This window comes from Chelmon rostratus, chromosome 1 (genome assembly GCF_017976325.1).
Source record: "Chelmon rostratus isolate fCheRos1 chromosome 1, fCheRos1.pri, whole genome shotgun sequence".
NCBI classification, from domain to species: Eukaryota; Metazoa; Chordata; class Actinopteri; order Chaetodontiformes; family Chaetodontidae; genus Chelmon; species Chelmon rostratus.
In genome coordinates this window covers 2,788,336-3,037,645 of record NC_055658.1, presented here as the reverse complement: position 1 = coordinate 3,037,645, position 249,310 = coordinate 2,788,336, and the positions used below count along the sequence as shown (strand labels likewise).

General features: G+C 41.9%; 5 protein-coding genes across 7 annotated transcripts; 4 read left to right on the top strand and 1 right to left on the bottom strand.

The window, feature by feature from the left end:
* Positions 1 to 14,184: 14,184 nt before the first annotated feature.
* Positions 14,185 to 28,457, bottom strand: asb7 (ankyrin repeat and SOCS box containing 7). Its single transcript, XM_041934823.1, has 5 exons — positions 28,239 to 28,457; positions 27,395 to 27,499; positions 25,174 to 25,385; positions 22,705 to 23,310; positions 14,185 to 16,306 (listed from the first exon to the last, which is right to left on the bottom strand). The coding sequence occupies exons 2-5, from the start codon at positions 27,430 to 27,432 to the stop codon at positions 16,167 to 16,169; spliced, it is 996 nt and encodes a 331-aa protein (XP_041790757.1). The 5' UTR covers positions 27,433 to 27,499; positions 28,239 to 28,457; the 3' UTR covers positions 14,185 to 16,166.
* A 1,317-nt stretch (positions 28,458 to 29,774) lies between these two features.
* lins1 (lines homolog 1) lies at positions 29,775 to 34,699 on the top strand. The gene is made up of 7 exons (XM_041939287.1): positions 29,775 to 29,783; positions 29,959 to 30,321; positions 30,420 to 30,509; positions 30,651 to 30,783; positions 31,069 to 31,668; positions 32,120 to 32,306; positions 33,874 to 34,699. Exons 1-7 carry the CDS (start codon positions 29,775 to 29,777, stop codon positions 34,697 to 34,699), a joined length of 2,208 nt encoding a protein of 735 aa, XP_041795221.1.
* A 4,930-nt stretch (positions 34,700 to 39,629) lies between these two features.
* Positions 39,630 to 53,548, top strand: cers3a (ceramide synthase 3a). Of its 2 annotated transcripts, XM_041934005.1 has the most exons (12): positions 39,630 to 39,787; positions 40,561 to 40,614; positions 42,113 to 42,294; positions 42,853 to 42,970; positions 43,702 to 43,820; positions 43,909 to 43,966; positions 44,136 to 44,186; positions 45,120 to 45,212; positions 47,269 to 47,397; positions 49,450 to 49,556; positions 50,356 to 50,509; positions 51,478 to 53,548. In XM_041934005.1, the coding sequence occupies exons 3-12, from the start codon at positions 42,122 to 42,124 to the stop codon at positions 51,664 to 51,666; spliced, it is 1,191 nt and encodes a 396-aa protein (XP_041789939.1). In that variant the 5' UTR covers positions 39,630 to 39,787; positions 40,561 to 40,614; positions 42,113 to 42,121; the 3' UTR covers positions 51,667 to 53,548. The 2 variants fall into 2 exon arrangements, with proteins under 2 accessions (XP_041789939.1, XP_041789930.1); XM_041933996.1 differs by lacking the exon at positions 40,561 to 40,614.
* A 6,984-nt stretch (positions 53,549 to 60,532) lies between these two features.
* Positions 60,533 to 169,446, top strand: adamts17 (ADAM metallopeptidase with thrombospondin type 1 motif, 17). 2 transcript variants are annotated; one of them, XM_041935484.1, is made up of 24 exons: positions 60,533 to 60,666; positions 61,073 to 61,437; positions 69,181 to 69,352; positions 80,940 to 81,112; positions 82,115 to 82,198; positions 83,466 to 83,623; positions 91,426 to 91,469; positions 113,999 to 114,104; positions 119,245 to 119,385; positions 129,419 to 129,569; positions 132,201 to 132,302; positions 132,463 to 132,608; positions 132,916 to 133,085; positions 138,778 to 138,905; positions 146,566 to 146,686; positions 148,182 to 148,256; positions 154,954 to 155,034; positions 155,526 to 155,683; positions 158,321 to 158,480; positions 161,628 to 161,763; positions 162,721 to 162,925; positions 164,816 to 164,968; positions 167,328 to 167,505; positions 169,035 to 169,446. In XM_041935484.1, exons 1-24 carry the CDS (start codon positions 60,609 to 60,611, stop codon positions 169,184 to 169,186), a joined length of 3,417 nt encoding a protein of 1,138 aa, XP_041791418.1. In that variant the 5' UTR covers positions 60,533 to 60,608; the 3' UTR covers positions 169,187 to 169,446. The 2 variants fall into 2 exon arrangements, with proteins under 2 accessions (XP_041791418.1, XP_041791426.1); XM_041935492.1 differs by lacking the exon at positions 148,182 to 148,256.
* Positions 169,447 to 212,665: 43,219 nt separating this feature from the next.
* Positions 212,666 to 241,539, top strand: minar1 (membrane integral NOTCH2 associated receptor 1). The gene is made up of 4 exons (XM_041942779.1): positions 212,666 to 213,517; positions 214,997 to 216,478; positions 231,163 to 231,426; positions 241,342 to 241,539. Exons 1-4 carry the CDS (start codon positions 212,681 to 212,683, stop codon positions 241,537 to 241,539), a joined length of 2,781 nt encoding a protein of 926 aa, XP_041798713.1. The 5' UTR covers positions 212,666 to 212,680.
* Positions 241,540 to 249,310: the final 7,771 nt, after the last annotated feature.

Sequence of the window (249,310 nt, the reverse complement as noted above, 5' to 3'; positions counted from 1 at the left end):
AAAATACATAAAGGCAGCAAAGCAGGCACAGTTGGGATGAGGTTCCTCGGCTGGAATGCAGTGTTTAATTTCTGCCAAACATGAAACATCTCATTTAAACCAAAAATCCTCCCATAGATGTCTGTGGAGACTCTCAGTCCATCATGTCATGGTTATCCAAGGTGGGCTGAATCAAGGACTACTGGACTTGATTCTACAAACTTGAAAACATTTCACATCCAACAGGCTTCTTCAGTTCTAACTGACTGGTGGAGTGCCAGGTATTTAACCAGTGTGGGGTCATTATCAAGGTCATTGATACCACCCGGTTCGTGGTGCTCCTGGCTGTGTAATGGTGGTCATTAGAGTCATTGGAGTGACCTGAGGCCAAGTGTAAAGTTGTTGGAGTTGTCACATGAGGCCAGCTGTGAATAGTTGTTAAATCTCCTGGGATGGGTTGAAAGGACAGCACTGAAAGTGGGACATAATTGTCGAGGGATGTTTTTTTTTTTTTCTACCATCTTCTGATTCTTCTATTAGCCTTGTGGTTCATCCAGGTGGCCTTTAGCCAACTTTAGACAGGCAGTGATGTTCTAGTGGCTTCGAGTTGTGGCTCTCTCCTTACAATCCTGCCTGATGGTGACATTAGCCAATGCTAGAGAGGCCTGTAGATCCGCAGATGTTATCCTGGGGTTCTTTGTGACCTCCTTGACAATTACACACCTTGCTCTTGGAATGATTTTTGTTGGATGATCACCCCTGCGGAGAGTAACAGTGGTGTTGAATTTTCTCCATTTGTTCACTATCTGTCAGTGACAGTGGTTGGTAGTGGTTGGTTGATAATGACACAGGCAGATGTTCCTTCAATCGAGCATGGAAACTCATAACTGATTATGACAATCCCAGTGATTTGCATACGTTTTAGGTTTTGCTAAATAAAGAAATAAGTAAGTAATAAATAAGTATATTTTCATCCACACACACACACACACACACACACACCCATCCTGTTGGCCTTCGTCCTGCACTGTTTTGTGTCGAGATCCAGTGTATGGCAGCTCCATTCTGGTGATGTGCTATGCAGTTTTCACCATCCTCTGCCTTCTGTTGAGGGCAGTGCAGTTGCCACACCAGGCGTTGATGCACCCAGTCAGGATACTCTTAGTTTTGTGCATGTAGAAGCTGCAGGTGTTCAGCTTCCTCAGCTTGCAGAGGCTGCCCACTTTGCCAGACTGTCAATGATGCTAATGCCCTTGCTTTCCAATCATCTGAACCTGAACCCTAGCCTGAACCTATACCTGATCTTTTCTTGTGTTTTGACCAGTTGCTTGTTCGTGACCTGCTAATCTGTCGTGCCCCTCTTTGAGCTGTTTGTTGAGATGTTGTTTTGTTTTCTTGTTGCCAACCTGTATCTTTCTCTTCACTTCATCAATAAACTGATGAACACTTCCTATCTGCCTCGACTATCTGCATATGGTTCCCTTTCTTTTTGTCATGCACTCACCTGCCTGACACAGAAACCCATGGTTTCCATGTTTTTTGCACTCAGCTGTGGGTTTGTAGGAATTGTTTTTGAGTTTGTTAGAAAAAAAAAGATCAACAATGCAGGCAGCAGTAGGACAGAGAGGCGTTTGGGATGCCAGCATGAGGGAATTCCTTCACTGGCCTCTCTATAACTCTGTTCTGCTTCAGTGGCCTGTGCATCTGGCAAGAAGGTGAAGTGCTTTCACCACAAAATTAAGTCTTAATAAAATGGTGCAGCTAACAGCTGGTTATGGTAACCGGGGGGGTGAAAGCCATCAGAAAGAGCCTCTTTGTTTTCTGAGAGTTCGGCACAAGGCGGCCGAACGTCACACAGCTGGCCCCTGATAGCGGCTTGTCTCCTGGACCGAGCAATAAGATAAAGAGTCCCTTGAGAAAGCCATGTGGAAAGCAGCCAGCAGCAGCTCCTGGAATGCCTTCTTGTTTCCTGGAGAATAAAAATGTTTCATTCATCTAGCAACAACAACATACAGGCCTGAGTGTGTCTGAAAATCTCTATTTTTTTTTTCCACAGTACCTTTTGAAAACAAATAATTGGATCTACTCTGAACATGTATTTGAAAGATTTAAAGTATCCAATTATTCTTTTAAAAATAGTGCAGAGGGTGTTCTTTTATCATTCAGAGATATTCAGAAAGTAGAAGCAAAGCAAAACTGCAGTTTTTCCACCCTTAAATCCTGTTCATGATCGAACAGGAACATAATAAAACTCAGGTATTCTAACCATTCTGGTTTCAGCTGAAGCTTGGAATTACACTAATAGTACCATTAAAACCAGAGCCAGGTCAAGTTGAAACCAATTCCAAAGTCAAGAATTAGTCCATTTCAAAACAAAAGCAAACATTTTGTAACTTCTTAGCAGAAGAAGCTGAAAACAGCAGTTTTGTGGTTTAACTTGTCAGATTTCTGCAGTGATGTAGAAGTGTACTGCAGGGTGTGTCAGTACACCGTGACATCACTTCTGGAATCACACACAGTGATGCTGGACGTGACCAGCTACGTAATTTTTGTTCTGTTTGGTGGATGAAGGAAGTTGTTGGACAGACAAGAGAAAAAAGTAGCACAAATGTTTTTTTGTTTTCATTTCTATGCATTCCAGATCATTGTCCGGGCCCCCAAAAGTTGCATCCAACATGTGTGTTTCAGTGTGCTCCACTGGAGCATTGTTATCCTTTATTTATTTTTTTCTTTTGTTTGTTTCGTTTGTTCCATGCACTGTTGTGTATGGGTGTGTGTTGTATTCCCATTTCTGACACCATACGATGTGTTTGTTTTAGTCCTTCTTGTGTTGTGCATCCAATCAGTATTGACAGCACAGCCACTAACCCCTGAAAGTACCTGGAACTTGGATCTATTATCATGTCCTGAACAGGGCCGAATGAAGCTCCAGGAGCATATCCTCAAAGAGAGTGAAGAAAAGTGAAAATTAAAGCGTAACCTATGACAATATGGATTGATGTTGCCTTACATTGCATCAACTTCTTGGACTATTTGTTCTCTAGCTCTAGTCATTAAATTTGTGTCTGTGTTTGGGTCTGGGGAGGTAGTGTACTGTAGTCAAGCCAGTTCAATTTCAACTTTATTTACAGAGCTCAACATCACAGTTCCTCAAATAAAATCTCCCCAAAATACTTTACAGACATGCAATAGATGCTGCTTACACAGAGAAGACAAACATAGTAAGTATGGACAAGATGACAGACTTAGAGATGAATGGTAAATATATATGACGATATATAGAAGGATGTCATACAACTTACTGGGGCTGACTAAGCTAAGAATTGATTCACATGACCTTCTCTTCAGCATGGAGCTCTGGAATTAAGACAGACCATACAAACACACAAGAGGCAAAGCTCAAGCACACCATTCACACAGGTTGGAGAAAGGAAATAAGCACACAGAGGGAGAGGGAGGCAAGGACAACCTGCCCACAAGAGAGCGAAAGAGAGACAAGAGGAGAGGCTCCAAACATGAGTGAGGCGCTGAAGACCAGGAGAAAGAGAGGTCCAAGGACAGCCCATGGTCCAGCAGAGAGGAGGCTGAGTGACAGAGAGGTCCTGGAGGAGAAACTAGGGAGAAACTAGGGAGAAAGAGAGGCAGAGAGAGAGAGGATCCATATTCCACATCAGAAAATGTTGATGTATATTCCTATAGGAATATGCTGCATTCTTTCAGATGAGCAAGACTTTAACCATGTGAGAGCCAGGCCAGAGGTGCCACACTGTTTATCCAGGAGTCCACAGAGATCTAAAACCACACTGAGATCTAGTAATAGAGGCACTGAGGTGGAATCCAAATCCATAGTAATCTGCTGAGACACAACTCTCTTGTACTTGAAAGTCGAGTAAAAGGTTGAAAAGACTGGTTGCTAATTATTCTGATACCCTGGATCAAGGTGTGGTTTCTTAAGTAGAGGTTCAACCACAGTGCTTGCTGTGTGTTTGCCACTGCGAGAGACACCGTTCACAGACATTGTTAGAATCTGGAAAGATATCAAAGATGTGGAAAACATTAAGTTTTCTTTAATGTTGCTTTTAGAACTTTAGAATTACACCAACAAGTCAGTGCTCTTCTCATCCAATAGGAAGACCTTAAGCGAGCCTTTAAGGAGGTGCTGCACCAGGTAGGAGAGGATGAAACATTTGGATATTTTTAGACGCAGAGCTGAACAAACTCCCCACAAAGCTGCTATTGTTCCTACTGTCTGAAGGCTTGCTGGTCCACAGAGGGATGGCATTGTTTTATCATGTAATGCTACCAGTGATCTGTTCAATGATAGCACACTGTGTTTGGTAAAGTAAGACAGAAGTATATCACAGCCACTATTAGGTCACCTCAGCTCAGTGTAGTGTTTGACTGAGTCCTGCTGAGAACAAATGAAGGTGAAAGCAGAAACCGCCTCCTTTAAGACAGCATTCCAGAGGCAAAAAAAAGAAAGAAAAGGGAAAATGCCGTTTGTAAAATAATACAGAGCTCAGGAGAGATTGACAAAGTGCCATTTTAAGATTATCCCTTGCTTTAAATGTTGTCATTTGTGTAAGTGACCATTCAAATATGCTTGCATTAAAAGTCATATAGCCTCTCCAAGCAAAGCAGGCACACACATGTGCACAGCTATCCTCTGAAAGGCAACACCCTGGTAGTGTGCCAGTGTGAGTGGAATGACCTGAACAGGCTCGGTGGAGATTATTATCAGATGATACTTTCCACACAGGAGGAAGAAAGTATTGTTAGATTATCTTCCACACCCCACTCAAATAGTCCCAACACATGATCATATTAAATATGATATTCCTTAAAATATAATAGATAGAACTGAAATAAGGACATCATTTTCATATTGCTGATGATGATCAGATGATGCCCAAAATGAAAATTTATCATTTTCTCCTGTCAACACAGGAAGGTTTAAGGTCATTGTCAACTACTGACAGCTCTGGGAGTAAAGGGGGATTATTGTTGAGTGTTAAAAGGTTAGCCTCTGTACCAAAGCCATAGCTACATGAAGTTGATTTGAAGTTGGTTTGAAGTTTGAAAGTAGAATGAAAGGTTGAAAAATTGCTCAGTGTCCTCTTGTATCCAGACTTTTCTCTTGTTTTTACCAATCCGCATATATCTGTATTTTTGTCATCATACTGTGATTTTTATTTTATTTTTTTCAAGTATACAATTCAGTTAAGAAGGCCATCAAAAATTAGAAACAATCAGAATCAGCAGAAACATTTGGTTTGTCCAGTACATTCTTAAAAAAAAAGACAACACTGAGGATTGCCGTGGTGGATGACAGAAGAATCCTTTCCCTCATAAAGAGAAAAAGCCCTTTTCAACTGTGAGTCATTTCAAGAAGACTCTCCACGATAAAGAGAGTAACTGCAAGAGTTTACCACAAGATGCAAATCACTTATAAAACTGAGGAACAGAACAGACCAGGTTACAACTAGCAAATAATTACCTCCAAAAACATGCAGAGTTCTGGAACAAGATATTCTGGAGTGATGAGACACCAGATACCAGAGTGGTGGAAAGAGGAAAATATGGAGGAGAAAAGGAACTATCCTATGCATATCACCTCATCTGTAAAACATGGTGGAGGTAATGTTACGGCACGAACATGTATGGCTGCCAGTGTAACTGGCTCCCGCATATTTAACGATGACATGATCATGCAAGATCACACAAGATTACATGAGATCAGGCCAGCTGAGAATCCATCTTTGCATGCTTCAAGTTATGCGCTTGTGGCAAAACCACAGTGGATTAGACCAATCAGCATCCAACAAGGAACTACTGGCAGCTATGGGTTGCCGTGGTTTAGGTGTCACATTGAGAGAGGAGACTGTTCAAAAACAACAATGGTGGCTCCTAAAGAGGCTAGTATAGATGCTACTGAGCCATCAATTACATCAGAACTGAAGAGCATTTCCCGATAGGAAGGATGTTTTCACTCTGATCCCAACTGGCTTCAGCTGGAGTCCTACTATGTCATGAGGTTTGTAGATGACCATGCATTTTGCTGTAAAGCCCTTGTATGTGTATTGTTTAAATCTGTGATCATGGATCCCTGGTTTGGATTTGGAGTCATAAGACATCCAGCTGAGAACTGTTATCTCTGTCTAAATTATCACCTGTTGGTTTTGCACTTGTTTAGCTCACCACCTCCAAAGTGCAAAATTAACAACCAAATTAATTCAGTGAATCCACTGAAGTGGATCAATTTAATATCAAAAGTTGTGACTACTCGATTCTCGATTGAATTCCTTCTCTACTTCAAAGAGATTGAGAGGACACCGACTTGGTCTAAATGAGCATTTATTTACCTACCATCTACTAACACAGGTTAAATAACATGATAATCGCACACTAATGGTTAAAGTGGAACAAACTAGCAATATTGATCTGTGGATGATAGGGATGTAACAATACCAGAAACTCACAGTATGATAATACCTTGATAAAATGTCCACGAAACAATATTTATTACGATATCAAGAGAAAGAAATTACTTGGAAAAATGTTCTTTTTTCATAAATTAGTGTGTATATGTTGTTTTCAAATAAAATTGCCACATGCCTCACTTAACCTAGCTTTTCATTTCCCACTCACTGCTTATAACACGAGCTGTGACTGTAATACAGCTCTGAGGAGCTCGTGAAGTCCACCCATCAGCGGCTATTGAGATGCACTCTGCTTCTTTGAGGCTCTGGAACCTTCAAGAACTAAAAAAGAAAAATATATTTTGCTACAAAATAACGAAAAATATTGCCATAAAAAACATACTGGCAAAAATTTGATTCGAATTTCACAATTTAAACAGAAATTGCACATGGATTGAAACTGCACATGGTGGGTACAGATATGTTAGTCCAGTGTTTACTCTATTGCTAAATAATAAATATATATGGTCACAGCAGAATAAAAGTATATATGCATAGTTTGAGTACTTAAAGAGAATGAAAAAGTAATATTGCACAAGGTATTTTGTGCGTGTGATTGCAGGCTGAAGAAAACATAAATCACACATTAGTGCAAAAACAGTCTGAATATGGACTCAGTGCTACATTTAGCAACGCTGGAGTTGAACACTCTGACAGCTGTTGATATGAAGGACCCGCAGTAGCGTTCCTTCTTACAGAGTAGACGGAGCAGTCTGTTGCTGAAGGAGCTGCTGAGGGGTTGGCTAACATCCTTCTCCCACCTACTTCCTCAATGGTATCCAGAGGACAGTCCAGTCTCCTGACCAGTTTCTTCAGCCTCTTCCTGTCCCTCTCAGAGCTTCCACAGCCCCAGCAGACCACTGTGTAAAAGACTGCAGATGAAACCACAGAGTCATCGAAAGTCCTCAGTAATGTCCTACATACTCCAAAGGACCTCAGTCTTCTCAGGAGATGGAGACGACTTTGACCCTTCCTGTTCAGGGCATCAGTGCTAGTGGACCAATCCAGTTTATTGTTGAGGTGGACACCCAGGTATTTTTACTCTCCCTCCTCTTCAGCAGTGATGGTTGGATTATGATCTAAATCCCTCTTCTTCTCATTCAATAGGGTTTTCAGTCCAGGGGACACCCAGAGTTTGTTGTTTGGGAAACACTGCACCTTCTTGGTAGGCACAGTGTTAATATAGTCCGTGATCCAGGTTGTCAGACTGTCGATGTCTTCCCATCGGTTGGCACCAGAGTGGCAGGCGAACTGGGACATGTGGGCCCAGTGCAGAACTTGGGAATGGACTGAATCAGGCACAAACAGATGTTCCATTTCCTGGATCAGGCTGGAGCTGTTGAGCCTCCCTGACTATGGACTCTATTTCCCATGTTACCGCAGCCGGCAGGTATGAAGAGGGAAGGATGGATTTTCGATGACTGGTCTCATCGGCACTGTGCTGCCAGGAGAGGACATCAGATTTAACATTTCTTGTTCCAGGCTGGTAGGTGAGGGAGAAATTGAACTGACTGAAGAACAGGGACCGCCGTGCCTGGCGAGAGTTGGGTCCTTTAGCTGACTGGATGTAGGAGAGGTTCTTATGGTTGGTCCAGACCACAAATGGTTGCTCTGAACTCTCCAACCAGTGACTCCACTCTTTCAGCACCATCTTGACCTCGAAGAATATCCTGTCTCTGACATCGTAGTTCCTCTTGTTTGGTGTTAGTCTCCTGGGAAAGAAAGCACACGGTATCTATGCTAGAATGTTGAGATAATTCTGCTCCTACCCCAGTATCAGAAGCATCCACCTCAACCACAAACTGCGGGGTCAGGTTGGATGAGGATTGGGGCTGATGTGAACTCTTGAGTTTTGAGTGTGTTTGAGAGTGTGAGGTGCAGACATGACACACAAACTGATCTGCTCAGAATGCTTACCTGACAGGGTTAAGGTGATCAGTGCAGTGTGTTACCTCAGCCAAGAAACTGCTGTTTAGGGCATTAGTTGTGACAGGGCTCCAGTGGCAATCCACAATGTTCGGCCATCTCTTTATTGATAAAGTTGTCCTCCACCCCAGAATCCACCAATGCTTGGAGCTGAAGGAAGAGAGACTGAAAACACAGGGTGGCAGGTAACTGCATCTTAGACATGGGTTAGGTGCTAGTTGCGGACTCACCAATACCCCCACTGCTATACGTGAGCCTGATCTTTTGCTTTCCTGTAACAGGTAATACATGCTTCAGTAATAAAGTAATAAAAGATAACAAACAAAAATAAAAATGAAAGTGTTAGGGAGCTCCTGGCCACTGCATCTGCATGTGCCATCATCACCATGGTAGATTTCATTTGACTGGCTGCAATATTTTTTCAAGGCGTTTCAGATGTAACCATAGAGGATGCATCCTACTACATCTGTCAGTTGTTTATTCTAAACATTAATACAGGCACACTATCACGCTGCCACGCACATGCATGTATCCCGACTGAAAATATGTTTCTATTTGAATGTCTGTGTCGCTGTGTCAGTTGTTCAGCTACATATGTGTATGTATGTATGTATGTGTACTCTTTCCTGATCAATGAACAATGCAGGTGGAGGCCAACAGTTCTCTAGAGCTTCAAATTACTTTTCAGCAATTAAAACCAATCCATGACGATTCATCCAATCCCCCTCAAACTGTCATGCTGAATGGACACTGAGACTGTGTCTACAGAGGATGCGTTGTATAAACAGCACATAGAATCTTATGGGAGATACCGACTAGATGAAAAAAAAAATGACTTGAAGTGTAAACAGATGTTTTGGGTTGCAGCTAGCATGTAATGTACATGTGAACCGTGGGCAAGTGTAAACAGCCATGTGGATTAAAGTGGAATCTCACACATATGAAAAATGTGGTTGAAATGTTCCTGTACAGACATAAGGTAGAGATGACTGTCAGCAATGTTGTTGAACACAGTAATGCTGAACACAGGGTCAGATACACAACTAGACAATTCCGGCGCCGCCGAAATTTTGACAGTGGCACGAGGGAGCTGCTGGTGTTATCTATACCACTGTTCCTCAAGCCTGGTCCTGGAGTACCACTGCCCTGCATGTTTTAGATGTATCCCTGCTCCAGCACACCTGATTCAAATGAATGGCTCGTTATCAGGCCTCAGCAGAGCCCAGTAACGAGCTGAGCATTTGAATCAGGTGTGTTGGAGCACACCTTACATGGAGCATGGAGTATTGGCTTACATGGAGCAGCAGAGCAGGGAACCTGGTGCAAAATCCCTATTTATTTAAATTTGGTGGGGCTAACCCTTTAAAATTGAAATCAGAGGTGAGAAGAGACGTTTGTCTACAAAAAGATCCAAAAATTATGTGTCTCCTATTCACCGTTTGGAGTTTATTGCAATAAAAAAAAAAAAAAAAATCAGGCGATTTCTCACTGCCTCTCTGGGGGAGAAATTCTGGGCATTTTGTGTGTGTGTGTGTGTGTGTATGTATCTGTCGTTGTGTGCGACTGCGTATGTGTGTGTCTTCATCTGTTTGTTTGTGTGTGTGTCTGCTTGAACTACACATTTATCAAATTGTCTCAAGTATTTTGAACAAGCAGCCCAACCAGCTCCTACATGGAGGTGTGTCTGGTATATGTGTGTCTGAATGTGTATGTGTGTGCGTGTGTAAGTTCTGCCTCACCTGCTGATAATTACCTCTCTACCTTTCCCACATTTTACCTGTTCCTGTTCAGTTTTCACGTGCTTGTTTTTAATCACTTTTTAGCTGTTGGTTAGTCCTGTTTGTGTGTGCGTGTGTGACTACTGTCTCAACCTTTTTGGCAAAGTGCTTTCTGAAGCTGAATTTAGCTGCTTGTTGGACAGAGATTGTTTTCAAACAATGCCCTTGTTTTGACTGAACTCGTTAAGAGGACAACTTTGATCTTAATGGATTTAATCATTCTCAGGCTGGTTGTCCTGCAGATGTGTGTGCGTGGGTTATTGACCAGTATGTGTGTGTAAATGACAGTTGCACCTGTTCAACTCTTCCCTTGAAAAGCTACTTTTTCGCTGTCGGTTTCTTCCGAACAACTTGTGATTGTGACAAAATGGTAGCTGCTATCAAAAAACCGATTACACTGTGAGATGCAGACAAGTCTGGGCCAGATGTACGTGTGTTTTATGTCCAGATATTCTTTAGAAAAATGACTAAATGGTCGATTTAAAAAGACACCGGCAGGCTGCGACTCAGAAAACAGGAGATTGTATGGGTTTAAATGGAGCAGCAGAGCAGAGCAGCTGGTGCAAGATCCCTCTTTATTTAAATTTGGTGGGGGCTAACCCTTTAAAATTGAACTTTGACGAGAGAAGAAAGGTTTGTCTACAAAAAGATCCAAAAATTATGTGTCTCCTATTCACCGTTTGGATTTTACGGCAATTTTAGAAAAAAATTTCAGGCGATTTCTCACTGGCTCTGTCACTCTAACTGATGATGTCATCCACTGTAGGGGGAGAAATTCTGAGCATTCTTTTGAGAAACTGGTCTTCAGATGGTCATAGCTCGAAAACCGTAAGAGATATCAAAAAGTGAAGTGAGGTTCATTTTGACCCGACAAAATTATCTACGTTTTAAAGTTTGAATGAAGTCTCTAGGAGAAAGTATGGCGAAGCAGTGGACAATTGAAAAAGGCTGAAATTTGAGGAAATTTCCCCATTCATTTCTTATGGGAAATTCTTCACAGTTTTTTGCGTATAACTTTGTGAATTATTGACGAAAGAGCTATAAAAGGCATAGCACACCATTCCCGATCGAGCTGCACATTTTGATATATAGTTTGCGAGAGTTTTCTCAAAGCTGCGGGACTAGTTACGCGCCAAAATTCTGGCGGAAGATGAAAAAACATGCGGGATAACAATAGTGACGCTCAAAGAGCTATAGAGGCAAGTGGCTCTTGCGTTGCCTCGTGCCACTAATTACAGAATGTCAACACATCAACTGGCTATAGCCAGTTAGCCATAACAAATTTCAGCCATAAATCAAGAATTGGGTTCGATCAAATGAAAATATTATCACTTTATTGTATTTCATTAAAAAACACATTTTCCTCCTGTAATGATGATCAAATACCACAGGATCAGAGCTGATAGAGAATCTGCTTGGATCCGCTCACGTATGACACACAGACATGGATGGATTACAAGACAATGAGCCCCTGGGCGCAGACATGTAAAAGGTCCCCACGCCCCCTACATAGGAGCGAGACCTCCAGACTGAAAGAGCCCCAAAGGACTGCAAACAAGGGGGCCTTGTCATCTTGAGTAACATGAGGTATTTCTTTGTGTGTCACTTTGTGGTGGTTTTTCATCTCATTGTGGTTGTTTTGAGTATCTTTGTGGTCTTTTTTTATTCATTTTGTCGTGGTTTTGAATCATTTGGTGGTCATTTTGTGTCTGTGATCTTTTTTCAGTCACTAAGAACTGAGTGGACCCGTGAACTTTGAATACAGTGACATCGCTACAATAAACTTCAATGGTAAAGAAATGCAAGCAGTCAAATGTCTTCCGAATGATTGTATGTTGTGTGTTATAGATATTGGTGTATTGTCCCGAATGATCAACTGTATGCTGTAATAAAATGCGTCCTGTATAAATGCATATTTTGACCCCCAGCACATATATCTTAAAAAGCAGAGCTACTGTCAAAAGGACTGTTATGTCTGTCCCCTTTAATATCTCACAGTAAATTCATCACACAACAACAAAGGAAAACAGACAGAGCTGACAAATCAGAAACGTTAACTTTAGTTTATTCACACATTGTTTTTTACATCTGAAAATCTGCATATTCTGTACATTCAGTAGTTAATGGTGTGGAAGACTTACAGCCATTTGATAGCCACATAAGACATGTATGAAGTGTTTCCCTGACTGTGACAACCAAAGTCTGCTGAAGAACTGATTGGAGAAGGCAGTCAATGTTTGACAGACTTATTTACACACAATACAAAACTGCTGCTGCAAAATGGCGTATCAAATCCAGAATCAGGTACAAAAAGATGAACAGCATGGAACATGAAACAGAACTGACATGTGGTGGAGAATATTCTGGCACGATGAACAGTGAATAACCTTTAGTGTTTATTTTCACCTCGGTTTTGAAATACTGCATTATAAAAATGGTTTGTGAGTCGAGGAGAGAGCTGCATCCAGAATTCTAGTTTTCAGAATGCATCATCAAAAGAATTAGTAGTAATACTCAAATCAACTGGATTAAAGACAACAGTAAAACTACTTTTGGGCATACGCCAAAAACCCAGGTCATATGCAGAAAAACAAACACTCCTGATTTTAGTTATAGTTCCACTTCAGCGGCAGCCACTTTTAGTGGACATAGCCTACAAAGGTGTGTCATTTGGAAGACTGAGGGCTACTGGGCTGAACCTGTGCACTAAAAGAGACACTCTAGCCTCACAACAACTAATTCAGATGATACTACTGAGAATGTCATTCTATTTTAAAGAGGTCTCAAACAGCTGACAAAGTAGTACATAGCCAAGGTAAACATCTTCCAAATCCATCATTTTCACATCATATCCAAACTGCGAACTGCTGACACATGGACCAAAACACCTGGTAGAGCGAAGTGGTCACTTAATACGCTACCAGACTGTACAATGGCAACATTGGCATCCATCCAGCAATGAAATTAGGCCCCTATAAACTGAGTGATCGTCGTGATGCTACAGGTTTGTTGTATGTCGCATTGCGTGAGTTGGCCTAATAAATGGTTGCAATCTCTGGTATCAATTTAAAGGCACGTCAGAGTGTGCGATGTAAATTAAAACTATATATGCGAGCAGAGATGTCAGTCAGTCATGTTTTCAAAATACAGATTCAGGTCTAAAGCTGCAAGCTTCAATTGTAGCACTGACCCTAAAAAATTGAAATTTAAAAAAAGAAGTGCGAGTTACGTTGGACAATGCATTTCATGCTATAGTCTGATTGGTTGGTATGACAAGCAGAAGTCATGTTGTGAGAAATTGGAACTTGGTCCTGAATCAGATGTCAGTAAACGTGTCTCACCACCACTGTCAGATGGATTAAAAGTATACTGTGGAGTTTTTGACCACTAGTAGCACTAAGGAGCAGTTTCTTTTGTGAGTGGGTCCCCGTTCTTTTCGTCTTGTGCACACACACAAGGACACACATGGAAGGCCAAAGGGCTGATGCCACAGTCAGTCCAGCCAGGGGCTTCACACTGTTCCACTGATCAACAAGTGGCAGCAATGCTAAAGACGCGCAGCCAACAAAGGCAAAGAAGAAGAAGAGAGTTGATTGATACACATGGATATAAATCATGTGTGGTTCAAAAATCAGCTTTGCAAATATTCTGTAAGGAAGGAAATGCACTTGGCACATTTAGAACTAAAGGATACACACAATGTGTTCTGGTGAGTGATACTAAATGTTAACACAACCTTTGTTTATTTCCAAGGAGACTCCACAAGGATCTTTAGCGAGCAAAGATTTCATATTTCCCTGAATGTAAAGGACACACTGACTGTGTCCTTTACATTCAGGTAAAGACGGTTGCATTAGGAGGAGCCTTTGAAATGGGACAGGTCCTGTCAAACTGTTCCACTGAATTCAGTTTTGAAAGGCAGCCTGATGGATGCAGCCCCTGACATGGGACAAAAGAGTGTATCTTTATGGTTGTGGTTTTAGTTACTTGTAAAAAAAAAAAAAAAAAATCTAATCAACGCAACTCCCTTGAACTTCACACTCACTTTCCATTTTTCTGGATTAACCCACTGCCTGTTTGTTGTCTTGCTTCAAACTAATGAAAACTTCTCTCAGTTTACCTGCATGGAGCACACAGTTTGCATTTTGCATTGCAAAAATGTGCATTTTTCACAAAATGTCCTGACACAAGGCTGCAGACAAACATGCAAATTTAAATATGAAAATTACACTGACATTTTAATGCAGGTGAACATTGTTAGAATGGATTTGTGATTACAACATTTTAGGAAAACCAACTTTAGGTGCCACATAATTTCACTACGCATTTTAAACACATGCAGAGACAAAGAAAAAAATATTTCTTGTGGCATGGGCATTATTTAAACCCCAAATCGTACATTTTACTCTAAGTTGTCAAAATGAAAAATTCACAGTATAATCTCCACAACAGAGTTACCTGCAAGAGATAATGAATTTTATGAAAGCACCCAACATTTCTGCCAGAAAACAAAGAACACTTGATTCCAAATTATTCTTGTACAACAGAGTATTTCAACTTAGACACACACAAAAGAAATACTTCAGTCACACCAAATAGATCACAATACTTTCCAAACTTTAAATACATTAAGAATACCACAGATCATTGCTTAAATAAATTCTAAAAAAAAAAATATCTGTTGTACATGTAACATATTTACATTGACTGTAGCTTCTAGTGATTGTGTGTCAGTGTTATCTAAAACAGACCTTGTTGTTCACGATTCAATGAACGACTGCTTTAAAGAGTAAATTCGGTGCTTCCAGAACAGAATTCAGTCACAGTGCACTCACTCCAAACTCAAATGTATTACATACAGTGTAGCAATGGACAAAGCAACTTGACTGATGCAGAATGCTTCCACTGTTCAACTGATGGTATCAAAAATATCTAAGCATTACACTGAAGTTAATTTCAACTGCATGTTATCGTCTCGCTTGTGTCTTGATGAAACAAAAATGGATCACACACCTTGGTTTTCTGACAGCACCCGGTAGCGGCACGAAACCTCAAAATTTCCTCTTGACTTACTGTTGATACTTTAATATTCGGTTCAGTTCCAATGCGACAGCAGTGAGCTTGGGGTAATGTGATAATTTAGCTTGAATTGTCATTTCACTTGATTGATTTAGCCTGATATGACATGTCAGGCTGAATGAATTACACAAAGTCGCGCTGCTTTGCTCTTTCTACATAGCAAGCTGATGAGAGATGGTGTCCACATGGCAATTACTTCACCTTCAGTATTTTCTCATTGGTCAACTGTTTCCGAAATAGCTGATGATGGGCACAATAGCAGTTTTATTTGCGTAATAAGTAACTGAAGTTTCGAACTGATTTTGGGATTTACACTCACTATGGGGTAATAAGACAAAATCAGGGAGTGTAGCCTGTAACGGTTTTTAAAGCTATCACTATCCCCCGAGCTCAATATTATACGATTTTGAGTCGCAGAGAGAATTGTCATCACTGCAGCAATTTCAGTTTAGCTTTCTATATGTAGCTCGGCTAAAAAAACAAACAAACAAACAAAAGAAAAGTGTGGGTGAGTGGGGGTTAAAATATATTCATTGACAAGTACACACTTGATGAAAATCTGACTCAGCAAGGTTAACATCATACACATTTTTACAGTAACAGCATCAATGGTAATAATGCTAGCTGCACTCAAATGAGTTTTTTTTTCACACAAAAATCATAACCGTTCCTTGAATTTGATCCATTTTCATTCTTCAGCAACTGTTCTACCTGTAAAAAGGCTGAAATGGGGGACAGGAGCAGAAAATTGTATTTCTAATGTGTTGAACTGGATGAACGAACTGGACTAACTATCCTTCAGCGTTTATAGAACAGACCATTGAACATGTCTTCCAGACAAGGAGCATGGTGATTGCATAGTCTTTATAAATGATAGCAGAGAGTTTTTAGTCACCCTCGCCACTTCTTCTTCTTGTTGTTGCCTTCACACATTGTCAAACTTGTGTTTTAAATAGTCTTTCATAACCTTTGCAATTGGTAGATCCTCCAAGAATTTCAGGCTTTGAAGGCCAATGCAGTGACGGATTTTTATTCGACACAAGTCTTGCAGAGTCCGGGGTTGTCCTAAAAGAGGAACAGAAACATTTATTACACATGGAATAACACCTGATCAGGAGCTCATTGCTACAGCCTGACGGATATATTGGCAGGGTAATTTTATCAGGTGATTCAAGCTTACAGCATATAGGTGGGTATTGGTGTTCACGTCTGCCAATAAGTAAATAGAAATCAAACAAATGGAAAGCCAAAGATGCATGTTTAGGCTATTTCATTACCAGTGTCCCTACTGCATACTACAGTCTGTCCACTTGAGAGTACTGTGGCACACTGGTCTATGTTGCCTGAAAACATCACAGCTGAGATGACCACTGACCAAGCAAAAGCTCCATTACATGTCTTCATGGTAAGGTTCTGATTTGATTGTGAAACCATGCCCCCTCATTTCTTTTCCTGTATAATCTAAATAAGACAGTGAGCAGTCATGTTAGCCATGCCTGTGTCATGTTTTGTCCTCAACAGCACAGGAAATGAGTGGCAGATAGCCCGTCGACAAACTTGGTTTTACATGTATTTGTTTTAAGTCGGTAAGATGGATAACTTACTCTGTAAATGAGCTCTGTTTTTCTGTCTGCATTGTCAGTATAATGCTGAGAGCCTCTACAAAACACCTGCTTGCAGTTCATCTGTCGCTAATTTAGTTTCTTTGTTTGCCACAAAGCTAGCTAATATGTGCTAATGAGTTGTTTAGTATAGATAGCGAAATACTCATTCCTCTTAACTAACGTAATGATAAATATATTCACGACTCACATTTCACCATGTTAGTACAGTTACAGGTGTATTATTGTCTCAAAAGTTAAAAGCTCAATCAGTGTCTTTTCAAGCAGCAATGAACCACTACCACATCGCAAACCACATCGAGAAGATCACCAGCCAATTTTAAAGACATCAGGCTGCGATTCCACCTTGACAGCAGAACGGCAGTCTGTGGGGAAAGGGTTTGTTCTTCGTGGGAATGGACCTGATCATTACACCAGCTTGGAAACAAACCAGTAGACCAAAACCCACCTCGGGAGTTCAACAGCCAGCAATCATGGGATTTTTGGACGATTTCATCATCACTATACCAACACTTGGCCAAGCAAGATGGGTCCCCAGCACAGTTTGAAAAGGGGCCACTTGGGCCAGTATGACTTTCAAGCCCAGGAAATCAAGGAGTCTGGTGATTAGAAACTGAGAAATGACCAACAGATTTAGGCTGCTTGTTCAAAGGGAGGCAATTCCACTAATTGAGGAAAACTTCCTCAAATGCCTGGGAAAGTGGTATGACGGCACCCTCTGAAGTGTGGCTTTTCCAACATGGCCTGTTGCCATGATTGTTGTGGTTTTTGACAATGTACTAAATAGCAATAACAACTGTGGAGCGAATGGAAAGAATAATCAACAAACACCTCTGTAGGTGGTTGGGAACACCTCCAAGCTTCCCACCAAATGGTGGAGGAGTTCAAAGTAGTCTCACCATCACCATACAAAGACTCTAGAAATGACCATGTCAGAGAGGTTGTCACAACAGAGTCTGGAGATAAGGGGGCAGCAAACACCACCATACAACAGGCGTGCTGAGTCTCTGGACATCTCATTTCCAGCTGTGGGCAAAGGTGAATCAAAGGAAGTGCAACAGGAAGGGAGGAGAGCCAGAGCTTTCGAGCTGGGGTCTCAAGGAGCCTAGACAAGGTGGGCCCTCCCTAAAAGAAACCTCACATGGACCAACCTCTAGAAGCTACAACCATTCCCCATATCTTTGCTGAGAAAGAAGAGCCTACAGCACCCACTTCACCCCACTGAACAAGCAGAAGTGGCCGATGAGGGACGAACCCCCTGTGTGGTTGGAGAGCAACTGTGGCACACATCGTGTTTGGTTGCAAGGCATCACTTACCCAAGGAAGTACAGATAGCACCAAGTACTCTTGAGTTTTGTTGACATCTTGGAGCACAAATGATGAAAGAAACACCAGGCCGAAGGAAAATCACTCCACCATTAGCTTCATAAAGGAGAGACAAAAGCCCAGGAGCTCAAAACTCAGCCAAACCTATCCTACTGCAGTCTGCCGGTGGATGGGAGCTAAGAGTAGTCCCCAAAGTTGTCCTTTGCACCACTCAGAGGCCACATGTGGTAATCTGATCGTAAGGGAAGGAAGGAGCATCATTATAGTGAGCTGACTGTAAGGTTGGGCAACATATTAAAAATGTTCCAACCACTGTCTGCCCAACAACCAGCGACTGCCAATACATTTGCATGGGCGTGTGCTCCTGTGCTTTAGTAGTTGTAAAAAGTAGCAGACTAGTCGCTTGATCGCAGTAGATGTATCATATAGATGTATGGAGCAGGAGTCGTCTTTCCTTCTCCTACCTTAAATTCTGTTCATGTAACTTGACATAACGTAGAAAATGATTGTTCAAACAAATCTGTGTGTGCTTGGTAAAGTATTTCCATGCTGTTGATTGGAGTCGAACACTGAGATGTACAGCTGTGTTTCTTTCTGTCCCTCTGCTGCATGTCTGCTGCTTTAGCACCCCTTACTTCACAGTGTTAAAATTGTGCATGACAACTATGACTTGTAAATAACAATTACCCAAACATCAAAGATAAATTGAAAGAACAGGTGTGCCAGCATGCAAACATTAAAAAAAGTTAAGATAAGCCTAACATAACTTTATAGAGAGTTGTGTATGTGTGGATGTAACATTAACATTACTTTCAGTCAGCTATCTTTCATGTTTATAGGATGCTGTAGAAGTGAGTTCGGGTATGCATGCCATATACACCGAGCCCAGAAAAAAATCTGATTTTGTCATTGACTGCCATCTGAATATCACAATGCTATACATCCATTATGGAGCTTAAAACGTTCCTCTTTCAGCTGTATGAATTTCCAACAGCCTTCCAAAGGCACTAATCACTTCCCTAAATCACTCAGTATCCACTCTGTTATCAGCTGTATGCAAAGAGTTGAGAAGAATCCCCTTGATTCCAGGAAGTGATGTATGCGGGTGTTATCAGTCTGTAGGTAAAGTGACTCCTCTGTCATGGACACTTCTTTTCTTTCACCTCAGACACATATGCAAGCTGAGATATCAAAACAAAAGTCAGTTAACCATCTCCAAGGACTCCCATGACGCTTCAGACAAATATCAATCCAAGGCCTGAGTCTCAGCAGTGGATATCTCAAAACATCTACCTACTGCAGTACCTGTACGCCTCAACGGCTGTGCAATACAGTCAGTATATGCTGTATACATTTTTATGATCTGATTAAACTGAACTGTAGAGAAACAGCATATTATTAAAAATATGGTGCAATATGGTGTGCACCATGTTGGCCACAAAACCCAAACAGCCAAGATAACTAATATTATCACTTTTCTACAGCAGGAAGTTAACAAAATATAGCAACAGGTTCTTCTTTTGTTTCGAAAACTTTGAACACTGCTCAGGAGCTGATATGAAGTAGGAATGCCCCGATCATGTTTTTTGCTGTGTGGCTGTACAGTGTTGAAACAAAGAACAACAAAAAGCCAAACATCTTGGTTTCTTATTCTGTCAACAACATGCTGTTACTTAATCCAATCAATCAACAGAGCAGTACAAAGAACTCCCACGGAGCAATGCAGCAAGTAGCCTTCAGTAAGCCTAGAAGGACAACTGAAATATGCAACGTTATCTCCCTCCCTGTCCTCTTGTGCAGGCAATCAGTGTGTGGGTGTGAGACAGGCAGGAGGATGCCACTTGTTTCAGGAGTGGGAATTCAGTTGTAGTGAGGTATTAGCAAAACAGAGTACCTACAGAGTACCTAAAAACGTAATAAAACACACATGAGAAAGCTAAGTAGTCATTGTTTCATTAGTCACTGATAACCCCACCACCCGCCACAATCGCTGACTAGAAGGCATTAATCCTGATATCCTGATGGCATCTTTTTACTGAATATTGAGAGACAATGACTGGTGTGCGGTCAATCTGGGCATCCCTAATACTAAATACTTGCTGCAGGTACTTTTGGGGATGCTGCCAGTGTTATCGACCCTGATCTGCCAGGGAGATGTGATGTCACATCACAACAAGGATAACTACAACAAACACACAACACTGACAAACAAGGCAGGGAAAAACTTTGTATCTCAAATTCATGGAAACATGGAAATAATGAAGCATACCTGAAATGACGAAGTTTGTAAAACAGTTAAGGCTCAAGAAAGAAGCCTCACAAGGCTCTTAAAGGATAACTTTAGTTTTTTACAACCTGGACCTTATTTCTAGCATTAAATACGACCATTTACTCAGCCAGACAACTTTGGTGGCATTTGGAGTCGTTTTGAAGAAATTAGCCCCAGAGGAGCGGCGTGTATATCCGTATAATGCGAGTACTCGGGGCATCCATGCGCAGCCTCTATATAACGCATAATCTGCGGCGAAACTCGTTCATATTCCAATATTTTGTTATGATATGCTGGTGCTATTCCCCTCTGAGCCGGCGGTCGGCCAGTTTAGCTGTAGTTTGGCACAGCTATGGCTCGTTATTGCGTATTCGTAGCCGACCGCCGCAGAGTTAGCCGTGTTGTGGCTGGCTGCTCACGGCGTTCGGTAATGACATCATCCACGTCAGAGGTAGTTGCCTAGAGACGCCGAATGTTGATAACATGCCACCACGGGCTCAGAGGGGAATAGCACCAGCATATCAGAACAAAATATTGGAATATGAACGAGTTTCGCTGCAGATTATGCGTTTATAGAGGCTGCGCATGGATGCCCCGAGTACTCGCATTATATGGATATACGCGCCGCTCCTCTGGGGCTAATTTCTTCAAAACGACTCCAAATGCCACCAAAGTTGTCTGGGTGAGTAAATGGGCGTACATAATGCTACAAATAAGGTCCAGGTTGTAAAAAACTAAAGTTATCCTTTAACAGCCACAGAATAAGAATTATCTAACCAATACAAGCATTTTTGATCAACTACTATAATGAAATGTTACTGAGCGAGCGCAAAAACTAGCCTCAGGTCAACAGGCTGCCTGAGTCATCACTACACTTCTGACAGGATGTAGCATTACAGCTTTTTTAAATGAATTATTTTGAAGATCATAAATCTAGGCTTGGATGTAAACACTGATAGTGATATCATACAGCATGTGAAATTTCTCTGGAAGAACTACGTCTAAGCTTTTGGTTTTGCTTCAGTTGGAATCTTTGTATGAGGACGGTCGAAAAGACCTGGCTGCCTGTCATTCTGTGTGGGACGAGCCTTTCATGGCATATGAATTAATCCAGGAGGTCGAGCTGTAATCAATAACCCAGCAGATATGTGATCTGGCTGAGGGCTTGCAGTCTCTGAAAGGGCTTGTCTGAATCAGTGCACAGCTCTTTGATATCAAAGTTCAGGGGGTAGGAGAGGAATGCAGCCATTGTTCCTTCTACATCATAATGCTTCAGGTAATGTGCTCTCCTGTTCCTCCAACCTGGGATTGTTCTGTGCCTGAACACTGCTCATTATAACCTTGTGTTGGCAAGCAGCCCTCTTTCACTCTATACCATTTCTCAACTTCTGTGTTTTTTGTTTTTTTTAAACTTAACTTGGAGTCCTCTTCTCCACCACACCCACTGTCACAGATTTCTTGTCATGGTTTAGGGCATTAACTTTTCTCTGTACCACACTGCATTAGCAAACACGCATGGAACACTGACTAGTATCCACACGTGTTCACTTCAAAATGAAACATCACACTTAACACACAAATGCAGCCATTATGGCAAGTAAACCCATTTCTCTAATACAAGACATTTTGCATTTTGAAAAAGGAATCCTTCCCACATTTTAACATAAATCTAATAATCTGTAAAACTGATTCTGATTCTGATCCCATTGCTGCTATAAGTAAGTAACTAATACCTCACGGTCAGTGAGATAAAATGTATTATTATGATTAATTGTTTGATTAATTATTAGTATTAGTAGTAGTACCACCACCATTATGCACTTTGTAAATTACTCAATTTTAAGGTGTGGTGTGTAGGATTTAGTGGCATGTAGCATTAAGGTTGCGACTGACTACCCCTCGCCTCAGCCTCCTCTATGGTGGCTGTGAAAAAACGCAAAAAACATGAAAGGTGAATATGGTGGTGCAACATGGCGGACTCTGTGGAAGAGGACCTGCTCCGTTTGATGATATAAAGAGCTCATTCTAAGGTTAGTTTCAGCTGATTATACACTGGTGGAAACATAATTATGAATACTATATTAAATTTCTGCCAATACATCCCCCTAAATCCTACACACTGGACCTTTAAGTAATCAATCAATTATTTTATATAACTAGTTGCTGCATTTGGACCGTCCTCACACAAACAGTGGTAACATGTGATGTGTCTATATGTAATACTGTAGGACATGCTTGACACTCACTGGTAACCTCCTGCAGGAAGTCCAGACAGGGCCGGCTGATCCCAGACATGCTAACAGATACAGCTACTGGCGTCTGGCCCTCGTAGTTTCTGGTGTTGGTATCAGCCCCGTACGTGTAGAGCATCTGAGCGCACAACACATCATCCCTGAGGGCTGACAGGTGCAGGGGGGTCTGGCCGTCTTCGAGACGTCCCAGATTAGTGTCCGCTCCTCTCTGCAGGAACATGCGGCAGTATGAGTGATTGCCTTTGATGACAGCATATCGCAGCAGGAAGCCATTTTGAATGTCAATGTTGGCGCTGTGGTCCAGGAGGATCCGTACACAGCTGGAGCGCTCACGGATGATAGCCAGCTGCAGCGGTGTGGTCCCTTTGTCACTCAGCGGGTCCACCTCGGCCCTGAACTCGAGGAGGAGGCGTACAAACGAGTCTCGACCGTAGTGTGCAGCCACGTGCAGCGGCGTCCAGCCATCGTTGCTTTTCGCATTTATAATGTCACTGCGGAACTCAGATTCCAGCATCAGTCGGGCGATGCGTGCTCTGCCGTGCATAGCAGCATAGTGAAGTGCTGTGAAGCCACCAATAAAGTCCTTCACCGTGGGGTCAGCTGCACAGAGGAGAGTAGAAACAGTGGAAATGAGAGGAGAGGCAAATACAGCAGAAAATGTGCCTTCAAGCTGTGGGGGACTTGACCTGTGATCTGCTGGACTCTGCAGTCCACTTTATCTCTAACCTGCCACAAACACCCGCTTCACCAGTTCACACTGATTCTTCTAACATATGGTGGCCTCGAGCTATTATATTCTAAGTACACTACAACACTTTAGGATTCTGACCATTACAGTGCATTAAGAGTTGAAACATTCATACTTTATGATAAGGCAACAACAGATTCCATCAATGCAAAACTTTGAAGCCTCCTTTAACTGTTCATGTTAATGTTAAATGAGTAAGAACAACATTTTCATACAATAGTACCAACAGTCATTTTCCAGGACATTTCACTGAATTTTTCCTTTGAGGGATATTCACTTTAAGAGGAACAGTTCGGATCATCTATGCTAGCAATGGCAGCTGGACAGTGTTCCAGAAAGGTGGCCTGAGATTTCCAATCATAACAACTGTATTAAGTGATAATATGTCAGTGTTGAGACTGCAGCTTTTTGCGCTGCACCTAAGAAGCCAAAGGATAAATGAATTAGGCTTTATGGTTTACTTAGAAGACCATTTGTCTAACCTGGCAAAGAAAGATAAAATCGAGGCCTTCCATTCAGTTATTTAGATGACTTAACTTTAAAGCATGTGCACACAAATTGAGATATGACTAAAGCAACAGGAAACTTGAACACAAATTGCAACAAAATAGGTGTTACTGGTGTTGGTGCACCACTAGCTGCTAGAAATGTCATCAATAACATTTCTTTCATTTATCATCTTTACTTGCTTACTCAGAGTAACAGTAATTTCATGTTTTTGAGTGTTCACGTCACCACTCCGAGTGTTTTATGGTTGGAACTTGGATTTTTGTGAGAGCTCCGATACGTCCAATTTAGCACTTAATTACACCTGAAAAGACAAACAAACATGAATGCCTCATGTCATGTTCAGGAAATTAATGCCACATTTAATGGCCATAGAATCATACTGTCAATGAATAGTATTATTAACCTCACATGACCAACACTGCAAACAGATAGTTGTCTTTAGTTGTACAATGACATGAATGGCTGAAAGTTGTAAAAACAAGTTATCAATACTGGGACTAGCCCGAATATTTAAGCGTCTGTGACAGACCACTCAGAGGTCACTGCCAAACTCTCTGATGTGCTGAACAATGCAAAGACTGTTACAGGAGAATCCTGCCTGTTTCATCCTCAAATTTACAAGTACCGTTTTCAGCAGAACGAAGAAATGGACGTTTGCATGCTGGGAAAATTTCAGCCAGGACTCAAAACAAAATAACAAAGATTTAGGATGCAAGATGTTGACTGCATTGTTGGAAATCTGGAGCTTAACAACAGTTGAGTTGTTCAAAATCATTTGTGAATTGTCAGGTAAACTGTATTTGTTACCCTCACATACTGTATGTTAATAGTTGTAGCAACATTTGTTGTTGTGTATCTTAAGGCTGCTTGCATTATTTTCATAGACCACATCTGACAGAAACACCTTTGAAAAGGTTACTCTAGATCACATTTTCTGCAGATGTAAAGCATTTATGAGTGTGTCTGTTTCACTGTATGTCAATATAATGGCCATATGTTCCTGCCAGATGAAGACCTTGTTTCTATATGTGTTAACTTGAGTAGCTTTCAACTAAAACAGAGGTGAATTAAAGGCTGCATCTTCCAGTAAAACACTGCCCTCTAGTGTTTGGACACTAACACTAACCACCAAATGAAACCTGACAGCCAACCAACATCAGCAGCAAGACAAAAAACAAAACAAAAAAAAGGATGAAGCCTCTGACCTCCATGCTCCAGGAAGACTCGAACACATCTCTCTTTTCCTTTGGCAGCAGAGAAGTGGAGCAGTGTCCAGCCATTGGCATCACGGATCTTAGGTGAGTAGCCTTGCTCCAGCATTCTCCTGACAGTGCAGACATCCCCTGCTGCCACTGCAGCCTGGATCTGCAGCTCCTCATGAAGCTCAGGGTTCCTTCTGCAGTGATGGTTCAGCATCCTGTCACATTTCAGAAGGGGAATGTTCATCTGTGTCGGAACTGAAGTGTCTGACTCACCTGCCGGCTGCTCACAACCTGCTTGATATGCTATGAAAATGTTCTACCACCCAAAATGATTTACATGTTTCACATATTGTACATTGAACATTGTCTAAGACATTTTAGGGTTTTTAAAAAATCAGCTAATAAAATATCAGCCTATCATCATTTTTCAACACTTAAGATAAAAATCTGCATTGAATAGGGATCCTTCCTTTACATGTGCTTAGAGATTGAACAAACCAATCCTAAATATTTGTATCGGAGCAGATGCACATCTGGGCACATTTTAATGGATCAGTATCGGTTAAAATAAACCGGATCGAAATACAACAAAAAACAGTCAGATAGCAGCTGCTCGTTTTTAGCCAGGGCCGTCACTTTCACCTGCTAAATGACAAACATAACCAACAGCAGGTCATAGTAGCAGTAACTTGATTACAGGCCTAAATTAAAGTTGGTTGTTTTCTGGTTTAAGTGCTGTCTGCAGTCAGTGTCTGTGCTCAGCCAAAGATCATCTATGAGGGAAGAAGCTCCAGTCTGCATCACCACTTTTCAATCAGAATGGACGTCGATGTAAACTTATTCTGATATGTCCTAATAGCCTATTTACACATTCAATACTTGATAAAACATAAAAATGTTGCTATGTGCTATTTGTTGCTATGTCACTCAGCATCCTACCAGCTCACCTGTGGGTTCAAACAAGTTCAGCAAAAATCTGCACTAAAGCGCAGCTGTGTTAAGTGTTGTAGTAAAACAAGTATGGGTTCATCTGAACGGCAGTTAAACCGCAGCTAAACTGAAATGACCTTTTAAGATATAATGCTGCACATTCATCATTCACAGAGAAGGGTCATTACAAAAATTGGTGTCAGCTTTTACTTTTCTGATTTTCCACTGCAGCAGACAATATCACTAACTGCTAAAACATTTTTTTTTAGAAATGTGGAACAATCTGCAGTTTGTTTTATCATATAGTCTAGTTGCACTTTTGACCATGACAATAAATGCATTAATGCTGAATTTTAATAGAAATTTAAATAATATCGTAGAACAAAAATAACTCCTTATAATCTCCTGCTGTTTTAATACTCGCTCAGATATATTAGCTTACATTGCAGTTGAAATGGGAACTGGTCTTACAGTACATCTATGATTCTTTTTCCCTTGTGACTTAGAGCCTCAACTGGCTGCACAGCTTTTGTGGCACCTGCATACAGACCTTGTGTCAGCAGTGACTAGTCTTGTGCTCCTGCATTTTTCATGCAGGGCTATTTGTTAAATAACCTGTGAACCCCTTCTTACAGACAAAACTAAAATGAGGCAGAGGTGACATCTTATGAATGTAATTACACAATTAAATCAGATGCCAGTGTGGCTTCATGAGAGCGCACACAGTGACAGATTGATGCATTTTTAAACATACTCAAGCTGCTAAAATCTGTCCTTATAATGAACTTGATGATCTTAAAAGTTAAAGAGGTGCGCAGCAGGTTTAAGTTAAACCTCCAATTCAATTATCTCTAGTGGCAATAAGGTGATCTGTACAGGACACAGCAGCTGCTACACGAAAGCAGCAATTATACTCGTGTAGCGCTGCATTTGACATCTACTCATGTCCACAAAGGTCAGCACTCGCTGACCATCCACAAGTATAAGTTTTATCACTGTGCGGACTTAACTCAACACACCCACCTACGCAGGGTTGTGTATCATCCAGGCCCTAAACCATACAGCATGTGCAGCGCAAACCACAGGTTCAGAGGACGTAGGCATGGAGTTTCAGAGATCACATGACAACACAGGTTTAACCCTGACTTGAACCACGTCTAATGTCAAGCTAATGACAGAAAAACAACCATGAGAAGTTCAAATAATAGTAATGACTTATTCTGTTCAGATATTGAACTTCTCCTGTTGACCACTCTCACATAAAAGGACAGTATGATAAAAAAGCAAACCTGACCTTTTGACAAGCTGAAGAGACGTGCTTCTCTTAGTCATATCGGAGCTGCACCTGTAAATATACAGCTGCACTGTCAGGAAGGCACTCTGTCTTCAATAGCTGCTCCTGCAACACACAAAACAATGTCACTATCCAGAAGTGAGCTGTAAACACCAAAATGATCAAATCATGAACTTTGATTTAATATACCCAATTAAACCTGACAGAATATTATGGAATGATTATAGATAAATTAACACTACCACTAAAGATAACAATAATAAAAAACAACAACAACAACTTTATATGTCAGGAATGCTGCAAATACACAACATGCTAATAGAAATAACTCAGGGTTAAAATAAGGGTTAAAACCAAAAGACTAAAATGCTGCAAAAAGACAGAAACTCTGCAGCATTAAACACTCAATGTTTAGTTGGTTAGCTTAACCGGCTGTGGAAAAAAGAAAAACAATGGACAATAGAATGGCTTTATTTGCTAACATCACCAACAATGCAAACCACGCACAAGTAAACAACGATAACGATATCTAACAAAAAACGGGGGAGCCCAACAAGCAGAAGAAGACAAAACGTTTCTCACATGTGTAACATGGACTGAAAGCGAGGTTGCTGGACAAACCCCTTGGTTTAAGGCTGTATTTATCCCAGGCTCTTAGCTAACGCTGGTTAGCCACCAAGCTAACAAACTCAGTAGCGATAGCTCGCTAGCTTGTGTTGACTTTTTGTACTTGCAGAGTTGTATACACATAAACCCCAACAGAGCGGGTGGGTCGACACTAAAGCTGATTCCACATATTTACTGACAAACACAACAGCTTTGATATTATAAAACAAAGACTTACTTGACAGACACTGAGCCGATGTTTAACTTAGCCAATCAGCTTCCAGACGGGAAGAATTAGAGTTGTCAAAGCTGCATGTTTCTGTCCCTTTCAAATCAAATCCAACACTAAACTGCGAGCGTTGTATATGAAAAGTTCCCTAAATGTCAGTCTCAGCATTGTTGAGCATCATTTCTCTGTTGAACAATCAGTTTTAACAACAAAGTCTCTCTGTGAACACATCAGTTTGACCCCGACAGCAAAAACAATTAGGCTTCCGCCTCTAATCCTTCATAATAAAAGCGTCATTTCCTCAATACCGCACCGGCTGCAGAACTAATTTGCAAAATCTGGAAAACAAAACAAAACAAAAAACTCTGAATAGAAATGCAGCTTTCAAGGGAAGACTTTTTATTTAGCCTTTTGAAACACAACATTACATTGTGGAAAATCAAACAATCATTTCAAACTAGTTAAGAATACATGGAGGTGGTGATGGAAATTTCTACACAGAAGGAACGGGAGTATGCCTATACAAAATAGTCTGCTAAAGGATTTGGACAGAAAACAACTAAGAAATTAGAAGAGTACAAATTAGGTGCCATGCAGTCCAGCACAGCAGTTATTGCAAGCATTTCCTCATGGATATATCCACAACCCAGTGTAAAGACAACTATTACATACAGAAGAGAGTCGTCAGAAAGGAAACATGATCATAGTGTTCAGTGCGTAGCATAGGTTAAACCAATCAAGCAGTGACTTGTACAGATTCAGTTGCTACAAGCCACAGTTTCAAATGAACACAAACAGAGAGATGAACTTTTGATTGAAATTCATATGATCTTATTTAAGCTGCAGCAAGTGGAGTTAGATACACACTTCTGCTGGATACCAGCAGGTGTGGTAGAAGGAAAATGAGTCAAACTTGGGAAAATTCATCAATGCAGCAAAGAGTAATGAAAAGTTGGAAATTAAGGAGAAAGACAGTAAACCAATAAAATCCCCTTTAGAGTGAAACGGTACAGAGGTAGGCATCGGAAAGACAGGGTTTTTTAGGCCATTGGAACTAGGACATTGAACACAATTCAGTGTTGTATATCATGAAAAGGAAAGTTCAGCATAAATGTCAAGACCATGTTGATGTGGTGATGGATTATAAATATTATTTGTGCACAACTTGAGATGTTCCTCAGAAATTGTAAAGTAAAAGAACAACAGATGAGTTAAGTGTCACCTCTATAAAACTATTTAAGATTTAAATAAAATGTTTTTAATTTGTATCATTATTTCATTGTATAATTATATTACATGTTTATACACCTCCCAAGTTACTCTGAACATTTATTCTTTATGAGTAGGCGGTTAACAATATTTAACGATATTTAAATACGTTGTCGTTGTTTGAAAAATACAAAAATACGAAGACTTCCGGTCATCGCTAGAAATTCCTTTGTATAGTTTTTACGACAAAAAAATAAAGGTTTACTGGCGACGTTTTAACATTTTCTTATCCTTCTACCTTTTAGGAACACTTAGCGTCTGTCCATGTCTACTGTCATGATTCAAGTGATTATTTATCGATATCTAGTCCCCCGCGAATCTAACGAGCTGAACTCGTTTATTTTGAAGGCTCTTGCAGCATACATCCTGTTTCATTTGGCTCACTGTCGGCGACTTGTCTTAGCTCGTTATTGGTTGGTTGGAGCGCTGCTTCCGCGTGTGTCACGTGGCTGGTGTACAGGGAAGAGTGAGCAGCATGGAGCTGACAGCGAGCCGCACAGAGCGATTCACCGTGAGAGAGCGCTTTGACTGTCTGACAGACGCGTTCAGGTGTCTCCAGGCGGGATCGTGTCCCACGCAGAGTGCAGCGGATGTGGCGGGTGTGATCATTTCCGGGGTGTGTGGACTGCCCGGCCGGGACCGAGACCGTGCTGCTGCAGGGTCCTGGCATGACAGCAGTCTGGAGCTGACCTACATCAGTGTGACTCTGGTGGAGAAGATCACCTCCAGCCTATCGTCTCAGAGCCTTGCTCCAGCAGTCGCGTTGTACTGCGTGGAGCTCCTCAGGGTGTTGTTTAAAGACATGGATCTGATGTCGCAGCTTGTGAGTGCCCCGCTCTCCGCTTGATGAGTGAAACACATTCATTTTCATCATGAAAAATATTTTCTGCAGTGACGCCTAAGAAGCCCATTGATCCGCAGGTCCACCAGTTCCAGGTTGAGGACCAGATCATCTCACATCTGGCTGCCAAGAGCGTATCCACATGTGTTCTCTACCATCTCCACCAAACTGTGAGTCAGTTTTAGCGATCAGTGCAGTGATTAGCAGCAACCTCCAGGATACAACACTGAGGATGTGTTTAACTGTGTGCATCAGCACCGGTCTGTCAGAACTAACATTAAATGTGTTGAATGTATACTTTCTTTCCTCAGGGCACTGTCAGTCCGGCCTGGGAGCAGAAGTGTCTGCAGGCCTTCCACGGCTCGCCCCCCGGCACTGAACTGGACGCCTGTCTGTGGTCACTGACAGAGGTCTTAAAAAGACTTCTGAAAGGAGCTCATCGAGGTAAGGCCACTTCATTCAGTGCATTCACTCTGTGAGTGGATCTGCCTGTGAGCCAGACTCTGCTGATGTGTGAACTCATAGCAATGGTGACAGAATCAGCCGTACAGGCCAAGTGTATGTGCACATACAAGATAAGATAAAGTACACTTTTGTTTTAGTGCCCCAGCTAATTATTATTGACTTATCAGCTGATCTGCAGAGTGGATTTATTAATCAATCGTTTAATCTTCAATCTAAAGATATTTCTGATCTCTCTTTTTGACCGCATGCATTTTCTTCCAGCAGAGGTCCTCAGCAAACTCCTTGCAGCTTTTGACTCCAGCCTAAGTGCTTTATGTTCAAAGTTCCTCCCTGAAGAGAGAAAAGAGGCAATGCAGCGTTGGATAGATTTTACCAGCAGTAGACACTGGAGAACAACATTCTGCCTCCTGCTGGACCTGCTGGAGGTGTTGACTGCATCCAGTGGAATATGTGGAGCTGATGTCTGTTTGCAGAGTCAGAGATTAACCCACATTCACTCCTCAGCGCTCCTGATAACAGTCAGCTGCTCCTCAGAGTATTTTGTGAAAAAGCGAGCGCTGCTGCTTCTAAAGCGAGCTGTGCTTCAGAAGGCCGGGGAGGAGTGGGCTTTGGGAGAAACGCTGTTCACTGGGCTGAAGCATGAACACTTCAACTCTGATATGAGCACGCTGACTCGCAGTGTGTTAACAGCAGTGGCTGCTGGCTGGTTACAGACAGTTCAGGTGGATTCTGCCTCGTTCTTTGGGGGGACCAGACACATCCGAGGTGACGGAGGTCAGAAACCGGACTGTGTGATGCTTAGAGCTGTCAGCCTGCTTCTTCTCAAGTCCATGGAGCTTCACGTCCAAACTGCTGGTGGAGCAGGTGAGGGGCTGGACACAGTATGAAGCGTATGTGTTTAACGCTGGATTGAGTTGGCGCTGGAAAGCATTGAGGCTGAGGTGAACGTTGAAGTAATGTGAAGAGTCAAATACATCAAAAACAGAGCTAAAAAGGAGGAATTATTTGATTGGAAATATTACTAGATTATAAGACAGCCAGAGACACAACTCCAAATGCTCGCTGCTCTTGAGAAGCCAAACAAAAGAAGTTATTTCAGGTTTAAAGTTTTCTGTCGATTTTGGTGATCCTGCTCTGTGGTCTTGATGGTGTGTCTTTTCAGACACTTGTGTTGTTAAGTGCAAAGTCAGATACTTTCTGTAGGAAGAAGAGCAATTCTGGGCACCCTGTGTTACGGCATTTCCACAGCAGGGGGCGCTCCTCCCACATATGAGACGAGTCCCTGTGCTGATACCCTCCCTGTGTTGTCCCACAGCAGGCGTGGACGGTGCCGCGGAGGTGCATGGCTGTCTGCGCAGTCTGTGGGGCTTCCTGAAGAGGCACAGCGTCCAGCTGATGGAGGTCACTCACCTCTGCTGCTGGGTCAGCCTGCTGTTTGGAGAACAGGACGACGACATGATGGAGGCAGCGAAGGCTTCGCTTTCCATATTCCTTCATCACAGGTGCAGCAGATACACAGACAAACATGCAAACAGAGTTAATAGGAAGCTCATATGGATTTCTAATGGCTTATGTTGTTATTAAATGTGACCATATTCATGCCGAGATGTGGGGGTGGATAATCATCTCAAATAGCATTCACACATCCTTAAAAAGAAGAATTCAATCGAAGTTAGCAGTTTCTGAAGGCAGCATGATCCTGCACATTACAGCCTTGAAAACTGCTTTACAGAGACATAGCCGAATAATTTTATTAAGGGTTAAACATTTAGTTCAGGCCAAAATTATGTATATAAAGCCAGTATGTGGGAGCAGTAGGAAAAGACATTGTTGCTCTCGTCACATGATCAGAGCTATGAGCTGTGCTCACTGCCAGCTGGGGCAAAAGACACAGATCAGCGCCATGTGCCAGGCAGCACGACAGCACCGGGAATACAGGAAACCAAAACTATGTCAGAGTGGGTGAATGAAGTATTTCAGTCTAGAAGGGTCTGGGTTAGTGAAAACTTGCTGTCATGCAAATGAAAGGGAGAATGAGCTTGTGCTGCTGCAGCACAGCCATGTTGCTGTCATTATAATGTCTGTTTTATCCCCCAGCAGGGAAACATCTTGATTCTTCCTGTGTTGCATCTCCACAGCTTTAATAAGCACAGACAGCTGCACATCAGCACCATCAGCACCATCAAAAATGCTTTTATGTGCTATTGTAGCACTAATTTCTGAACGATAAAATGGCAGCCTGCAGTGGCTCAGAGCCTGTATAGACTATAAACTGAAGAGGCTAGTGTGTGTGTGTGTGTGTGCGTGTGTGCGTGTGTGCGTGTGTGCGTGTGTGCGTGTGTGGATGGTTTGAGAATGTATCCAGGGGTTATACCTTCTCCATTCTCACAGCAGACATCCAGCTTTCCTCTGATATGAGCCCAGGATGCACTCTGACGCGCTCAGCAGAAAGAGTGTCACATTGATTCATGGATGTGACTGATCACACAGCACGGCTGCTGTCATTGACCTTTACTTTGTGATCACGAAGTCGTCAGAATAAACACTAATAGAGGTTTGATGGATGTCTCAGTCAGCAGAGCGGGAGTTCATCTCTTCCAGTCGACATTTTTAAACACTCCAAACTGTAAATGGCTACAGGCAGCGTGCTCACACATTAGTACAGTTGTCGACATGAAGAATTGTTAAAAACACCTGCACAGGCAGATGTAACTGAACTGATGAACTGGGGGACGCAGACACATGGCTCACATTTGAGGCAGATTTTCGTTAAAACCGAACTGTAACAGGTGATTAGAGTCATGAAAGGTTTGGTCACATTAGCCATCAGTTCTACACAATGACTCCACAGTGAGCCCTGAAAAAGGATGTGATGTCACAGTTCTGACATGGACAATGAAGACTGACCAGAGGAATCCCAAACTATCAACAGCTTGAGAGAAATGCTGCAGTTTGTAGTTTAGTGAACAGGGTGAGAAACCAACCAATGAAATGAGCTGGTTCAGTCCAGAGGAGGCAGGTGTCATGTTTTCAGAGTGCGCTAACTGATCTGCTTGCCTCTCCTTGCAGACGGTTTTCTGGGCTGGATGACTTCGCTGTGTTGGAGGCGGCCTGCGCCTCTGGCTGCAACCCTCACTGCCACTTCCTGCTTCTGCTTCAGAGCATCTCCTTCGACCACAGCATCCTCCTCGACTTCCTCATCTCCACCGAAACCTGCTTTCTGGAGTACTTCGTGCGCTACCTCAAGTACCTCAGAGCTGACGGGCAGGGCTTCGCTGCAGCCTGTGGACGAATCAGCACGTCAGACCGTCATCTTTCACTGCAGAAGGCGCTTGCTGCCTCATGTGGTGGTGGGATGTTTGCACTGACATATAAAACAGAGCCAGATCAAGCTGACGTCAGCTCCTGTGTCCAGCCCGCAGGTGTTGTTTCACCTGTGGAAATGAGCGGTTTGAACACTGGGCTCCGCCTTGTAGACTACGCTGACTCTGACGAGTCTGATCCAGAGAACATGGATTCTCAGGATGAACCGTGGATGTCTGGATGTGACAGAGGTAGATTCAGTGGAGCACCAGTACCTATCAGACAGAGACAATATGAATCCTCTCGCTCAGCAGGATTACTGAGTCAACATTATTCCACAGCGGACAGAGGAGCAGACGGGTCAGTGCTGCAGGTGTTCCACAGTGAGCAAACATCATGTTCAAACATGGCACCTGTGGCAGGACAGGACACATCAGCCAGAGCCGTCTGCTGTCTTTCCGAGCTCAGGGAGGTGGTGACGAGGCTGCAGACAAAGAAACTCTTCCCATACAACCCCTCCTCACTCCTACAGCTCTTAACACAAGTGTTGAACTGCTCCCAGCAATCACTCCTGTCACATTTCAATAAATGATGAAGATCTTTACATAACTTCTGTTTTGTTTGTTTTGTGTGGCGACGTGAAAGCTAAATCTAAATTGTTTGGAGAATTGTTTGGTTTGTATGAGAGTCTATGTGTCTGTTAGACACTTAAGGCATTAAGGCATGAAAATGAATCCATAACTCTCATAAGTTATTATCAGTTGTCCAGAAATCTATTGATCCTGCTTTAATTCGATCTTTGTATTCCAGGAGAAACTCTCAGTCAGTGTGGCAGAAGTGGCACAACAACCAACACCGGGATGCAAATGGTAACTGATACGGGAACAGACCATATAGATCTCAAGATTTCTTTATTGTCATTAAACATGTCATGTCAATGAAATTTGCATTGCAACCCCCATGTTAGAAACAAGATAATAAGAAAGATTATAAAATAAAATTACGATACTAGAACAAAATAAATCAACATGCAGTAAAAATATTCCTAAATGCAATAAAAATATACCAGAAATGAAAATATACAATATTATTATATATATATAGACAATAAAAATATACTAAACAATAAGCAATAAAATATACCAGCTGAAATATACTAAAATGTATATACTGAATGCAAACGGCTGACATTTAGTTAAGCATGTGTGTACTTAAAAGTCAAGTACACAGAAGGTGCAGGTGCAGGTGCAGGTGTAGGTGTAGGTGTAAAGTGCCGTGTGCAGTGGCTCATAGTCCTCACAGTCACTCCATGAGGGGCTGCTGGGGGTGATAGCTCTAACAGCTCTGGGGAAGAAGCTGTCCCTCTGTCTGTTAGTGGTGGTGCGGATGTTCCTGTACCACTTTCCTGATGGTAGCAGTACAAACAGTCTGTGGCCCGGATGGCTGGATCTGGCCCTCTTCCCTACCCAGCCTTCATATATAGAGTCTAGGTCAGGAAGGGGGCGGCCCACGATGCCCTGTGCAGTTTTAACCACCCGTGCCAGTTGTTTCCTCTCCTGTGCCGTGCAGCTGCCATACCACACTGTCACACTGAGGCAGAGGATGCTTTCAATTGTGGCCCTGTAGAAATTGATGAGCAGCCGAGAGGAGAGTCCAGCCCGTTTCAGTTTCCTGAGGAAGAAGAGCCTTTGTTGTGCCTTCTTCACCAGGCGGGAGGTGTTCATGGACCAGGAGAGGTCAGATGTAATGTGGAGGCCCACATCATATAAAGAAACCAACTAACAGATAATAAACAGTAAAAAGGGCAAATTAAAGGGACAAATGTTGCTTTATATATATGCACGATATGCTATGAACACATGAATGGTTTGAAATACTTGTCTGAAGAAGAGTCAGAGGAAGACGAGTACAGAGCGACTTAACACCCTGACAAATCTTTTTTTTTTGGTTGTTTTGCTGACTTGCAGTTGTTCAGCTTCTCACTCTGCTGCAGTGATGTACAGGTGCTCTGTTTCCCTGTGGGCATGTAATAAGTCTCTTTAATGGTGTCTCCTGTCACTGCCACACAGACGCTATTCCATTCTACATCTCATTTAGGCAGATTACTAGAGCTCAGCGATGACAAAACAGAAGCCAGTCTTGTCCCTATGGCAACAAGATGTCTGGGCTCTCCTTCCTCCTCTGTAAAATCCTCCTGTTTAGGGGGCTCTATGGACAACATGTCAAGTATTTGATGCGTTCTGTTTTTTTTGTTTCGTTTTGTTTTTCAGCTGCCTGTTGTGTTTCAAGCTGACATGGAGATGAATATTCAGACTTTTATCTATCTTATGTCCCATCTTGACTGTTGTATGTCCCATCCCAGTGATGCTGGCTCTGCTGAAACAGACTTGACACTGAGAGAAGGCAGTGAACTGCTGTTCAGCCTGGTGTTGTTACTCTCATTTATGGCTGCTGAAATTGTACAAACCACGTAAGGACACATGCACTTATATGGACATTCAGTGGAGTATAAACCTCTTGGATGTCCACAGACCCTTTTGGAATATGTTAGAGCCTTTACTCCTCCCATGGATTGGAGTAATGTCCAGGATGTCTCCCCTCCTTCCACCCAGTGCATGCTGGGACAGGCTCCAGCCCCAGTAAACCTGGACAGGAATATGTGGGTAAATAGAATATAGAATTGAAGATAAAATAATATTTATATATATAACAAGTGCTTTGAGTTCCTTAACAGAAGCATAAAGAAGTTTCCAAGTGGCTATTGTAGGAAAAATGAGCCACATCATCACTGACATTTGGACATTACTCTGCAATAGAGACTCTCTCCACTCTGTACAATCCATGTGTGTAGGTGTAGCTTATGTGGATACTGTAAGACTTATCACTTGTGGTGGCCGGTTTACCCTGATTGGATATGTTTCAGAGTGGCGTGGTGATGGAGATGAAACCACCCAAAACTCATGTCTATTCATCAAACTAACAGAAATCCCTTCATGCCTTCCACTGGCTTAGATGTAACTCACCTTTGCCTTCATGTAGTTTGTGCAGATCTAAGTAGTCTCCACCTCAATCTCCACCCACCCCCCGTCACTCGCCTCCAGCTTCGACTCTTCTCATCAAACACACACACCTCATCAGCAGCTTCGCTGTCTGAAGAACCGCTGTAACTTTCTTCATCAACACCCCCGAGCCACAGAAAATGTCCCGTCAGCATTTGACATCATGTAACTCGACAGGCTGACTTTGGCTAACACTGTCAGGTACAGCCGACAGAGTCAACAGGTAAAACTTCAACAACTTTATGTGTTGAGGAGATGTGTTGTAGTGCACAGCACTCACCACCAGAGGTCAGTCTCAACTGTGGGAACAGGCAGCTCAGCAGAAAAATGTCTCGGCAGCTGTTCGGGAGTATTTTGGGTTTAGTTCCAAATGATAAAGGTGAACCAGCTGCCAGTCTGGGAAAAAATAGATTCCACGTAAGCCTGGATTAAGTCAAAGCAGACATGTATATTGAATGTTTTTGTATTTGACAAATGCTGCAAATACATTGCATATTCTCTCTAGAAGTGAGAAGCAGTTGTTTTATGAGATCAAATACAAACGTCCTCCCTTTGATCAGTATCATGCAAATTTCCTATTTTTTCTTTCATTTCTTTTTTTGTTACTCTTTCTTTCTTTCTTTCTTTCTTTCTTTCTTTCTTTCTTTCTTTCTTTCTTTCTTTCTTTCTTTCTTTTTTTTTTTTTTTTTACAAAAATCTTCCAAATTCTGATCATTTGTAATTGAGATATGTGGTTTTAATGTTTGAGAGCTGCTCTAAGATGTGTTTCGACATCCAGCATCACACTAAATCCCACTACTTGTAAAATAGGCTTCATTCGATGGCTGCTCTATGTCCATAACACCTCACTCAAACACTTTACCTTTCTGTCACCCATCTGTATATGTATATGCTGTATTTGCTGCAGTATGTTTGAGTATCAAATGAAACAGAAACACAACAGAGGTTATGTAAGAAAGAAAGAGAAATACCACGTGTTAGAAATTTTTTTGAATTGTTTCTGTGGTTCTGTTTCAATCGGATCTTTCCAGGTGCCTTTCCATCTGGCTGTCATATTAATCATTAGCTCAGAGTGTAACCAAAGTGCTCCATTGATTTGGCTTGACAGTGTGTTCCACTGTTTGCTCTGTCAGTGCATGACACACCCACCTTCCTGCAAAGCCAGCATACCTGCTCAGTTTATATGCACTGTTTTAAGACATCAGTCTGCAAGAGAATCAAAATGAACATCAATGGAAATGATATTAGACTTGTGAAAATCCCATGGTTGTAAATCACAGATTATAAACTACATAATCTAATTTTTCGGATGCAGTTTGACAAACAATTGTAGTTCATTATAGGAGCTCCTGAAATGTCTGTTTGTATTACAGCAAAAGCTGAGGATATCAAGGAAGAGTCAGAAGATGAAGAGACAGTTAAAATGGAAGTGCTGATGAAGTTTCAGTTTAAATGTAAAGTCTAAAGGAAGTTGAAGTGACAGTTTGTCATTGCTGTATCTTTCCTGCCACATGCCATTACACTGTACAGCTAAAAAAAAATTTTTTCTACACACTGCCATTTGCTGTATATACTCCTTTTTGTACAATACTTTTTATCACTACTGTTTGCTATTTTTGCTATTTTATTATGTATAGTTTGTTCTTTATAGTCCTATTTCACAAATTTTTGTGCATTCTGTGTGTAATGCTGCTGCTGCACTGCAATTTATCAATAAAGTATAAATAAAGTCTATCTATCTATTTATCTATCTGAGTAGAAGCTGAAATATCACTCGAAGTGAAAGAGCTGGAAGCAGTTTGAGAGTGAGCTGAAATTCAAGGACTGAAAACAGTTGAAGTGAAGGGGTCAACAAAAGGAGTCGCAGGTGTTATTTGAAGTGTAAAGCCCGAATTATACTCGTGCGTTAATCTATGCTATGGGAACGACGTCTTGATTCAAGTATACATCAGCCTTAAGATGACGTGTAAGCAATAAAAGCACATGAAGTGTCACATGAAGTGTAAGAGTTCGTAGAAGCGTCAGTGAGTCAGATGATGTGTACTGTAGATGCTTAAAGCAGTTCAGCTGGTTTAAGTGCAGTACCTGAAGGATCAGATGATGTGGAACAGCAGAAAGTACTTTGTACTGTTTGTAATGGGGTGTTTTCACTACTTTGACAACACACAGTACAAACTATATGTCAAAATACATATTTCTTGTAAAAGTCACTCAGGTGACTTGTTTTTTTTTTTTTTTAAGTCAGCATAATTTCCCAGTAGCCTCTTCTGCCCCTCAAAGGTTTGTTTTGTGTGAGAACCTGCTTTTGTTCTTATCTGGAACACAGTACAAACAAGGTTATTAGACCCCTTGCGGGCAAAGCTTGTGTGTGTTGTGGCAATCCGCTAACCTCCCTCTACTTCCTGGAGGGGAGAAAAAAAAACCCTTCCCAGGTAATTGTGGCTGTGCTGGGTGTGACGCTAAAGAATGTCAAACAAAGAGAGAGTGGCTGGCTGCTTGTCGTAGCGAGGGAATAGAGGATTTTACCATCCGTGTTAATTTCCCACAGCAAACACAGCAGTCAGCCAGTGTGGAAACAACAGCCCTTACCTGCTCTCTCTGGTCGCACTGACAGTGGAAAGGTAAGCCTGTGTTTTTCTGTGACCTTGGAGTGTGATTGAAGAGCCCTCTGCTTGTTTTGAGCTTGAATTTGAGTGACAGGTCCACATTTTGTTTGGTCTGTTCTTGTGTAAATGTATTTCCTGTGCTGGTGGTAGAGGTTCAGGGCTGCCTGCAGCTACAGGGGGCACTTGTTTGATCAGAGGAGATTCTGCTGTTGCTGAAGTTTGCTCTTAGGCTCCGCGAGCTTTCTCATGGCTGAGTTGGGATGAATGACATCCCTGTTCTCGCAAAGATCAACACAAAGATCCCGTGAGATCCAAGTTGTGTGGTCTGCCCACTTGAAATCAAAAGGTTTGGGTTAAGATTAGTGGTGGGGCTTTAAGATGTTCACAACTGCTTTCTATCTCAGTTTGACAGTTTCAAGGACCTGCATTGCTGGGTAACCTTTGCAGCGCCAGCAGCTATGTGAAGGTGGAATGACAAGTACTTTGACTGGAGGAAAATTTCCATTAATGCCACTCAAAGCACTAAACAAACAACAGTTAGCAGACAAGTCAAGAGAAGTGTTTTTACAGTGTGTTTGTAAAGCCCGAGGTCATGAAAAACAGCTCTTTGAGACGATTCAGACGTTTTATTCTTCTTAATTGCTGCTTGAATATTTCCACTCAATGAGACTTCCACCTTTTGTTCCTCATGTCAGAGGCAAATATTCTGCTTTTATTGCATGCTTTAAAATGTTGTGTTATTGCTGTTTACTTAAAGACACACTTCCTTATTTTTTTAACATGCCCAGAACAGCTAACTGCTGACACTTTGAGTCAACCAGAGGCTCAGCACGTTCTGTCAGGTGCGTAAGGGAGTGAATCCCCTGTAGGTTTCAGTGGAAATGCTTATACTGTATTATGAGCCACAGTTGAAAAGGACTGTCCCGCCATTGATTTACAGCGGTCTGTCAGTGTCATGGCATAACAAGTTGCAAACACTCATTAGAATTATAAATATAATGCAGCTGAATCCAGGAGAGCAGAGAGGGCTGTGCGTGGGTCACAGAGTCTGTCTCTGCAGTGACTAAAACAGGACCGCAGGCAATCAGTAGACATGCAGCAAGCTAAAACTGATCCACTAATGTGGTGAGGGGTCAACATATCAGCACTGACAATACGAAGACAAGCTAATAACAGGCTGACGAAGCTGATGCTGTAATACAGCAGATTATTAGAATTTAACAAACAAACAACAAGAGGCTGTATTAAGACTAAACTATTAAACTAGATTAGACATCAGGATTTCAAATATCCAGATGTGTTTACGCATATTTGGTCGGCCATCATCAGCAACTTCCTCCCAAAGAGATTTTGCAGTGCTAAAGAGCCGCACGACTTCTACCCTTGCCTCATGAACCACAAGCGGTTGCCTGTCAGGAAAACATAAGCCTGTCTAGTTTTGAACATTTGAACAAACAGCAGATCCTTGTTTTTCTGGTGAGCTGTCCACCTGGCTCTCAGAGCCTTTACGGCACAGTGCCCCCCTGGTGTTTTGACTGAGTGACTGTGTTCAAAGGAGCACTGCAGGGGAATACTAACAGTCCTGTTTGTCCTCCTGTTGTGGGGGGCCACAGGAATGAGTCAGAGACTCAACAACTTGGCTTCCACTGCGGGTTGATAGACCACTGAATAGACTTCTTGTCTGCCTGAGCTAGTCCAGTGCTTCTATACATGTTGTTTTCCCTCCCAACACAACACACACACACACACACACAAGCACACACATCACTTATTGTCTCCATTATTAACTGCTTCAACTGTGGTGTGTTGTTAGGCTGCAGCTCAGGCTTTCATTGTCAGTTTTTTTTCTCTCTCCCTCTCTCTCTCTCTGTCTCTCTCTCTGTCTCTCTCTCTCTAGTGATCTTTACAGTAAGGGAGGGATCGCTGGGTCAACATTTGTTTAGGAAATAGGCCTTTATGTACATTACAGTAACTGTAGTATCAGTGCCTGGCTGCAGGCTGCTTGTTTCTTTATACTCATACGGACAATGAACAGCACTTCATTTGGGTACAAATGCAGTAAAGTCCAGATTTCTCTGAGGTCAGGGTCTATGGTGACGTTGAAAGGAATTTCTAGATTGGAGGTGAACCGTGTTGACAAATTCAGTGCTAAAAGAAAGGTTCTTTAGATATCACCTCATCACCTCTTTGTTTTCTGGTCCATTGTGAGATGTGAATCATCAGTCATATCATAGTCACGTCCTTCCAGACATTAGCCACAGACAGTGCTGAATGTGTGTTGGTAGTTACTATCCACTAATTTACTCTTCTTGTGTTTCTGTGTCCTGGCGGCTCTGTCAGGGTGGAGGGATGTTTGACACGCTGTATGAGTGGTTCTGGTGGGACAGAATCTGGCTGCCTGTGAACCTGACGTGGGCTGACCTGGAGGACAGGGAGGGCCGGGTCTATGCAAAAGCCTCACATCTCTATGTCACTGTCCCCTATGCCTTTGCCTTCTTACTCATCAGATACCTGTTTGAAAGGTAAGATCCAAACTGCACCTCCTTTCCCATACGGTTACACTGTACTGACAGTGCATCACTCTGTGTTGGAAGATTAGAGAGTATATCACAATTTCAAGGATATTCAAAGCAACGATGAGTGAATCCTGCAAACATGTATTTTATGTAAATCCATCTTCTTCCTCTGTGCAATAGAGCTCCACTGTTGTCCAAAAACTATTAAAACACACCAATGAGAGACACTGTTGCACGGGGTGACTTGTTCCCTCATGACCATGAATACACACATACACACAAAGACACACTGTAGTTTATTTTGAGTGAGTTAGAGTTACTACAAGAGCACCATAGTATAAATTGCTGAGCATTTAAAAAAAAGACTATAAGTTTAAAGATATACGTCAATAAGGTCTGATGGATTTGGGGCTGCGAGCCATGCACAGACAGGGTAGAGGTCAGAAGGTACAGACATGAGAAATGGTTTGGGTCATTGGGTCTGATTCATCATATACTGCATGTATAACATTAAAACACTCACATTGTTAGACTTGAAGCCTGTGTGTGTTTGCTGTGCTTCAGGTGGATAGCAACACCCCTGGCAGTCTCTGCTGGTATAAAGCGGAGAGTCCATCTGAAAGCAGAGCATAACCCCATCCTGGAAGTCTACTATACGACTCACTATAGAAATCCTGCTCAGGTAAACAACGTTCCACTCAAATATCCGTCATGTGACTAATGTGGTATTTAAATATCAACATTGTTTACACAACATTTCCATTAACTTCACCAGAACAAGCAACCGCACTGTGCACATCTAAGCTCCGGATATGGAACAAAAGTGCAATAAACATACTGGGTGCTTCGTCTTTGGGTTTCACCTCTGAGTTAATGAAAAAGCTATAACTGACAGCCAAAACGATGAAAACAAGAACCTTTATCTCATATTAAGATTCTGTAGATTAAAGAGTCAGTTCACCCAAATGAAAAAGCACATCTCACGAATTATATTGTGAAATGATGTTGGTTTTAAGATGTGACCAATGCCAGTTTTAACTCTTCAGGACCCTATTGGTCTGTGGGGGCAGGTGATTGTTCAGTTTCACTCACATATGAGTAACAGAAGACAAACAAGAATTCAGCCCTCATGTTTGAAGGTGTAGTGGTATCCCACAGAAAACACTACTTGAGCCACTTTTGTTTTGTGTTTTCATGTAACACTTCCTGACTCTTCCTGGCTTTTGAAACAGGAGACATGCCGCTCATGACTCTGTTGTTGTATGTGGAAAACAAAATGATCTAAAATTACTGCAATGTGATTTTCTCTGGCCTGTCAATAACAAGGCCTCTTCATTTGGTACAAACCCCACTGTTAAACCATTCATTCATTCACAACACAAAATGCGACCATGTTGGTTCCCTTCCTTCCAGGCAGACATTGACGGGCTGTCAAAGAAAAGCACTTTGTCTGTGAGACAAGTTGAGCGCTGGTTCAGGAGGAGACGCAGTCAGGATCGTCCTGGAGTCCTGAAGAAGTTCAGAGAGGCCAGGTCACTACTCTGTGTGTGTGATGATAATATTACCATATCTCCAATATCCATAGTCTATACATGGTCTTCTCCCCTCTGCTTCCTGCAGCTGGAGGTTTGTCTTTTACCTGTTGGCCTTCATCGGAGGAATAGTAGCTTTGTACGATGTGAGTAGCTGATATTATTGTAAAACGAGACTTTACTGAAGGCAAAACTTCACTGTGAAAGCAACTTGAGAGAGCAGTCACAGCAAAGTATATTTCACAAAAGCTTTACTTTCAGTATTTCAAACATATCTTACAAGTATAATCACAATTTCTCTCCATGTTTTTGCAGAAAGAATGGTTTTATGACACCCGGGAGGTATGGACAGGTTTTCCAAAGCAGGTTTGTATGCTTTCCTAATACACCATAATCATCATATTAACATCAGAAAATGTCAGCCTCTCTGCCCCACTAAAACCAGTCCTCTCAGCCTCTCTGTCCCATTATAACCAGTCCTTTCATCCTCTCTGTCCCATTATAACCAGTCCTCTCATCCTCTCTGTCCCATTATAACCAGTCCTCTCATCCTCTCTGTCCCATTATAACCAGTCCACTCAGCCTCTCCGTTCCACTAAAACCAGTCCTCTCAGCCTCTCTGTCCCATTATAACCAGTCCTTTCATCCTCTCTGTCCCATTATAACCAGTCCTCTCAGCCTCTCTGTCCCATTATAACCAGTCCTCTCATCCTCTCTGTCCCATTATAACCAGTCCTCTCAGCCTCTCCGTTCCACTATAACCAGTCCTCTCAGCCTCTCTGTCCCACTATAACCAGTCCTCTCAGCCTCTCTGTTCCACTATAACCAGTCCACTCAGCCTCTCTGTCCCACTATAACCAGTCCACTCATCCTCTCTGTCCCACTATAACCAGTCCTCTCAGTCTCTCTGTTCCACTATAACCAGTCCACTCAGCCTCTCTGTTCCACTATAACCAGTCCTCTCAGCCTCTCTGCCTCACTATAACCAGTCCACTCTGCCTCTCTGGTTCTCAGTTCTTTGTTGAGGAAACCTTCACTACAAACTCTATGCTGTCATTCAGCTGTGACGGGTGTATCCCATAGCTTCATTATCAGGCTGTACTTGCCTTTGAAAAACAGAGTGAGTGTGAGATGACGTCTTTGAGTGAACAACAGATTCATCTACACTTCCTTCCCTCCAGCTAAAGGGGTTAGACAAAGAGAACAGCCTTCAGGGACAAATCTTTTGTCTGTGTGGCTCAGATTCACTGTAGCTTCATGTTACATGTCGTGCATCTCTTTCTGTTTCTCTGTCTGCAGACCATGTTGGAGTCTCAGTACTGGTATTATATCTTGGAAATGAGCTTCTATGGCTCTCTTCTCTTCAGCGTTGCCTTTGATGTCAAGAGAAAGGTGAGTAGTGATTGTCTGAGGCCAGGATTTCAGCTTGGCTCAATCTCCAGCATGCCTGATGCATAAATTACCTACATGCATTTGTGATTGTAAATTTAAGCTTAGGGCATGGCCACAAACTAAATAAACCAAGACTAAAAATTAATTTTATTTGGTTTTTTGGCATTTCATAGTGGTTACTACCACTGTCAGTGATAGTAACTCTGAGGTCAGCGAGGGCACAGCAGTCATCAGTTCTCATCTTGCTGGATCTGTTGCCAGCCGTTCACATGGTGAACATGCGTCTAGGCAGCTAAGCATCTCAGGTAGAGCACGTCCTTTATGTTGACATACCACAAGACTTGATGCTTGGTCCCGCTTCTTGTCTCAATACAGACCAGCTCCCTTTGTACTGTTGTTATGCAAGACAAAATTCTGGCAGGCACAATTAGAGTAGGGTGCATGGGGGTCCTAGCCCAGAGAAAGAAAAACAAAAGAAAAGAAAAAAGAAAAGAAAAGAATGATGCAATTTTCTTCAGTGTGACATATGTAGTCGAAGACTTTTGGGGGGTTATATTAAAACTACATTAGATCAGTTTGTTGGCTCCTACCATTTTATATTAGGTTAAATACTGTTTTATTTAGACATTTTCATGTCAGTTATTTGTGTTGTCATGGTTATGTAGAATGGCCCCCACTTCCACTGTAGCTTCTGCACAGCTGCCACGTTTCATGAAGGAGTTAAATGTCATCTGCTTTAGCACAAAATTTAAACGCAATAAATTTGCATAAAAGGACTATGTCCACAATGCAAATCCAAAATGCAAATTTATTTACAGAACATAGATAATAAAACGGCAAATGAAAGGAACCTGCCAGCGTGTTAAAGCTGTATTATCAAACACAGTGCATAGGAAGCATAGGCTTTAAAAAACATGGATTAGTCTCCATGACGTTATCCACAGGTTTCTAAAGGGCCAATATGAAGCTCAGTGACAGTGGTCTCAGCCATCTCCATCTTGGTGGTGCCTGACTTTGAAAAACCCCGGCTAATCCACAACTGGGCAAAGAGGCGGAGCAAGGTTGGAGCTGAGGTTGGCCAAATGATGCCTGGTTGCTGCAACCTAGAGGCTAGCTGTCACTTTAAGCGTCCATGCCCATAATGATGCATAACTTTAATGATGAGATTTTCCTCTGCGTCGTGACTTGGACATATCAGATTGAACTGCTAACTAGAACTTGTGAAAGTGGTGTTAAAAGCTTTCAGCTCATATCCATATGATTCACACAGCACTCCTTTACCAAAGTTAGATAGGATGCTATGCGTCACAAGTGAAGACTAACTAGCGAGCCAGAAGAATCCAACTGTTTGGCAGTTGGATTGAGGGATGGTTCCTAACCTAAGTACAGACCAACTAACTTGCAAAGCAAACTGCCAAAATGCCTATATTTTTCAAATGCAATTGAGTGTGTATTTTCACACACTTGAAAAAGAGACTGGTGCTCTACAAACCACTTCAGCAACACAGCGTTAAACTGTAGATAAGCAACTTGATTTCATCCTGCAGCTTCAGAAACCAGTACCATAGCAAAAGGGTGTGTGTGACCTTTTCAAGTAGAATCTTTGACATGATGAGAAAAATACATTTGACTCATAACATGGAATTATCATGGCAAAAAAATAATGTTAATAGAATGATATATATAATAAATAAAATAAATAAATAAAAGTGATTCATGTGGGGTGAGGCTCCTGACCCTTCCTTGACTGGCACCATCAGGACAAAGTTTCCATGTGACCAAGAAAAGTGACCTTGGCTCCTAATTGGTAGATTGCTTTGACATTTGTTACAAATATTGAAGCTTCCCAGACTATCAGCCCCTTTGATTTCAACAATCCCCTCTAGCACCACCCTCAGGACAAACTTAGTATGAATTTTTGTTCAGACCAACAATTTAATAATGTAAATAACATTATAGTCAAGTTGGCGCAGGTGGGACTCAGGGTTAGTGGTTTGGTAAAGACTGTGAGTGTTCTCCATGGCAGCTGACTGGTTTTATTTTTTTCCTCCTTCAGGACTTTAAGGAGCAAATCATCCACCACCTGGCCACGCTGGTCCTGTTATCATTTTCCTGGTGTGTCAACTACATTCGTATAGGAACGCTGGTCATGCTGGTCCACGATGCCTCCGATGTTTTGCTGGAGGTCAGTCACAGCCACACATGGGTTTAAATAGAGCATGAACTGAACATGTTGATACTGGATGACCCGACAAACCCATGATTATATTCCATGCCAACATTTTATTCATTTTTTACTTGCTACAATATCAGTGTATGGAAACTATGGTTAAGGTCAGGGAAATATTGTGGTTATGGCAAATAACGTGTAGCTAAGGTAACTGAAAGATCCTGTGGCTCTCATAACTTAAGGTTCTTTCAGACAGCAAGTGGTTGCCAAAGATGCTGCCTCCAGGGAACATAGATTTTCTGTATGGCAGCAGACACAAGCAAGTTGAAAAAGAGCTGAACCACCATAAAGAGTGAATGCAGTGGCACATAGCCTTGTGCATACACAAGAATAGCAGCAGCAAGGAGAGGAAGGGCAGCCATGTTTACAGTGAAAACAATGAACACGGCAACCACTCGCTGCCTGAAAGCACTTTTACTGCTCTCCACTCCAGCCTTTCTCTATTCAAACCTGCTTTTTCTATTATTTTTATTGTTAGCAGTAGTACTATAGGTCTAGTAGTAGTATTATTAGTGGTTTTTGAAGGAAAAGAAATGTATAAAAGTAGAACGTCTCCTGAATGTAGCTCTATATTACTGCCCAGTGCTAAATGGTTGACTCCTAGTATGTATAAAGTCATTTGATACTGTAGCTCAGTATTGTAGCACATGACCATGGAAGTGCCTTTCTACAACTTTTGTACCCAGATGTGGTGATGGTAACAGTGAGGTCATTCCGTGTCAAACCAGATAGATGTTTTTGTTAAATTTTAGATTTTGTTCTACTTTGTTCTATATATATATATATATATATATATATATATATATATATATATGCTTCACACAGATTTATATATATGTAAGCATTTTGCGTGTAAAACACGTTCCTTCCATATTGCCTCCATGAATGGACCTGGATTGATGGATTGAGACACAATCTTAAAACATAAACTGAAATGATAGCTCATAATAAACTTAATGTTTAATCAAACACATCTCTGCACTGTAATAATATGGCAAGTGAGGTGGAGATAGATGGTCTACATGTACTATTGGAACCCAACAGATATCATCTGATGGACTCCTTATCCAAGGATGGTTGAATGAAGAGTGACTGGGCTTTGGTGGTAGAAATGTGAAATCATTTCGCATCTCTTGACCCTGCTTGGATAACGATGACCTGGAGGACTTAGAATCTTCACAGACATCACTTGTATGCAATGATATAATCTTGATCAGGTGTCTCCAATTCTGCTCCTGGGGAACAACCCAAATCAATCATACCTGATGCTAATAATCAGATGTACCAGGCAGGTCCCAGTTTCTTTTCAGTGCTCTGTATACGCATAGGTATTAAACTAGTCATGATTAGCCTCATATTTTGTTCAGTTATAACAACATGAAAGAAACTTTACACACAATATGGCCACATATACACCTTTTTTTTCACACAATTCCCAAATCACCATTTTGGCATCTCAAAATGGCACCAATTTGCACTCTTGGATTGCCACACTTGGATTCGGATGATATTAGAGCCCTTGAAATTTGGCACAACATTAATATAATATTGCATTTTTAGCAGGAAATATGGAAATGCATATACTTTGAGGGACTGCGTGGGGCCCCCAAACCACCCATTTTGCACTTTTTGTTTCATTTTCAAGGGCCAGTAATTACAAATATGACATCTGCTTGTGCCTTTCAATCACTCGTATCTGTTGTACACCACTTTGTCCATGTGACCTGCCATAACCCATACTCCCACCTTCTGCCTCTCTGCGTAAAGAACAAACAACTGCCTGCATTGGCAATGAATGTTGACACTGGACACACATTTTGTGGCAGAACTGTCTATAATAACATAAGTCCAATGGAATCCTGGCTGGGTTAGATTATACCATTACACCATAAAAGCTTTATAGTGACCAGTGAGTGTGATACTGCAGGAAGTGGATGGTAATTTGCTTTAAACGTGCTGTGTGTGTTTGAATGTGGTTGATAACAATGCAACTCCTTTTTCTTTTAGTCTGCCAAATTATTCAACTATGCCAAATGGGAGAAAACCTGCAAAACTCTTTTTGTTCTGTTTGCCATAGTGTTTATGGTAACACGACTGATCATCTACCCATTCTGGTAAGCTCGTAAATGAGGTGTGTGTGTGTGTGTGTGTGTGTGTGTGTGTGTGTGTGTGTGTGTGTGTGTGTGTGTGTGGTGCGCGCGCGTGTGTGCATGCATGCTTGCATGTGTGTGCAAATCTGCATATGTATTTGTGTATGCATGAGCATGCAAAATGATTGTAAACTCTAAAGCATGATATGGTGTTTCATTTGCTTCCCACAGGTTATGTTAGATTTTGACATTGAAACTGAACTGAGAATGTATTTGTGTTGCTGACCTCACACTGAACACTCCATATTACAGTATTGTGCGTATCAGTCGCCTCTTCCAGCAATCATTACTTGATTATGTGAACCCTTCCATAGCTGGACTCAATAGTTAGTTCAATTGTTTGTAATGCCCTGTACAAGATCCTGCGTTCATGAACGTTCTCCTGCTCAGTTTGTGTTGAACCTGTTTTAGAAAGGTGTTGACTCAGTTATATTGTCAATTTGGGGTAATTTGGCTGTAGTTTGTGTTGATAGGACATTCTATTGTGGTAATGAGAGATATGATGAGACAGGCTAATATCTGAAGCTCTGAAGGTCTTTGTCAAACACGTATATAAAAACTAGACTATAGGTCGGAGAATTTGGTTTGTCTTCTATCCAGAACCTTCTTTTGGGTCAACATCTAGCCCATCTCACCCCCATCTGCTCACATAAAAGTTATAACTGCATTTCATTTGTACCAATAGAACACACAACATAATCTAATTACACATCTGAACCCTGGATATTGGAGATTTTGACTCGTTTGTGTTCTCCCGTTGCAGGCTGATCCACTGTACATGGGTCTACCCTGTTCACCACTACCCTGCCTTCTTCGGCTACTACTTCTTCAACGTGATGTTGATGGTCCTTCTCTGTCTGCACATATTCTGGGCCTACCTCATTCTATGCATGATCCGAAAGTTTCTGATTGGCTCTGTAAGTCTGCTCAGCAACAATCATCTGTCATCTTTTGATATTTTGTGATCTTCAATGTGAGAAAACTTAGATGGTAACGCCACAGAACAATTGCCACTTTTTTCACTGAGGTCTAGTAAAGCCAATGAGGCATCAGAAGGCATCGTTTCAATGAGAGTGTTTGTCAGATCAGGAACATAAACTCTCCTGTACCTGACTGGATGAACTCACTCTTTGCTGGATTGTAATTGGTCTTTGATGCCCCCAGGACAAAAAGCTGGCTGGTCTTGAAACACTGTCAAGTTGTTCACTTACATTCTCTCTCCACAATACTTTTGGAATACATTTGACATGATAATTGTACCCTAAAGCTGAATTTATGTAAGGGGTTAACTTTAACCTTCCATCATTTCTGGTACACTGACTTTAGGTTTTGAGACTGTCCACACCAGAAAAATAGCAGCATCAGAAGTTTGTTCAAAGCAACCTTTGTTTAATTTTACCTCACAAGTGTGACCTTTCAACCAGCCTCATCGTCTGACTGCTTGTGCTTCTTGCCCTGTTGGACTTGACTGTAGTCATAGCATTCAAGACACACATCCACACTCACCGGAAAAAGGCGACTCAGACCAACAGTTGCTGCTGTTTTTGACTTAGTGTGAAAAGATATGTTTGTGATAGAACAGCACACCAGAGAGCGCAGTGACTCTGAAGGCAGTTAACAGAAAGCAGTAAATACAGAGCTTCACTGTTTCCACTGACAGACCAACTCTCCAGCTCATTGTTCTCTGCTGCAGCTCAGGTTCCAAATCTGCTTTCAGGTGGATGTTTTGTTCTCTTTGCCTTTGGCTGCTGGCTCCACCAGCTGCTTGTTGTATTTGCCGAACACACACTCCCACTCCCTCCAGTTTTCCCTCTTTGACCCCCTTCCCCACCAAGCTTTTTTCTTTCTGTACATTTACTGTATTTCTCTCTTTCTTATGTCCCAGCTGACCAGAGATGAGAGAAGTGATAATGAAGAGGAAGAGGAGGAAGATAGCAGCTTGTCAGAGGATGAAGGCCAGGAACAGCACAAGGTTGGCAATGGATTGACAGTTGATCAGAAGGAGGGCAAGAAATCCTGCTTTGGATGCTTGTCTCCACCAGAGAACATCTGCCAGTCAAAGACTGTGTACTGACCTGTGCTCAGTATGATTCTGTCTGAGTGGAGGATGTGAGAATAGAACAACGGTGAATACATTTCTTCCGATATGGACCAAAAGTTAGCAAAATATGTGATTTATTACTTCAGATGCTGGAAAACAGCCTAGCCCAAATAAGCCTCACTGTTCTCACAGTGCTTTGAACTGCACACATGCTCAAGGAGAGGAGATGTTTTTGGCTGCGCTCCCCTCCACAGTGTTGTCAGTGGCAGCGATCACTGAACTCAAAGAGTCAAAGAGACCAGGAAACCAAACAAGCAAACAAAGCATGAACCCTGCTGTGCTTATCATCACGTCTAATTTGTTCCATGTTTCTTGTGAGGTGCAGAGCTGGTGCACTGTGGAACGTTCTTCCAGCCACTTCACCTCACTGTTTCATCCATCAAGTCGTGCTGGCCTCTGTTGGCTCACACCACTTATTTATGGTCACAGAGAGATGAATGAAATTCAGTAACACTGTTACTGACTGTTAGGGGTCTACCAACTTCTTTAGGTTCTTAGGGCTGAAGACTGGAAGCAGGGAGAATTTTTTTGTATACTTTCTGGAGGTATCATTGATGTTCATGCCTAAATTTAAACTATGCATAAAAAAGTAAAAGATAGGAAGATACTTGTTGCTAGCTTGTTTAGCTTTATAGTTAGCTAAATATCACCATCACTCTTTCCATTTTCACATGTAGAGCGCCGATGTGAGACCGGAGCTTGTGAATTGTGATACAGATGTAATAAAAAAATCATTCAGAATGCAGCCCTGCTGTGTGTGATCCATTTAGATAAGGACAATAGCTTTTTGAAAAAGAATCTAATATTGTTGTTTATTTTATGTTTCTGTTTCTTAGCAGCCTTTGATACAGAGATGTTCAGTACATGTTTGAACAAATCTCAATCAACAGACCTTTTAACAGAACTGACTACAATGAATCAGCATTGTCACTGATTGTGTGTGACGTTGTCAGCACAGCAGTGATTCACAGTATGTTACTTCCTCGTTAAAAGCTTATTAAAAGACCACCGATGACTGAGACAATCCTAATTGGATACTTGCAGTAAATAATAGGTTGCTGAGCTATTAACCATGTATAGGCTAGTTTTGTACTGTATTGAAAATGACAGCTTGGACCACAAACAGACTGAAGTGCCACTGAACAGCAGACAGTCTCAGTCAGCACTGAATGTCACAGCTGTATGAGTGTACTCTCTCTGTTGTATCGACTGCAGTGCATTTGGACGGTGAAGAGGTCACCTCCTGCCGTATGCACTGATGTGCATTTAAACGTCGAACACCGTCATATCAGAAGAGGCTTCTATGCGTCGTTCTAGAGAGTGTGGACAAGAAGTTTTCTTTTAGAACGTTTCATTTGGAGGACTTGTTGAAACTGACTGCTGTGATGAGCTCAACATCACAGATCTTTGATAATACCTGTTGTGAGTTTGAAAGGTGTATCACCTTTACTGTACGGTCACTAGATTTCAGTTTTCTAAATCCAAGACAGACATTTGTTGAAGTTTACTCTTGCCTAACATCAATAATGCTGTGCCAAAGAGTTATTAGATGTGTTACTGCTCTTCACTTAACTCAAACATAAGCATGAAACACTGGCTGTAGGCTTATTTATTATATGGAAAAACGGAGTGGGGGTATATGTGTTGATGATATGATTGATAGTCAGATCAAACCCTGGGAGTCATGGACAAACATTTCAGCAACATTTTAAAAAACAGTTGATGAAGAGTGAGATGTTTTATGCCAAATGTATTCTGCCTTTATATTTCTTTTAGCTCACAGCAAATGTAGTCCTGTCAAGTCCAGGATGTTGTATGACATGTAGTGTAGTCTTGATGAATAAAATTGTACTTTTGGGTCAGTCTTCAACGTCTTAATAAGGGTTTTCATTTAAGTGTTGTTACAAACTGCTACACAACTTCTACTACAACAATTCCAACAGTGTAGAGTAATACACTAGAAAACAAGGTCACCAGGAGAGCTGTGTGTGGTTCTTCTCAGCTGTCTGGTCTAGGCAACAGAATCCAGTCTCCATTCAGCATCTCAAGAAACTGGGACAACCCAAGTTCTTCTAATCTTTACAGCTAGACAGTCTGAGCCTCCTCGCATGTGAAGTAGTATAGAGGTCACAGTGACCACTTCGGGTTGTACAACGGAGGACTTAACCAAGGTTCAGCAGTTTATACATACACACATTTTATTACAAGTTTTAAATATCAAACTGTTTGTAACTGTAAATTAGGGGAAAAATAGTATGTAGTGCAATTGTTTTTGTGGATGAGTACCCATTGTCATATGATTCCTTTTGGAAATCAGTCTTCTTGGGTCATAATTCCACTGTTTCCCACAAGATGGTGCTCATCACCCTGCTTTTCTCTGTCAAATAATGAAGCAGGATCAGACTTCTCACCACATGTTTAACTGAAAAATGGAAACAATTTCTGGCTGGATTGAATGAAACTTACTATGGATGTAAACCACTGAAGAAATGACCCCCTCAATAATATATGTTATAGCCAACTTTCATTGTAATGATTATTAAAACTCAGGATGTACATGTAATAAGTGAATTTAATTGCCAATAAAACCAACTTAGCTGCCCCTTAACAAACCAGTGGTACAAAATAATTTTGCCAACATCATGCTCCTTGCCTAAAGCAACAGAGGCTGAGATATCCTAACTTTTAGTTCCTATTATAGGTTAAGCTAAAAGAAAAAAAAAAAGCTGCATTTTCCATAACGCATTCAATAGTGTCTTTTGTTAGACGGTTCCTGACTGATAAAGACCCTCATCTGACAAACTCCACAACTCTAATGAAGGCTTTCTTTAATAGATGTAGTCTCCAAGCCAAAGCTGCACTGGGGACATTATTCAACTGCTTTCATCAGCCGAGTAGCACTAAGCCTGGCAAATAAACTGAGCTTTACGTGTAATCTGTTTGCATTTACCATATTAATTTAGGGTTTATTTAAGGTCTGGGGCCCCTACAAATGAAAGGAAAAGTGAGGCTTGGCATTAAGCAGTGAACCCAAGGCATAACTTATTTTCAACTGCACACTATAGTATATACTTACTGTGAGCATGTTTATAGACTTTTTTGTAATTGTTTTACAACTGCTCTTTAAATGTAATATAGCATTTGTTTACTTACTTATTGGCAGTGAGCACAGCTGAGTTATACTGCCGCTATCTGCACCTTTAGTGTGTGTATGTGAATGTCTGTAAAGGCGTGCAGATGTGTGCGAGTATGGGTTAGTAAAAGAGAAAGAAAGAAAAGGTGCGCAAAGTGAAGCAGAGGAGATCCTAATTTCCACGGAAAGACTCAGTGACTGTCTCTTTATCACACAGACGCCCAGTGACTGATACTGATACAGTGCAGCTTATCGGCTTTACTGCTGTGGCAGAAAACTGAAACAAAACAAAACAAAACCCGATGGCGGGGGACACAATCAACATAACATGTAAAGAGCATAGAAACAAGCAGTAAGTACAATGATAGAGGTTTCTCAAACAGCAACATCAGAACTTACGGCTCGTTAATTTCAGAACAATACAGTGACAATAAAGCTTACAGTACCACACCATGCATACACTATACAGTAACAAACAATACATTAAATGTCTGTCTAGACAAAAGCCTCTTACCTGAGATCGCTTTGGGAGCAATAAATGGGTGTTTCAGTCTGTCCAATGCAGCGTTTCTTCGAGCTCAGACGGTGACGAGGCCATTGTTGCACATATTTCCGTGTTTCAGGAACCATTCCTGCACCACCCAATTTGGAATGAACTTTGAATTTCAACAAAAACTGAACTGAAAATAAGGTTGAATTCTTTAGCAGTGTTAAAAGAATGAAAGTCATCTGTCAAAAATGTCCAGAATCGCACACGTTCACACACAACAACATCATGGTGTTGCCATGGTGTGAGGTCTGTATCAAAAATGTGAGCTGACCAGTCTGGCAGACCGGTGATTATAAAGCTCAAAGCAGAACACAAGGCTATGCTCTATCAGCCTGGAAAATGAAGCGTCATCTGTGGTCAGTTCAGCAGAGATCCCCTGAGCACTGTGCTGTGCTCTGACAGAGACGTTCAGATCAAAACACTGAATTTCCAGAGAAAAATGCACGTCGCTGACCACACAGACATGCCAAGTGTGATTGCTATAAGCTGAAGCTGTCACCCTGACCATCACACCAGTATGGGCCAGATGTTGGCCTTTGACGAAATATCCTATCAGCCAATCGTTGTCATCCATTTGATATGATGAAGGTTCCTCCCTGACCACATTTACATGAAATACGACCTTGAACTCATTGCACATGATTTATTGAACCCTTCATGTCTCTGTGTAAAATTCATTCTCGACTCAAGTCAGTAATGGTGGTAATTCCTAGAGTCTGTAGCCTGAAGTGCTGTAGGTGTGTGTGGGAGTCAGCCAGCCTTCAAAAACTGCTGAAATAATTTTGTTTGCATGCACACTCAAACACATTCTTTCCATTCCCAAACCAATTACAGATAATGTCCACACAGGGTTGGCTCGCTGGGGGGTGATGTATAAACCACAAAGTTCTGTTTATACCAGGTATATGGAAAATATATGCAGAAAATTGCTGCAGGAAATTGCTGCATAGCATAAAATAACAGAAAATTAGACACTGGCCAACACAGTACAAACCACTTCCTAGTAGCTTAATACGCTCTGAAAATCTCCCAGTGGTTAACTTCGCACCCTGCTGCAGTAAAGCACAAGTGGACTCCAAGACCCTGTGACATCATTGCTGGGTGTGGTTGCAGGTGCAACAGAATACATTAAGCTCAGAAGTGAAACAGGCCTGAAACTTTCAAAAAGAGAGGTTAGCGACACACTGCTGTTCAGCAAGCAATTCCAATTACAGTGGACAAAAACTCTTTCAATACACATATGGGTATGTAAGTGTTGTATTAAACAAGCTTGAAAAAATGTGAACTTACCCTTTAACAAGCTCCACAGTTCAGAGTAAAGAAATAACCAGAACCAAATTAGCCTCATTATGAAAAATTAGAGCAAGTAACAGCATCTTTGTTTCTTAACATTTTATTGTTTTGCATATAAGTAAATTTAAATTGAGTGCAGCGCTGTGTGTTGTGTTAAATTTCATACAAATAGCTCTGTGTATTTCATGTTTTTAACGTGTGATATACAAAGAAACAGAAACATATGTCAGAAGTGCTGACACCTTTAAACATTTTTTTGCATGTCTATATATAGCAAATATAGTCCTTTAATGTCATTTAGTGCTACTTTTATACTTTCTTTCCATTGCCACTTTTATTGGTTGCATTCTAATTTAAACATCTGTTTGTACATTTTCTGAATGTAACATGGAGGGTGCAACAACTGCATTTCATTCTTCAGTCCTATTGTACATAATGATAAATCAAAACTGTGAACTCTTACACTTGGATAGTGTAATTTCTTTTATTCTTTCATCCTTCAGGAGTCTACTTATGTAGAGCTGAAGAAAGTTCTAGTTTGGTTATAGATGTGTGAACTGATGCCAATAAGATTTTTGCTGCTTTGTCATTTAAAAGAATAAGTGAGGTGATGTATTATTTTGTCCTTTCAGTACTTTTTTCTTCTGTATCTGTGGCTCGCAGCCCAAGAAGACATAAATCTGTAACAGCAGCTCACAAATACAGTATAGTTTCATTTTCAAAAAAGAAAACATTTAATGTTTCTCCACATATATTTCTTATGAATTTGACATTATGCTGTCATCCTTTCACTCAGACTGGCTCACTAATATTTAGGCTCATCAGGATGGCTGCCTCTGGTGTGGGTGGAGCATGATTCTTTGGTGGTGGTGTCAGAGAGGAGGATGCTGTGCAAGCTGTAGAGCATCATGGACAAAGACTCTCACCCTCTCCACGGTGCACTCGTCACACACAGGAGCACCTTCAGCCACAGGCTGCTACCACCGCGATGCACCAAGTGTCCCACAGTAAATCCTTTCCTCAAACTTTCATCAGACTCGACAACAATGAACCTCAGGCAGAGAGATAGGCAGCAGAGGCGTGAGCGCTTCCATTTCAGCTCTGTTATGCTCTGTTAGCTGAAATCTTCCTCATCTCTCTGGTCCTCTCTTGGGTCATAGTCATTACAGCTCTCTGGTTTATGGGACACCATGGATTTAATGTGCAATAAACGGACATTATGTGAAATGAACCTTTTGAAAAAAAAATAACTCTTTCCTACTTTGTACTGCAACTGGTATACAGCAGTTTTCCTCAGGATAAATTAATGTCTTACCTTGTCTTATATGTTTGATTTGTAATATTTTGCTTAGTGCCCAGGGGTCTTCAGAGGTCTCACCCCTGGGTCAACTCCCCGCGGTGAGAGGGCAATGGGCTCCGGCCTCATTGGGCCAGCTGGTAACTCATCCTCCGGGGTTTGGTTTAGAGTGCACTGACGGCAACTGGTGGTATTCACTTAATCAATCCTTCAACAGCTGAAGGTAAACCGCATGCAAGGTCCTGTTTGATTGGATTGTACATTGGAAACAGCAGGCTGCACTGTTGCAAGGTGTGAGAAGATATTTACTTTGGTCAGGCTGAGTGAAATTGCTTGTAATGTCTTATCTTTTTCTTGTAATTGAAATGCATTCTCTTTGTGTTCTTAATTTAGAGCTGTTGGGAACTTGTGATACAAGGAGTTAGTTAAACTGGAGCTAAATTCAATGTACAATTTCACATTTTGTGTGAAGTACTATTCAAAATGATCCATCCAATAATTAGATTAGACTGGTTTGTGACAGGAACTCTGGCCTCCTGTGAGAAAGTCAGATGTAGTGTGTCCATCCACCACGCTGACAGTGGAAGTGAATGTTGCCACTGTAAATCATGACGTGTGGAATCACCCAATATGAACTGAATGCTGTGGGATACAGGCTGGTTCTCCAAGTGTGTGGAACTCTGTTAGAAGGTTGAACAGCATTCTTCCCAAAGATTTTCTCCCATTTGGTGGTTTAATGATGGTGATGGAGAGCACTGTCCATTAACATCACTCCAAAATTAATTTTCATTCTTACCTAACCATGCAAATGACCTTCATGAGTATTCATCTGTATTCATCTTGCTATATGACTGTATTTATCCATGGTTTTCCCTTTAACATGACACCAGTCACATGTAAGTGTTTATATGTGTTCTGAATGGCCCCACTCAAAGCCGGAGTGAAAAGCCAGCTGTCATATTCTAAGTGTGGGGATAATGGTGCACATTTTCAGACGGTCTCTCCTGCAAGGCATTCATAGTGTTGCACTTGGTTGTTCACAAGAACAGTGACAGAAATAGACAGAAAAACAAAGAGCCAGGGAGAAATGGCCAGACCTTGACTCCTTTCACATTTCTGTGAAGTGTGCGCTAATGTTAGATTGTCAGTTTCAGAAAGTTGCAGAAATTGTCAGATGGAGAGGTGGGGGGAGGGGGTTTCCAAATCTAGTCAACCAACAAGCACTTGTGAAGAAGCACACTGGCAGTTTAACAGCCTCCACTCTTTTCCACCAGATTTTGGAACCTGGCTGCAGGGATTTGCAACCATTCAGCCATCAGAGCATTGGAGAGGTCCAGCGCTGTGATGGGTGATAAGGCCTGGCTTGATCACGTGTTCCAGATCATCCCAGAGGTGCTGGGTGGGGTTCAGGTCAGAGCTCTGTGCAGGTAAAGCAAGTTCATCCACAGCAAACTGGGAAAACCCTTTCTTTATGGAAGGGGCTTTGTGTCACTTTGCAAGTATTGCAGCAAAGTTGGAAGAACACTATTGTCTTAATTATCATTGTATTGGGATTAAGATTCCCCTTCCTTCACCAGGAAAAGCAGACCCAGACTAGATTAAAGTATGTGGTCTATCACAGTTCTCACAATTGCCCAGGACATCATTTGTTGCTATCAGACTATTCTGAATCAAGGCTTTGGAAGTCGTGGTAGGTTTGGTTCAGCAATCACTTCTGATTCATGATTACTGTGGGACAGATCACAAAAAAACAAATATATTCAAATTTTGAGTTTTAAAATTCAGTCCTGACTTGAGATGTTTTGTCAACGTCTGTTCCCAAGAATTCTACTGAGCTTTCAGTCTCAACCTTTAAGACAACATGGGTGACAAGTCTTCAGGATGCTCACAAAAATGGAAAATCCATCATCGACTGATCCATGACAGCTGGACAAACTGTGATGAAGAGTGTGATGCCTTCAGCACCATAACAGTCTGCCTGCAGGGGTCCAGCTCAAAGGTAGTTGGAAGATGGGATGGCTGCGCACATCCTGTCCTTCTCATTTAGTTTTATAGTGGACTGTGTCTCCCACTTATTCTGACTCTTCTTATTTATTTATTCCTTTTTTTCTAGTTCATACACCATGTTTTTTTTTCGTAATGTTCACTCCTGAGACCTTGAAATGATGGAAAGCTTCATTGCTGCCATGCCGAAAGCTTTTCTTCAAAATAAAAACTTGAGTGCCAAAAAAGTGAGGTTATAATGGCGACGCGCGCGCACGCACGCACGCACGCAGGCACGCACGCAGGCACACACGAAACTCTTAAAAGCCAGCTCTCTGCATTTTTTTTTCTCCGCTTCGAACCACGTGTAGGGTTTCAACCCCCGACAGTAACAGACAGCGCCAGTGGCCAATGAGCGGGCGGGGGCTTCTCGGTTCCTCTCGGGTCACGGTTTAACGGTGCCAATCTGACACCAGCAGAGGCCGGCCCGGGCGGTATAGGCGTGTCCTGCGCTACAAAGTCCCTCCAGCCTGATTTACTGCAACTTCTCTAACTTAGGGAAAGTTGCGCAGTCTGCCCAGAGCTTTGCAAAGCGCCTCAGTCCCCTCACAATAAAACCATCCACCTCTTCCAGTTAGTTTGCCCTGCTTCGCTTTACCATGCACAACAGCCATGTCAGTCATCTGCTGCTCTCCCTCCTCTGCATCGGACTGACGGGTAAGTACTGACTTGGAACTCTTTACGTTTGAGCTGTGTGCCGTGTAGCCTGCGCCTGTTTCTCTTAGATATAGGTCAGTTAAAGCAATCCGCTTCTTCAGCTGGACAGCTGGATGAGTTACCAAAGATCAGCTGTAGGGAGTCTACAGTTCTTTCCTCCTGTCTGGTTGTGAGCTTCCCTGCGACAGTGAGCATAATGAGTAATCACTGCTGATGACTTGCACGCTGTTTCTAATAGTGGCAGGCTGCAGATTTCTGCAAACCACGGTAGAACTGTGAGGTTGGACGTGGCTGGGGGAGCCACAGGGCAGTACAGCAGACAGTTCAGCCGGTTCACCGAGTCAGGACAGGAGGCTGTGTTTGCGCATCGTAGCCGTTGTTTGATGGAGACTGTCCTTCCCCACAGCCCAGTCTGAGCTGGAGACGGATGAAGTGGTTCCCAGGCTGCTGTCCGGGCGGGAGGCGCACCTGTCCTCCGACCACACTGCCCGCACGCTGCGGCACCGCGGCCAGCGCTCCCTGGACGCGCCAGGGGGAGGACACTCTGACCCGGATCATATAATTCTGTCACTGCCCGCTTTTGGAAGGAACTTGTATTTAAGTCTGACGCGGGACAGCGAGTTCCTGTCCAGAGACTTCGTGGTGGAGGAGAGGCGCAGGGACCAGGGCGCAGCGGTGAGCCGCTTGTCCACGAACCAGCTCTGCTTTTACTCCGGCTCCATCGTCAACCACACAGACTCTCTGGCATCTGTGAGCACCTGTGGCGGCCTGGTAAATCCATCTTCATTTTTTGGACTTATTGATAGTTTTCGTGTCATTCAATCCAAGCAGCTGAGCTCCAGACCATTCCATTAAACGCGCTGAAAAGGCAGGTTGGATTTCAGCAGCTTGACCTGGAGAGGCGAACAGCAGCCTCTCTGCTGGTGTGCCTCTGAGTATGATCCTCAGCTCCTGTCTCATCAGTCATTGTAGTGAATATGTTAAGCCCCGCTGACCTGCCAGTGGGTCAGGCCAGTTTAAAGCCACACTGTGCAGCTAAACACTGTTCAAACCCACCAGTCTTCAGTTGAAATGCTTGGGGAAATCCCATATTCCAAAGATAAATCTGTCAGGCATCAGAAGACATGCACAGTATTTCCATTTGATTGAAAGATGCAGCATAAAAAACACAGTCATTTAGACAAACGTAAGCTACTTTAAGAGGATACAAACAGGGGAAACTGCATGTTAAGGATCTGAAAGAGCGATTTGGTTGTAAGGTCAGGGAAAAGCTTAAATTGACTGTGAGGTAAGATTCTTTTTGTTAAGCTGCTATTTCCAAGGCAGAGAATAACTGTCACGCTCAACATGTGCTGAAGGGTTTTACAGTATTACTGTGTTCAAATCTTGATTTGAGTGTGATACTGTCAGAGCGAGTGGAATGAAACGGTTCCTCCGACCTTTAAGCTACATTGGGAAAATAAAATGCAGAAAGTAGATTTTTAAAAGAGATCAAACCAACTACATTACAACACAACATGTGCAAACATCCATCCTCAACAAAGAGGTTACACCTCCATCCTGCACACTCTCACCATCTCTACGTCTGCTGTTCTGGAGCAGAGCCTGACCTCTGACTTCCTTGTGGAGGGGGAGCTAAAGAAAATATGAATTTCTCCGCTCAGAGCTCTGAAGTTCCACATTAGCTGAGGCATTTGGATAATGCTCTTATGTAAAGTGAGTGTGCAGGTAGGGGTTCAGGCTCGGTCCTGGACTCTTCAGCAGAAACAGGCTTGAAGCCAGCTCTTAAAGTAGACTGTGCTCCTTTATTTCCTCAATATATCCTCAGTGACAGTTTAAGCATTCAGCTGACCTACAATGAATGAGCAGATCATTGTCCAGCTGCGTACAGACACTGTGAGACACATGGTGGGTTTATATGGAAAAAAACCAGAGGCAGCTGCAGCAGTTGAACCTGCAGCCTCTTGCAGTCTTTCCAGACCCGGACTTGTCAGGGTGAGGGGCTGAGGGGCGATGAGAAACTGTGTCCCAGTTTCAAGCCTTACACTAATTCAAGGGAGCACATACTATGTGCTTGCAGTATGTTTACAGTGCTCTATTGTGGCAGAAATTAGAGTAATGTGCTGTTAGAAGCTAATGGGAAATGATGCAAGACTGAACGTCAACCGAACTGCACCACTCGTGCCAATTTCAAATGTGAAAACTCAGTGAAAGAGCAGGTTTTTTCTTCCTCGGAGCAGTCCCAGCAGCCACCACGCCGCTGTCAACAGTTTCTTGACTTCTTTCCAGCTGTGAGTAACCATTTCTCCTGTGCATTGCATTGTGGGACAACAGCGTTCATCAACACCACACTCAAAAGTTGAGCAATCTTATATATGCTGGCATTTCTGAAGCATAATTCTGCTTTATAACAGCCAGCTTGGGTCTTAGTTTTGTAGTTTTTTCCACCATTCCTGTCACTTATAACTAATAATTAGACTGTACTCCCCAGTATAGATATATAGATACATCAGCATGGCTGACATTTTTGGCTTATTATAGATGTTTTGGTATTGGTGTGAGCTGTTAAGTAACAAGAAATGTGAGTAGAAATGTTTATGTAGTAACAGCATCTCGTTACATGATTTGTCCAACAGAGAGCACTGACGAGTTTATTTTTACATAGTGAATATCCCACTCACTACATTTCCACTGCACTACTCTGATAAATCGCGGAGGTTATTGCATCACTAGAATGAAGTCTGACGGGTCAACAGAAGTTGGGCAAACATCCATCACATTTAAAGCCTGGCCTCTTCACTCGAGTTGTTCAGTACAGTGTTATTATAGACGAGAGAAATGATGGTCAAAAGTGTGAAAATAAGAGCCATGTTTAAATACAGAACAGCATTAGAATTTAAATGGCATTATTTTTCCAGGGTGCAATAAATATACCACAGACTCCAAGTATGGTTAGAATTCTGTACAACTGGGACACATTTATAGTTTAAGTGGAGTAATTACATTTACTGAAATAAACTCAGTTGAAGATAGTGTGTGAATGACTGTTGTTAGCCTAGGATTCATCAGCTGGAGTATTTGCTGGGATTCAGTCTGAAACACGAGGCTTCTGTCTATTAGAGTTCCTAGAAGTTTTATTAGCAGCTCAAAGTTTACCAGATATTGGTTTGCCACATCCAAGTTTCCAAGCTGACTGCTCTTTGAAGCAGTCAGAAAAAAAGCAAGGCTGGTACCCACTCTGCCACACACACACACACACACTCATATGCTTCCTGCATGTTTTATCTTAAGTCTGACTAGGAGTGTGATCAGGCTGTCTGTATTTGTTCAGACTTCACACACACACACACACACTCTGATGTTTAATGGAAGCACATAGCGTGTACCCCGGATGACTTTAAACTGGGAGTGAAGCTGTGATTGGCTGCCAGCCAGAGTGGACCTTTGACCTTTTATTGCCATTTAGCTGATTTTCATTTCTCCTTTCCAGACAGCTGCTGGATGTTATTATGCTGAAAAGCTTTTTTTTTAAATGTGATGTCCAGTCAGGCTCAGTGACACCTCAAGTGGGAAAAGCCAGTCTCGCCCATGCACAAACACACCTCACCACACATGTATTATGGCTTGCCTGTGTGACACTGATCTCCATATGGTCCAGGCTATATGTAACACTATCCAGTCACAGCTGCTGTCCTTAAACCTGCAAATCAGTCAGCCAGGCTGCCTCGGCTCACACACACAGGCGTGCACACACCGTTCATTTGTCACGGCTGCAGAGTGGCACTAGCTGTCAGTTTTATTTGAGTCGTTAAATCAGCAGCTTGTTTTTAGTTGACGCTCAAGCCAAGCAAAGTCCCCTGATACCATGTCCTTGTGTGGGTTACGTTTTCTCCTGTTAGTATCAGTGGAGTGGCAGTGGACAATTTGGATTGTACTGGTGCATCCAACAGCTTCCAGCATCTGTGAATGCAGTGGCAGGAACAGGATAGGTGGAGGCACTGTTTCCCATTGTGCCACAACAGTCACCATAATAGATATCCACCCATTTCTCTTTGTTTAACAAATAGTGTTTTAAATGGGAGTTAACCTGAAGTTCTTGCATTAAAACCCAAAGGAGCCATTGCAGTTTCAGTAAAATCAGCACTTTGCGTTCTGTTATGGGAATGTAGAAGCTTTGCAGATGATCTACTTTACAGAGGATCATGTGGAGCATGAAAGAGGGACCAACTGATGTCATCGGCAAACATTAGTTTATCATGGATCTGTTCATATTAGCACATATGACAGTACGGAGAAGATATTTGCCATTAGTTCATTTACAGCTGTAACGGCTGCAACTACAGATTATTTTCATTATAGTTTAATCTGTTGATTATTTTTTTGATTCATCGATTCAGATTTTTGCCTAAAAATGTACAACGATATAACAGAGAATAGCAGCACATCCATACATTTTGAGAGGCAGGAAATAGGGAATTTTTTGTTTTTTTTTGTTAGATAAATGAAGGGATCAATTGAGAAACTGTTAACCAACCAGATATAAGCATTTTTGGTTAATCCAGTGAGTGTAAAACCTGACAAATCAAGAGGCTTCTCCATATTGAAGCAAAAATCTTTATCATCATATCACCCGAGGAATGCTCCAACATGTGGAGACTATCCTCCCAAGAAAAACATCAGCATCAGTCAACTGTTCAGGTGCCTAAACGAGCCATGTGTCTGTTTACCTGACGAGGCCTCTGCTCATGTGGATTGTGGCTGTTGTCTGTCAGAAGCAAAGTAGTTTTGAGCCAAATCCTAACAGAGCATAAACCATAGTGGCAGCACATCCATGGAGACATGGTCTGGTTTTGGAGGGCACTGCTGTCCAATCTGAGTCATTAGATCAAAAACGGTCATTGTAAAGTTATCAAACTCCAAAACCTTGCATTTTCTATCAACTAAGACTGGTATGTTTGCTTTAAGGGAAGGAAATGTACTTTATACTTCTCTGCTGTTTGATCCAGAGGAAGCCAGTAGGGAGAAAGAGGTCCAGGGTGTTATGGTCCTATCTTAGCACAAGCAGGACTGTACAACTGTCAACTGAGACAAAATAAAATATCCAACAACAAAATGGTCCTAATTAACAGTCACATCTTCCAGAGCTGATTTTAAGTCTTTTGTGGAAACTCTCAAGTAATAATAATTCTGATCTCACAGCAATCAAGTCCAGATCAACTTTCAAGTCCTCATTTCTGTAATTTAAATCCAACTCAAATTGAAATTTCAAGATGAACTCTTTCTTTATCAGCATTGAGGGAGTGCTGAAAGCTGTAACCCCACTTATGAGGACAGTGACACTGAAGCAGTTTCACATCCTTGAACTTGGCGTAGGTGTGAGCGGTTGCTGTCTATCCTTCTTCACTGTACAACTCTATAAATAACAACTTTAAAGCCATGTTTCTGAAACTGCTGTGGCATCAGATAACCCCAACCCCACCACCACCACCCCCAGCAGCAGCAGCAGCAGCAGCAGCAGTTGTAGCTCGGCCTATTCCCAGACTTAAACATAAGTGAAATAGAGGTTTATTTATCCGTGTGGAGAAACTGGGTCAGTCCAGCAGTAGACATATTACAACAAAGAGCAACAGGATTTCGTGATATAAATAGATGGTAGCTAAACATAATAAACAAAAAGTATGGGAAAGAACATTAGTTGTACTTTTTGGATGTCCTCACAGTTCTGATGCAGCTTACAGAACTGATTTCTTACTTCAGTTCACTGTAACACAGCAAAGATTAAATCACACTCTTCCAGCTGAGGAAGGAGGGATTTTAAACACAGCTGTCTTTGCAAGGCTGTGATATACCTTTCTCTCTGGCTGCTGCCTATGAATAGTATCATGTACCCATGTTTGAGGAGCTGTAGAAATGCCTTAATCCATCCTCCAGTCCACATTATGCTGGCTAACAGCATTTGTTAGCCCTGGGGCTCAGCTGGGAGCGGAACGTCTGTGCAAACGCTGGAACAGACTGAGTCGCTGCTCTATTTTATGGCATACCGAGCTGCTCTAGTCAGAGCAGGCCTGTTCATAGTGGCTGCACTGTGGCTGCTGTCTGTGCATTGTCTTGTTTCTGTTCTCTGTTAGTCGCTGCTGTTGTTAATGTGCAGAGACCTCACGAATGTGTGCTGGAAAGAGGGCCGAATGCTAATTTGGCTGTTTGCACTTGACTTTACTTTGACATGAGAGCTACTCTGATAAATAGAAAGTCCTCAATGGACTCAGTCAGAAGTGCTTGTTGGATGGTCCAAAAGCTTCAGAAGCCTCCGTCTCCCCCAGCTTTCAGACTGGAAACTTTTAGCCGTAGCAGCTTGTATGGAGGTTAGCACAACAAGCTGATTTGCATGCGAGTCAGACAGCATGGCGAGCTCCAATGAAACGCTGGAGCAGGACGAGAGATGTGCAGAGCTGTGGATAAGACAAAGATGTTGTGTTGGCGTTGCTCCACTGTATGGAGACACATCGAAAATGCTAACAGGCCTGGAATGGAGTCAGTCAAAGGCCACTTTGGACTTTGATAAATACAGATTTTGGTTGGCATCACGATCAAAACCAATGGTGCAATAGCAGTAAGTGATAATTACATATTATAAAGACAAAAAAGGGGTCCAATCAACAAGCAGGAGTCAGTGTATTGAAAAACAGTGGTAAGTTTATTAAAATTGTGACCTGAATGTTTGACTTTTCCACAAAATGCTGTCTGATTGATTCTTTTTAAATGTGAATGACTCATATTGTTATTGTTATATTTTCATAATAAAATAAAGTCTGTAAATGGGCTAAGGGTGATCAAGATTAATGTGAAGAAGTGTCATCACCACTGCAACTATAAGCATTTGAATCTGAGATCATAACAGCAGTGACAAATTTTTTTACACATTAAACATTAAACACAATGATGAGAAACTTGTCAAGGTGAGACTACTGGTCTCTTATCAGTAGACACTCTGCAGACATACAGCAGCTGACAAAAAAGGTCACATTATACTTGGAAATATTAGTTGTTCCTGAGTAAATAAATGATAATGTTACTAAAAGCTAAAAACAGGCAACAAGCTTTCAAGCACAATAGTTCAAAAACAGTCACACAAAGGGCGACAGTTTACTGCAATGAGTACAATTAGCTGATAATTACCCAGATCTGCCACCATGGTAATCAACACAAACACACAATATGACTGTAAAACATGAATCAAACCAATGTCAATGAGTGTCTGATAACGTTATCGCACTTTAGCAGTTACTGACTGATTTTTGTGGTGGCAAAATGTAAAAAAAAATACATACAGTATTTGAATTAACTGCAACCCCCCTCTGCTCGCCAGGGAAAATATAATGCCAATCATCCTTTAAGAAATATGACACATTAGGAGTTCCTTACATGTCCGCAAAAACACATTACTCTAGAAACACAAGATAAAAGGCTTCTTATGTTGATGGTCATCTTGTCAATTTGGCATATAGTCCATAAAGATAACCTGTAAATTGAATAACGCTGAGTGCTGCATGGAGATAAGTGGCGAGTCAGATCTCACAGCAACTTCTTAACTCTGTATGAATGTAGTTCTGTAACACTGTGCAGCAAACTTTAACATACACATGTATTTATACACTGTACTGTGTTTAGCTGCTTGTGCTTCTCACATAACATTAACTGTTAGCTAGCGAGTTAGCTGTTAATGTTGATGGAGTAGAAGAAACTTGCACTGCTGTTGATGTCCAGTGTGGTGATGGAGACACTGGGAAACTTGAGATTGTTTATTTCAAGTCACATGTAGTTTTGAATTAGGAAAAGGGGTGCAAGACAGGCTACCCACGGCTCAGGCGGTGTGGTAGAAGGGTCATTACAGCCACACCCTGGGGCATCCACAGCACTGCCCGTTGGCCATGGTATAACTTCTGCCCTGCAGTGAACATCCATAGATTCCACAATGAGATAGTTTAATCTGACAAGCACCCGTGTGTTCACCTGAATAATAAACTCAGCCACCTCTGTCCTGGGATGCCCCCTGGACCTGGTGGAGGTGGTGGTAGAAAGGAGGACGATGGCTAAGCTATCATCCCTGGTGGAGAACATGAACAGCACTGGGCAGCTCCAACAGGCTGCTTCACCCGCGGTGTGTGAAGGAGAGATGCTGCAGGTCCTTCCTTCCTGCTGCTGTCAGACTTTACAGTCAGCACTGCTCCCAGGAGACCACACACACCCAAACTGACAAATTCACTCATGTTCAATATCTGTGTTTTCTAAACTGTGCAGTATGAATATTTCCTGTATGCCATAATGTGATGTTTTGTTTTTTTTACTGAAGCTTCCTATGGAGCACATACATTTGCTGCTGTAGCACTGTAAATTTCCCCACTGTGGGGTTAATAAAGGGTTATCTCATTTTTAAATTCTAGTTTCCTTTAGTGTAAAACCAGCCTCCTAGTGGGAATCATCACAGTTTCGTACATGTCTCTGTTTTGTGTGCAGACCGGGCTTATTCAGATCGGGGAGGACAGCCTGTTCATTCAGCCGGTGGGTGAAAACGACCCATCGCAGTCATTCTCCGGACTCAAACACCGGCTGCTGCGACACCGACGCTCTGCCAAGACTGGATCTGCTCCAGATGCTGACCAGACCAACTACTGTGGGACTGTTCAAGGTGAGTGACACAAAGAGCGAGACTGGATGGCGCAGGATGTGGGATTATGGTCGCGCTGACGTCACGGTTTGCTGAGGCCGTTAAAAAGAGAGGCCGGCTACCATTTGAGAAGGAGGAAGTGAGTTGTAAACATGAAATATAGTGTGCATGGATTCATGTGAAGGTCCATCTGTACTTAAATTCCATGCATGCATCATTTTGGGCAGCGTTCAAACATGTACTCTCTGATCCTGTTGTAACATCCTAAACACTCACAAATCCAATCCAAATCCATTTCCTCCCAGCTTAATGTAGGTTTTATTTTGAAATTTGCACAGTTTTCATGCTGTTGAGTTGCAATACTTTGACCCAAGACAGAACCAAAGAAATAATGATAATTCGTAGACGTCAGAGGTTGTAGGCTTCATCATGCAGAATGCTCACCTTCAACATCTTATGGATAGTAGTTGTTTGTTTTGACTTGCGTCCCATTATGTTGTTTTGGTGATCATTCCTTCAAAGTAAACAGCTTAGATCTGGGAAAATGCTGACATCACTAAAAAGAAGTCTGACGGGTCATGAAACACAAGCAGTCAGACGATGAGACGGGTTGGAAACAAGCCTCCAGGTTAGACAAACTTATTCTGAAGAGAAAACAGAGCTGTATTGTAAAACCCAAGCTGTCTGTTGTAAATGTCCACCACAGTTCACAAACCTGACCCAGTGTGCTTGCTGTGGCTGTGTGCACACAGTTTTCCTGTTCAGTGCACTCACTTGTAGTTTTTAGTTTGGATCACTGGGATGGACCGCTGGTTAATCTTCTCACAGACAGGTTGTTTGTTGTCAGCTCACTTTAACTCTCAAATTATGATTTTAGAAAGAACACATTTTTCTCCCTTGTGACACTCCTGAAAATGCGTCTTAAGCTTTTACAAATAGTACCTTGCTCATACAAGCAGGATCTGTATGCTGACATCTTTTTGGCAGAGAACGAGCTTCATGCATACTGGTCAAATTACAGTGGATGGGATTGGTGTGATTTTTCAGAATCTGGCAAATGTTTCTTACGCTCACCTCAGAAACCCTGAAAGCTCTTCCAAATGCCTCTGCAGTGATGTGCTCGCACTGAGCTGTGTGAATGAACCACGGCCTGCCTCTCCGCCCTCCTGGCTGAAATGGGCCGGCTGAACATCCCAGGGAAGCAGGGCTAATAAATCATAGGTTTCAGAGCAACATTTACTGCTATCTGATATGCTTTGATGTTCATTCAGCTCCAGTGTGTTGTAAGCGAGGCTGTGTGGAATGCAGATGTTTCCTTATTTAATGTGTATCTCCTCTCTGCAAAGTTCTTGTTGGAACCTGCTGAGCCCCTCGCTGTTAACGCTATCAAACTCTGAGCAAACGCTCCCTGCTCGTTTACATTAATAATGTGCATATTTTCCTAACCCTTGGTGTCTCTTTGCCAAGATTATAGATTTTTGCACTGAGAGGAATTCACAGAGGTTTTTTTTTTTTTTTTTTAAAGCAGAGCAAAGCCAGTCTCCCATTCTTTGAGTATGGCAGTTTTGTAGTGTGGAGCACACCTGAACTCAGTATCCAGTCAAAAGCACTAATGACCAGCTTGGGAAGTCATGGAAAAGTTTAAATAGTTGCAGATTGGAGCTATAGTTATCCAAACATTTCCCTGAGAAGAGAGCTGTTCTGGAGGCAGAGACAGCGAGTGAAGCCAAAGGACCATGTCACACATCCAGAAACCTGAATTTAAAGGTCGCTGCAGGTCTCCTTGCTTTTCTAACTTCTCAGTAGGTATCTGTTTTAGTTTTACACACGTCTGAGCCACGTTGGAGGCAGAAATAATTTTAAAACAAGACAAAAATAACTTAAATGTCAGCTGTTTGTGGTGATCTGTATGTGTATAGCTTATCTAAATCAGGAGCAAACATGTTAATATGTGTAAATGCAGCAGGATGCTTTGGCGTCACATTGTGAACGAACCTCTGTCAGGTGGAAGTTCATTCTGTACTGTGTGACCACATTTCAGCCATCTTTCATTTTCTTCTTTAGACCTGTGCTCTTCCTAACGTGATATGTCAAATGTCTTCAGAGAAAAAGGCTCAGATATCCCCACGTTCAGACAGTCTGTCTTTGAAGACATCCATGGTGTTGTACTTGTGTGGACAGTGACCAGGAGCTGTGTGGAAAATGAAACAGAGCTGAGTAGAGGAGTCTAAACCATGCTGCACAGTTAGCCGTACAGCTAGTGACTGAGTCTGCCCAGACAAAGAGGTCGGAGCACCAGGGCCGTGTTGGGTTTTAGACCATGGGCAACAGAACCAGGTCCAGCAGCCTCCCAGCAAACCTGTCCAGATCAGGACTGAACACAGCCTCTGAGACCAACAGAGGCTAGTTTCACGACAGGGAACACAGGACGGTGCTGTGTTTTCAACATCCCAGGAGACATGAAGCTGGACAGAAGAGAGAGGAAGGTCAGACATCAGAGTGGAGAGCTGGAATATTTTCACATCAAGCTCAGGGAATAATGGTTTATTTGGACCAAACCAGAGCTGGTGATTGTTGGAACAGTGGAAAGACAAACCGAGATGGTTTTGGTGGGGGTTTATTAGATACTGAGCTGGAGAGAGACAAGAAAGGGAGAGGAGAGTGGGGGTGACATGCAGTGAAGGGCTCCAGGTTGGAACCAAATCTCATCTTAGTTGAGTAAAAGACAGAAATTTGAAGTGAGGGGATGAACAGATTTTTCTAGCGAAGAACAGCGAGTAACGAGTGCGAACATTTCCTTCCTTGATATTTTGTGAGTTTATTTTATTGAGTTTACTTATTGGACGAGGAGAAGCTTGTGAAGCGTTGCAAACTCGCTGCTCGCATACACCTCCCACCAGAAGCTATGGGGCGAGTCCCGAGCCTGAGCGGGCCTGTGACGTTTACAGTGGTACTGTGAGACTGGCTGGTTAGCATGCTAGCCACACTCACAATTGTCCACAGGATGCAGCTGCTTTGCTTTGCGGTTATGCCACAGCTCCATCAGGCCTCTGTTGCGGTCTCGGTGGAGCGTCTTCGCAGACACGGTGACCGCGGTGTGCCTGATCTGTCTCATGCTATCATCCTGCTAGCTTGCAGACAATTAAAAGTTCTCTCAGACGTTCTCCACATTTCCCCTGTGCACAGTCATTAACCAGAGCAGCTAGACCTTGAGAACTGAGCTGCACCCCCAAAGTTACATAACACCACCCGAGCTAAAGACCACCAGCGCTTTTGACAACCTGTATAAATAAATTCTTTCCATATGTTCAGAACTGGGGCATACACAATAACTGAAAGCTCCTCTCTAGAAGGAAAGAAGAAAACCCTGCAGAGCTGTGTGTGCTGAGCCGTTTATTTTCAGCCATCACACAAAGGGTGAGCAGGGTTTTTCATCTGTTTTCATGACACAGTCCCAAATCGCTGCACATTAGACACTCCTATTCTGCTCCGTGGAAAGATGTCTGCTGATGTTGAGTGACTTGTGGAACTTTATACAGCCTCTAATTGACATGATTTCTAGTGAATGAAATCATAGTGAAGTTAAACTATTCCTTATTCTGCCAGGGAACGTCTTGGAACCCCTTCAAGGATATCTGACATTCCTGTCTGCATGCATGGGTGGCCCCCAGACCCAACTTGGAGAGTAGTGGCAGCAGAGTGTTTAATGGGAGGTTGGGATCTCCAGCTCTAGAGACACAGAGGTGGTTAGATAATTATACGAGATATATGTATGTACTGTGTACGTATGCTCCTGGTGTCCTGAGGTTAGACGAATGGAGCGAAGTGCCAGACTACAAATTCTTTCCTTTGCATTCATGTCTCAGTCCTCTCTGCTCCTGTCCTGTAGTCTCCTCGCCTCTCCTCGCCTCGCCTCGCCTCTCCTCTCCTTGTCTGTCCTCGCCTCTCCTCCCTTTTCATAAAAGCTTCCATTTCCTCCCCAAAACCACATGGTCTCTGGAGAGAGATGCAAACTGAGGCAGACTTTATATCCATTAAGAATCAGCTCCACATCCAGAGGAATTCACAACATGACTCCCTCCCCGCTCTCCCTCCCATGCATTCTTGGTACAGCAGTAGTTCAGTCTGCTTGGATGGAGGTAACTGTGTCATATTGCATAAGAGCCTGGAGGAGGAGAAAGAGTGACTGAGCAGTTTGTGGGCTTTACCTGGTGATCTTGCACTTTGCTTATTCATAAATCCCTTTGTGTGGCATGTGCAATCAAATAATCCAAGAAGAAGAAAATGACCTTTAATATGAAGAGAATGGACTTAATACTTCAACAATACAACAGTCGGCTTAGCAAGTGTTTTATGAGGAAGGAAGTGCTGAATATAAATATAACTTACATTAAGTAACTTAGTAACTCTACATGAATTACGTTTAACCCTTTGAACCCTCTGCTGGGCACTGTCTTTATTGGCAGTTTCACTGTGTTTTAATGTTAAGGATAAGCTAGACTGCTCAGAAATATCACCCAGTTGTATGTAAGTATTATTCTACATGTTCAAGGACAGTTTTCATTTACACAGCGTGGAAGTTACAGTTCTTTCCCTGTAATGGCTTTTTGTCACACATTTTTTTACAGCATTAGTCAGATAGAAAAGGACATTTGTGGAGAGAGTCACAATGCCTGCTGATATTTTCTAAAGTGAGCTGCTGGTATTTCAGTGGATATCAGAAATCATGGAATAATGCTTAAAATGTAAATAAACAATTTAAAAAACCCTCCAACTTGTAGATGGCATCAACTTGGCATCAAACACAATTGTTGACTGTGGTTGAATCAGGAATGTCAATAAATGAATGGATGATTCTCACAGGGTTTGTTCTCGCTCGGTACTCTGCCTGTGTGTGATGGAGACATCGGATTAGCAGAGCTGTCACAACCTCCTCTCCAAACTTTTTTTCCGGTGTTTCATGCTTTAGTCTTGACATGAATTATGGTGCGAATGCTGCTGCAGTTTACCGCGGATGTGGTCATATGTACGGCTTCACCAAATGATTTATTTAAACATGTATTTCTATCAATATACAAATTAACTGAAACAACAAGACGTTTGACACTCTGCACCATCCAGACAACAACATTTTTTCCTGGTCATATTTATCTCTGATTGGCTCAGCTGTTTCACCAGTAATGTGTGTGGCTGAGAGCAAAGTAGTCAGCACACCATCTATGTCCCACTTCACTCAGCTCTCTTGCACTTTGCACTGCTGGGCACACATGAGCGAAAACAGCAGGTGGTCTTGGAGACGGCCACACAGTTCGCGTACCCCAGACCCACCACTTCACACATGTCGTTGCACTAGGGGTTAAAATAGGTCCCAGGTGTTTTCTGTGTTGCAGCACTGATGGATTTCAAAAATGTATTTTGCCATCAAAGTGTAAATTAATGACCATTGTTAGCATGAGGGTCCTCCAAAAAGGGCCCTCCATGTTTGTTGTCACTGCACCGTTCCCTCAAATGAAAGTATTCTACATCAGTGGTTGCCAACTGCTCCACCCTCAGGGTCCAGATTATCCCTTAGACACAGTCCACACATAGGCTCAATGAACACTCGCATTCGTTGTACTTCCCTCCATCATTTTCTCCTGTCAGATGATTTGCTTCAGTCTTAATTTCTGCTCCAATCAATGCAAGGCGAGGGTCACGTGACCTACAGAACCACCAGTGGAGTCAGGAATCTGTTCTGGAACTTAACTAAACCTAAAAAAGATGTTTTTTTTGTGGGGTTGACCCATTTGCATGCAACATGTGTTTGATGCCAACATCATTGTTTACACACTTTTCAGTCATATTTAGCCTGATCTCTGGAAACTTTGAGAACTATAATGTTCTCTGGGTTTGAATAAAAGTTTGGCTGCATACCATGAGTTCGTAATGACAGGCCCAATTCAAATATATACTTTCTACATTCATGGAGCTTTGGGGATCCATGTAATGTGGACTGCATATATACACACACATTAAGTGCTTTAACATGACTTAAAGTGAGATTCTCTTTTTGTGACCGTATGTGGCTAATATGTAGCCTGTGGCTGTATAACCTTTGTTGTGGAAAGGGTAGGAAGGCGTGAATTGCTATATAAGCACCCTGTATGTCAGTGTTTGTGACTGATATGTAGGCAATAGCTTTTTTAGAGCCAGAGTAAAAAAAAATCTGTTTATTTAAACCCAGCATATGGCAGATTTTTTTACGCATGTGTAGAATTAAAGATTAAGATCATGTGAACATAGAGAATAGACAGGCAGTTTAGCTTTTTGTAGTTCCACAATCATATCAGGAGTGAATGGCACTAAGTTTTTAACAGAGTTTGGAGATATGGAGTACAGGGCTAAAGAAAACAAGCTACGGGTCTGCATGGTCACATGGAAATGTGGATTTAAACGTCCGGTCCAAGCCCTTATTGAATCCAGCATCTCATGTCTGCACTGTAGCAGGTTGAGAACCAGATGATCACTGCTGAGTCCACGGTGTGATATATCAGTCAGCCAGTGATGGTGGAGCGTGTGGTCTGATCCACATTTGCAAGAGAATCTGAAAAATGCTGGAACACACTCTGAATCATCTCTATCAATTCACAGCTTCTCTTTGTAGGTTAGCCATTCAACTTTTGTGTTGCTCCAAGAAATCTCAAAATTTTGGCTCTGTTAAGTCTTAAAGTAGCAGTAGTAATGTGTGTGTGTGTGTGTGTGTGTGTTTGCATGACGTGTGGTCATTGCAGGGTTTGAGTTTCTCCCTCACAAAAGTATGAATTGTGGAAAAAGAGCACGTTCAGTCCCTTACTAGCCGCTCCTGACCACTGAACTAGGAGACTTTTTAATTATAATTCTCGGTGCAGCGGCCTGGGCTGTCCTGTCTCTGGTAATGAAATTCCTTCTTCATGAATGGAATCTGAGACTGTCACCCAGTCAATGGGAACAGCCCAGAGGAAGTTAAAGCAACAGTGGACTGTAGGCATCTGCTTCCTTCATGGCTGGAGACCAAGTCGGGAGCACTTTACCTCTTTTCCTAAGGAGACACTCTTTTACTAAGCATAATTTCCTCTGAATAAAATGTACTTTTTCATGTAGTTGCACAAAAAAAGTGTTTCATTTTGCAGCACACCGCTGTTCTCTCTTGTCTCACTGCTCTCGCCACCCTTTGGTCAGACCCATCCTCTCATTTGCAACCAGCGAACAATTAAAAAAAAAAAAGTCTAAAAAGTTCGATCCTCTAATAGTCCTTTCCTGCTGCAAAAAAATAAGCGAACATAATGTAAAACGAAACCATTCACAGAGATTGTCACTGACATTATCACTGATGTGTTTTCATTTTAAAATGGCTCTTCTGTAAACTGCATTTGAATTGTATTTGCTATACAGCAGAATCTTTTCTCTCTAATGTGTTGATGCTGTACAAAACAATTGCATCCAGCTGTATTGCTACTAAATGCAAACAGAAAAAAGTCCTGGACCCATCTCTGTACTGGGCATGCAGTAATGAAATTAAATCAATCTTCTACTGTGGCTGTCAACGCTAGTTTCCTAACATGTTTCACCATTCTTTTCTCAAGGCGTTTCTGTTTTTCTTTGTTGGAGTTTGGAATTTTTCACTCCTCAGTCATTTATTCATTCCTAAAATGTAGGGGGACACCCAGCAGTAGAGAGCAAACCCATTCCATCACAGTTTGTCATTTTTCTTTGTGCGGTGGTGTTCAGTCATGTAGGGTATAACTGCGTATGCATCATGGTAGTAATGCAGGTTATGTAAGAGCAGGGTCTTTATGTTAAAAAAACAAGTGTGTTTTTTAACATGCACTTGTTTTTCTTACATTATTGGAGGTTTGCTTTGTGACTCTTTAAACAACAGTAATTACTTCAGGCCTGAGCGGCAGCAGCAGTCCGGTCACTGGGGCATTGTTCTTTCACAAAGTACTGAGCAGGCAGTCATCTTTCCCCTGTGGTGCTGGTGTTGGTTTCATAGTTCAAAGCACTGTGTTATTTGTCTCTGTGTGAGTCAAACACATCCTCTCTTCCTTCTTATTACAAGCTTTCCCCCTCCAGATCATAGAGCAGCTCTCTGATCCCGACCGGAGGGTCTCATGTTTCTGCCTGGGTGGGATATGTAGCAACTTTTATTGGCCCGCTAGCTCTCAGCTGTCTTTTGTATAAGCTGTCACTTCCTGACATGATTGCTGTTGTTGTGGTACTTTATTCTGAAGTTTGTGTTCAGTGTCTGGTTCTTCATTTATTCTATATTTGTCTGTTTGAATTGGACTTTGGTGGCCAGCTGGCACGGGCTGGCCTGTGCCTTATGTGTGTTCCTGTATTAAGTGCAGTAGATGTCACTTGAGGCTGACAGGGCTTGATGAAATACCTAACATACCTACCCGAAGCCCTCAGTTGTCAAGCTCTGACACTGATCAGCAGATCAGAAAAGGCAGCAGATCAGAAAACACTCATGTGGCTGTCCTCTTTTGGAAGACGTTGTCAGATGACCTATTTTGTCATTTAGGTTGGATGACTTGCAGAGTTTATTCCAGCCATTTTAAGTTTAACTTGAAAGACTAACAGGAGCAAACATCCCCAGGAGAATGGCTGCATTCACTCTTGCATAGCAAGCATGAGGCCTTACTGACTATTAAAGACCCTTCGTCCACCAGTGGCATTAAGTCCTCTCGTCATTATTTTGGTAATATTTTAATATTTTCTCTCTCAGGCAAAATAACATGTAACATTTAGCATATAATTTGTTTCTCAAAGCTATTTAAGCCATTTTTTTTTAGTTTAGAGAGACATAAATTTGGTTGCAAGTCTCAATAAGCAATGCGTTGAGACTCAAGTGTGAGATCCAAGGCTTTTGTACACTACATATGCAACAATACAAGGATTATTCTGGCTGATTGGTTCCCAATGCACTGGGGCCCTTGGTTCTTGGTTCGGAGTCAGTGTCTTGGGTGAATCCATAATGCAGTGTTACAGGGAGCCCTCACTCTTGCTGCATTGTCACAGGCATGTCAGAGCTTCCCTGGGAACAAAAGCTCTATCAGTCACATTTGTGCACTCAGGAAACAAGCTAACAGACAGCCGATATGCCCAACGATACAGAGCCCATTCCAAGCAAGAGCCTCTGCAGAGGAGGCAGCTGAATGCCTCCAGTAAGCAGTCCCAGATTGACACTGGAGCCCCCAGCCTGCTGAATACATGCTGGAATGTTAAAACCTCTTAACAGTCTTAGCAAGCCGACTTAATGTCAATAGTAATAATGATGCTGGTGAGGAGGATACAGGAGTAGATTGATGCACTGGAGGACCTGAATTCAGTCTGAACCAGGTATATCAGAAGCTCATGCTTGTAACCAATCGGTATTGACTGACTTAATTAAGGATGTCTTAGTAATGGCAACAGGCATGTGGCATTTTCAAGTGTTAGGGGTGGGCATCATCAGAAATGTTGCTAATGAAAAAACTATACCTGAGTTCCATTACTGACACCAAAATGCTATTTTTTCCTCTGCCTGCATAAACTAACCATTACCCCTTATTGCTAAATTTCAGAAAAAGCCAAACAAACACAAACAGCTAACATCTCAGTGCTGTCAACTCTTACCTTATCCAAGTCGTAAATTGTGTCATCTGACCACATTGAAAAGCAAACGTTTTGAATGGCCACAATTGAAGGTAAGAGGCTTGTGTTGTTGTGGGGCAAATTTATGTTCCAGGTTCGAGGTGATTTTCAGTCTGTGACTGTTTTCTATTTTTGGCTTTACAGACACAAGTTGGTTCTCAGAATGTGTTGAGCTTCATTCCCTGACTGCTCACACAGAGGTTTTCAGTAGCAGTGCTATATATGGACATCAGCTAATCTCTGTTTCATCTGTTTCTGATGACTACTGGAGATATACAATACAGCTGTCTGACTGTAGTCCTCTGATTCTTGCTGTCATGCTTATTTTGGTCCTTTACTAATCTGTGGTGTTTGTTGAAATGCAAAACATTTGGGGGCTGTGGGAGTCCGCAGCTCTTAGAAAACCCAGAGCCAGGCCCTGCAGTGCTCCCATACTTGATAGAGCATTAAGAATTGGTTAGACCCCCGTTTGAGTCTCAGCTCTCGGTCATTACAGAGTAGCAGCATTTTGGATCATCATCAGGAGTGTGTTAGTGGAGAGAAAGGGGGCAAGATCCCCCAGCAAGCTGGTGTGTTTGACAGAAAACCAGATTTGAGCCAAGAGAGATGGAAACAGAGACAGACACATGTTCAGGGACTGTTCCAGGCCTTCAGGACTTATCTACAGTAATCTGCCTATGTCTTCTGGTTTAACTAACATTTCCTTACACTGTCACAATGTAGAACTAGATATAACAGGTTTTTATCTCTCAGTGTTCCTCAGTTTTAACAGTTTCATTTAGTATGTGCTGTGGTTTACATGATGTCAGGTACCATTGTTCTCAGACAGGAAAGACAAAACACTACACAAAACCAGTTTGTGTAGCTATGAATGAGCCCTCTCTCCCTTTCTTTTCCCCATCCCTCCTGAAGCTGTCCATGGTTCTGACAGGTCGCCCGCTTTCATGCTCTGTGCTTATTTGGTGTAAAGAATAAGGTATATCAAGAAAAGTCAAAAATAAAAACTACTTACAAAGGTCATTTCACCCTGTATGACAACCTGGACTGCAGTGGCTGGTAGACCAGTGAGGATGACACACTGACGGCCCATCAGGCGGGGACAAAAAGGTGCACTGTGATGCTAATGATGTGCTCGGGCCGACTGAGTAAGAGACTGTAACCCTTTTTTAGACAGAGAGAAGGCCTGTCATTACGCCGGCTTTGCTCTTCTACACTGAACCAAACAGCCCTGGCATGATGTGTCAGCGTGTGATTTTTAGGTAGCATGCCGGCGTTCCAGAAGCAAACGAGGTGTGACATGTAGCACAGCAGCGCCAGCGTCCAGTCTGACTTTTACACTAGTGTCGGGCTCAGTGCGCGTACACCGAGGGTATGGGTCTGCCATTGGCCGCCTTCCTCTCTTCACCTTACCATTTTTGTAATCCTGGTTGCTACCAGAAACAACAACAACCTCTGAGCTTTGCCATCGCTGCATCTTTGGCTTTGCACCGCCCGAGACGATTGTGATTGATTTAAAGAAATACAAACAAGCATGAGTGTTTTTTCCCCTTCAGCAGCCAGACCATTCTTCAGCACTGACACAGCTCTGTGGAGATGGGTCTGGGTACGCCAGACCACACTGATGCTGATTCGGTTCTGTTACTGCTTCCACTGCTGGCTCGATGGTAGAACAGCAGTGCCCCTTTTTTTCATGCTCATGCTTTTTACACTTAATGGTGAGGTCGCACAACATTGAGCAGGTTGTGTACAAAGGATTTATGAGCGAGCTCAATTCTGCAAACTATAGAATACTTGATTTAACGCACATTACACTACAAGACCAGTCAAAGCGGCAGTAAAAAGAAACAAAACATACAGTTTCTGGGATTGTTTGAGCTTCTCAAGCTGCTCAGTCACAGCAATGGGAGTAGTGTTTATAACCTTGCTCTGCTGTCTGTCTGTGTGTTTGTGGTAGGGAAGAAGAAGGAGAAGATGTCGAAAGTGGGTGAGGATGGTCGGGGAAAGAGGAACGCCATTCGTCTGCATGAAGCATACACTGTGGAGACGTTGGTGGTGGCAGACTCGGATATGGTGCAGTACCACGGCGCAGAGGCAGCACAGAGGTTCCTACTGACTGTCATGAACATGGTAAGAAACCCAGAATCGAATACAGTCTCAGTGTTCTGACCCCCCCTCACAAGAGTTCAGAAAGGTGGAAAGCATTCAATCGACAGACCAGCACAACCAAAGGCTCTCAGAGGTTATTTAAACTCAGTCAGTTTTTTCTTTTTTGCCAGTTGACAACCACTGATGTACAGGAGACAATATGGACAGTGTCATATTTTCAGTACCACATTCCCTCCGTGTTTACTCAGACATTGTTTCCTTGCCTAGCTGTAACATAAAGAGTGGATTTTGAAGTAAAAACGCTAACTTTAGCAGATACTTCCTTGATTTGTCTAACTCAGACTGCTGGTGTCTCATATTAACTTGTGCACTAATGCATTTTTGCACAGAATGAGGACTGAAGATTTTATCCCCTTTTTGAAGGGATCTCTTGTGTATGAACAGAAGGAATGATTACAGCGACTAAAAACATTTTCATTGAACATATGGGCGTGTCAGAATTGTTTTAAGGTTGACTTCAAAAAATATGAACCTATCCTTTCATCTACTGAGGCAACACACTGATACAAAGTAAAAAAGGGAGTACAAGGAGATAAAACCCAATGGAACGTCAGCTCTTTGGTCCTCTTTAACACAAATGTGTGTGAAAGGTCAATTGTGCTTTATCTGTTAAGGTAGAAAAGTGCAACATAAGTGCAGCTTACCATTTACACCTAAGGGACACTGCCAGTGTGTGGCTGCCTTCTTCCAATGGCTTGCTCGCTCAACTGTTGCAGTGTTAATGGCATTACCACACCAGATTACCAGCCTCCCTGAGCCAGATGCCCAGAGCCAGAGGGAGGCATTTGTGTCAAACATGTTGTGCACTGACACTGAAAAAAATTACACTGTGTCAGTGACTCATATATAATTTCTTAAGTATTTCATCATGAAACAGGACCACAAACAGTCTAGATTCCTCTGCTCATTGTCTCTTCTCCCCTGCTGGTGAAATCAGTGGTAGTTTTGCTCCATCTCTTGCAGGTCTACAACATGTTCCACCACCAGAGCCTGGGAATCCGGATCAACATCCGTGTCACCAAGCTGGTGTTGCTTCACAGCCGCCCAGTAAGCCTGACTTTTCACCCTCTTTGACCCCTCTTTAACTTTCCGTCTCCCTGGCAACCTGACTGTCAGCAGATGCTGCTCCACCCTGTGTGTGTGAGGAAGGTCGTGCCCCTCAGGAAAGCGATTCCCTTTTTTCCCTTCACAATGCTCTGTCCTGTGGAATAAAGACTCCAAATGAAAAATTCTAGGTCATCTAGGTGAATCTAAAAACGGACAAAATCAGTTTAATAATTTTGATTTGATCCATGTGAGGAGTTTTATCTGATATAATTCAAAGAAATAATGCAAATCTACTTTACATGAATATGTGAAAGCTTCAGAGTACCTGCTTTCAGCATCCATCTATCACTCTTTACCCTTTCTAAAAGAATAAAGCAATGTAAATGGAACCATCCTATTATGTTGACCTATTCCCACTTTGAAGTTGTCTATAATACCAGTTGCCTGAACTTATCCTCCCTTAATTCTAGCTGTCGCACAGATACATAATAAAATTGTGTCTTTGTTGTAACTGGTTTTGTTCTGTTGATCGGTTCGGATTGGCCTGTCAGGGTGAAAATGAGCTGTCCCACATCTAACGATGAAACAGATCCAGCCAAAGACACTAAAAATGAGCTCCAAAAACAGACATGAAAGTAACGTCATCCAGAGACATTAGGTTTTATTGTATACCTGTACATTGTGTATCATACAACTTGTATACCATATACAACTTTTGGCCATGCCACTGGCGTGTTCCTATAGATGGCAATGTCGATCTGTCAGTCCGCTGCTTTGGTCCACACTGACAACAACTTTTGGATCCTCTGCCATGAAATTTGGTTCAGTCATGGTCCCCAAATGATGAATCTGAATTATATTTTTGGATTGCCATTCCTCTCCCCCACAGGATCAGTGAGAATAACTTCAGTGATTCCTTAACTTTTCATTTAGAGCCACCATCCGGCCATAATGTTATTTTGTTTAAAACTTAAGTTTATGACAAATTAGCATCAAAATCCCGTCAGCCTCAGCTGCACTTTGTGTTAAGTGCTAATGGGCAATGGTTCGCATGTTAACACACCAAACTAAAAAGGTGAACATGCAAAACACTATGCCTGCTTAGCATCAGCATGTTAGCTTTGTTATTTTGAGCATATGATAGTTTGTTTGACTCATAGCATAATGGATTTATTATATATTTCCAACATAACAGGAGGGTTGAAGCTAAAAGAGACACCAAGGACCAGAAAGGATGAAGCTCATCTGTTCTGTATCTCTTCTTCAGGAAAAGCTAAAGGTGGGGCATCATGGAGAAAGGTCTCTGGAGAGCTTCTGCCACTGGCAGTATCAAGAGTTTGGGGGGCCGCGGTACCTTGGCACCAACCACATTCCTGGTGGAAGGGATGACATCCCACCAGTGGACACTGCTGTGCTGGTCACCAGGTATGTAGCCAACACTTCCTCAGATGAACGAGTGGTGATGAATGATAAACGTGTTAAATGTGCTCTCAGCTCTTTTGCTTGAACAGCTGCTCTCATCTTTGATGCAGTGGATCTCCCTGCAAACACAAATACAGCAAAATATTTGTCGAGTTAGAATGAGAGGTAGAGGCAACAATCAAGGCTGTGATTTTAAATCGATTAATCGTGCAGCCAAAATAGATAGTGCTTTTGATATATTTCTCAGCTTTATTTCCCAGAGCCTTGTAAATGTAGACTTGAAAGGAGGTGGCCCCTGAACTGAGACACAGCATCCAACCTGAAATCCCTGTCCTGTTCAGGACTCAGTGGACTCTCAGGTCTAATCACTCCTTCCTCTGTCTGTCAGTGAGGCAGGTTTGTTCTCCTTCTCATGCTTCAGTCCCAACAAGGCAGCGTCTGGCACAACATGACACATTCCTAATTTAGGATTAGCTATTATTACCTGCTGTAACTCCAGGGAGGGGGAGTGGAGGTAAAAGGAATCCTTTTGTTTAAATGAATACTCATGTCTGCTGTCAGATCCTATCCTGTCTTCTCTTGCTGCGAGGAGAGGGAGGAGGGCATGGACAAAGTGGCCTTTTGTTCTCGAGGTGGTTTGTTATAAACCTGATCCCCCCCACCACCACCACTACTGTCATAATGTGTCCTCTGTGAGGACAGGGGCAGTCAGGACGGACATCAACATCTGAACGGGAGGACAGGGATGCTGCCAGCAGTAGTCAGGGGGAGGGCGAGGCGGCATGCAGGCAAATTAAAGCGTGTCACAGTGCTCTCAGGTTTCCTGTTGCGCATGGCCGCTCCGTGGCCTGTGTGTGTGTAGGTGTGTGTGTCTAGCTGTGTGTGTAGCTGTGCGTGGCTGAATTACTGTACTCTACTGTAGCTAGTGGAAAGCTCATGTGGATGACACAACTGCAGTATGTCTCTCACAGCTTCCAGCCTCTTAGGAGGAGATAGCAAGATATTTGATACTGGCTTCTGGATGATTGCATGCCACATAGAATGCATAGATACCGGGCTGCACGTCATTGGACCTGTGCTACATGAACTACTGTACGTGTACTACAAGAGCAAAATCCCCTTGGTTCAGTGAAAGGTTGATATTTTACATGAATGACTGTATGCAATGGTGTTGAAGCAGTAACACACATTTGCACGGGTGCACACATTCAGACAGGAAACTGCCCAGAACAACCTGTGTGTCACTGGTGGACGCTGGGAGCAGGTGTTAGGAAATACTTCCTTTTACGTTTCACGAGAGCCACAATGATGATTCAATTAATTGGATGGTCGATGAACAGAAAATGAATGAACACCATTTTGGTGTAGACTATTTGGGGTTGTGCACTGTCATCAGACAAAACAACATTTTTAATGACATCACCTAAGGTTTAGGATATCACGATTCTTGCAGATTAATCAATTGTGAAAATAATTGTTAGTTGCAGCCTTCCTTTGCACCTTTACAGCCTTCTGTGAGGCTTTGGAAGGAAGCTTTTAATGAATGAGTTCCAGTTTTGTAATGTATCTTAAAGCTCCACCAATCAACATTCGCTTGGCTGCAGAGTTGCCGTTGTGTCTGTCAGTCCACCTCTTTGGACTGAAATATCTCAAAAACTGTTGGATGGATAACTTTATGCAGACATTCATGGTGCCAGGATGATGAAATCTACTGACTTTGATGATCCTCTGATCGTTCTGTAGTCCCACCAGCACGTTAACACCGTTAGTTTCTTTAAAAATGTCTCAGCACTGGATGGATTGCCATGATGTCAACATTGTCACACTAAAGCTATGAGAACAATGAAAAGACATTTCTGTGTGTGGAGGCCAGATGCATGTTGATTTGCGCACGTCTTGAGTTTCATGCTCAATTGGCCGGTTTATCCATTTATCATCCATCCATCCATCCCACTTATCCTGTTTAGGTTGTCAAGGACTGGAGCCTTGTTGGAGCCTCGTGGGCTACACAGACAGACATTTGAAAGTTAATGTGGGTGACATCCTGGATAACTTAACTTGCCATATGTAGGGTTTCTGCTTTAGAGTTTCTTCCATAATCTGTTTTGTAATTCAACTTTCCTTTGCTCAACTCATTCAACCCCGTTTCTCCATCTCTCCTTCCTTTCTCTTGCTCATCCTTCCCTTGTCTCCCCTCTGTTGTGCATTTTCCACGTGCAGCTGCAGCCCTCGATGTCTGTTTATCCCCAGCTCGTTCCAAACAGGCGTCAGATCCACTTATTGTTGCTCCCACATCCAGCTGATCTGGCGCTGGAGTTTAAGAAAGCAGCCAGCACAGCCTGCCGCTCACCAGCCGTTAGACAAGAAGGAAGGGGTTGAGTCACACAAATAGTCTGACTTAGTGTCCAGGAGTTTATGGTACCCAGATGGAGATTGGTATTTAATCACAGGTTTGAATGGATGATAATTGCATGTTATAAAGATCTTATTTTAAACAGGTTTTCTGTTTTTCTTGGTTAATTATCGTAGTTCCATGAACTCCGTGATTTGAAAACATGGAATGTATCCTTGAAGATGAAGGCTGTGTCTTCAAATTTAAAGAAATAAACTTAAAAACACACTTTTGGATCACCAGCCAAAAAGGCTACTTGATCTAAAAGTCACTTATAAGGGCATGTTGAGGTTGTAAAGCTGTGGTAATCAATATGTTGATGGATCAGATGACTGTGTGTAATTCCAAACGAGTCGATTAATACTGACAAACCCACATTATGACCAGCTCTACTCTTCTTCTCAGCTGTATGGATGTTTTTTTTTAGCCTTTTTCAGTTAATTGTTATGGTTTTATGGCCTTCACCGTTTTGTTTCAGCTCTCTCACTGTACACTACCTGCCCAGCACCAAACAGTGGACATACAGTTAGTGGCCAGCTGAGTCAGCAAGCATTGGATATTTAGTCAGGAGTTGTCCCAAATCTGCTGCCTGTATAAATAGACAGTATTTCCTGTGTGGCTCACATTGTATTCCTCTGTCACATAGCAGCTTGTAATGAGGGCCATGCAACAGGTAGTTTAGTATTCATGAGCCGTGACCAAATCTGTTTCTGTCTATTTCTGACTTGTTCGTTGTCTGACAACAGAAACGAATAACAACATAATTGATGCAGTGGATCACACAGTTGTCGTCGTTATCCTGCATTTATGTTAATTTTGTCAGACAGAGTTGCGGCTATATAATGATTTGATTTGACTTCCCCCTCAGTCGAAACGCTTGGAGATGACATTTGAAACCGTGATTAAATCACTCGGCTGTTTCTTCCTCGCTCTGTCGTCTGACATGTTTTACAGAGAAATATGCAAAGAGAACAACTTTATCATGAATTTGGCTGCATTAAACACGGTATGGTGATCACAGGGAGCAGAAGCGACAGAATGGAGGTTTGACTGTAGCCTGCCCAATCACATCAGGGCTTTGTCAGCCCCAATAGTTTGCAGGCTGTGTGAGTTCATGGCCTGATGGCCGGACCGATAAACACATTTACCATCCAACAGCATTGCAGGGTTAAACAATAGGAACCAATGACTATGTCAAATGGTCTTTTAACAAAAACAAACAATTGGCAATTTTTTTTTGTTAGTAAAGCTAGTACAGATGTTGTAATTTTACAACTGGGGCCTTATAGGGTTAAGACTAGTTTTGGCTGTTACTTTACCTGGTTTCACTAGTGCTTTATATATGAAAGTATGAAAGTGCTGAGAACATTAGAATGACATTCAAAAACAATAAGCTCAGAAAACCGGGATTTAAATATATTTTCTGTGTACTACTTCATTACAGAAGCTCCTGTTTGAACTCACTGCACTCGTGTCTGAAGTGTTTGTGAGAGGAAGCGTCCTCAACAATAATCTCTTTGTATCCTGCTTCAAGTCTTTGCGTCCTTCTGAGAAGATGAACAGCTCTGTGCCACCATGCCCTCTCAATGCTGATGGAAACCTCACGACAGGCTCACAGCTGACAGACCTGTTGCCTGCAGACTTAATTCATCTGGTAGTGTTACATTAGAGAAGAAAACATGAACTAAACTTCTTGGGTGAAAGCAACCTTTCCTATCTGAGGGGTGTGTGTGGTCAAATCATGGACATGGACTCTTTTGTCTCCAGAACATCTTGCCTTTCGCCGTCCTTTTGCAGCGTGCCCAAAATCTCTCTGCCACAGGTGAAGCTCCTGGCGGCTAATGAGTCACGTGACACAAGTCATGGCCCTTCCTTCAACCTAAACCATGCCGACTTCTACAAGAAAAAAACTTCATCCCACCCACCATTTTGGTATTTCTTTTCTCACTCTTTTTTTTTAATATTCCCACACCTCCTTTACATCCGCTACTGTAACAGAGCTAGCATCTTCCTCTTTGGAAGAGTGTGCAAACTAAATGCATGCCCAGGTAGGCTCCCGTGCCGGCATACAGGACAGCGCATCTGCCAAGATTTTAGCCTTCCCTGCTACATGTTGTACAACCACGTTGAATGGCTGTAGTGCCCGCCTGAAAACTCACTTTGAGCTTGGCAAAGAAAGCCAGTGGACTGTGGTCCATGTACACCACAACCTCTTGATCTGACTGAGACACTTCAAAATGTTTTAGACTCAAGGCTTCCTTCTCTGTGGTTGAGCAAGCCTTCTGATGTTCGTTTAGCTTCTCAGAGAAAAATGCTACTGCTCTGTCTAGTCTGGCTGCATCTACTTGTTAGCTTTCCACCCCCACTCCCCTCTCACAGGCATCCACCAAGGCTTAAAAGGTACGGCTTTCACCCCTTGAAAGGCATGCTCATAGGCTTCTGTCCAACATCTTCTGCTGTCACATCTACATCTGCACTAACTGGTCTCCTGCCTTCAGGAGTGCTGATCACACAATTTTTGTCCCCCCCAGACCAGATGCTGGCTGTGACACTAAAGGAAGGACTGGGTCCCCAACTGCAAAACACCAGTCAATGGCCCTCTGATCAAACTGAGCCTTCACATGTTTCTGAGCTTGGTAAAGATTATCCCTGGCAACCTGACAAGCATTCCACAAATGATTTTGAAACCCAGAAACACACTGCAGCGTGGATGCACCTGGCTTAGATGGAGCAACTGTTTCTTGAACAGCTTCAGGGGACCCCTAACCCCATGACCGAGTACCAGTTCAAAGGGAGTGAATTCCATAGATTTGCTCACAGAATCTCTCACAGCCAAAAAGCAAAAATGCATGTGACATCCCAGCTGCAGGAAACTGCTGGAGATCTACAAACATAGTTTGTAGAGTCTAGTGAGCCAATTCAAAAGCTCTTTGGGGACTGGGGATGATATCTGGATGAAAGATACCAGACACAAAATTGGTTCCCTGGTTATGCTGCACTTGCTGTGGCAACCCAAACCAAGAAAAGACCTACTAGTGCCTCTCTGATGGCTCTGGCCTTCATGCTTCTTAAAGGAATAGCCTCAGTTAAACGAGTAGTAACATCCATTATGGTGAACAGAATTATTATTATTAATCTGACCACTTGCAAAGAGCTCTTCCACCACAGGCACCTTGAACAGAACCAGGTTCTGGGTGGGCGGCCATCTGCCTTGACCAAAGAGAAAGAGAGAGAGAAACAGAGTACAGATGGAGAGGGAGAAGAGGAGAAAGGAGCTCAGTGCATGATGGGAAGTTCCCAGACAGTTAAAGCCTGTAGCAGCACAACAAGGGGCTGGTCCAAGCGAGCCTGAGCCAGCCCTAACTGTAAGCTTTATCAAAAAGCTGAACTAAATAACTCATTTGCTTGTTGAACCACATCATAGTGATCAGTCTGACTCAAATCTAGAGCAACGTAAGATTCCTGGGTCTTCCCTGTCAGGGACCCCTGTATGTGGGTCATTCACTCCTTTTAAAGCCAGTCTCTCAGCAATCTTCTCAATCATCTCAAAGAATGATTTGATCCAAAGAAAGAACATTCATTTTGATCAGATGTCTCACTGTTCCTGACATCTGCAATCCAAAACAAGCTTTGCTGTCTTAAAATCTAGTATCATTTTCTTTTTCGCCTTCTCTTTCTCTTTTGAATATAACCTTTCCTATCTGACAGGCAGTCGCCAGGTCGCTATACTTGCTTTCCCCGACCAACTGACCCAGATTTTTCAAACATGTTTTCAAGAGTATTAGAAGATGTAGTTTTTGTATTTTATAGGCATATGCTCCAAAGTCCAGGAGCCTTGTGTGCAATGTCTTTTTCATTTTCTCTGGTTTTCTGTGGTTGCTGCCTCTGCCTCTGTTGATCTGCAGAGGACTGGGTCTAGGCATGAAAGAAAGATATATATGCTGGGGAAGACAGAAAGACAGTTTTACTTCTTTGTCTTGTAGGTCAAAAACCTTTTTAGAATGGCATCAAAACATGGCATCATTCAATTTTTGGGAGCTTTCAAATTTCAGTGTGTGGAATACCTCTCCTTCTCCTTTCCTGGCCCCTTTTCAACCATCACGGCCAGATCATGACCAGGTTCTGGTCCTTCCAAAATCCAATTTCATTAAACACATACAAACAATTTACATAGTATAACATTCATCAAACTCCCACACAGTGACAAGCAGGTCCTGTTGCAGTCCAGTGACCAGATGCCGATGTGCAGCTGTTCACACTTAGATGAGCACTCCCACATGTCAGTGGGAACCTCTCCTCCTCCACTGTTGTCGCTGTAGTGCGAGCACACTCAGCACTACCCAGGGTTGTAAAACCCTGCTGCTTTGACAGTTTATGACTGCGAAGTTTTCCATCCACACTTGGCCTTTTCCAGATCATTGTCTCATATTTAGAAAAGGCTAAATCTTTTTTTCCTCTCCCTCTTTTAATTGAAAATGATGCACTAGAGCCATTATTTGGCAAGTGCAATTGAGTGAAATGTTTTGATCAGCACGTCCAGCTACACTTCATCTCAGCGGAGTCAAGCTGTAAAGTATGTTGTGTCGCCTCTAAGGCTGAGCCTCGTCATTCATTTGAATGGAGCCACTCCGTCAAGGCAGCGGAGGTGACAACGTGGCAGGCTCCGGCAAAACAATGCAGGGTTGTGCTGCCGAAGAGTCGAGCCTGGCACAGCTTTTGCTGCAGCACGGTGCAACATCATCAAGGAAGACTCTGCATTGGCTAATCAAATACATGTTAGCACACGTTCCTGGTAGATCACTGTGTAAGGCGATTGTCATATTTCTGCTGTTTATCTCGTGATTGTTGTGATGAAAGATGCCGTTGTGATAACTTTCCAGAGTTGTGAAATCTGTCACAATGTGTCATTTATGTTTTTTTTTTTACAACTGTCAGACGCCAAAATGCTTCAAATTGGGTTGAAAGTGCAGAATGTAAATACTGTGGTAATTATTGGCAAGCTGACAGTTGAAATGGCACTTCTAACAAACATTTTTATTTTGAATTTAGCTCCATGGCAACTAGGAAAACCACAGAGTTTTTTTCTCATATGACATTTCCAATTCCTTAGCTAGCAATAAATTTTCAGGCCCCTGTAGACATCCTGCCCCTCTTTAATGACAGCTTCCCCTCATCTTTGGTATGGCCATTTGGAATACCTGCAAACACTTTTTCCATCCAACACGGTTGGTTACTTCTTTTCTAGCATGACCCTTAAGCAGAGACTTGTCTAGTGTGGGTGGATTTTATTCTTCTTCTATGAATGGTTGCCTAATTTCAATAACACCAGCACTGTAAACTGTGGTACGAGTGCAGTTATAGTAAAATACGACGAAAGATAGTTTGAGTTAACTTGTTCTTGTTTCTTTTTTAGGACAGATTTCTGCGTTCACAAAGACGAACCCTGTGATACTGTCGGTAAGTACCACCATGTCTCTCTCTCTCTCTCTCTCTCTCTCGCTTTCACAAAATATCAATGAACAGATGAGCCCAAAGCGGACTATGGACAATATCAAATCTCAGCAGTATTTGGTTAATTCAGTGTTCATGTTCAGTGATTCTGAGTCAGTGTGAGTTACTCTAGGGCATGTGGTGACTTTAGTCTGATTTAAAAGTGGCGCTTCTTTTCTTTAGCTGACTTTTCAGACACTCAGTTACCATGACACTTGAACTTGAAGACATACTGTTTCTCTCTCACTGTCTCGCTCTCTCTCTCTCTCTCTCACACACACACACACACACACACACACACACACACACACACAGGTGTTCCACAGTAAAACATTTTGGGCTGTATTTTCATGGCAGCACTCCGCCCTCCTTTTTTCCTTGTTTTTTCCTGACCTTTAAATTCACTTTGCCCATCTGTGTGGTGTTTTGGTGTCAAGCACAGGGTGCACCGGTGGGATGTTCATTCAAACGAGGCAGGGCAAAGTTTTTGTGTTTTGGTAGAAAATGTGTCTTAGACTGTACACTGAGATTTGACGTCGGTCTGATGGTTAAATCAAGAACAGCAGTGGCGACTGTAGCTCAGAGCAGTCCCCCACCTATCAGAAGGTCGGTGGTTCAGTCTACATGTCATAGACTCCTTGGGAAAGATACTGAACCCTAAATTGCTGAGACAGGGTGGTTGCCTCCCGTAGCCTTTCATCAAAGATGTAACATTCAGATATCTTTCTTTATACCCTACATGACATATACACATATAAACCCTGTACAGTGGAGCATACTGATGGAGGGTGAGTGTAGAGGGCTTGTAGTGGGGATTGTTGTATGTTGTTATACCTTGGTTACTAATTACTTGTAAAACCCCAGAAAACAGTAAAAAAAAAAGCCCTCTGATCTGTCTGGTGCATTTGATGCACATCTTTCCACATCCATGATCAAACACACTTATCCTGTTCAGGACCTCAGGGGATAGTCAGAACCAAAACAGTATTTTATTTGCATTCTTGCATGCTCCATAATAAGTTTGACGCAATACCCAAAGTAGTGTAAGATGTGAAAATGGGGGATTGATAAAGAGGATGATAAGGAAGGATGCTCGCCAACCGCTGATGCTTCGAATGGTAACCTGATCAGTTGTGAGGGAATAGGCCGTGCTCGGACTGATTGTGAGAATGCTGCATTGCATCCAAACAGCTCTGTAATCTACAGCCATTTGAAACAGCTGTGCCTTACTTATCATGCAGCACACCGCCCATCTCAACCTGACAGGATGCTCCAACATGATGTTTGTTGTCTCTTACACCACAGTGGAAAAACACTCTTGTTGGATGTTTTCTGCCAACAGTTTTTCTTCAAATTCCAATGGATTGCTATACTGCGGATCAACAAGTCCTCCAAACCAAATGACAAAATACGTACATTGTTTATAATGGCCTTCCAAATCAATCCATATGAGCATTTTGCATTCTGCTGCCTTTATCAGCAGGACAGCATGGTTTGTCTTTCAAACTGACCGTTACAAAAAGATTCATATGAGAGTTTCCTGATCTACCTCTATTATGGGTAAAGCTTACATACTACTACATACACATACTACTTGTACATTTATTTCACATAAACATGTCTTTTTACAGATCTACACACACGTTTGTTTTTGCCACCGACATGCTCAGAAAGTTATTCGAAGTGAGAAAATCGATCTGCCGTTATATCAGAATCACGAATCAGGAGAGGAGCGACGAAGAGGACAGACATCAGAGAAGAAGCAAAAACAGCGTGTAGAGTATTTTAACATCTAACTCACAAATTATTTTCACCACATATTATGATCAGAGATATTTAAGGCAAGTTCACACTGTCCTTGTTTAGTCAGGTTTTACCCCCCAGTGAGGTTTGTTTGGGTAGTGTGAATGCAGACTTTACTGGCCTGCACCAAATGGCAGATCCCTGGTCTGCCTCAGAGGGGTAGCCTCAGTTCACTGTCAACTGAACTGAGGAATGGTCATTCCTGGTGTGAACATCATTCAAACCATTATGTTGTTATGTTTTGTTTACAGTCTTTTGGATTTACTGGTGGTTGACAAACAGCCTTGGAGCCAATTTGGAGGGGTTTTGTCAACTGTTCTGGGCTGAAACTGAAAACTGAAACAATGTGTAATCCTCACACTGGGTCGATGGAGGAAACGGACCTCTAGGTGTGAACACCTTTCTTTTAAAACAATGGTATTTACCAGATGACAGAAACTCTGGTTTTGTGTTCCCACAATTGAATAATGATTTTCACAGTTGAATGTTTGGATTTTCTTACATTCATTCATTCATACATTTATATACAGTATTTGTATTAAGAATATTCGTTGACAGCCGTACACTCCAAACATGATTCTACCTTTCACTCCATTAGCAATGTAATACATCTTTAATGTCAGCTGAGCTTGTGTTGCAGTGTGAAGTGTGAGATAACGTTAGGTGTGGATATGTGAGACGACACAAAAAGCAACGTGAAATTAAATTGCTGTAAATTACATTAACAAGTTAAATGACAATGAAATCACATGAGATTAAATATATTAAGAAATTGAATGAATATCAAATGAAAAATATAACTGCGGCTCCTCAAATTGAAGTAATAATTAATGCAATGAAATAAACAGAGAAGTCCTCAAAAAAAACAATATTCACTGAAATATATAAATATGTTTATTATGATGAAACTCCATTCCGACTATTCCTTAAATTCGTTTTAATCTAGATTGGTACTTACCTTGTATAGCACAGACTTCACACTTGTTGATTGATTGTTGACTTTGTGGTGCACAGCTCACTTCTGGTAAACTGAACACCTTGTTTAGTTTGTAACCTTGTCAGGACTGAATGAAGTGATTAATACTAATATCTTGGTGTACACCTGGACCAGAAGCTGGCCTGGAGAGAGAGCACTGACATTATTTATGGGAAAGGCCAGTCCAACCTTTTTTCTTTTGGGGGAAATGAAGAGCTTTACCATGTGTGACTGGACGGTTTTATTACGGAGTTGTGTCTTTGTACTGTGTTGGCAGTATACGGAGGGCTGATGATCATAGGCCAGATAAGATCAGGTGAAAAGATCACGAAGGTCATAATCAAGAAGAGTCTGCAAGTTCTCCATCACTTTCTGGCGAGTCTTCACCTTTAAAGGCTTATTGTTCTGGTCTGATGGATGAGTGTGTGATTCTGAGAAGGTCTTACAGTGGTGTATCGTCTTGCTTAGTCTGTCTCTACCAAACTCACTAGTTTCACGTATCTCCCACGACTAATATTTTCATAGACCACTGAAAATGGTTTATGGCTTGATCTTTTTTTGTGCTGTAAATGACACAACCTCTCGTACTCCTGAAAATCGGATCTGCCTACATATTGTGTTGCTGGATGATGCTGCAGTGCAGTTTGGGAAAAGCTGAGGCAGGTTTAGCATTTTTGCTGGACGACCCTGCTTTTATTACCTGGAGCTCTCTACTTTGCATCACGGTGATGTCAATATAAAGGGCTTGTTGACATGAAAAGGGCTGCACATAGCCTTGCGTGGAACATACATGTGTGCAAACAACATATTTCATTTGTTTTCCTACACGCTGCTACTGGCAGCTAAAGTTTTATTAATTTATTTCTGGTTCTGTTTAGGCAACTTAAAGTGCTCACTTGAGGTTTGGAAAAGTTTGTGGCTTGAAGAACAAGACAGGATGCCTTGACATTTTCAAAGTTTAATCAAACCTGCCATCAACCCAAGTGTTTTAGTAGCTCCGCATTGAATCCCAAACCATCCACGACCCTCCTGGATTTTAAAGAAGTTACCAGGGAATGTAATCCAGACAGCAACTCTGTTTCCTCAAAAACACATTTGGCAAAAGAAACTAAATATACTTAAAGATTCTCAGTAGGAGACAGGTTGCTAAAGAATGATCGCATTGGGTTTCTTCTGCCTCTGTGAAGCTTTCTGCTTCTGTGTCATGTAACGCTGGAGCTCTTCCATCTACAGTCGAGATTTATGCCTCTGGGGACAAAGAACTGGCCCATGAAAGTCAAAGCGGTTTTCTTTTCTGCTTGTTTCCCCGTTTGACCACATGAACCCGAGTGTAGAGGCTTTCTTTCAGCCCACAATATCTAGTTTACCAAGGAGCACCAACATTCCCTGAGTTGTAAATGACGTAGAGACAGAATGAAATCAGCAAACAAACCAGAGCAGTTCTGCCCTGACTTCATCTGAGTCAGCGCTGTAATGCCTCAGAGTGCATAGGCACCTCAGAAGTGGACCAGAGTCCAGTAACATGAAGAGGAGTGTGAATGCATTCACATTCAGCCTGAACCTGAAGATCAAATTAAGGGCCCCATGACACTGTTCATCTGGTTTAATGTGTGTGTGTGTGTGTGTTGGGGTAGTTTGTTTGAGCGAGTATGTTGCATGACTGATTTCCTTTCCTTTTTAAGACGCCTCATAGTTCCAATTCAGTTGCTGCTCTGTTGAGCCGTTCGGCCTCATATCAGACACAGCGGCCTGTAAATGAATTTCATATGAAGGATTTACTATGAATAACTTTTTCTAAAGACAGAGTTGCATGGTTCTTGGTTTTTAGAGTATTTGTAACACTTGAATAAAAGTTCACTTTCGTTCACTGATTTTTTTTAACAACTGGATGTTTTTTTTCATGTGGCCTGCATGTGGAGCAACCAAAAACATTCTAGTCATAGTTGAATATAACAGCAACTGAAGTTGACCCAGTTAAACAGCCTAATTATATCTCATATTAGGCATATACTTCATATGCCTAATATGTATAAGGTGTCCAAAACATCCACATTCTGGTCTTTTTTCTGGTTGACTGCCTGCACACAAACTGGAGAAAATGGTTTAATTGTGTTTATTGAAAGCGTCTGATGCTCAGGATTTTTTCATCATAATTTTTCAGCTGTTGTAGTGGAATCTGCCAGGACACGTCCTCATACCAAAAAAGCTGAATAATTTGATTTCCAATGACTCCCAACATGACACATGTGACCACAGGAGAGTACCGGCGATGCCTGACCTTCATCATGCCAGACCTTCACGTGGTTAACATTGTGATACAGTCTGTTTGCTGAGGTTTAGGCACCAAAACTACTTGCTTAAGTTATTGAAAAGGTTATGGTTTGGATTAAAAACATTACTGTTCTGTACTTTGCTGTTCTGAATGAAAATACATTGAAATAAGTCAACTCTGACTTTCGGTTTCACACGGGACATGGACAGTGGTCTCCTGGGTTTAAAGTTCTGGATTTGATTGACCAATCCATCCACTCAGGCTTTCTTGCTCTTTACACTGTGTCACCTGACTTCATTCTTTGCTCTCATCATAGTTACTAGAGGTTGCAGCTTCACGATAAGCATAAATATGGGTTCTGATAACCTACTTGCACAGGTGACGTACGTATATGCTTGTTTTTCTGGTGAAGACAGGCAGGGAAACCAGACTATGGGCTCAGCAGATCACAGTCTGCCCAGGGCATATCCTCCAGGCTGTACTTTGGCCAGACTTGTTAAAAAAGTACGCAGCGCGAGCAGTTGTTGTACCCTGATAGACAGTGTTCTTGATAGCAATGCCTAGGCAGGATTGTTAAGAACAGGTGGTCCTGGGGGAGTATTGGACAGAGGAGTTTTGGCTCTGTTTTTCATGGAACTGTGCGAGCTGTTTTCAGGGTATCAGTGTACAACATGCCAATCGATTTGCTGTAGAAAATGTGTAGAATAATGAGTCAAAACAACAGATCCTGTGTGCACAGGGAGGCTAGCCAGCGGAACTAGCATGCATAGGTTTGGCTTAACAGTGTGTAACATCAGTTCAGTAAGAGACTACAGGTCCAATACCTGCTGCATTGGCTGTAAAGAGAGCCACCAGAATAAAAGGAAGGCCTTCAGTACAGGCCATTGACTATCTTGGATGGCCGAGCTGGTAAAAACACTCATTAATCTTTCCTCTGCCTTGCTGTCATTTATGCTGTGATCAGAATGATAATATACATAACTTTGTGTGTGTGTGTGATCACATGCCAGCTGAGGATCGTGAAATGCTAAGCCAGTGCAGTTGACCAAAAAAACAGGAAATGCCAGTGCAGCGTCCTCTGACACCAACATTAGTCTTATATGTAGGTCTAATAACACTTTTAATCCAAAATTAGGGCATATATGCAGGATTTTCAGCACAGTCGAAGCTGCTAAAATTGGCCGATTGACTCATTTCCCTTTGCCAGTAGTGGAGCTTGCCTTTCTTTTTTCTGGTGCTACATTTGATGTCAGAAATACAGCAGGAGACAGGGAATAGCAGAATGCAGCGTGGAGGCCAGTGACTAGATTATGGTGGTCACTTTTTCATATCTTTTATGAGCTGATGATGAGACAGAAATGGAGTGTGACAAGCCGACAGTTTGTTCTAATATAAGGCAACATTTACAAGCCAGTGTCCACCTGGGTGTCACGTTTCCATCACTGTCGATCAGAGCTGGAGCCAGTAAATACCCGTGACTACTGCACAGTCATCTGATCCAGGAATGAATGCCGATTCTACCCTTTCCCACTGAAGACAAAAGCCAGATGTTGGTGGGTGTTAGTGACTTTTTGTTCAGTCTGGAAGGAGTATCCAAGTATGATTACATCTCAACATTGCAGTCATACAGTGTTTGACAGTGATTTCCAATCCATGGATTAAGCGTTTATCTGGGGCTCTCCCCCAGGAGGTTTCAAGTCCTGGCTCGCTGTCAGGATTCCAGTTCATCACTAACTAATCATTTTCATTATCACTTGATCATTTGGTCTGTAAAATGTCATCAAACAGTGAAAAATATCCATCGCATAGCTCAAAGTGATGTCTTCAAATGTCTTGTATTGTCTCACAAACAGTCCAAAACCCAAAGACCCAAAGAGAAAAGTAGCAAATTCATTCACTATAGAGGCTGCAGTTAAAATGTTTGCAGTGTTTTCCTTAAAAAAATACTAAATGATTATTTTTTATCAAAATAATCATAGATCAATTTCCTAACTATCAGCTAACCAATGGATTGGTTGCAGCTGTAGAATGCATGCCATGTAAGCATCACTTAAAATGAATATCCCCAGTGGAAATGACACCTTTGCTTTTCTTTGATTCTTCATTTGGTGGAGTATGTAGGTGCATGTAGAGAGCAGATGGTGGTATTTCCTAACTGATGCTCAGTGAACCATGTCACCTCAGCCTCATTGACCCACAGGAGTGTGGAAAGAGTTTTTCTTCCTTTTTTCCTCTTAATCTCTTCCTTTGCTTCCTTGTTTTCCTCTCAGCTGCAGGTCCCGACACAGCCAGGCTGTCTTTAGTCGCTGTCTGAATGGCTCTCTCACTGCAAGCAAAAACAGACGAACAAATTGTTCATTGTAGTTATGTGTGTAAGTATTTATCTTAGAACGTTGAAATGTTGACACAAGTAGGCTTTTGGATTTCTTAAGGCTACAAGTGAAATGATTATAGTTTTACAAAAAGTTGACGGTTTAATCCTGGGCATAATCACTAATTGTGCAGTTTCTGAGTTCTCCTCTGGGACATTGTGACCTACACTAACAAGAATTTTTACTTAAAGCACCTGGAAAGTCTTAACATGACAGGCAATGCTTTTAAATGTTGAAGGAATGATGTTGAGGCTTGTGCATTAAGCTTGTGGCTGTCTGATTCGGCTCTGATTTCTGAAAACAGGCCTGTGATTATAGCATGCCATGTAATATTCTGTCCCCTGCATGCACGGCTCTGCACAGAGTGACAGATGGAGCACCTTACTGTGAAAATCTCAGGACAAAAATGGTTGATCTGAACTATGGCTCTACCCATGCCATTACAAATGGCCAATAGAGAACAAGTACATTTAGCTGACAGCCAGCCAGTCTTCAGTGCTACCACCTCCATGTAGCATCACATCGCCATCCTGCTGGAGCTCCGTGTGTGGGACCGTTTTCATTGAAAGCACAGGATAATCCTTGTGTTAAATGACAAGCAGCCATGATCAAAATGCAAGTACATGCAAGCTGCATTTTTTTGGGAAATGGAAGTTCTCACTATATTGACATGTATGATTCCAGTAAGAAACTTACTATCTTCACTTAGAGACTATTTTTCCAGAGGAGCACAGAGGACTGAGAGAGAGCTTCATCACATGGTGCAACAACAACCACCTGAAGCTCAACATCAGCTTGATGAGCTTGTGGTGGACTGCAATGCTTCAAATATGGATGTTGCTGCAAATGCATCTACTAGTGTGTCAGCTGCACAAATGTGGAATGTGCCTGCGTATGCAGATAGTGTCAGGCCGGGACTCAGACGCAGAGATTTACTCACACAGTTCTTTATTGAACAACCCAAGAACCACTTCGCTGAGTGTTAAACAAATAGGCTATGAAATTATTCCAGGCAAAAGGCTATCATGGTAGTATATTTATAATATAGGAAAACAACAAAGAACAGAAAACGCTCACTAAGAGGAATAAACAAGGAAACACTATGACTATGAAAATATAGAAACAAAAGATGCTCCCAAAGCCGAAGGAGGAAAACACAAAGGCTATGAACACGGAAATGACTTAACGAAGCTAGGTAAGAAAAACTACAAACTCAAAATACACTCCTAATAAACGGAGGAATAAGAATGAAACTATCAAAATCAATCCAACAGAAAATCTCTCAATAATGAGGAAAACAATTTGGCTAAGCTCTAAACTAAGAAAAGAAACCAGAAACTAATTTATCAAAATTACAAAACAAAAACACTCACGAAGAGGATACAAGAGGCGATGATCAATACTGTGGCTGTGGCAAGGACAAGGAGAAGACAGGCTCGGGTGAATCGCCGACAGACAAAGACACACTGGCACAAGGGAGACGCAGACTGTTTAACACATGGAGGGTAATCAGGAACAGGTGGAGACAATAGGTGATCGGGGCTGACACACAGGTGACACATGAGGAAGGGCAAGTGCTCTGAAATGAGAGGAGGGTTAGACCTTCAAAATAAAACAGGAAATGACAAGACAACAACCCAATGACGAGACAGACCTCACCACGGTGTGCCAGATAGCGGATGCCGTATGTACACAACTGTGCTCACATCCGCCGTCCATGCTGCTGTCCTCATCCGCATCTGTTTTCGAGTGTATAAGAGCACTAATTCACACATAGCCAAAGTACAGCAGCTCCTCCTCTATTATGTTAAATTTAAACTTTACATGAAACATCAAAGTCCAAAACTTAAAGGGAAATGCATCATGAAATGGGAAACTTTTGAATGAACCCACTTGGTATCAAGGATGTTTTGGGGACAAACATCTGAAAGTCACGCATAAGTAAGAAAATGTATGTTCTCTAAATCATGTAATTCTAAAAAAGAAAACCAGCTTACAGTTACAGGAGAATATTCAGTACCAAAACAAAACTATAGCTGTAGGCCCAGATGGTTGCTTTGTTATTCTTAATGACCTTACCAGGAATGTGAAAATAACAAAAGCCAATATTTATGGGCCCAATGACAACTATCCAGATTTCTCATGGAATTCTTTGACTTAATAATAACAGGAGGAGGCTTCATCCTCAGCCCAAACCTAGACCAGTCAAATACAGAGCCTATGAAAGATGTAGGTCTTGGTGACTTCCAAAATCGACTACTTCCTAGTTATTAATTCTGTCATTTGCCAAAACTGATAAGGCTGAAATTCATCCAATTATTATTTCAGCCCATGCACCAGACAGCTTTGACGTAGTGCATGAAACAGACCCAGTTCCTTCAAGTAGATGGCTGCTCAACACCTCACTCCGAGCAGACAAAGATTTCAGCAATTTCCTTTCCAGAGAGTGGACTTCCTCCACTGAATGAAATGACCACAGAAACATCACCAGCTGTACTCTGAGAGGCAGTGAAAGCAGTTCTCAGAGGACACACTATTTCCTATTCTGCATAAAGGAAAACATGTAACAAGAACTTCAGGTCAAACTAAAACATGAATTTCCAACTTCCTGCCTCCACTGAGCAAAACCAAAATGAGATGAGGAATCAGTTTTGGCTTGAAAAACATCATCTACACTGAATTCCCTCCTTCCATTGTGCAAAAAAAGGACTGTGATCTGCTTTAGTTTTTACCATCTTCATTTAGTTTTTATCTAAATGTTTTAGCAAAATAAACAGATTTCAACCTTTGCCTAAGATGTTCTAAATTTTAACCGCAATCAGTGACTACAGTTAGAGCTTATCTCGAAATTTGTTTGCTCCATGACAATGACGGTTTGTAATATTATTGACTGTTTATTATGGAGTCATCTGCTGTACTGCCGGACGCAGGGTGGAAAAGGATTTCCTCCTCCCCTGCCTTTCGTAAGGAGGCCGCCTCCATGCAAGGTGTTTGCTGGATAGGTAGCAACTATTCCTCTATCTGGTTGACTGGACCACAGTCCTGATCAGCCGTCGAGCTCAGTCCCACTTCCTGATGTGCCTCAGAAACTTAACGTTCTGGAACAATATTGGTCATGGTTACAAGTAACCAGTGTTAAAGTCTGATGTCAGGCTTTGTGGCTCTATAGAGATTATTTTCCAGTTGCAGACTCCACACATTTTTCAGATGTATCCAGTCATACAGTATTTTGGTATCTTTGGAGTTTTGTGAGTCTAAACAAAGCTTTTCTCTCAAATATACATTGTAATAATGACGGATCCACTGGCAGGTAGACATCCAGTGCTGTATGTTGTTTGTTATAAATGGTTAATAAATAAGGGAGGCAGTGAAACTGAGTGGACGGGCTCTGACTAGCTCCATATCTCAGTCTTACCCTACATAGCACTACTTCTCGCACGCTATCACATATTATCAACGTGCACATAGCTATGAGGTAATGGAAGTGAAGGCAGACAGAGGCAGCGCTGTGCTGTGAGGCATCGTGGCAGCTCCTGGCCATGCCTGGCCCTGCACAGCTCTGCCCTACCATAATACTCTCAACCTGCTAATCTTCCTGCACAATGAGAACACTCCTGCTCTTTGTGCGAGCAGGCCGAAAGTGTGTGACCTACTTTGAGCCTCACTATAATCACAGCACTCATAAAAGGTCCTGCTTGAAAACCCCTGCCACCCACATTTTCCCTCCCTGTCTCTCCTCCCCGGCCTGTCTCAAGCTTTTTCATATCAGAAGGCCCCCAAATACACACAAACGAGGCCATGAACAGCATTCGATAAGAGTCTAAGGACCCACTAAGTTTTATTTGTTGATCTGTTTTATTCAACTGTACAAACACCTCCACAGTACGCAGGTGGATGGGGGTGACTTTTTTGGGTGCATTCTCTCATCTGGATCTTTTTATTGAATGCATCAGCTGAACTAATCAGTATGTTAATATTGACAAAGGGTCAAGTGTGTAATGTGGAAAGGTAGAGCTTGTGGTCTACTAAGAATTCATAGGGAATGATCGTGGTTTTGTCTGAATATTGAACCCAGACATGTTTTCTTTTTCAGCATTTAACCATAACCATCATCTTTCCTGAACCTTAACCAAAATGTTTTGAAACCTGAACCTTGCCACACGACACAGGACCTGAACCCTCTTCCCCTGTGTCAGAATTCACTTTAGACTTTTTACACCTACCATCCATCTCAGCATTTTGCCTATGACTGGTATGATGGTACATTTACATTTACATCACCTGGACTACAAAAAAACATATATATGGATTATAAATCATGGATCCAGGATGTTTAACTTTTTTTTTCATTTTGTTTTCCCATTACTTCAAAATTGTCCAGGTTTTCAGGCTGCATGGGAACCAGGATATGACACAGGCTGACTGGCAGAAGATATATAAAGAAAGACAAACCCTGTTCTCACATATCAGCAAACTGGTGGAGGTCTAACCTTAGAATGCCAAAGTGAAGCAGACCAGGACTGCAGGCAATGGTGCTGGGGTGGTGGATGGGAATGGGATATAAGTCATATTTGTAGCAGTATCCTATTTCCTGTGTTTGCTTTAGTGGAGCAGAGATGTAACTGGAAGATTAGGGGGTTGGTTGGATATTGTTGTTGAACGAGGCCCGGAAGACTGGACACTCATGGTTGACTTCATGGAGTGGCTGCTGACTGGTGGGAGGTGACACTGCATAAATCAGCTGATTGGCACCCAGTGTGTGTGTGTGTGTGTGTGTGTGTGTGTGTGTGTGTGTGTGTGTGTGTGTGTGTGTGTGTGTGTGTGTGTGTGTGTGTGTTTGCACAAGTGTATGTGTGTGTGAGGGAGAGAGAGTCAGATACAACAGCTCACTCTCACAATGTTTTTCTGGTGTAAAGGCCAGTCTGTCAAAGGGAGGTCTGTGAGTATCTGGTTTGTATAGACTGTGTGTATGCATATCTGCACATGGCTGTATATGTGTCCTGTGCACCACCACAATGTGTGTGTGCGTGTTGTACATGTACAGTGAAAAGTTATGTAGCCAAAGTATAGCTGCAACAAATGGGCGTAGTATACTATACAACTATACAAATGTATAGTATGCAGATGTGGACTGGGCCAATATTAGAGGCCAATTTTAGTTAACCACAACAGAGGTATTGAAGTACTGGATACCAGACTTCAGTTGACAGATGACAGATGCTGACTCAGTGGATACACAAAAAGTTTTCTGACTCCCTGATTGGCTTGTGTATCAAGTTGTGCCTTCGAGGAGTTCGATGCAAAATTGGTGGAGCACAAATATGGGTCATTATCTCATCACGATGTCCTTTCTCTTAATATCAAAAACAGGATTGGCCTCAAAAATTCATTATAGATTAAGCTACAAGATGGATCGTATAAACAGAATCTGCCTTGTCTTTATGTTTATTTAGGATTTTTGCAAATGTGCGTGTGTGTACAGTGTGTGTGTACAGTATATGTACATGTAAAGTATGTGTGTACAAGTGTGCATCATACAAACATGTATATATATTTTTGTGTGAGTGAAAAAGTTGTTTAAATACGTGCCCATGCACTGTGTGCTACTTTATGAGGTAGGCCTGTACAGTCTAAAGCAATCAAATACGACAGCTCGCCCATCAAATCTCCCTGCCTTGTATTTAAAAGCCTTGTTCTGTTCTGTCCTCCTCATGTGTGGTGATGGGCAAAACATTTGAAACGCCTCCAAAAACAGTGCAGCCCAGTGTTACCATGTAGTCGATTTAACACCTTTACTGTAGGCTGGAGTGCACGTCACAGCTGTGTTTGATTGCATCAGCCTGTGCAGGTGTATCAATAAAGCGACCACTAAGTGTATGTCCGTGTGTGTGTCAGCTTCTAATGGGAGTATAGTATGTGTGTGTGGAGTCCTAATTTATGTATAAACATTTGTGCTTATACAGTATGTGTACAGTATGTGTGTCTGCAGAGTTTATACTTGTAGGTGGTGTGTTAGTAGGGGTTGGAGGGTGGTGTAGTTGGTGTGACAGTGGGGTCAGTTAACGGTGAGCAAGTATTCGTATGTGTTTTATGTGTGTGTGCATATTTGTGACTGCTGCGTGTGTGTGTGTGTGTGTGTGTGTGTGTGTGTGTGTGTGTGTGTGTGTGTGTGAGAGGGTGAACAAAGCGTCTCTTCCAGGCTGACTCAGGCCTGTGTAGTCAGCACTCGGAGCTTCGACTGTCCAGGATTCAGTGGCTCAATGGAAAGCCCTTCATGTTGTAACGGCTAATTAGTGCAAAATAAATGGCTGGCCGAAGCTGCTTGTGGGCAGCGCAGTGCTGTGAGTCCAGAGGCCTGATGAGGCTTTGTGGCTCTTTTGAGGCTGTCTGGCTGGATGTGCCGCCAGCTATTTGAGCCACCACATCACTGTTTGATCAGCCAGCTAGCCCCTAACACCAGGTCAAAACCCAGCACTGATAACCACGGCGCTGTGGATCGCGGCTCTTTGTCCGGGGGCTTTAGCCTCAGAAGTGCTGGCTTCAACGGATCTTTGATGCTGCACAAAATCTCAGCCACACCTCTGACCTCACTGTGGTGCATCCCCGCTCAGCTTTGTTTTATTCACATGGGCTTTATAGAGCCAGTATGGTAAAGGCTTGCTCAGTACTAGCGTCCAGTGTCATTTAAAGGGAATCTGTCCAGCTAATGAGGACCTCAGTCCATGCAGCAAACATAGTGGGTCATTCATTCCAATGAAAGCTGCCCACTCAGCACTGAGAGAGCAACGTATTCTTTGCTACCTACTCCTGTGTGCCTGGCTGCTTGTAGACATGAATGACACATAGCACATAGTTGTAGCTTTTAAGCCTTTGAACCCAGTTAACCAACCCTGTTTCTGACTAAATGGTACATTTGAAAGGATTATGTTCACTGGCTACTTTAGTTCCAGTCCATGAAGTGCTGCATTTATTTTTACTGTACAGAAGTTGCATGGGAGTCTAGTATAGTATATTAGTATAGTATAACATATATTTTTTATAATAAGACATAAGGAAAATAAACACAAAACAACATCTTTAAGGTTAGTAATGAAAAACATAATTTGAAAATGAAAAAGAGACATCTGAGTTCTGATGTAGATCCAACAGATCAGTCTGATTCCCAGCAAGCAGAGACAGACTGTCCTGCAGCAATCCAAGTCACTTCTACAATAGACTGAATTTGCAGACATTGAACAGAAAAGTCTCTATCCCTGCGTACAAGAGTGTGTCGACTGCTCTTATGGGCTCGGTCCAAGGGTGTATTCCTGAGGGCATTTTATCTTGCAGGGCCCCAGAACGTCTGGTCAGATCTGCTGTCATGGGGAGGTCCCTATGGCACTTACACCCGCAGGCAGTGGGCCAGATATGGCTTCACTTCGGCCCTGCTGTGGTAGATCTCTTTGCCACAGCACAGAACAATCACTGTCCTGCCCCTGAACATGTTTGTTTTTCAGTCCTTCCTCTGTCACCTCTTTGCCCTGGGTTGGGCAGGATTTACTCTGGGGGGGGTACCTTGCAGCAGTCTCCCCAGCAGTGCATCCCTTGGCTGCACAATTTTTAAGAGGGGTGAGGCAGAGTTGTCCATCCCGGAAGCTTCTGCAACCCTTTCGGGGACCTCCAGGTGGTTCTCAGAGCCCTTTGTCTGCCTCCTTTAGAACCACCGTCCAGTCTGAACCTTCAGCTTCTCTGTTGGACAGCTGCTTTCTTCCTGGATATTGCTCCGGCCAAGTGGGTGAGCGAGCTGAGCGTTCTCTCTGTACATACGGCTTGTCTCAGGTTTGGGGATGGGGACGGAGTGGTCCACCTTCTACCAGTTTTTCAGCTCAAGGTCTTGACCAGGAATTTTGCCTCCAGGCCTCTGGTGCTGAATGCTTTCTTTCCTAGCCGATGGTGCCACACATACTCACACATAGGCTGATCTGACATACTGTTGTCACATGGTTGCAGGTACAGGTTACAGGTTTACACCTGTAAACACAGTCACTTCTGGTAGAAAGAGGGAGTGGATGGGTGTGCAACATACATATAGTGTGCAGTGGGTGATGTTGTAGGTTGACTTTCATCCATAAATCCGTATTTACAGGCATAAACGTTTATTATCCAAAACAGCATCAGCAACAGGTCCACAGAGGACCACTCAGTCTTCACACACCTTGAAAATAACAACACCTACATCAGAATTTGATGATTTCAGCTCAGTCACCCTCATCAACCTGATTAAAATAACTAAATTATCCCTCTGGGCTTGAGTACCACACCCCAGCCAGTTCAGCAGTCACACCTCCTCCACTCTGGTGTGGAACACCGGAAAACAAACATTCAAACAATTTCTTTTTTTGAGTTAAAGAGTGTTTCCGATTATAGGGCCATTTGAATGTTTTTGCTTATTTTAGCACTGCATATTGTTGGGAGAAGTTGAATCAGGATTTACAAGCCAGAACTGGTCGTATCGGTCTGTTTGCAAAGAGTGCACATACATGAAAGAAAAATAAATGTGTGGATGTTCGGACATGCAGACACAGAGGTTTCTGTTCCCCAAAATCCAGCCAAAGCAGTGCAGCTGACTTTGGAATAATAAAAGGCAAATGCATGAATCATCATCATCATCTGAGTCTAGTTCGTGAATAACAGCTAGTGCAACCCTGACTCCAAAAAAGTTGGGATGCAGAATGTGATGATTTGCTATAACTTGCTCATCCCTTTTGACCACATTCAATCGAAAACAGTACAAAGACAATAGATTTAATGTTTGACCATGAGCGTCATTGATTTTTGTAAATATCTTCTTATTCTGAATTTGATGGCAGCAACATGTTTCAAACAAGTTGAGACAGGAGCAACAAATGGCTGGAAAAGTTGTGGAACGCTCCAAAAACACCTGTTTGGATCATTCCACAGGTAAACAGGTTGATTGGTAACAGGTGACAGTATCATGATTGGGTATGAAAGGAGCATCCTGGAAAGGCTCAGTCGTTCACCAGTGAGGATGGAGCGAGGTTCATTGTGAACATGTGATTGTAGAAAGGCTGTTACTGTTACATGGGCTCTGTTGGTTAACAGTTAGTTTGCAAATCATCACATTCTGTTTAAACTATATTTTGCACAGCATCCCAAATTTTTTGGAATCAGGGTTGCATTTTGTGAGACTGAGGAAAGTGATTGAAAAAGGAAAGTGCTTATTTCACCAGGAATCTTTTTGCGTGTTCCTCGACAGCCTCTTCCCTGTACATATATCTCATTACCACACTATTCTCCTGCCAAAGCTGCCATGTAAACAATCTTTTAAATATAACCTCTCTGCATGTGAAAGCAGAAAAACAAACATTTCTGAGCTGCATTATTTGAATAAAAACATCAACATTTCTTTCCTATAATTGTCTGAGATCATAGACATTATACACACGTAATTGCAGCCTTTGACTAAGCATGCATGGTTGTAAAATGGCAAACCAGTGAAGAGGAAAAAACACATGTCCAAATCCAGGCCAACATCTGTTTTCATCTGCCCAAAATGTTTCCATTGAGGAGGGCTTTAACCCAAGCCCAGTCCAATCCAAAACCACCATGTTTGGATTTTACTAAATGGTCCATTCTGCACAGTGCTGTAGCTAGATGAGGGTCTCTGTCTTCTAAACTACAGATTGCATTCAACATGAAACTGTATTTATTCTGTGGTCTCTAGTCACTTCAATGTTCATTGGAACACTTTGTCATCTGCATTTACAGCCAGGTCATCAAACTGAGATTCAATATCACTCGTCAGTGGCAAATTAGTGATGATGATCATTACTTTTTCATGCTTAGATACTTGATTGTTTTATTAATAATGTGTTTTCTTACAGTCTTCCAGAAGCAAAAAGGAAAGGGAATGACCAAACCAATGTCAAAACACAGGGAGCATGTGCTGCAGGGTTGACATTAAACCGTACATACAGATTCATAGGCAACAAAACAGCAGCAGTTAAAGACGCACAGCAGTCCGACCCAGCAGCCAGATGAGCACACACAGCTGGCAGCAGCAGCAATATCCACTCCGGGTCGTGAACATTTAGCAGCATCAAATCTGCAGCCATAGGCTGAATAAACTGCAGGGACAGAGAATGTAAATGGTGAACATGTGCTAGTTGCACACCAGCACTGCAATTATTACTGTGGTCCAGAGAATAGTCAGTTCTGCTTCAAGGAGAGTGTGGAGGAGTTCAGTCCATGTCTGACTGATGACATCACTGTTGGTCACGAAGGTGGGAACCTGTAGCACATGATCCATCCAGGAAAGTACATGCATGTAGCCACACTCGTCCACTTATTGACCGACCAGGGGAATGGTGCAGGTGATGGTGTCGCTATCTTCATAAATGAATCATTGCTGAATTAGAACTTCTTCTGGTCTTTATGTTGATGTGTGGCAAACTTAAGGAAAGTGCTTTGTTTTGCATTGTATATATTTGGGCCTAACTGAGCTCAGCTAAAATCAGCGAGCGAGAGAAAGGCCCTGACTCTGCTCTGCTCTGTGCAGTGATGCTCTAAGTGACACAGGAGGAGCATGGACACATGAGCTGCTGAGAGTTTCCAAAATGTAGCTGCTGTCATTCAGAAAGAGAAAACAGATCCAAACACAGTACAGGTTTTATTTTTTTTTTACAACAGTAGCCACATAATGTAGAGAACATTAGAACGGATATTAATTGATCATTCAGCTTTAACCCTTTCTGTTAGAAGCTTGTGATTTGCTCACCCATGTCTACACATATGTTGAGCAGGACAGATTAATGGAGAGTGAATTTAGTTATATTTGATTTTTGCATCAAAATCATGAAAAACCTCAATTTGTTTGCTTTCCTATATGGTTATTTCATTCATAAATTCTTGAAGAACAGCAGTCAGGCAAGTCTTGTCATCACAGTGAGGTTGCCAAAACTTGTGCTCATTAACTGTATCTGGCAACCCATGCTCGAGCTGCACAAAAGCAGTGGGTGGATGGATTAACCTTGCAGAGAGAGTAAATATACACAGGGGAAAAAAGACAGCAGTGAAAGGAAATGGAAATGTGGAAGGAAGTGGAAACGAGGAAATGTTTGAAAAGGGAAAAAAAAACATTATTTTTGCGCAGTTGCTCAAAATCTCCTCTTGGACGACTCTGTTTCTCAGAAGTGTGAGGATGAGCCATGTTCTCAAAACATCATGGCGTTACAGCATTAAAATCCTTCCACCAGGGGCTGTTTGATGTGCAGACCTGTTTGTTTCAACTCCAAAATCCTCTCGTTCATATCTCCAGCAAATTTGACCAATTCCGGTCAACTGACAATGTGAGAGGACAACTCCTGCCCCAAGTTGTTATCGTCACAGTTACTTCAGAGTCAGTCCCAACAAGACTGAACCCTGAGAACAAGAACAGCATCAGTAAATGAACATTTCACAATTCACATTTTAAATCATTCTGTGCTGAGACCGCAAAGACTGCTCCTGCCTGGACCGTAGCCTACTGGTTGATTTGTGCTACCTTATCTTGAAGTCAGGGTCGTCCTGCCTTCAACAACATTTAACAAGATTCATTTATTGCAGGAACTCAGCTGCTTTATGTCTGTGTGTGTGTGTACATGCAAAAACGTGTTTTAGTTTAGAACATGTTTTTTCCCCCCTTACACTCACACTTTTTTTTTAGCTCATGCATACACTACACAATCACAGCCACATTAGAGCTTCACATCTTTCCTCGGGTTATCTCCTCTGCAGCCGTCAATCAAGGCGATGGGACGCAGACATGTTGGGGCTCCTCAATTCTCAGTGATTGCTTAGACCAAAAATGACCCCCCATTTAAAAACATGCAAGGGCCTGTGTTGAAATAAGATCCAGAGAGTGCTCAGAGGTTATAATACTATGAGACAGGATTTCACAACTCTGGAAAGTTATCATGGTTCTAATCTTTTCATCCTTTGTGTATCATGAGTGTATTTTGATAGACCCGGCGCACTGATCTCATTGACATGAGCGAGGAGCCTGCCTGCTTTCTCATACTGCTCATGTTGGTGTGAACGCAGTGAATACAGTCACTTCCATTAAATGTCAGCTTTCTCCTTGTGAATTTATTTCTACGCTTTATCTAATGGGCTTAAAGTCATTGCAGCTTCTCCAACCTTTTTTGTGTTTCTTCCGACTGCCTCTGTCTTATCATACAGACCTGAGGCTTCATGCACAACTAAAATAAAACGTGCGTCTGCTGTATTGGCTGATAAAGACAAAACTTGATCTCGCTGTCTCTCTGGCTGTCTGTTCTTCTCTCTCCGTCAGTTTTTTTCCCTTAATCTCAACTGGCTTTGATTGTCTTATCCTCGTCAATGATTTAATTTATGGCTGCCAAATGAGCCTCCATGGCCTGGCTCCAGAGGCAGACAGGAAGCAGGTGTATGTGTGCGTGCATGTGCTTGTGCTTGTGTGTGTGTGTGTGTGTGTGTTCTGTGCAGATATCTAACTTTCACCTCAGAGCATTCCTGGGTGAAAGGCTGATTGATTGTTTTTTAAACACTTTTGGCTGCTCATGTGTACTTAAGCAGTCAGCCTGCTTTCAAATGTCTGTTCAAGTTCTGCCAACAGTATTTGAAACTGATAGTATTACACACACACAAATAAGTCATATAATATTGTTTTCTTTTCAATCTCTAAAGAACACGATGACACGTAAGATAACGTGATACCCATCATCTCAAAAATCACTTCCTGGTATGAAATGGTGAAATGTAAAAAAGGTTATAAATGACAAAAATGTTGGATTTGTATTCAAAAGCCCTCCTTGCTACAATATCTGAGGCATCATTAGTCCTTGCACTCTTCTTTATTTATCTGAGGGAGGGGGCTCTAAGCCAAGTTTACAGTCGTGCATTAAAGGGTTACAGCAAAGCCACAGTGACTTTGTGTAGATTCCAAAGCTGCTGTTGACTCCGCTGAGGCTGACGTGGGCCTCATTACAGATGTTACTACACGTCTGGGCGATAGAGATACTACATGGGGACTGTTTTTGATACTGGGGTGGAGATTTTTGAGAGGGAACACAACACTGACCTTTAAATACTGTTGGTCGCTCAGAGACCCCAGCTGTAAAACATGGCTCAATAGTGCAGGGATGTTCATATATTCTATATCTGTATTGACAGTACTTTTTACACAGTACTACTATCCCAAATACCAAATGAGTCTGTTTGTATTTCTGCAAGATCGAACACCATAACAGGTCCAACACCTCTCTGGGGTCTAAGTGACCATTTTATTTAAGATAAGATAAGAGAAGATAAAACTTTATTTATCCCCAGCTGGGGAAATTTGGGTATTACAGCAGCATGTAATAGCAGTTGGAATGAAAAATAGCAACAGAGATAGAGAAATTCAAAAAACAAAAATAAAATAAAAAGTGGACTATATATATATCTACATATTGTACAAGCAAAAATTTTGACTATATAAAAGAAAAAAAAATACATAGAAAAAATGTATTAAAAAGATGCATTGCTGCAATAACTGTGGAAAAAATTGATGCTGCCTTCAAATTAATGATAATAATAAATAGTGTTAATACAGTTGCACAGAAGAAGAAAATATAAATATAAAACAGTAAAAAAAATTATAATATTGCACAAAATGTAAAGGATATGAGTGTATGTTGGCATAAATGACAACAACAGATAATTTGGCAAACAGCATCAACACAGTCTTATGTGATGCTGGAGCTGAACACTCTGACAGCTGTTGGTAGGAAGGACCTGTGGTAGCGTTCCTTCTTACAGGGGGGATGCAGCAGTCTGTTGCTGAAGGAGCTGCTGAGGGCCCCCACTTTGTCATGCAGGGGGTGGGAGGGGTTGGCTAACATCCTCCTCTCTCCTACATCCTCAGTGGTGTTCAGAGGACAGTCCAGGACAGAGCCAGCTCTCCTGACCAGTCTGTTCAGTCTCTTCCTGTCCCTCTCAGAGCTTCCACAGCCCCAGCAGACCACTGCGTAAAAGACTGCAGATGAAACCACAGAGTCATAAAAAGTCCTCAGTAATGTCCTCCATACTCCAAAGGACCTCAGTCTTCTCAGAAGATGGAGAAGACTTTGGCCCTTCCTGTTCAGGGCATCAGTGTTAGTGGACCAGTCCAGTTTATTGTTGAGGTGGACAGCCAGGGATTTGTACTCCTCCATGATCTCAATGTCCAAACCCTGGATGCACACCGGTGTAGTCAGTGCTGCTTTCCGGCAGAAGTTCGTCACCATCTCCTTGGTCTTGGTGGTGTTTATGTGCAGATGGTTAAGTCCACACCAGTTGACAAAGTTAGCGATGACTTCCCTGTATTCCAAATCGTTCCCCTGCAATGCACATCCAACAATGTAGCTTCACCATGTAGGATACTTTATCTGTGATGAGAAACACAATAAAAATATATTTGTTATACATATAACAAAACCTGAAACCTTGGTAGAATAACAGTGCCTTATGGTATTTATGGCTTTATCAGTTGCACAACCTAGTTTGTGTGGGAAGCGTTGACTACAGGGCTGCTTTTCTATGTGTTGGGTTTGAATTGGATCAGAAGTGGGCTCTGTGGGACGAGAAAGTAAAGCCAATTGTCGCTTTCTATAACATTGAATGAAGCAATGTAAACATGGTCATTGCACAACAGTAATCTCTATTAAGTTAATGAAACAAAGAGAAACAAGAGTTATCTGAAGGCAGCCACGTTTTATACACACTCTCGTAGCCCACCGTCCCTCTGTCATAAAGTGAAGTAAAACAGTTCCTCTCTTGGATCATAGATCTCGACATGACAACCTGAGTTCTTTACAATGAGCTTTACAACCTCACACAGCCCCAGTAGCCAGTCCCGTTGTTTTACCTGCTTGTCAGTGTGTGTGTATGACTTTGATCTTCTCATCCGACCTGGAGGAAGTGTATCAATGCACACTAAGTGTATCACCCAGCCTGTTCCGTTAAATCATCAGTTAGTGTCAACAAAGTTGTAACTGTTATTTCTGAAACTCAATGTCGTGTCACTGTGTTACAGGTATTGCTTATTTGGGTGGTGTCTGCAGTGCCAAGAGGAAGTGTGTGTTAGCAGAGGACAATGGACTCAACCTGGCCTTCACCATCGCCCACGAGCTGGGACACAAGTACGTTTCACTGTGCTCAAGTCTTAAAAAGGTGTCTTTGGACTATGTATCACATTATTATGCTGCTTTCTGTTGGGAGAACTGTGTGAACGTGCAGAGAGTGGAGGAATACAGTGCAGGATACTAGAGTTTAGTTTCCTCTCATCTTGATAAGATAAAGACATTATTCTAATGAAAAGCTACGTCAATTGCATTTTTATTTAGTCTTTAACTTATCAACAAAAAAATGATGTGGAATCAGGTCTCTGCATTGGCTTTACAACAATTATGGATGAAAAAGGATAATCATGTCACCAGCTTAGTCAAATTATTGGTTCACACCTTATCAATTTACCAAATGGAAATCTGGTCCTATGCTGAGACGTCAGTCACACGAACAGGTTTCATGTTTGGGATCATGTTCAGTGTTGAGTTTAGTAGAGCCCTTGTTCCACCTCCACCATGTGCACAGTTCAAACACACCCAGCTCTCTGACAACCTACAGCTAGGTGAGCGATGTGGAGTGAAGGTGGGACACCTCACTCAGGGATAACAAGCAAGCTGTATTTGGATGCACAATGTGCTGCAGAGGCTTTCTGTGTCTTTTGTCCACAGACAGTCAGTGGACGAGTTCCCTGACTGACTTTTGCTGTGACAATAAGCACTGACTCTCAGCAGGACACATCAGACAGACTGATTTCCAAACTTACTGACAAGCCCGGAGGCACGAGGTATCAGGACTCAAAGATGCAGACCCACACAGCAGCGAAAGATTTCAAAATAAGAATAATTTATTAACTTAAATCGCTCAGGATGATATAACAAAATAAGGCAAGATAATCAAAGTACAGACAAAAAGCGCTAAGGATCAAAATGGAGAAAAATAGCACAATAATTTGGCAATGAACTGAGAGAAAAGTATCAACAAAAGATCGCAAGACAAAACTAAACTATGGAGGAAAAGTAACAACAAAATTTCACAGAATACTATTAACAAGACTTACTAGGGAATCAGGAGACAAGGATCAGGAAAGCTAGACAGCAAGGCAGTACAAGACATGGCACGAGACAATCTGGCACAGGACAAAGGGAGACGCGGACTATATATACACGAGGTAACAATGAACAGGTGGAGACAATTAGGGCGGGGTAGACAATCAGACAGGCGGGAAACACACCGGGAAGTCAAGGGCCTGAAACGAGAGGAGAGTTAGGTTTCACAATAAAACAGGAAGTGCAAGACAAGACATGACGCTCGTGAACAAAACACATTAACAGACTTGACGAGATATAACACTTACCAGGAGCTCTACTTTGTCTATTATGAATCCAGACCCTCTCCTTTTTTCTCTTTAGTCTCTGCATATTCATGGAGACATAAAACTTTAAAACTATATTAATAAATGTCACCTCTGTCTACTTTTGCTGAGTGTGCACTGTGCAGCTGTAGGAAATATAGAGAGTGTACTGTGTCACAGCTTTTCAGAGCCTATAACTGCATGTCAGTGTCTTCATCAGCCAGTGAAACTGGCTCAGGTGTCATCATGTGAGGTAAGTGTAGAATGTTGCCCGTGTGATGAGGAGTGATCATACAATCCCAATTCCTAAAACTTTGGGATGCCGTGTAAGACAAATAAAAACAGAATGCAATCATTTCTAAACAAGACGAGGATTCATTTACAAAAATCAATGAAGTTGATGAGGTCAGACATTCAGTGTATTGTCTTTGCACTGTTTTCAGTTTTGTATATGCCAAAAAGCATTAGCAAATGATCACATGCGCTTTTACTAATGTTTTACATACTTTTTGGGAATGGGGTTTGTATATGGGAGGGAGATTGAAGCCCCTGTCTCAGCTCAAAGATGATCTTTGATGGGATGTGAGGTGTTCCCTTGTCTGACCCATAGACAACCACCTAATATCATGTGATCGACATCCGTCACATGATGACTGAGTCAGTTGAGATGAGCTGAGTTAAGCTGAGTTAACTTTATTATCATTTCAACAAGGGTTGTGAGCAAGTTGCCATGGTGAGCTTATAATACAGAGCAGACAGGACAACGTTCAACACAGCACAATAATTAAACCATCATACATATAAACTATATGCTACAAATGCAATATACCATATTAATTACAGAAAGGATCATAAGCTATGTGTCAAAGACTTACCATTCAAATAGAAACGTACTGTATGTCTTTTGAACGGCTCAGATTTAAATAGTCCATCCTGCTCCCAGAGGACATTCAGGCCAGTTTCTGGGTGAGACTCATCTCTCGTGATATTCAGAGCACGCTGGTGCAGCTGAGATGAGGTAGTTCGTATCGTATGCAGTCTGGCATTTTCTCTGCTGCATTGTTTTTAGAAGTTGTCAAACAAAACTGTGACAGAGAAAGTTAGAACTCTTTTCAAACATTGCTTTCCCATTAAGGTTAGAGAAATTATACTGCCAATGAATTGAAACTGTTTCACATTTTCTTATTTTCTTTATTTATAAATATGAGTTCTGCACTTGGCAGATGAGGATACTCGTGATTAAAATAGTTTCAGTGAAGGCAAAAAAAAAGTGACTGGGAGATCCATTTGAGCCAAGATCAGCTGATATTTTCTTCACTGTGTGCGGTGGTAAGATGCATGTTAAAACTGGAAACATGAAGTCTGCACATGAAGCCCTCACTGACAGCCCAGTTACACAGAGCTAATGCCAAATTCACCTGAAAATCATGCCAAAGTGCATGAACCTTTGTAGCTGTGTTGTGACTGTGCCAGGCCCCTCAGGAGTTATCACAGTTTTCATCGAGCGCTCTGTTCCAGCTTTGGGGGGCCAGGAAAGGTAACGAGCTGGCACACACTGTGTCTGACTGCTGCCCATGTACATGCACGTTATGGAAGCAGTGTTACATAAGCACACACTCCACACACGCTGTGTGCGTCAAGGTGCTCACACAATATTTGACGCAATATTTGGCTCTGAACCGCCGGGGGAGGTGAAACATAAAAGTTAAAAGGTTGCTACCTCACCAATCCCCAAACCAAAGTCTGAACAGTGAATTGTATTATTACTGTAAAAGGTGAAACTGTAACGATAAATCAAAGCAGTATAGTAAAAGCCAAAACAAGCAGAAAGGATGTATTTCTTCAGAAAGTGCTGAGTAATGCTGAGTGGAAGAAATAAACAAACAGAAAGACATTTACTAAACCGAACTCGCGAAGCATCTTTGAGAAGATGCTTTGAGGGTAAAAACGGAAGAAAAAGTGCAAAAGAAAATGGCAACTTATCCACAATGTAGATTATTGTATACACAAAATTTACATGAAGCAACACTACAGCTAACCAGCCTGGGCACTGGGCCTAAACAGCTCGAACACAACAAGAAACTGGAAGAATGTTTAGAGGCTGTGGACCGCTGCAACTGGACTGCTGGAAACCCACAGGTGGTTAAAAGGCACAAGAATCCGACCATCTTTCATGGTTATACCTTTTATAGATCACTTCCTGGACGCCTCCCATCATCAGCAGATGAATACTTTTATCTTGATGATATCACACATCTTCTACCACACCATTGTGAGTCAGTCTGCTTTGCTTTCACACCACAAAAAAACTGCATCAGAATTCAACTGACAGTTTTCACACCGGCTTCAACAAGTCAAAACATAGCACAGCGCAGTACATTTGAAGCGAACCAAAAGGGTTTGGCGTCATTATCACACCTTTTCATTTGAAGCAGATCAAATGAAAAAATGAGTTATATCAAATAAACCAAGAGCTCGTCACAGGGACTGACAGTAACTCAGGAAATGAAATGCAAGCTGTGGTCGCTTTAAACTACTCACAAAGCAAAAATTCTATAGGATGAATGAATAATGGCCTAAAAATAAACTACTGTTCATGGTGGAGTGCAGAGGATGAATTGAGGAAAAAAGTTGCTTTGTAGTCTGACGGTACGGCAGCAAATGCTCCAGTATCGCTTGGCAGGTGACAGCAGGGTGAGCGGGCTGTTGCCGGGGAAAGTATCGTCTTTTAGCATCCTTTAGGCTCTCACCTCATCTCACCGATATCACTGAGATATCAGAGTCCATGGAGGGGGACACAAGCACGGTTTGAACTACTGATCACCTTCTGTGAAAACCCCTGCACCTTAGTGCTGAGGCACATATGTGGTCCCATCGTTAAAGAAATTCTTGCAGAAAATCACACACAGCATGTGCAAACCGCTTATTATAAGACTGCTTCACAGTCATCAGAGCAGTCCAGAATTAAACCAGACTAAAACCAAACTAAAAAGGCAAATGCACCAGAGCTTGTGTGTACAGAACCAGGCAGGTTTGTAATGAAATCACCATTAGACCTTTAAATGTATAACTGTTTCACAATAGCAGGACTGACTGCTCGTGATCTTATGTCGGGAAATGAGGCAAGCTTTTGCACAAGGATTGGCATGGCAGTGGATATTTATTTATATACTTATGGATTAGTGGCGCTGATGAATCTGTATTTAGTTACATCCCTAGCTACATGACATGCCTTCATTAATTTAATTTTCAAACAGGCATGATGTTCCATAGTGGATGTGCTGTGCTGTGTGATCAGTTAGGATAAACAGTATATATTCAAAGTCTAGTGGAGTGTTTAAGATAATGTGCTCGTCTGGTCTGGCCTTAATGGTCCTGGCCCAGTTGGACGGTTCTCAGACTCTGATCCGTTCCCTCTGCTTTGAAGGCACTGCGCTGTCCTCTGCAGTGGATGAGGACAAGTCTGAGTCCTGAAATGTAATTCTATATTGCTTTTGTTTCAACCGGGGGAAAGGAGTCTGCACTTGTAGTTTATTAGTTTCTGAGTCTGTGCCTGGAGTTGAGACGAGGATGTTGTTTTTAATTTGCAAATGTAGGTCATGGCTTTGGGTGGAAACAGACAGACAGACAGACAGACAGACACACACACACACACACAGATACACTCACAGTAACTGTACCCAAGTGCAGTCCTCCCTGTTACAACATACACTCCATCCCCTGTTTGTCTCTATTTGTGTCTTTGTGTGTGCACAGATGCACTGTGGGTAAGAAATCCTTCCTGTAAGAGCTTCCTTACCTTATTTTGAGAACCAGCTCTACTACTCTGAGACAGTGTCTATGTGTCCGTATCTTGTCCTCAGCATGGGAATGAGCCACGATGACGACCACGCCACCTGCACCGGTCACTCTCACATCATGTCTGGTGAATGGGTGAAAGGACGAAACCCCAGCGACCTGTCGTGGTCCACCTGCAGCCGCGACGACCTGGAGAACTTCCTGAGGTGAGCTGTTTTTTACACTCATGCTGATCGGTGGTGAGTCATGATCAGATCATGACTTTGTGGAGCTGGAGATTTGTGTTGAGATTTTTTTTGTTCACAGATGTGCAAATGTGGATCCTACATGATGTCAGATCATGTATTACGATAATTGTGAAATTTGTCCTTCTTTTGACGCTCCTACAGAACCTGAAATATGAATATATTAATTATTATAAAAATTATTAAAAGTAATACTCATTATTATGAGATGATAGACATTTTTCCATAGTCTGTTTCAGTTGATAATGTCACTTTTCATGACAGTATTGTTAACTGCCCCCCGCCTCTTAAACTAGCATGCTCAACAACTGCTAATCATTGTAGCCAGTTAGCTCCTGTTAGCTTAAACGACAACTGTGCTGAAATGACTCTGCATCAACCCGCTGCTGCTGTAAATAAACCATCGACAGTAAGTAAACATGGTTAGCTTCTGAGCCTTATCTTAACTACCTAGCTGCTAACTAGCTAGTGACCTTAAATTGTGACCTTAAATTATTTCTCAGCGGGGGCAAAGCCAGTGTTAGCATTGTTAGCTAGCTGCTGTTGGTTAGAGCACTGGCAGAGAAAGGCTATTTCCAGAGTAGTATGTCTTTCTCTGAGGCGCAGCTTTAGAATCACCAACTTTGAATGAAGCTGCTAAACGTCACTTTGATGCTGAGTAGTAAACCAAGCTCACATCCACGCCTGCTCTCTCTCTTCTTTCTTTCCCTTGGTGTTACATACATACACACACCCAGCTGGCCCTGAGTGTGCTGACAGTGTCAGTGTGTTGCCAGGCCTCTCCGTGGGGCCTGCATAAGCTGCCCCACTCCGACTCCTCGGTGGCCTTTTAACTATAGCATAATGGTGATAGAATGGAAAATCTAACTCAGCCCTGCAAACGCCACTCCAGCATCTGATTGTATTTGGGAATTGCACAGAGTGGTGAATGTGACCACACACACACACACACACACACACACACACACCAGCTGGCAAGGACCGTTTCCACAACATTGAGTAACATTCACTGAGTTTTGCGAATGTCACAAAGGAAACACTGTAGAAAAATGTTCATGAAACATTCTAAGAATGAAGAAGAACATTATGGCAGCATTACATTTTGACAGTGGTAAAACATTACTTTTGCCATATTCTCATAGATCTCATCTCAAACATGAAGTGAATTTTAGCCTCACGTTACTCACACGAGTTTCACCGTGGGGTCATTTCAGTTTATTCTCTTTAGATTGTTAGATTGTTTTCAGGGCGCGTCAATTATTATAAACATAAATAATCAACCTCTGTGCTTATTCACCCCAAACAGCCACAATAGCTGTACATTAGTGTAAGCGAGCAAGCAACAGCAGGCGCCGACTGTGTCTGAGGACGTGTGTGTGTGTGTGTGGGTGGTTGTGTTCAGCTCGGCCTCTGACTGAACTCAGCACTCACCAGAGACTCCGGTTGTCTCTGTTTCCCTCCAGTCTCTCTTGTTTTTACCCTCTCCTCTCTGTACATGGACACCTTGAAAAGGTACACTCTGACTCTCCTGCTCCTGGTCAAAAGCTCCGGCTCTGCCCGGCTCTCCCCTTCAGTCCGCTCAGCCCGGTCCTCACCAAACAGCACTCAGTTGAATATTTTCTACTCAATACACAAATGAAATGAATTTCACATATTTGCCTTTGGTCATCAGTGTCACCTGGTCTTTGGATATGTCATGTTTAGTGTGAATACACTGTTGGAATACAGAAGTAGAGTGTTGAACATGCTCCGGGTCGTTTTACCCCTGGCCGTATTGAATCATTGTTATTGAATGTTGTTAATGCTATGTCCCTGACTGCTTGATCTATAAAGGAGGGGTGGGGGGGGTTGAAGATGTCAGGCAGCTGTAGCAGAAACTCGCCACAGTCACTTGCTGGAGCAGAGCCATGTAGAGAGCCTGTGGCTGGTCAGACAGTCAGCAGAGTGACTGAGCTCGACGGCCGGTTCAACACACGTTTTTCTTATCTCTACTGTCACCTGTTGGCCTGACAAACAGCACCAAGACTGCTTCAAGGTGAGTTAACTTTTCTGCTCTAAAGTAGCCGTTTGGATACTCCTTTAAGCATGGATGCTTTTAGTTTTGGCTGTTTGTCTTTTGTGGCAAAGCTAATGTTAGCATCTTCTCAACTCCTAGCTTCCTTTGACCCTAAGATAACGTTACTGTTATAAAATAGCCATGAATTTAACTTCCAGTAAACTGTCAAAGGAAGAACGATGAATGTATTGAATGTTACAGAAAGTGTGAGAAAGAAAGAAAGAGTGTTTCTGTATGCTTTAAAGACACACAAAGCTAACATTAGCTTGCTAACGTTTTAGTTTAACGTTTAGTTAAACGTTACTGTCAGCCAGCTTATGTTAACGTACTGTAAGAATTTAGCGTTAGCTAGCAGAAATCCAGTAGCTGCAAGTTTGGAATGATGTAGCAAACCGGTGATTGTCAGTGAGATGGAGATGGTATTTTGCTGTTGAGGAAACTGATGGTAGTTTAGTTATATTAATGTTAGCCGACATCTTTACATTGAGATTTAGCATGCTGGACAGTATCGTGCTCTGATAATGCTAACTGTAATATCGTAGCTAGCCATGTGCTTAATATAAAGGCTAGGATTACATTGAAGTGTGATTTTACCTCAGGAATGGTTGAGTTTTGGGATGTCATGGTTTCTGATGAATTAGTATTTTAGGCACTGACTTACTGCTCACTGCTTTACATGTCTTATTTGCTGCCTTATTTTAAATAAAACATTCCTTAAACTTTGAAGTGCGAAGTATAAATCACATTTTCAATGTGTATATGCAGTACTCATTTCTGTTAAATGAGTGCATATATTTCTGTCAGGGCTAATATAATAAGGAGAACAGGAAAACTAACAACACAGCCAACACAGAGAGAAGTTCTCTGTAAATAATAAAATTAATTGGCTGATTTCATAGATTGACAGACTGAAATTTGTATCCAGTACTTGATCTGTGCTGTGGGAGAGGATAAGACAAGTTACACCCACTGTCTTAATGTCAGCAGTGCTGATAATTTATATTTTGTCACTAACACGCAACTATTCGCCATCTGTGTCTCTTGATCTCTTCCACAGTTGCTTGCTGGCTTTTGTCCCTGGTTCCTGAGCAAAGTAAGATGTTATTACACAAAGTGGAGATGCACCAAGGTCCTTCTAATGTGTTCAAACATTTTAAATTAAATTTAGGGGGAAAAAAAAGAAAGCAATCCCAGGATTTATGAAGCTCTATCTGAGCTGCATTATGCTTCATAATTGTGACTTGACATATTGTTTGGGTAAAATGCAAATTACCAGAATTACCTGAATAAGGGATGCACAGATCAAAGCTGTTGGTCTCCAGGTAACAACTCTGATTCCTTAAATTAAGGTATCAGTCAATCCGATCAGACCAGTGCTCTCTTTACAATATGTAAACCTTGCTGCATGGAACTCATTGGCATCATTTCTGTGGTAACATAAGGTGAGGTATTGCTTCAGCCTTAAAAACTCAATCTGTGTCCGCACGATTTAACCATCAAGCTTAAAGGACCAGTGAGTAGGACTTAGTGAGATCTAGCGTTGAAGTTGCAGATTGCAACCAACTGAATACCCCTGCCTCACTCCTCTTTGCCAAGTGTGTCAGAGAACCTTTGGTGGCTGCAACACTCTCAAAAAATGCAAAAGGCGCTCTCGAGAGCCAATATATGGTTTGTCCATTCTGGGCTACTGTAGAAACATGGTGGTGCAGCATGGCCTACTCCATGGAAGAGGACCTGCTCGCTCTGTAGGTCTCAAGAGCTCATTCTAAGGCAGTGCTTCTCAATTATTTTCTGTAACGCCCCCAGGAAGAAGAAAACATTTCTCGATGCCTTCATTTATTTGGCTTCATGCTGTCTGCTGACAACATTTTTCGACACAGTAAACACACCGGTCTTTCCTCGTCTCCCAACGTTCACAGTGAAGCCAAGCACTACATACGCTTCATCATATTTCCTTGTCTTAGCTTTCTGGTGACTTCCGTTTGTCTCACTATCTCCGTCTATCTCCACCTTTCTTTTCATCCCTGTTAAATATTTTTTCTTAGTTTCTCTTGAGGGTTTGTTTACTGCACTTCATATCAACCGTTCTGTGCTGTGTGTGCACGTCTGTGCAAAAAAATGTACACAACAGAGCTAATACTCCCTGCGCACATTTTGACAATGAGAGTGCCGCTGCCACCTACTGTAGTGGATGTGCATTTACACTTTATCCAAGTATGGCAAAAAAAGCATGTCCTTCGGGGTCACACTATTTGAGAAGCACTGTTCTAAGGTTACGAAAAACATACTTATTAATAATAAATATATACATGAATATATTCTGCAGTATTCTACCAATAGATCCCCCAAAAATCTTACACACTGGTCCTTTAAATTTATTGGTCTAGGAGACACTTTTTTTTTTCATCTCTTAAATCAAATGGCATTATTGCATAAGAACAGAGACCAGATGGTGTTTCCTGTGCACACATGACAGGTTTATGTATGAGGTGTCCGCTCTCATTAGTGAAGTGAAGGATAGCACTGCACAAGTGGCAGCTAGTTACAGCAGCTCTGACTGCTTTCCTTTGTTTCAGTGTTTTGTTGTGTGTTTCTTGTCTTTTCTCCGTCACTAGTTTCACTAGTTTTATGCGCTGCTCCATGTACAATGGAGCAGCGCTGCACAAGAGACATTGAGCTGCTAGCTGTTAAAGCTGTTAGCATTCAGCCGTATTACCTTACGAGGGAGTTCTTGCATGTCATTGCGATAACTGTGTACATCCGCCCCCTCGGCCGACGCGGCAGCAGTATGCAAGCACCTGTGGTCTCACAGCTGCAGACATGGCACCTCCAGGCCTTCCTCCTCATCTCTGGAGATTTCAACCACACTTCCCCACCTTCAACCAGTATGTGAAATGTCACACCATCGACAATAAAACACTGGACTTACTGTATGCAAACACTAAGGATGCTTACAGCTCTTCATTGATAGTTTGACAACCTGCATCACAGACTACATTAACTTCTGTGTGGACAACACTGTGCCCACCAGGAAGGTGCGATGTACTGAATGAGAAGAAAAGGGTTTTTTGAAAAGGGTGCAGAGGGAGCTGAAAAGGGAGATCAGGAGAGGCAAGGAGAGCTACAGGAGGAAGCTGGAGGAGCGCCTGCAGGGGAACAACACCAGAGAGAGGACCAGGAATGGGCAAATGAGCTGATAGATAGATAGCTTTTTAACACTTTTGATTCTACCCCAATTCCCTCCCCCATCCACCAGACCCCAGACCAGATGACGTTACCTCTCAGCTAAGCCTGGAGAGAGTTCCTGCCCTTTGGAAAACTTCCTGTGTGGTTCCAGTGCCAAAGACTGTGCATCCCAGGGAGCCCAACCCCTTCAGCCTAAACTTCCCACCTGATGAAGACGCTGGAGAGGATTATACTTATACTTGGTGAACAGCAAGCTACAGTTGCCCCTACAGTTCACATATCGACCAGGCATTGGTGTGGAAGACGCTATCATCTATCTGCTCCATCACTCTCTCTCCCACCTAGAGAGCACTGGGAGCACCGTGAGGGTCGTGTTTTTGACTTCTCCAGTGCTTTCAACACAGTCCACTGCTGAGGGGGAAGCTGGAAGGAGCCGGACTAGACTGTCACCTGACTGCATGGACCATTGACTTGCCTCACCACCAGACCACAGTATGTGAGGCTTCACGACTGTGTGTCGGATGTGGTAGTTTGCAGCACCGGGGCTCCTTAGGGTACTGTGCTCTGTCCTTTCCTCTTCACCCTCTACACATCAGACTTCAAACACAACTCAACCAGCTGCCACCTCCAGAAGTTCTCCAACGATACAGCCATCATTGGATGTGTATCGCAGGGAAATGATTTGGAATACAGGGAAGTTGCCACTAACATCGTCGACTGGTGTGGACTAAACCACCTGCACATGAATGCCGGCAAGACCGAGGAGATGGTGATTGACTTCCACAGGAAAGCACCACAGACTACACCGGTGTGCATCCAGTGTTTGGACATTGAGATCGTGGAGGAGTACAAGTATCTGGGTGTACACCTAAACAATAAACTGGACTGGTCCACTAACACTGATGCCCTGTACAGGAAGAGCCAAAGTCATCTCCATCTCCTGAGAAGACTGAGGTCCTTTGGAGTATGTAGGACATTACTGAGGACTTTCTATAAGTCTGTGGTTGCATCTGCAGTCTTTTACGCAGTGGTCTGCTGGGGCTGTGGAAGCTCTGAGAGGGACAGGAAGAGGCTGAAGAAACTGGTCAGGAGAGCTGGCTCTGTCCTGGACTGTCCTCTGGATACCATTGAGGATGTAGGAGAGAGGATGATGTTAGCCAAGCTGACATCAATCATTGACAACCCCTCCCACCCCCTACATGACACAGTGGGGGCCCTCAGCAGCTCCTTCAGTAACAGACTACTGCATCCACGCTGTAAGAAGGAACACTACCACAGGTCCTTCATACCAACAGCTGTCAGATTATTCAACTCCAGCGTTGCCTAACTTGGCACTAGTTTCTATAGTCAGACTGTTTTTTGCAATACTGCTCTTCTCCACTCTCACTGAGTACTGTGCATATCAACACATAATAGTATTCTGCTGTGACATATACATATTTATTTCTGTGCAATAGCATTAGTGCAGTATATTTTTATGGTAATTTTTCTTACAGTTCTTTGCGCAGCAATATGTATTTTATATATATATGTACAATTTTTTTTACATAGCCCTTTGTATCAAATTTACATATATATAGTCAGCTTTTATTTTGTATTTTTTAATTCTCTTTTTCTGTTGGTTTTTTTTTTTTTCCAACTGCTATTACCTGCTGCTTGTAACACCCGAATTTCCCCAGCTGGGAATAGATTAATAAAGTATATCTTATCTTAGCTTATTTAATCACAGCTGACTTTTAGGACAAGGTAACAAAACAGCAGTCTCCACTGACTGGAAAAAGCATTCCCCACAAAGTCAACCCTTGCTGCAAAAAGTGAAAAAAAATGCCACTGGCAGCACAGTTTATCTCAGCGACAGACAAATCCAATCAGATATTTCTTTGAGGGAGGGATCACTGTGCTGCTCCTGCAGCAGCGCTCACTATGTGACACTAACAGCGGAAAATCAGACAGAGGTGGAACCTCCACTCCTACTGTGAGATAACGCCTCCCACCCACTAAACATTGGCCTTTAGGGAACATCAGAGTTAAGACTCAAAGCAGACTGCTGTGTGAAAGTCAACCCAATTTTCCACATAGACATTGAAGTTAAAAAAACTCTGCTTAAAGCTGAGAGTTTTGTGCTTTAAATCTGTACTCAGATGTGATTTTCTCTCCAACTAACCTCATACTTGATTTAATGTGGACATACATTTTATGTAAACGTTTTCCACAACTTCAATATTTTGTGCAGTTTTTTTAAAGGCGGATATACAACTACAGGATTTAAAAACAACTTCTGAACATCATTTCACAGTCTCATAATTGTCTTGATCCTTGTTTGATCCCATAAACAGCAAATTTCATTGGTCCATGATTAGATTCGGGTCAGTTTTAGTGAGCAGAGGTTTCTTTCAGAAAGAAAAACACAAACAAAAACAAGCAGACAAACATATTTGCCATATCTGGTTGATTTCTGCATCAACCCCAATACAATGGAAATTAATGAAATGTATGCTCACAACACTGGGAATAAAACAGCATTTTTACAATGCATACAAGTATGGATTGAAGAGTGTTTTATTTGTTTTGGTTTGTTTTCCCATGATGTCTGATGCAACAGTAGCCCAGCAGGTGCCTCATTGCAGTGGCCTACAAAGGTACTCAGGTGAGTGTGACAGAGTTTCTAGGACAAATAACACTTTACTATGTCCCAGAAAAATCTAATTCAATATTTTTTGTTTTTGTGTAGGTGGTTAACCAGAATCCTGCGGTGCCCTCGATGGGCTGTTCAAGGACACAACTTCCACTACCAGCACTTGTGCAACTGTATAAAGCTAACTTAAAAATACAGTTAAAAAAACACATTTTTGGACTGTAAGAAAGTGATTACTAAACATTATTTCAGTTAGACTTTAAATTGAAGTACAAATGTATTAATCAGCTATATGTCGCTGAGGTATTCGAAGTAAAAGTCCACATGCTCCACTGAATTGAGCCTGAAAATGAAGCGCCCCCTGTTACACTCTAACTTCAGAGTAACATCTGGCCACTGGCCATTTGTCTAAAAGACTGAAATTGAATAAAGCTGAGAGCCATATGGGTGGGGCCTCACATGCTCAGAATCAAACAAACATCTAAGGAGCATTATGAGGGCCCGTTTCCAGCTGAGTGAATGTAAAATCAGGATGTATGCTGAAAACCTGCTATGTATTCATGAATCTGCCCCTGTGGACTGTCTGAATTTACAGACTGGTTACAGCTCAAATGTATCGTTTACTCATCCTGTATTTCTTTGTTGTGTACAGTCACCGTGATTACAGCCATTGTTCTGATCTAAGAGTAACTTTTTACCTGTTCATAGCAGTGTCACACACACAGGCACGCACGCACACACACAGTGTCCATGTCAAACTTCCCTGCAATAATACATCAGACCACTCACTAAATCCAGTTGTGATTACAAAATATTGCTGTTTGAACTGAGCTGCTAACTCACCTGTTCTTCCATGCAGTTGGCAAGAAAATTGAAGAGTTGGGAGTGAGAGTGGTTGTCTCATGATTATTATGGATGTGTTCTCCTTTCACTTCTTTTCTCCCTGACTGTGAAGGGGAAGAAGTCTTTCTTATGAACTGTTCTGATAAGAGAATTTGGTATGGGCCGACTGTAGTTCAGGTTCTAAAGCAGTTCAGCTGGTGGTGTCACCCCTGGCTGCACATGAGCATGACACTGAACTCTTAAATTGCTCCTGATTTTATGTGATGACACACACATATAGACGGACCATGATACTCACATTCACTCTACAGGTAATTTTAAGAGTAGTTGATAGGTAATTGATAATCTAATTCCCAGATTAAAAACTGTATATCTAAAACTATACTTGTGGGAAATGCAACAGCTAGAGCAGTGTTCTGTTCCTAGTTCAGGCATACTTTATTAAGTTTGCTACATACTTGGTGATTGTCCTCAACCCTGATTTACACTGTGTAGAATGACCATAGATTGGATAATGTATGGGCATAGTCTCCCTGATGGCACCCATAGGTTTCTGGCCATTGTGGCAGTGCCTGACTGCCAAACTCCAGGCTAATCCAGACATGGGCAGAGCGGTGGAGTGTGCGTGAGAGGAAGGCCGAATGAAACCTGGTTTCTGAAACTGAGCGGCTAGCTGTCTCTCAAATGACCATAATTATGTCAAACTTTGTGCCTTAATAAAATTGAAACGAGTGAGTTAACCCCCATCCACTTGTCATAAACAGGGAAATTAGCAACAGAGACCACAACCAGTGTTTGTGCCAGACTGATGTAAAGTCATTTTTAAAGTCTATAAGGATTGACTTGCCTTTGGAGTCAGCTTCCAATGGCCATTTGTGGTACTGCAATTTTGGCACTTCCACGTTGGCTTTCAGCCCAAAAGTTTGCGTCTTTTGAATCATGTGTTACTTCAAGACTGGACACGACAATCATTGTCCGTTTAGATTTTTGCAGAAAGATAAACGCATCCTTCCAATCAGCCCTGGGAAACTAGACAAACAGCAGATGCACATCACACTCAATTTGGCCTGTACCATATATCCTTTGTTGTCCCCATCAATACTCATCTACATCTGCTTTCAAAATAACAACTAACATTGTTCAAGTCTTCTCTGCTGTAAATGCCAAGTCTCCTTTGGATTCAGATTTGACGATGGAAAAAAAAATCTTGGAAATAAAATAGTTCTCTGGCAAGCACACAGTATGAATCCTTCTCTTGTGTGCCTTTCAAACAGGTCCAAAGCCAGTGCCTGCCTACTGCACACAGACCCCAGGAGCCGTTACCAAGTCCGGCTTCCTCCCAAGCTTCCAGGCATGCACTACAGTGTGGATGAACAGTGCCAGATCCTGTTTGGAACCAATGCCACTTTCTGCAATGACATGGAGGTACAACACCCTACTCTTTTAAAAGTCACATGTTATTTTGTTTTCAGAACATATATATGATGTATCTAACCTACTATAAAACAAGGATATCCACTGATATTTAGAATTTAAGAGGGCCCCACATTGATAGTACTAGTGGTCCTCCTTGATTCAGCAGAGTCTGTTCTGACCTGAAGTTGTGGTGGGATTTTCAGCAACCACTCCTTGTATCCATTGGTCCAGTCAAGTGGTGGTTAGACTCCCCTTGAGCGGGCTTTCCGTAGGGTCTAGTTGTGTTTTCAGTTGCAAACAGGACAATAAGTTAACACAATAAATTCAAACAAATGTAGTTGTAGTTGTGCCATTCACTTCTGTCTGAAAAGCATTTTTTAGTCTTTTCTTTTTTTAAAGGTCGTTACTGTAAGTGGCCAGCAGCATGTAGTCACGAGTCGGTTTGCCAGCCTTCAGCAGTTAGTGAGAGAATCCATTAGTTGCAGCAATTCCATTGACACAAATTGATTTTTTTCAGTCTGTTAAAAAACATTAACAATGAGCTAAGAGGAAAACCGAACTTGAGAGTGCTTTTCCATGCTTCAACTAAACCAATTCATCAATTTTACAATAAAGATAACAAGAAGTTACCAGATGTCTAAAACAAATTTGGCCACTGGGACAAATAAAGTCTGCCTTGATCTTGATCAGTGGCCGTTGTAGCTCATTTAAGCCACAGGGGGCTGACTGGGGCCAGCTGTTCTTTTAGAGGGGCCCATTTACTATAAGTGCTCATTTTAGCACTGCAGAGGATCAGCAACCAAGTCAGACAAGTCATCTCATTAAATGAAGTATTAGATAGGACAACATGTAATTTTAACACATTTTTTAAAAACTTTAAATACAGTACATAGAGGTACAGATAAATGCACAAACAACAAAAAGATTCAGAAATCTAAAAGTTTACATTCACATCAAGTCTTGGACCAAAAATAACCTACAAAGCATACCGTATTTCACTAACTTCATTATACAGCAGCAGTCTAAAAACAAAACAATAATGAAGAAATACTCACAAGCAACTAGCAGCAGACCTCCTGCACAGACTGCTTCACAAATCACACACACTCATCAGGTGACTGAACAACTGAAATCCAAAACTGGAAAAATGACACTCTGTTCAAAGCCCTGTAGGCTCGGTCCCTGCTGACTGTATGTGTTGTCAGCCACCAGAACACAACAGTTTCCATCCATCCTAAGTGGACTATCAGCAACTGAACAAGGAGCACGTATTATGTTTCCGATCACTCGTTAGGAGAGCTAGAGCTAGATGAAAAGAGGACTAGATCAAGGAGAGGGTAAATCATTTATCCAGTCAACAGCATGTGATAGTTTGCCAAGTCGCTTTGATTGCATCACATCAAAGTCGGCTGGGAACTCGTCATGTGAGCTTTCATAAGAGGCGCACACATTCAAGTAAACTGACAATTTAAGCAGGATGTGCTTCGTCTACAGTGTAAGACACGGTCTCTTGTTATGTTAGCAGAGGGTCTCATCAATTGCAATTTCCCATCTTGGGATAAATAAAGTCTATCTATCTATCTATCTATCTATCTATCTATCTATCTGTCTGTCTGTCTGTCTGTCTGTCTGTCTGTCTGTCTGTCTGTCTGTCAAAGCAAGAGCAAAGAGAAGATCACAGCTCACTGTAACCTGCTCGTTCTGGTCTTCACGGGGGACGTGCTCACATACACACACACATCTATACTTAGTGCTCAACAGGACTGCTTAGGTGTGCTGTGGCAGAAGGTGGGACTCCTTTACAGGAGACAGAACATCTAATGAGAGCCTTCAACTCACAAGGAGTCAGCACCTTCCACAAACCACTCAACAACCCCCCCCCCCCCCCCCCCCCCCCCCCCCCAAACAGACAAGGAAGAGACAAAACATCAAAATAAAATACATTTTTTATAATTTTACAAGCATGTAGGTCACTGTAAATTTTGAATGTACAGCATTTATACAGTAGAAAGTAGATGCAGGTTTTCAACTGAATTTTTTTGTTTTGCTCACTTTTTTGTTGTAAAAATTCTTGAGATTCCAGCAGTAGGACCTCTGTGGCTGAGGCCTGATATTAAGTAGGTTGCTGCAGTCTGGATCCACCTGGTAGTGACTTAATAGAGGAGGGACAGGTCTTATGTTAAACTCTGTCATATTATCCTGCTGCTTGGTGTTAATGCAAACCCAACAGGTGCACAGTTGTTTCATATGACAAGCCTCTAATGGCTCAGAGGGCACAATCCTTCACTTTCTTGATAGGCGTTTAATGTGAAGCATCAGCAGGTCTACTTTCATTTACTGATAGAAAAGATGACAAAGAGGTGGAGCGTGGGAGGAGTTGAGACGAAAACCATTTTGTGTACCAGGCTGTAAAAATGGTTATTTCTGCCTTTTTAATATGGGGTTTTTGGCACTTGCGTTGGCTTAGTTTTTCAGCCCCAGAGGTTGCTGCTTGGTATGATGTGACTCTGTTGTTATACTGATGGACTTCAGGAGTATATTAATACGAGGCTGAATGCTGAAAGCATATGACTACAGACATTTATGTGACAATTTATGGTTTCTCCCATATTTCTGTTTGTGTGTGTGTGTGTGTGTCAGCACCTGATGTGTGCTGGCCTGTGGTGTTTAGTGGAGGGAGATGCATCCTGCAAGACAAAACTGGATCCTCCTCTGGATGGAACAGAGTGTGGAGCAGACAAGGTAGGACTGTCTCACTCACACACTGTGCTTCCATGCACAAAATACTCAGCTCTTCACCTCTCTCAGACAGCAGCTTCTGACAGAATGATGACTCTGATGAGTGTGAGGTGCATTTGAAATCATTTTAATTTGCGTATGTGTGTGTGTGTGTGTGTGTCAGTGGTGCAGGGCAGGCGAGTGTGTCAGTAAGACTCCCATCCCTCAGCATGTGGATGGTGACTGGAGTCCATGGAGCCAGTGGAGCATGTGCAGCAGGACCTGCGGTACTGGAGTCCAGTTCAGACAGAGGAAATGTGACAACCCTCCGTATGTCACCTGTCTGTCTGTCTGTCTGTCTATGAGAGAGATCTTTCCAACTAAACTAAAATATTTTATTCTTTTAATTAGTTGGGATGAAGGATCTTCTGTTAGTAGTCATAAAATTCATGTTTTGAATTATGTGTTTAAAAAAAAAGAGCCTGACCTGTTTGCACTATTATGATCATACCTGCTCAAAGAATCTGTTAATTCATCTCAGTAGACACTGATGGTTACATCTTCTTGTTAGCCTCTTTCTCCTTCCTAAACTGAGTCTTCATACCATGGTTTTGTGTGTGTGTGTTTTTGCATGTAGGCCTGGCCCTGGTGGGAGACACTGTCAGAAGGCCAGCGTGGAGCACAAGGCCTGTGAAGGTCCTCCCTGTCCCAAAGGGGCACCAAGCTTCAGAGACCTGCAGTGTCTGTCCTATGACCGACATGCTAGCAAGAAGAAGGGCAGCATGCTGACGGCTATTATTAATGATGGTGAGACACACATACACACACACACAAACACACACACACACACACACACACACATATTCCTACTGTAGCAATACCCTCCTATCCATCCTATAATTTCTTTCCATAGGCAAGATGCCATGGAAAAAGGAATAAAAAGGCTTGACCTGTTTTTTTTTTAAATTGTCCAGTTTTTATACATTTGAGGTGGTCAATTGGAGTCAATTCCAAAAATTCTGAGACATAATTCAAAAGAGAAAGTCACCTTTAGGTTTAAATGTGGAGTCTGATGTTAGACCTCTCAGTAGACTTGGTCAGGACCCTGGTATCATCACCCTGCATCTTTAATGTCCTGCTGAGGCAAAGAAAAAGAGAGTTACAGTAGTAATAGAAATGCTGGAGTGACACCTACAGGACAGTTCCAAGTTAGACCAAATTTATTTCAGATTACATGAAAGGTACGCTGTACAATCTCATGTATAGAAGGAAAAACAATAAGGGCCCAGAACAGAACCTTGTAGTACACCACGAGAAAGAACAGCAGATGCAGATACAGTGACAGAAAAACCACACTGCTGCTTTTCCCAGCAAAGATCCTACACTGATTTTTGTTATTCCATAATTATCCTCACACGGTCAGGTGTTGTCAGATGAGAAATGGTGGAAAGAAAACTGGATGGAAACATTCCCACTACTTTGATTTTGTGTGTGCTAAAAGGTGTCAAGAACCATGGACGTCAACAGTGTTTGGATAAATGTAAAAAGTGACAGAGGGGTGGCAGCTTTAAAATGAATGCTCTTAATTCCTGTGCTCAGGGAGCGATAGTTGAATTAAAGCTTTCACTGTTGGAATGATTCATGTGCTACTTGAAAGCCAAGCAATGGCCAGAGTTAATTTACTCCAACAGGCTGCAGCACCATCAGGATTTTATACACACATTTTTTACTGTTTATGTTGGCAGATATAAACACAGAGTCATAAATACTCAATTATTGTAAATTATCTTTGTTCTTGTGCTTTGCCATGTTCTGCCACTAAACACAGAAGCTTGGAAGTGGGCAGTGCTTTTGACCACACTGTACACAACCTGGGTAAAATAAAGGATTATATACTACAGATGTTTCTTCAGTAAGGCTGACTTGTGGAATTCTGTTGGAAAATAATATTGTTGAGAGAGCAAAATATACATGTAAATATGTATATTAATAGCAATAGTAATTATTGGGATAACCAAAAATATCTAAACTTTCCCCTGTCAGCTTAAAATGAAACATGTTTTGTCAAAAAATAGCAATCAAACAGACTAAAGCAAACAACCAAATAAAAAATGACCCATGTGAATACAGACAAACCACGCAACATACTTCATAAAGCAAATACAAACATATTGTATAATGCAATCAGAACATGTGACATATTGTAGACAAACTCACACAATTGTTACAGACAAGCATTGTGAAAATCAAATCAATTTATATGTAATTTCATATATAGAACTTGATTGTATGTATGTATAGTTGTAGGTTGTAGGGAACAACTTTAAATGCAGCTCAAGTGTATGTGTGTGTGTGTGTGTGTGTGTGTGTGTGTGTGTGTGTGTGTGTGGCTCTGTGCATTGATGGAACTGCTCAGACTGTGTCTGATCTCAAAATCAATGAGGAACGTCGAGTCCTCCATTCCCTCGTCTTTTCCCTTGGAGCTCTGTATGTTCATGAAGTGGAGTCAAACAGTCTTGGTTTAAGAACAAATTTTATGTTCAAGTTGAAACATTTTAAAGTCACATGAATTGGTTTACCTGTATTTCATACTGCCTAGAGGGAATTCATTAGTGTGTAGGGGCCAACTTGTGCAACTCACTTTCCGTTGATTTTATCTGTAAATGCAATAACTTTGAAATTCACTTTGAGTTAGTACATGAGTACATTAGTACATGAGCTGAGTCCTAATACTGGCTTCTTTGATGTGTGCATTTCAACGTTGGGTATGTGATAATGGTCTTTCAAGGCTCTCCTATTCTAAAAGCTCTGTCAGCTTCAACTGTTGTGTCCTTTGCAGGGCTTCAGTACCCCACAATTCATTACCTGCTGTGTGAGTTATGGATTCACTTTGTATAAATACATTTGCATTAATATCATTATATTTCGGTACTTGTTGCTGGGCAGCCTGCTGTGGATCAGCTTTTTCTTGGCTCTGAACTGAGATGTGGCTATGAAGTGAGGAGATGTAATAGAGATGCTGGTGGAAGTAATTCACCACAGGTGTCATATAACTGACCAGAAGAGTTAAAGTAGGAATTTCATGCAATACCTGTGACCTTTAAATTTAGATTTACTGTTCCAGAGGGTGATTTGGCTTCACAGCCAGTACAAGCTAGAAACATGATATACAGATATACAAACAGATTACTTTGGGTTCAAAGTGGACTGATGTGGTTCCAAACAGATGCTCCTACTCTCCGCCAGACCCGCTGCAGCCAGCAGGGTCACCTCTCAGCTGGCACAACCTGGACTGGAAAAGGACAACAATGGATAGACAAAGGCTCTCTCACTTCTGGTTAATTATGGGAACTGTTTACCTTCTAACAAGATGCAAATATATTTACTGTGAGGGTAGAAAAATGAATGGCCTGTCTTCCATCCTTTGCTGTCTTTGGAGTCAGTCCTTCAGAGTTTATTTTTCCAGGATAGTGTTTAATACACACCTAACAAAAGTATTACCACCGAACCTTTTAGCACTGATGTCGACTTCAGTGCTATCATAGTAGATTGATCAAATGATCTTAACTCAAGGTCCACTTACTATCTTAAGTTGTAGCTTTCACCTGGTCCATAGTCTTCATCAACAGCAGGAGTAAAAACTAACCTAAGTGGACCTTGAGTCAAGGTTACTACATCAAACTACTATTTCCAAGATCAAGAATTAACTTTCAGGCTCAAATAATGCTTAGTATTTGTAATATATTTAAAGCTTTATGCAAAAAAAGGATTTAAATTCTTTCAGTATTTGCATTAGTAGTGTACTTGTATTCTTGTAAATGGTAAAGAAGCTTCTAAAACACTGACTTTGAAGGACCACAAAATTGTCCAATTGGTGTTTTTAATCCAGCACGGCATTTACTACCACTGAGAATGTGAATGAGTCGAGCCACAGATGAGTCACTTTCAAATGTCAGGCAGAGGTGGTCATGAAGAAATTCATACGACCAGGGGAATTAATTACCAGCTACTAACAAGCCACAACTTCTGCAACTTCCCTGCGTTTGAGTCTCCTCTCTCGTCCTCTCTCCCTCTCGTCTGTCCTCTGACTGACTTGTATTAGCTAAAACCCGCCTCCTCCACATTGAGCAGCCAATAAGCTGGACAAATGACAACCCATAACTGTGACAGAATGATCAAATGAAGAGATATGATGTTGTGCTCTTTAATACAATCAGTCGTGGGTCAAAGTAGCAACTTTCACCAGTGAGCAGTTGAGCATGAGACTTCGTCATCGACTTTGGTTTTGTTTGTATGACAAAACAATCTCTACCATATAGTGACACTGGAAACACCAGATGATCCATCAGAGAGTGAGGAAGGTAGTCGGCGAATGTGATTAAACATAACACACACACTATGTTCCCATGCAGCGCAGTGGTTGTCAACGCTGTCCTCCAGAGTGTGAGTTACAACCTTCAATAAGTTTGTTTTGAGCCTTCAGTGTCCTTCTATGGCCCTGTCGCCACACTCTGTCCCCCCTCTCTCTCCTCTTTCCACTCTGTCACTCTCCTCTCTGTAAATAAAAGCAAAAAGAAAAAAAATCTTAAAAAAACAACTTTGTTGCAGTAACGAGACAAAATGTAATTCATTACTTCTGATCAAGAGAGGCTTCAATAGCACAGACCTGATGCAGATGCACAATTCTACAAATAAACTGGGACAATCTAGACATTCCTGGTGTCCACTTTCTAGTTTTTTTATTAAGTGTCCAACTGCTTCTGACAGTCTTCATCAGCGGATAGAACTCGCTCAGGTGTCGTCATGTGACCCAATTTTGGAACTTCAGTCACATGATAACAGGAGGCTGTATACAAAGAGAAATGGAGATGGGAGAACTCCAATCACTGTTCAGAGATGGTGTCTGGGGTCAGATGTGAATGTTCTCCTTGATCTTTCTCCGCCCGTCCACTTACTCATGGTCTGTGACCTTTGACCTCTTTCCACTGTGTTGAGAGTGGTTTTGGTTTGGTGATCACAGACAGCTGATTGATGGGATCTGGTAGGAGCAGGTTTGGTTAGAACATAGGAGATATTAAGGGTAGTTATTTGAATAACTAAGTGCATTAATGCCAATATAGTATAGTGGAACAGAGAGGCTGAGTGGACTGGTTTTAGTGGGACAGAGAGGCTGAGTGGACTGGTTTTAGTGGGACAGAGATGCTGAGTAGACTGGTTATGTTGAAACAGAGAGGATGAGTGGACTGGTTTTAGTGGGACAGAGAGGCTGAGTGGACTGGTTATAGTGGGACAGAGAGGCTGAGTGGACTGGTTATAGTGGAACAGAGAGGCTGAGTGGACTGGTTTTAGTGGGACAGAGAGGCTGAGTGGACTGGTTATAGTGGAACGGAGAGGCTGAGTGGACTGGTTATAGTGGGACAGAGAGGCTGAGTGGACTGGTTATAGTGGGACAGAGAGGCTGAGTGGACTGGTTTTAGTGGGACAGAGAGACTGAGTGGACTGGTTTTAGTGGGACAGAGAGGCTGAGTGGACTGGTTATAGTGGGACAGAGAGGCTGAGTGGACTGGTTTTAGTGGGACAGAGAGACTGAGTGGACTGGTTTTAGTGGGACAGAGAGGCTGAGTGGACTGGTTTTAGTGGGACAGAGAGGCTGAGTGGACTGGTTATAGTGGAACAAAGCGGCTGAGTGAACTGGTTTTACAGTGTTATACTCTGGGAATGAATAAGGGGAGAACTTGATGGTATAGCAGAAAACTTGACTGTCCACAAAGCTCACAGAATGCTGTTCAGCTAGACGACTGCTACAGGAAACTCAAGCATTGTTCAAACTCACTCTCCAGATGGCGATGCCAACAACCACCGTTGCCAAGCAATGTAGCATATTTCTGCACTGTGTTGTGTAAAACCTGTGTTATTTTGTCCTTTGATTCAGTATTTATGTTTGTGGGCTGTAGTCTGTGAAATTTGTTATTTATACAGCTCTGTGTTGTCATAGCCAATCATGATACTTTCACCTGAATGAACCTGTTTACCTGTGGAATGAGGTCTTTTGAGCATTCCACAACTTTCCCAGTGTTTTGTTGCCCCTGTCCCGACAAAAATCAATGAAGCTGAGGCGAAATATTAAATATATTTTCTTTGTACTGTATTTAATTGAATATTTGTCAAAAGGTATAGCAAATGATCACCTTCTATTTTATTAATGTCTTACACAGCACCCCAGTGTTTTTGGAGTCAAGGTTATCATCAGATACCAGCCCCATTTTTCAAAAATGTAACACAGAAACATTTACGCAGAGTACAGTTTAACTGACTTACTTTTTACTTTCATCCAAGTACATTTTTACATTAGTAATTTTTCCTCTACTTGACTAAACTATCTTCAAAGGAACAGTACTTTTATTTGCGCTTAACATTCTAGTAGCCTTTCCATTCCTGGTCATTACACTAACGACATGATTGTGTGTGTGTGTGTGTGTGTGTGTGTGTGCATGAGCAGAGAAGCCGTGTGTGTTGTTCTGCAGCCCAGTGGGTCGAGATGTCCCAGTCCTGATGGCTGACAGAGTGATGGATGGCACGCCCTGTGGACCATATGAGGCTGACTTGTGTGTTAACGGGAGATGTCAGGTACACACACGTACAGCAGTCACCATTGTGCTAACTCCACCTACTTAACCCTCTTCTTACATTCACCTAACCATTATCCTCCAGCAATGAACTGAGCTGATGACCGATGAGATCACCAGGGTCCAATGCCCCAGACCATTGTCATGTACAATGGAACAACCGGTTTGAACCCAGGCTCCCCCTGTCCGAACGTCGAAGTGTGCTTGGGTGACACACAAAAGCTCAAGTTGCTTTGGATTGACAGGCAAGCACCTTGCATGACAACGCCGTTGGCATTGTCATGTGAGTGTGTATGAATGAGAGTCCAATTGTACAGCACTTTGTCCGTTAAGCCTGAAAAGTGCAGACATTGTAAGTGCAGTCTCTTTACCATTTAATTTCATGGCTGCAGGATGACCTGGTGGCTAGAGTGACTGGTCCATAAATTAAAGCTCCAACGTTTAGCAGCCAAGGGTGTATGAAGGGGGAAAGATTTTGGCACTGCTATCATCACTAAAAAAAAAACATCAATCAGTAATGAAATAAATAAACAACCAAACCATGCCCCACTGCAGTGCTGTGGAGGGTGTACCTCGTCAACTCAGGGATCAAAAGAGTTCCTCATTCATTAGTAGTTAGAAGTGGTAGAGTGGATCCACAGTATACTCCCTTGGGGAGGGTTGAGGAGTTTATTTGGATCTGGTGTCTCAACTACAGTCAGTCTTTTGTGTTTATTTGCAAATGTGGATGTTGGTACATTTGGGAGGAATTCCCCCTCCTTCTGGCAGAGAGAGACAGAGAGAGACAGAGAGAGGTCCAGAAAGTCAAATATGGATGCAATTATCATGACGCACATGTGCTCACAAAATACTTACTTCTTACACATCAGCAGTGACTCATGTGTCCTTAACTGTGCAAGATAGCTTAGAATGAGTACAGCTGAAGCACACATTTTATATGTGTGTATTTCATTCCAAAAATGAAGAATATGGAAAGGGCCGTTGTGCTGCTCTCATTTAAACTGAACTGGTGCAGACATAGTAGCTGGTTTTAAGATTCATGTTTGAAATAGGATAAGATTCATATTAGGGTAACAGTTAATGTTGATTTACCTTAGCAGGTGTTGGGACCTCACCACATGGTTGAACAAAGATTGGCCTATATGTAAAAACAAGAGCCCGAACAACAAAACTGCGCCAAAACCCCATCAGGCCTTGCAAATTTCACCTGAGTGCAAGATTCAGTTCGGATCCAAATCCTGGTTTCCCATTGGAAAAGACCCACCGGAGTCAGAGGAGTTCCTGCAACACAGCCATGACATCAGAAAGGATAGAAGAATCTATGCGCCCCAATACTCTTGGCCTTTCCACTGCAAGATCAGGTTTTTATTGATGTATCATTCCTAATCAAATGTTTGTAGCCTAGGCAACAGTCCCTCAATTCGCTGGATGAGGATTGATGCTGTTTGTGTTCCCTGAACACGTCTGGATCCTGAGAAAAATCACCATGCCCACAGAAGGAAGATAATACTGTGGATTACATGTTTTCTTCAAAAACGACAAGGATAACCTCTACATCTCACTTTCTGTTAATTTAGTCAACTCTCACTGTTTTCCCTCCTGCCATACAAGGACCAGCCTGCTATTAAACCCCAGACGAAGTGTTCTCAAGGAAGAGACTGCTGTCTAGAAGCTTTATTGTTTCAAGCATCACTGGATTGTTGTGTATTTGCACACATCCACATACACAGACACACCCTAGATGCACAGATAGCGTGGTAGCATAGCTCAGCTTGGCTCCACAGCATCTTATTGTCAGAGATGTGCAAATCCTGCACCGATGTACGCATTACGTAGCTCTCATGTGGTCATTTCTGCCACCTTGCCTTTTCTGTCCCTCTTCACACAGACCCACCCACTGGGCTGCTGAACAACACACACAGCTTCTCTGCTCATGCACACACGCGCACGCACACGCCACACGCTTGCTGTCTTTATGCTTGTTATTGTAGTTGCTCGGGCCTATAGCTGTTGTCCTTCTAAGGAGCAGTTGTCTGTAATTATGTGCATATGTGTTGTGATAGCAGCTGGTCGTGACAGTCAGTGCTCGGATTTAACCCTTCACTGTCACCTTATAAATGTAAAATACTGCTCAAATATTGACATTTGCCCCAACTAGTTCCCAACACAGCGTTTGGAATATTTTCTCCCATTTGCTACAAATCATACAGACCTAGTGAGTTTGCAAAATACTGCCAAAAAAAATCAGCGTCAGCCACACATTAACACAAGAGTTTTCATCCTATGTGCAGCAAAAAAAAATGCAATGTAGGTTGCAAAGAGGCATTTTTCATCTTTTGTCCTGCATTTCTGCAGTTTTGCAAAACCGCTGTATACCTCCAACGCTCCTCATCAACTGACCCATTACCTGCTGTTATGTCTAAATCAACCTGACCCAGCCTGACACATTAGTATAAGCCCTGCAACCTGTCCAGAAGGCTAACCTTCAGTGGCGTGCACAGACTTTTTGAAGGGCAGGGGCTGAAAGGAAAAAAAGGGCACATAAAGCGTGTCCTCGCCACTGAAGAGGGCACTTTAGCACACGTTTTGGCTCCCAGGGGGCACTTAAACACGCATTTGGCGTCCAAGAGGGCACTTTAGAGCGCATTTTGGCAACCAAGAGTGCACTTTAGCGCGCATTTTGGCTCCCAGGGGGCACTTTAGCACGTGTTTTGGCTCCCAAGAGGGCACTTTAGCACGCGTTTTGGAGTACAAGAGGGCACTTTAGAGCGTGTTTTGGCTCCCAGGGGGCACTTTAGCGCGTGTTTTGGCTCCGAAGAGGGCACTTTAGCATGCCCAAGAGGGCACTTTAGCACGCATTTTTCAAAAACTGGGCCACGAGGGGGGGGCAGTGCCCCCCCCCTGCCCCCCCTCTGTGCACACCACTGCTAACCTTGCTGGTTTTCACCTTTCATATCTCCTTCCTTTGGTCTGCTCATCTCTGTCTCTGTTCATACATCCACATCGTGCATATGTGGGCTCTGCCACAACATTCCGGCCTGCACACTGGTTCTGTCTTTCGCCGGAGAGGAAGACATAGTGGAGGAGTTGGAGGATGGAGACTGTGAGCTGCAGACAAAGAGAAGTAGGCAGATATTGAGGTTACAGAGGGAGGAGGAGGCATGGATGTTTTTCTAAGCCTGGCATGTGAGTCTCAGGCATGCTATGAAAACACTGGAAAGGAGAGAGAGAGAGAGGAGAAAGAAAGGAAGCAGACAGGAAAAGGGGCGAGGAATATATTCAGCGAAGCTATGAAAATAGACTGTGTCTGGCTGGAGGAGGATCCTGGAAGTCTGACTGAACTGAAGAGGGCCATATGGCCCTCTGATTCAGCAAACTGTGCACCATGCATTACTTTGCCTTGCTCTCTGTGTATCTGGGGGTGTGTGTCTGGCTTAAAATTTAAATTCCTGATGTTGTGAAAAAGTCTGTGTCTTGTGAGCACCATGAATCTGTGGCATGGATGTGTTGCTCATTCAGACCACCAATAATAAGTGCAGTCACTCACACATACACACACACACACACACACACATAGATTCTTGTACTTCTATCCTTGTGAGGACACTCATTGACATAAGACATTCCCTTGCCCCTTACCGTAACCTTAACCATCACAACTAAATGCCTAACCCTATCCTCAACCTGAACCTAAACTTACCTTACCCTAACCTTAGCCCAAGTCTTCACCCCGAAATGTTATGATTTACTTTATGATGACTTCCATTTTAGCCCCATAGGTAAGACCAGTCCCCACAATGTGACTGTGTACAGAGATTTATGTCCCCACAAAGTAAGTAATACATGTCCCCCCCCACACACACACACAAACACACACAAACACACACACACACACACACAGAAACACAAACATAGCTTTCTTATCTCATGTAACCTGCCAGCAGTTACTGCCCCCTATCTGTAATAACAATGATCATTTTTCTTTTTCTGTGTAAGCACACACATAATCACTCACATTCTGTTATCCTAGGCAATGTCTATTCTTCTTCTTCAGCCTTCAGTTATGCTGTCCCACTAGGCTCAGTTTAGGGCCCATTACTGTATCTATATATATAGTGTCCTCTTCAAGGGCCACTGCTTTGTTCATGGTGTGCTCAAAACATCTGTCCCTACCTGTTTGGCTCCCCTCCGGTACTGACTATTTGACAGGCTAAACATTTCTTGCAGCTCAATCAGGGCAAAATGGAAGTTATTTTACAGTATTTGATGATCTCAAAAACAAACTATTGAAGCCCACCAACTTATGTTAAGCAGGTAAATTTTGGGCGTGTTCTTTAAATCTGACCTTACTTTCACTGGGCAAAATAAACAGGCTGTGAAGTCCTGTTTCCTCCAACTGAGGAATATTCAAAAATAAGGTAATTCCTTTCTCAGGGTGATCTTCAAAATAAGTAAATACCTTAGTTTTGTCTTGTCTTGATTATTGTAATACATTGTAGTCTAGTCCCATCCAAAATAACAATAATAATAATAATCATTTCCAGCTGGTACAAAATACATCTGTGCTGCTTTTAAACAGATCCAGAATATAGTAACATTAGCTTCTTTTTCAGGTGTTGTCATCTGATATTAAATGTGAAGCCATTCATGGACTTTCACCTCCTACATTAGTGACTCTATATGTAGCTGTTTGTAGCCTGAGGTCTTCAGTGGTGGATTTTCTGGTTGTACCAAATTTATAAGCAGGGTGCCCTTGTGTTTCTACTCAGGGAAAGGCTCTTGGTAAGATTTGGGAACGATGGCCTTGCCTAAATATTACTTTAAATCATAAGTATTTCAGCAACGTCCACATGTGCTTCTCCCTTAAAGGTTTTATGACAGGATGGCAAAACCTTTAAGTCAGCATTGCCATTGGATTTTCTGTCTCCCCTATACACTTTGTGGCCGTCTTTGACATAATCCGCATCGGTGCCAGGCAAGTTCTCAGAGGCCTGAAATCACCATCCAGCAACCGGTGTCCACCTCTGAGACACTACATGGATGATGAGACAAGCATCCTACAGACAGCCCCATGCACAGCAGGGCTCCTGAAGCACCTTGATGAGCTGAGGAGATGGGCAACGATGAAGATAAAACCTTCAACGTCACAGAGCCTTTCAATCAGGAAAGGAGTGAGAAACAACATCATAGTTTTTTGCCACAGAAGGAGAGGAGATCCCATGGCTGCTGGAACAACCTATCCAAAGCCTCCGGAGGCTGTTCAGATCGAATTTTCCGTCAAACAGATGGGGAGGCTGGCTAAAGGCAGCTGGTAGATGGCCTGGCAAGGACTGATAGCAGCCAGTTCATGGCAAAGTAAGTTGTGGTGTTACCAGTTCACAGCCTACCAGCATGTAATGTGGACACTGAAAGACAGCAAAATTCCATCATCAGTACCGAACAGGATGGATGGCAGCACTTACATCAGGGAGTGGCTCAGCCTCCCCTGCTACTTTTCTGACTTGGGACTCTTTGGCAAGAACACAGTGCAGTTTCCTCTGAAATCCACCAGCTTTCAATACAGGCAAGAGGAGACCTATCTCATACTCGAGCAGGGACCAGCTGATAAGGAGTGTAGAGGTTGTTGGCCACACAGGCAGAGGTGAAGAGGTCATGGGAAGAGTAGTGAGGGCAGGGCTAGTTATGGTCCAAAGTCAAAGCAGAGGAAGACCATGGTTGTGGAAGAGATTACACGGTAAGAGGTTACACGGGTGAACCAGGAGCACAACCTGTGAGTGTCTCAGGGCCGGCAAGGAGCATATACACAATGGGAGGCCCTCACAAGTGGAGGCATCAGGTGGGCAGACCACTCTGCAAGCACGCTTCAGCTTCTTCGTAAGGGCGACATATGGCCCCGAAACCTCTCTCAGTGTTTTTTGAGAGAGACCAAGTGATCGCTGTGCAGCAGCAGCAACACAGGCCTCCAGCACATCCTGTCAGGGTGCAGAGTCACACTGGTGCAGGGCTGCTTCCGATGGTGGCACAACCAGGTGCTGAGGAAGCTGGCAGAGGTATTTGAGAAGTGCAGGACAGGGTAACAACTCCTCAGTTCACCATCGACTGCCAGTTCCCTTTGTTAAGCCTGAAGAGAACCCATGGAAGCCGGAGGAAGAACAGACAGCATCTTTGCTTACTTGTGGCAAGGCAATGTGTGTTGACTTGGGTAAGCAGCTTATTTTCCCACCCAAGGTCAAACAGCCAACTCTTAGACAGTATGTCTTCATTTGGTCCAGAGCTGCCAAGACGGTCCTTGTCAGTACTTACTATCTCTTGGGAGGAAGGGATACCAGCAGCATATGAGTTGAAGTGACTCAGGTACTCTGAAATGGCAGTAGTGTGCAATGAGACTAGCTCAACCACAACCAACCATCCAACTGGGAAGTTCATTGCTGGGGCTTTGTGGGTAAATATACTTATTTACCCACAAAGCCCCAGCAATGAACTTCCATCCTCTCTGTGCAGCTGTTATGACTTGGGGCAAGCCTACAGAGGGCCATCAAAGAACCGAGTCTAAAAGACTGAGAAGTAACTTGTTATGTTGACAGAGGAAGCACAGGCTCAACACCCTGATGGGGGTAGCGGCAGGGGGTGGCCGGAAGACATCCTCAAATGACCACTAGCCCCTACCTGGAGATGTACTGGGTAGAGGGCAAGACATAAGCGAACTGTGGCTCCTGCTGGTGAACCTGCAATTGACCCAGTGTCCACTTGCAGAGGTGTGGCAGGCAAAGATGCCAAGCAGAATGAACATCAGCTTTACACACCAGCACACTTCAGTGTACACGCTGGTAAATCCTGGCTGAAATCTACAATCAAGAAGTGATTTTAGTAGCTCTGATGATGCCATGCTCTGTCAGTTCTGATGATCAAAGATGCCTCAGTTGGTCTCAAAGATGTTTGTCCAAATCAGAGGAATAAAGCTCAAATTTATGCTGAATGCAATGGGTCAACAGGTTTTAGATTTAGAAACTGTGGTTACATCCATCTTCTATTCTCCTTGTCTCGTTACTGAACAAGAGACTACTGCTGTGCAATTACTGTTTTCCTTTCATTCATTGTAATAGTGGTGATTGATATGTGTTCTTCAAAAGTAAAACCCTGAAGGTCCAACGACTTCAGGGCTGTGGACACACACCCTGTTTGCCATGACAGTATGTATTACTGCAGTAAATTCCTGTCTTCACTGGCCACAAATTGTACCTGGGAGTCCAACATCTCCTCAGCTACACTCTTTATGGATAAATACTAGTCTCATTTATAGCTTTGTCAGAAACACTGACTTCTTGAAGACACTCAATCAACACATCATTTCTTCCATTCTTATACAATTCCTGAACATTGAAAATTTATGTGAAATAGGCAAAATTGATGTTGGTACATCCATTTCAAGTTTTAACGCCACCTTCTGATTGCTGACTGAACTACATGCAGTATGACACCAGGACAAGTTAAGCTTTTATACTGTATACAACATATTTTCTTTTCTAGGTAAATTATAACTATTCACACATGCAAGATGTCTTAACACAGATGGCCATGCAGGCGGAAAGACACACACACACACACACACACTCTTTAGCCTTCTATTTTACTGTTGTACTTCACTGTTTTGTTGTGGTCAGAAAATTGGCTGTGACGGCATCATCGGCTCTTCAGCGAAAGAGGACCGCTGTGGTGTTTGTAATGGAGATGGACGCTCCTGTAAGATAGTGAGAGGAGACTTCAACCACACCAAAGGAATGGGTGAGTGTCTGTGTTCTGGTATCCAACTCGCATGCTCGATGTGTGTGCTGATGTATGCATCTGAAACCAGATTTTTTTTAAAAATCAGGTATCAAATAAGTTCTACTTGCTGCTGATGTGATGCAGTTTGTTTTGATGTCTTATATTTAGGTTTTGAAGCAATGATTATTTCTATTGTCCATTGGTTGCCTGATGTTTCTGGTAAAGCCTGAGGGGTTTGAAGAGAAATAAGTTTATACTACAGCAGTTGTTGCTACATTTGCAGTCTTTTGATTGGGTTGGAAAGTTTGCTCAGGGATCAGCCATATGTGGTTTATTTAAAGATGCCAACTTAATGAGAAGCAGTTTAATTTCTAATGATTTATTCATGTCTGTTCTGATTTGATGCAAGGAGTTCCAAACTCAGTAATATTTAATTGCTACATATACAGTAGGTGCTTTAAATGCATTTATTGGACTCACTGCACTGTATTTCACTGGCTACACATGTAGTGCAGTGGTATAGTGGGCTGGTGTGTCAAACACCTTCTCTTCACTGATAGCAAAAGCATCATGACCTGCTTTATCTTGAGTTTACACAGCTCAGCTATCTAATAATGTTATCAGTTATGTAAAAGTCCTGGAAAATATTGGGAAATAAGGAGTCTTGCTGGAAAAGTTGTCCCTACTTGAACTAACCCAATCATGATAATGTAGATGGTTTCTTTCTTGCTTTATTTGTTTATTTGGTGAGACCTGCCTGATGCCAAAACTCTGTCTCAATCCTGTGCCACACACAAATGGTATACAGCATTTATTCTATGCAAATATTCATACAGTAATGTTTTTGCAGCTGGTATACAGATTGTACTAACAGCAGGTGCTACAGTATTGTGTGAGTACATGTCAATTAGAATATGACATTTTGGAATCGGAAACATTGTTTGGGTCCAGTTTATACCTGTGACTCCTTCTTGACTTAAATTTGGCAGTGAGGTTGACTACATATCGAACCCATCCCTTTTCAAACAAGCACCCAAACCTTGTGACAGAAAAAACAGATTCATGGTACAAACTGTAGTTTTATATGTGAAATACTGTTTAGTGGATTAGAAATTCAAAAAGGGACATGGTGCAGCATGTAAATTAACCTAGTACTTTACAGCTCCCGGTTGTACAAGCAACTCCTCATCATTTGCCTCTTTGTACTTTGTAATTCTTGATCCTGTATTTTATGGCTAGCAGTGATCATGAATATTTGGGTTATGTTGCAGGTGCCCATGTGACAAAATATGAGGACACTGATAAATGAATCAATAATCAGCCATTTTCTATGCAGCAGTCACTTTACAGTGTCTACATCACACCACAAACTGAGTCAGAGAAGAGAATAATAACAATAATGATTATGGATGGGAGCTTGTGTGTGTCAGTGTGTGTGCACACCTGCATGCACATGCTGGTGTGGTCCACAGGACATGTGACCTCCCTTCCACTTGCTTGTCTTGTCCTCCAGTCACCACTAGGCAGTGTAAGAGGGTATCTACCTGTGTGATGGCTAAACCCAGAGCTGTCCCCAAGTGTTTCTCATGTAAGATGCATGCACCACGTGTGTGTGTGAGCGCGCGCGCGTGTGTGGGCGTGTGTATCTGTGTGTGTGTTTCCTGCACTGCCTGGAGTGTTTTACTGTTGGTAGATTAGAGAAGCAGTTAACTGTGGGCTCCTCTGGGGGGTGTAGTCTGAATGTTAAAAAAAAAAAAAAGCTTGGTTACAGTTACATAACCAGCTGTTTGACCCTGTTAACCCGTAACTGAGCTGTGAGGTATACTCAGGACACATTGCTTTCATACAAGGTGTTTCCTTCTCCCTGCTGCTCCTGCCAAGTGGAGGGGTAAGGGTGGAGGGGAGAAAACAGCCATCTGCAATATAACACTATAAATGTTAGAGGTTCAATATTTACAGTATTATACACAAATCATACTTTAACATTTGACGTTTGCCTCTTAAAACGTCAAATGTGCTGCTTGTACACCCAGGAGAGCCCATGGCAGTGTGTGTCTAACCATAGCTGGATGGGCAGGGTGGTGGAGGTTTGATGGATGCAGCTGGTTGGCTTTCATTAGGGAGGGGTGTGTTTGTTCATTGTTGATACAAGTTGCCCAAACCCTCAGAAAAGATCTGCACAGGATCAGTTTCAGCCCGGGCTCACAAAATTTTGTTTCATGAACGCAACCTCTTGAAATGCAAATACCGTGTTTGAAGAGATTCTGTTTCCTCACCATGAAAGGATTATATGGCACGACTTTACTACAAACAGGCAGTACACTCACATTCATAGTACAAGCTTTTAGATGTAGGGCATATGCATTAAAGAACTTTTGAGCACTAGGGTACAGAAACACCCCGAACAAACTCAGCAAGGAGCTTTTAGCGTATTAAATCTTTTTGGCTGACTTGCAAAAAAGCACATATTTACACATCCATCAGAAACACATTAAAACATTGCAAACACGGGTCTCTGAGTCCAAATGAAAGGAAACACAGAGAGAAGCTGCCTGGATTGGCCATATGACTAAATGCATAAGAATCTACATCCAGGTCAGTTTGCCAGCTGTGACTCTCTGCTAATGTTGTAATGTTAGCTCATAGTGGTAAGGAAAATGTTTTACCATATGCTAATGTTTATTGATTGTGTGTCAGACATGTTGCAGTGCTTCACATACAATATCCTTTGTATGCTTTGTAATCAGAGTTTTCTTACTTACTTTGGGTAGGTGAAACAAAGTCTCCAGGAGGCTGTTGTTTAGTGCACTGAAACTTCCTTTGTTTTTCATTCATAGTTTGTCTGTTTTTGTTTTTTTAAGACAGTTTAGTTTTTGATTACCTGTGGGCATTGATTTATTTGATACGTTTTCTGAATTTAAAAAAAAAGTGCATTGCAGGCTGAGTGCAGATCTACTTAAGCAAACAGACAATGCAGACATAAACATTAGTGTTCATTTAAGTTCAGCAGTTAAGTCTAATTTGTTGTTACTATTTAATTGTTGTATTTTATCAGATGCAAGAGAAGAACAACATGATATTGTTATTACATATTGGCCACTGGCCACACTGCTCTTTAAATATCAGTCATTGAAAAGTCCAGACATAGATATCTGTGCAGTTAGCCATAATGGATATCCCAGCTGATTACTTTCTGTGTTCAGAGACAAGTGCTTAAAATTCATGTGAAAATCATGTGTCTTTGGAAAGCTATGAGGCTCCTATATACATTGTTTTGTGTGAGTTCAACTGTGAGTCTCAATGTCCACATTAATGGGAGATATGCCGGGTTGAAATATAGTATGATTTTCCTTTAAAGCATCTGAATAAAGTACTCCAGTAATCTCACAATGCACTTCCAAAAAGTTTGGGGACAAAGGAGAGACGGATGAGAATAGTGACTCTTTTATTGCTGGGTTGTATTTACTTTACTTTTTACCATGGTCTAAATGTAGCCGCCTGCTGCTGAGTTTTATGGTGGCCCCTCAGGACAGAATTTATACAAAAGCAGAAGCACAAACACAAAGGAAGTGCACTCCAAATCCAGAAATGCTGCAAATTGTGAAACACATAGTACAAAAGAGGACTTCCCTCAGTGGCGTTTCATGGTCACTGTGGAATCGTCGAATTGAGGAATGACTCGCTTTATCCTGTATTTTCATAGCAGAGATCCAGCTAGATCCCAAAATTAACAAAAGAAATCTCCATAAAAATGTTCACTTCAGAAGCGTACAGAATTAGTCATCTCAGAATCAGTCGTATAGTTGGTAGTAACAGGTTGCTGCTGTGCGCCTGACAAAAGAAGCATAAATACAGATTAGCAGCTATGTGATGACATTTAAAATGAATGATCACAGAAGAAGTGAGAGGTGGCTGAAAGTTGTCTTCTTCTTAACACCAATCAGAAGGCAGGACTACTGAGAATCTCTCAAACATCATTCCTGTTTGCTAATATTGACTGATATTTTTATTTACTGGATAATATATGTTTATAGTTTTTGTCGCCCCACTCTGGGTTCTGAATGATAAATGATGATGATGATGATGATGAACAGATAAATATACACCATCAGTATACCAGTTGAGTGATGGCTGAGTTGCATATCCAGGCAAGTTGGAGACTATGACGGGCCTGTTGACCGGCAGGTGTGAAAAACAGCATCCTGTTAAGTATCACACAAGACATGAAGCACACGTAACAGTGTTTTCACTTTTAGTATATTTCTTAAAATCTGTCGCATTTTTAGATTTGCAGTATATTTCCCGAATGAATGAATGTTTGTGCTTTTTCTTTTGTGTATGCTTTGTCCTCAGGGGCCACCATAGAGTTTGCCTTGTAGTCAAGGACATACTTTGACATACTCACTCTTTGACATAATTCAGTATTGTGTTACACCAACCAAAAAAAGAGACAGAATGGATTTAGTGAGCCCCGAGACCTGACCTGACCTCGTCATGTGATGAAGACAGACTAGTGGTAAGAGCACATGATGGTTTCCCCTTATTATGGTGGAGGATGATAGTATTCACACTCTGCCTCTACGAGTAATTTGCATTTCATCCTTTGGGTTCATGCGACAAACTTTTTGGTGTTGTCTTGTCAGTGTGTCTGTGTTTGACGTCAGTCAGAACTGGCGATCAGTCATAAGTAACTGTACTTACTCATGGTGTGTAACAGTGTGCTGTGTGTTTGATGTTCCTAAAGCTCAGAGAATGTGTTGGTAAGTATGAAGTCATATTGGTGTCTGTTAGTGTGTAACGCTGTACAATGAAATGATGTTGGGCATAATTGTGTACTATGTACAGGCACAAAGCAGCTCACATTTGCCTTGTTAAAGACTCTAGTTCTTTATTTGTATCTTTTTCTAGAGCAGAAACCAATATGAATGTTGGTTAACCGTCAACTGACTGAAGACACATCCATTGGTAGAATAAATGTTGGCTGTCAGATTGAGCTGCTTTGTCTTGAAATAATGCCCAACAGGTATAACGATGTATGCTGCGTGTGGAGAAGGGCTGGTGGCTGGTTGTGCGACAGAGATGACACAGTTAGAAAAAAAGATATTATTGTCTGTAATGAGCTTGATTGATAAAGGTACTCTTATAGTTAACACTACCAAACAGTAGCACCCCAAAGTTTTAATAAATTCACCTCATGAGGAGGTCAGTTACGGTTTTGGTGTTGCAAATTAACTTAACTTGGATTATTCCAGAGAATGCTGATAACATCGCAATATTGTCACTTTAAATGATCTTTTCCTGTGTTTTGCCTGTTCTTGCCAATAAACTACAGTGAACAGTGTCATTTGGGGCATGGGCACTTCAAGCCCAGGGTAAAATCTTCTTTAATACCTCTGTTGGTTGAGTCTGGAAAGGCACCTTTCTTGCCTGCATTTCCTGTCAGCCCTCCGTTGCACCTTGCTTAATAAAGGCAGAAAATCCCCCCCCCCTCCAAAAAAAAAAACAAAAAAATACTAAAACACAAACAATCTGAGAATTATAGCTTTCATGCTCACAATGACAACATGCTGATGTTTTACAGGTTGTATTCACCGTGATCCCAATCTCAGCTGAGGAACAGCTGAAGCAGACTGGAATACCATTAGTTTTGTCATTAGTATTATAGCAATGTGTGCAAAATCATAAACCAAAGTATTGGACTAGGAGGAGAAAATCCAGTACTTGTTGAATGAAAATTCTTCATTTGGAGACTATGAAAATCTGGCGAAAATGTCATGTCAATCCAACCAATAGTAATATTTCAAACCGGACCAAAGTGGTGGACCAACTGATCCCTCAAGCAAGAAATGACTAAGTGTATGAACGGTCAATCAATAATGTCTGTGAGTGGATGTCTGACTATGTAGTGTTGTATGGTGCAAATTAAAGATAAATTCAACCACATACAAAAGAAAGACAAAAAAAAAAACAAACAAAAACAGAAGACAAATTGTGATGTAAGGAGGAGAGCCAGGGATGGAGTGAGAGAAGGAAGACATGGACTGATAATAGTCATCAGGTCCCAGATGTTTTTCTTTAAACTGTCAGGGAGTCATTTCCACAAATTTGACAGCTGAAATGCTGCACACCATGACTTGTTCCCACCTCCTCAAAATGAGACTGTAGGTATAGCACTCCATCCCTGGCTCTCGTGAGGACAGTTCCTCAGTCCTCACGTCTCATCCCTGAGAGGAGGCGAGTGAGGGAGGAGCCATGAAAGCCAAATGGAAGGCACCCAAGCAGCAGCACTGGGTCAGACACCATCCATCCATCCATCTATCCATCCGTCCATCCATCCATCCATCTTTTTCCACTTATCTAGGGTCAGACACAAACAGGTCAAAGTGCTGTCAGACTGACATTCAATCAAATAACTTTTGGTTGGATTCCTATGAAATTTTGTACAGCCATGCTAGTCATGGCTAAAGATCAGCAGACTGAGAACCATGAGCATCACTACATTATGCAGATTGTGAACAGCCCTCATTTTCCTAAAGGAGGTGTTAGATTGTTGAATAAGTTTTCTAACTTCCAGGCAGAAATTGGTTTCATGTATGTACAACTTGAAAATCAGCTGATAGACACTTGACATTTGACTGAGTCTGTTGGTTCATAGATAGCTCAGATAGGGTCGGATGGCTGTGTGTGTTTTGGATCTGGTCCCAGGTCGCTGAAAGCTGCAAGGCTAACATCTTTCCTGGCTTTTTTTATTAGGAATATGCAAAATACTCTGCTATAATTAGCACATTTCTTTCCCAAAGGCCAAAATGAAACTCAGGTTAGTGTGTGTGTCTCTGAAAGCCAGTGTCTGTCCCACCAAAAATTACCTGAGTGAGTTTAAAGAAGTACCACTCTGTAACACCACTGTACAGAGCCGAGATAGTGACCACAAACTCCCACTCCCTCTTTCATTCACATCAAATCAGTTATTTAAGTGACTCAGTATTTGTGGCAAGTAGATCATGGATAATAAGGTGCATTGTCAGAAGGCTACATGTCTTATATCAGCATGTCAGATGCTTTTTTAATTAGCATTTTCATGTTGTCTGCTGTTTATCACATTCGCAGTTGGAGCCACAAATTGGGAACATTATTTAGGATCCCACTGAAGACTGCTGCCTATTCAGCAAAGGGAAATTACAGATTTGAATTGAATGTGAACTGGATCTGATTTCCAAGCATTTAGATTTTGTTTTTATGTCAAAACGTAAATTGATTTGATAAGCAGATTCTGCAAGTGCACCCTCACTTACTGGAGTCTCTATATGTTTGTTTCCAAAGAGTATTCAAAATGGAAGGCACACTATAGATGGTATTTTTTTTTTTTTAACTCTTTATTTATTGGTATTTTCATTTTTTCCATAAAGCAAATAACAAACTGAACAAACAGTCAGGGTCCGGGGGTATAGTCAATACATCCAAAGGATAAATTATCCTTTATGTGCATGATATTCATTTAAGACACATAACATTGTCGCATTTACAACAGTCACTCATTGGCCAAATAAACAGTCCATTTCTGCCATCGTTTCTCACCCAGATCTTTTTGAAGTCGGATTGAGTATGGCATTTGTTCAAGGACATGTTGTTTCACTATATTAACAAAGATATCACTGGTGGGGGCGTTTTTCTGGAGCCAACACTCATAATGGCTTTTTTACTTGCTGCCTGCAGAACCTTGAAAAGGTAATTATCAGCTTCATTTAACTGTCCATGAGAAATATTTCTGAGATAAAGGGTTGAAAATGATACATCGATGTCAAAACACAGAACTTTTAGCCACTTCCCTCCAGAAAATCTGGATGGGAGGGGATAGATGGGACAAACACATTAAAACACTAACATGCTCCATAAACATTAATGTGAAATTTAGGTAATCTGTAATAAAAGGGTAAAACACTTTTATGCTCCTTTAATGACATTAACATGGTTAGAAAGATGATAGAACTGTACAAAAATATATGTGATAGGGAGTGAATTCAGTTGTGCAGAGCATCTCTGATACAGACACAGAGGTCACCAGCCCGTCTCTGGCTCTACGGCAACCTCTGTATGCCTCTGGTTTCAAAAGTCAGATAAAGATCAGCACACTGTACTCAGGCCCTAAGCTAATTTACATTTGTCTGACTTTTGCACTCAGTTCTTCTTTTGATCCAGCACCTGTAACAGTTTTTTTTTTGTGTGTGTGTGTGTACTGCGTTTGTCTCTGGATTTGTCTTCACCTCATATGTCTGTCTCTCTATCAGGCTACATCGAGGCTGTGGTCATCCCTGCAGGAGCGAGGAGGATCAAAGTTGTTGAGGATAAACCCTCACATAGCTTTCTGGGTAATGATGCATGTGCTTACTTCCAGATATGCTCACAAACACCAGACCATGTTTCTATAGCATTACAGCAGTGTCTAGACACAACTACTTTAGTACTGCGACTATGTTTTTCCATGTCCCATGTCTATTTGTATGTTAGTGTATGCTCCCCAAAATGTTGAACCATTCATTAAGCAAGCCTGAACCACAGACGTGGCTGAGTAGGTATTACTGTATACGTAGAATAGAATTATTGTAGGAATTACTGTAGGACTGACATTTACACACCAAGTATTAGTCACTTTCTGCCCTGATGAATCCAGTGTAAACAATGAAACACAGAAAATGCACTGTGCACACTTGGTGGCCAAGGCTAACCAGGAATTACCCTGTGACATCCATTTAGTTGGGTTACACATGGAGCTGGGTAGAATGGGTGTTTATTATCTCGTGGAAGACACAGGGTTTGTCTGTGAAAGTGCTTCTTCTGACCTCCTGTGTCTTCCTCACAGCCCTGAAAGACTCCACTGAGAGGTCCATCAACAGCGACTGGAAGATCGAGCTTCCAGGAGAGTTTGAGCTGGCTGGGACCATAGTGCGATATGTTAGAAGGGGATTGTGGGAGAAGATGTCAGCCAAGGGGCCCACTAAGACCCCCTTACACCTGATGGTAAACACATTATGCACTCTGGTCTGTGTTGTTATACCACAATACACCCTGAATACAATGGCAGGACTGAACCATCCTGCTGGTGGCGCTGATGCATTGTGGGACTGTACGCCGCTTTACGTTCATCTGACGACAATGTTGGCCTCATGTAAACACCCTGGTCACGACGTAAAAGTCACAGCCGCATTTCTGCATCACTTTCAACACAGCCTTCGGTCTGAACTGAACAACATCAGATTAATGTAGGACAACAGCAGCACAAGGTGAAACGTGCGGTCTTGCACTGCTTTATAAGACCCCTGTAATAACTGCATTAATCCGCCATCGGCTCTTATGCACAAAATCAGTTTATTAATCTTGGGAACCACTGTGAGAGCCAACAAGAGCAAATATTAAGATACTGAGGAGAATGATAGTCTCATATTTAAAAAAAAAACAGCTTTCCCTTGTAGTGCAGGCCGGCCAACTAAGTTAAAAAAAAGCCTTTGTGCAACCACATTAATAACCTGATAAACAGTCATGTTCATTCATGCAGACTGCATGGATGAATAAATGAATATCCAGTAAAATGCTTTGCTTGCATCATGTGAACAAATAGGAATTAACATTGTGTCATGTGCGTTGTCAGATATTCTAAAACAGTTAAAGTGACAAATGTGACCAGAGGCAGGTCATAACAGCTGTCATTAATTAACTTTAATACATGAGCAGCTTGATGACAGGCCAGAGTAAAACCTGGCTGTTCTCAGGTTTGTGTGCTCTCTGCAGCCAGTGTCTTTACCCCCAAAGATTTGGGGTTTTTGAGGGAAGGGGCATCACTCTAACACCATACATGTGAGTGTTTCTGTAGTCTCAACAACTCCAACAGGGTGACTTCAGGCTTCTCTCTCGCTTATGGCTTCACATCAGTTTCAGGAGTGGTAGTCTAGTTAAACCTGCATTAATGTCATACCAATGATTTATCAGCTTTAGAGTTTTGAACAAACAAACAGCTTATGAAAAAAATAAAATGTGCTAAATTAAGAAGGCTACACATATTATTCCAGTGTGTTGGATACATGTTTAACGTTAAGGTAAACTTATGGGATGGATGGAAGTTGAACTCTGCACTGACAGATGCTCAGTGTGAAGGGACTCACACTGAGATTGGGCCAAGGAGCAGGCTGTTAATTGTTTTTTTGTAAATTGAATATATTTGAGTTTTGGTAGTCTGAAGATGTCATTTTGTGCTGTGGGAACCTGGTCTGCTTTTTTTTTTGTCTATGCTAACCTATTTTCTGATATTTTATGTCCAGATAATTTGGACTGTCCTCTTCTTGGGTCTATTATTTGTTTCTTTTCAGAAATATACTGTGAAATCAAAAAGCTCATGAAGAGGGAAATCCTCTTTCTGATCTAATTCTATATATCTTACACTTCATGCACACAAAAGACCACACACAGTCACCCCGTGCAGAGCTGGAGACATGGCTGAACAGTTGATTACACTATTGGGCATAGTTGTAAGGCAGTGGTCTGGGCTGAAATGGGAGCTAATGAATCTCATGTCATGGACACCCATTTATGACATCTGTGAGGGACACTGAGATCACTACTCGTAAAAGATTGCATTTCATGGATTTCAACACACTGCAAACATACATATCTGCTTATTATCAGGCCATTTGAGTCCTAATAAAACCTGTTTCCAGTTCAATTTGACTCCTTCAAAAAACTGAATGGGATCAAGTGGAATTTTCTTGACACTATGAATTTATCTGCCTTATTCTGAAAATCCTTAGACATGGTTTTTGTACTGGAAACAGTTTAAAATATTATTTTTGGCTGTTTTTTGACAATTTTGGAATGTTTTTTTACAGTGTATTTCTATCAGTTGTCATTCAATATATTTCCTTTTAGTAAAACACCTGTAGTTCAGTGATTTTTATTTTTATGTGTTAGTGGTCTGAGCTTTAGTTCTTGCCCATATTTCTTCTAAATTCAAGTTCGAGTCTGCAGTTGTTACAGGTTGAGGAGTTTCAGACCCAGAATCTCTGCACTATTTTGGATTCGTTGATAATCACCCTCTGCCCCTTTTTCAGCACCTACATACAACTGTCTCACCTATCTGTGATACCCCACAACACAATCAAAAGAACAAATACACTCAAACTACACTGCCAGAGACACAGTATGCACAATACCAGCCAAATACACACGAGCACGTATCCATTACTCACCTACTATCACTCACAAAGAAGAAAATCACAATTAACACTCAATCACTATGTACAACTGTCTGTCACTATCTCTTACTATCACCGTTTCTTTGTTATCCACAATCCTAAAAAAAAAACTCAGAAGAGTTGACAGTCCAGTCTGGATGAGTTAGTGCTCTGAATCGTGCAGAATATCGTAGTGATGCGAGACATACATGTCTGTAACCTTTGACTTAAGACTTGATTGATGGTAGATGTTCATCAAAAGCTAAACTGGGTGTATCACACTTTTCTATAACTGACAACCATCTCCACCCTGTGTGTTTTACATATGGGCTGTGTGACAGTACAAACAGTTCTCAAATTGATCAGACTAATAACTGTATTTGATACAAATATTTTAGTTTGCTACGTTTGATCTTCTCTGTCGTGTACCCAGGTGCTGCTCTTTCATGACCAGAGCTATGGAATCCACTATGAGTACACAGTGTCTCTGAACACAACTCAGGACAGGAGCAGCGAGGAGCAGAAGGAGCCAGAGTATCTCTACATCTGGACGCACAGCAGCTGGCAGGACTGCACTGTCCAGTGTGGAGGAGGTAAGACACGGCGCTACACACTGCCACAGTGAAACCCTGCTCCAGATTACTGCAGCTAAAGCATGCTTTCGTACGTGTAATCTGGTTTATTTCTCTGTGAACTGATCCGCCCAGGTTTTCATATGTGTTGATGCTTTTTGGTAGTTTATCCTTGTTGTCTTGGAGACATCAGATAGATCAGGAGCCATTAAACTGTGCATGTGATGATGTGAGCTGACAGAACATGAGACCTCTTTATTATCCCACAGAGGGAGATTTGTTTGGCAACAGTCAAGTAAAACAAACTAACCGCTGACTTAATCGACATCGGAGATAAAATAAATGTAACATGAAATACTATAAAAATATAACATCAGTTCAACAAAATAGAAACAAAGAGGCTTTGGTCCTGCGACAGTTTCTGCTCTGTGTGAGTGTCGTGTCTGAACATTCCCAATAATTAAAGATCCCAATTCATTTTTTATCTATATTATTAAAATGTGGACTTACAAAACACTGTTAATATCTTTTAAAGCCTCAGATGTAGAAATAAAAGTTTAATTAACCATGTTTACTTCATCTTTTGATTAAGAGATGAAGTTTGTCATCTCAAAAGTTATGTACTTCATAATTTCTAGTTCCAGTTGTCATTATTGTCAAATAAAATCCAAATACAACATGTATCCAAAGATTCTAGCTGAATAAAAGCATCGGCTTCCCTGTTAATTCAGCTGTGTGTTTACAGCAGCTGATCAGTTTGATGTTACTCACTATGATGTGCGCTCTGGATCTGCATGGGATCTCAAGCAGACAGATAAACTCTAATCCACCGTTTAAAAGAGATAAACGAAGCTGTGGTGGGTGTACGCCCAGCTGCCTCATGACTAATCCTCAATCACCTGACCTTGGCTCCTGGATAAAATTATGAGACAGTTTTCTTGTAATAATTAGAAAACTGAGCCCTAATGACAACCAGTGTTTTTTTCTTTGTCTTTACATGGAGCTGTGCTGTATCACAACCTGTGCAACACAGTCTGAGTTACTAACTAACTATAACTATTTATTAAAGGGGAAAGCAAATACATGCACAAGAAGTCACTCGCTTGTTAAAACTGGTAAAAACATGACACAGTGTGCTTACAGTGAAAGCTTCCAGAACAACTTTATTGCACATATTTCTGTGCACTTGAATAATTATGGCAACATGAAGTGGCTTCATCTGACATCACGACAGTATTTTAGTCATTATGCCTGATTTGTGTATGAAAGAGCTCTAGTGTCCTCTAAAGACTTACTGACTGACAGGAATTCATGTGGCAGCAGCTCAGTTCAAAAAAGATGGTCAAGAATTTTCAAGAGGTTCAGACCAAACATCAGAATTGTGAAGAAATGGACCACCACCAATCTAATGATTTGATGAGATGATGTGGTCTGACTGTCTCAGAAACCGAAGATTCTTCTGGGAGTTTCATGCCTCTGGAGACGGTGAAATGTCTGCTGTGACTGGAGGGTCAGAGCAGAAACCACATCTATGGATGCATGTTGCACCCTGCCAGTGGTTCACGCTGCTTCTGGTGGTGTGCATTTCTCAGCACACATTAGGCCCTTTAATACCAACTGAGCATAGTGAAGAAGATCCCACCAACATGACAACGTGGCCTCAACAGCTGCCAGATGTTAATCTAGTATAGCACCTGCAGAATGAGGTAAAACAGGTGATTTCCTGTTTGCAGACGCATCTACAGCAACTGCATGAGGCTGTCATGTCAGCAAGGACCACGACCTCCAAGTAATGTTTCAGAAACCTGTTGAATCCATGACACAAAGAATTCAGCCTGTTCGACAGGCAAGGTGGGGTCCAGAACTCCAAAGGTTAACAACTAATAGCACTGAGTATAAAGTATCTGGCAATAAGTAATCATGCCGATAAGAGTCTCTTCCACCATGACAAAGACAGTTCTATGCTGGATACTATTTTGGGGAGGAATTTCTTTGCATTTAATATGCCAGCAACTCCACACAGATCTGGTGCAAGCTCGTATGTAATAGTTAAAAGGGGAAAAGATTCATAAAGAGAAATGAAGGCAGAATTAAGGAGAAGTTTCTGTGGGGTCGAGGAGGGTAGAGACATACCAGTGGCTAATCCAAGCCAATCATCAACAGCATATTAGACAGAGCAGGCTTCCCTCTGTGTAACTCTCTCTCTCTCTCTCTCTCTCTCTCTCACACACACACACACACACACACACACACACACACAGGGCACAGGGCAATCCTAATTGTCAGGCACCCCACTGCTGATTTCCTGAGCAGCTCATCTTATCCTCTTATTGCTCTGTAATATTGGTATCCAGCGCTCAAAATATTTCAAATTGCATGTGAGAAGAGCACTTTGAAGTCGCAGTCGACTGCTTTTATCCAGGAGACGAGGTCAGGTGCTCCTGGATTAGCAGTCAGTGGAGCAGCCGGGGGTGAGACCACCACTGCTCAGTTTATCTCTTTTTAATGGTGGATTAGAGTTTATCTATCTGCTTGAGATTCCATGTAGATGTATGATTTGACATCAAGGGCTTACAATTTAAGCCACATCTCCACCCACAGTACCCAGAACTGTTAGTCCCAGGAACTACGTTTCAAGAAGCTAATTATAGCTCTTTATTATTTTTGCACAGTTGTTTGGTGGAGCATCCCTCTCGATCAGGATGTAAAGTGTACCTCAGCTGTCTAAAGTGGTTTGTGCTTCTTAATGCATTCATTTTACTGAAATACGAGGCCAGGATAAAAGTCATTTCTTGACATTGCGCTGTAAAACTTCCTCATAGCTGCCTGGCTCACTGGGATTAATATCAAGTTGTTTTTCATGCTCCTGTTGGGCAAATCTCATCGCCCTATAGACAGTACATTAGAAAATGTTGAATATGGTTTTGCTGAACCTTAAATACCTTACCTGACAGGTGGTATTTAAGGTAACCTTAAATACCTTACCTTAAATACCTACAAACCCCTACAAACCCCTCTGTCAGCCGAGTGACAGCTACACAAAAGTCAGTTAATTATAGGTCCAAACTTAAATCTGTCTTCTGCTCTCTGGACATGTTCCAAAACACCCCTCAGAACAGATGGAGTGCTGACCCGTGTGTGTGTGTGTGTGTGTGTGTGTGTGTGCAGGTGAGAGGAGGACAGTGGTTTCCTGTATGAGGATAGCCAATAAAACCATGGAGGTGGTCAACAATAGCTACTGTCAACCTGAGAACCGACCACACCCCCAAATACGACTCTGCAACTCTCACCCCTGCCAGTACCGGTGAGACACACACATGCACACACACACACACACATATGCACACAGACCCGCACATGCATGCACACACACATACACGTTACTCAGGTTATTATGCTTTTCTGATGTTATTTGTACAGAAATGATAAATCATCATCATTCTACTTTTTCCTTTGTTTTGGAATATGCTCTGTAGTAGTTATTGTATTCTTCACTCTAAGCTGGTAAATTAAATGCATCCTCTCTCTGTTGCAGCCCTCCGTCCAGACTAAATCTGCATTTTTCTCACTCAAAATTGAGCTTTTCCAGAACCTTCTCCAGATTGTATATATCTTGGTAGAAAACAGAGCTTTTACTAAACGATGATGTAAGCTGCCCAGCAGGGGTTCAGGGCTGTGTTGCAGTAAAGTAAAGAAGAACTATCACCTCAAACCTGTGATCACTCATTTTAAATGTAAATATAGCCGATTACACCTCACAGCTGATGCTATTAACCCACAATTATAAAACTATGATTTCATCAGCACCCCAGTGCAGCAGCATGGAAATGACTGCTGGTCAGCAGCTTGTATTAATGAGCTGCGATTAAATCTCTGTTTCAAACTTGCTCTCATGCTCACACTAACTGTTGTGAATTTGTCTGTATGACAACACAGTGGCAGTGATCACAGAGCAGGAGGGGCCTGAACAGAGCTTTAACAGGCTGATGTTCAGCAGACGAACCGGCTGTGTCTGTAGCTGCTCGGTCACAGCTGATTGTGTGGCAGAAAAGTTAAAAAGGCAACTTTTATCGATCGCGCTTTGTAGATATAGCTGATCACACAGCTGTTATCATCAACCTGGATTTCTGTATGACATTGTGACCATAAAATAATGATTTGGTCAGCTAGGCTGTCTAAGACTCGATCATCTCTACATTCAGACTCAAAGCTGATGGACTGCACGTTATGAAGTGTCTGTGAACACGGTGCTTTTTCACAGGTGGGTGACAGGAGAGTGGGGATCCTGCTCCGTCACATGTGGTAAAGGTCTTCAGCAGAGGGAGGTGGTTTGTGTTTACCACCTACAGAATGGCTCACTCATCCACACCAGGGACCTGTACTGCCAAGGAGCAAAACCCCCACCTCTGCAGGGCTGTGAGGGCCGCCTCTGCCTCACCATGTGGGAGGCTTCAGAGTGGTCCAAGGTATGTCATACACACACTGTGCTGATGTCTGGGCCTCACCTCCCATTGATAATTGATCTTAGAAGTGGAGAGTGTTTCCTAAGAGCACTTCTACGAATGCTCTTCAATTCTTTCACACATTTCTCATGTGAGCACTTCAGAGGGAGATCACCTTAAAAGCTTATTGAAAAGGTATTTTTCCAGCAGGAAAATGCCACAGAATTACAGTCACGTGCTTTTCACACTCATTTTGCATCAAGCCAGGAAGTCTGTGACAAAGCGCTGACAGCCAAGCATAGACTGAGAGAGAGAGGGGTCAGCAATGCCCCTGTTGAGCAGGACTGAGTGATTGCAGGAGCTTCAGAGACTCAGCTCTCAGCCAGAAAGGCAGGTTAGGACCCTCTAGTGGATCTGGATGATAGCACAGGGGCTAGTACCAGCAAGCAAACATGTATGACGATCATACATTGTCACGGGAAACACGTCTTCAGGTTAAGAATGTTGGAAGATGGATTTCACAGTAATCCGAGCCTTAAGGTACTTTTGGGGAACTGGGACCTTGATCAGTTTTGTCCATGTTGGACATATTTATGAGAAGCAGAGGATGTGTTTTGATACAGGAAATATTTTACGATCCTTGATGCTCATGATTGTCAAGATAAAAACAAGGTTGTGTATTTTAGTCTTCAAGATATAAGGTATTCATTTGACATTGCTGACCAGCATTTAGGAATTAGCCACACTTTTATTAAACTCCTCCATATTTGCTTTTTGGAAGTTATTTTAATGAGTCCTTACTCTTCTAGTAAATCATATATTTCAGATGCACATTCCCCTCAAACAGAAAAATCCCAACAGAATATTTGACCAGCAGCCTGTTGGTTGGGAAACCCAGAGGCCTGCTCCAGCCACCCTGGCCTTCCATCTTCCTTCACAGGTCCAACCCCAAATCTCCATTGACTTAACAGGTTCATATTTATTCATTGAATTACCCGATTATGGGGGTAATTCCATTATAGCATTTTAGTTTTACCCAGTGTCCTACTCACTGAGTCTGCTAGGACTGATGCAAAAAGGTGTTCACTCTTATATTTATCTGTAAACTCAAACTGTTGCTTTTTGGACTTCTTCTCTAACTTGTTCTCTTTTTAAAGATGAATCTCTCTGGGTGTCATACTTCACCTGTTCCCTCTTCACACTGCATATATTCATTAAACTCGCCATATCTTGAGAAGAGACCAGAGGAGGTTTCGCTGCATATATCCCACCAGAAATTTCTCAACTCTTTATTGCAATCAGGTTTATGCTGTTTTGAAATATATAATTTTCCACATCACCGTTGACAGCCCTCCACGATTATAGATGCGTCAGGATCAAATCTTATTTTGGGACTTGCTGCATCCTCTGAACTTGAATTCCATATCGTTCCAGTTCTGACATCACTGCAGTGCAGGTCCTTTTGATGGGTTTTTGCAGAGGTGTGTTAATACATTCAATCATGCCATTCATTTGTTTCTAAAAGCACTCTGTGTGTTATATCACTCAGCATATTGTTCAATTTGCAATTCATGTTCTGTAGTTCTTCTGTAGCTGTGCTGTGTCTTTGTTTTTCCCAGCCACCACCCATTCAGCTTCTTTCTTGTCTGAGCTACAGAGATGCCTTGTATCTTCTATTCAGTTATTTTGGGTAGGCCCAGCACCCATGTGGTAACAAGCGCTAGATCCCAGGAACAGGACAGATGACTTGCCCCCTATTCTGTTGGTTTTGGTCTTTTCAGGCAAAGTGTTGACAAAACCAGACAAACCTAGGCAGCCTTATTCTTTAGAAAACTCAGTTGGCCCTCACTCCTGTACACTCTGCTGATTTCCACTCATTTCTTTCTGTTCTTATTTTCCTGTCACTTCCTCCAGTGTTCATCAGACTGTGGTCGAGGTGTTCGTGAGCGGACAGTGTCCTGCACAAACCCTCAGGGTCTATGTGATCCTCTGTCCCAGCCCACTCAGGAGGAGCCCTGTGAGGACCACTCCAAATGTTACGAGTGGAAGACTGGAGACTGGTCCAAGGTACGACTATCGTTCGACCCCATGCTTCGTGTAGGGTTAAGATGGAATTAAGGTCAGCAGACTGAAACACTTGGCTGAAGGATAAGGCAAAGATTAATTATCATTTCCATGAACACTCCCACTGTTCATTCTGAGCAACTTATTCAGCATTCACTAACCACGAAAATGGAAAAAACCCTCTTAAAAGAGGAAAAAATCATGAACTTGAATTTCTTTTTTACTATTTAGGGAGAATGTAATCCTGTCATTTCTGTTAGTCACAGTATGATAAAATGTACTCACCAAAATAATTGCTGAAATGTAAGAGATATTTCTAACAGTGGAAGAAACACGAGCAGTCAAAGGATAAGACAAGTTGGTATATCCAGATCACCTAAACCACTTTATCTGAAGGTCAAACAGAAATAGATCCATCTGAAATGATGATGAGTCGTTTGACTGTTACTGAGGTTTGATAGCTATGACTTCTTTTTAGCCATGTGATGATTGTATGTATGGATGTATTGTTTAATATTCTGTATATAAGTATTTTGAACAGATTAGGGCCAATGTTTTTTCCACAGGAGAGATGAATTCTGGGGTTTTCCTCTCAGAAGGTCAATCATACAGCTGCCATATAACAACCAGCCAGCATCTGTGCTTGGCTGCTAGTGTCCTGTTATGTTGGATAGGGGAGACATTGCATATTTTCTTTTCTCCTCTTTATGTCACAGTGTTAAAATACAATCTCATTCAAGCTTGAGTCCTTAGACCGACAGTAGGAGGTATGTGTATGAGTGCCTTTAGTTATCAAAGTAACCTGGAGTACATTCAAGAATTCTTTTCAGCTGGTAAATAAAAAGTGTAATAATCTGAAACCCTGCTGATGACATTATTGCTCTGCGCTCACACAAACCTTCTGTGGTGGTGAAAAGCAAAGATTTCTCAGGCAAGCAGGGAGAATCTTCCTCACCAGCCTGCTGAAAGAGCTCCATGAAAGGAATTCACGAATTAATTGATTTATATCGTTGAACAACCAAGCACCAAGTTCCAGTCCATCAGTAGCTTCAGACATCAGTTCCAGGAGCAGATCTTTGACCTTCAGGGCTCCGCTGTTTCTATTTGTGCTTCTCCTCTCATCACCACTTCCTCGTGTCTGTGGGGACTCATTTGAGAGTATAATGATGCTTGGCAAATGAGTTGTTGTCAGACAGCATGTTGTGAGACAGCAGCTCCATTACTGCTGGTCACAGTATTCATCACAGTATTATTAACTTTTAATGACATTTCTTGATCTGGAAAGTCTTGTCTGACCAACAGAAACTGATTTAGGTACAGCAGCCTCATGACACATCACTGCAATGTAGGGCTGCAATACCTGTGCCATTGCTCAATGTATGGATTACGAATTATGCAATTTAATTCATCAATTTGCTTGTAGTAATGATTGGATTAAATCATTGTTTGGCTTATAGTGGCTTTACTTTTTAAGAATACCTATATCATTTATGGTAATTTCAGTAAGTTTGAATTGTACAAAATGAATGAAATGTATTATTAGAACATATCTTGTTGCTATGGTCAAATAGCCATTAAATATACCACTTTGCATCATTCTGAGTAGGTGGGTCCACGAGTCATTAAAATGTGGTCGCAATTCCAAAATGATGAAAGTTTTATCTTGTTAATGTACATATGTCATGTATCAAATTATGAGTATTATGATGAGTAAATACAAAAGTATGGAAGTTTCACATCTTAAATGGTTATTCTATATCTTTGGCATTATTGGGTCGGTTGGGAATACCATACTGTAGATTTTAATAATAATAATAATAATTTTATTTATAAGTGCCTTTCAAAACACTCAAGGACACTATACAAAGATAAACAATAGTAAAAACAAGACACATTTTGACACGTTCCGCTTGACATGTTTATATACTGTTAAAGTAACAGGTCACTTTCCAGCTAAATAAATGAAGGATTTTGTAGGCATATAGCTCAGTGCTTGATTAAACAGTTATATCAAATAGATGCTAATGATCAACAACATATGCAGGTTGATCTAAAATCATTAACTGAAACAGAAACAGCTGTAGGGAAGCAAACCAGGTGAGGATCAGCCATACTAAAGCTTTACTAAGACTAAGACTGGAATCAGGGTGAAACAGCTAGTTTGGCTTCATCCAAAATTTAAAAATACAATTACTAACACCTCTTAACATCACTGACTAACAAGTAGGATCTCAGTTGTTGAACCTATACAACAGAAATGTATGCAGTTTTAGGGGGATTTACAGGTATATAGAAGCATCTGTGTTGACCACAACCCCCAACTTCTGCAGTGAGAGCTGACACCTTCCATTGGCTGTTTCAGTGCTCGTCATCCTGTGGCAAGGGCCTGCAGTCGCGAGTGGTCCAGTGTATGCACAAAGTAACTGGTCGTCATGGCAACGACTGCCCCGTGACGCTGAGGCCGCCGACCTACCGACCCTGTCACCACGGTACCTGCAACGAGAAAATCAATGTGAACACCATCACCTCCCCCAGACTAGGTGAGACACTTGTCACAACTCTGCTCTAAAGTTAGACTGAAAGAAGAACACAGATTCTAACTGAAGACCTCTGACCGGACAGCCACTGAGATCATTAGCAGCTTGTCATTTCAACCAAGAAAGAAATGAGCACTTTCAATAGCATTCAGCTGCAGCGCTCATTAGGTTCTAGAGGTATGCTTTGTTTCATCATGGTAAAGAAACGGGCCTTATGCAACAACAGCTTGTACAACCAGAACTGTTCTTCAGTGGCATGCGACTTCAAAATGCCTTCATATTATATACAAACTCTGTAACCATACTAATTGAACAAATCATGATCAACATGATCAGTTTTACTCAACAACATTCCTCCCATAATTAATTTGTCCCATAACATTATTGATGATATCACTGATAGCATTAAAGCAGGAGGTGTTTAGTTGCCTCCATCTTTTGCCTCCTTGAATGCATGGTGAGCATGGTAAGTAAGAACAAATTTGTTGAGCATTGTTGTACCGTTCACAAACCGCTGGGCCCGGTCCAGGTGAGACCGCAGCCCCCCAACATGAAGCTGGTGCTCTATGCCATTGAAAGGGCGTCATCCGGAGTTGGACCAGGCCACTTGGAACTGAATGTTGTTGAGTCCTTCAGAGATTCTGTTCAGGCCACTTGGTAGTTCCCTTTGCAGAGTTAAGGGTTCATCAGGAAAGACACAATACGAAACAAAAGCACTCAATCAGTTCATAGGGTAGGGTTCAAAGTTAAAATACAGCTCTCTACTTTGAAAAGTGAACACAGGATTTAAGGGGCATGTTTGAGGCAAAGAAATTTAAACACAGCCCGTCCACCTAAAGCAATGCGTAACTGGAAAGCTAATTTTCTTGTGATTGATGAGTGGGACCATTTCAACATTCACTTGTAACAGCAGGTACAATCAACACCAACAATGAACAATTGGAAAGAGGCAACTCACAAAGGAAGTCTCACAGTAATCCACTGATCAACAAGTCAACTTGTTGCATTGACAATGGTCCAGACATTTCCATCCAGTATAATATTTAGTCCAAAACACTATGATCATCCACAGAAAGATGTTGGCATGCTAATCTCCCATGAAATCTTTTCCCATGAAAAGATGTACCTGCTCCTCTTCTTCCGTGTAAAGATCAAGCCTGTTCCCCTCTGGGAATAAAACTTCAGTGTTACATTTCCAAAACCAAATCCAAAGAGACCAAAACCATGAACGTTCTCCCACTGGTTCAAGAACAGTGTTCAGTTTACTTCAGGTTTGCCTTGGATGGTCCTTTTAGGCTAATTGTACAAGAATGGTTGGAAGTTAACTTGATTTAATCAGGGAATACTCAGCCTGGGTGTAACTGGGGACAGATGATGTACAATATGTCGCCTACTTTGTCACGCTATAGCAAAATGCTAGTATTGGCTGTCTTGGAAGGCAATTACAAAGGTGTTGTTTTTATTGAAATGTGATGCAGCTCATGTGACCTGTGAATACTGATTGCTGCCTCTGTCCTCTGTTCATTCTCAAGCTGCTCTGACCTACAAATGCATGGGGGACCAGTGGACGGTGTATTGTCGCGTGATCCGAGAGAAGAACCTCTGTCAGGACATGAGGTGGTACCAGCGCTGCTGTGAAACCTGTAGGGACTTTTACGCCAAGAAAATACTGCACAAGAGCTAATGACCAAATGCACCTATGTGTCTCCAAATAGCGCTCCTTTTTGTAAATGTTTTTAATATTGTTAAATGTTATAAGAATACAATTTCTATTATTGATGGAATGTTTTGTATTTAAGTAAGAAAATGGCGAGTACATGTAAGTGTACATTTTAAATGGGCTTGGAAGCTTCTAGTTTTGATGAAGACTTGAAAATGTCCAATATTTCTTTTGCTGTACACCAAAAAAAAAAAAAAAGAAGAAAAGAAAAAACATGCGGGAGCCTTTAGAACGCCAATCCAGGCGGCTTTATTGCACAGAATGAGTGAAAATAAGTGCTTGATTTTGTAGACTTTTTCTGGCAGGTCTATCAGATAACATGGGATTATGAGTTAGCCAGAGCTTCCTCCTCTACTCTCTTCCTTACTTATGCTCTCCTTTGTATCTTTTACTCACTTGTACTGTATCATAGCTAATTGTTGCAATTTGAGATAACTAGTAAATAGGTTAATACATAAGTAATAATAATACTTAAGTATTAAATTAGTAAACTGTAATAATGTGTAAGTATTGATCAGGAGCCATGGTAACATACTGTAGGATTACAGTGAAGCGACCAAGCTAATGACAGGAGACCCACTGATCCACAGGTCTGAGGGCTGTGGATAGCTCATGTAGCAGAACATGGTGGAAGCTTAAACACACTCTAAGGGTACGTGGTTGTTTTGTTTCCTTTCAGATGTAGTCCGTTGATGGATTGAACGTTTTCTTGCCAAGACTATTACTCTTTTTATTCTCAGATTCATTTAAATTCACATCCGTCAGCTGTGCACCTCAGTGCAGATTCTTGTTTTGTGGTTCAGGTTGTTTGTGCTGTAAGAAGGCGGCGGTCAGTCAGACACCTTTCATTGGTCGTTTCAGTACAAGTCATCCTGACCGTGGGCATGGAACGCTTGCTTAGAACGTGCTGTGCCACTCCAAGTCAAGAACACATGCGTGACTGCAGCCAGCAGGGCTGTTGTGATCCTGCTTACCAAGAACAAACAAGACAATCCAACTTCATACGAAGCGTCCCGAGGCCTTCAGACACGAGCTCTTCACTCGTAGCCAGTACACATAAACTAAAATGAAGTGATACAAACAAGCCAAATCAAAACCTTTCCTGACACTTGGCTGATTAAAAAATAACAGCGTCATGTTTTTACTCATATTACATTTTCACCATCATGTCTTTCCATTCGTCATTTCAAATGTCTCATATCTGGATTAAAGTCAGGTATGATTTAATACACAGTTTACACTTGTTTGCATCTTCATTGGCCAAACCACCAATGTGATGACAGTCAGTCTTGGTTTTTCAAATCAGGATCAACTCTACTCCAACCCAGAGGGTGGTGGTAATGCACCTGAAGCTGTCTGACAAACACACCAGCTAACAGCTATCCATAAATTAACTCATGGATGACTTGTATTTATGAAATACGAGCATGACGGAGGTGTTATCATCTTCACAGCCTTCATTCACTCCACTCCCTCACCTTTAGTGATCACTGCTCACCCACTGGCTGCTTTTGTCAGCCATGATCCACCGGCAGTAGAACAGTTTTGGAGCATACGATATAGGCGGTCACATTCACATTAATTTAAAGTCCCAGTACACATGCAGCGTGTACAGACATTTTGTTGTGCCTGTGATCCTGATAATACATCTATGTAATAACCACTATATACGATGTCATGCTTTTCAAGCATTTCAAGAATAAAGCAATGGGCTAGCTATCAGACTGACCAGACCACATCTGGAGGCGGTCACATATGGTGGTCAGATGTAAATGACATCTGTAAAGTGTGCCTACATTCTTAAAGAGCAACTTATCAGTAGTTGTAAATCTTGTTTTGGTTTATTCTAACCTGTATTTAGGTCATTTAACTTCTCACCTATGCCTCAGCCATATATAGTACTGTATATAAGTTTATATTCTTATGTAGCACAGGCTTAGATGCACATCAAAACAAAAAATGGCTGAGTGAGTCGTGAGTGACCGCCACAGAGCACAACATGAGGAGCACGTGACTCTCAGTGATAGCAGAGCTAGCACTGTTTTCACCAGGCTTCTCCACCAGCTCTGAGAAGATCTTCATTCTGCAGTGTAGCAGCCACTTGACAGCAACCTCTATCACGTCCCTTGACTTGTTGACAAATCCACTGGCTCTGGCTGCTCAGCTTGCACAACGGGAACACTTATTTAACACCAGGTGTAACCACAACAGACCGTGACAAGACGTCTTTATGCAGATAACATGTCCAGGCACAGGTCACTTATTAATACCAGGTGGAAATGGGGGGGGTCTAAAAGTAAGGGCTTCATTCTTCACAGCTTTAAATGCTTCTTATAAGCCTCTCCCCTCTGACAAGTAAAACTGACAGTAGAAGTCAGGAAGCAAACCAGTTATCATTATCTTTAAATGTCAAACAATGAATGCTTAATATCAGCACTGAATATCTGTCACCAGCAGCTGCTGTTCAGAAATCTCATCATCACCCCGCCGACCCTTTTCACACAGTCACAGAGCTCACATGCAGCTGTGTGTGTGAGTCTTTCCAAGGGTTGAATGGTGCTATCTTATGACCTGTTTCACTAATGTGGAATCCAGCTTATTGTCATTAGGCTGATTGTCATGTTAACAGTTATTGTTTTTGTATGTTGTAGGATTATTTAATACCATGCCTTTTATTGATGAGTCATGCTTTTGTTTGAGTGTTTTTTTATTTTATTATTTTATTTTATTTTTTTTGCCGATGTAGTGCAAATATGCTTAATTATTCCCGTACTGTATTTTTTTCTTTTTTTTTTTAGTTGCACAGTATGTTTGGTACATAAACTGCCACTAAATGTATTTTATGGTGCTGATTTGGAACTGAGTAAATAATTTGTTCATACAGGGATTAACCATTTGTCTGTTCTGTGTAGTCACACTATATTTGTACTCTCATCCGCTTCATGTTCAGTATTCATCAGACCATTCTGAAGACAAACCTGAATGATTGGATCAACTTCTGTTTCAAATCTACTGTAAAGTGATTCTCTTTCATGTTGTTACATATTGAATAATGTGACAAACGTGTGGAGATATGTGGATTTACCATTAAACCAGAATGCAGACTGTTGTCTTCCTCGTCTGTCCTCACTGCACGCTGGCATACACTGCGGTCGTGTATTAACGATGAATAAATGCCTGATCAAGGAGCCGAATGTGGTTGCAAACAGAGATGAAAACACTATTGATATCTTTTTCTTCATCTGAAGCATCTGGAAATACTTTAAATGTAACATTTGTTGTCATTCAGTTGTCATGAAGATGACACATTAAGTCATCTTCAGGACAACTGCGCATACCCCGTCAGCTGATGAAGACCATGAGGCACAGCTCAAAGCTCCAGAAGAAATCTGGTAAATGTACCATGAGTCAATCATGATCTCTACCTTGGAAACAATAGTGTTTTCTTCAAGATCACATTCCTTCGTTCATTTTGAGCACAGCTGTAAACAGTTTGAAAACTAAAAATGACATTATGGTGTGATGAAATAAATCATGTGCTGCTTGGAAATGCTAAATGCACTGTTTTACACCTGCTTTTCAGAGGTGAAGATTTTTTTCATCAAAACTGACTGAGTAAATCCTGTGGAATACATAATCAAGTCTATTATCTGTGCAATCCTCCCTTTAGTGCAGTAGGAAGAGTGACACGTGGCACTCGCTCGCTAAAATGAAACCAAAGTGTTCATCCAAAGCATTCTTAAACCTGGCCCACAGTGTGTTTCATTGTGTAATTGCGTATCTACAACCCTGTTTCCAAACCAGGTGGCACAGTGCAGCATGTAAATAGAAACAGAAAGTGGTGATTTGCAAAACACTGAAAGCTCATCTTTAGTCAACACGTCAAATGCTGAACTGAGAAATGATATCAGCTCTTCTTTTAATGATACTCAGCCAGGCTGTTGCTTACTGGTGAGTGTGTTGGCATTAGTGTGTTTCTAAGTCATTTTAAATTGTTGACTTGTTTATGTGCGTGTCAATATATTTGAAATGTGGTTTCAGACATGGCTAGTAAAATGTCCCACCTCACATCCCCATGTTGGCCTGATGCAGTTCCTCTCAGCCTCCACAGGGGATGACGGACACCTACCAACAAATTCTTTCCACCTGTTCAGCCAAGCCCATCGCAATTCTGCAAAACTCTGCTAATGCTCAATGACATTTTTAAAACCATGGTAACAACAGTGTGGTTAAGATTAGGGTCAAATTGTGTTTGTTTTTTTCTTGTTCGAAACAAGAAACAAAACATTAATTGCAGGTCTGTGATGAACATGAACTCCAGCATGAAAGCTGAGCTCAACACAGCTATCCACCCCCTCAACTTCTTTACCTTTACTTTCCACACACACAGTGTTTGTTTCTGTGCGTTAACATTGTTTTTCTACAGTGCATATGTCAAAACACCAGCATACAGACCCAACCCAGGAGGAGAATGAATGTGTTTAAAGCAACGCATGCCCGTACCATGTGCTGTAATCTCACTGTAACAATATGGTAAGTGTCAAAAATCAAAAATCAAAAATATAGAATAAGAATGGATGTTAACATAATCCAAATCATATCTGCAATGACATATCTCCTTACAGACAACATTCAGCATTCAGAAAGAATAGCAAACAAAAGCTGCCTCCATCAGAATATACTGGATGTTGAAGTGTGTGTATGCTGCATGAAGGTTGGCCTGAAGCTCCGTCTCTGTGCTATCTGCTCCTCATTTGGCAAACTGCCCCGTGGCAAGCCTCCATACATCGCCACAGGCAGGCCGTTCCTTTTCTTTTAACATCCCCCTTTATCTTCATGCACGCACATGCACAATCCACACACACACACAAAGAGTTAGTGCAGGGCTGCTCCTGTTAAATATATAAATATCAATGATTGGTTTCAAAGAAAGATGCAGGAGAGCTTTCATAGACCTAATCAAATATGGGTTGGCGCTCTTTGGCACTATGAGAATCTACCCAAACGCAGGAATGTTGAAGGGTGTATTAGGAAGTACATTAACGGGTCAGAGAGGTGTGTTGAGCCTTAAGCCAAAGTTTCCAATGTCACAAAGGTGGCTTTCTTTTAACCTGGCTCGATCACCATGGTAACTTGAATTTTACACAGCACAACATCCATACATTAAAGGAGAGATGAAGGCACAGCAGCTAAAGCTCACTTTGGATTCTGTTCTCATGCTTGGTCACTGATGGTGCTGCAGCCGTGACGTTATGAGTTCACTGAATGGCAAAATAAATCTGTTAGCAGTTTCCTGCTTTCTGCAGAGCCCGCAGACAGCGGTGTCCACAGTTTGCTTACATGTGAAAGAAGTTGCTCATTAAGCCAACCATATGTCCATATCATACAAATGTTCATTTCAACATTATTAGCAACTAAGAAGCTTCAAATATGTGAAATTAAAAGGGCTCCTGTTAGTTTGTTATTAATAAAAGTGTCTCTCAGCCCCATTTCTATCATCATTCTCTCATTCTAAGCTTTACACTGATATGTGGCATCGTGATAGGTTGGTTTGTTCTTTCTGAGTGGGAAACCTAGAACAAATTGAAAAAATTGTCAAATCCAGTCAATCTCACAGAGGCAATACATCAAGAAACTGGGACTATTTGTCAGGAAGGTTAGGATTTAAGGGGAATCTATGGGAGAACTAAGGGTTGAACCCAGATGCAGACACAACGGGGACGTAGATTCAAAAATAAGCGAATTTATTAAACACAAAGATAATACAACAAAAACCAAAACTCAGGGAACTGTGAAAAAGACACACTATGGGAAAAGGAGTCACGCAACAATGAAAAAACACAGGGAATGATGAATGAATGAATGAAGACACAATGGAGCTGGGGGACAAGACTTAGACAACTCAAGAAACTCTCTTTAACACAAAACATGGCAGGACTAGCGACAATACAAGGAAACACTCACCGGGAACATGGTACGGACATGAACAAAGACAAACCAAGGGAAAACACTGACATGAAACATGGCACGGACATGAACAAGACAACACAAGGAAAAACACTCACTAAGGGGGCTATGGCTATGACTGGGACTGTGGCTAAGGCTGTGGCTGAGGCTGTGGCAGACGGCAAGGGGGCAAGACAACAAGCTAGCACAGACAACCACCCGACAAAGACTGGGGGGAAGACACGGACTTAAATACACAAGGCAGGAACACTAATGACACACAGGTGAAACACATCAGACAATCACAAGGACGGAAAACACAGGAAGTAAAGCAACACAAAGACACATAACATGAACCTTCAAAATAAAACAGGATGTAACAAAAACCAGGCAAAGACAACACACAATGGGAAACTTAACAAAAAACCGACATGCATGGCACGGCTCATGACACTATTAAACAAGAAAGGTTATTGAGCAAGGGAGGGTTGTTGGTAAATTTAACAATGATTGAAGTTCAAATTAAAAGTCAAATTTCCAGGGCATGTAAGACTGATCAGAATGAGGGAAATTCAAAGATGCAAAGTTAAAGCAGCAATGTGTCACAAGATGTGACAGTAAATCGACTTTTATTCAGTGCAAAGCAAGACAGAGATGGTGGTCAGGGAGGGCGATGAGCAGCCTTTATTAAAGAAACAACATCTTATGGTAGGATATGAAGCTCTGCATGCTACGACCTGTAGATTATAGCTGTTCTCATCAGCTGCTCACATCTATCCAATAGCAGAGCGATGCACCTTCGCTGTTCTTTCATGCTGCTGTTATGAGCACACCTCCACCTCCCCATCATCACCCAGTCTTCACAGATCTATCAGCTTCATTATTTCATCATCCTCATCAGCCTCAGGTCAGTCAGTTAACAGTGCCATCAGCCACCACCACCACCAGTGTTGGGACTCCATGGGTTTATCTGCTGCTGCTCAGGGCGATGCCCCTCAATTACAAAGTCTCTCTGTAGAGTCTGAGCACCAAGACTTTCTGATAAGACTTAATAATCACATATCATCTGTCATAATAAACAATTATCTTTGCTTCATTGACTTGTGTCTCCTGATGGAAGTATATTTATCATAGATGTAGTAGAGACTTTTGAGATTTTGGATAAATAAATGAAAGATTCTTAGAAATTTTTCCTGTATCAAGATTAGAAGAAGAATTAGGAAGGCTTGAACAAGGAAATAAAGTAATATGCTGTGGTGATTGCAGTGCTCGCAATGCAGCATGGTGAGGCAGCAGACTTCATTTCAGCAAGTAGGACACGGGGGGCATCTCAAACAATTGGGAAAAGCATAATCAAGAAGATAGAAAAGAGAGAGTTAAAATGGCACCATGGTGGAATGAAGAACAGGCTGAAGCAATTAAAGACTGAGGCCAATTTTTCAGATAGTTCAAAAGAAGACATTTTTATAGACTTTAGATTATAAAAGGGCTCAAGCAGGAGTGAGGAAAACAATCAGAAGAGTGAAAAGGTCACGTTGGAGAGGAGAACAACACCATCAGATCAAATTATTCCAAGGATGAATAACATAGGAGGAGAAGTCAGAGATGTTGTCCAAGAACTGTTAAAGTCCACAGTTTAGGTCATTTAACAGAGGAAAAAGCAGCCAATGTTAGATCCTAATGTATCTGAGAAAGGACATGTGACGCGCCTGACGTACCTTTAACCATGCATGATTAGAGAGGAAGAAAGTGCAAAATGAATTCTCATAGAAAACATATACAGCCCGGAGGCCCAAGGCTCCCTCCCCCGTGCTACATGATATTATCCAATTTAAATGAGCTTGCAATGGCAAGAGTATTGCAGCTGTATAATAAGATCTAGTGTTGAAATAAGCTCTTACTGTTCCTGCAAAAAAACGGGGAGAGATCCTCCCAGTCCAGACAGTTATAGACCCACAGCTTATAAATCACATACATGCAACACAGTGACAAGGGTGTCCACAGAAACATGAACACACTCTTCAGAAGAAAAGGACTTCTTATTCTCAATCATCGTGTCAGAGTGGATTGTGAAGAGCGTACTGTACTGTAGATGTGTTGATATCCCTGGAGTCTGACATTAAAGCCCCAGCAAATAAAGATGGTGATGTAGCTGTTTTCTTTGGTGTAGAAAAAGTGGGTGAACTATAGAAAAGGGGCAGCCATACCTCAGGCAGACTAGCACCAGGTCTCTGTGGTCGTCTCTGACAGGTGGACGAGCATCAGGGCTGAGACATGAGTGTGTGACACGACATGTTTGCATGACACAGAACTGATAACAAGGATGTAAGAGCTGTGTGACACCGGAGCTGAGGGCGATCATGCTCTGGCCACTTGCAATTAGCCGTGAAAAGAAGAAGACGACCCAGGACATGTGCGTGTTGCATTCCATTCGTTAGCAGAGCGTCTGTAGTGAGTGCAGAGAGAGCGCTTTTAGTTGAAAGGAGGTGTGAAGTACGAGCACGACTCTTCCTCCTTCTCACTGCGTGTGTGAAGTAAACCGGTGTGTGTGTTGCAGCTGTGAGCTAGCTGTTAGCACTTTGTGTGCCTCACAAGCCGAGGTTATTTATACTGAGCTATTTATGCAACACAATAGAGTCAGGTGGTCTCGCAGTGCAAACACGGAAGTGCTTGTATGCTAAAAGGACACATTTTGCTTCATCTCGCCTCAGTGATGTTTGCCGGTGTGATTTGTGGTGTCACAGAATGTGTTGTTCAGTGTCACAGGTGAAGGCTGTGAAGGCATTTTTGAGGAGGTTCACTGTAAAACAAAGAAAAGTGTGATTTGATTTTTCTCCAAAAACACTGTGCATCCAGTGTGCTATATTTTCATAGAGGTAAAGAAATTGGCCACTGATGGTTATACGTTTAATGGTACAAGAGTATTCGTCAATTTAAGCCATTAACCATGGTTCTGTGACGTTTCCATGAGAAAAACCAGGGGGACAAAGGCCCAAATGAGCTACTGCAGACTGGTTAAACTCACCTCAGTCTTATCTAACTAGCTTTAAGTTGGCTTTATGAAACAGACTAATCCTAAATCAGTTTGTTGGTCTAATTCAGGAGAGGCTCTCTGAAACCTCTTGTGATCCCGACAGCAGATTGGAACAGTGTCACCCTGAGATGGTCACAGCATATTATTTTGGGGCAAAGGCAAATACCCTTTGAAAATTGCCCCTCCCTTTCAGCGACCTGGCTGTTTTCTGTTGCAACATGGCCGTGTTCTTTTCACTGGCGTGGTGTGTGCGAGTCCTGCGAGCTGTGTTTAGCTTTACAGCGCCGGGAGAGATCTTGGAGAACGTTTGAAGATCCGGGGTTGACATTGGCAACTCGAACCAAATCAGGGAGGGAATCTTTAAACTTCGTTCTCTGGAGCTTTCATAGCTGCTGAGGTTACCTGGAGGACAAGAACACTGACTTTGTTTTGCAGACTGTACAAGAAACAAACAGAATGAGCCTGCCAGTAATAGACCTGTCTCAGTGCCATGAGTGAGTGTGTGTGCGTGAGTGTGTGTGTGTGCATATCAGAAGGAGGGAGAGGAGGGGAGACAGTTGTGTGCCAGGTTAATGAATATTTTGTTTGTTTTTCCTCTTGCAGAAAATTGGTATGCTGTGTTCTCTTAAAGAGCTGCTTTAACTGAGGAGGGCGATTAATCATTCCGCCCAAATGGTGCAGGAAGGAGTCATTCAGCACTATCACAGGGTGAGATCACTCCCCAGATGGCACCTCACAAAATGTGTGTGTTTTCAGCCACGCCTGTGTGCGTGTATATATGTGTGTGTGTGTGTGTGTGTGCTGCAAGGACAAAAAACCAGACAGAAAGCAGGGTGGTGAGGCACCGATGGCTGCCAGAACTCTTTGTCCCAAAAGAACTTTAGTGGTGATCCATACTTGGTTTTGTTTACCTCCACCTTCTTAATATCACTGGTCACACATTAAACCCAGATGGACTGCACTGAGTCAGTGGTGCAGCCACTCACTTTGCCATCTTGTGGTCATTTTAAACAATTCAGCTATTCAATAATCATGATGCACTGCTACGAAGCCTCCAGTTAAATGAATGTGCATGGACACACAGCACTGCTCAAGTACTAAAAGAGAACTGTTATTCAAATATTCTTCAGATACCATATCAATTACTTAATTAACATCATACTGTATTCTACAGCTGTTGGAGTTAGCCTAGCAGGTTTGATTGAGACAAAGAATGAAAAAAATAGCATTTTTTGTGCATGAATTTGTTGATTATGCTCTCAAATTATTTCCCTGTTAAGTTGCAGGTTGTTGACTCCTGCCCAGTAAAATAGAGATGTATGACTTTTTTGAATTGCCCTTTGTGCAGTGTGCTGTAATGTGTTGACACATGTATCCAAATGTTCGAATGATACATAGATCGATTACAGTATTTTACATGAACTTCAGTTGCACCATGGATGCTCTCGCGTTGTGTACATCTGTAGCTTAGTTCCACTGAAAAAAACATACGTAGTGTTTTCATTTACATACACAGATGGAATGTGCACGTACACGGAGGCTGAATTGTGCACGGTCATGTGAAGCTGGAGGGTATTTTTATCATTTCATAAAGATGGCTTTGCTTACAGAGGCCTGTGTGGTCATGTTTACTCTTCTTAATTGTACCTGAGGGAGCAGAGACACTGGTCCACTTAAAACAGCTGATCAGTAAATTCATGCTGCTTTCAACAGCAGCCCCCGCCCAGGCTTCCCCTGGTGCATCAGCACTTTGCCGTGTGGGGACGCAGTCATAAACTGGCCTGTTATTGCTATGTAAGCAACTCCGGCCTCTTCTGTGTGACCTTCAAACCTCCAAAATAAAACCCAGATTTTGCTGCTTCGCTTCCACTTGACGCCAGAAAATGTAAAGCAGCCTTGAGTCAGTTTGCACACAGCGCTCACTAAACCTGCATTACAGCACTTAGACCAGTGTTTAACATCACCAGCCTTAACCCTGAGCAGAACAATAACCTTTTCCTCCACAGTGACTCAGAATAGCTGTCGATGCTAACACTTCCTGACTCTGACACCAAACAATGTTATATTTCTAGGCCAACAGTCCAAAGTATTGTAAACGTACGTGGTCCTGGACCATGAGCCTTCTCATTTGAAGAGACTATCTTCACAAATTAGTTTTAAACACTTGAATCTGCGCTGAGATGATTTATCACTTTTAAATTAGAGTCATATAAGTGTAGCTGGGGCCTCTCTGGACAAGAATTATATGACAGGTCTGGACCACTTATGAATATTGTAAGAGAAAGCACCGACTTCCTTTAAATCACTGGTGTGCCACTGAAAAAAATCTGTGCATGCAAGTGTTTTTTTTTCTAGGCCCAGTGTGTCCCATCACACACTTCAACTCGGCTTTAATTCAGACCACAATCTTTCCTAATCCTAGACCTCATTTCATATATATGTATACACAAATCAAACAAACTAAAATCGTCACATGTACTTTCTGTCTGGTTTATATCTTCTCAAATACGAGCTCATGCTTTTTATGGACTTCATGAGGTTCATGTTAGTGATACCCTCACTAAGTACACTGAGTCAGTGAATAATGTGTTTACATTAGACTGTGTACACTGTGTGTTTACATATGTACATATAACCACTAAGCTCTCTGTTAATGTTACCAGTGTATATGTTTTAGTGTGTTGTTACTACGACCAGTATCCAACACTATCTTCATGACGCTGATTGTATCTTACTGTAATGCTAATGGAGCTTTGACTAAAACAACCATGTTATGGTGTGAGCTGCACTCTCCAGATGCTCGTTAAAGTAATTGCAGAATGAAGATTGCACACATGGTCTTCTTAATAGTGTTATTTTGTGAAGAGACAGTTTCAGTTTAGCTGCTCTGCTCTTCAAATTTTAAGTACTTCAGTACAAACTCAAGCCATGGAAATGACCTGGGTGAGATCTGCAAGGCAGAAATATACAGCACCCCCAGCATACAGCAGTAGCCTATATTAGAACTATATTAATATCTGTAATTATGTTGTAGTGACCTTCATATATTTACATTTAAGTTTCCAAATGCATTATATTTCCATATACGACACTGTTAAAAACATTTTATGACTCTGTGGTTGCATCTGCAGTCTTTTATGCAGTGGTCTGCTGGGGCTGTGGAAGCTCTGAGAGGGACAGGAAGAGACTAAACAAACTGGTCAGGAGAGCTGGCTCTGTCCTGGACTGCCCTCTGGACACCACTGAGGATGTAGGAGAGAGGAGGATGTTAACCAACCCCTCCCAGCCCATGCATGATACAGTGGGGGCCCTCAGCAGCTCCTTCAGTAACAGACTGCTGCATCCACCCTGTAAGAAGGAACACTACCACAGGTCCTTCATTCCATCAGCTGTCAGAGTGTTCAACTCCAGCGTTTCTTAATGTAGCACTGAGTCCATATTCAGGCTGTTTCAACTAATGTGTGATTCATGTTTACTTCAGCCTGCAGTCACATTCACCAAATATCTTGTGTGATATTACTTTTTCACTCTCTTATACTCAATCTATGCATACATATTTTTATTCTAACACCCAAATTTGCCTGCAGGGGATTAATAAAGTTTTATCTTATTGTATCTTATTGTCCCAAATATGCTTTAAAGGGAAAAAAAAAGAAGATGAGTTAAATAGTATTTAGTCGTGTGTTATATATGTTGTGTTGAAAGGTAGCACAACTGTGTTATTATTTTAGTCTGAGAGAAATAAATTTAGATTCTTAAATAGTTTATAAGTTGTAATAACACTGCATCGCTAATCACAAATCACACTACGACATACTGTCAAATGGAGGATTTACACTCACTTTCAACACACACACACACACACACACACACACACGCATCTATCAGCATCAAAGTGGCCCCTCATATTAACCTTTGACCTGTAACATGTCACCCCTGGCTGTCTGCAGCATTGGTTCTCAGGCATTTTCTTTTTCCACAGGTAAATACTGTGTGATTAAAGTTCACTCACCAACTCTTAAATAAAGTGAAGTTCACTTTAAGAGTCTTTATTTAAATACGCGTAACCAATGATGAGTTTTTTGGGGTACCGGGCATTGAAGGAACTCAAGATTTTACTTAGGGTGAGGTACAAAAGTATTAGCAGAAAAATACTTAAAGTATCTAGTAAAAGTACTCAGCTGGCAGCAGAATGAGCCCTGACAGTGAGAAATTTATTATTACGTTATTACAAATGCATTCATGTGTATGCCAATTTTAACTACTGTGTAAGATGCTGGGTGATTTAAACATTGCATCTAAGTCTATAAACTGAACATATATACTGTATATAATCATCTTGATCTCTGGTGTAGCCAGTAAGTACAGTTACATAAATGTAGTGGAGTAAATATTTGCCTCTGATATCTAGTATGAAGTATGAAGTAGCTCGAAATGGAAATACTTAAGTACTTTATTGGAGAAAAAAATCAATGTAATTTGAGTAAAGGTATGTAGTTACTTACCACATTCCTCCCACACAACCAACACATAACTGCTCAGTGGTGCTTTGCCGGATGATCGTGGTTTGGTCTAATATAAAGCGCTGGTAACATGTTTTTCATGATCATCAGACATTCTTATTAGACAGCAGCTGAAACATTTCCTCCAGAGCCCATCTCCAGTCAGTGTATGCTGTGTAGAGGATGATTGTGTTCAGGAACGGGGAGGTGCCTTGTGACAAAACGCCTGACACTGAGCCTTTGTTGTAAGCTATGGTGAGTGCCGCACCTTCCCCTGTGTGTGTGTGCTTGTGTGTGTGTGTGTGTGTGTTTGTGTTTGTGTGTGTGGGTGTGCGTGTGCGTGTGTGAATCAACAGTACATGTTGGAAAATTTGTGAGGTGTCACGCCTCCTGTGCAGAGAGAACAGCGAGGAGGAGGAGTGCTGCTCATCAGCCTGATAGAGAGCCAGTCAGCAGCTTGAGGCAGGCTGGCAGTTACTGAGACTGATTGTGTCTTTACTCATGTCAGCTGCTGACGCTCAACAGAATATTTGCTCACACCGTGCTACTGTGTTATCTTCAATTCCAGCAAGATCAGTGCAAAGCCATATTTAAAGACGTGTCTAAAACTGGAGGATTGAAATATTCACTTCTGTACGGGAAACAAAAATGGCAACTGCTCATATTAGCAACAAACAGCTAACACAAATCAGGTTTCTTCACTGAATGTTCCTAAACAGATGGCTCTTAAAGTCATTGAATTGTGAAACACAAAATCATGACCACGACGGACACATTCAGCGTGCTCTTCAGGAAGCGGTAATACATCTCTGTCTCAGCAGCCAACACAAAACCATCAGCACAGAGCAAAACACTGACGTTCATGTCATCAGTCAATACACCTCGACTTGTCTGCCTGGTTTCTTGGGATAAGCCATTTCCATAAAAAGCTAATAAAGTGGCGGAGAGCACATCTCATAGCTTCACCCCAAAAGGAGCAGGAAACAAGACAGTCCCTAACTGATTCAACTGCAAACACACAGCTGAGTCTTTGTAGCAGAATCTGCATTTACCATCAATATCAGAATAAATGAACGTACACTCTAAATGGTTTCTATTAATCTAATTAAAGGCTTTCTTTAAGATGCAGTGTAAATGCTAGTAAATGCTCTCAGTTTTCTTTTGGTTTTGATATTGTTGTACCTGTTGACTTTTTTATTCAAAAGCATTGTGATCGTGTGTTTCATGGTAGCTGGCCACATCGGCTCTTTGCTTAAACTCCAGTCATCTAATCCTTTCCCCAAGGTGTGAGGCGCTTTAAGGTGAGCACCAATCAAATGCCGTCCTCTCTACCCATACCTTTCAAAGGAGGCTGCTAATGAAGCATGACCGCTCAGAGCGTCAGGAGGGATTCCACTCTGATTTACGAGCATTTATTACACACAAACACGGAGCGAATATGATGAACCGGACAGGCCTAAAGCCAGGAAAGTGTCTCCAACCATCTGAGAGAGGATTCAACCTGATCCGTCACCATGTAGCTCTCTGTGTGCCTGTGTTTTTATTTGACTGAAGCTGGTAATGTTTTTGAATTTTGCTGCATGTTGATGTTTCAGTTTGGCTTTATGGGATGGAGCTCCCTTGGGTCAGTGTGGCAAAGTTTATTATGGCTGTACAGAGACTGAGAGTGGAGCTCTGCCTTTGGAACATAGATCAGCTGATAGATTGGAGCTTCCCCTTCGTGCCCAGCTCCTTCTTCAGCTCGACAGTGCAGCGCAGCACTGCACCAACCCACCTGCTGATCTCGTCTATATGCTTCAAACTAAGAGCTTGTCAAACAGCTTCAGAGCCAAACTTTAGAAATGCATGTCAGTGGATGAGGAAGAATTTATGACACATGGCATATGACATGTATGTTCAGTTCTTGATGCATGTGTATCAGTACATCACAGTCTCAGCTGTATGCAGGGAAAAAGGCCCAAATCCAAGACACCAGCAGAAAGCACGTAGACTTCAAAGGGAGTAAGTCGAAATCAGATCAGCAGACATGTTAGCAGCATCAGACGAACAACTAAAGACCAATCACGTCACTCAATAGGGAAATATCTCTGCCACATGGAAAAAGATTTTCTCAGACAAAATGTTATTCAGTAGGTCCAATTAAAACTTGACCTACTCCTGTAACTAAAAATATAAATAATTTGCCATCAGATTGGTCTCTTTCACATTTATACATGTAAATCTTATGTTCCTACTCTGGTATTGAACACTGACAAAGCTGCAGAATTGTCCAATATAAATGTCATTCTTAGGATAATTGGAACATGCAAAGAAGTGAGTTATGATCACTAAATCATGTGTTTTCTCATAAGTGGCTTCATTTTAAATAAGACTTTTAATGCACTTAAATGAAACTCTTCTCTTGAGGGAGGAGAGCTCTCCTCCATTATTATTTGGAGCCAAATCCTCCTGCTGACCATATAGTGGAACTTTGCATTGTACTTTAATTGAGATTCCAATTACAAGGTAAAGCTCATGACTTTTATACCGTATCTTTAAATCCTAAGATGGGTTTGCTATGTTTGTTGAACTTTAGGAATGGAAAGGAAGGATAAGGGATGAATGGATGGATCGATGAAGAGGATGACAGCTGCACTGTGTATTGTTTTTCTGTTATCTTCATGATTTTTTTTGTTCTCTGGTCTCAGTCTCCCTCTCTCTCAACATTCACCTCATTTCATTGAAAACAAGTGAGACAATGAAATGCATACTCTGCTTTGAGGCACAGCAGAGAGCATACAGTAAGCATTAAAATGATCACACAAGCACTGGTGTGTGTGTGTGTGTGTGTGTGTGTGTGTGTGTGTGTGAGAGAGAGAGAGAGAGAGCGAGAGTGTGCATGTGTGCATTAAGGGCTGGGATATTGATTACACTGGTGTTTGACATAAACATTAAGCCAAGGTGTGATAGAATGGAAATACACTAAAAGATTTAGATGAATTATTAATACCGTCAAACCAGTGTGGATAGATGTATCACATCAGGATACTGTCCATTATTACACACTGTATATATTGTAATATTAATACACACAGGGGTAATTTCTTTGTTTGCATGCTGTGTCTGCTGCATGCCAAATGCCTGTTTCCTTGCTTCATTATAGTTTAAATTTTATGGCCAGTCTCCATGAAAAAAGTCATTATCCTTTCCTGATGCAGATCATATCTATAGCCCTCTGAAAAAAATAGCCACGGATTATAATCACTTCCACAATAACACATAACACAATTAGGAAATGCATCATATCACTGTTAGGTTCAGTCCCATGTCTGTAACACAGCCCAGCAGCAGGCGGAGGAAATCACACATGCAGGCTTGCATAATGAATGTGTGTGTGAATGTGTGTGTGTGTGTGAGAGAGAGAGCTTGTGATTGTGAGGAACCCGCTTTCAACCTTGAGTATGACATTAGAATTAGGCTTGGGATAAGGATAAGGTCTGGATGCATTCTATGAGGGAGGGAGAGCTCGCAGGCAGAGGTCACAAATATGATGTCTGATCCCTGCCTTCTGAGCTCAAAGTCAGAGCGAGGTCGTAGACAGGTTCATGCAACATGCAGGGGGTAGAAAACACCACTGCCACAATTTCATGATGTCTTACAGATTTTTTTCAGTATTAAGAAATGATGCAACTTCCTGTCAGAATATAGAGAACATACAGAGAACTATCTAAGGACGCCTGTGTATGCTGCACCTTTTCACATTGACATGTATCTGCATTGTGTTTGTCTGCCAGGTCTTGTGGGGATCTGCAGTCCCTCCTCCTCCTCCTCCTCTCCCTTTTTATACTCCTGTGTTTTCCCTTCCTTTTGTGTCTTGTCTGTCTCCCCCCTGTCTGTCTGGTGAGTGACATCACTCCAGGGTGGGGCTGACAGGTCAGGCAGGCCTCTCCTGTGCTCAATCATACAATCAGGACCAAATGGCCACACAGTATAAGAGCCCCGGACAAACAACCAGTGTTCATTGAGTCGTCTGCCTACCAGAGTAGTAAGGAAAGAGACCTCTTCTGTTCTCTCTCTCTGATCAGGAGCTTTGGGACTGTGCACTATTGAGCTCAGTGTTCTTGGAAACTGTCTGTTGGTTTGCTGAACATTAATTAAAACTTTATTCAAAGTTCTGTCTCCTGCCTCCTCTGTCTGAACCTGCATTGGAGTCTGATGAACTTAGTTAAACCTGAACAGTTCTGCCATAAATTGACATTTCTTAATCTTAAAAAAATAAAAGCGTGTGGAGAGTGGCATTAAAGGCATCTCCTGAGTCACTTCTGTTGGACCACAACCAGAGTTTTTCAGGTCTGAATACCTCAAGTAATTTCTTAAATGTTTTCTATCAAATGTCTGTGTGTTTTGAACTGCACAGTAAATTAAATGGACAGACCTCTCTTGGCATTTGAGGGAAAGGCAGGCCTGGTGTTTCTTAGTTATGACCAAGCAGCATTGGACCAGCGTAAATATTTCATGGCACATGGAGGTCCACATATCAAAGCCCTGGATCCCAGTCTCTTCCAGCTGATGGCCGGTAGCCGCCACTGGAGCAGCTTGACTGGTACGTGCTGCCCCAGATGTGTGAAAAATAAGTCAAAGGGGTGCTAAATCATTGTCATGTTAGATTAAAGAGCATTTCATCTCCACTACAGCTGAGCAGGACACATAATTGGTCAATCTGGGGCTCCAGCTGCATCGTTCTCACTCTGAGATCCTACAGTGCAAGACTGCAGGGGACTGCCTGATCGCAGCGTCCCAGACATATTTAGTGCATTTCAATAAAACACAAACACTTTAACATACAAACAGGAATTTACTAGATGCTAGCACACTATTAGCTTGAAAACTGTACAGATAATGTAAATATGGAACATCTGTGAAGGGCTGAGGAAACAGCTGGACTCCAAATGCAGGGCACCGATACTGATGATTTGAACAATAAAAGGATTGATTGCTACAAAAGGCAATATTGATCACTGGGAGGTGATCCGTGTAGATCCAGGAGGGAGTGGGCAGGCAGGTGATTTGAGTCAGCAGCTTTTCAGGTGGTGGACTGGGTCCAGGCAGATTTGGTTGAGGTACAAGGAGAGCAGACTTGGAAAGACAAGCAAACTTCAGCAAGAACAAAGCACAGAGAGAGCTTTGTGGCCAGGACACGTTACCAGGCAAGTGAGCAAGACAATCTGGAGAAGACTGGTGAGGAGATCCAGGCTTTCATCCTGTGGTTAATGAGTGTGGATTGGCTGCACCTGTGGTGGCTGATTGGCACGAGAAGCAGGTGTAGGTGAAACGTGGTTGCAGAGGAACGGCCCAATAATAAAACTACAAATGACCAGGACAGAAAGAGAAGCTGCCAGCTCAGGAAGACAGATATACAGTACTTGTGCCTTTGGGCTCTCTCTTCTTTTTCTGTCTCTGATCCAGTTTCAGTATTTCCCAAAATAAATAAATAGTTAGATTTAAAAACATCAGTGATTCCAAAGTTCTGCATGGTGATGTGCATGTTTTATCTTGTCTGTTGGTTTATAGAACAGCCAAGACAATGACCAGCTCACAGATGTAATGAAAGTATTTGGGAAGCTGTAAGAGCTGGTCAAGGATGACTGGATTGCCTTCCTGCCTTTTCTTCACCAACATGCAGGAACCCTTAAAGGTCATCTTCAGTTCCAACTGCAGCAGCAGAGGAACCAAGCATCTGGAGGCGGAGGAGGACACCATCTACAGCTGGAAGATGGTGCTTAATGCGGTTAGAGGTACATTTGATTCCTTTATGAAAACTTTGGAGCACTAAAATGATTAAATCTCAATCATTCAATCATGCACTACACAAACACAAAAAGGTCCATTTAAAGACAGAAGGCAGTCAAAGTCAAAGTCAAAGTCAGCTTTATTGTCAATTCTGCAGTATGTACAGGACAAACAGAGAATCGAAATTGGGTTACTCTTCAACCTTTTTGTGACAGGACATATATTAAAAAAGAGATAAATAAAAAAAATGTACAATCTAAATAAAAACTGTACAACCTAAGTAAAAACTGTACAATCTAAACAATGAAACATTGCAGTGACAGCAGGCAGATCCTGAAACTGTTATTGTGGGATGTTTTACCAATATATGAAAATGCAAATGATCTCTACAGATCTTGTAAAGGTACGCACTGGATTTTTTAGATGAATGTTAATGTTATTTAGATTTACTCATGGCTTTCTTAGGAAGCCATGCATCTACCTGTAGGCACATGAGGCGGGCCTACGCGTCAACCTGCACGATGCCTTTGTACCTGCCAAGAGGCATCACGCGTAAGGATGAACTGCATCAGATGCTGTTCCAGGCTGTAGGAGACTGTATGGGATCTGGAAAGGTGTAGTCCATGTCAGGCTGGTCTACAGTAGCAGCACCATGGCAAGCTTTGATAAGCAGATACTCCCGATCAGTCTGAACTTTCTCTACCAGTATTTACTGTGTAGGTTTGTTTTTTTCCCCCTCGTAATGTCTGAGGGTTTCTGTTCTGTGTTTGTTCAGAGCTCAGGCCGTTGAGTGGTTGTGACACAGTCACTGCTCGTTCCAGGTCTTCACTGTTTGCTTGGAACCGGGTGAGCTGTATGTGTCTTGCCAAGCTCAGCTTCCAGATTTTCTTGGCTGTAAGGGTCCTGTTGTTGAGAGCTGGTGACCCCTGCGCACTGTTGGCGATCCAGCCAAATTTATCTGATTCTATGGCTGTTCCAAGAAACGTCTGAATAAATCTAGTCATTTTGGATTTCTGGTTCATAAACTTTCTGAGTCTTATCTTCTGGGTTCAGTATTTGTTCATTTTCAGATGAATAGAGAAGCATGTAGAGGTAGTGCACAACTTGCTGGAAAACAAAACGTTGGTTGTGTACAGACTGCTGTAGGTTCATTTAAAGAGCGACAACAGTGTTCTCCCCCTCCCATCACTCAAGGTTATTAAAATAATAATAATAATAATAAAATAGATATATAGGAGATAAGTCCATATCAGCAAAAACAGTGAATGATTTTATTACTTACATGAATGCAAACGATGTGCTGAATGGAAAGCATGTAGTCCACTGAAAGCTTGGGACGCAGTGTTGACAGATCTGAGATTTGTGAGACTTTGACGCTGATAGCACCTTCGACTCTTCTCAGGTTAGCGATAGAGATGTCGATAGCGTGCACTTCTCTTCCAGCTGCAGATGCTGGATGATAGGATGTTGTCAGGACGTTGTCAGCCATGTTTACATTTGAATGTCTATGAAGTTTTTTATTAACCAACAAATCAACTGCATTTTGGCCAAAACTTCAACCAATTATTTTAACCCTTAAAAGACCCTTAAAAATCCATCCTCATTTGTCCCTCGTGGCAACAAATGTCCCTTTCACAAATATTTTATACATTACAATTATACATTAATATTTTTTGCACTTTAAATGATTGGGTCTTTTAAAACTACTTCAGCCTGAAACATACATACCATATGTTAATTAATCTTTGTTTTTTTTAACCCTTTAAATGCCAGTACGTTTACATTAACCTGCTGATTTTCAGTGTAAAAAAACAAAAAATACAAATAATTTCAAAAATATAAAAATTCCAAAACAAACAAGATCAGCTTGAACCAGAAAACCTTTTATTTTAGAAAAATGAATGCTGAATGAATGAACACTGAAAGAGGAAGAGACAGAGAAATAGAGAGCATGTCTGGACGTGAGAGTCCATCTCAGGTGGAGCAGAGGCTGCAGATGGACAGACTGTGGTCTTCGCAGGTGACCTTCCCACATTTGCAGCAGGTGTTCCCAACTTTTCTCTTATTGTCTCTGCAAAACTCACACTGCCTCCTGCCCTTACTTTTGCCAAAGATAGAGGGACCTGCAGCAGCAGCAGCCTGCAGATTTGCAACTAATCAGCTAACAGCTGATGAGCAGGGAGGATGCCTTCTTTTCTGGATATGTGGCGTCACGTCAGCATCATGCAGCATGTCTCCCACCTCTTCGATGTAGAGCCTCCTCCTGTGTGGTTTCTGCTGCTGCTAGGGTGGGACAGTTGATGTCCACAGGACAAAGGCGTTGTAGAGTGACACATCAACCAGGTTGTGGAAGAGGGCCAGTGGCCACTGACTCCTGCCTTAGAAACCCCCAAAACAGAAAACAAGACCATATGAATAAATTATCCAATTATTCTTTCTCATGACACATATTGTTTTATATGATAAAAAATCTACATATATTTTTGACAAGTACATAAGAGAATAAATGAATGTGTGTGTGATTGATGCATAATGGCACCTACCTTATCAAGACTGTCAACACGTCCTTTACATCTGAAGCCCATCATCATCCTGGATGATGATGGGCTTCCTCTTCTTTGAGCAACCCTATGTAAGCCTGCAGTTCCTCTGTGTCCATGTCTCTCCAGTCTGCCATTGAGCGTTTCCCATGCAGGTTTGTCATGGCCACAATGTGGTGCAGGATTTCATCTGTCAACAGCAGAGCAAAGCTGGACGTCGGGTCACTGATTCCGGCAGCAGCATAGTGTGTCGGTCCTGGAATCAAACCTGTGGATGTTGGGACATAGCGGAGTGTTGCAGAGTTTGTGGGAGACCAAAATATTTTCCCATTTCTTGATGTCCATTCCTGCTGATCTGCTTCATCCATCTCCCCTTCGCTCTCATCTTCAGATGTATCAGCCAGCGGATCTGTTTCTACCTCTGAGGCTTCCTCCATGTCAGTCTCCAAGTCGTCAGAGTCCCCAGAGGAGGATGAGGAGCTGTCCTCACACTCAGACTGCATTATGATGTCCAGAGCCTCTTGTGTGCTGTATCGTCTTGCCATCTCCAAAATCACTGCTCCTCACTGCTGCTCACATTTATAACCGTGGATGCAGTGCGCCTGTGTAAACAACCTGAGCGGTAGCCAAAACGAAATTGGACTTTGGCCTCTCATGTAACAGTGTGTGTGGCCTTCAAGCTTTTGAAGACTTTTGAAGTTGGAAACACACACAAACACAAACATCATCAATCACACATCAATAGTGACACAACAGATCATTTAATTTGCAAGGCACCCTTGCAAGTGAAAACAGTAAAACAGTGTTACACAACTTGACCACAGGGATCACTGTGGTGATACACAAATACACATAAAGGTTTTTGTGCATTTTTTTTGTTTGTTTTTTGGGGGTTAATAGACCAATAGAAACACTTCTACATTTTTAGAAGTTTTTCAAAATTAGCAGTGTGGTGTGTATTCTGACAAATTGTCCTGCTAATACACATTTACCAACACACACACACACACACACACACACAGACACATACGCACACACGCACGCACCATCAATCACACATCAATAGTGACACCACAGATCATTTAATTTGCAAGGCACCCCTGAAATGCGTTTTCTTGCAGAAAACGTTAAAAAAGTGTGAATTTTTGCTTGCATGCTTTAAATAGGAAAAAGTGGCAGAATTAGGTGGACAAATATAAAAAATAAAAATTGAAGGGAAGCAGTCCAAAATGAAATCTTAACAAAAGGGAATGTATTAGTTTATGTTACAATGAATGGGGGATCAAAAATGGCATTTTCAATGGTTTTAAATGGGGCATTTTTTGTCACGAGGGACAAATAAGGCGGTTTTTGCATGAGCTTAGCCTGAATGGCTAATTTTAAGAACTGACACCAAAATTCAAAAGTTTTTTAAAAATGAATATCCTCTGGCAAATATGAGCTATATTCATTCAACACAGCTAAAAAGACCAGAAAGAAAATAAAAAACTGAATGGAACAAAATGTCCCGAGGGTCTTTTAAGGGTTAAAATAGCATTTTACTTGTGCACTCCTCACCTTTGTGGAAGTAGTTAACTAGTAAATACCCTCTCTAGTGCAACTAGTGGACATGTTGTCCTTTACTAGTCAACTAGTAAATATTTTTAGCCTCACTAGTCAAGTAATATTATCAAAATAGACCTAAAGCTCCTGGTTCGTCAGCATTTTTTAAATTTTGAACTGGAGAGCCAATAGGACGCCTCAATGCACACTTCTTCCCACCTCCTCACGAGTATTTCACCAACGTGACTGTTGAGCAGTTTATTTTGACTGGTTCAAATAGAAAACACTTTTTGCCTGACTAGTTAACGAGTAAAGTCAAAAGACACAAACTAGTGAGCATTTTGACTTTTACTGGTTCTACTACTACTACTACTACTAATATTTTGAGCCCTCCATCGTGAGTGTGTGTGCTCACATGCTATTGTAACCCACCTTAAAATAAATAAATTTGCATTCCCTCAAAATTCATAACAATATTCATATGTTATGTGCAAGTTTTAAAAAAAGTTCATTCGAATAAATAACGTAATCTACTGAGTTTTAAATATATTCAGGATTTTGTGTATTTACAAATACAATAAAATAAAAATATATAAGCAGATAAAATGAGGATTTAATAAGTCATCAAAATAATGAGTTTCCTATTTTACTGTGTAATCAGTCACCAATTGTCAGGCTGAGTCTTTTATTTTTTATATGTATGCATTTGAGGTAGTATTTTTCGACACTTCACAGCAGTTGACAATGCTTGGTGGTAACGTCCTCTAGGTGGCAGCTGAACTGCGCTGTTAACGTTCTTTTCCATGCGTGCTGTAGAGGGAGATAGACGCGAAGTTAGCTCTCTGTCAGACAAGGAGAACGAGATCCAGACCTGGGGATATTTCAGCGTTTTGTGTCTGAAACGTTTATTTGTTGTAATCGGTAAGCTCATGTACAATGTTTTCTGACATTTTTTGTTCTGTTTAGAATTTAAATGTCACGGTATAGCCGTCATGAATATTCACATTTTGCTGCACTGGTTGTTTCAGGAATAGCGTGAGTGTTATTTCAGTTTGTGAAATTCATATTAGCTGTTACATATAACTTGGTTAGGTGTTTTAAGAGTTATGTGCCCAGTATGTAATGATTTTGCCGTATTTAAGAGGTACTTTAGCTCACATAAATGCAGCAGGACTGTGCTGTTAATTTTTTTTTCCCATGCTTGCTGTAGAGGGAGATAGATGCTAAGTTAGCTCTCTGTCAGACAGGGAGAACGAGATCCAGACCTGGGGATATTTCAGCGTTTTGTGTCTGAAACGTTTATTTGTTGTAATAGCTCGGACCGTGTGAGGTGTCTCAGTGTGAAGGAGGAGCTGTGTTCGCCATCTCTGTGCCGATTTCTACTGCCAGGAGTGACCGTGGCTCTGCGGACTACCGACTAGGATCCTGAATTCTCCAGCTGGATTTTGATTTCATGCCTTCTACAACAGTAAGATCGTTCCATCAGTAACGACTGGGAGGACCACCTTTAAAAGTGACCTTAAAACTGAACTAAAGTTGTGCACAACTAAAATAGAATAAGGGACTAAAGCTACAGCAGAAACTTTATTCTGGCCAGATTTTATTTTCTTTTTTTTTTAAGGGGGGAATTGTAATTGTATGTGTTTGTGAAATAATGCAATAATAATTTTTGCTACACCATAAATTTTGGTTTGTGTCTGCATGTCACTCTCTGTGTGAAGTCATTCCATTTCTCCGGCCTAAGACTAATTAGTTATTCTTTATAAATACATTGTCTTTACCCTCGAACCAGGACTTCATTAGTTAACTGTAATGATCCCAGACCTTGAGTTTATTTTTCACAGTTTTGTATAGATCTGGTTACACCGTTATCCCGTAGAACCTAAGTCTCTGGGTACAGGGCGATCCATCGTGCCCACTCTGCTCAGGAACAGCAAATTTAAAGCACATTTTGTCAGGTTGTAGAGTTAGCTTATCACAAGGCCGGTATACATGGCGGCATAATCAGGTGCTGAGAAGCTTAGCTGCAGGGAAGAAGAGGAGAAGAGGTTAAAGTCTGAACAAGAAACCTCTCCTCTGCTCTGCTTTCCCCATCTTCTCGCTCTCCCAATAGGAAGAGATCCAGGAAGAGGAAGTGTAGATAAGGTGGGGGTGAGGCCAGCTAGAGTCTCTCTTTGGGACCATGCGGCCTGTTCAGGTGAGTTTGTGTTGTAAGATACAGAGTTGGCTTGTTTTGTTCTTTTTTTTGGTTGTTTTCCTGTTTTGTTTGCTTCTTGAAGGAAATGTTAGAAGAGGCTGTTAATTCTAGTCTGTGGCTTAGGCCTCCACCTTCAGCACCCTCTAAGTTTTTCTACCCCCTACCCGAACAAGGGTCTGTATCCAATCCCTACTTTCATCTTTGACTCTACCTCTTCACTTTCTACCCCCTACCCGAACCAGGGTTTATATTCCCACCCCGCTTTTATTGGTGCAGTTGGTGAGAGGCAGGGGTAGATGATGGCAGTTACATGTGGCATCTAGGCCTGTGGTAGCATTGTAGCAGCTAACAATAGCTAAAGCGGTGGTAGTATGATAGTGTCTTAGCAGTTAGTATTGGCATCTAGCAGTTAACATTAACAGTATAAGTGACTCTAGCTTTATTGTCTTCTTCAGTTTCTCTTAGCAGGTAGTGGTTAGCATTTAGCATTAGCATTAGCTAAATGGTAGCATCGGAACAGCATGGTCTTCTTCTGTTCTTCTTAGCGTTAGCATTAGCATTAGCTAAATGGTAGCATCGGAACTGTATTGTCTTCTGTTCTTCTTAGCGGTTAGCATTACCATTAGCATTAGCTAAATGGTAGCATCGGTACTGGCCACTACCTGGAGCATCTCTGGGTCAGTTGAACGTGGCAGTGCTGTTTGGATTGTGTAGGAGCAGTGTGAACTGGCACTAGGGGGGGTGACTCTGGGACGCCAGAGTTCACCGCCTAGCCTCCTGGAGGTGTAGTGGGACTAAGTAGGCGAAACACTGTTGTAGGGAGGTATCCACCTGATGACCCCCCAAACATATAAATAACAGCATGATAGACAGACACTTGTGCAAATTAAGACTGTTCCCAGCCTTTCTGCGTGTTTAAGATATCACAACAGCAAGGACTGAATAAATATGACAGTTAATAAGACAGAGTTTTCATGATTACAGCATTTTGAGGTTGATTTTAATAATCACTCTCGTTCCTTGTCATAATTTCTAAGATGATGGAACTGATGTTCCTTAAATAGTTGTGCTCTGATCCTTTAGAGCTCAGCAAGTAAGTGGACACAGTATGTTTGTTTGATATCACCTATGTGGCCGTTGCCTTAGGAGGAAGTCTGTAACATCAGCAGAAGAATGAAATGGACTCTACTGATGTGGGACTGTCAGAGAGGCATGTTCTGACCCCTGCTCACTCCCAAGGCTCCTAATCCTGGGACTCTAAAATACTTCTAATATTAAAACATTATGGGGGAGGGAGGCCTATACTGTGTCATACTAGTGATTAAATAATACAGTATTTTTTAATCATCATTTTTTAGAATAAACCAATCGAGTTTGTGCGGCTGCACTGCCAATAATTCACACACTGCGCAGTTATCACAGCGTGTCCCTTCTCACTCTCTCAGTTCACGTATAAAAAGTGCCCTCAGGAGAACACTGAGCGTTTCCATTCTGAAAAACAGGCGGCCATTGTGGCTGCAGCTGGTGTTGATTCAGTGGATGGTCTGAGGCTTTGCTTCCATTGCAGGGAAAGCTGTGATTTTTTCATCTGACAAGCTGTTATTTGTTGTTGTATCCTCTTCTGTAATATTGCTAAAGGGCACACACTGGTTACAGATTGTGTCTTTGTCTCACTTTAGACTAATTTCTGAATATTGAGTGTTGGTTATCTGTGTTGGATTATATCAGTGGCACAGTTTGGATATGAGTGTGCTATCGGTCGCTGCTGTCCTGTTGCTGCTGCACAGGGTGGGGGTTCCACGACAGATGATGGAACATGAGAGAGATTAAAAAACAACTTTTAACAAAGAAGATCTGAGAAATCTGTCCTAGATGATGCTGCCACTAAGATAAGAGACTGATCCAGCTCTGATCTCTAAAGAAATAAACCTACAGTGAAATCAAATGACCAAATAATGATTACAACAGCGTGTTTTAAGAGTTCAGCACAGATAAAGGGAATAATAACAAAACACAGCTACATACTTGAATCTGATTGTCAACTTAATGATGTGTTTAAAGAAGGAGCGCTCATGGTTTCATGGTCAGAGGTAAAAGCCTGAGAGACCACCTGGTACACTCATATTCACCTCTTCCTCAATCAGGAGCAGCCGAAGCCACTTTAGCACCGATCCCTGAGGGTATCTGCCGCTGTGGTGGCTCTAGTCAGTGTAATTATATTCACTGCTGTAGCAGCCTTGAACATCCTCTCACAGGGAAAGAGACCCCTGTAAAAGCAGTTCTTTCATGTCTCACTGAGTCGGTCGCTCGTCTTATCACGTGCCCTTGTGGTAAAGAAAGACGAATAGCGCACTGAAAAGTCTCATAGCTGAACATAAAGACATGATGAGATGCACAAACATGAATTATCCAGTGGCAGCACGTTCTGTTGAATTTAATCATCCTGTTCCCCCTCTAAGACATCACAGGATTGAGAAGGTATCTCCCACCAAGAGGAGGGAACACTGTCCGAGAGCACGGTCACCTCATGGACTGAATACAGATTATGACTTATAATAAGTCTTTTCTGTAAACGGCCTCTAGTTTTTGGATATTTAGATTAAATTCTGAGCTTATCCAGAGCTCATGTTTACCTGTTTCTGTATATCTATTAGAACTTAGAAACACCGCCATTCTGGATATCATTTTAATAATGTCAGCATGTAGGCAATCCTGCTGTTTCCTCTTCGTACACCAACACGAGACACATGCCAGATGTGTTGGTGCAAAAACTCATACGGGACTGTAAACAGAAAAAAACTTCACTCATAACAAATGAGACTTTAATGAGGCTCTCTCAGCTGTCCGTGCTGTTCGTCTGCGCCGCTCTCTGCCTTCACCAAGTCACCCTCAGGAACATTCATTAAACAGCCATAAACACACAGTAACTGTGTGAGCTGTCATACCTTTAAAACACACATTTCTTCCTGCAGTGTGTGTGTGTGTGTGTGTGTGTGTGTGTGTTGCTGTTGAATGTAAATTATTAAAAGTCAGTACTCTGATGAGGTCGCGAGATTCTAGCTAATTATGTGTTCGAAGCTAAAGGAAGGTTTCCTTCATGAGATGCAGAACATTTACAGGTCATTACATTTACGTGTGCCTCACACACAGCTTCACATGTTGACCTCCTCATAAACTCTCAGACACTGAGGGTTTTTCCTGCCCCTGCTGGGACAAACACATTTCACCGATGACTTGAAAAAAGTCATACATACTGAAAACGTTATAAAAGTACGATGTTATAATCATGTAATTATGAATGCAGCAAGAGACGTTGAACATGTTCAAGGATTAAGGCGATGGAGTGATATAAGAGGGGGAGGGAGAGAGAGAGAGCAGGACAGAGTTGCAGGCCCGGCGTCTCAGAGTGCAGCAGGTGGAGGTGGAGATGGTGTTATACTGTACTGTGCTGTGTTATGCTCTTATGTTTATACTGTAAATGCTCTCGAAACATCACCACAGCTGTCTCAAAAAAGACATTTTCAGTCTGTAGTGATTTCACAGTTCACTGAATGTTCAAATTCAAGCTTAATGAACACAAAAAAGTGCTTTGAGTGGTTGATGGAATAGAAAAAGCGTGATAAAAAAACGTCCATTTAGCATTTCGAAACCACACCCCTCCACACCCACCATTTTATTTTTCATTCAAAACCACAAGCAGTGTGATTTTAATCAATCCTGCAGAATACATGATCAACCTCTGAATACATAATGCACTTTTGTTATCATGCCACCTTCTGCTATTTGCATGAGCCTCCTTTAAATCTATATGCAATAAGGAGAGAGGCATACATTGCAAACAATAGCTTTGATAAATACAGTCAGTTGTATATCCTCTGTATGTCAAATGCTGAACCTCCCAGTGTGTGGTTCCTGTTCATTAATATGTCTGAACTAGTGTGCTAGCTGTAACAGGCCCAGGTAAAAGAAGCATGCAGCTGCTGGTCATCTGTTGTTAACCTGCGTAGGACTCTCACAGAGACTGTGTGTCAGGGACAAAAATGATTTGCCAGCACTGCTTACACACAGACTGCAAATTGTCCTGTTTCACAAATTACTGTTAGATAGAAGACACACATATTTATCTGTAATTCGCGAGTTTTCTTGCATCATCGTACGCAGGTTCCAGGTATGGTGCATCTTTGAAATGGTTTTAGATGTGTGAAACGTGAGAGGAAACGATCGAATGCTGCGAGTCATATCATGTGTTGAAACAGGTCCCAGCACACATTTTGGCTTTGTCCTTGTTGAATTAAGCTTCTGTTGATTAGTTTTATAATCAGAAAATATGTGACCTGTTATGCAGCCAAACAAAATGTAAATTGATTGTGTTGTTCTTTTTTGTATCTGTATTTTTGTCTAGGTGTATTGTTGTCTCATTTGGATTTGACCAAATGGAATAATTTATTTTGAGCCCACATGCAGGCTCTAATAGTCCAGACTTTCTTTAGTGTCTTCAAAGGTAGAGTGTCATGATGTGAGCACATAGCTCCACAAACAGACAACTAAAGACAGAGTGTGGGTTTTTAATTAGTAGAATCAGGGAGCAGGTAGTCCACCAATCAGAAGGTCTGTAGTCATACAGTATAAAGCTGTTATGGCCTACAGATAATCACCCATGAATCACCCATATTAACTGATCAGTACAGACTGATTTACCAATGAAATTAGTTAACCAATGAAAATAGGTTATTTATATTTTGTCATTAGCATATTTCATTATCTATATATGATCATTAGATTAGATGTTTCGTTTCAGCCGTTCATTATAATTCAACTATTAACCAACCTTATTCAGCCAAAAAGAGCCTCTGTTAATTTCTTTAAAGAGCCCATATTGTGCTTTCTGGGTTTTTCCATTTGCTCTAGTTATATAGTGTTTTTGTGCATGTTAAAGGTCTGCAAAGTTATAAAGCCCCAAGTCCTCACCAAAGGGAGAGCTCATTAACTGCCTGCCTAAAGCCTCATCAGTAGTCCAGCCTATATTTGTTCATGTCACTATGTAACACAGCAGCACCTCCAGCGCGGTGACCATCCACCCACTGAAGCCCAGTGAATCAACCTAGCCATCTGCCATTGTTGTTTCCTTACTAACGGCAGTTCCAGTAACACAAGGGTGTGGAAGGGTCGAGCAACGCATGCCAATTCTGCTGCTGGCTGCAAGAACCAAAACAAAAGTCTTCATCTATTCCCACCATCTGAAGTTAAAACCCAGTGGATTAACTTTATTTCTGATAGAAATGTAGTTGAAATATTACCACAACATTTAAAATAAACATTTACTGTTTATTTTGTAGACTAGCCTGTTGAATTTGGTGTTAGCATGTTGCTAGGGAGGCCGAGGCTAATACAGATCAGATTGCTGCTCACTCATGTGTGGTGGTGAAGTTTTTGGTTCAGAAGTGTTATAGTGCATATCACAGTGGTGATATTCACTGTAGAGTGAATGAGTGAGAAGAGAGCAGCTAAACTCGGAAGCTTAAAAACATCGAAGAGCCGCGTTGCCTGCTCAGGCGAGCACTCGCTGACCAATCACAGCAGACTGAGCTTTTTGGGAGGAGTGCCTTCAAGAGCCTGGAGCTAAAATGAAGCGTTTCAGACAGACAGTGAATAGAGCTTCCACAGCAGGTCAAACTAAAGCATAATATGACCTCCTGCCTAACAAAGGGCTGAGCCTTACTAGCTGCTGATAATTAAATGGATGGTTCCTTCTTTGACAGTTTAAGACTTTATGTAAATTTAGTACATTTTTTCTAGATGGAACTTCTTGGATTTTGAAAGTCCTGTGTTGCCTCATTTTGTGTTACTAACCTCTGTTAGAGCTACTACAACTCAGTCTTCAAGGATTTGAGAGAGCAGAATTAAAAGGGACAGGGGACTATGTGCCTCGTTAATGAAAAACAGATGATCTGAGCAGCTGGAGGGATTGTGAAACTACATTTGAGCCAGAAACAGGGATTCTCTCACAAACAAATGCATAGTCTCAAACTGAGAGTCACCATTTCAATTTGACCGCCAAGTAAAGGGTCATCCTGTCAGATCAGGGGTGAGGAACCTTTTTCCTATCAAGGGCCATTTAAATTTCTCATCCTTCGAGGATGAACCTCTAATGCGATGGCTGGAACTGCTTGTCTTTGGTGAGGCACCCGATGTCAAATTGGCAGAGATAATGAAGCTACTCGCAGCTGGTTTTCCAGGTTTGGGTCAGTCAGTCTTGAGTCTTTGTTAGAGTCAGTTTTGAAAAGAGCTGTTCTCAGTAGCAGGTTGCTGCTTTGCAGTTCAATGATTTCATGTTGCAGGTTGTCAGACACATCAGCTGGTGTATTATATAACCATTTAAATTTTGAATGGTCTCCAAGTTTCCCTAAGATACAATGCCTCACACATTATGAATTCACTTGTTATTCTTGAGCCCCAGGACATCCTTGTTGTAGATTTAGGTCAGCTCATTAGCTCATTTGATGCTTGTGGGAGCTTTCAAATTCCAAATTATATTTATATATTATTATTACTGTTATTTATATTCAAGTCCTAACCTGTTAGTAATACTATATTAATAACATAATGTGTGTGAAAGAACTGGTTTTATAAAATAGCACAATGTCAGGATCATCACACATTCACTCAGCAAATTTTCAGGTTGTACAGATAGGCCTTCCATTCTAGCAAACATTTCAGCTCTGAGTGATTGTTTATTGCTCTCACACAAACACCATTTTCAAATTATGTGTTCAAGATTGGTGGGTTTTTTTTTTTTTTGGTAAGTTTCTACAATCTTCTAAATGGCTTTTTCTTTCTCTTCTTCTTCCTTCTCAAATAATATTAACAATAAACTTTATTTGCATAGCACCTTTCATACAGGAACTGCAGCTCAAAGTGCTTTACAAGAAAGAAATCACCTGAACCAACAGATAAGAAATGAATGCAAAATAAAAAGGAAAATGAAACTCACTTCAAAGATAGTAAAAACAAAATAAAATCCGGTTGAAAATAAAAATAAAGACAATGCATAAAGCCTCAAAATAAAATAATAAAACATAGGTCAAAATAGATGACATGAAATGCATAGAATTTAAAAGCAGTGCATCAGCGAGAGGCCAAGCACAAACGTTTCAGGCCTGGATCAGGAAGTCATAGCTGGTTAAAGACTAAAGTGAAGAGATGTGTTTTTAGCTTTTTTGAAAATATTCATATAGAAATAGAAAAAATACATCATTCTCCAATAGCCTACTTGTGCTCTGTGCAATGACAATAAAGTTTAATCTATCCAAATCTGAAGTACAGAAAGACTAACGGAATAAAAATAAAAATAAAACAAACTGTAAAGAAAATAATGAATATAAATTATTTAGTTCATTAGTGTGAGATTTAGAAATGAGACTCAAGAATCATGCTACAGCCATGCCTATCTTAAATCCACATGTCCACATCCACATGAAACATAAATGAGCTCCTGAGGTGCAAAAGTTATTCAACAGTTCACATTGTATAACATAGAAAAACTGCTTTAGCTGTTCAGAAATAATTTTGGATATTTAGATTTTAAATATTTAGAATATTTTTTAGCAGTCAGGCTAACATAGTTCAAATATTTCAACATCAGAATTTAAGAATGGGCTGTTGTCACATAGCTATAAAACGTGGGCATTGAGAGTGTATCAATATTATTGAATTTACAAATTAACATGATAAGCAGTTTCCTGCCAACGTTCCTCTCTTGCCTTACTTGTACTAATTTGTTTGTATTCTCCGTGGCTCTCCATTATAACAACCTGTTCCTCATGACTGAAGTAGGCGGCGTACGATCGGTCTGCTTTGTGCAGAAGAAGAATCAAATGACGCACAGAGCCCGTGAGCCTGAAGGAAACCTGGGCTGACAAAGAAAGCTAATAACTTGTGTCGTGATACCGGCTATCTCTGACCGGGGTTTTTGGTTTGCAGAGCCAGCTCACAGCAAGCTGACTGTGTCCAGCTTGCTCCGCCACAGCTTGCTCCGCAGCACATCTCCTGAGGAGGTAGGAGCAAAGACAAGTCTGTCCTGCTTGGTCAGAAGCGCACACACACTGTCTCTTTTCCTTGCTTATTAGTCCCTCCCACCGAGGATGCATGGTGAGACAAAAGGAAACGTTTTTTAGAGAGGGAGTGAGGAAATATTGAATAAGAGAGTTGGGATGTACCCAGGGACAGTGAAAGTCGGTTTGGATGATTTTGTCTTCTTAGCCGGGAAGGGCTGGCCACTGTTAAGGTGCAGAAAGATGGGTAACAACTAATTCTACAGTCAATTACATTCTCGTAAGTTTGGTGCTCTTATCAGCATGTACATGTACAATAGGTGAATTGTGATGTAAGAGGTACAGTAAGTGAGCATTTATACATCCATGCTGTGCTAATTATCTTATATGACTGTGATCACCATATGTACTTATTTGTGTGGTAAGCAAGTTAAGCCACGCTGAGAGGGTAAAGCACCGTTCATAGGAGCAGGGGGAGGAACGAGTTGGCAGCTTGCTGTGAGGCTGCAGCTTTCATTAGTTTTTTTTTTTTTTTTTTTTGCTTCAGTTTAATTTAGTTTTATTTCCCCTGGTTCGTTTTTTTTGTCTGTGTTTCAGTGAACGTTTTGTCAATAAATGTCACTTTTTTTGCACTTATTCCTGCATATCAGCCTGCTTCTTCAACATCTCATAGGCTAAAGTCTCATAACATAAAGTTTCCTGGTGCCCAGGAACATCACCTGCACTTTGTATGGGTTGGTGCTCACACAGTATACACAGAAGTAGGTCAGTATAGACTCTGTTACACTGAGTGTCTTTCACTTTGTGCTGACACTCAGTGGAAAACTGTGCCCAAGCTGAAGGTTTTGGTCAATAGCAATTACCCCTCTTCTTTCCTTGGGCATAAAAGGATTTTTGTGGCCTAATGGGGCTGGCTGAGTGGCTGCTCCGGTCAGGTGATGTGAGCCACTGGTTGTGGTGGAATAGTCTTTTTTGCTTTGGAAGGTTCTTAACTGAGTGAAATGACCCACAAGTATCTCAGTGTCAGCCATCGTGAGAGCTGTTTGAATTCTCTAAATGCTTAGGAAAGGTAGTTCAGTGCTTCCTTCCTTATCTCCTTTAGCATAGGATGCACTGCACCATCCTTTACGACAGGTAGTGCAGTACAACAGCTGACCCTCTGATCCTCAGCATGGTATTGAAAAATAAAAAATCCTAAAACGTAGGCTAATTCAAATGTGATTCGTTCTAACATCCTTTGAACTGTTTGGATGCTTTATATAGAAGAAAAATATACTCGTTGTGGTTAGATTTAGGCTTTATTATACATTTTCAGACAGCGTTCTTTAATGTAATGCCATCTACCACATGCTTGGCTGGAGCTGATGGAGTGTGAGCTTCTCCAAAACAAACATAGCAGGATGGAGCTGCTATCATTACTCTATATCCTGATACAAAAGTGAAAGAGTAATTAAACAGTAATAGACTAATTAGCCCTAAATTAATTAATTTAAAATAATTTCTGCCCCTTGCAGAATAGTTTTGGCCTTTAGACGAAGGCAACCGAGGACCCCTGCCATACCTCATGGTATGAATAGGCTCCAGTACTTTATGAAATGTAACATGTTCTATTTTGAAATCAATATTCCATTGATCAACAGTTAGTGTCGTTGAATATATGGTGTAGTTGGAGATTAACAGATGAATATGATTTTACTGTGGCTTATTTCGGTGTCTTTGACATCGTTAACTGCTGCAGAGAGTGTTGTGCGTTGCTGCAGAGTTCACACATTTAGGTCGCCTGTAGGTTACTTTTGTGTAGGCAGACATGCTAAAAAGCCCAGATGGGCTCTATGGAAAAGCCTTTGTACCCCCTTCCTGAAAAAAAGAGAAAGAAACGACAAGATGCATGCTTTCAAAATCAGAGTGACAAGTGTGACATTCACCTGTTGCATAGACAGGCTGTATGTGGAAGGATTGCTTGGATCCACATAATGTCTGACAAATGCACAGATTAGGAAATGTAGTTTGTCACATAGTGATCACCAGAATTGTGAATCTCCTCTGGTCTTTTTTCATCATCATTGTGACTATGTTGATAGAATCAACAACTGAAATTTAGAGCACAACCAATCATTTCCTTAAACCTCTGGATAAAATCCCTCTCACACCCCCGATCAGATGACAAATGAGCCACTTTGGGGCTGGTGGTTCTTCCTGTTTTAGGTCAGCTCAGGATTTTGCTCTAGGAAGAGTTTCCTCAGTATGTGCTGTCTCTGCAATGTGTACAGGTCGTCTATGGCAGGATAGAGTGTGACTGGTCTTCTGCATGTCAGAGGAAGTTGTTGGACTGATCATTTTTAGGTTCATGAGTTTTGAAAAGCCATCCAGCTCTGTGGTTGTGCTCCAAGCAAACAGAACAAAGGAACCAGCATACAGGTCCACTTCTGCCATTCCTTGAACATCGAGAATGTCCTCTCAGACAGTCCCATGCAACCTTCATCTGTGCAGGATATGAAACTTTTATGTCGATCACAGGCGATCAATGCTGGCACAGCTTCAAGAGTTCCGACAAACAGGACTGGTGGGCAGTAGCCTTTGATTATTTCCATCCTGTCTGCAGCCTCATAGTCAGATGATGAGGTGGTGGTTACTCTGACTATGGACAGAAGCTCTAATCATGAGAATCCAGGTATTCTAAGCTGCTGAAACTGGTGTCAAGGTCAACTGATGGTGGTTTTGTTGTCCTGAAGCCCACCTGCAGTGAAGTGATGATGCAAGAACATCTTTTATTCAACAAACTGACTCTCAAAACATGCACCAGCAGGACGAGGAACAGGTTTTTCCCTCAGGCCATGAGAAAAATAACAACAACAACAATAACAAAATAAAGTACACACACACAAACACACACACACACAGAGAGAGAGACGAGTTTCTCTCATTTTTGGGGACTTTACATTGACTTACATTCAGTTCTTAGAGACCGACCAGTTCAAGTTCAACAGACTCAAATGGCAGGTTCGGACAGAGGAGGCAGGAGACAGAACTTATAGAGTAGAATAAAGAAAAGTTGTGCACAGTCCCAAAGCTCCTGATCTGAGTCTTCGGGGTTAGCAGACAGAGCTAGTCCTAGATGAGGTCCAAGGGTGGAGCAGGATGATCCAATGCCTCCATGAGGAGTCCAGACAGACGAGATCCAGACAAGGGTTGGAGCGGCAGGTTTTCCACTTGAGGTCTCACAGGGAGCGCAGACAGGCAGGACACAGATGAGAGTAGGTGAATGGAAACACCTGAGCACAAATACATGAACTGATCAGGTAACTGAGCACAATGAAGAGGTCAGTGTCATCACCACTCTGGTAGGCAGACGACTCAACGATCACTGGTTGTTTGTCCAGGGCTCGTATGGCCATGTGGTCCTGATTGCATGATTGAGCACAGGAGAGTCCGGCCTGACCTGTCGGCCCCGCCCTGGAGTGATGTCACTCACTAGACAGACAGGGGGGAGACAGACAGGAAGGGAAAACACAGGAGTACAAAAAGGGAGAGGAGGAGGAGGGACTGCAGATGTTCACAACAAGATGATCAATGTTGATCATGTTAATAAGCAAACACAGAAGTAGTCTGCATGCACAAAGTAAAAACAACGGGAAAACATTGTTTAAATCTGAAGCAGGATGGAAACAACAGGCTAGGAGCGCACTTGCGAATCATCTATTCTTCAAAATCAACATTACAATCATTGCCTTCTCGGTCTGTCTGTTCATTTGAATAGAGATGGAAAACCAAAACCATAAGATGAGGGTCCTGTGGAATTTATCCCAGAATCAGAAAGATAAATGTATTTATCAGCAGCATGATAGTGGGCACGCCTCACTCCTTTGTACCCTGCAATGACTTATTTTCATCTCGCATAGTTTTACCGGATGTGCACACACTTGACCCCTCCTCTCAGAATACCCACACACCTTCTTGAATGATGTAATATTCCATATGCATTCAGCATACCTACATAAGCTAAGAACATCTCACATCTATCCGCCCTCGATTGTCATGGGGCTCTCCCTCACCATGGCTGAAGTTGCTTCCAAAAAGAGTGGGTACAGGAGATGTCTTTAGCCATCTCTCTTAGTGGGGCCTCCAACAACGCTGACTTCATATCCCTGTCAAAGTCCTCTGCTGTGAAGTGCAAAGAGTAGAACGGTGAAACAACATTAGACGATTTAGACGCCTTTACTGAACTAACACAGTCACCTCCAGATTCACCTCCAGTGATTTTAGTAATTAGTTATTTTACTATTTAAACTATTAATAATTGCTGTGTGAAATCTTTTTCAGATAACTGTTGTTTGTTGCTACACTGACAAAGCACAGGGATCCTGTTTACTGTGCAGATCATTGACATGAGGTCTGGTCATATGAGTAATGTAGTGCTGCTAAAACTAGCTCACATTTTGGTGGGATGTTTGAGCGTGATCCAAATCTAACCCTGTCATTACCCCAGCGATTATTTTAGAGATAAACCTGGTAACTCCTTAAAAAGAGAAAAAGAAGAAAAGTGGGAAGGAATGAGCCAAAACATTCACTATTCCCATCACTACTCACCTCCACGTGCTGGCTGGGTTTGGAAGTATTTGGTGGATGAATGTTAGAGGCTTGTGCACAAGGCATCCTGGTACATGTAGGCATAACAACAGCAGCTGTGCAAACAACAAAACTCAGCTTTATCTGTGAGGAACTTATTGCTGATTGGATATCCACATGAAAAGTGGTGAATTTCTCCTTTAATGTTCTGTTCTGTTCAGCCTCAGAACATGGAACAGCTCCAGAACAGCTGCTCACCTTGTGGAGAGTTGCTGCTCTTTCCAAAGTTCATAATAAACTTCAGCTTTAAGCCTGTCAGAACAACAATAAGGTGGAGTCACTGGAGGTAGAGCCATCCATTCGTTATACCTGCCTCTCCAGTACAGGACATATCGCTACAGCCAATCCCAGCATGCACTTGGCTGGGCTCTGGGGACAGCCTGGACAGATCTCCTCTTTATCAAACAGACAAGCACACTCACACCTACAGGGCAATGTAGATTTTCCAATTCCCCTGAGCTGCATGCGCTTGAAGGGTGCTGGGACACAGAGTCCCTGAGGACGGCACTCGGCACTGTGCTGACCAGTGGTTCTGCCCACATGGACAAACTGGAGACCTTGACTGTGAGATGAACTACAAGTTTTCCTGATTATTATTATTATTTTTTTTAAGAATGGATATTTTGGAGGGAGGTTAGTGCTACAAGTCTGTTTCTGTCATGATCATAGCTTTAATGCTTTAAACTGTTAACTTTTAACTGTTAACGTGTTCAAATAAAAATTTGGCAGAACTGAGCGGGTGTCACGGCACACGTGGTGCGGGTGAAATGATTTGTTGTTCACTCTGGGAGAATTGTGTAAAAGCCTTTTGGCTGTATCAACTGCTAACAGGCCACAAAGGAAACTTACTGCCTTCAAGAAAAGGATGTGACTGTAGCGCCTTAGGTTTCCTCGTTTTTCTACTGACCACTAACATTTTCACCAGGCACCTTAATTACTTACCACATCCACAGAGGTACCCACCTCACCTGTACCATCTCCCTCCACCAACTACAGTCAAACCACACACAGACATGATGTGTGATAAGTGATTGTTGTTGCTTATTATTAGTGCTGCAACAACATTTTTGATTATCTGTCCAACCTCCATGTTCTAGTTTCTATAAGCTTCACCCTCTCAGATCTGTCATGGTGCTCTGGCTGACCATGGCGGCATCCCTTCGGCTTGTTTCCTCGAGCAAGCAACTGACATGAAGAAGGCTATTACAGCTGTCCTGACGACAACAATGGTGGCTGCATCCAGGATTTTTTTTTTGGGGGGGGGGGGGGGGGGGGGCATACTGTGATGCAGAGAAATATTTGACTGCACATGTCTCAGCTTCCCCCTCTGCTCCAACCAGCCATACCTCAGCGTTGTCAGCGGCGCCAAGCTGCTCGCTCCAGGAAGAGGCACCCTGCAGCTGCTGCTGCAGCTGCGCCTCCACATGCACCAACTAAACATAAAAAACAAGGTGTGGCACCACCTCCTCCTCCCTCGTGGCTCAGCAGGCTCTGCGCTGCCCAGCAAGAACCAGCAGCCAGCGTGCACCTGGTCCAGCCCGCCTGCCGGGCCACCTCCCAGACAAAGCCTGCGTCAGTGGCAGTGACAGGATGAGGGGAGCGTTTGTCTCTATCCATCTGAGCAAAGGAAACACAACGGACCTTTTCAGGGGCTCACACCCACACACACATACTTACTATTCTTTTTAGGTTTTGTTATTGTATTTTTCTATGCATATGCAGTACTTGCAGTATGACAGTACTGTGTGGAGGGACTGTAATCTCATTGGGTCCTCTTTTTTCTACACAGGGCTGACATGGTGTCATGGCGTCTTATCACACTTCATGTTTACGGGGTTGTGAACTGGTGGAAGTTATCAGCTTGTGGACCTTGGTGTCACAGTGGGCATTTACTACATTCATTTACTTAAGTACTGTACTTAAGAACAAATTCAAGGTATTTATACTTTACTTGAGTATTTCCATTCTATGCCACAGCAGACAAACACACACACATGCTGACTGACCCCTGACCTCCTGTCTCTTAGTTCTGATTCGAGGATCCTCTCTTCTTGACAGAGGGAACGACCCAAACTGCTCTATCGTGTTTCAGAAAAGGTTCTTTTGTCCATTTCCTGTAAGTGTCAGCAGATGGTAAAGTAAAGACACTGACTGTGGTTAGAATTATGCATCTTATACATCTCCACACTTTAGGATGATGTTGTCTCAACCAAAGTGGACAAACTGCTCAATGTTGCCCTGAGGCAAGAAACAGCAACAAAAACACAGTACAGTGTATAAGAAAGAAGAAAATAGGCCTTTTAACAATCAAACACACTTCTTTATATGCTCTTGTATGTTCCCATATCTTTATGTGAAGTTTTTTTCAATTTAAACATTGTGATATTTATCTGAAAAACTGGTGGCAGCTTTGCTTCCTGAATGGACTGCTCCACACCCAGAGGTGGGCACTGAAGCTACAGTGTGCTAAACCTTTCATGAACCTGTAGCTAAACTGAGTGATCCAGCTTCATGTTCAAATGACAGCTTATTGAAACCAAAAGGCAGCGGGATTATGGTGGTGGCTATTATTAGTGTCATTATCGTAAGAATTTAGTAAGAAATGAACATTTGTATGAAAACGATGTCATCCATTACACAGAAAAGAAAAAAAAATCATGACTCTTCCAAACAGGAACAACTCTTTGTGATATAACAGGTAGGAGCACTTGGTACCACTAAAAGCTCATCAGAGGATTGTTTTCATTCGTTCAGCAGCAGCCAGCAGTAACTCAGGCAGAGCAAAGACACGTCAGGACTGTTTGTCCTCTGTGTAGTAAAAGTTTTCACATGTTCCATGTTTAATGTGTTCTACTGCTGATGTTCTGTTTGGACAGAGAAGTTCCACTATGGTGGATAATGAAGGGGCTGTGAACTCACTGTCGGACCCCTGAGGTGTGTGAAGGGGTCCAGTCCCTAACCACTGCACTGGTAGGTCACGTGCAGAGGTGTGACACGTCATGTCATCATGTTAAATAATACAGCCAGTGTCAGAGGGACAGCGGGATCACTGATACTTCTCCACTGCCAAGCAAAGGTGTAGTTACGTCATTCTAGGTGCAAACAAAGAACTGCATCGATCACAAAGAATCAAGTAGGCTATGACCGGAAGTAAGACACCTTGCCTTCATAATAAAAGCACAGACCTAAACTGAATAAAAAATGAAAGTGCTTTGGAATTCACAATATAACAAATGTGGCTGCTATCTGTAATACCAATTCATTTATCATGGTGCTGTCTGTTCTGTCTATCTATTAATTCTATAGATAATTCTGATAATAATGCACATTTTGCAGTGTAGGCAGATATGTGTGTGTATTTCACATATTTTCTTTTCCATTCACTCAACTGTCATTACACTGTTCCAGCTCACATGCAATATTTGATTGAGAAATTAGGTAGAAATTATACGTCCATTTTATCCACTGAGCTCTCTCTTGAAAATGAGCTCTTGATCTCAACTTATCTGATTACATGAATGTTAATAAGGTTTAATGTATTTCACAACTTTCCAGACATTTGTCAGTGTCAGTGTCAGTGTTTTAGATGATTTTAACAGTTGTTTTCTTTGGCTGTGTTACATTTGCCAAAAGTTTTTTTTTTTTTTTTTTACTGCAAAACAACCCAAAGTATTTAAGCCTTGTGTCTGTGTTTATGGTTTACAGTCATGGTAGTCTGAACAGCAGGCCTGTACGTTATTACAGCCTACTTCTGTAATTAAATATTTTGTGAAAGGGTTTTTCAACAAAATGCTTCAAGCTGCTATCAAAATCCACTTTAAAGCTTTCATAATTCTCTTTTAAATATGTTTTACATTAGTGTTTTGTTTTTATTTGCATTTTCATTTATAAAGGTTAGATTTACCTAATTGTTTGCACAGATCCAAAAACAGGTTGACAAGTAAAGGAGAAGTAAGACTAGAAAACGGTAGTTTAGAAGTAGTAGTCTTCAGCATTGCTGGAAAATAACAACAGGTAAGTATATTTACCAGAGCACTGTAAAGTACTTGTACTCAATTTCTGTGGCAAATAATCTCATTTTGTTTAGTAATACTATTGTAGTTATATGATAGTTACTTTACAGATTATTATTCTTTACAAAAATAATAAAGGAGAAATGAAAATTACTTCTCTACTCTTACTTTAGTAACAGTCTGAAATCAGTATTATTACTTTTAACAAAGTATTTATTCATTGTTCTTAAATTTAGGCCTGCTAACAAGTTATGAATGCTTCTTCCACCATCTCTAGTTAGGAAAAAAATGGATTCTCAGCAGTCTCTCTGAGGCTCTTATTTTGAAAGCGGAAACCGGTAGTGTTACTGTGGATTGTTTTCAGTGTGACATTACTTGGATTTCAGCACAGCATGTAATTTCAGTTCACGGACAGCTCCTTCAGCACAGCAGCACAGCTGTGATCGGGGAGTCCGGGAGGGGGGACAGCATCGGGCAGTGGAGACAGTCCATCCTGCTGGGACTCACCGGGATCATGGATCCGTGTTTCACAGCAAAACCAACCGACACAGTTAATGTCATTTAATCAGCATTTACCTGTGCGCGTGCACGTGAGGACGCACTGTGCGTTTGACTTGTGTTTTCATTTTTTCTCCTGTAAACTGACGGATGATCGGAAGGGTTAAAGTTTGTCTCTGTAAACCGGCTTGTGGCTGCTGGTGTCGGAGGGCTGCGCGCTGCGGGTTCAGAGCCAGATGATGCTGATCGCTCTGAGTTCATGTTCCCTTTTGCTGGCTCTCGGATGAGAGACGAGCTGTGCCGCACCAAGCCGATCGCTTGATTCTCCGCGCTGATCCCAACAACTCAGGGTGAGTGACTGCGTGCACATCCGACTGGCTCCCCGTGCGCGCGCCTGCTCTGTCAGAGGCTCTGCAGCTGCTGTTACTGAGGGAATGCAGGTGGGCTCAGTGTTAACTGGTCCAGTGAGGAGGAGCAGGATGGATTTCTGCTCGGAAGATTTTACAGACAACCAGCAAATGATGTGTCAGTTTGAACTGGTCTGTATCCACAGTGAGACAGCTCCTCCTGCTCTCTGTGAGTGAGCAGCTCGGATTTTCTGATGCTTTATTCGTCTTCTGTGAGGGCAAAAAACAACACATGAGCATTGAATGGACATTTAGATTTGTGTTGTTTCTAGCTGCCAACCTTCTTCTGAGTTAGGACCCTTTCTGTAGGCCTGTTCCTGTCAGCCAGCAGCTATGGACCCCCTCCCAGAGTACTCACTGTTCCTCGTCCGAATCCTGGAGGAGCTGGACACTAAGCACAATACCATGTCCTACCAGGACCTGTGCAAGTCCCTGTGTGCTCGCTTCGACCTGGTGCACCTGGCCAAGCTCCGCAGCCTGCTCTTCTACACGGCCTGCCTGGACCCCGCCTTCCCGGCCACCCTCTTCAAGGACAAGATGCGCTGCTCCATGGATGACCCGCAGTCCAAGAAGCTCATGGTGGCGGCAGACATCGTCACCATGTTCAACTTGATCCAGATGAACGGAGGCATAGCCAAAGACAAGCTCCCTATAGTGCACAGAGGCAAGTTCCACAAGAACCAATCAGTGGAGCTGTGCAGGTCTGACAACGACGCCTACAAGTTTCAGGACATGGGGGTTAGCTATGAGCACGTGGATCACCTCAGAGAAGGACACCATCACCACCACCATCACCACCGCCCCCAGCAGCACACTGTGGCTCAGAGTGCCCCGCCTTGTCCTAAATCATCTGAGTGCAACAACTGCCAGCAGTTTATTCCCACCTCAGACCCTAACTTCCTTCTGGGCATCAGCAAGGACCTGAAATGTAGAGCAGCGTCTCTGGACAAACTTCACCATCTGCCCCAGTACTCCAGCGGCAGTCCGCCATCTCCCCCCTGCGAAATGCAGAGCACCTACTTTCCAATGGATATCGACAGCGAGTCCACCACCGACCAAGAGTCACTACGGCACATTGGCCATCCGGAGCCCTACTCTGTTCACCCCTGCATCCAGAAGAGGAACATCTTTAAGGAGGACTTCCACAACTTAGCGGCCTTCTCACCACAGGTTGGTGTTTTTAGGATGCTGTTGAAGGATGTAAGAGAGGGAGGGCCACTTTGATTCAGTGCTGATGTTAATCTGCTGTTGTCAGGATTTGGATAAATAGATGAGTGAAAAAGTATTTTTGTTAGGATGTGGTGTGTGTAAAGTAATACAGCAGTATGTTGTCCTAAAGAAGACGTATTTGGAGAGTCTGAGAGACATAAAGCTAGATATTTAGAAAGAGCTGACGTATTTACAAGTAATTGTCCATATCATTAATTAATCATTTAGTATATAAGAAGCAGCATGTTTTCAAAAATGGAACCAACACGTTTTTTTCAGATTTCTACTCAAAAAGTGACTTAATAATAATGATAATTAACTATCTAAATCGTCATTGATTAGTTTAAAATGATTATTTTCGGCACTCTTTGTTTTGCCTGTTTAGCAGAGTTGACAGGGATTATTAATGGAAATCTGTACAGTGTACCTCTGATGCTGGGTTTCACTTCATTTGAATACATAATGAAGTTAAATGCAACATGACCTGATTTTAGATTTCAAACCATGAATAATCATGAAAAAGTGTAATTGTTTGGCTTCGAGGATGAAGATCTGGCATTCTGCCTTAACCCTGCTGAACGGCCCCATTCAGAGTGAAATAATATTAAATGTGTTAGCTTAGTGGGATATTATTATTGATGCGGTGACATGTAAGCGCCGTTTTAATGTACATGATATGTGTATATGTATGTATATGTATTGGATAGGTTAATCTATAACATGCATGTTTTGTATGTAAAACGAGCATCTACAGCTGTCAGGTCAATGTATTGGAGCGCAGTACAGTACAATAAGTACACTATTTCCTTGTTAAATGAATCTACTGAAGTAGGTAAAAAGGAAAACTCAAGTGAAATAGAAGTACTTGAAAACATATTTAAGTACAGTACACAAGTTTTCACCACTGCAGAAAATAATGAAAATACATACTATTCCATAACATGTGAGTAATACAAGGGAGTAGCACCATGTTTGTCATTGTGCAACTTTAATTGTTAAAGGACAAATTCTATCTCAAAATGCTTCCCCTAACCCGTATTTTATTCTCACATATAAATTATGCATGAACAGTCAAGCAGGTCTCTCACACAGCGTCTAATTTATTCACAGCTCTTACTGGCTGAAGGTCTGTCTATTATGTGCAGCTTCCAGGAGAAGACATGTGTCAAACCATTCTGTTCCCCTGAAACCTATTATTAGTTCCTGCTACAGGTTATCTGTTGTTTTGCTCAGTTTAATAATTAATTTGCATGTTGTTTCTAATGTATAACCAATGGAGAGCTCCACAGTTTTGTGATATTTGTAAAGAATTTTTGTTTAGTATTATTTGAAATAATAATAGTTTTCATTAGTGCACTGTGTCTGCTGTGCTGTTTCTGCTGTCTTTGCTGTGTCAGTGTTTTAAAGCCAACTCAGTCCTTGTCTGGGTTACTGTTGTAGGTCATCACCACTGAGTGCAAACAGGGCAGTAAGGCTGCTGACGCCTACACCAGGAGGGAGCTGCACAAGCCTGCCACCTTCTTCAACCACAGCTTTGAACTGCCTTACAGCAACCCCTACTTTGAGCCGCCACTCAACTCCCCTCTGCAGGACAGACGGAGGGTAAAGCACGAGAGCCTGGACGACTTACAGGCATCCACATACTTCGGTCCGACCACCGTCTCTGAGTGCGTTAGCAGCAGGAAGCTCTGTCACAAAGTGGGGAAGCAGCCTGCATGGCCAGTGAAGAGCCTCAGTCTCAACACAGACGAGGGGCCTCCAGACTTTGAGAGGTCATTTCTGAACAGCAAACCACTGAAAGAAAACCACCATCGCAATATCAGCATCATCAGCACCGACAACGAGCAGCATTTTCAGAGCCCAAAGGAAAAGGTAGTCGCTTCTCCATCTGGCTTTGCAAAGAAAACTAACGGAATGAAAACAAAGGATGTAGCACTGATGGCAAGTGGACCCGCAGGTTTGGACAAAAGAGAAGTAGCCAAAAGGTTTAGAGACAAAAATATGAACAGTCCATCCTTTCAGGGAGGGGACAGCTCCTCTAGTGTTGGGACTCAAACAGAGCAGGCTGAGCAGAAGAAGATGAAGGAATACCCGGCTAAGTACAGTGACAGAGAAAGACACACCTTCAAACACTCTGACGAAGACTCTGAGCTCATTAGTGATGATATAAGTGACATTTTCCGTTTTCTGGATGACATGAGTGTTTGTGACTCTCTGGGTGTTGTCCAGCAGTCCTGCTACAACAGTAATGGGTCTCTCTCTCAGGTAACGCTGAAGTCCGAAGGCGACAGCTCCCCTGAGCGCAACACGGTCAAACTAGCCAAGTCTAAGCTGGACCGTCTCTTCCATTCGCTGGAAAACACAGATGACGAGCTCAAATCGAGTGTTTGCAAGCTGGTGATGAGGATCGGCGAGATCGAGAAGAAGCTGGAGTCTCTGTCAGGGGTTCGCAGTGAGATCTCCCAGGTGCTCTCCAAACTCAACAAGCTGGACGAAAAGATCCAGGAGCCCGAGGCCAATGGGAGGCACGGAGAGACGGTGTCTGCATCTGGGTCCGGTGCCACCCCCGACAAGCCACAACCCCACCCTAACAACACCCTCTCACCTCGTGTTTTCCAGTGCCACACCACTGGCCACAATGTCAAAATGGACAATGGCTCTTCGGCGGAGTGGTGCTGCTCAGACGGGAGCAACAGCGATAGCCTCAGGGTAAAAGCTCTGAAGAAGAGCATGTTCACCAGGAGGTCGTCCCGCTCCCTCAACGAGGAGAACAGTGCCACCGAGTCAAAGGTCTCCAGCATCACCAACTCTCCAAGAGACTGGAGGACAGTGTCCTACTCCTGCCACCCTGGAGACGAGGGCAAGGACAAGGACCGAGACAGAGACAGAGACAGCAAGGACAGACACCGGAAAGCCAAAGAGGTACAGACGCTGTTACTGAATTCACTTTTAGGTTAGACAGAAACACAGTGTTTGACTTAATGGCATACTTCTAAAGATAAGATAAGATTAAGATTTCATGACGGGTTCTGGAAGCTGTAGCAGAATTTCTTCAATATTTTTGACATTTTATCAACTTCATGATTAATCCAAAAAATAATTAACAGCATAATCAATAATGACAGTGATCATTAGCTGCAGCCCAGCTCAACAAACACACGTAAAGTCATTATCTTATATTTCCATGTAGGTTTTAGTGATAAAAGTTGAGTAACCTGTCATGCAAATCATACGGGATTTAAAAGCACTTCCAGCAGATTCCAGTGTTAAATCAGAGCTGAGACACTCTGTTATTGCTGCACTCCTTTGTCCCACGTGGCATCTCACAGCCCAGAATATGTTCTGTATCAAGAATGCAGAAGTTTGGTTCCAAAAATGGAAATACTAATTAGAAACTGCAGTTTATGATGCAGATATACCTTCAGTTAGATGAAAATAAACAGCTTGGAGAATTTTCTTACAGCTTCATTTTAAGTTTTCAGTAGATTTAACGTTTTGGAAAGTACTTGTTTGCTTTCTTTCAGTAACTGAGATGTTCAGGTTGATGTTATTCTCATATCTTTGTGTTCCAAACAGGACTACAGTCAGGCTGTGGTTAGCGTGGCCTGGCTTAGGAAAAGGATTGAAGGCAGGGCAAAACTGCTAGCCTGGTTCTGGCTAATGCTCAGAAATACTAATAATATCCGCCAACACCTCTGCTGTCTCATTATTATGTTTAACCTGAAACTGACAGGAAATATTACAGGACAGTTGTCTTTGGTGAAAGCCACTCAGTGTAGATTTTTTGTGCTGATTATTTCGTTTGCTATTGATGTGACTTGGTTTGTGGTAGTTTGGATATATCCATTCTTATTTGGACATGAAGTGGTTGTGCTGACAGAGTGATCAACCTATCATTAAATGATAATGCGATGGCATTTGTAACATTTATTTCTTTTTCATATAGTTTTGGAATTTGGCTCCAGTGTCTTTGGCTTCTGCACCAGGTGCCAGATATAGTCGGTGGGCACGGGGTTTGCTCCTGGCAAATTCACACTGAAGCTTTTCTGTAAGATATATGATAATTATAAAGTAAATAATATATTATAAATGAATATATTACAATATTTGGGCATATAATGAACACAGAGTGATGATAAAATGTGACTGGTAGCCACATATGGGATATGCATGTAGGATAACCATGTCTAATATAAATGATCACATGTTGCCTTGTTGAGACTCAAAGGTGGGAGAGCAATATGGAGCTTTGCTGTCCATGAGAGCTCTCACAGGCTTCAAACTGCACAGTGTTCAGCATTCATGCAGGCGAAGTCACAAACTAAATCCACCAGATGTTGCTGGTTGATTTAGTTTAGGGCCTACGTATGAGGTCCAGGAGGAAAGGCAGCATGGCATGAAGCCAAGAGTTCAAAGGGAGGAGCAGAGTGGCATCAGAGACCGGACAAAGCTAGTTAATGTTTGAGGTTGAAGGGGTGGTGACTGGGGGAGTTGACCCTTGTCACCACTCACCAGGGGTGAGGAGCCTTTATCCTATCAAGGGCCATTTTAATTTGTAGAACATCCTTTAAGGGCCACACTGTATTACTGAACACACATATCACAGTTACCACTGCAACGGCTGGAACTGCTTTAGGTGAGGTGTCTGATGTCAGATGGCAGTGATGATGATGATTATGATGATGATGATGCTACTCCCAGCTGGTTTTCCAGGTTTGGGTCTGTCAGTCCTGAGCGGCAATGAGTCTTAACAAGAGTCAGTTTTGAAAAGAACTGCTTTCAGTAGCAGGTTGTTGCTTTGCAGCTCAATGATTTCATGTTGTAGGTTGCCGGGCACATCAACTGGTTCCACATTAAATGGCAAACATGTTTAATTCCTTTTGTTAACATCTCATGTCCTGAAACCTCTGCCTCTACACTCAGCAGCATATTCAGATGCCACAGCAGGCTTTTGTTCCTGCAGAGTAGGAACACAGCGTTTCCTCTGAGCTTGTCACAGCTTTAAAGCAGAGAGCTGAGAAGCTGCTAGAGCTTGAGCAACAAGGACTCCTTCACACATTCTCCTTCTGAACGAGGTTCAGCTTCTTATGCCTGGATCAGACCACACAAGTCTAGCCCAATTTTGAGACGATTTTGTCGTGGCCGATTGCGAACAACAATCAGGTGTCTTTACCTGTGTAGAGTGACACGCTAAGCGACCTGTTGTACAGCATTTGGGACGCTTCAAAACACCACGGCGAAAAGACTAGCATGGCAGATTTTTTCTTGTCTTGACATTTGACTTGACCGTTTACCAATCAGGTGCTCTCTTCAGAGCGCAGTCAGGTAACCATGGTGAGGAGAAGGAGGGACGCTGAGGTGTCTGCCATCAGGTGGGACAACGAAAGAGAGGAAAAGTTTGTTGAGCTCTGGCAAGAGTAGCCCTGCCTGTTTGACGCTTCCTCGAGGGAGAACCGTGACCGAGTAAAAAAAGACAGATGTTGGTGAGAACTTCATCAGACTGGCGAGTAGCTGGCTGTGCTGTCGGAACGTTATCCCCGCATTCCCGATGACATCTGAACCGTGATCGTGAAATAAGACGTGCTGTGATCGGTCATGTTGTCTGATCCCGGCATTTGCTATTAGCTCGCTCACCACAAAACTTGACAACATAACACACTTTGTCTTTGGGTCTTTGTCACCCAAATTTGTCCTTGCATCTCATCCAGTTTAGCATATCTCAAGCTGTTCATAGCGAGATTTGGCTTTTTCAGCCCTGCGAGCTCATCCCCACAAACCTACATAGGCTCACTGGTTTGACTTTTACTTCAACAAAGAATTATTTTTTGTCCATTTCTCTTGGAAAGAACAACACTTTGCATCTGCTTTTGTATTCATGACAGTCGTCATGATGCATTGATGCGACATCAACTGCTGTGTATATGTTGCAGATATTATGTTGAATTGCTTTTTTATATTTATGACTCATGGGCCGGATCAAAGTCCCCCCCCCCCCCCGGCATAAACCTTTAGGTTACACCTCTATCAACAGATTCTCTTATACTCAAATTTGGTTATATGTTTTGTGTTCCAGATGTAAATTTGAGAGTAGTTTTCCCAAAACCATCATAACTACACCCTCAAATTCTGCTGGAACCCCTGACATTAATTATTGCTGCTGCTGTACACCAGTGATGTGTAAGGAACAAAACTCGCTGAAATCAGCATGAACAAAACATTACAATTCATGAAATTATGCAATTTATATCAGAAATAGTTTTTTCTGACACTTCAGCCTGAGTTTGCACACATTTAGGATGGAGGCACAGAACCAAAGAATGCTTTTGAGGTGGACTCTTAATTGAAAAGGGACCATTGGAAGAGATTTGTGGGTCTTGTTACATGTTGTCCTCCTGTGGGTCAGCCTCAATGTACTGTGTGAGGAGAGGGCCAGAGGTGAGGGGGTTAGAGGTCTGGTTTTTGGGGGAGCAGGGAGTCATATGTACTAGACGTCATGTATCAGTTTCTTATATTAAGATACGGTGTGCCATGGTATCCATATAGCACAGTCCAATTTCCAGCGTGTCCTGACTCCACCTCCTTTTTAGGTACATTTTCAGTTTTATTGTTTTGCTCCCTGCACAGCTTGGCCGACTGGAGACAGGCTTTTAACACACCATGTTGAAATGTCAGAATGTCTCAGCAGGTGTTAAACACACTAGTCATTCTCTGTGACCTTTCTGCAGGGAGCTAAATGGAGCGGATGTTAATTGAAATTGGGCCTGACCCTGAGCTGCCTTTTCGCAGCCTTTTGCTGTGTCAGCACATGCCTCAAGCAGCTGTAAACCATGTCACTATCATGTAGTAAACCTGACCTGGGGGGAGTATCTGTCTCTTCATTTTCCCCTGTTTCTGTATCAGAAATAATGGGATACTGTTGATCAGTGAACAGTATCCCATTATCATTAACTTAAGACACTGTAAGCCCACTCTTGTTTTTACAGATTACATTTTTTTAATTTTACTATGATTAAAACATCATTTTATCCAAGATAAATAATCTCATTATACTCATTTGCGTTTCTGTTTCTGATAGAGCTGACAGGGAACAAGCCTGAGAAGTTGATTGAATGTTCACAGTATATTCCTTCACATCTCATAATGCAAATTAACTGTCTTTCACTCTCTATGCCTGGTAAACTCTCTCTCCTTTCAAACCCTTAACACGGCTCTGCCGCAACCTGCAAGATGATGACATCACTATGACATCATTAGGGTTATTTTCTTACTTGACGAAACTCCTCCAGAGCAACAGAATTCAAGCTCTGAGAGTGGTTTAAAGGAAAAAATGGCTATTTTCACAATTACCAAGACAAGTGAACCTGAGTGAAGTGAAGACAAGCTGACGTGTTTTCAGGTTTGGTGTGAAGTGCGTTGTGACACTTTAGTCACTGCACTGCTAACACCTGCACAGATCGTGTGGCCCTCCACCCTCCTCATCATCAGGTGACAAGAGGCAGAGGACAAGTGGTAGAAGAATTGGAGTTTTATTTAGTACAGAAGGATATTTTAAGTAGGTTTCAGATCCTTCAATGAGGTCCTGTTATCTATTCTATTTTAGGCACCCTTGAATTAAAAGATGAATAATCTTGTTTTAAGAACCTTTATCTTGAATAATGTTTCTTTTGATAATATCAAGTTGTTTTCTTTGTTTTAAAGTCAGATGTCAGTGTTTTGCTGTGGTTTGATTCTCATGTTAGAGAATTTTTGCAGATCGATTGCCTTTATTATGTAGCCCTTCACTACGAATCACACACGTTTCATCTTCAATTAGCATTTATCCCATCTATTTATTGTTGTTTGGTGTGTCAGTTATCAATAAAATGCGCCAAAGTAGGCGCTGCAGGCTGTGTTTTCTGGGCTTCTCTCACCTTAACTTTAGTTTTACTTACAGATTTACTCAGCTCCATCCCCTGGCTGTAACCTGAATCCAAAGTATAAAAGCAAAGTGTTGCCAAATGGGTTTGAGACAGAGGAGCAGTTTAAAGAATCATTATCCTTAACTCAATCAGTCATTAGTTCACACCCTCACTGTCTATTATTTCCTCTACACTCCCATTTCCAGCCCTCCTTTTTTATCCTCCTCACCCATCGCTGGACTGTTGCCAAGATGGAGGTCGTCTCCACCTTGGAAGCCACCTTGCCTGTACATACAGCCATCCATTTTTTATTTTATCCCATTCCTGTGCTCATATCTTGGTCCTCCTGCAGCTGGAAGTAAATATCCTGAAGCTGAGCTAGTTGCATCTTTAGGGAAGCTTTTTAAATTACCTGCTTGGCTCTCTTACTAAGACATTACCATGAAAACGCAGCTTGTAATGAATGAAATGGCCAGATATTCGTGATCCGTGATAATGTGACTGTTTGCATCACTGATCTGGGCTTTGACATTCTGAAGTCAATAATCAAATGGTTGATTTTCCAGTCATTACTGTACCTGCAGATAGAGCCAGGCCTTTATTTGGCACAGGCTCATATTAGACACAGGACATAAATTTCCCTCATTATGTAAGTAAATCTCATTACATTATAGTGAGGAACCTCTCTGGTTTCTGATCTGCTTCTGCTTGAATTTGCTGTTGCAAACACTTCTTACCTATTAACCCTAACCCTTATCCTCATAAATTCAGTATAATGCTCATTATGTCTGTGGCTCGTAAACAGCAGGAAAACAGTGCATGTGACGGTGCAGCTCATTGATGTGGTTTTGACAGGTTTTTGTATGACAATACTTGTAAGTGGGATCAGTTCATTGTTGGTTCGTTCCTGCATGGGATTTGTTGACCACAACAAAATGCAGACCGATCCTTTAAAAAGATGTTGTGGAGATCAGTGTCTGACAGAATGGTAGATATTTGATAGCTCTTATATAAGGGCCACTGCACTGAATGCACTGCATGAAGGACAAGTTACACAACCAGAGTTCCAGTTATCAGGCATTTACCATTTAAAATGGACATACTTAAATCTCTCTGGTCATAATGTCCAGTGAAAATAATTCCAGAGTAAGATGTGGAGATACTCACTGTTCTGCACGCTGCTCTCACTGTTTCTCTGATGTCCGCCCTCTCTCTCGCTCCTCTCCCAATTTGGTGAACTAAGAGTTTATTTCAGCCAAACCAGAGTCTGTGATGGTTGTTGGAACAGTGAAAGACGAATCGAGACGGTTTTGGTGTATTTTGTTTCTATTGAGTTTTAATGAAACGTGTGTGTTTCACGATGATAACATACTGTTTCTGTAAATGGAGTCTGGTGGCTTTGCTAGAGTGGTATAGCTGCAGTTTGTGGTTAAACAAAAAGAATCTTCCTCTTTCACTAAAAGGTCTGTCTTTGTAGGGATCATTTCCATAATGTTGTCAGACACTTATTATAAAAATCTGAGCCTGTCAGTGGCAAAAACAAACACTTTTAGTAGACGTGCATTGACGGTGTGCAGACCTGGAGGGATTGTTTTGCAGCCTGTTTTGTGGCTGTTGGCTGCAGTGCTCTTGCTCAATACTGGACTAATTTTAAAAAATGTTGTCCCTATTACTCACTTAGAGACAAAAACATGGGAGAATAGGGTCCATAACTACAGATAATATTTGCCTGGAATTTCCCCTGTTTGTCCGGGACATTGAAATGTTCCAGGACACGTAGACCGGCATCGAACCTGTGCGGTTTTTCAGAAGGAATAATTGAACAAAAATAGTGGCCAATTTTGACTAATGTAGATATGTCACATGAGCGGGTTCGTATACATAGTGGTGTGATGACAACAAGCTCTTGTATTTCAGACCCATCTGAGATTTTACTTTCTCATGTGTTCAGTTTAAACCACCTGCCACAGCCAGAAAGTTCCTACATCAAACACAATCTATCAAACAAACCTTTGAAGGTGATATGAATAACAAGGTGATGTTAAATAAAACAAACGCTGATATGATTTTTCAAATATATTTTCACTGGATGTCTCCAAGCTCTGGTGTGAGAGACAACATCACTGTGTTGGTATGCTGCTGACAAAAAGTGTATAGACTCCCACTCAAGTATTTGACAGACTGTGATGTAATGAGGCTTTTTAATTCAACATCAGTCCACATGAGCACGATACTTACATAGTGTATAGAGTGTGTGATGTTATATGAAGTGATACCAGAGACACATCCAACTCCTAAATTCCCAAAATGACAGAGCTGACAGCGATCAGAAACTCATGTGGTCTAGGAGTTCTGTTATTTAAACCTGTCTCAGCATTGCAGGTCATAAAATCAACATCTACTCGTCATGAAAATGTCTGTAGTTCGGTTGGCTGATGTAACACAGAGTTGGTAAAGGTCAGCTTTGTAGGTGAGCCGTGTTTGATGCTCAGGCAGACCTCTGACTGACACATATGTCAGTGGTTACAGATAGAGGGGCACGCGATTCCTTATGGCTCAAAGCCAAGTCAAGACAGAGGCCAAACCCCCAACCCCCCAGCTCATTTAACATTCTTCATACTATTGTCTTATTGTTTTATTGCCAAATTTTGGCTAATTTGCTAAAATAGTCATTATAACTCTGACAAAAATTGGCTACCAGGCTTTTAATGTGACAGTGTCAGAGGAAGTGAGTTTCATTTGTGGTAGCTTGATATTGTTGAGGGAAAAAGGTAAAGAAGTGACTCTTGCTGTACTTATTGAAATATTGCTGTCATGTGGCTATTATACTGAATTTAGCAGGATAACAGGTAAACACAGAGGCAGTTTTGAGTTTGCATAACTGGGTAACAGGTAACATTAGAATTTAAGGCCTGTCTCTAATATAAGCCTGTTTCAAATAATTGACAATTTTCACTAACTGACAGTTTTCACTGTTAGAAGCCAAATTTCATTTGCAATGTTAGCTGCAAATCACGAAAGATATCTTTCCACGCAATTGTACAAGACACTATGTCTGAAATGAGGATGCTTGGTCACTACCTGACAAAGACATGTTGGCCTTTTGTTTGAAATCAAATGTTGATGAGCTGGGTGTGTCGATCTACTTGTGGGTGTGTTATAAATATTTATTGTCTACATTGCTTAACATGTTGTATTACCTGGGAAAGCTTGGGACAGAATCACAGACTAACAGAAACAGAAATTAAATAACAGAAAAACATCAAATGTTACTTATGGAGCAGAGGAACATTCAATGTAAAATCATTAAACATGCCAGATATGTGAAGTCACTGTCAGGATACTGCAGGAATCTTATCAGGACCAGAAATAGTGCTGTAATCCTTAAATTTTTCACGCTGTCTTGCCAAATAATAACACGTCTCCAGCTGCCTTCATTAAATCACATTCACATTAAGGCTTGTTATTTTTATGCACACTTAATGAAATGAGACGCTCAGGTGGTGGAATGGGCACATTTCCTTCTTCTCAGCTCATTCAGGACCGTCCTCAGCTTTGTGTCAGCAGCTGGAGGTAAACATTTGTGTTGAGGCTGAAGGATGTCTTGAATTTTTGCAGATAAAGTTCAGTTGTGATGAGGTTCATGGTAATCACTAGCTGAGATGGCTGCCAGAGGGATAACCCACACAGCTCATTATTTTTAATTAAACCCTCCCCATGCAAAGCATTACCTGCCCTCTGAAATGACACTGGGATATTGAAGAATTTCCTCTGCATGGCGCAGAGCAGAGCGTCCTTTCCAGTGTGACAAGAGAGGAACAAGTCTTGGTCGAGACCAAGTCGAAGATGAGATCCCGATAACAGACTGGAGTTGAGTATAATGGAAATAAGGTCATAATAACGTTTAAGTGCGCACCACATGATCAGTTTGAAAGTCAAGCAACCGTCTGTTGTGTTAAATATGTCGTTTATAAAGACATCATAGCAGTTACCTGCCGAATGTGTTTATGTGCAATCTATGTGTATAATATGTGAAAATCTGCTAATGCATCTACATCTACTGTAACAGTGCAGTTACTCTAAAACAGCAGTTTGCATGCTGTTGGTCAGTGATTAGATTCTCATCCCACCCTGTACTGTGTACTGGGAATCCAATAATTTATGTATGCATCACAAGGAATCTGGTGATGTGACATTAATTAAATAATGAATTGACAGTGTAAAGTAGCACACAGCCTGTTCTTACTATGTGCATGTGTAGGAATTGTACATCAAGCCTTGTGTTCATCAGTGAAAACCTTTTCCTTCACGGGTTTAGCAGTTCAGTTTGTAACTGCAAGATCAGCGTGGTGTAGATCAGTTTTAGTCAGACATAGATCTGAATTATTTTGCACTCACTCTCTGAGGATACATCAGAGCTGTGTGCAGTCTGCACGACGCTTTCTCCAGTTTATTAGTGTTGTTGACGTTCAACAAATCAGCAGCATGTTGAACACAATAAAAAAATCCCCAAGTTTCCCCATCACATTTGTGTAAGTTGCAGACTGGACCACGATTAGCTCCCAAAATAGTTGAAATGCCACCAACAATGCTCCTATGTACACTTCAGCTTCAAGGTGAGCTCAGAGATGTTTCCACTTCGGAAGACGGATGTGAAGACAGCCCGTCATTGGCAAACTTTGCACAGCCATCATTTTACTGAGGGAAGCTCAAACATCCAAATGAAGGAACAGTAAGAAAAGCGGAGCCTGGACTGGAGAGGGCCTTTGAAAAACACATGCATTCATTCAATAATAAGTTCATTCATTTAATCCTTCGAAAGTTACAGCTGTCCTGATGAATGTGCAGGGACCAGCGACAGCATCAGGAGAGAGAGAGACAGACAGTGTGCAGGTGTGGGTGAGCGAGGGCGAGGGAGCATGTATATGACAGAAGGAGAGAGGTGAGACTCTACACATGCCTCCTAAAATTAAACTCAGCACTTGATGAGAAACTTAGGCATATTCACAACCAGCTTGGATATCAAGTGTGAAAAATGAGTGGTGTGTCTTTTTTCAGTGTCATCTGGTCTCATTTTTTTGTTGCTGACTTGTAAGTAACACTTCATGGAAGTATGGGATTGGGGTTTAGACACATGTATTGTCTCTGCATGTATTGTGAGAAACTTGCACAATCTAGCAAGAATATTCATCTGTGTGTTGACTAAGAGATTAATACTAGTTTGGAGGGGATTGTACACACTGACTCCAAAGCTAATGTGCACCTCCATAAAAAGGAAACTACATGCCAGAAATATGATGGCAAGCTTTGACATAGTTGTAGGTTTGAGGAGGTGCACTGCATGGAGGCTGCACTAACGGACTTGTCATTTTAGATAGTGAAATATACTTGTTTGCTTTGTTTCAGAAAGTAAGAGGATGGATATTAATCTTGTGTTTGTGTGGTAAGAATGGAACCTGGAGCCAGGTGGTGATGAACAAACGTAACTGGAAACTGTCCAAACCTTGTCCACAGTTCAGAAGTTGGAGGCACACCCAGAGAGATGCTTTATTTGATGAAACTGGGAGGGATTGTGATAGCAGCTGCGTGTTAACTGGAACTGGAGTCATCAGACTATTGCTGCACATGTAAATCATTAAACAGATTTCTTGTCTGGTTGGCTTTGATACTACAGTGAATGTTATCCTCTTGGGAAAGCCTGGCTCTTGCACCCTATTTCAGGAAAATCTGTCTAAAATCTCCTGTGAATTGCAGGTAACTAATTTGTGTTGACAGATACATTTTGGAGGAAACCTAATTGCTGTTTGGATTGACTGGCAATGCTTTGTTATCGTGGAGGAAGTATAACATCCTTATTCACTAACAACCTTGCATAGCTTCAGCCAAGCTAGAAGCTCCAGAACTATAAACCTTAATCATGGTTTAGTTGCCAATAGCAGATACTGCAGAGAAACAGATGAAATACATTGACAGTGAACACTGTGCAGATACTTTCATTATGAACATTTCTTTATTTCTTGAAACAAAAAACATTACAATCAATACAGATTTGTTTTCTACGACCAGACTTGTTAGGAGACGGGTTGGACAGCAATACCTTGCAACCTGCACTCAGGTGGTTCACTTTATCTCTGGAAATTATCTGCTTTGCTTCACTTTATTTCAGCTTCTGTAGCTCCCAGCTCCCCTCGTTTTGGTTTGCCCCTCATGTTTCTTCCAGTCTCTTGCCCACCTTCATCCTCTCTGTCCATTCGTCTTATATGTAAGATCTGTCAGTCAGACAAAAGCTAAGCTTTTCTCTACAGCTCAGGCCATATTCACTTCAACGCAGATCAATTTAGCAATTTACATGTCAAACAAATCAAGTATTTAATCTACTTTACTACCATAACAAATGAAATTAGGTTTAATCTTTAACATTTGTAAGTAGCAAAGGTTGTTAATAACTAAAGTCAGAGATCCATGCTAGAGCAGCTGTGACTGATAACAAGCAATCAGCAAAGACATGTTCTATTAGCTACATTTCAAATTTCCCTGTTTAAAAAAATAGAAAAAAGAAACCCTCCTCTGTTGGCAAATAGCAAATGTATTCATTGCTGCCATCTGGGGAGAATTATTCAGTTGTGAAAATGTCTGTTTCATCTTAATGTATGTGCAGGAAAGTGGTCACAGTGTGAGGGCTACATAGCACCCTACAACCATAAACCAACACTGATATTGGACAAGTCTCGAAAACCAAAGATCACATCCAACAACAGTGACAACATTTCTGAAAACACTTCTTTTTCCATATCCTCACATGGCAACTGCGGTGTGGTTCAGATAAGAGAAGTCTGTGTTTGGTTAGGGTTGTGTTTGGTGCACCAGCTGCTTGCTAAAGAAAGGAAGCTCTCATTTGTGCATTTGCACAATCAGCAGTCAAATGGATGTGCAGTATTCAATAGCACTTCGGTAAAGCACATGGTACTGTGTGTGGTATTGTAGAGGTGTTAACTTGTCTTACTGCCTCAGACCGTTAATGTTCCAGTTATGGTTTGACTCACCTTTTCATTCTCTTCTCTCAAGCTTTGTAAGGGGGGAAGAAGATGGTTAAAAAAAAAGGGAAAAAGCTTAGATAACAACGGTTGGGACTCAGCTGCCACAGTTAGTTCCTCTGCCAATGGACTGTAGCATCAACAAGCCCACCAGCTGTAACTCCAAGATGAGCCTGCTATTTAGGGCATTTTCAAAACCACAGTCTGGCATGTTCTCTTTGTTCTGAATCAGAGGATGCGCTCCTTGTTTTCCTGCATTTACACCTACATTTGGCTAGAATTTAGGGAAACTCTAAATTTCAATATAGGTCATATAACCCTTCATGTTTGCTGCGATGGATACCTGCTCAAATTAACTAGCCTAAGGCTCATCAGAAAGCCAAGCCAGTGCCATTTCGTAGCTCCAATAAGGCCATGTTATCATTAATTCAATAAGGCCGCTGCTTTGACACAGCAGGGGTCATGACACAGAGAGCTTCAGTTAAAAATACAAGGTCACTGAGCAACAACATTGCACACAAGATAAGTAAGTGACAGCCATGAGTTTCAAATGATGCTATGACAGTGACAGTATGCAGAACAGACAAAGAATGCACATTCTGGACAACAGTGAGTTTTCAGAGTAGACTGGGTGAAATGATAGGGTACAATAAATGTGCCCTTCCCAAGCCGGTGGGTAACTGCCAAGGTCACCTATGCCTGCTAATGGCCCAGTGATAAGCTTAGCAGTTTCGGTCTGAGTGTTTGGATTATTTGTTTTTTGCTTTTTAATGGAATGCATTGTTGTGAATGTGTCTGGATTGTCGCAGAGTGCAGAGACAGGAAAGGCTGAGTGGTGTCAGAATGGTTTGTGAGGAGCTGAGGATGGTTTTCATGTTGGCATAATGACTGTCCATGAGTCATGAATGTTCTGCCTTGAAACTGCTTTATCCCTCCACAGTGTCTCTGAAAACTCTACTGCACAGCCATCCAATTAACACAGGCTGCCGGCCGCTACCTGAGAGCCACTTTAGCTTTCCTGCTTGATAAAGACAAACACACACACACACACACACACCTGCACATACATTTCTATCACCATCATTGACCCTGGAGACAGATGTTTCTCATTGTGCTTGGTATTAAAGGCAGCTGCTTGTAAGTGCTGTAGGATCAATACAATCAATACTCTCCCTTCAGGAATGCTTTATTCTTCATTAGGATTCAAACCCTATTGAGTTTGTGCCCATTTACTATTATTATTATTTGTTGTCTTCTGCCATCGCTCAATATGCCATGACCTGGAATGAGCTGGGAACATGAAACTGTAGCACAGCAGCTGCAAATGAAGTGCAAGAATGCAAATGCTCATAGCGCCACCTTATGGTGGCAGCCATAAAGTGGAAACTGGAAATACAAGGTCCTCCACGCCACAGGTTGATTGACTTGCCATGCGCATCCATCACAGTTTTCTCTACAAAAAAAGCCTCTTGGATGATTGAAGTTTCATATGTATTGGGGCTTGTGGATGTGTCTGTCACATACTGGCTCATACCTCAAGGTGTCTTTCAGGAGTGGGGAGGGGGAATTGCATTTTGAGTGTGCAATTATTGCAACGCTGCATTTATTGTAATGATGAAATGAGTATGTGATTGGACTCTTTAACAGAATTTGACTCACTGAAGGGACTTTGCTGAGCTTGGTGAAGTCTGAAACCAGCTAGTTGATAGTCGTGGCTTGAGTTTTGGGTCATTAGGACGACTTGCTTCTGTTAAACACAAAAAGGTCTGAACATGGAGTTGCTGCTTGTGGCCATATGTTTGTGTTTGATGCTCAAATGAGGGAATGATAATTCATTAGAATTGAGAAAAACTACTCCCTGGAAGTGAATTAAGCCTGTGTTGGATAAGTAATGTTATTTACATTGGATAGATACTGTATATTGAACTGTGAAAGGATTTCATTTGCAGTAGACTTCTCTTTTTCTAGGCAATAAAAGGAATAATTAGAATTGTTTTAAGCAAGAACAAATTAAACTGAGTTTTGTTGCACACATGAACAACCCATATGCATCTCATATACAGCACACGTGTATAGACATCAGATTTTTTCAACATAAAATGATTCGTATATGTGTTTGAAAGTCAACATTATTATCATTTTTATTAACCTTAACCTTAACCCATCGCCTCTAATTGACCCATTCCTGATCAAAAGTTGTACCCTTTTTCTTTTAAATCCTTAAAAGCCTTTTGAATATTTATTCTGCACTTTGCTGACATCAGTACTTTTAAAATGATGCTGTATGTTGGCGCATATGTTCATCACAGCAGGCCAGGTTTAGACAGCAGACTGCCTCCGTTTGCCTCACAGGTGTGCACGGTAGCATTTCACTGTCCTCCCCAGGCATTGACATCAGCGCTCTGATGATATTAAAATTTAAAAATAAACCCTGCTCTGTAATACAGCCTGTGCTCCTTGACTTACAGATTACCTGTTCTACTGGCTGAGAGTTGTGTCTGAAAAGACTTCAGGAAAAGGGCCGGGTTGATCTAGAATGAGTAATACCCTCGTTGGCCTAAAATAAAGCAAACCACTTTATTGTTTTTCTAAAGCAAAGGCTCCCAAGGTTGAAGAAAGTATGCTGGTGTAAACTTCCCTGATCACCTTTGTGTTCTCTATTCTCCATTTCCAGGCAGAGCGAGAACGTCAGTACGAGCTCCCCCAGGCGCACCGCCCCCCTAAACCACCGAAGGAGTCCTACCTGATCGAGCAGGTTTTCTCACCGCACCCCTTCACCCCCTCCATGAAGCCCCATGTGAAAGGCAGCCCGCTGTACACAGACCTGAGACTCACCAGCCTGTCAGACGGCAAGCGCGGCCAGCCGTCCTGGACCATCGAGGAGTATAAACGCAACTCAGCAGAGAAGGGGAAGCAGCTCACAGCTCTGGACCTGCAGGTACTGGACTCTGCAGACTCCCAGCACAATGCTGCCTGTAACTTCATGGGTATTCAAACACCATTTGCCTGAGACTGTTATGGTGTATTCATATTGCCTTCTCCTAATGGGGCTGGTTATTAGAAGGTTCTCTGAGCCTTCAGGAGATGTAGTGAAATATTGAACTGCGTCTCAGTAGACATGCTTTGATTAGGCGATACGTGAGCAGTGCTATAGTCAAGGACACATTCACTATTTTTCAATTTGGTCTTGAGCAAGCACTAACATTGGTTTGCAGTGTCTTGTTTGTTCCAGTAGCCAACTGTAGTAGATTAAATCACCGCCCAGTGGTTGGTATATGGATATCTATAAATGGAGACACAGTGCTGGTGCAATGATCAGCATTGGTGATCTGTCTTATCTATTGAGGTAAGTCTTTAGCAAACTGCAGGTCTCTGAATGCTGACCAGCGAAATTACACAGCTGTTTAATCTCACACACGGCATAAATCTGCCAAGCAGGAAACAGCTGGTGAGTTAGTGTCACTGACAGCAAGAATTCATCCGGCCTCACAGCAGAAACACAGGGATGCAGTCCTTCTCCAGTCCCACTGTGCTCGAAATATGGAGAACCACAGTGAGTCAGCTGAATGAGGCAGCTGGGCGTGCTCTGTCAGTCTTGAGAACGTTTCATCGCTTATCAGAGACACTTCTGGCTCTCTGATTTTAGTCCTCCAGAATAAAATGAGCTGAAATAACCCATTTGCCTTGAATTCAGTTTGTAGAAATTTGGAGTCAGCGTGAGGCTCCACAGGAGCAGAAACTGGCTCTGTCTGATGGATCAGGCAGTAAAACATGCTTTGACTATGTTATTTGATTGAAAAAGGTTTTCAAGGCTGACTGGAAAACTGAAATAATACTTGATTCCACCAATTGAGATTGTAACACGCCTATATTTTATTAGCCACTGTATCACTTCTCCACACACACACACGGATGGAAACCCCACCCCAGTATTGACTGTCATGTGTGACCTGCAGGCCTTCATAGATATGATGCGTCTCCCCTTACACATGTGGCTGTGTGGTTTCCGTACGACTGCAGGGATCCTATTTAGCTTTGACACAGCCACAGAGGCACATTATTGATGGTCACTGTATGGCCTTCAGAGTCACAAGTGACCCAGAAATCAATTCCCGTCCCTGACAAGCCTCTGGCTGTAGCTGAGATGCATCTGAGCCCTGTGACTGCCTCTTCAAATGTCCTTACATCGTTCCCTTTATGGCTTCAAAAGAGCTTTCACTTACTCTATCTTCTGACAAAATGGGGAACGGCTCAGAGACATTTTTATTTGCACTGCTGCTTTCACCTCCATCCCTGAAAATATCAAATTAAATCAAAATATCAAGTTAAAAATCTACTTACAGTATAACAATTCTGTGTCTGATCTGAGGCATGGCCAGAATTTTAATTTAGAGCGTTCAAAAAATGGATGTTTTAACATTCACATTATCAACAGAACATGAAGAAGTAGCAGTTCTAGACATCCCTGTATTGTGTTGCAGAGATTTCACAAGCTCTCGTAGCTTTTTTAGTCTAATAAATAAACAAAATAAAGTCACAATATGTTGAGAAAGGAAATATTCTTATGCATATTTTCCTTATTAAATAGAAAAATATAGAAAAATACAACTGCTTGCCTTCTGAATTCAAGTTTCTCTCTTTTCATGAAATTAAGATGAGCTTAATGGGCAAATTAATTCAGCGTAAAACATTCAAACTCACTCAAGTGAGACTCATCAAAACTGTCTTTGTCATTCCACTGTTCCAACAATCACCAGCTGTAGTCTGAGCTGATGTAAAAATGTCTGCATGTCAGTCCATCACAGGAAGACGCACACTCTCCTTCATCACGCACAGCCACTAGTCCACAAGGAACCAGTGAACCATGCTGTGACATGAGAGCGTTCAGCAGCGTGACGGTGCAGTAGCCTCGAACAACAGCTACAATCGCATCAGTGCACCCTGGGTGATATTTTCATAGCAGCGCAACAACAAACACAAGCAACACTCCAACTGTGTATTTTCCTGACCTTGAAATTTACTTTCCCTGTCTGTGAAGTATTTTGGTGTCCATGCAGAGCACTCAATGCACAGGTCGGGGAAGAGGTGCAAACTGGTAGGAAGTTCATTCAAATGAGGCAGCTCAGAACGAGTTGTTGGCACTTTGGTGGAAAATAGACTCGATCTGTTTTTCTGCTGCTAATCTGTTGATTTTGCAAACAAGCACAACCAAAATAGTTGCACAAAATGTGCAGCAATCATGCAATAATGCTTAAAACTAACTTAGTTGACCTCTCCCAGCCATTAGATGCATTAAAATCAGCACTAATAACATTATAACATTTAATGCAGTTAAAGCTGGAATATGAGTAAATCAGTCTGCATTTATCTAGAAATGATTATGGATTATTACAATATCCATCCACAACTGTTTAGCACTGTGTGTTGTTAAACATAATACACTGTTCATTAAATCCATGCAACCATCATTGTACTAATGAACTGTTAAAAGCCCAAACCATCTGCCTCCGCCTGCAGAAGTGTGGTGCTGTGCGTTCAAACTGTGCCCCTCTGCACCACCCACAAACATGATTCTCATCCTCATCCTCATGTCCTGTTAAAAAACTCACCCATAATAACAACATAATGTAATGGAAGATGCTCACTATGACAAAGTCTAACAGGTCTCACATCATGAGTCGCCAGATGATCAGGAAACAAATCTCCAGGTTTGTCAAATGCGTCGAAACAAAGCTAACAGTTAAATTATTACCTATTGTTTACAGACAACCTTCCTGCTTCAGCTTTGACCTGGATAAACTGTCTGATAGTCTGACGGCTGTGTTTCTTGGCCCATCTGAATTTGTGATGTCACCATATCTCCTGATCTTAGGTCAGTACAGCAACAAAATGACTCCCTCTTTCAGGGGGTTGTTGAGATGTAGATCCCCAGCTGGGGATTAATAAAGCTGAACTTATTTTATCTTAGTTGGCTGAAAGGTCAAATTGCAGGATACTAAAAATAGCATAAGAAGGAGGGAGGTTCTAAAGGCCAGTGATGTCACCGCTGAAGCCAGTGGGTTTCCTGTTCAGGAGACTAATTGTGTGGAATAAGTATCGTAGTAATGACAGTCTGACTGCCTGTAGCATCTTTGTTGATTACAGCAGACTGACATCAGGCTCACTGTTAAACATGTCAATACCACTGACTAACAGGGATAATTATGACTGATCAGTCTACCTGCTTTTTATTCATAAGTGCTGGCATTAAATGAGACATGTGTTAGAGAATAAAGTTAGATGTAATGATGTTACAGACTCTGTCAGTTATGCTGCCCGTCCATTATGACAACATTATACTGTACGTATGCTCACTTTTCACCGAGAGATTCACTCATACTATCAGCCAATATGATCAAATGGTCATACATTTATACATACGCTACCTTATTTGGTGATGTGTAAACCTCTCTGAGGTCACAAAAGTGTCTTATTCATGTTTTGTTCAGCTTTTATTTTACAATCCTCAACCAGTGGATATGTGATCACACAATAACACCAGCCAGACAGAAAACAAGTGGAGCTTTTTACCAGCATCTGTCATCCACATGTGTGGTGAAGTGTGTTCCAGTGGCCTGTCTGTTACTCTGCTGACTGTCTTTACTGCCGTCCAAAGGCAACAGTCATCTGTTCCGTCTTTAGTCTCTTATTCGAGTGATGTTACACACTGTCAAGCCACAATTATGCACGTCAGGTTGGCTAGCGCCAGACTGTTCAAATAACCACAGAATCCTCCTTATGTGCCGTTAAATCTGATCAATTATTCTGCACAGGCTACTGCAGATCAACAGGCGAGTTGGATGCCGACAGTGAGGACAGTTCACACAGTTTCATGAGAAAACTTAGATCAATTAAAAATCTCCGCTAATTTCTCCCTCAGGACTGTCACACCAGTCTTGTTTCATGTGTCTCCATCACAAACGCTGGGTAACCAGGGGCAACAGCTGCGTGTGTCTCCTTCTCTTTAACAAGTCTGGCCAAAGTGCCGCCTGGAGCTGTGCATTGTTAATTGCAGTACAGGCAGATGCGTGGCTGCGATCCACAACACGATGTGATGAAGATCGCTCAGGCTAAGTTTTATAGTAGTGAACAAAAGAGTGTTATTTTAGTTCATTAGCAGACTCATATTTATGTTGAGATTACTCTGTTAAGATTACAGAGACAACTCCTTCATTTCTCCTTGATTGTCAGCATTTATTATTGCATGTAAAACTCAAATCTAACAGATTTAATATTTAAAAAACATGTCAGGCCCGACTTTGTATGGTGCTATGGTGGTAGTTTAGGACAGATGGTCAGTGTAGGGATCATTGTGCTGATAAGTAAAATCAGGAAAAGTAAAAAATAAATTCAACTCTGAGGGACATCACCTGCTCCTGGCAGCATATTTGAGCTGCTGTATTCATATTTGCAACTCAGAATTTCCCAGACAGCAGTAAGTATGAGCCATCATGAGGTTCCTCTGGTTTCCACTGAGGAAAACTAATGATTGATGATCCACATGATTCCCAAACTACGTTTGAAGAGGATGAAAGTACTGAATGTGATTGGCCATTATTTTCGTAAAGCTCCTAACACGCCCATGTGTAATATATGATAATGTATTCTTTCTGATCCCACTCTGTATTCAAGTGTGCCAGAAAAGCCTGGCCGCGAAATTAACAAAGGTGTGTTCGGCACACCCCAATGCACAGACACACTGGGCTGTCAGAAGTGAGGAACTTTTCCTAAAGCTCCATTTACAGTGACCTGAAAGAGCGTTTATGTGTGGATAAAATGCCAAAGCGAATAGAAAAAGCTACATTTAAAGGAATACCTGTGTATGTGAGCACTAGGCATGAATCTGATGGTTAACAGGGGCTAACAGGACGACCTTTTCCTCCCGGGTCAGATTTAAATGGTGACGCTCTGCTCTCAGATCAAACGAGAGAAACCCTTTAGCTGGTTACACAATTCCTCTTGCTGTTCACGCTGATGATTCTGTCCTCCCTTGTGCACAGATCTAATTCTGCTCTCACAAATCTGGGCCTGTTCACTCTTGCAGGTAAACTTGCTGACTGAGTAGTGCTGGAGTTTGTTTAGCTCTCTCAAATCTTTTATCGTCAGTACACTTCAATAAGAGATGACAAGCAACTTCCAGCCCTGGTGGACCTGGACTATAAAACCTCCTCGACAAAGACCTGAAAGAGGGCAGACTCCACATTCTCACAAGAGGCCAAACTCAGTGACACCATTCCTCTCTTATTACTTCTCAAACAGAGGAGAAGAGACACGATATGCTCAGACGTAGATGATTCAGACAGCACATGAATGAACCTAGAATTCTTAAAATTATCAATACATTAAAGCCCATTTTGATTCTATTTTTTCGTCAGCAATTTTTCACAAATATATACACATTTAATATATTTGCATTCTGTTACTGTCTCTCTCAATAGTACAGAGAAAGGTGTTAGTGCTGGAGCTAACTCCTGCATGGGATTCAGACTGCAGACCCACACAGAAAACCATGCAGCAGTTGTAGTGGACATGATGCAGAAGACAGCATTTGAACCTGGGTTCAGATGACACTGCTCACTGTCTGGAGCTATTTGTTAAAAGAACATGAGCCGCTGAATCCTCTTAGCTCAGGTGTTGCTGCGCTGTAAACAGACACACCATTAGTTTTTGTTCTGTCGTATTGAGCTTCTCGCTCTGTCGCATGCATTTAAACACACTGCTGCAACCACCAGTGACAGCAAGTTTCTCCAAATCAGGCAGCACTGAGACACAGGCTGGGTTTTCACACACTGCTGTCTGTGTGGACACGTTGGACCATATGTCCCCCACTGAGTGGAAATAAAGCTCAGCACACCGACCAGCATCTAAAGACACTCTGTGTTGTAGGAACATGCTAAGTCCCTCTCGCCTCACGTCAACAACAAACTGACAGTATGTGAGAATAAAGGACAGAATGAACAATATGTGGAGGAAACAGGTCCAGAAAGGTGCAGACAAATTAAAGCTGTCCAGGTAATATTTCGGTGTAGAATAATCTTGCCCATCATCTTGTCAGAAAGTGGGGCAGCAACAGAAAAATTGACATGCAGCACTGGTAGGAAATCTGGCACACAGAAAGTGAGCTCTCATTAAGATGTCTCCTAAACCAACCAACCCAACAGTTCACACTGAAATACATGATTTACTATGGCCCCCTGCGAGGGACTCCGGGGGGGGGGGGGTGTTGTATTGGGGTATTGTATTGTAAGTATTGTAATGTGCCTTATGTGCCCGCACTTTATTGCACCTCCCAAAATGAATAAATCCACAGTCAACTCATACCACAGCTTTTCATGCTGTCTCCAGTTGCATGCCCACACCGCAAAGCACCTCATCGATCTGCCTGTCTCTGTCTGCCTCCATCGTACCCTCACTCATGAACAAGACCCTGAGAGACTTGAACTCTCTCACTTGAATCATTTATCTTTTGTTGTGTGTATCCCAGCTTCTTTTCTCTATTAAGATAAGACAAAACACTGACAAAACAACAAGAGGAAGATAAGAACCATAAGAACAGTGAATACAGGCTGATTAACTGAATCTTATGGGGAATTACAGAACAGGGTTATACTAGCTGTCGTGTGTTGTCTTGGTTTGATGTTGGTGTGTGTGTGTGTGTGTGAGTGTGTGTGTGTGTGTGTGTGTGTGTGTGTGTGTGGGTCTATGGGGCAGATGGGTGAAAGAAAACTAAGGGACAGTATAGATAGAGTAAAGTACATAAAAAAGATTAAATTAAAGATAAAAATGTACACTGATAGGAGGAATAATGAAATGAATTGAAAAAATGTTTGTGTGAAGGGATGACTACAAAAAAAGAATACAAATGACAAATGGGATATAATATTCATGGCAATTATTTGATGCTATAAGTTGTGACAAAATGTAAAACATATTAGATCAACAGAGAAGAAGGAGAAACAAATCATGATTATAATATAAATAAACACTTTATGATAGAAAAAATAAATAATGACAAATAGTATGTAGATATATGTTAGAACTAGTAACATTAATAATAATAATTAGTGTTATGGGTACTGATATGCATGTTATTATAGTTCTGCGGATAAATGACTTAAGTGTAAAGCAACATTGGAACATATAGTCCTGCTTAGTTCAGTCTACCCATTTCTAATGCGTTATATTAATGTGGAATATGTTTGTGGTTTGTCCCTCTGCCGACTGCTCTTTCTATCATTGCATATACAGGAATCATTTAAAATATCAATATGCTGTTAGTTGCAAGTCTTACAATGAAGAATGTCTCTCCTGCACTGTATTCTGCAAAGCCATTACAGAGCAGATTGGAAAAACAAAATCAATCTCTCTGTTGCACAGCCAGTTTTTTTTGTGGATGTAGACTCTTGCACTAACTGTGTTCTCATCACATCCAGGCTCTAGCGAATGTGTCCACGCTCCGCTTTATGAAGAAAATGTTAGCTACACGTTATTGATTTGGAGATGGTATAGCTTAACTGACTGAAACTATAGACCTCAGTTAGAGCTTCCTTGGCCCTGGTGGCCCAGAGGTTTAAGATGCTGATGGTGTAATGGCTCAGTTCCTTCTGGGGACATTTGTTCTTTGCTGCATGTTGTCCCTCATATTTCACCTCATTTCCTGTCAGCTCTCTACTGTGTCTGTCTAATTGAGGCAAAATCAGAACAAAAAGAGCTCCCTGGTGGCAGTGGGTATAGTCATTAGTTTTTTCAAGATGCGGAGTGGAAAGTGCAGTCAAGTACACCATGCAGAGTGCACAGAAACCATGGCTGGTGGTGCAGATTGTGCCAGGGCACACATGAAGACAAGCTGAGTTTAGGAAGAATGCAGCATCATATTTTATCCTTGGTTGTATTAGGAGTCAGTCATGGCCAGTCACAATTACTCCTCTCATCCCTCTGCAGGCTCCTCTCATTAGCACACAGCCAGAGCTCGCCATCTGCTCTTTGTTTGGTGTGACGAAATGGCCAGATACTGGGATCATTTACTTTTCTGTCAAAGCACCCATTTTTTATTTGTTTTTGAGATATGTTTGATTTTGTGTGTGTGTGTGTGTTGTTATTGAGATCTAGCCTATGTAGCTACATTAGCTCTTGAAAATCATGGTAAGTTTAGTAAATCTATTAGATTTAAACATCCTTCACGACTCGTCTCCTGAGGATGCTGAGGTCAATGTTTCATTGACCTCAGCATTCTTTTTTTTTAGCTTTTTTGCCTTCATCAGTGTGGTACCTCATCAGAATTAGTTTCAGTTCGGTCACGATGGTTTTGAGCTTCTCTGTTTGTGCATTCAGAACTACAAAAAGCTTACAAATCTACCATAACGTGCATTCAAACACACCTGTATGTTTTCTCTAGCACAAACATGACTGGGATTACCTTTACACTTTATGTCTCAGCATCATCAGCCCAAAACTCCAAATCACCATTGTCACATGTCATCACCACATCAGCCTCAAAGACACAGAGTACTGACTCTTCCACATAAAACCAGGTTAAATAAATACTTTGCAGCCTCATCCACATTTGCCCGAGTTGGGGACGGGATGTCAGTTCCAGCTAGCAGGAAAACGTCAGCAATTGCAGCTAACAGTAACAAGTAGCAGCACACTAGTCACCAACTAACAGACACACAAAACGAACAATTCAAAGGCTACACAAATGCATGACTGATGTCTTGAAAGTCACTTCTTTGCACAGGAAAAATTGATTTCCCTTGCCCTAGAATATTGGTTGCAGGGCTTAACTCCAGTTCTGTTAGTACGAGTATAGCCCTCTCTTGTTCTATTTTAATGAATTCTCATGTCATAGCATGAGAATTCATGCTATGACAGAAGGGTACAGAAGGGCCATCTATTGTACTCCAATTGGCGACCCAATAATGACAGGTTTATGGCCCATTTTGGGCCACAATTCTGAGTTTGGGAAAGGCTGCAGTACACTAATTCCATGGGAAGAACAACAGAGTCAAATCATAGTCACCAGTCTGCTGCTTTTTTTAGTTAACCAGTTATTTCTACTCTTTTGTCCTTTCTGATGATGTTAATCTTTTGTCAGTTCATGCTGATGTTTCAAATATAAAGCCTACTAAGAACGGGAGGGTTATGTCCTTTGGGCTGCTGATTGGCTGTCAATGTGGAAGTGTTTCATTGGCAGTAGCAATGATTAACATGGAAACATCTGGAAATAATTTGTTAATAGAAACAACAGCAGTGTGAGAGCAGCAGAGTGGTGAGTACGACATGACTGCTGCCTCATGAATAAGTGCTGTGGAAATGTATGTTATTCTACATTTATAATGAGAACAGATGAACATGGAGGGCGCTTTGAGTTTGCAACAGAAAATTAAAGAATAAGAAAACAGGCATGTGTCCCACTACTTACTTAGAAACAGGAAAAATAAATGGAAAACAAAAGCTTGTCTCCTATATAAACCGGTCTCAAATAAAAGCCTGCATTTCACCTCTGTATATATACATATCTCAAATTGCCTCTAAATCGTGATGAAGTGTTTAAACAAGCTATCAGCTATGTAAAAATCTGTTTTGGAACAAGTGAAGGTGGAAAAGGAAACTGAAAACTCCAGAACACCAGGCTCCAAAGTCAAACCTTTTCCTGTGTTTTGCCCCAGTAAATGTTTAAAGTTCCTTATCATGAAATCAGGAAGTGTTTGTGTTAATGTATTTTCCTCATTGCTGACTGTCAGTTTTTATAAAACATGCAGCTTGTCTCAGACCTGTGCATCCTCTTACTTACTGCCTCTGCTCGTTTCATCAGACCCAGGAGTCCCTAAACCCCAACAACCTGGAGTACTGGATGGAGGACGTCTATACACCAGGATACGATTCACTGCTCAAGAGGAAAGAGGCAGAGTTCAGGAGGGCTAAGGTGTGTAAGATCGGAGCGCTGATCGCAGCCGCCACCTGCACTGTGATCTTGGTCATTGTTGTTCCAATTTGCACCATGAAAACATGAGAGAGCCAGGATGGAGTGACTATGGCAGTGGAAGGATTTTTGTTTTTAATGCAGTATTTACTTCTGGTGGACTTTCTTGCCAATATAAAATGATTAGGACAGCTCCTGTACACTAGACATGATTTCAGCAAGTGCATAATATATACTATATATCTATTGGTTTAACAGTTGTAGTTAATTGTATTGTTATAAACTGTGCGGGACAGTTGGAAGCTCTTTAGTTTAATCGTCTATCTTAAACAGCTACAGCGGATGATCACTGAAATAAATTGGATTTGTTATTGTAGCCAGCGAATGATATTTTTATTTTTCGTATAATTACTGTACAGTGTATTTTGATCAAAGTTATTTTTGATGAATTATCTGGTTGAATGTGAGAATTTATCTTTATTTTATTATCTTCAACAACAGCAGGCATTTTAAGTAAGGAAATTTGTGCACACATTTTTCTAATTAGAAATATATTGAAGTACTTTACTTTAAATAGAAGTGTACTTGTACATAGATTGCAGACACAGTGTGACTACACAGCCAATCTGAATGTATTGATAATGCTAGCCGACTCACTTGGAAATGAATGACTTGAGATGTAACTTGAATGTTGCTGCCCTCTCTCTGTTCTGAAGTATAACCAGGCAACAGCACATACCTGCTCCTCTTCGTCAAACAGTGGATTTGTTCTTTTCTTTCTAAGTGTTTGCTCTGCGAATACTTCGAGTTTGGCGTCACAGCACATTAGTGCGGCTCGCCTGCAGGACTGTAGGGCTGATTGGACCAGCTTCCCTCACTAGCACAAACTAAACAGAACAGCATCTCTCTCTGAGTGGGTTTGTCCATTCATTCACCCCTGCAGTCTCCTTAAATGCCTTAAAGTGCAAACACTTCTGTAGAGCCAACTAACCCACACCTTACCATGCCATTTTCAAAGCCTCGTATTTAGCTTCCATATCAAATAGTAGCCTTAAGTTTTAGTTTTCTGAAGACAGGTGTAACTCTAGATTTTTCTTATTGTCAATCAAAACCATTTCTCAACATCCTCTGACTTCCCTCCCCTGACTTTGGGAGTCATCCTCAATTTTTGTACTGGAGACACAAATCTTTAATCATAAATATATTGTGTCATTTTTTTTTTTTTTTTTTGCACAGGCTCAGTAATCTCCTAGTTTTTAGCAAATGTTACTCAAACAGAAACAAATGATGCATTTGTTAGGGACTGTTTCCAGTGGCATTTTAATACACATTTGATGTTCCAGTGATTAACTCCGTCAGCAGCAGGATGTTGAGCTGCATGTGGGATTGAGTCAACAGGAACGAGCGAAGTGTGTGTATTCATGGTAATGAAGGAGCATGTCGCACAGTGTGGCTCACTGATGTGTTTTTAATGGTTTTTGGACAACAATGCAGCTCTGTGGCGCAGAGGAATAAGAAACACAAATTGCAGATGGGATTTGTTGGCAATGAGAAAAATATAGCATGTTATTCTTTAACCTTAATGTAGGCGAAAACCAGTAATTTAGCCGCCATACACCCCTGATAGCATTAGCTCAACCTCTTTACACTGTTCATCTACTACACGTCTGTAATGTTCTGCTAACCATCACAGCAGGCATGCAACATGCCCTACGTTTCTGACTCATATAATGTTCATGAGAGGAGTTTAATCAACTGTAGTGAGTGGTGCTGTTGTTCTGGACTCCATTATGTTGAGAAATGTTCGAACAGAAAACAGAAATGTACACAGCCGTAAAGTCATGAATCAGTGTCATACAGGATTAGTTTGGATCCAGACCCCTGAGTCACCATCCATAACTCTGATTTGTTCAGTGATTAAATCAGGCCTGGTTTTGAGGTCACTGAGGGGTGTCTCAGGCTGTTGGAGAAACAATCAACCAATCAGAGCTGTGTATGTTGGCTCAAGAACGTGGACGTCGTCTTCCTATACATAGCTAACTTTCTACCAGGCGACACCAATGAGAAATAGCGACAGAAACATGGCCACAAAAATGAGATGAGCTATACAGGCTGTTGTAAGTGGACAGAGAGACTGTAAATATCGACTGAAAATGATGTAGGGTAGGGATTTATTAGGGCAAAACTAAACAACATAAAGCCCCCGCCCAAACAGAAAACAGCCAACATGAACACACACTGAAAGAATACAATGAAATGAAATGCCATTTCAGTCTGATTATCAGGCTTTCTCGAGCCTTTATAGCAATTATAGCAATGACCTAAAGGTTTAGGCTGAAGCCATATAAACACTTGCCACATAAAACATGTATGCTAACTTATGGGATGTGAAACCACGATTTTGTGTTTGTTTATTTAAATTATATTGTAACATTCATTTACATTTCTGACATGCACTGAGCTTTTTTGTGCTTATGGTGGCTCAAACTACTGAAATGCATTTTTTATAAATTGCGCCAACACTTAACACACACGTTCCTTTAAGATAAGACTGTCTTTGCAAGCATGGTTTGAATATTTATTGTTTGTAAGGTTTTGCTTTCCGAACATTATTTGCACAATACTGTCATCAACCAGATCACTAAATTTTCGTAAACAGAGCTTTAGAAGGGTCTTGATGATCCCATTTGGCAATAATTCTTATGGTTGTCTTTCATAGTATAAAAGCTGGGTGTTTATGCATTTGATGATGATGTATGGAGCAACATCTGAGCAGCAACACACAGAGCATAGAACATGTTCTGATTTGATAGATCCTTAACATTTCATAGCAATGTAGTTGATTTCAATTGTACAATTTTCAGCATAATTTGACAACTAAAACTTGTCTTTTTGAATTTTTTGATAATTTGTGCTTATTTTATTTTTGTCAAATGCTTGAATGAATGAAGCTAATCCACCACCACCTACTACAGCCTCCACTGAGTCCACTGAGTGACAGGATACAACCTGATGCTGATAAAACTGCATCTCTTGTGACCATTATGAGGCACGCAGTAGTTTTTACTCCTCCCTACTGATTTAACAGATTAAAACCTCTCTCAGCCAGTACGCTACATCAGTGCAGAGCTGAGGTCGTGCAGTTGGCATCACAGCCCCTAACAGTTGTGATACTGGTGGGCAGATAACGTGTTTTTCTAAGTGCTGCTAGTAGTTTCACAGGTTTTCCAATACGCCTGGGATATGTTGTGCCAAATCAAACTCTATGACAGAGGTGTCCTGTTCCTTTCAATAAACATCACCAGAATGTGTGGATATAAGCAATTAAAAGCACCATGAGAGAAAACTACACCGTTGTTGTTGTTAAATTTGAAGCCACAGTGTGTCCACAAGTTATTATCGTAACTTCAGTTCACATATGATCTAAATGGAATCAGTGAGGGTTGATCCCACACACTGATCCTAATTCAAGTGCGATCATTGTGAGTGTTTGGCCATAAGCCATGCTATGTCCACGTAAGCCCTGCAGCAGGTCACAGTGTTTGCTGTAGTCTCATTAGCTCATTAAGAAACAGATGGGGCTCATTGTGTGGGATGAATCTGAACTTGCATACAGATGAGAGGTGGACATTCAGTGGCCACACATTATATTCATGATTTGTTTTTTCATTACTTTGGCAGTATGCCATAAGCGGGGATTGTGTTGAGCTAAAGTTGCATGGCATCCTATTTTTAGCCCAGTGTCCCCAGGATCTACATCCTCTTTACTGAACCTCACATTTTATGTCTAATGCCAACTTTCAGTGCCAATGCAGGACATAGTGTGCCACAACCACTATCTTTTGTAGATTAACCACACTGTAGTTGCCATGTGAAGGTACTGAAGAATTAGAAATACTGACATTGGAGGGAAAAAGTGCATATAACACAGGCCTTTTCAGAATTGTTCAAGGTTGATTTCTAGGTTTGTTAACACCCAAGCAGGAACAGAATAGATCATAAACATGTATTTCTCTTATTTTTCTACTTATATGCACTGCTTCTGCCCTTCAGTATGGTGCCTGGTGCCTGATGGTGACACCACTGTAAGACCTCAGTAGTGCAGCACAGCTCTGCATCGTTCCTGTAGGGAGGACTGAATGTGCTAAAGAACAGGTTGTGGTGGCTAATGGGGAAAGGCTGTGAGACTACATGGATCCTCTCCCAACAGATCCCTCTGACTGGCTGCCTGACCTCCTATTCCTGGTTCACTTTTTAATCAGTAAGTCAAATGTCATTGTTCAGGATACCAGTTTATTTCCCCCCTCTTAATTACTCTACTAAATACAGCAAAAGATTCTGGTTTCGATTGTTGAAACTGTGTCTGTCTGCTGTCTGTAATGACGACAGATGCTGAACCCAGCTGTAAGCAGAGAGCCACTGTTAGTGTTTCTCTTTCTGGAACTGTTAACCCTCCACTGCATTGCATCTGCCTTCGGTACAGGAAATGGGAGCTGCAGCACACTGTAGGAGTCTGTAAATAGTTTCAGGTTCGAGGCACATTGTGGGAGCAGGTGTCAACTGGAATATTACGATAATAAAACTGTATTGTTCTGACTGTTAATGGATCTGTGTTTTTTTTTATGTCGCCATATTATGTTTCATCTGGTATACCTGAGAATCTGATGGAAAACAGACGTATATATATACACCAAATAGATATTTTATTCCTTTTAGCGAGATCCATACCAGGAAATAATCCACCTTGAGAGGTTAGTCTGTGCCAACACTTCTACACACCATCATTATTATTCTGTCTGGGTGCTTTTTAATTGATCCAGAACTTCCACAAATGTATACAGACAATTGCTCTTCAAACCTTGAAATCATCATTAGGTGATTTGACTTTCTAAAAAATATTTTATAGTTTTGAATGTACGCCTTCGGTGGCTGTGGCTCAGGAGGTAGAGCGGTCTTCTACCAGGGATCGAATCACCGACCTTCTGATAGGTCAGGTCAAGGATACTTGAACATGTCGCTTGTCCCTTAACCGAAACATTTTCTACCCAGCTCACACAGCTGTATGGGGTTTGGCTAACTGGGCTTTTCCCCAGGAGGATGTGTTCTCATGCAGACCAGTCTTCCTGGGTAGCGTGGTGGGTCAGTGGCTAGCACTGAAATTTTTGTCTGCATGTAATGAACCAATCTATCAACTGAGGACATAGAACTATAGGACAATAAAATTCAGTCAGTGGATACACTTCCATATGGTTGTCCTCTTCTCAGTAAATTGACACCCTGGCTCCTGCAGAGATTCCTGCCTTGTCCACTCCAGCCAGCTTTTGTGTCTGTTAATAGAGCCGCTCCAGCCATCAGCCCTTTTAGGCTTTCCGAACTGCAGTCAAGCATCATCTTTCAGCTGAACCAGAAAATATTGCTATTTCTAGTTATCGTCATCATCTTTGATCCAAATGCAACAGCTTCTATATCTTTAAATAAGCTACATTTTAGGTTACACTTGTCACTTTCTGGGCCAGTAGCGTCCACGTTTGGCCAGCTGAATGCTCCTGATAGCCTAAGTGGGACACAACACAGAGAGATAGTGAGGAGAGCTGTTAAAATTAATCTGTCAAAAGTAATGCTGTTTGTAGTGTGGTGCAACTGCATAATAATCAGACCAATCAAGACTGTTCAGGTAAAACCTGAGAGTAGCTATCGATTAAAGGAAAAGATAGGAGAGGAAACATGCTGACTGATATATTGCCCATCAATTATGCATTACAGTTTGACTGACAGGACCGTTGAGCTGCCAAAAGCAAACGATCAGAAACCACAGCCTCCTGAAAATGCAGTTTTGTGATGTTGCTGTTTCTCTGACAGCCAGTTCTCCTTTTATTGCTGACTGTCAGCCCCAAGGTGTGGTAAACGCAATCAATGTAGCTTTTTGATGCTGTAGTTACAAGCAGCAAGGCGTGGCAGAAAATCCTGCAGTCTTCTGCAGAAAGCTATATCCTCCAGACCTAAACACAGTCACGGATAGGTTGATAGAAAGGAGAGAGAAAACTGCACCTCTGACAGTGCAACATCTGGCAGCTACCAGTTCACATGCTTCCCAACAATTCACAAAGCTGTAAAACAGGAGCTGACTGGAATAACAATGCAAAAGGGATAAGGCCCCTGATCCACCTCTGCCACTGATACACAATGCATCGCAGTTGGATCATAGATGCCATCACTGTGGATGTCATGATGTTTCAAAGTGCTTTATGTTTCCACAGGACATTAAAGTTGTTGATGACATGTAAATGGGTCTGACTGTTGTTAATGCTGTGTGGGGTTTGTTAGATGTCAAACACATTTCATTTTCACCCCAGGAGGCTTCCAAAAGTGAAAAATGAACTAACCAAACATCAAGGACTATCCCAACATACAATGTATAACTTCATAAACCAATATTCCTGACTGAAAATAGTTGTATTAAGCATAATGAAAGAAAACCTTATCATATACCACCATGCATGTTACTTATCTTAGTGTTTTTTGACTGATGGCCGCAAGTTTCCTCTCCATGCTGAAAATTATGGAGAGGTGGGACGGATTGTTAACATGTGTTGAACATCTGTGACTCACAGTTACCTGTAAAACCCTTTTCTATGTACATCTGTAATATGTTTACACAGAACTGTAGTTGCAGCTTAAGGCAGACAGTCCGAGCCAGAAGCACATTTTTATGCTTTTGATTTCAAGCAATACTCCAAATTAAACAACAGAACACAGAATGCTATAGCCTGTGCTCTTTGGAACAGCATATAGGCTAGATGGTCAGAAACCGTCGTTGGCAGGATGACATAATGTGCCTGTACCTCTGAAAACTGCTGGAAAAAAAAAGCTATTTTATGATGTGACAGCACAACAATTACAGTTCATTTCGGTTTAGGAGCAAAAACATGTCAGTTTGGGTTTGGGAAAAGATCGTGGTTCGGGTTGAAATTACTTCAGTAGGGTGGATCATTTAAAGAATAAAAGCAATTCTGACTGAAGGCAGCGGGAGACGAACACCGGTCTCCAGTGTTAAAGGCAATGCTTTTGGACTCATTAGTCCACCTCAATCTTCTCCCTGTGCAGACTTTGTCGCTGTAATAACTTCATCCAAATTCCTCCTTTGCTCCCCTCACAATTCCATAAAGCCGGCTTTGTCTCCTCGCTGTCAACATATGCCACTTTGAGGCATTTGCTGAAATGACTGATGCCTGAGTTCTGCATGGGCGGACAGACTTTCACGTGTATAACTAGGGCTGCACGATAAGTATAAGTAAATATCCGATATCAGGACGAATAGCCCCGATAACATACATATTTTTTTCAGCTTGCTCCCACTACAGGGGGTGCAGAATTATTAGGCAAGTTGTATTTTTGAAAATTATTTTTTTTATTGAACAACAACTATGTTCTCAATCAACCCAAAAGACGCATAATATCAAAGCTGAATATTTCTGGAAGTTGGAGTGGGGCTTTTTTAGTTTGGGCTATCTTAGGAGGCTTAGTGTGTGTGCAGGTAACTTTTACTGTGCAGAATTAATAGGCAACTTAATAAAAACCAAATATATACCCATCTCACTTATAAACCAATATAACAACTGAAAATATACAAATAAACATTTCTGACGTTCAAAAAACAAAACAAAATCAATTCAGTGACCAATATAGCCACCTTTCTTTACAAGGACACTCAAAAGCCTTCCATCAATAGATTCTGTCAATTTCTTGATCTGTTCATGATCAACATTGCGCGCAGCTGCAACCACAGCCTCCCAGACACTGTTCAGAGAGGTGTACTGTTTTATGAGGGACCACAGGTTCTCTATGGGGTTCAGATCAGGTG

What these genes read in the sequence shown, in the direction of transcription:
- asb7 (XM_041934823.1), bottom strand. Translation starts at nt 27,432, where the DNA reads ATGACTAAGAGAAGCACGTCTCTTCAGCTTGTCAAAAG. An exon ending in TCTCTTCAGCTTGTCAAAAG is followed by an intron (nt 25,386 to 27,394) that starts GTCAGGTTTGCT and finishes GAAATGTGACAG; the next exon opens with GATGCTGAACCATCACTGCA. An exon ending in AGTCTTCCTGGAGCATGGAG is followed by an intron (nt 23,311 to 25,173) that starts GTCAGAGGCTTC and finishes TCCTCTGTGCAG; the next exon opens with CTGACCCCACGGTGAAGGAC.
- lins1 (XM_041939287.1), top strand. An exon ending in TGGATCTGATGTCGCAGCTT is followed by an intron (nt 30,322 to 30,419) that starts GTGAGTGCCCCG and finishes ATTGATCCGCAG; the next exon opens with GTCCACCAGTTCCAGGTTGA. An exon ending in TCTGAAAGGAGCTCATCGAG is followed by an intron (nt 30,784 to 31,068) that starts GTAAGGCCACTT and finishes TTCTTCCAGCAG; the next exon opens with AGGTCCTCAGCAAACTCCTT.
- cers3a (XM_041933996.1), top strand. Translation starts at nt 42,122, where the DNA reads ATGTTTGACACGCTGTATGAGTGGTTCTGGTGGGACAGAATCTGGCTG. An exon ending in ATCAGATACCTGTTTGAAAG is followed by an intron (nt 42,295 to 42,852) that starts GTAAGATCCAAA and finishes GCTGTGCTTCAG; the next exon opens with GTGGATAGCAACACCCCTGG. An exon ending in GAAAGTTTCTGATTGGCTCT is followed by an intron (nt 50,510 to 51,477) that starts GTAAGTCTGCTC and finishes CTTATGTCCCAG; the next exon opens with CTGACCAGAGATGAGAGAAG.
- adamts17 (XM_041935484.1), top strand. Translation starts at nt 60,609, where the DNA reads ATGCACAACAGCCATGTCAGTCATCTGCTGCTCTCCCTCCTCTGCATC. An exon ending in AGACCCCCTTACACCTGATG is followed by an intron (nt 155,684 to 158,320) that starts GTAAACACATTA and finishes TCGTGTACCCAG; the next exon opens with GTGCTGCTCTTTCATGACCA. An exon ending in TCTCACCCCTGCCAGTACCG is followed by an intron (nt 161,764 to 162,720) that starts GTGAGACACACA and finishes GCTTTTTCACAG; the next exon opens with GTGGGTGACAGGAGAGTGGG.
- minar1 (XM_041942779.1), top strand. Translation starts at nt 212,681, where the DNA reads ATGGACCCCCTCCCAGAGTACTCACTGTTCCTCGTCCGAATCCTGGAG. An exon ending in TAGCGGCCTTCTCACCACAG is followed by an intron (nt 213,518 to 214,996) that starts GTTGGTGTTTTT and finishes TTACTGTTGTAG; the next exon opens with GTCATCACCACTGAGTGCAA. An exon ending in TCACAGCTCTGGACCTGCAG is followed by an intron (nt 231,427 to 241,341) that starts GTACTGGACTCT and finishes TCGTTTCATCAG; the next exon opens with ACCCAGGAGTCCCTAAACCC.